Below are 288,358 nucleotides of genomic sequence, written 5' to 3'. Positions count from 1 at the left end.
ACATCTGCTGGCCAGAGCACAGATCTCCTCGTTGCGCTTCCTATGTCTATTTTTAAAAAAAATATTTTTTATGTTTGTTCTTTTTTATATTAGTGTAACTGCTAACTGGTCAAAGATAATTGAGTCAAACGTAAAGTGCTATATTCGTATAAATCCTTTTTTCAATCTTTTCAATGTTCCTCTAGAATGGCAAAAACCAGGGCTTGTTAGCAGTTTTATAAATAGATCCATCATAAGATGCCCCAGAGAAGTACTTTACATTTCATCGACGTCGGGCTATCTTGGCTATTGATGATCGCTTGCATTCTGGACGGGGTAGAGCTGACGAAATCGTAAGCAATGAATCCCTATAGAGATCCTACAAAAACAGCTTAATGACGCTGATATGCTTCAAACGGTTAATGTTGGGAGTTGGGAGTTTGATGTTGGGAATTTATGGGATGGAGTCGTATCTAAGAGTAAAAATCAGAGGTACAGAACAAAGAATTGCTGCTTTCAGAGCACATAATGGAAAAACACTCTTCTCAAGAATACTCAGAGCAGTGGGCAATCTGTTTAACACTGTCCCCCCAAGGCACGCAAACGAGCATCAAAGCATTGACATTAAAGGGACAACCGCTTTTTTCCACCTCTTTCATTTTTTTCCTCCCCATTTTTCAAATGTTGTTTGGATGGAAGGTACTTCAGTAGAACCAACAATGACATTTATGTGCTAAGACGACTTGGCAAAGCATGAGGCTAAGTCTCATAAATACTTCATTCCATATTCTTAGTATAAAAAAAAAGAATTTTTTTTTTTTTTTTTTTAGAAGTGATGGGGAAAAAAATCCTGCTTCTAAAAAGAACATTTTTATATTTTTTTTTCAGCTAAATAATTCCTCACATTTTAGAAAAGTAATTTGCTGCTGAGACGAGAAAAAAACAAAAAAACGGAGTGAAATCATCAGCTCGACCTTTAAAAAACGTAACTTTTTACAAAAAAGCACGAATCGAAAGAATGGCTGTTTAACAACTACGGATGATGGGGGGGGGGGGGTAATAGGAAAGTAGAAGGCTATGCCAGTCTTTTTGGAGAATAGAAAACTCTGTCTTTAATCAATGTTATCACTTTATTTTTAATGGCACGGAAGGGATATGCCGAACCGGAGAGGAAAATAAGCCTCAGAGGAGTCTATTCGCTGTAGAAAGAGCAGGTAGAAGAGTTTGAAGGAGTCTATTATGAAGGGACACCCCCAATAAGCTTCTTCTGTAGAAGTTAAAATATATATAGTTCCATGGCAGGCAAGTAATCCATTATAATAATAAAAAAAACTATTTTCATTGCGGTTGTGTAACCCGCGCTCCCCAAATGTTTTGGGATTCCGCTAAATCAGGGGTGTCCAAGTTTTTTCTGCAGTCGGCCACTTCATCAGAATTGTATGCGTGCGAGGGCCGCACTCATTTTTCACTGAGAGAAAATATGGCCTTTAATAAGATGTGCAGATTAAAATAAAGTAAATGACACAAAACCTTTACTTTTCCTCTCACTGATTTCTGGGATTTCCGGGCCTACAAATTCAGGATTCTGGATAAGTAAAAATAAAATAGTTCTATTTATTTTAGGGATCACTAAAATGAAAATTCTGGACCAAAACCGAAAATTCAGGGTTCACTTAGCCGAAACTGAAAGTGCCCCCCCCCACACACTTTTAATAAAAGTAAGTTACACACCAAAATTGTACAAAAAATTATATATTATGATTGTTAACAGCAATCTCAGGCATACCCAGATTCCAGCATGTACTGGTTGGCTGGGCATTGTATTTTTAGTGTGTAGCCACACTTTTATTAAAAGTAACACACCACAATTGGACTAGGAGTGTGATTGCTAACAGCAAACACACTCTTTTTATACCCAGGCAACCAGTAAATGCTGGAACCTAGGCATGATGGGACTGTGATTGCTGTTAGCTGTTAGCAATCACACTCCTATCATCCCAAATCAGCCAGTATATGCTGGTACAGGGTGGCTGTAAGTGCAGACCCCATACTGCTGGCAGCATCAATACACAAGGGGCACAGCTAGCCAGGTTTCAGCATGTACTGGCTGACTTGGCATGATAGGAGTGTGATTTCTAACAGCAATCACAGTCCCATCATGCCTAGGTTCCAGCACTTACACATCCATGCTATCACACACACACAAATTCATTCATTCACAGATTCATTCCCTTAATCAGACATACTCATTCACACAACCTCCCCCACCCCCTTACCTGCTCTACAGCTCTCGATGCCGCTCACAGACTTCAGCAGGGGGCGCGGCCTCCCTCGTTCTCCGTACAGAGGAGGCAGGACTGGAGCAGAGAATAGCCCCTCCCACAAGTAAGCAGCAGGGCTCTTGTGATCCTGGCTGCCGATCTCACGCGGGCCTCACCTCGAGGTTCCGCGGGCCGCATTTGCGCGGGCCGCATGTTGGACACCCCTGAACTAAATGTATCTTATATCAGGACTTAATATTACTAATAAAAAAAGATGATTGGTGTAGCTATATATCAAGTTAATGCAAAATCTTTTTTTTAAATCTTTTTTTTTTTTTTTTTTAACAAAACAGCACTTGTGTATCTTTACATCACTCTGCATCAGTGACACATAATACTCAACACTATACATTTATACATACAGATATACTGTATATAGCCATCACCTGCATGATGTCAAAACACAAACAACGTGTATAAAAAAGGGAATCAAAATAATAGCTATTCTTACACACGCACCTGCTAATTAATTCATGTTTTGATGGAAAACATTTACATATTTGTAAGAAAGGTTCCAAAGGCAACCTAACTTTAGAAATAACTTTTGGAAAAGAAGCTTGTATTTTTAAAATTACCTACTGCTTTCTCTTGCCCAGATTATCTCCCTCTTGTTACCCTTGACAGATTATCTCCCATTTTTACCCTTAACAGAACAAGTGTTACTTCATAAATACATCATTTTTAAGCTGTATATAAAAATCTTGAGGAATGCAAAGAATTTTTAAAAACATTTAACATCCTAAAAATAACGGGCTTCTTCGCAACGTACCTGGCCTGTTGAGAAAGTCACAGTGGCCAAGACCTGCGATGTCCATCCTCTTCAGGAAAAGAACCATCGAAGTCAAATTCGACTCTTCAACTTTTGGCCTCAGTGAGACTTTCATCTCATTCTGAAAAACCTCTTCTGGGTATAACCGAAATATTTTTCCTGAAAAACGGGAATCAGCCAAAGACAATAAATTCTGTAAAGCCATTTTTATAGGCTATGCCATTATCGGCAAAATCATATTCTCACATTACCACTTTGAATCTGCAGGAAGAAGCGGCAAGGGATATTATAATATATTGTATTCAGTCCCAAACAACATCCATGAACCCTGAGATACAGTATTACCTGCTGTTTAGTTGAAAAAAAAAAGTCTATAAATATTAGGGGTATTAATATTATATATATATATATATATATATATACATATACATACACACACACACATACACGATGATAAATATTGCTGGGTGAGGATTGCCAACTTCACCCCCTTCTGTATTTTGGCCCTTGTAAAAGTTATATTAGGCTTTTTGTATGATGAATACTCACAATTCAGTATAGTTGGACCACCTGAAGCTAGACAATAATTTTTTAAAGTAGCCACAATTGTTTTAAGACTCAGTTTACGTACCCAGCTGGAATCGTTCAGGAAAAAACAAACACACATTTGAAACATTAAAAATTGCTTATGCCCTCAAAGTCTAAAACTGCTTTTAATTATATCCCGCTTCTCTCCCCAAGTTACTGTACCTGTAGGGCATGCACCCAGAATCTGCCTCCTCATCTCTGCTTGGACCTTACTTATTGGTTGCATTACAAGAGACTCTGTCCGGATTCTGGTATTATATCCCTTAAAATAAAAATATCAGAATATTACAAATAAATAATGCAACAACATCATGTGATTACCATTCCATTCTAAGGACTTCCCTTGGTTGTCATCATCATATAGGATGAATGAGAACCCTGTATGAAAGAGCCAAGGAAGCATCAACCATATACATGAAACACATTTGAAACATCTGAAAAAGTAGTCTCACTTCTGCCAAACCAACCTTGATTGGGCTTTTACTACATGGGCTCATTCACTCTGCCTTGATATAACATGAGATTCAAGTTGGTTGAATCCGTACTGAGGTATCTATGAATTCTTCTACATGAGCCTATGATAGTAGCATGGAGAGCTGCCCTGAAGACTGGTGCATGCTCTGTGCAAGTTGAATGATGTGATCTGTGTGTTAGAGTGAGTGTGTGTTAGTCTGTGGGTAATCATGTTAGCGTTTGTATGTCTGTTAGGTACGGGGGGGGCACTTGACCTTACATACCTCCTGGGCCAGAAAGTCCCCTGTCGGTCTCTTAAGGCTTTGCATGCCCTTATCGAGCAGGCTCAGAATTGAACCCTACCACAACCTATCTATGCCATAAGTATGTTAGTGTACTGAACAGGCTAGCAAGTCAAATCATGGAAAAGGGGTCTAAAATAATTATTATTTGTTTTATTCAGCGCCATTAGATTCCACAGCGCTGTACAAAGGGTAGACGGGACATAACAGTTAGTATATAACTTAACAAGATGACATACAGAAACAACAGCTGAGGAGAGCCCTGCTCAATGAGCCAACAACCTAGAGGCTCTGTATTGTGTTTCACATATAAATGCCCCTCGGAACCCAAGAGGCTGTAAGGACTTTTTTTCTTTAACCATCACATCAGTATGTCAAAAAAACTTGGCTTCCTCCAAGATTGTTTGCTAAAGGTTCTTTATTATAGGGAGAGTGTGGAAATGGGTAAGAATTATTATGAAGCAGCGTGAGAAGAGAGAAAGCCATTACTGATTATGTGGCATTGTGTCCGTAAATACTCTCTTTTACTGTAGCCTGAAACTTCCAATTGTTGATTGTGAGAAACTGGCCGTCAGTGGCCTACTACCTCATCAAAAATACGCCTGCTGTGCTAACGGGACGGCTACAGTCTATGAACCATTAGTGCACTGTAGCCGAATGATCCGCTGCTCTCATTAGCTTTACAGTTATTGGGTTTAACACGATGTGCTCCGTTTTATGATCCAGAAGATGTTACAAGCTGATCTCACAAGCAATTGTGCTTGTCAGATGGATAAACAGAAAGGATAAAGACGGAAAGTAACAGGGCGGTACGGCGAAGTGCCTTTCGTTTGAGCTTTTAGACATTTTTATCAACATGTCAAGAATTGGAAGAGTCTGTACCTGCATGCCTGGGTTCTAAATTAAAGCACATGGCCATAAGGAATCATTCATTGACTAGGATAATTTTGTGAGCATCACATCTGGATCAGAATCGTACGACTGAATGACCATGAGACATCATGAAGAAAAATGTTTTAGTTGGACGTTACCAACCAGAATATGAACACATTTGTAGGTGAACGAAGATTAAATATTCCCGATCACCATCTTTAATCAGAGAAGCCCAGGGGGGAATTGTCCCTCTGCCTACCTTTCCACCCCACCACTGGACATTATTAAGCCCTTAAGGGCTTCCACCTAAGGGATGATTTGGCCTTGCATAAATGATCTGTGTTTTCTTCATTAAAAAAAAAAAATCTACCTATAATAAGTCAAGGGATTCGCGGCATATCTGCTGACAACAAAAATAATGATTAACCTACAACTGAGCCATTAACCAAGGTATTTTAAGGCCCCGTTCAATAGAATTAGCATTGGTCATTCACATTCCCTCGTACTCGCGTGATCACATTAACAGCGGAGTACTCTGATGTTTCTCAGATTATATCTCCACTTGAAACAACCTCTTGCTTGCCCCAGTCCTCTACCAGGGTAATAAAAGACAGACATGCTGTAAGTATTGCCGAGTAAAACTATTGGTTTCAATTCAAAACATTGAATATAACAAGATAAAGTATAGATATCATTCAGTTTTAAAATCAAGCCCCTGATGGTGCAGCTTCCTATCTCATTTTTCTTAGAGCAAATCTCTTTTAACACAAAGAAAGGATTACTCGAACTTGAAATGAGACAATATTGAGTTACGGTTGTGGGGCTGATGAAAGTAAGCCATTTTCAAAATGCGTAATTTATCCCTGGATAGAAATAAACAATATTGAACATACTTTTCTTCTTTCAACTCCAACATCGATGACAAAGGAAATGTTATTCATCCAGATCAAAGACTCGCCTAGACTTGTGGTCAACACCACTCTTCTTTTGTGGTCCTTAAAGCTGTGATCCGCTCCTTCGTAGGGTATGTAGTCTGAAAAAGTCTCATAAGGATACAGTGGGACAGGAACCAATTCACCAACCTCTGAATTTATTTGAAATTCTTCCTGTTTGATCATTTCATAGGCCCTTTGGATTTCCTTAAATTCAGGAAAAAGCATTATATTATTTTCCATAATATACCAACCACTTTGCTTTACTGCCCCCCCCCCCCCCTCTGCAATGCAAATTGGCTTTGTGGAGCCCTCTTATCTCTCATACTCAACATCTTCCTACATTAACACGCAGATCACTGCCCTCCCTCAGCCTTAACCATGCCTCTCTTTATTAAGAAACCATATTAATGATCAAAGCAATCTCTGCCGTCCCCCATCAAAAAGCAATAGCTATTGAAGATATTGGTAGGCTAAATGAATGAGAATGTTTTTCTGCTGGCGTTTCCTAATTGTGCACACAAACTGCTCTTCCTCCTATTATTTTAGAACAAGAGTCTAAGTAAATTAAGTAACTCCAAACTTCTGGGCTCTCTGGAAAGTCTCTAAACATCATCCCCAGAACAAAGCTTGTGGTTCTTGGCCATCATGGATGAATCTCACTACCAGTATCTACCAGGATAATGGGTAATGCATTACCTGGAGACCCAGCAATAAGATTAATTGCCTTTGCTGTCTTCGGGTATTGCACACAAACTGGTTTCCAAAAGACAAGTTAACCAGCTTCTGCCTCGTTCATAATCTACTATGTTGACCAAGTCTCTTAACTTTCTCCTATGTTGGAATTAACATGTTAGCTCTTGATGGTCATTCGGAATTTACAGACACTTACTCGTTCTGATGCTAGGAAGGCAACAATGTCTCCTTTCTCTTTAGAATGATGTATCTCAAAAATTAGCCTTAAAGCGGAGAGGAAAATATCTTTTTCGATGACCGATGTATATACTACTTCCACAGAACACGTGTCTCGGGCTTCAATGAGAGGAACGTTTCCATAATATGAAACTAATTTACTAGACAGTTCAGTAGAACAGATTATCACAATTTTCAGGTCAGGCCTTGAGACCAAGATATCTTTCAGGTAACCAAGTAGCACATCCGTAGAAATTGATCTTTCGTAAACGTCATCAATGATTATGACACCGTAGAAAGACAAAAGGGGATTGGACATCATCTCTCGAAGCAACATCTCGTCAGTGCAATACCTACAAAAAAAACCATTTTTTTGAGTGGGATCTATTAAAATTATACAGATTAAGATACACTCGTACATTTAAAATAAAATGTTAGAAGGGTGATCTCTGGACCACCAGCATATGTTGTCAACCTCACTCACTCATGTTATGTTGGTATATCAAAAACATACAAACTGCTAATGTCTATACATTATATTGTATTTAACACAAATATTTTTCATAGACACACTACTATTAGAAGGTTAGTTTAGGTTAAGCTCTGTTAATATCCATCTTTATGTCTCCAAAACAACTCAAGTTGTCTTTCCAGTACACTGGCACGAGTCTACAAAACAGACACTGACCTATCTCTGCTCATCTGAAGGGGTTACTTATGGAGTAATCTTACGAAATTCAAGTAGAAGCCATAGATATTTAAAGAAAAATCTGGGGTATAGTGTTATGTTGAACGTCCAACTGTTTCCATGGTGACTACTCGACATTTACTCTGGTCCAGAAATGCTTTTTTTGTTCAAAAACTCCCCAGATGTATTAGAAGGTAACGGTGGTTGACACCGACTCCAAGGAGAGGGGAGAAGCACAAATGGGAACCACAGCCGACTAAAGCGCTTTCTTCTCCACCATCATTATGCGCGTCCTCTCATGGTCTGGCTCTGCTCATGCTGTGGCATAGCTGGCTTGCTCACCTCCACCATAAGCGTCCCTTAACAGCCAGACGACGTGCTATTTACTTGTATAATGTCTTGAGGGCCCGAGAAACAAGATGTCTAGTTTGGCTTTCGGAAGATGGAGAATCTCATTTAACAGAAGGAATAAATCGGATGTGACCATCGTCACGGCTACCACTTAAATATTTTACCGACAACAGGAGTTCATATATATATCTAGATCTGTTTACCACCTCATATAAAGTAAGATAATAAATACAATGACTGCCGCTTTGGTGTACACAGGTTATACAACTTGGGTTGCGTTCAATCCAGACTACAGCCGTATAGAAAGATTTATCCCAAGTGTAGATAAAATTGATTTTACATCCGTTTGGGCTAATTCAAGCTTTGTATTTAGGTAAACCACATAGAGGTTTTATTTTACTACGATAAAGCCTGTAGTATATTACACCTTTATAAGTATGTATAAAAGTAATTTGCAATGCTCTAGACTTCCAGGACTTTGTACCGTGACAGCCCTATATAATAAATCCTGTTCCCTCGTGGCCTTTCCTTTAACAGAAATGTTAAATAACTCGTTATCTCCGCTTATTTGTCTGTAAAGGTTTCACAATTTTACAACGTATTGTCACAGAACATAAAAGGACAAAACTAACACAACCTTGTCTCCCAATGATCAGGAGACCTTTGTTTTTCCTTTGTGCGATGACATTTATTTTTTAAAATAAAAGCCAAAGTCAAGGCATACTGGAGGAAGAAGAGACAAGGCAATACAATAATGTCAATAAAGGGTAGAATAATGAGGTTATATCTTAGTAATTCAAAACAGCTAAATGTATCTCCGCTTAATGAGATGGAACTCGAACTTTTAACATAATTGGTTTCTTACAAAGTGTTTAACTTTAATCCAAATTTTAATGGTGTAGTTTTATCGCTACGCTGAAAATTACATACATTCATTTTATTATGCATTAGTTCTATGCAGAAGTAAGAGAAATTGAATGAGTGTTAGGAGGCCACAGAGAGTGAGGTGTCAAATACAAATAAAAGTTATTTTTTTTATGGCAGAACGTAAAATATATAATTTTCCTTTGTACTATGATGGTGCTATCTATCATAAACACACATACATAAACACGTGCACACACATATATACACACACGCGCACACACACGCACACGCACACACACATACTACCATTTAAAACTTTGGGGTCACTTTCCATGAAAACAGATATATAAAAAGAGTTTCTAACGCTAAATTAGCCTTTTATGAGTAAACATGGATTAGTGAACACAACCTGCTGTATTTCTGATCCAATTTTTGTTATTTTAATGGACAAAATAAAGAAAAACATAAATTTCCTTTATTTTGGTGAATTTATAGGCACATGTTACTTTTGTGTTTTTAAATGTAAGGTGGCAAAATACATATATTGGAAGATTAAAACATATCGTAAATGTAGAACTATTCTTTTTCCAGGGAAAGGGGTTGAGGACTTTTTTTTCTCTTCGCTCTGCGAACCAGAAAGCCGTTCTTGGCCGCCCCCTGCTCCGGATGCAGGCCTTTTCCCAACGCTTTTGTCAGTCGTTTAGTGCCGTTATGTCTGAGTGATTTGCTGAGGACACGGCAGCTGCCTTTCATCGGCCCGAACGTGAACCGACAGCTGTAGAGGGTCACAGGGATTAATCACTGATGCCCACTAACCTTAATATTGTCTCGTTTGTACAACAGCTCTCAAAAGGCACAACGTAACCGACTTCATGCCCGATATTGACATCCATTTCGTCCGCAACTCTCATGGCCAGCCAAACGGCCGTCTGCTTTTGCGCCTGTGTGCAGACCACGGTCCCATGCCGATAGTCCGCCGACAGGCAGAATTCCGCACACCATTGAGGAATCTGAAATGCATGAACATAAATGGTTAGTAGTGGTTTATTTATCAGCAGGTCTTCCTAATTATTTCCCCCCAAAAAAACAAAATGCAAAAGTTTAAAAACAAATCCTTAAGTAACTATGGCAGCCAGCATTTAAATAGTTCACAAGCTGGGTTTTCCCGAAGCCTTTCAGCGCTGTATTGAGTTCCATCACTAAGAGTTAATTATTGTAGCTGCTACTGGAACAGTTGTTCCATTCTATGTGACTGGTCACCGACAACTGAACGGCGGAATAAAGGAATATTAACTGGCTGGTCACAGCAGATGGCTGGGCCAGGAATATATTACATGGCCAGAGAACAGACAGACATGATCTCAGGAGCAGACCCTGAAACATTCTCTCCCGGAGCCCTGGGAGGTAAAACGAACAAAATAAAGCGACAGAACAGGCACAGGATGAGAAGAAGGCTAATGCAATTCCAAGGCACCTCTACCACTGGAATTATACAACAACCTTAACTGCTGCCAGATAACGGGGTGGAAAAAAGTGGATTTTCTACAAAATAAAAGACATTATTCACTCTTAGTAACTTAGCGCCAAAGTTGAATACTCCTTAGATCCAGACTCTGCCTCCCACTACGAGAGACCGGTTTCTAGAGTTTGCCAAATGACCACTGTAAAGTTTTCATTAAGTATGGGTTTAAGGCTGATTTTACATTAGCCAATTAAAAAAAAAAAAAAAAAAAAAAGATTTTGGGGTAGAGGATATAGCAAAATAAATTGTACCAGAACCAGCTTGGGTTTATGTTGGCTGCTGGAGAAGGCTAACGTGGCCACACAACAAAAATATAGACAACATTGTTAATAATATACTGTATGCTTATCTTATTTCTGGTCTTTCCAGATGTGACGATTAATCTATAAGTGCTAACGCTGGATACTAAAAGGTGGGATTTGAGAATTAAAATTCTTTCCCTGATTCCTTGTTGATTTTTAACGTATGGTGCCAGGCAGTGAACTGGTTAACAGAGACTCCGGATATAAGCATTCAGAGAAACAACTGGATTTTGTATTATATGCAGATTACTCGAAACAGCACAATGTGTGCAAATATAACCGTGTACTGCACAAATACACACCGAAGCCAGCGTCGGTATAAACACACAGGAGCAACGACAAGCGCGGTGGGATTACTGACTTTGCTTTCAAGATTAGCTTTGATAATATTAATATTTGGACAAGCATGCATTTTCACGGTATTGCGTTGATGCTGGCATGGTGACGGTCTGTTCACAGGGTAAAATACTAATTACGTGTAAATCTAAACTGGAATTGGAAGTTGTGTAATTCAGCAAAATCTATTAATCTATAAATCTATTTACTTTGCTTTATTCCTTGATGGATCGAACATCACTTTCGGACTGCTTTGCCACAATTAAACTCAAATACAGAAAGGCCCAACAGTGTGCCAGATCTACGGAACTTCCATGGATACTATAGAAACTTCTAGTATGCGGTTCGACTTTTAATAAGATTCTGATACATTTTACACAAAGAATTGTTGGTGGGCAACGCGTAATAATGAAATCGGTGACCAAAGGTTACATTTTACGATAAAGAGTTGATCCAAACTCTTCCTTAGGTAAATAGGCCCCAGGGATGGCCAAATGAGACCCTTGACCCTTCGTATATCTTCTTTAGAAGCTTTAAAGCCAAAAAGGGGATTTGGGCGAAACATTTTGACAAAGGAAAAATGCTAATAGCAATAATTCCACATGACAAATAACTTATATTGTTAGTTTTTTCCCTATATTAAGATCAATTAAAGTGTTATAGTGTTTTTTATATGGTGGGTAACTCCACTTCCTGCTTAGTACCATCTCCTTCCGGTGGATCCTCAGCTTTGCCGGCTTGCCTGTACACAAGTACATCGTGAAGACCTTTCCATGCCGTGATGGGCAATATTTATATCTGCCATATCTCGTGTTTTTACCCATTCTTCCGTAGAAGGGGGTCCACCTTGTTCCAGGATATATAGCAAGACCTTCTTATACTTGTTTTGGGTTTTACTTGTAACTGATCACAACCAAGTGGTTTCGTCTTAATAATTCTGGAGGTGTAGGTGTGTGTGAGGACTTCAACAGTGTGGAGGTTTATGTTTTTACTATTGCTTAAGGTTCATTACAAATACAAGTTGCACCTATATCTAAGTCCAAACTACTGTTTGTCCTTCAATTTCAACTTCCACAGAATCTGTTTGATTTTCTATACAATAGACAGCTAAGCACCTTAACTATTCTTCTTCATCACACACTGACAATGGTTGCTGAATATCTACTTTGAAATTCTTCTTAACACTTGTTTAACCCTTGCTTGTTGCACACCTTCTAAATACCTTTTCTAAGTATGCCATGTTGCCACGCTTTGTGTCAGCATAAAGTAAGTGTCTCAAAATATTCTAAGTTTCTGGTCCTACTGCTGTTAAAAAAAACAGCAACTTGTTTTCTACCAAGTACTGGTCTAGCCTCTCTGTTCATGAAAGAAAATATTATCTTCACAAAAAAAAATATGACTGTGGAAATCATATTTCTCGATATTATTTTAATAAGGACCACGTCCATGTGCCGGCTCAACCATTCTGGAGCAGTGCCACCAGGGAAGCCTACAGATCATTCTGCTAGCATTAAATCAAACATGTACAAAGAGCTATCTTAATACAATGGCCCACTGGGGTTTCCTTTAAAGTATTTTATGTCTAGTTATGAAATCTAAATACTAATTACCAAAGAACTATTACAGTGGGGGGGGGGGGTTAAGAATGACATGGAGACATTAGGACAAACTGGCACAGAAAGAGAAGAAGGACCTGCTCTCGTGAGGTCCAAATGTCAAGAAACAGAACGTGAGCGATTGCTTGGGCGAGGATGGTTTGATTGCAAAGAAGGTCATGTGGAGAAGTCAGTGGCCTGGAGATCTCAAAGGTTAGAGGCAGATAGTTTCTTGCACAATCCAGGATGTAGGTATACAGGTTAAGGGTTCACTACCCAAAGGCTTGGGGACCTCAAACAGGCCACATTATTGGATACCCCTACTTAAGCACAAGAATCCAATTAAACATTCATGCTCTCTGAATGGGTAGGTTTTTAGTAAGAGTTTAAAGTAAGAATAAATTGGGAGAGTCTGACGTAACGAGATAGGGAATGTAGAGGTTGAATGTCGCAGGAACTCTACGATAAGCCAAAGATACAGCAACATAATCAAACTCAGTACGCTAGCTGTAGATGCTGGGAAGACTGCGTCTTCTACAGATACGAGATGTCATCTCATGCTGTGTGAGCGAGAAGTGAAGCTGAACAGTTCTCAATCTCACACAGAGCGAGAAACCTATTAGAATCAGAGTTTATAGAGTACGTTCTACCTGAAAACAAGTTATAAAACGTGGTTAGCCACGTCTGGGTGGTCTTCTAGTTTGATTATCCAAAAATGTATTTTAATTAAAACAAATGACTGTTTCTATTTATTCTTTATATCAGTGCAGTGGACAGGAGGGAGAATGTTATATATTTCTACCATTATTTATGCTTCTTAATAACCAGTTAATCCAATGTGTCTTGGAATAAATGTTTTATAAAAATATATATATATATACCATATATAATATATATATATATATATATATATATATATATATATATATATATAGTCATTTTGCTATATTCTTCGAGATTGTCACTTTGTATTTTTTAAGGGAATCTTACGGATCAAACATTAAAATACAACGAACATCATAGTCCATTGTAAAAGTCTAGTTATGAAATCTAAGTTATGAAATAAACTATTACATTTAATTTATAGGGTACGAGATGATTCTGTAGTGCCATTAAACATTTTGCTTTTTGATTCTTAGCGTGTGTTGGTTACCGGACAGCCATCTTTGTATGCTCGAGGCCAAGACCTTCAGCACATGAGAACTTTGCATCTGCTAGCAAATCTGCTTCACCCTCTGCAAAAAGGAACCCGTAGACTTTTTGGGGTGAACAGTACAACAAAAAATAAGTTTGTTCTAAAAGGGATTGCAAGTAAATAGATTTTTTCCATTTGGATATACAGCACACACAAATGTCTCAGTTTTTTTTTTAATCTGATCGTTGTTACTGATCTTAGTTTTACGGTACAGCTGATTTAGCTGCCTAACTTTGAATGTCAAAGTATCACATAGAATTTCACATTAGATAAGAACCATTTGACTCATACAGCCAATTTTTCCCTAATGTAAGAACTCAAACCTCAGTCAGTCCTTGGTCCGGTCCCATAATCAGGGTAGCTTTATGAATATCCAATACATGTTTAAATTCCTTCACCGTATATATAATCCACCTCTGTCTTCCTGGTAAGCAAATGGAGTCACAAATAAATAAAACCTGACCCTCTAGACAGAGACTGTACCTATACCCAAGAGGCACATATACAGCACATAGTCAACTATAATCCTATGATCTTACCTTTAAATTATAGTGTTTTTTGTTTTTTACATTCTGTGTGTTAGGAAACATTGATGTAAGGCTTATGCAAACAGACTTCTATGACATGTAACTCTTTCCTCACTGTATATCTCTGGTGTTAAGCTGGTTTGGGCAGGGATTTAACATGCGGTCATATGCATTAAGCAAAGCCGAGCCAAATGTTTTTTCCTTTAAAAGCTCTGTTGCGTGTTCACTAAATAAAAATGTTGATGTGGCAACAAAAAAAATACAAAACAAAAAACAGCATCACACATATATATATATGAAAGTGCTGTGCAATGCGGAAAGTGCGGCAGCCGCGTGCTAGTTTAAACGTTTCTGCATCTGCAAACCAAAAGGACAGGTGAAAAGAATATGTTGGGTTGAGGGATCTGTGGTCTTTTCTATGATGTTATTGTGTGCTCCATAGTGCAAAACTGTCCCACCACACGTTGTAATTCATAATCTATAATATAAGTAATTCTAATTCTAAATTCTAATTCATAATCTATATTCTTCTATCTATAATACATAATATATAAGTAAATTATTTCTAATCTATTAATATTATATAATTTAATATTAATTAATAAATCATATACTGAATCTGATTTAACCTCACTTTAGCTTAGTGGGTTTGAGAGCGTCTGCCTAGAGGTAGACTTCTAGTAAGGAAATATAGCTTTAGGCTAGCATAGTAGTAGGCTAAGCTCTTAGGCCCGTGTAAATTCAAATTAAAAATAAAATACTGCTAGTTACCGTATTTGCTCGATTATAAGACGAGGTTTTTTTCAGAGCAAATGCTCTGAAAAATACCCCTCGTCTTCTAATCGGGGTCGTCTTCTAATCAGACCTCAAATAGAGTCTGATTAGGAGACTAAGATCCAGATCCCCCGCACCGCTGCAGGGGACCTGGATCCTCCTGTCTCACCCCCCCCCCATCATACACACTTACCGGTGCTTCCTGCTGTATTGCCGGGGCAGCGGGTTGACGTCTACGCGATCCGCGTAGACAACGTCCGCTGCAGCCGGAAGGAGGTGTGGCTAGCAGCGGGGGTTGTCTGCGTCCGTCGCGTAGACCTTCCCCGACTGTCAGAGATCTCTGATCTCTGACAGCCGGGGAAAGTATACGCGACGGACGCATACAAACCCCCGCTGCCAACTCCACCTCCTTCCGGCTGCAGCAGAAGGCGACGTCAACCCGCTGCCCCGGCTGGAAGCACCGGTAAGAGAGGGCTGAGAGGGGAGAGAGGGGAGAGAGGAGAGAGGAGAGAGGAGAGGGGAGGGGAGGGGAGGGGGGGGAGAGAGTGTGTGTGTGTTAGTTAAATGGGGGCATAGGGCATTTCTGGAGTGGCGTTAAGGGGGCATTTAATAGAGCACTCTGCCTCCTGAAATGCCTTATACCTCCCTATATGCCACTCTGCCCCATAATATGCCTTTTAACCCCCTAAATGCCAGAGTGGCATATAGGGGTATAAGGCATTTCTGGAGGCAGAGTGCTCTATACAATGCCTTTTAACTCCCTTAATGCCACTCTGCCTCCTGAAATGCCTTATACCTCCCTATATGCCACTCTGCCCCATAATATGCATTTTAACCCCCTAAATGCCAGAATGGGATATAGGGGTATAAGGCATTTCTGGAGGCAGAGTGGCATATAGGGGGTCAAAAGGCATACCATGGGGCACAGTGGCATATAGAGGGTTAAAAGGCATATCATGGGCCACAGTGCCATATTGGTGTGGCAAGCCTGGGGGCAGATGTGCGTAACTGGGGGACAGGCTGGAAAATACAAGAAATAAAAACAAAAAAAATATTTTTCTCAATCATAACTTTTATTAAAAAAAATAGTTTACATGAATTAACATTTACTGGTAAAACTTTTTTCCTTTAGGGTCGTCTTATATTCAGGCTTTTTCTTTTTTCCTAAGTTAATATTCAGATTTTGGGGGGTCGTCTTATAATCAGGGTCGTCTTATAATCGAGCAAATACGGTATTAAATAGTTAATCTTGAGTTAATAATTTAAATAACTTTAGCACTTTGGCAGATTGCACACAGCACAGTGCAGTAGTGCATAGTTTTACTTTTTAAGCAGTAGCACTGAAGAGAACTTCCTCTAATTTTTTGTCTTTAATTCGTTTTTCCTTTTTTTTTATTTTTATTTTTTTTATTTTTTTTATAGTTTTTTAAACACTACACTACACTACACACACAACACAAAATTTGAAATGGATCCTCCTTTTGGGACTAAGGAGGGACAAGCTCCATCTACCACCGCCACCACCAGCACCACCACCAGCACCACCACCAGTTCTAAGATGCAGCCTTTGCGTCAGTCTAGTCGGCCAAGTAGGCCAAGCTCTCGCTTATCATTTGGGGAAGCATTGCTTGAAGGATCATCAAGTAAAGGAAAGGCACCAAAAGCAGGCAGTAGTAGTGCGGCTAGGCCCACAAGCTCTATGGTTTTTTACGGAAAGCCTAAAGCACCAGAAGCACGTTCAAAGTTAAAGGGTAGCACAAGTAGTACCAGCCCAGTGACTAAAAAGAAGTGCCTTTTGCCCCAAGCAGCATCTTCCCCATCCACCAGCAGCATGCAAGGTACCAAGCAGAGCCAAATTAGCAGCAAGACTCAGAGGGGTCCCAAACCAAAGCGATCTCATTCCTTTGTAGGGAAAACCACCACCACCACCACCCCCACCTCTACCGCCTCTACCACCACTAGTGCTGCGCCTACTGTTCCCACTGGTACCGCCACGCCATGTCCTCCTAGTACCTCTAGCAAGCCACCAAGTCCTTACAAAATTTTTGTAAAGACAGTTAGAGAGAGGGCTACACATAGTGGAACTCCACCTAGCGAGGTAGCAGAGGAGCCTGAGACTGAGAGGCCAAGTGCAGAGTCTATTCTTCCTGCTCGCACTACTACTAGTCACGAGTCTCACAACGATATCAGTCTTAGCTCCAGCCTAGCAGGAATTCCATTCGATCTGGCTAATGAAGAGCTAGACTATGAGCCAGAGGAAGTAGAGGAGATGAGTGGTCAGGAATCAGATTCCTCAGGGAGCAGTGTCCAAATGACTAGTGCACAATTTTCCCCTGAGCCTCCACCTTCTCCGCTACGATCATCACCACCACCACCACCACCAGCAGCAGCAGCAAAACCTAGCAAATCTAAAGCAATTAGCAGTCCCACTATGGCCAGTACTGTTACCACCAGTCCCACCACCACTAGTTCTGCCTCTGTTCATCCACCCCGAGCAGTAGGAGCAGCACCCAAGGCACACTCCAAGGCTATGCGCGCCCCAATTTGGGAGCACTTTGAAAATCTTGAAGAAGGGCGCTATGGAAAGTGCAAACATTGTGGGAAGCTAATAAGCAGAGGGAAAGTGTCTGGCCATTTTACCAGTGCTAGCATGAAGCATCACCTCAGCACTCAACACAACGCTGTGCTATTGGGGAAAGATGCAGAGGGAAAACTTAGTGCAGGCAGCATAGCTGGTGGCCGTGGAAAAACCCCAACAGCTTCTTCTTCTGAGCCAATAGCAGCAGCAGCAGCAGCAGCAGCAGCAACTAGTGCTGGCAGCCAGAGACCAAGGCAGGTTGGAGCACTGCATGTCCAGCCCACCCTGGAACAATTTGTGGCATTCCAATCCAAAAGGTCAATGCCCAAACAGCAGGCCAATAAAGTAACGCGACTGATTGGTCAGTTCATTGCTGTTGGAGGGGCATCCTTCTCTATGATCGAAGGGGAGCCTTTCAAACAATTGATGGCGGCTGTGGCTCCACAATATACAGTTCCGTCACGTTCCACTTTCAGCAGGAACATTGTCCCCTCATTGTATCGGTCCTGTGTTGCAGCAGTGAAAGAGGAGCTTTCCAAGGCTGCTGGTCAGTCTGTTCATTTCACTACAGATTTGTGGAGTGCACCTAGCGGCCAGCATGCCTTTCTTTCTTTGACAGCACACTGGTGGCAGCCCGGTGTGTCTAAGGAAGCTGCTGCAGCAGGCTACCGATCTTTCCTTCTCCATGCAGAAGTGATGGATGAAAAGCACACTTCCCAAAACATTCTGCATGCGATGAGGAAAATGTTTAGCCTTTGGGTGGGCGCAGAGGCGGGCACCAATGTTGAAGTTGGTTTTGTGGTAACTGACGGAGGTGCCAATATGGTGAAAGCGCTGCGAGATGGTCATATTGTTGGTGTGCGCTGTGCAGCCCACATCATCCATCTTGTAGTGAAGGCAGCAATGTCAGAAGGAACTAATGTGGCAGCAGTAGTTCTGTCCCGCTGCAGAAAGATCGCTGGGCACTTTCACCATAGTGTTAAGGCTAGCCAACTTTTGAGGGAAGAGCAAGAGAGGTCAGGTCTTCCCGTACACTGCCTACGTCAGGATGTCAGTACACGGTGGAACTCCACGTTAGACATGCTCGAGAGGATTTTGGAGCAGCAGAGAGCAATCCATAATCTTGCCTCAGAGCACAATATTGGGATTACCTCTCCATTGAATAGGGAGGATTGGACAGTGATCGCCCAGCTAGTGGCAGTCCTTAAACCATTCAGGGATGCCACAGAAAATTTAAGCTCAAACACTGCCAGTCTGGCCCAGGTAATCCCAGTGTTCTCCCATCTAGGCAGCAAGATGGATGTGTTCCTTGGAAACCGTGAGGCTGTTCAAGGTGGCACTCTACATCCTGACATAGCAGCCATAGTCAGGAAGCTGAAGGATCTGCTAAAAGTACACCTTCGCAAACGAATGGAAGAGAGTCCCGAAATGATGCTAGCGTGCCTTTGCGATCCAAGAATTAAGGGAAAGCTAGCTTTGAAATTTAATGTTCTCAGTAGCTACCGGGAGCAATTGGTCAACAAGGTGCGTGACTGGCAGCGTAAAATGGGAATGCTGTCCGAGGAGGGAGAGGTGCAGGAGGAGGAAGAGATGATGTGGTCTGCTACTCCTAGCAGCAGCATCAGCAGCAGTGCCACAAGCAGCACAACACAGCTGAGTGGAGCAGCTGCGTTTTGGGAAGAGGCACTTGGGAGTATAGTTGGACCATCTGACAGAGCTAGCAGCAGAAAGGAGAGTAGTGCTGCTGAAATGGTCAAACTTTACCTCTGTGAAGTTCCTTCTGCGCCTAATGTTGATCCTCTTAGCTACTGGGATGAAAAGAAGAGTGTGTGGCCTGCACTCTCATGGGTTGCGCAGCAGCTACTATCATGTCCGCCAACCACTGTTCAAAGTGAGCGCGTGTTTTCTATGACTGGAAACATACTGAGTCCACAGCGCTCACGCATGGCACCTCATCTGATGGAGCAGATTGCCTTCCTTAAATTCAATCTGCCCAAGTTGGGTTACCCAGCTCTTAGCTTGGAAAGTTAATTTTTTTTATCTGTAATGTTTAAGGTAGTTTCTCCCCCTGGTTGCACGTGTTTGCGGTGTGGCAACGTCTGCTACCTCCGCCGGTGTAGCCAATTTACGCTAGGGCCTAGTGTCTGAGTTCTGGAAGTCCGCTCCCAAACGCCATGGACTGACAGACTTTCATGCTTTGCCCTGGGGTGAAACAGGTGAGCGGGTCGTCAATTGCCCACTCATTCACCTTTTTCCTTTTCCAACGGTGCTGCTGGTGGTGGTGCCAGCATCTTTTGCCAGTTCGCTTCCTGGCTGAAATCATGCCTCAAATGTCCCTAATGGAGAGGGTAGTTTCTCCCCCTGGTTGCACTTGCTGCGGTGTGGCAATGCCTGCTACCTCCGCCGGTGTAGCCAATTTACGCTAGGGCCTAGTGTCTGAGTTCTGGAAGTCTGCTCCCAAACGCCAAGGACTGACAGTCTTTGGATGCTTTGCCCTGGGGTGAAACAGGTGAGCGGGTCGTCAATTGCCCACTCATTCGCCTTACCCAATTCTGCTGCTGCTGCTGGTGGTGGTGCCAGCGTCTCTTCTCTGCCAGTTCGCTTCCTGGCTAGTGTCATGCCTTAAATGTCCCTAATGGTAAGGGCAGTTTCTCCCCCCTGGCTGCGTCTGTTTGCGGTGTGGCAACGCCTGCTACCTCCGCCGGAGTGGCCAGCTTACGCTAGGGCCTTGTGTCTGAGCTCTGGAAGTCCGCTGCCAAACGTCTAGGACTGACAGTGTTTGGATGCTTTGCTCTGGGGTGAAACAGGTGAGTGGGTCGCCAATTGCCCACTCATTCGCCTTTCCCATTTCCTTTTCCATTTCCATTTCATTATTTTCCTTCTGATACACAACCAACCAAACATAACACACACAATAACACAAATAACACAGTGACATAACACATAACACACATAACACATACACGTACAATGCAAAAATCACAAGGACCTTTCCTCTTGTTATTTGTCCTGGCCTTCATTTCTACACTCACTAGCATTAACGCTATAACTCACACTTCATACTATAACATTTTTCCATCCACATACCTGCCAACAGACCCAACTTTTTCAGGGACAGTCCTGCTTTTTTCCAGTCCTGTCCCATCTAATTTAGCTAAACTAGGTATGCAAATACACGTTGGTAGTTATAGCTCGGTAGGTAGCACTAGTATAAACATTAAATAAATATAATAAAGTACTAAATAATAAATCTAACTTTAAAATACATTTAAATAAACCCCTAATTTTTTTTTAAAACCCATTAAAATTAAATTATTATTTAGACATAATACATCTTTAACCAAAGCAGTGCACTGCTACTAATCTTAAACATAACCGTACATTAACCCTAAGCTATTTTTTAGTTCTTGTCCAACATTTTTCCATCCGCATACCTGCCAACACACCCAAGATTTTGGTGGACAGTCCTGCTTTTTTCCAGTCCTGTCCAGTAAAAGTTGGGTTGTTGCAAAGTATGCCATTGTAAATAGGTAGCAAATGTTAGGCATGTATTACAACTGGTCCAAAATCTATTTAAAAATGTAAAATAATCCCTATTCTTTTATTAAACATCTATGGATGTGTGATTGTGTATGATAAACGGAGGCCAAGTTCCTTGGAGCATTTGTCTCTAGGTCATTTTGTGTACAGTACACCTCAGTACGTGTGTGCAACTCTATTGGTCGTTTCGGCAGGGGGCTGGCCTGCCATCAACGAATGAAGTGCGTTCTGCAATTCACTAGTTGATGCCAGACCAGCCCCCTGCCGAAACGACCAATAGAGTTGCACACACGTTCCTTCACGGCAGCTGCTGCTGCTCCGATGTGTTGTTAACCCCGTATTAACCCCTGCAAGGCAACCGGGAAGGAAACGAAGATTAAACGAGCACGAAGAATGTCCGCGAATATTCGCCCGAAGAGAAGACAGGAACGGGCGAATATTCGCGGAATACGAAGGTTTTTTCCCCCCCGAAGACGAACACGAAGACGAACACGAAGAGCCCCCTGGTGCCCAAGTCTAACTAAGACCCATTATACACGCAAATCTAATAACCACCTTTAATTAGCTGAAAGTTGGAAAGTTTGCCAACCAGATTCCTAGCAATTTTCTACATTCCTGTTCAATGATGTCATAGCCCCTGCCAGACCATGATGAAATAACCAGATGTCGACCAATCAGGTTGAGGAAAGGAACCTACGAAAGAGCATGTCCCCTCTAGCAATACTAGAACGACACTGATGATTTATAACAGGCATTGGTAGTGCTTTCAATCAGACACAAGCTTGTATGGACACATCCCTGCCTGTACGGACAGACGTTCCCCTCCCCTATATAAGCTAAATACATGGCGCTTGTTTATATTTCTAAAGCAGATCTGTTTACCTGTCACTTTGTATCAGGTATGTATGCCGTTTGACACATTGTAAACTTGCAAAATGATTTATTAAATCCAGTTGGTTGCTAAATAGCCACAAAGACAACGTTACAAATGAATCTAGAAGTCTGAAATATAGTAGAGTATGAGTCTAGCTGAACCACGAACAGTTAACGCTCTACACCCGGCCCCAGCGGAAGTCCCTATTCCGGAGTGTTCCTGAATATCTGATATATAGAACTTTATAATATATATATATCTTACAAAAGGATTATATATATATATATATATATATATATATATAATCCTTACAAAAATGATAATTACACGCACGCTTCGAAAGCTATGGTTGGATATAGATAAAATCTCAGATGTGATAAGCAATCCCACCGACAACCAAAGCTATTTGTCCCGTATTAAACTCTACCAAGTACAAAACAGTCTAATTTTTTTATTCCGATCATAATGCACCAAAAATCCCTAACAGAATCTGTATTCCGAATTAAAGTGTAGCGGGGAGCTGTAACCCGGGGAGGAAATCATACAGGTCCTGAAAACAGGAAGTTAAGATGGCTGCCTCCATCACATACACATAAAGCGAGTTTCTGATACACAATATACTTGCTTGTCTGTAACCATCGCCACATGGGTTCATTTACCGCAATTAAATGTAAAATGATTTATTTGAGAGAGTGACAAATATAGTTTAATACAAAAGATCAAGGAAGTCATAAAAAAAGATATTTTAGAGGAACGGTTTGGACTCTATAAATGTATATTTGTAAAAGCCCAGAAATGTTCATGGATTGGTAAAATCTATAAAGCGAAATACAAGATAAAACATCATATAAAAAGGAGCATACTCACTTGTGAGCTCTTTCCACTTTTACCTCCAGCTGACACGACGATGACTTGATTGTGAAGTAAACTCTCCATGAAGGTATACTTAGTCTTCCAAATGGGAAGGTTTTCTCTTTGTTTGAGAAGTTCGTAATAACGGGACGAATATGGTAAACCATCAAATGGATTTAATTCCAAATCGTCAAGCAAGCCTCCCTCCACGTCGCTTGTATCCGACCCGTCTAGATAACAGCATTTTTCAGAAGAAACAGTCAAAGAACCCCCATCCGTCTCGTGATTTTCTTGTAGTAGGGCCATTACCGGACACCTGATGGGAAGCTTCCCATGAAGTTTCCCAATGGAAATGTCAGCATTCAAAGAGGTCCTCTCCGCATTAGTTTAGTAAAGTTGTTACATTAATCAGAATGATTCTTTTTGCGTCACCCTGTTAGAAATCCAATTCGACAAAAAGTGTTAAGAGTTGCGAAACAAGGTCAGCTCTGTTAAAAGAATGCAAAAAGTAAGTGGAAATTCATTGTTTCGCTTCTTTCTTTGCACTGTGACGGCTGTTTTCTGGAAAGATTAAGCAAAGATTATGCCGCTAGCTCCCTGTTCCACGTGTCTGGATCCTGATTGACTATGAACAGAAAGCAACAGGAGTGAGGTTATTGTGACTGTAGAGATGGTCATGTGGTTGCCTAATCTCACAACAATAGGGTTTACCGGGGACAATAAACGCTGTGAAAAAAGGCTGAACGAGGGCCGAAGTGCACATTATCACTACATCTGCCACGTGAAAAGTCATCAAATTATTAACAGAATTAAATGTCATGCACTACTTTTTATTTGATCCACTCTTTTTCATACTTGTGGGACATTAACATTTCGGGAGAGCAAATTCAAAACCCGCACTTACAGAATAAAACTTTTTTTAATTTTTTTAAATTTTTTTTTTTTGAGGACCCCATCCTGTAATAATAAAATAATAATAATAATAATAAAAATGTATAGTTATTAAATATCCCTCAATTGAAACTAAACTAGCGCTACTACAATTTATATAAAACCCGATCCCACCTGAAAAACCGTCTTAAAATTTTAGGCTCTGTCCACTTAATGGGGTTTTTGGAAACAGTGGTCATTTTAGAATGATTTGTTCGCTTATTGATAATACAGCATTATCATTTGTATTTAAACATACCCGTAATATTCTGTACACAGAATAACATTTTAAGAGCAGACATAAAGTGTGATGTGGTCGCTCAATTAAAAGGAACAAAAGAAATACAGGGAGCTATTTTTATTGTAGGATGCACAACATTTATGGGTTTTAACTAAAAATAGATGGCTGACCTCAGTAAAGATTAAACAATCTGCTGCAGTGTGCTTTTTCAAGGGTTAAAATAAAGAAGAGCTGAAGCCGGACCCTAAGAAGCAAAGTAACAGGGGAAGAAGTCATTCCATTACAATACTGGTCAGTATTCTCTGCGGTCTCATATCACCTTCGACTTGTTATCTAAGTGATTATATAGCACTGAAGGGAAGGTCAGTTTTATGGGATGGGCAGGGTATTTGTCTGGATTTTTTTTTAAAGGAACCCGTACACGTTTGTACTTCTACACACATACAAACGCATAGCAATGTAACGATGGAATATGAGCTCAATTTAGCTGGCGTAAGAAGTGTACTTAAGTATGCAGCCTGCTTTAAGTAGAGGCAGCCAGGGGAGGAGTTCAATAACGACAAGTCTAGTTTTCTATCTCCAGCAACTAAGAACGCGTCCAATATAGACTTAATATGCATTCAACATGAAAATAGGGCCGGAGTGCTCCTTCAATGTCCCTCTTAAGTGTTTATACATTAATCTCCGTCAACTTCTTAGCTCTTTATATTAACCGAAACAAATAACGTACACCGTGGGTCAGGAACACGCACAGGTTTGGGAAGCCTCTCATTTTGCCGAACAGTACGACAGTGAGGGAACAATGGTGAAGACCTTTCCCTGCATTTGTGTTTAAAAGCATATTTCCATTAGATTTGTGTTCCAGCCTTGTTCACAAAGATATGTTAATGAATGGTAACTGTGGTCCAAAATACATATGGGAGGTGAAATACAGATTCCGGGGTATGTACATTTAAACATCCTTGGCAAACATTGTAAGCATTTACAGAGTTAGTTCTTAGTTCCAATGACCATTCATTAGATAATGAGGTCTCTCTAAATTGGCTTCAGTGTGGATGGCAGACGTCTAACGAAGGATCACGACTATTGTAGTTGTCTGCTGTATAACACCGGATTAACACTGTGCCAGCATTCCCATTTTCTACATCGTACGCTTACTGTGCTAATTTATTACCATACATTGGAGCTCTCCAGGTTTTGCCCGGAGACTCCAGGTGAATTGTTGCTTCTCTGGTTCTTGGGGCACAATCTCTGTGTTGTGGGAGCCCACTCCCTGCCCTATACTCCAACGCCCCATAAGGTGTTTGGGGCTATCTCCCTCCGTGTGCGCAGCTGTCCCCACACACATACAGAGCTAGCCCCTCTCCTTCACGTGGGTAACCCCACCTATCGCGTCCCCAGGTATGATTATTACTTGTCCATTTACTGGTTAAAAATGCAAAGATCTCAATCACATCCATACAAAAAGATTTGTAGTTCTTCAAATATAGCTTTAGGGTTTGTATTCAATTTAAGGTATCTTTGTATCAGTGGATATCATTTTTATATATAATAATAATATTTTTAAATTTGCTGCAAATGACATACAGTAGGGAGGTGGCTACCCAAAAATCAAACTACTGACCTACAGAAGATATAAAATATGTTTTATGTTATAACCAGAGGTGTATTTACATACCTAGGGCAGCGGTCCCAGCCGCCCTCTCTTCGTGGGGATCTGCACAGCATTAGAAGGGAAGCCATACCTTTAAGACATGGATCACCAGGATATGACATTGCCTTCTAATGGAGTATAAATGGAACAGATGGAGAGATCAATGATCTCCCCTGTAACCGGCCCAATGAGCAGTTGTATACTTGGCGTTTGATATCCCAAAAGGGCAATCTGCCCCCTAGACCAGGATACGTCACCGGTTATTACCCATGATCACATCTAGATTAGCCCTAAAGGCAGGGCCGGCCCGACAATGGAGCCGAGTGGGGCAACCGCTCCAGGCGGCACTTTTGAAGGGGCGGCACTTTGCCGCCCCAAGCCCTTTTTTTTTTTTTTTGAAAGCGAAAGAGAGAGAAAGGGGCGCCGAGTGCTTTTCGCTTACCAAGCTGTCAGTACCTGCTCGGCGCCCCACTCTCTCTCTCCTCTGCGGCGAGTCTTCCTGTTCGGTCTCCGTGCCGGCTTGTAATGCTGAGTGCCGGAAGATTTCCGGCGCTCAGCATTACAAGCCGGCACCGAGACCGAACAGGGAGACTCGCCGCAGGACTGCTGAAAGGTAAGTACAAGGGGGGCGGCAGGGGGTGGAGAGGAAGGGTAGATAAGGGGGGGGGGGGGGGGGCGGCATTTTAAAGTTCGCCCCAGGCGGCATTTTGCCTTGGGCCGGCCCTGCCTAGAGGCTTCCGCTATGGTTACTGCTCCTCTGGCTTCACCCTTCTCGGGTACCATAAGAAGAGGAGGCATGTGGGGGGCATTCCAAAAACTAGAATAAACAAAAAGCTTCTAGTGTGACCTAAATCTAAAGATTCAGTAAGAGAATTTCCTCTTCAAATCTGGAAACAAATTAAAATCAGAATTTAAAACAATGAGAATCCATACCACAATAACCCGAGACAGAAGATTCATCGTCCCATATCGCCGTCTCCCAAGGACAAAGTCTGCGTTTCACCGTTTTACAGCTGCTGCCAGACTTCAGGCTTCTGCATATTTTAAATTCTCATTAATTTTACAATCAATGCTCGGCTCTTAAAAGCGTCAGCACACTTTCACATTTTCCACAGACTTTTAGAAGTGTAAATGAACGGAGATATATATGTCAGTGATTTTCCATTAAAGTGCCACTTTTTAAAAAAATTAAAGTTCAGGGCTACTGCATGGAAGGTTGAAACGGAGTTAATCCCAGAATAGGTGTAACGAGGCCGGATCGACAACGAGAAAGGAGACAGATCATGAACACTGAACTCTTCAAACGTTCCTGGGATCCCCGCACATGAGTACAAGTTATGACATGTAAATTATCTGAGAGACACGCGGCTCTGTCTGAGCTCATCTAAGGAGTGACAGAAAATCAGGACTGATTGGAGTGTATGAGAACTGAGAACCTACAGTAATGTAGGTCAGCATTGATAAAAACGTAGTTTTATTTCATTTTATACTAGTAAATTCCCTTTATCAGCAGCCATTGTAAGTTGCAATATTTTGGGTGATTTTCTCTGCACAGTCACCACACTGAGCTGATGCTTTATGGCAATGCTAATCAAGTCCATTCCTTCACAGACTTTAATAGGTCAGAATGTCTAGCAGGGTAATTATGATAGGGGGTCTCCAAATTATGCCCCCCCCACCTGATGCAGGACTACATCTCCCATAATGCCTCTTCAGCTAAGAGGCTGACAGAGGAGTATGGGAGATGTAGTTCTACAACCGCTCCAAAGCCACCTGGTCTAGGAGACTGGGCTAAAATAAAAGGCTGAGAACACATACAAAAGGCTAATATGCATCTGCCTGAAAACACTATGAAAATAGAACCTGTTGAAATATTTTGGAAAACACAATTTTAATCTGATAATACAAATGATGGGACTTCCCCATTAATAAGCAAACATCAAGATAACATAAACTAGAGCTGCTTCGCTGATACCACTAGTATTATTATTATTAAGAGTATGGGAATGGTTAAATTCCCCAGCCAATCAGTATATTAGTAACTAATGCCGTCTCCTAGTTTGCAATTTAAAAGTTATTGCATCACAGATCTAGACGCTAAACCAAATGGATTAAGAATATTTGTGCCGCTTAAACATTATTTGCTAATTGGCACAGCTGGGAGTTTCCAGGGTTTTCTTTCTAATCTCAGAACGAAGGGGTAAAATCTCAGCATCACGCTGTCTCAAAGCCGACTCCGTCACGCTCTCCAGTGATCTCATGGCATCTAAGCCTCCTGATCGGTGCTTTGGCCATCAGTACGTCACGGCTGACATCCCTGTGCGATTTTACCGCAAATTGTTATATTCATATATACTTCTTGTTTTGCCCTGTTTACCCAGTGTACCTCTCTGCAGAATATGACGGTGCTATAGAAAACAATAATTATAGTAAATAATATAAAAATGCATGTTCCTGGTCTCTGCGCCATGTATTCAGGTGTTTATTTTCTAGAAATGAAATTCAACAAGTCTGGAAGTGCTGGAAAAATTATCTCCCAGCTCATGTTTTCCTGTCCCTCCCATTCATATATCATATATTCCACGGAGCAGAAAAACCTGCTCGTCCAGCTATCCTAAAGCTAATATTGATAATCCCCTGTTTGCAGGCTGCCTGCTTAGATCTGTGACGTCACCCCTGCCCTACTAGTCCTGGATTAAGCTCTTGCGCGAATTGGGGCCTACAGGCTTCCGTATTCCTGTTTAGACCGTGCTCCCTGCCGTTTCTATGACAACCAAGAGAACACATCGCTTGTGCTAAACGCAAGAACCCAAGCAAAGTGGGAGCTAAAGCTGCAGAGAAAGCGGTGTCAAGGCGTAGGATAACATGGGTGCCCCAGGTAACACAACCGAATGTATCATTATGACCGCTAATAACGAGAATAATCGTAAATGAGACATGTACCTGAGTGCGGAGGCGCCTCCTTCCCGCCTCCCGTGAGAGAGACGTGTCCTGCCTGCTGCGGGGACGGGATCTGGCGGGCGGCTGAGAGGAGTGTCTGCAGCTGATTGCATGTTAGCTTAAGGTTTGCAGCAGTACATACCAGCTGTCTCAGATTTCCACAGACAGGCCTTCGTTTTTAGCAATGTTCACTCCATCATTAGATGGGTCTTTCTTCTTGCTGTTGTTTAACAGTCGTGTTTATGGAATATTGGAGGTAAATTTTTTTACGCCGGTAGAGGAATAGACGTCATTGAGTAGCTTCAAAAGCACGGCTGGATAAATTGTGCTAAAATGTAAAAAATAAAAGTATTTCAATGTTTCCCTGGTGATAATCAACTGTGTGCATATATGTACAGCGCTGACATGTATGTGACGAATGTGCTACCCAACAACAAATCCATAGACTGTACACTTGTAGTCCTCACAAAGTACTTTAATACGCCTTCGGGGGTCCGCACGTCGTCTGATTGCCCTCTCCCTGCCCCCACTTCTCACGTTTTCCACAATTATCCCTGAAGGTGCCACTTATGTCGTATGCAGCATTTTGTTTTGTTCATATTTTTTTGACAGGAACACTTAATTGCCATGTGACAGTAAAGCGGTGATTCATAGGCTGCAGCGATAGAAACCGAATAAACCCTCTTAAAAGTTTCTATGCTGTTTTATGTGATGAAACGTGCAGCGGAAGTAACACAATTGCAGATCTCCTCACCAGATACCCCGCACCCCCTGCGAGTAAAAAAATAAATATGAATTTTTTCTTAAGGGATACGGAAGATGTTCCCACCATTTCTTGCCGTTGATTGACTGTTTTTAGCAGGAAAGTCCTATAAATTGAAATGAACAGGAGGACTAATGAGTACATTAGTGTGTGTAAGTTAGTGCGGGACGTATGTGTGTGAGTGTTAGTGTGAGTATCTGAGTACATTAGTGTGTGTATGTTAGTGCCAGGATGTATGTGTGTGAGTATCTGAGTACATTGGTTTGTGTATGTTAGTGCCGGGACGTGTGTGTTAGTGTGAGTATCTGAGTACATTAGTGTGTGTATGTTAGTACCGGGACGTGTGTGAGTGTTAGTGTGAGTATCTGGGTACATTAGTGTGTGTATGTTAGTGCCGGGACGTGTGTTAGTGTTGGTGTGAGTATCTGAGTACATTAGTGTGTGTATGTTAGTGCCGGGACGTGTGTTAGTGTTAGTGTGAGTATCTGAGTACATTAGTGTGTGTATGTTAGTGCCGGGATGTATGTGTGTGAGTATCTGAGTACATTTGTTTGTGTATGTTAGTGCCGGGACGTGTGTGAGTGTTAGTGTGAGTATCTGAGTACATTAGTGTGTGTATGTTAGTGCCGGGACGTGTGAGTGTTAGTGTGAGTATCTGAGTACATTAGTGTGTGTATGTTAGTGCCGGGACGTGTGAGTGTTAGTGTGAGTATCTGGGTACATTAGTGTGTGTATGTTAGTGCCGGGACGTGTGAGTGTTAGTGTGAGTATCTGAGTACATTAGTGTGTGTATGTTAGTGTCTGGATGTGTGTGTGTTAGTGCCGGTGGTTTGAATGGGAACACTGCGGCTGATCTGCAGGAAGCATACGGAAGTACTTTAGTGAAAGTTGTGTGAGATCTCAGTCCTCCTGCTGACGCGATACTTCGAGCTGCGTGCAGGAACACGGAGAACATACAGAGTGGAGTCCCAAATACAATAACGATAAAAGCGTCACTTTAATAACAAATAAAAGCTCTGCCCTTCTCCCGTATCTCATAATGACGGGATCGGGGGTTTCGTTACATCTTCATCCAGAGCTCTGTCGGAGGGATAGACGGCTCGGGTCCTCCTGGGACGCCTGATGCTTTTTTCAGGGTGCATTACGTTTTGGGTTTAATGAGTGATTGCCGCCTACCTCCCAGTTATACCGTTCCGGTTCCTGAAGATCATTAGCATGTATGATTTTATTAGAAGACCCAGAGGCTTCGTATTATAAGTGATTCCCATAGCAGCAGAGAAGAAGAAAAACATATCTCTCTTTAAAATAACCAAGCAGAATCTCTTTGTCTTTCTATATGATGCGGATTGAAAGTGCTCTCCCCGCTCCTTTAAAGGATAACAGTTATTATTGGCCCTTTCAAAATCATAATGTAATTGATGAGATTTCCATCTATCAGTTTAAGCATACATTATACAGGGCTAACTGGGCCACCAGGGTTTGCCCTTTATAACGCATAGGGGTCTATTTGCTAAAGGCATAGTTGTCAGGAGAGCTGTGGCTTCAACTTACTCAATTAACTATTTGTTAGGAAGGGCAAACGACCGAGCCGCCATTGCATAGAGGATAGCTGAATGGTTGAGGGGAGATTTTGAAGACATGTAGCTGATTTAACTATACATTATACAGTGCCAGACATGCGCTTCCTGCAGCAGAAGCTCACTGGGGATTGGACTTTATAATGTATAGCGACGTTAAGGAGCTGAAGCACAACTCTCCTGCCAACTCTCTATTTAGAGAATAAACCCCATAGTGAATCGGGGGGGGGGGGTGTTGTACATTTCATCTCAGCCCAGCTCACTCATTTACTGAATAAATCCCTGGTTACTTGGGAACTTTTTCAATGAGGTGACTCTGGGAAATAATAACCCTTTAATAGCCCTTTGTGAAGATTATATGTCATGACTCACCATGTGGAAACTTTGACTTATTGTTATTTAAAGATATTCTTAATTGAGTCACCTGCATTCAAGCAGGGATATCAACCATAACATGTTGGTAGCAAAAGCACTAGCTGGGAGTTTTACATATGATTGCAGACTCTGAGAATCTAACCCTGAGACTGAAACTGGGGTTAAAACCCAGAGAGTTCGCAGGTATGCTCAGCTATAGTTTAACCCTTAGTCTACCAACAGGCAACACTTTCATCCTTCACCCAGCGTTAATTCTCACTGGGAAACCTGCCAACGAGAACCAAGTCTTTACAGTGACCAAAAAAATATACATAAGCCAAAAAAAAAACCTGATGGTTGTGGCAGCTTCTCAGAGATCCGCTCCGTTTGGGATTAGTTCTCTCTTATGATTCACTTGTTTGCAAGAAGCTTTCTATTTTGAGCTGCAGTTTTCCCCAGGGGGGGGGGGGTGGTGTGAATAAAGAAGAAGATGTGAAACGTGGTGACACAGCTGCGCTGCGAGTGTTCGGTGCTTAAACCGTACACGCACACGCCTGTAGTGCCGACGTGAGCCGTTCTCCCCGAGACTGACAGTAAAAAGGAAGTAAAGCAGGACGGAGTTATTCGCTTATTCAGATTCAGGGTTATGCGGTAGTTCTTAAAGGTGAATTGTCACTTTCCATATCAGCCCCGATCCTATTTCCTATACCTATATATAATACCGGTGTGTGTGTGTGTATATATATATATGTATATAATTTTTTTTTTTTCCTTTGGACTGTAATATCATCAAGTATTATTAACTAGGGCTGCAACAACTAATCGATAAAATCGATATTTATCGATAATAAAAATCGTTGCCAACAAATTTCATAATTGATTTTATCGAATATAACCAGTGGTGTCGGCAGGGGGGGCCAGACGTGGAGGAGAGAGAGGGGCGCCAAGCCGTCGCTCAGAATAAGTTTTCGCTCTCCTCTGTGAGGTCTCTGTCTTGGTCGCGGAGCCGGCATTTCATGCTGACGCCGGAAAATTACGTCATATTCCGGCACTCAGCAGTGAAGCAGCTAGCACCGCTAGAGGCCTCATACTCCCACCGCAGAGCTTCTACAAGGTAAGTGAACTTCAAAGGGGGGAGAGAGGGTAGATAGGGAGAAGGGAGTACGACAGGGGGAGAGGGGGTAGAAAGTTAGGAGTGGTTATATAGGGCAAAGTCAGTGAGAAGGGGTAGATAGGAAGAAGGGCGTGAGAAGGCGTAGATAGGGAGAAGTCAGTGAGAAGGCGTAGATAGGGAGAAGTCAGTGAGAAGGCGTAGATAGATAGGGAGAAAGGAGGGTAGCAAGAATATTGAAATAAAGAGTCAGAATGAGAGAGAATGAGTAAATGAATTAATGTGTGGATGAATTGTGTGAATGAGCGAGATAATTATTGAATTTGCTAGAATGCATTAATAAATGTGTAAAAAAAATGTGTGAAAGAATAAATGATTGTGTGAATTAGTGAGTGATTGTAATAAATATGTTGTACGCTGGGCTGTTTATGGACAATGTTGACTCATGCTGGGCTGTTTGGGGACAAAGATGGCACATCCTATGTGTGTAATTTGGGTGCTGGTCAGGTTCTATATGGGCAGTGTGAATGCCAGGGCTGGCTTTGGGGGTTTGCAATCTGTGATCTATGCCTATTTAGGGTGTTTTATCTATATATTTTAATGCTGAGTTTTTATGTAAATTCCAATTGATCTATACCTGCAAAGTTGGGTTTTTGTGTTATTCTGTTGGTGTATGTCTGCTATGCTATGTTTCCATACATTATTTATATATAACTACAAATACAGGGTTTGTATGTCTTATTGAGTTGATTAACCCCTTAATTACAATAAAAAAAATTTAACATTTTTCAGTGTTGCTGTTTAGCTGTGATTTTCTTCTTTCTCATTTCGGGCTCCCATACATATTATATATTGTTTTTTTCAGGACAAACAGGGCTTTATGGTAGTAAGAATTTTTTTTCACACGTTGTACTCTAGGTATAAATTTACCACACCTGGTATGTGTCACTGCCAAACAACACCCCGATGTGTGTTCAGCAACATCTCCTGAGTGCAGCGATACCCCACATGCATGTGTTTGTAAGGTTGTTCGGGGACTAAAAGGCCCTTTTGAGAGGTGTGCATTTTTCAAATTGGGATTTTGACTTGTCAAAAAGTCTGCCCAGATATTCTATTTCTGGCGTCTTTGAAGCCAGCCAATACAATTTACCCCATCAAACCACATATTTTTGAAAACTAGACACCCCAAAGTATTTTAACCCTTTCAATGCACTAATTTTACCACCAGCCTTTGTCAAACTTTATGATAGTAATTTTTTTGGTATTTTTTTCACACACGTTGTACTTCAGGTATACATTTACAACACCCCAATATGTGTTCAGTAACATCTCCTGAGCGCAGTGATACCCCACATGCATGGGTTTGTTGGGTTATTTGGGAGGTAAAAGGCCACCTTTTGAGGTGTGTATTTTTTGCCATTTAGACATCTGGTCCTACTACCCCCATGTCCCATATTTGAGACATCTTTGAAGCCGGCCAATTCAATTTACCTCATCAAATCATATTTTTTTTTTAAACTAGACACGCTATGGGCATTTATAATGCCAATATTTTAACTCTTTCCATGTGGGAATTTTTGTCAAGCTATAGCATGAAAATATTTTTGGTTATTTTGTGGTGACATTGGGGAATTTTTAAATGTTACCATATTTTTGTAATCTTTTTTTTTTTTTTTTTTTTTAAACTTATCTCACTGATTAATGAGCTGGGCTCCATTGACCTTGCATGGTTGAATGCAGCACCTGTGTCACATGACCTTCCGGTGCTCAGTCATAGAAGCTCCAGCAAAAGCGCCGTTATAGATAATGCGATAATACGATAATGTGACCTCGTACGTATAGCCAACACACAAACACGCACAGATACTCTTTGAGAGGCAACCATGAAAAGATGTCATTTTATTTATCTGTTATTTAAAGGAGAAGTCTCATGGGGGGGGGGGGAAACATTTCAACAGGTGTTATGTACTGTGCTGGCACTGACAAAAGAACCCGGTCTGATTTCAGTCCTTTATCTGCAGACCTGGATATTGTCAGATGTGATATTTTGGGTGACGCTTCCAGCTCAAACACTGTACTGAGTCGAAATGTTAGAAAAAACCCCCCCCAATAGTTCAGACTTTCCACGTTTAGGGTTCTGGTGCGAGCTCATAGTCGATCGACTCCGATGATTCTGAAACAGAGTGATACGATGATGATGAACTCTCTTCAGGATCCGGCTGAGTGGGATATATATCCTCGTATCTTGGAGGTGGCTCCGAAGGGCAACACTCATCGATGTATTCTATGGTCGGCCCGCACGGCCATGGAACGTTGTATTCATGGTCGCCCATTTGAAAAAGGACGCTGTTGTAGGAAGGAGGGTCCTCGCTCATTGACGGATCATGTCCTGCTGCTAAGCATGGAGACGGGGCTGACGGGAACACGGGGACTTCGTCACCCACGGTTTCAGGAACTGGCTGATTTCTGGAGGCTTCTGGGTCCTCCTCATAGTCACTGTCCGCATGGTATTTGCTCATACAGGCAGCCAAGCAGAAACACAAGCCGATTAGTGCGAGTGTGCTTATCTGCAGTACGCGAGCTTCACAGACTTTAGGGGTTGTGCTTGTGTTGGATACTGGCTTGCAGGCTGGTACCACAAGTCCTGGGATACTAACCAGTACCCCGCAAGCCACTAATAGGATCCCAAGTATTAGGAACTGCACAAGCTGCCGGCTTTTCCCGCAGAGGAAGCGTCTATCTGGATCCGACGGGTCTCCTTCCAATTCCCTCCTTCTCTTGTCTTGTATGGCGGTAAAGTCTGCCATCATTAAACATACCAGGCCTGCCCCAGCAATTACTGGGCCCATGAACTTGTAGATCTTACAGCTGTCGGACTGGCATGACGCGAACCCATAGACAGAAAGTAAGGGTCCGCCGCACAAGAGCGCCCAGCCAAGTACAAACAGCATGAATGTTATTTTGCTGCTTGTGCGAGGGCTAGGAGTGCCGAAGCAAGGGCACCCCATGATGGCTGAAATGTGTACCTTTCAGGTGTCACTGAAAGATGGTCAGCTGCAGAGGCTCACACCTATGTGCCGGGTATTGCGTGCACACGAATGACAGCCTTTTAATCTCTGCCTATTTTGTCTTTTCAAATTCAATTGAAAGCGCAATTTCACTCCCTGTAGTGGACAGGTAAATGTTATGCTCAGTACTGCTACTGCTCATAAACTGGAAGAACCAGAGTCTCTGCATATGCTTTAAAGAACATCACAGCATTGTGATGTCACAGCAGTATATGACATCACAACCAGGGGAGACTGTACCACAGTGCAAAGGCCATAGGGGTGTTCTACCCTGGTTCCAAATATCCTCAGGGCCAATACACAGCTACCTCTTTCACAAATGACAGTTTTATTCCACATGACTCAACCCCCTCTCCTTACACAAAGTGGTTTGTTCCAAAAAGACTTTCTGCAGTGTTAAGAAGGGCTTCTTTTGACATTGCGCATGCTTCACAGAAATACTTGTAGCTTGTTCAAAGATGACAATGTTGAGGATACTTGGACAGGAGAAGAAACCTTGTTTACACTTAATAAGACATTTAACCCCTTAAGGACCAGACAGTTTTTTTATTTTTTTTACCCTTTGTGACCAAGGATGTTTTCACACTTTGGAGGTGCTCGTGTTTAGTAGTGATGTCCGGATCATGAACGAATCGTTCTTCTGATCCGATTCTTTTCAGTGATCCGGATGAATCGGTTCAGCAGACTGAATGATTCATTTGTAACAGTTCAGTCTGGGAATCATGAACTGCAGTTGTAACCTGACCCTAGAGTGAGTCATCTGCACAGCACTCAGACACGGACTCTGGGATCTGGTTACAGCTCATCCATTCACAGCGACACCCAAATATTAGCGACACCCAAATATCAGCGACACCCTTTAAGCTTACGAGGTGATTATTGATTGTGAAAAATAAAAACAAAATGCAGTTTTAGATGTGGTTTGCCGTGACCTTTATTATTTGACTGTTTTTTGGGTTAAACACTATAAATGTCAAATATTTCCTTTAAAAAAGATTGCCAAAATAAGACATTTGTTAAATGTCCATACACAATATGCCCAAGCGATGCATCTCTTCCCTTCCACTGTGCCCGGACGCTTGCTTTGTCCCGTGGTGGAATTAAAGTGTCATTGCAGCAGAATCCCACATGAGCTGAGCACACAAGCCAAGTATCAAGCTGTGACTACCCGTTATAAGTCGTATAAGAACTTTTCAGAATCCTATTGTGGCAAAGAATATCTGTGTGCGAATGAAATGAACTAAAGTGAGCAACTTGTATTCAAGCAGGGATATCAACTATAACTTTCGGGAAGCAAAAGAGCCAATTGAGGGTCTATTATATGATCCCCGCAGTGTAGAATAGGAAGGAGTCCGCTGCACACTGTGTGACCGTGAGATTCTGTCCCTTCACCCTGAGTTTGAGCAGAAGCCATGAGACTCGGGGTCAAACCCTGAGACTTCCCTGCTATCATTCTATAAAAACCCCTCGGCTATTCTGCGTTGCGCTTTATGGGAGAGCCGCCATCTTGCCGCTGCATCTCCTTTCTTAATTGCTATATTGCCCTGAGATATTTGGTAGTATTACAGAGGAACTGAATGCTCGCACACAGTCTGCACCCTTATTACTAAACTCATTTGCAGTACTCGCGATACTTCTTCCTGCGGGGCTGACAGTGGGACTCTAAAGCAATCATCACTGCAAGCCTTACACACCAAAGCGTTGTGCCTTTCATCTACCAATACTTCCCCTATAACGAAAGAACAAAACGCCTCCCCGTAATGACTTTTTGTGTTGTACTAGTATAGAAAACATTGATATTTTTCAGGGTTCGATTTCCCGCAGAGATTCCCAGTAAAATGTGGTATTTGGCACTTTTAATTTAAAAGACACAGCATTATAAACACTATTCCTACTACTGTAACATGTATATACAGCTAGAGTGATAGATAAATGGAACAGCCTCCCAGCAGAAGTGGTAGACACTAATACAGTGAGGGAATCTAAACATGCATGGTATAGGCATGAAGCTACCCTGTATCTAGGACAACACCAAGGACTAATTAAGATCTATGTGTTTAAATCGAGAAATACAAGTTATATTTTGCATCATTTATAGTTTTTTTTCTGGGAAGACTTAAATGTCATGTGACACACGAATGGGCACTGATTGGTTGCTGCCATAGAAAGCTTATTAAACATTTTTTTTCCTGTTTTTCTGTGGTTTAACCTTCAGTGAATAGAATACGATGTCAGATCCGATACAGGGTACTAGAGAATGCATTTAATGTCTAAGTGGAACAGCACCTTTAGGATTTCACTACGTCCTAACATAACTAGTAACACTTCAAATAGCCTAAAATGAACACATTTGCTTTAAGAGCTTAAAGACAGAGCTTTTCTGGGATGTTTTATGCAGCTGCTGATAGTTACCTATGGCAGAATAATGTATTTTATTCACACATTTATTTGTAAACGTTTGCTGCTGTTTTTATGCACATTTTTCTGAAATCTATGGCTTTAGAGCACTGCGATACCCTCATACCCACCAAAACATCGCGAGCTTCTAGAAAAGAGGGGCATCAGCCAAGGAGATACGGACAAGAGGGATTTGAGTCCCAAAAAAGACTGTCCCTCCTGAGCTGGGACACTTGGGAGGTATGCTCTTAGTATAAGCAAGTTAAAAGCCTCCTACATGCAGTCAGAAATTTCCGATTCATTTCTGGCCGTCGTTACTATAATCTACCACCAATTTTTCTTTGAATCTGCAAAATGTCTGAAAATCCTGCGTTGATTTGAAAAAAAAAAGATTCTGATAATAAATGAAAAACTTTTGGAATGTTTGGATGCAACAAAGATTTTAAAATACATTATTTACTAAATAACAAATGCGTATTTCTAATTGCAGCGTATGCCAATAAACTTTGCGATCCTGATGTATAACGATATATTTAAACTCCTGCATACCAGCATTTTCACATTAACACTTCGTTATCCGCGGGATATTTTGACAACAGCATTTAAGGCGGATGAATACGTCTCGTTTTCCTGTCGCTTGCTCGTTGTTGTACGGGAAGGTGCCGTGTTTACCGCGCGCACCCGCCGTGTATGTCAGCTGCCAATCATCGCAACAGATCTGCTTACAAGAGAGTCTTGCGAATTTCCTTTCGAATTAAAATGCTATTTTGGTCCTTCTATCGAGCTTGTTCTTGGTTTTAATCAGATTGTCGCCCGTATAATTATTTCAGCACCTGCTCTTTACGCTTCATGCTTTACGTGATTATTTCCTGTGTTGTAACCGGCATTTAGGATGAAGCTTTCATCTGGTCTCATCACCGACGACATGGTACAGCAGGGCGTCTTATACATTATTTAACTACATTATCCTTGCATACAGGGCGAGCCTCATCAACTTAGATGGTCGAGTAGTACTCTACTGAGGGGGTGGTAGATGAGCGGAACTGCCTCCCAGCAGAAGTGGTAGAGATTAACACAGTAAGGGAATTTAAATATTTATGGACAGGGGCGTAACTAGACACCATGGGGCCCTGGTGCGAAAATTGCCCCTGACCCCCCAATTTTAACAACTGGTCTGTGCCTTCTTTGCCCCCCCCTTCCAACATACAACATATGTAAACACACAAATTACACACACTTAATCATACTTAATAACACACACTCTATCTCTATCCATGCTCACACACACAATTACACATCCATGCACTCTCTCTCACACACACAAAAAAGTACACATCAATACTCGCTAACACACACAAGTACACATTCATGATCACACAGTTACACATCCATACTCTCTCACATACACAAACACACAAAGGTACACATTAATACTCGCAAACACACACTCAATTACACATCCATGCTCTCTCACATACACAAACACACAAAAGTACACATTCTTGCTCACTTCCCATTCCTTTGTGGGTAGCCTCCTACCTCCGCACAACTCTCCCTGTTCTCCCCACATTCCCATGACTTTTATACGGTCTGCAAGGGAGGCCTTCAAAGTTTTCCAGTAGGATAGTCAACGACACCCAACTCGGTCTATCGGTGACCACCCGTTCCTGCGTGAAAATAAACAATACCCCATTGTTGCCGTGGTGACCAGAAGTACCAGTAAGGCCATGTAGAAACATTTTTATTCCACATAACACTTTCTAAATTGGCATCTTCTACTGTAAATCATTTTTTTCCCTCCATCTCCCTAGATAACAAGATTGTTTGAGTTAGCGCAACACGCGCCGGTTTAAGAATAATAATCATTTGTTTACCGCCATAATACTGATTGTTTGTATGTCAGATATATTCGCTCGCGTCGGAATGCCTTGTCCCACAAGCCGTTCTGGCGCGCTCAGCGCTTCTGTAATGCGTGCCGCGGCTTTTAAACAGATGTTAATTCATCGAATCGTTCGCAGTGACTCCCAGCCTCTCGGTCCATCTAGTTTGGAGCGATTAGATGTGCCAGGTGCGGTCTCTACGCACACCAGCATTGGCAGCGCATCTGCTTTCACTCCCTGCAAGCGGAGAACCTGATCCCAAAATACTCCAAAGACCTTCATTCCGAGAAAAGGTCACACTGAACGACATCTGCCTCGGATATTCTTCTTCTTTGCTCGTGTTTTTTCTTCATTCCTTTTCTCAGGCCAACAGTACCCATAAGGTACAGATTATAGCAAAAAAGGCTCTTTTTACATTCTTTTCGTACACGGTAATCACTCAAGAAATTTTTTTTTCCCCCGTAAATAGGTTTTTGATGACTACTCGCTACTGACATTCTGAGAATAAGTTAACCCCTTCGCGACCTTTGCCGGGGGGTTTGAACCGTCAAAAAATTAAATAAGCTTAGAAAGTGATCAAGGATCACTTTCTTCGTTTAAACGGCCTTGCTGCAATGCCTCGATGTCGAGGCATTCAGCAAGGCCGAGATCGGCATCGGGGGCCATGTCTGGCCCCTCCCCGGGGCGTCAACAGCCGCCATACATTGTATGGCGGCGGACGCCCGTTTTAAAAGCGTTTAGGAGGCGATCAACGATCGCCTCCTAAACTTAAAAGGTGTCGCTGGAATGCCTCGATCAGGAGGCATCCAGCGACACCAAACACTTACCTCTGGGTGGGCTGTGACCGCTCCGGAGAGCGGTCACAGCCGCCGCTGCCGGTGATCTTCGCCATCAAGCAAGATGGCGGCGGCCCGGGAAATAAAACAATAAAGACGAAAAAGTTCGCTAGAGGGTCTCCAGACCCTCTAGAGAACTGGCTCCACTTGCTGGTTGAATACAGGTACTGCATTCAACCATGCAAGTCAATAGAGCCCAGCTTTCTAATCACTATGTGATTAGTAAAATATTCAAAAAAAATAAAAATAAATAAAAAATGGAAAAAAATTTAAAAAAAAATGTGCTAACATTTAAAAATAATTATGCAGTGATGTCACTAGATGAACCATCCAGTACCAGCAAAATGTGTAAAAAAAAATATAAAAAAAGTATTAAAAAAATAAAATAAAATTAAAAAATAAAGTTTATTATTTTGAGCAAGTGCTAAAATTTCTCAAAAATCTCAACAAAGAGTTAAAATAAAAGCACTTCAAATACCCAAGGGGTGTCTAATATATAAAAAAAATGGCTGATGGGGTAAATTGGAGTGGCCTAGCTCAAAGATAGGGCATAGGTACAGACTGACCAAAATGGCGAAAAAAGCGCACTTCCCAAATGTGGCATTTTAAATCTGAAACAACCCGCCAAACCCATGCATGTCGGGTATCACTGCACTCAGGAGATGTTCCTGAACACACATTGGCGTGTTGTTTGACAGTGGCATATACCAGGACCTGTATATCTATAACTAAAGTACAATTTGTGTGAAAAAAAATTACTATTACAAAGTTTGACAAAGTGTAGTTCTATAATTGGTGCATGGAAAGGGTTAAAATAACAGCATTTGGAATACCCTGGGGTGTCTAGTTTTCAAAAATATATGGTTTGAATGGGTTAAATTGAGTTAACCGGCTTCAAAGATATTCCAAAGAGGAGAGGGAGGCACAATGACCAAATGACCACCTGAATTACGCATGCCCCAAAAGTAGCCTTTTACCAGCCAAACAATCTGACAAACCCATGCATGTGGGGTATCGCTGTACTCAGGAGATGTTGCTGAACACATATTGGGGTGTTGTTTGACAGTGACATATACCAGCACCTGTATATCTATAACTAAAGTACAATTTGTGTGGAAAAAAAAATAAAAAAAATTACTATTACAAAGTTTGACAAAGTGTAGTTGTATAATTGGTGCATGGAAAGGGTTAAAATAACAGCATTTGGAATACCCTGGGGTGTCTAGTTTTCAAAAATATATGGTTTGAATGGGTTAAATTGAGTTAACCGGCTTCAAAGATGTTCCAAAGAGGAGATGGAGGCAGAATGACCAGATTTGTTAAAAAAGATTTGGAAATCATAAAACGCTGCTTGTACTTATTGCCCTATAACTTACAAAAAACAGCAAAAAAACATAAAAACATTGGGTATTTCTAAACTCAGGACAAGTAGTAGAATCTATTTAGCTAGTTTTTTTACTTGCTTTTTTAGGTGAGTAAAAGATTTTTCAAATAAAAGTCATAAAATGTGTTTTTTTTTCAATTTTTCACCATGTTTTTTTAATTTTTTTTATAGTAAATAAGATGATACGATCAAAATAATGGTATCTGAAGAAAGCCCATCTTGTCCTGAAAAAAACAATATATAACTTATGTGGGTACACTAAATGGGTGAGGAGAAAATTACTGCTGAACACAAGCACCACAAAAGTGTCAAAACAGCCTCGGTCCCACAGGGTACAAAACGAAAAATGAGCCCGGTCCTTAAGGGGTTAATGTAAATATTCACATGCATTTGTCAAAACTGGCATCATTGTTATTGTTCTAAAGTAGATGAGGGGGGCTTGTGGGTGAGGGGGCAGTTTAAGACCCTGTGGGGTTTATTTGCTAAAGTCTGCAGGAGGGCTGCAGTTTCAACTCCATGACTTCGTTACTAATTACAAATGGCCAGCGAGTTTAAAAAGGGATTAACAAAGGAGTACTGGAAGTATATTTCAAAGGCAGAGACATTTTAGAACAAGAGGTCATGATCTAAAGCTAGAGGGCCAGAGGCTTAGATGTAATGTAAGAAAGTTTTATTTGACTGAGAGGGTGGTAGATAAGTGGAATGGCCATTCATTAGAAGTGGTAGAGCATAATACAGGGATGGGCTTGCGTGGAATTGGCAGATGGAGATACGGAATCTAAGACAAGACCAAGGACTGATTAAGTCTTATCTGACGTAAAATTTAAGACTTCTTATTACTTTTTCTTCTCCCTTTGGTGCAGATTTTCTTTTTTCCGCTTCCTGCCAAGTTACTTTGGTCTTCTTCTCCTTCTCTAATGTCAGACCTGGCCCAACTGCAGATCCAGATCATTTTAAACCTGGAAAGTTCCCAGAATAGGCTGCCAGGAGTTCCTCCTGTCCTGGTGATGTGGCTGTGAAAAAAAGGACAAGGCTAGCTGTGGGTAGAGGCACAGCTTACGCCAGTTACACCTAAGGGGGCAGAGGGTAAAGGGGGCTGGGGGTAAGTAGGAATGAGGACGGGATAGTAGGGAGTGGGCAGGGAGTAGGGGCTACAAATCTCTACTACTACTACTCGAGAAATTTAAGCAACTGTCCCGGAGCAGGCAAGTATTTCAGCCATAGTCTAGTGCAGGTTAAAAAAAAATACTTATTGAAGTAGATGAGGTCTTATATGCTACATGACATCATCATGCATCAGGAAGCATGGAAACACCTGTGCATGATAGGTCCGTTTTAATGAAGAACAGGTGTTAACAAAACTCACCTTTATATAAAACGATGTGCATGTAAGCAAGGCTCCAAGATGAATGTCAGATAAAGGTAATTCAATTTGATTTAACTCGCCAGCGGCTGATGCTGAATCTTTTATTCTAAAATCCTCATTGTGTCAAGTGTTTCCCAGACGTAAATTAATTTTATGGGTGAATGCGTGACCAGCTCCTTAAAGGGAATCAATCATTGAAATTTTGTATAATCATATTTATATTTTAACATAGCCGTAAGTGGAGAAGTCTAGATTTGTGTTTCATATTAGTTACAGAAAATTCTAATTCCGACTTTATGCAACAGCGTGTCCCGTGCCAGACACCCTCAAGGAAAATATACTATTGATCATAGTGTAGGGCCGGTATGGGCTGGCATTGGTCATGTTTTGTATGATATTGGTCACAACTGGCAACATGATATCCTTCATCTAACATACTACAGGGGAGATGGTCAGCAACATCTGAAATGTAAATGTGTGATGTGGTCACGGTGGGCTACCATCAGAAATGATGGGGTCCATTACAGACCCTGATCCTGCTTTGTCTCTCCAGTATGTTATTATTTATCCATTGCTTCTCCATCTCAGTGGCTAATTACATTAAATTTACATTACAATACATATGGCCAGTAAATTGGCTTAGAAACAGTAATGTACTTTGGTTTTTGATGACACAACGCTGCTTTTCTCCTTGATTTTGTTTTCAGACACATCTGTTGGGACTCTATGAACAGGCTGCTCATACCAATTCTTTTATCTATATTATTGGTTTAGCATTTAGTTGTATTTCGCCTGAGGTAGTAGAATCTTTCAAACAAAACTCCTAAAATGTCAGTTTTCAGCATTAATTTAGTGCTGACTCACAGTGCCTACATGAAAAGGAATAATTATTAGCAAGTACTCTACCTTGAAGCAAGGCCTCCAGATTTTCCCTTACACGGCTGCTACTTAGCCTGTGAGCATTAATGCCTGGAGGTTTACGCATTAACCCTTTAATGACCTGGACCATCTCATCCAAAAGATCAGAGTTCTTTTGTCATTTTTACTATATGGTTGTTGAACTACATATTTATAAATTCATTTTTTGAGGACTATTAAGGTTTTCCTTTGAAAACACCTTATGTATTAGGATTAAGTATCAAAATTCGTGTAAAATTAAGAAAACAACTGAGGCCCCAAAAGGAGGCCCTGACACCACAGGAAGGGAATGCAAGGACTTCTGCTTCAGGCATTCAAACCTTGCTCGTGTAACAACGTTGACACTGTCTGTGTCAACCCAGAACCAGTCCGACTCAGTAGACAGCCTACTGCTGATGGATAAACTCAAGATATATTATTTACTATAGGACCACTTGGCTTATTGGGTCATCAACAGGGAGTTGTAGGTGACTTGTGAGACATTTAATCGATAAGCACTTGTGCACCTCTCTTTCTCCACAAAAGAAGACATGGGAACAAGTGGACAAAGAAAGAAGACAGAAGAACAAGAAGAACCAAAACAAGAACTTGAGCTGTTTGAAAGAAGACAGGGACACGCAAGTGGTCGGCGGAGAAGGTCAGGGAGACAGTGAGAAAGAGTGGGAAAAACATGAAATTCACCCAGCCTAGATTTTCCTAGTACTATTGAATCCCCAAAACCAACATTTAATAAAGTGGGTTTTTGCCCCATTTGTAATTTTTGCCAAATCCAACCTGGAATAAACCGCACACAGGGCTGAACATAGGTTTTTTTGCTAGGTACGGTTGCCACATGAGACAGAAATGAGCACTTATAGGTTGCCGTGGAAATTGAAAAAAAGCTTCTTAAACATTTCTGTGTTGTTTTTATGTGATTAAACTTTCAGACGAAAGAATAAAATGACATCTGCTCAGATAACAGCACTTTTAATTGTGCAATAACAAATAACTGAAAAAGTAATTTTATACAAAAAAGACCTCCTTAGCATGCAATTATATGGAGTGTTGCATCTAACACCTGTACATTTTAGGCACCGTACAGAGAGAACAACAAAAATAACACATGTATGCTCCCTCATGTGTATACATTTAGTGTGATGCCTATTACAACAATTCCTTTCACACCGAAGTTCTGGTTGCATAGTTTTGGACAAAGGAACAAAGCAAAATCTCTGTGCTACCCACTGCTTAACAGTGCGTGGGACAGTTGGGTAGAACATTACGTTGTGTTTGCAAAAGTACGAGCCTGTATATAAGTATAAAAATGTGGTACCAATAAATTAGTTTGCTTACATATGAGGCCTCTCAATGATGTCTTTTAAAACCTCGTTTTCTGGTTTTGATTTAATGATATATTTTGTTAAGTGATCCCAAACTGTTACTTAACAGCGTGCTGAAATGTTTGAAAATGTTAGAACTTTGCCACTGACCTTGAACGTTTAATAACCCTTTTTTTAAAGCACAGCAATTGAGCAAATACCATTCTTTAAAAAAAATATATATCAGGTTTAAGATTTTGGGCAGGTCTTGATAAATTCTCTGCACAAGCCGGAGCCAGCTACAATATGTGGGAGCCACCACATTATTACTGCAACATCATGTCACCCATCATGTCGTGCGGCAGAACATAGGAAGAAAAGGCTGGTTTATGTGTCCAGCTGGGGAAAGTGCTAGGATGCAGTTCCTAGTTGCCATGATGACCCAGTGCCCGGTGTTGTTGAGCCCTGGCTTAAGGGGCCTTTTTTCTTTGATGATGTAGTAGATTCTTTAAAATGGAAATCTTCAAATATCTCCAAAGTTCTTACCATCCCCCTGCAGCTGGATATATCTGGATTTATTCACTAAAGCAGGAGTTGGTTTCAACCCACCAACATGAGGTCCATTCATACACCATGAAGGTCCAACCCAGGGGAGTTTTTGGTGCAAGAAGAATTTGGTTAAGTGAGATTTCTTGAATCATCTCACCTTTTGAGCTATGTATTATATTATTATTATATTATTATGAGTCATGAAGTGAGCAAGTTCACACCACAACTCTCCTACAAACTCTCCTGTCATGCCTACAATTGTCTACAAGCGTGCCACAGATCAACCAATGAAGAGGACAATGAGTAGAGGCCGTATTTTCGGTGGCATAAATGGTGTGTGACACTGAGAATTAAGGTCAGGGACCTGCAGTGCTGGGTTATGACTATTATCATACGATGGAAAAATGAGATGAAAAACAGTGATATATTTGATATGTTCTGATTTCAGCTGAATCATGGCCAGTACATTTTTTTACCTCATGAATGCAGCCAGAACGGATAACAAACCATATTATATAAACTGGAACACGGAGGGCGTAGTTTAAAGCCATGAAAATAAAAATGCCCCAGAACATGTCGAACCAAAATTTTCTAGGTCAAGTGATAAAAACAGCTAAAAATAAAAAAAGCTGCTGAAAATTGTTATAATTAGACCTCTTGCTTCTGTTTTTCTACTGTAATGGTGTGCCTATTATTTTGCCAGTTTTCTACTATTTCACATGTTCCTTCTATTAACGCAGGCGGGTGTATTACTGCCCTTGCCAAGCGTCATTTCATTGTGTATGAAAATACATTTTCTTTGTCCCCGCACAGTTCAGTAGCTCTTCCAATACGGGTAGTCTGTAGGAGTGATCACATATATCCACAATATAAATATAAATATTTCCCCTTTTTTATGCCAATAACCGCATTATAAGTGCATAATAACGCTTAGAAAACTCTACATACATTGGATCAGTGGAATTTTCTTGACTTGTAGTAATAAGAAACAATGCATCGTCACCTTTATTAATGATTATGTGTCGTCTACGCCGATATAACTTTAACTCTGATACTGCCATTCAGCACCGTAATTGGTACAGTTTCCACACTTCACTCTTTTTGTAATTCATTTCTAGCTTGTGTGCGGGGAGTAAAAAAAAAAAATACAAATATGAATATTTCAATACCCTGGAGGGACTTATTATTACGGAGAAATGTACTATTAGCATACCATATTGTTCTTTAGTTCTCACGAGCTAGCAATATGTATCGTCGGATATTTCGGTTTTGTAGAATTCAGCTAAATGCGTCGCCAAAAAAAGACCATCACAAAATGCTAGCGGTTCCATTTTAATCGGGGTTTTATTAATTTACGGTAGGAAATCGGAGAGAATGCTTCTAATAAGCGGTTATCGTAAAGTTGTCCGTTGTTTTAAAAAGCTGTAGAAACAAAGTATAGCTGTTAAATTTCATTTGTTACATTAAACACTGTGTATACATCAATAGTAAGTAATTAAGAATAGCTAATCGGTAGCTTTCAAAAAGGCATATTCTCAATGGATCTAAATACTGTAACATTTTATTTCTCCTTTATATACAGTTTCATTCTTTTTACCTGCAGTGTTTGGAAATAACGCATTGCGCTCACTATGACTTCCAGACATGAATTTGGTGGCAGATCAGAGTGGTTTGAGCAATCTGATTTACCCTTATATCATTCTATATCTCCTTTATATAGACAGTCAAAACGTTTGACCTACAGTGCTTGGAAATGATGCAATGCGCTCTCTCTCTCTCTCTCCCTCTCCCTCTCCCTCTCTCTCTCTCTCTCTCTCTCTCTCTCTCCCCCCCTTTCTCCTTCTCTCTCCCTCTCTCTCTTGCTCGCCCCCCCTCTCTCACTCGCCCCCCCCCCCTCTCTCCTCCTCTCATGCGACAATGTACTCTAGGCTTATGGTGGCCATATCGTGAGATTGTGAGCCGAGCCGTCTCATCCAACATCAGTGCCTAACTTCAGAAACACTCTAGGGGTGTCGGGCGTCCACGGGTTGAGGTGTGGGCACTGTGTGGGCCAGTCAGGTTCCATGTAACCATGTCTTAGTGAGGAAGACACACAGAGGGATTGGGGTTACAAAGAGAGATTGTCCCTCCTGAAAACGGACATTTGGAAGGTATGGTGCACTGCAGAAAACAGCTGCAAAGTAAGCACATTATTTCAAATGATAGAATTAGTTTTACTAATGAGTGCTTTCTGTTGCTGCACGGACGACATGAATACTTCATTTTCCAATGCCTTTATAATAACTATATGGGACGGCCTGGCCATGTTCTCTTGAACTACAAAATGTCAGCACAATTCCACTACTGACTTGGGTCCCTTAACAATCATATCTCTCGCTGTATTTGGTATTCTTCATACGCGGCCGGGTTGATTCACTGCTCTACTAAAACTTCATGATCTCCTAATGTAATTAGCTGTCAGAGGCTTATAAATGCTAATTTATGCTCTTCAGTTAAACCTATATAAATCAATATACACTTTTTAATTATTTCAGACAAATGCAAGACCTGACATTATGTAAGGATAACCAAACTAATTACTGAACATTAGCAATTCCCATTTCTCTTGTCTTTATCTGGCAATCCAGTCTTCAGACTGTTATTCCTTTCTTTTTTTTCATACAATGCTATACAATATTTTTCAGGTCAAGGTGTTACTCTGAAACCAGATCCACCCGTTGTGGGGAAAGTGACTCATCATAGCATAGAGCTGTACTGGGACATTCACCAAGCTCTCCAGCGCAAAGGTCCGTCCAGCCAATGGCTCAAGTTCTCCATTGAAGAAGAAGATGTGAAAACTCGTGCTTATGGCACTATTTATTCGTAAGTATTCCGTTTCAAAGAATATGGTCAATATGGTCCTGCAATGGTCATCGGAAATGTTGACCTCTGTGTCAAACTACTAATGTTAGTAAAAGAATGAAAGAAAATACAAAACAGGAAAAATTCAGAGAATTTCCAAAGACGTATTTAATGTAATGATATAACTAGAAGATGACAGCATCTACCTGGTTCTACCCGCCCATAGATCCTTGATAAATGTGGGACTGCCATTGTTAAATTCCAACTACATACTGCTCCTTGAGCTTCCCATCAGGTGATTTATGCCAGAGGGATTCTGCAGAATGATTCCCCAAGCTATTTGCCATGCAGGAGATGTGTCCTCGTGAAAACATTTCCTTCTACATGATATACCGTACTTGCTCGATTATAAGACGACCATGATTATAAGACGACCCCCCAAATCTGAATATTAATTTAGCCTGAATATAAGACGACCCTATAGGAAAAAAGTTTTACCAGTAAATGTTAATTCATCTAAACTATTTTTTTTTAATAAACGCTATGATTGAGAAAAATATTTTGGTTTTATTTCCTTCTATTTTCCAACCTGCCCCCCAGTTATGCACATCTGCCCCAGAAATGCCTTATACCCCCTATATGCCACTGTGCCCCATGATATGCCTTTTAACCCTATATGCCACTGTGCCCCATGATATGCCTTTTAACCCTATATGCCACTGTGCCCCATGATATGCCTTTTGACCCCCTATGTGCCACTCTGCCTCCAGAAATGCCTTATGCCCCTAAATGCCACTCTGGCATTTAGAGGGTTAAAAGGCATATTATGGGGAAGAGTGGCATATAGGGAGGTTTAAGGCATTCAGGAGGCAGAGTGGCGTATAGAGGGTTAAAAAGGCATTTCTGGAGGCAGAGTGGCATTAAGGGGGTTAAAAGGCATTTCACAGAGCACTCTGCCTCCAGAAATGCCTTATGCCCCCCATTTAACACTCCCCCCGCCCCCCAAACTTACCGGTACTTCTGACTTCCCTGTCATGTAGCTGGGGCAGCGTGTAGATCCCACGCACTTACGCTGCAGCTGGAAGGAGGCGTGGCTAGCAGCGGGGGTTGTCTGCGTCCATCGCGCAGACCTTCCCTGACTGTCAGAGATCAGAGTTCCCCGCACCGGTGCTCCAGAGAGGATCCAGGTCCCCTGCAGCTGCGGGGGGTCTGGATCTTAGTCGTCTCATAGTCAGACCTATTTGAGGTCTGATTATAAGACGACCCCGATTATAAGACGAGGGGTATTTTTCAGAGCATTTGCGTCTTATAATCGAGCAAATACGGTACTTACCGCCAGTCCACTCCAGAGCTTAATTAGGGAAGACTGCTAATGAGACCCCCCGTTGGGAAACATTCCCTTTGATTTTAATGGGAGCACTTTCCTGTCACTTACTGGCAGCCCCAAGCGGCCAAACAGTGGACCGAAATGTTGGACCACGGACAAGGCATTGCACTGTACCTCTGGAGCTGTAGCTTCTAAAAGTCATTTTATTAAGAAAATCATTTTCAAGAATACTTACAAAGTACTTTAATATACATTCTTCATGGTGAGGCTGTACTGGAACTTCCCTGTAATGTATGGAATTTTTTTCCGGGTTTACATCCATGTTCTAATGGTTCCATCATATATTAGACTTTGTTTTTTCCACTTGCCAAGCCAATACTGGGGCTTCTCCCCCATGATGCTCCAGTGCATGTAGAGTCATAAAAACAACATAACCATTTTATGAAACGATGATCACCGATGAGATTCAACATGGAGGACAGAAGTGTTCATGTGAACCCCCATCACACGGGCTCCGGTGTTGAGAGGGGCATAGGCACCTTAGTGTTTTTTTGTGTAAGCATTATGCATGAATAAGCGGAGGAACATTCATTTAATGAAATACATTAGGAGAAAAAAGTGAATGTTTTTGACTTTTCCTTTAAAAGCTTGTATTCTTGGCTTTGGGAATGTAGGCTGCCTTCTGTGGCCTTTTCTGCAGTAATTGTGCATCTAATTCAAAGTAGATAGCAGTTCCACAGGAATCACATCCATTGGGTCATAACCCTAACATACTGAATAATATATGAAATTAGCTTTTCTTGATGGCAGACCAGCAATCTGGAGGATTTTAGAGAGTAAATTAAGAGACTATGAAAGGGATTATGTATAATAGAACCATGTTTACTAAAATGACTGTTTAATCCAGCTAATTGGTAGTAATGTTTAGTTCCAAGAGCAGCCAATTTATAATTTTCTTTTAGCACTTTTTACGATTAATCAGTCCTTGGTCTCAGGATTCAGGATGGCCATATGCCATGTTTAAAGTTGTTGTATCATGTTTAAAGTCCCTTGCTGTGTTAACATATAAACATCTAAAAACAATAAACCATTAATTAAATATAGGCAGATAGTAGGAGGATAAAATGCCAAAGATGTATGGCTATGTGGGCTACAATTTACGCATTTATAGGGTGTTAAGGGAAAGGTAAGTACATCCTTGTAATCTCAGTATTGCAAGAGGTTATCCACAGGCAGCCTGTAAATGCAGGGCACCAATTGTTCTGGGGTTTGGTTAGTTATTCTTTTGGGCAATTATCAAAAACATAAAATATGCCAATTGACAGTTTCCCATATTGCCCCCCCCAGCTCTCAGCCACATATAACCTCTAAAATGTAAAGGATAACATTGTTAATGCATAAATGTGTCCTAATAAAGAGATGGCTGTGACCACCTTCACCAATTTTCCATTAATGCTCCTTAACAGCAAGTCTCCCCAACAACATTCAATGACTGATGTGTCCTATTGTCTTGTTAGAAGAACCCCACGGAGTCCGGATGATGATGTACTCCTGCCCATGACTGTATTTTCTAAAAGGAACGCGCTGAACAGATACCAACCAACAGGAGGATTTAACCTATTCCTCTACTGACTGATCTGTATGTGTTCATGTGTTAGATGGAAGGACTCACTAACATACATTAAGTGATCTGTTTATCAAGCGACGATGCTAACTGAGATATGCTTGCCGTGAACTGATGTATCTATGAAGTGCGCTATCCTAGGCTTGACACCCCAAATTGCCCCATTTAACCCCCACGTAACCTGCCCACATTCCATCCTGAAGCCCTTCTCCCGTTTACTTTGAGTTGACGAGCTCCTCCTCAGTGATGGGGCTGTGGAGATCGGTGCATTTCCTCCTGTTATTCACCTTGATACAATATTACAGTGAACACTTCCATGTTCCTACACCTGCTAAGACTGTAATAAACAGCCGTGCTTAATCATCATTTTCTTGACAAATCTCATCCTTATGAACTTCAAATGACCCTGGTAGACATCACATCTAATATACTGTATTTCTACAAGAATCCGTGTGATATTGGGTTATTCCGCCAGTGATATACTGCCAAACTAGGTCTGTTGCCAAACTTAGGTTTTTTGTCATATAAAAATTAATATTCTTTTTGCTTCATCACTGCAGTGTCATCTTTTGTAACTGGCTTATTCTCCAGAAAATACACGTTGTGTTGACACAGAGTGAATTCACCCCACTAGGTGGCAGAATTAGATAGTTAATCCCGAGACCGCGTGATTTATATATTCCAGGTTTCAGTGCTTGGTAAAAACGCGCGGGCCATTGTACCAAAACTAATTTTTTATTAAAGATGATGAATCTCCAAACAGGACCAACGATTTATTTTTTTTTCTCCGTCTTTAGCAACACAAAGCCGTTGTCAGCTTTGTAAATATTTCATCATGGTATTTACCTAAAGGCAAGCTGCAAACCATTAACAATTCAGGTGGATTTTAATTAGGAAATAGTGATACACATGTTTTTCCTTCAAGACACTTTTTTGTGAAAATGATTGAACGAGTTATTTCCATGAATACACAAGAAGTAGAAATCATGTCTTTTCTCTTTCTACCAAAAAACTGCGAACGAGTCTCTGTCCATCTCATTATACTGATCTTTCATTGTGTTGTCCTTTTTAGGGGCTATTCCCGGCAGCACGTTGTTGAAGGCCTGGAGCCCAGTACCCAGTACCGCTTTAGGCTGAAGGTTACGGGTTGTAATGGTGAATATGAATACAGCCCTATAGTTGCAGTATCAACCACAAGTAAGTATTATGCGTTAGTCCCGATGTAAAGAAAGGTGTAGTATTATATATAGAGGGTTGCAACTGCCTGAGTACAAGAGGAACATACCAAATTTTAACATACTGTTCTCAATTAGCTTGTGTCATAAAGATTAAGAGGCTATTTGTTAAGGCCGGCATAGAAGCAGTTGGACAAATCTGATACTGTCTGGACCATTTATCAAAGTCTTATGACTGCAAAACTGAGGAAATGGGAGCATGGTGTATTTAATCGTGGAAGGCATTCCTGTTGAACGAACAAGAGTTTACTCGCTGGGTAATCCATTAATGGTAAACTGTCACCTTCCCAGCTTTTAGCATAACACATTTGTCAAACTACCTATGTTTTGGGTTTTTTGGGGGGGTCTGTTTAATTTATGAGTAAAGGACTATTTTACCCCAAGGAAGCACAAAGGTAGCAAAACTGCTTATTAACTTCCTGCTCCTCAGCCGCCCTCCTCTCCTTTCTCAGGGATATATTATTGCTGGCTATTGCTATTATTTAATATAGTGTTTTCAGATGGCTGCATGTTTGTCACGGCTATGTGTTCTGACCACGGCAGGGCTATGGATGATGACAAGGCTGGCACTTTAAGGCTGGTGGCCATGAAACGGGGTAAGCGCAGCTGATGGCTGATAAGAGAGGCCCTGCGTTACGTTGTTATGCTCATGGAGCGTTTGGCTGGGTATATTCAGCCCTGGCCACATACTGTAGCACCTGATGTGACGCTGCAGCAGCAGATCATATGAGTATGTAGCTCTTTTGACCAGCATATGCCCAGTGTGCCAGATGGCCAGTCGATGCCTAGTTCTGACTCCCCCTGACTCCTGGGCTCGGAGTCCACTCGGCGCCCCTCTCTCTCTCTCTTCTCGGCTTTAAAAAAAAAAAAAAAAAAAAAAGGGCTAGGGCCTGGAGCGGTTGCCCCACTCGGCTCCATTGTCGGGCCAGCCCTGAAGGTCAACCAAATTATCACATGACTGACAACAATGGCCGCCTCAAGGTCCGCAGATAATGGAGGTATTATTATTATTAATATTTGAACAACATCAGGTAAAACCAAGTTTTATTCAATGCTAAGCTACATTTTATATAGAAAATGTAAGCAGCCCAGATTGTCAAAATGGTTATTAATATTTATACGGACTTAGAGAAACAAACAATAAGCATTAGGAGGGCCCTGTTCAAATGAGTTTACAATTTAAAAGATTCTTAAACATCTCATTCTATGTTCCTATGTTTCTTTGTGTCTGTGTTTCTATTACTGTAATCATAATTATATGGGCTTGTATAGTATACTGAACAGCAACATTAGAGAAAAATGACAAATGCCAACAAAAATTGCACAAGTTTAATCTATCTTTTTTTCTTTTTGAAACAAACATTTGATCCCGTCTTATATATATATATATATATATATATATATATATATATATATATATATATATGTATGTATATATATATATATAATTAGTTCAGCCAGGGATAAAGCTGCAATAAAAACAGTAATATATGTAATCTGTGGGGTCAGTTCCAGGCTGTGAAACTGAGAAATGCAATTACACTGTCAATGTTTGTGTATTTGTGGCTGGGATTTCCATTATTTGTTTTCAGATTCCAGGTCAAGTAAGCTATATAGACCTTCTGGACAGTAATCCTAAAACAGCCAATACAAATATTCCTATCTTATAAAAGCCGTCATCTCAGCTGTTATCTCAGAGTTCCAATATCGCAATGTGTGATAGTTAAACGCAGGAATAAAACATGAGAAGTGGGTCCTGTTGGTAGCTAAAGGTCCATTTGGTGTTGGAATGATGTTGGTTCCCTGCAGCCTCGCACAGCATTGCACGGTTTTGCTGTTTCAGTAGCAACACTACCTGAAAACTTGACAAACACACTCGGTATATCTATTGTTGGGGAAACCTTGGCCAATGTGATATTAAATATTGTAAAATTTGTGAGCCAGACATACGTTTGTCATGTAGGTTTATTTGTTTTGAGGATCCACAAAGAAATAGTCCCATACAGATGAATTAGATGAGTACAAAAGATAAATTTTGGTGGCCGTCCTTACTTCACTTTTGTGACATTTTGGGATTTGTTGAGTCTTGGGAACCAAGAGGTTGAGTTCTAGTTGATGTTGAATCTTAATTCAAAATCATAGATGTTGTTAATCAACAGCTTTGAGATGTGTTTTTGGCCTCCTAGATGTAGCCATGTGCTCAATAACTTGAGATATTGATCAACTTGATTTTGATAGTAAACCTGACAAGATAGTGGTTCCTGGAGGTGTGGATCTCACACCCGCTGAATCTGGTCATGTCTGGGTCTGTTCTTTAAACTCTGAGTTGATAATTGTGAATGAGAACCAGCAGTAATATAAATTATAGTATGTTTGCTGAAATCCTCTTGGATTTGTCAGTATCTGGCACCATTTGTTGGCAGTTCTCATCAGGCTAGGTTTGTTGTATAATTTTCATGGAGCTACATGGTTCAGCCAATCTGTTTAGGAACAGTTAGCTAGCTGGTTGCCACCGGGTCGCAGTGAAGACAATTGTCCACGTTGGAGTCACTGAAAGCTATGCTAATCTGGGTTAATCTGGGAATTTGTGGAGGTTTAACTACCGATTTCATGATGGCGGCTCTTTTGAAAGCTCTCAGCTGCTAGTTTACACCCCTTATAAAACCTATTTTTAGACTTCACATCACGCTATTTCTGCACTCAAATGCTGTTATTATAAGAAAAGTCATATATCACATTAAATGTTATTCCATTATCACAAGGCAGAACTGTTAAAATTATGCTTATCTTGTAAATAAAAAGACGACCAAGTGATGTAATTTACACTGCCTTCAAAACCACTTTTTTTAATCAATATAATCCAACTGTTTACTTTATTAGTTTTATTTTCAGCATTAAATTAGATTACATGACTTTTCTTGTAAGTGGATCCATTAATTAGATGATAAACAAATTATTGGATTTTTCATAATTTCTTTTTGGGAACAATTGTATTCCTGGTATTTACATCCTAGATTGGTTCTGAATCATTGTGGACAGTTTGATTATTGTAATTAATTTAAGAAGTCGCTAAACTGAATTATGGTTGTAAAGAAATAAATAACAGTCCATAGCAGAGGAGCAGAAATATGCAGAATTTTTTTTATGCCCTTGGCAATAACTACAGAACAAACTACAAAGAAATAATGCAATATTTATTGATCATTCCATGTATAACAACACCTTTTGGGAGGCAGAAAGTTTCCTAGACATTCCTCAGACCCCGAAGAGAAAGATGCTGATGTTCTTTTGAATCAGGAGTCCTACATATATCAAGCTTATGTATGATGTCGTATACCTTACAATTTTTGTGCATAAAATGTATATATGTGTGTTATATACGTGATATCACAGCTTCCTTCATGATGTAGACCCTCTATTGTGGTATCCATGGGAGCTTTGTTGTGATGCAGAAGGGAACCATCATTTTATTCTCCACGGATATTCATCATCATTACTGTTGGGAAGCAGAGAGTCGTGGAAGTCATTGGCACTCCGGGGACACTCCGTGGAATGCTCGCCACAAAGCTTGTTGCTGGTTATCTCTGTTGGTAAGGTACGAGATGAGAATGCGGAGATGTACCATTACACATGATGCTTCCGTGGTCTACCAATACACGCAATCCACACACAACATCTTCAGTATGGCTACACCGACTTAATGGAAGCTGGATGGAAACAGTACAATGCAGGGGGCTCAACGATCTCAATCTCAGTATCATCTTATTCATATGACATGCAAAATATGGGGGGGACACGTCAGCACGTAATACTAAAGATGCTGTTCCACCTACTCTGCTGAATTTAATACTTCTCCAACCAAAAGCAACTTTGGAAATTTAATTCCTACTAGTACTGTTTAATGCCATAACCCACCCCAGAAATATTTCTTTAATTATGCTTCTTTTTGCTGGGAGCACTTGATTGTCATGTGACACAAAAGCAGACACTGATAGGTTGTCCCCATAGAAACTAAAAAAAAAAAAGAAAAGTTTAAACGTTTGTCGGTGTCGCCTTTGGTGGAAATGACAGAACTGAGGTTTATTTGTCTGAAAATGCTGTGAAAAAGTATTTTCCTCTTCCCACATTTTTTTTTGTTTATTTCTCGCATTTAAATACGGCAGATCATCCCACTAATCTTAATATAAGGGAAGACGAGTAACCACAAAATGCAGCCTTTAAATCATCATTTGATTTATTAAAGGTAAAGAGTTAATCAAAACGTATATCACTCATGTGAAAAAGTAATTTCCCCCTAAACCTAACTGGTTGTGCCACCCTTGGCGGCGACAACTGCAATCAGACGGCAATGAGTCTTTTACATCGTTGTGGATTAATCTTAGCGGCTCTTCTTGACAGATTGTTGGGTTTTTGAGTACGAGCTGCCTTTTTAAGGATTGAAGTCAGGACTTTGACTCGGCCTCCAAAACCTGTAATGGAATCCATGTTTTTCCAAAAAAGTTCCACTTTTGACTCATCAGTCCACAGAATATTATCCCAAAAGGAGTCATCAAGGTGTTTTTTGGCAAAACATGATGAGATGAGCTATTGTGTTCTTTTTGGTCAGCAGTCTCCATCTTATTGTGGAACTGCGAACACTGACCTTAATTGAGGCAAGTGAGGCCTGCAGTTCCTTACATGTTAGTCTGGGTTCTTTGGTGACCTCCTGGATGAGTCAAGCTTTGGTAAGCCCGGCGGCTGGGAAGGTCCATCACTGTTCCAAGTTTTCTCCATTTGTGGATAACGGCTCTCATCGCCATACCTTGGAACTTCTGGGCTCCGGCTACCCGGAACCTTCCCTTGCGGGACGTGGCCAGGACTGATGTCAGTGGGCGTTCCCATTTAAAGGGAAAATTGGGCGGGCAGCAGGGCGTGTCAAGACCCCGCTCCTGCGACCCAGAGGATTCAGGTCTTGACCCAGAGAAGCTGTGCTTCACCCGGCAATCTCCGGGTCAAAACTGGAGAGTTCCCAGGTATGCTCACCGCTAATTGGTTGATTTAGTAACTAAGGGGACAATTTCTTTTTTACATAGGGCCAGGTAGGGTTGCATAGCTTTTCTCCTTCTATACATAAAAAAAACCCTGCGTTTTGTGTTTGCTCTGGGTATCTTTGTCTAATAATAAAATACATTTGATGACCTGAAACATTTAAGTGTGACAAATATGCAAAAATAGAAGAAACTGGAAAGAGAGCAAATACTTTTTGCAGTTAATGTGTTACAAATCACATATAGACAAAAAGTAATAGATTGGTTGCTGGAATGTCATTATTCTCTATAAGGGGTTCTCTTTAGTGCATTAGTATAATTGAGCAGATTAAATATTTGTCCATGAATTTTGGCTCGAATGGAACCCAGCCTCGTGTTTTTTTTCGAAATGTGTGACTAGTTCTAAAGTACATAAGTGCTGACTTCAGAGTAATTTGTTAAATGACACGCTTTGTTTCCCTTAAAATTCTTGCGGGATTTGATGTGAAAACTGCATTACAGAACTGTGATAAAACACATTACAGCATTTTAGTGCCGAAAGTATATTCCTATGCAGTTTAATCTTACCGACGCAGCACTTAGGCAGTCGGCTGCAGCGCTTGAAAAGGTATTGTGTCTGAGCTCCTGGGTTCTAGAATTCCATCTTGTGAACGATCTAAATCCCCTTTCATTCCACTTTATCTGTTTTTTTTCCCCTAAGCTACAAATCTATTTAAGTGCGATATATTAGTGTCTTTTTGGAAAGATGATGTTTCAGTGAGTCAAAGAATATGTTTTACAGTACGTTTGTATAGCACAAACAAATCCTACAGAAATAAAAAAAGAACCATTTACAACAAAGTTTTCTATTGGTATCAAATAGAAAAAAAATCTAGATTATGGCTTTTCCTTATTTCACTTATTTTCCTTTCTCTATGTTTCTTTAAAGCGTTTCATTGCGATTTTTGTTATAAACGAGGCACTTATCGTGGAATAAATAAATGTATTAAAAACCAATATTAATTGTAATTGTTTGCACGGCTTACAATTGCTGTTATTTTATAATTCATAGAGAATCAGACCCCATAAATCGTTTTCAGGAGCAGTTTGACTTTAGCATTTGGCTGAAGTGCTTTATAAGCAGGTGTCACGTTTCACCATGCGCTAGCTGGACTTGTTCAAACTTTGTTTTTCCATTTTCATTTGCCGACCACTAGTGGCCGCCCTGGCCATTCAGGACCTCTCAGACCAATTATCAGGCCCAGCTGCAGTGGCTTACCTGATCAAGTCAGCCTTGATAAACCTGCCCAGCCCTGCAGTCTGGGCCTTGACATTGAAGTTGGAGGACTACCTGTTTGGTTCCTGCCGTGTTCCAGTACCTGCCGTGTTCCAGTACCTGCCGTGTTCCAGTACCTGCCGTGTTCCAGTACCTGCCGTGTTCCAGTACCTGCCGTGTTCCAGTACCTGCCGTGTTCCAGTACCTGCCGTGTTCCAGTACCTGCCGTGTTCCAGTACCTGCCGTGTTCCTGAGTTGCGGCCAGCGCCCCACTAAGTGGACTCCCAATAGGAGTGCCCTGCATCGCGACTCCCAGGATGACTGCCCACTAGTGGACTACCCTGGTTGAGTGCCCTGCAAGTGGGCAACCTGCCGTGTGCCCTGCAAGTGGGCAACCTGCCATGTGCCCTGGAAGAGGGCTACAAGCCGTGTGCCCCGCAAGTGGGCTTATCTGCCATGTGCCTTGTTCCAGTACCTGCCTTGTTCCAGTACCTGCCGTGTTCCTGAGTTGCGGCCTGCGCCCCACTAAGTGGACTCCCAATAGGAGTGCCCTGCATCGCGACTCCCAGGATGACTGCCCACTAGCGGACTACCCTGGTTGAGTGCCCTGCAAGTGGGCAACCTGCCGTGTGCCCTGCAAGTGGGCAACCTGCCATGTGCCCTGGAAGAGGGCTACAAGCCGTGTGCCCCGCAAGTGGGCTTATTTGCCATGTGCCTTGTTCCAGTACCTGCCTTGTTCCAGTACCTGCCGTGTTCCTGAGTTGCGGCCTGCGCCCCACTAAGTGGACTCCCAAGAGGAGTGCCCTGCATCGCGACTCCCAGGATGACTGCCCACTAGCGGACTACCCTGGTTGAGTGCCCTGCAAGTGGGCTTATCTGCCGTGTGCCCTGCAAGTGGGCTTATCTGCCGTGTGCCCCGCAAGTGGGCTTATCTGCCGTGTGCCCCGCAAGTGGGCTTATCTGCCGTGTGCCCCGCAAGTGGGCTTATCTGCCGTGTGCCCCGCAAGTGGGCTTATCTGCCGTGTGCCCCGCAAGTGGGCTTATCTGCCGTGTGCCCCGCAAGTGGGCTTATCTGCCGTGTGCCCCGCAAGTGGGCTTATCTGCCGTGTGCCCCGCAAGTGGGCTTCCAGCCGTGTGCCCCGCAAGTGGGCTTCCTGCCAAGTCGAGTGACTCTTTGTATATATTGTTGTACCACCGCATTCAATACAACTCTTAATCCAGATCTGTTGTCTGTGGTTTATTCCTGCGCCTGTCTGTAACAACCCCAGACCATAATGCATCGTGGGGTACAGACAGAGCCCCTCGTATCCCCTGCACCTGGGCTCCTTATCAACCTGTGTCCTCGGTTCGTGACAGCAGGTTTGTTTATGAACACATTGTCCATGTCTTTTATATGCCTAAAACATATTTTATGTATGAGCTTGTGCTGATATTGTTATATGAATGTCTAGAGCAATTGCTTTCCGGGAAAGTATTACAAATGAAATTACCTAAAGCCACGTAAAGTTATTTCTATGTAGTAATAATAACAAATATTAAAATATCAAAGTGAGTATCGTTAATTTGCTGTTACTTGTGCGTATCTAAATATAATTACCTAATCATGTTGGTGGTTCCTGCCAATTGTCGGGGGGCATTCCTAATGACGTCAGTGAACATTCCTGCTGACATCACAGGAAACACCCCCATTTAAAGAGAAAATGGGCATGTCAAGACTTAAATTATTTATCCAACCTTTTATTTTGTAGGAGAGCCAATGAGTGGAGAACATCTTCACCGAGCGGTAACCATGAATGATGAACCCAAGGTCACCAGCATACTTCAAACGGGGTTAGAAAATCAAATGCTAATGTAGACCCTGATTAGTCCTTGGTCTCATCTTAGATTCAGGAGCCATCTGCCTATTTCATGCATGCTTACATTCCCTCACTGTATTAGCCTCCACCACTTCTGCTGGGAGGCTGTTCCATTTATCTTCCACCATCTCTGTAAAGTAAAACTTCCATACATTACATCTAAACCTCTGGCCCTATAGTTTTAGTCAGACGTTTGGTCAGAGGTTTAATCATAATTGTCCTGTAACAGCTTATTAGACGTGCAAATACAAATGTCTTCCCCCAGCCCTCTCACCTTTATACTTTCGTCTTATACATATGAACATATACATATGATCTTTACTTTAACAAATCAGCGTATAAATGTATGTCCGGACATATACACCTCTCTGCCTACCCTCTTTACTTGAATAGGTTAAACTGTTCTCAATTACATAGCGTGGGAGAACGACACGCTGCGTATTAGGTCCCTGTCTGTCCATCATCAGCCTCCAAGTACCCTGTGGAAATGCTGCCTGCTGTTATATTTCATGGTAAATTGCTCCTAATTTATGACTGTATGTCTCTCTTGGATGTCATCATCGGTATATGTTGGCTGGAAGCATACAGTGCAGTACGGAGCAGTCTCCTCCGTCCCCTGTATGTAGGTCCAGATTAAAGCTGCCGTCATGGCCATGTATAGGATGGGTGAAATGCTTAGGGTACAACTTAAAAAATAGTGGAAATGCCCGATTTAAAAAATAATGTTTCTCGGCGGCGGTTACGAGCGCGTTACGTCATGTGGCTGATCCTGACATCAGCTGGCGGAAGCTGCATGTTTGCCGTACTTTCTTTACCATGAAAATACTACTGAGTTGGATTTAATATTCTGATCATAAAAAGTAAATGACAAAACATATTAGAAAGGCTCTGCCGGTTAAAGTTAATCGGAAATGGGTTTGGTGGGTTGACATTTTGAATTCCAGTTGGTCTGCACTTTGTGTCACAGGATGACTGCTGCTTAAAGGGTTAAGTACCAAAAGTGATCAGCAATTTACAAAATAATAACTGTTCTTTACTAAAAAAAAGAAGGTAATCGAGCGCTGTGTGTGTCTTGGCATGATGGGCATTTTACTCCACAGCATCTGGATTGCCAGAGGTTTCCCGGTTTGGGGAGGATTACTTATTATCTGCATGTACTTAATTATTACATGTTTTCTTCATTGCAGGCATGTCAAGGCGGATACCCCAGATAAATTTGGTTTAAGTCCCCTAATGGTAGCTGCACAGAAAGGATACCTAAGGTATTTTTTTCTTTAGTTTTCTGTTTCATTTTGAAATCCAAGGCTGTAATGTCATCCAGCAATGCGGGTCGGGGTTTATTGCAGGAACGTACTCGTATACCAGACTTCAGTACTGATTAAGACCAGGTGAAATCCACTAATAAGTGTATGTAGCGGGGGCGAGGAATGCACTTTAATTGGGGCAGCTGGTTCTTATTACTTCCATTGTGGAGGTTTGGATGGGAAATCCCACAGAACGTTATATATGAGTGACCCCCTGACTATCTGCACGGCCACGGCTCCGGAAGAGCCACACAGAAGGGTGGATTTTGGTGGCCTTGTGCACAGTAAGCCACTCCATCATAGAAGACATTAACTTCTGAATGACATCATGGAATTTCAAGAGGAGAAGAGATAATTGGTAACAGCTGCACGCTTGTGAATATGCTACCCTTAATGTACCTTTATGTACACCAAACAAATTACAACCGACTTTATTATTAGCCAATTATTTATTATTGGTATGTTTCTTACGAAGCGATCCCCCCAGCTTCCATGACCCCACCTGGTGATACATTCTTGGCATGGCAGAACAATATACATTCTAATACTCTGATATGCACTTTGAAGAAGTGTAGCATTGGTATAGTTTAAGTTCTAAATGCATAATAAATGATGACAAATTCCATCTTCCATCTATCGCATTAGGCATGGAAAGATAAATTTAAAGGCTTGCTGAATTGCATTAGATTGCAAGCTGTTGAGACTACTGTTATGGAAAATGCCTGAAGAAGAGCCCTAAGCAGAAGTGCCAAATGTTTTCAATCTAAAGTTATTCAGTAACCTTATATAAGGTATAATCTTTAGACCTTATGAGCACTAAGTAAGCACTGGGCATTTATGGCCCATTTATGTCTATAAGCCATGCCTGATAGCCAGGAGTCCCATATTATGTATCAGCAGCCAATGTAGTTCAAGTAATGGATTTAATTATACATAAACCCTGAAGATCATATATATGCTGACGCTTTAAAATTAAATTATAGTGTGAGAATATTATCACGCACATATGTGTCTCACAGGAGCATCCATCAAAATAAAATGTTACTGATCCACATGCTGGTTCTACTAAGAATCAGCAACCAATACAGCTGTTTACAGCCCACACCATTATTATTAAATCGGCACCAAGGCTAGCTGTAATTCTCTAATGTACTGTTCATTTGTTTATCATTTAGACTTGTCGAGATACTGATAGATCATGGAGCAGATGTAAACCAGCAGGATGGAAGCGGGAAGAACTGGTGAGGAACCTACAACCGCAATTATGTTAAACGTCCAGTATAATACGTAGTATACTGACACCAAGAAGTTTGAGGGATAATTTAGAGACATTTATTAAAGAGACACTTGAGTCGTCATATGGTTTCCGAATGTCCTCCCTAAATAAAGATTTGTCTTCCTTGCAAATGCACGGGGTGATTCATCATAGTCCTCCCTATGTATCGTAGCTCCTTGGATTGCAGAAGATGGGTTGAATGAATGCATATTAAAACCCTTATAAAGTACTTTATACATGCATTCTTGGATGGTAGGGCTGTATTTGGCATTGGAGGCTCCCATTATGGTTCCACAATCATGTTGTAGACACAATGCAGAAAAGTGTGCTCGCAGAATATTGCTAATTCTAAACATACTTACCAACCTTTCTACATATGTGATGGATGTGATCGTACTACTGTAGCAGAACCAGTGGCGAATATTTATAAATTGAATGTGTCACTTTCCGTGTTGCAATCATACCATTGTACATTTTACTGCTATTTGGTATAAGACACTTCGAGGCTCAGTTACTGGCTCTCTCCTGGATGTATACGGCATGTATTCTATCACTTCTGTTATATTACATCCATAAAAATGATATGTATATTATATACATAGCTATCAGATTTCTCTATCCGAAAAATTCTGAATTGTTAAACGTAAACTTCAATACTGTTTACCAGCAAAATAGTATTTTCAGAATACGGGAAGAACTACATCGGATTTTCGCACTTCTACTCAAACTTTCAAACTCAAGTCATATCGGGAAAAAAAACAAATCTTCATCAGCGTAAAACACAGCACTGTATACAGTTATGTAAAAAAAATCTGGTTTTATCTCATTTTGTTCCATTAACCCTTTTTTTATATGCAAACCAGGAGGCCGCCATTGTTGTGAGTCATGTGATATGTTGGCAGACTTTGCTCAGATACCACACTGAGCTGTTGCTTTATGGTAATGCTGATGAAATGCGTTGCTCCGCAGAATTTGTTTTTTAATCAAGGGTGTCCTGCTGGGTGATTAAGACTGAGCAATTCTATTACTTACGACTCGTAGTATGATACAGGTCTTTGTCTAGTAGATTGGGCTAATATAACAGAGCTAGAACACATACACATTACTAACATGCAGTTAACTGAAAACATTATATTATGCAAAAAAAATAAGAATTGTTTAAAAGAAAAAAAAAAAAGTACAAATCAGTACAATCTAATCTCACACTAGAAATAAAGAATGAAGGATATTCCCCTTTACAGTCTTTACCCCCAAAATTCACACATTTGGATTCTAATGATAAAGATATTATGTGTTTCCGTTAAAAAGATGAATCTGTAATGCAATACAGGAGTATTAAGAGAATCATTAGAAACCTAGTGTTTTGTTTTGGGGGTTTAAATTATGGTATTTAATTCCAGGATGAAAACCATACCATGGGAATCTTACCATGTGTTTCCTTTATTTTTCTCGAACAAGGTGGGCTTTAGAAACCATTGTTGGCAGCAGATAAGTTACAGTCGCTAATAAAAGTCCATGGAAGTGTATCTGGTTATCTTCTCGGCTAGTTATGACTGTTCTTGTAGCCTCTTCTCTTCTTTTATTTCCAGAAAATAATGCTGGAAGCCTTACCGTCCTTGGTAGATGGCTGCAAACCTAAACATAGAGATGCACGTCATCTTAAATGAGGTAGACCGCATGTTTGGTGTTGCCTCCTTACAGTAGACAAAACATTCAGCTTAACCATTTTAATACTAAATTCAAGTAGAGATCATCTCCACTACAAAGATGTTCAGCTCTATGGAATCTGTTGTTTATAAGTAAAAGCCATGTAATAATATAACGTATACATACCTGGTACCCGTATAATATACTAATTCCCAGCGCTGCATTGTATGATGAATGGCACTGAAGGTGCCGTCATTGATTTTGGGATAAAAGACACATTGGAACTTTCAAAGTAATTTTGTCTGTACTTTTAGACTAGCAAAGGAAGGTGCTCAGGAGTATTTAGTGGCACAAATACAAAGATGAATGCAGCGTGTTCACTTAGATGGCTTCACATTAATACCTAGTCATGTTTCTTGCTAGTCTATTCCCCATAAGGTGTTTCATAACCAAGTGACAAAGAGCCCCGCTGAAATAACGTCTTCTTTATTACTGCTCTCCGCGTTTGCTGGCTTCTCATCTCCTGGCTGCGTAAAAAGTCGATTCAGGGTTTTTTTTTTTTCTACGTACGAGAAAACTGCTGCACATCTTTGTTTTTGGTGCAGCGAAGCTCTTCATCTTTTTGGCTCGTCTGTATGCCTTCCTGAGCATTCTGATCTTTAAAAACGGCCTTTCCCCGTCCCTACGTCATACAGCTGAAAAATAAAGCCGAGCGTTAAATGGAGTCATAAAACTGTAAGTCAAACATATCGTAAGTGTAAAAGACAAAGAAACAAGGAACTTTTCTGATAAATGGTCTTATCTGGTTTAATTGGAGCCAAGCGTGTATTCAGAAAGGGAACATTGCTCTCCTTTTTAAAGAGACATAGTTGTGAGACGTCATACATACATTTCATATTGATCCTCTAAGCAGGTTTCCCCAAATAAGAATGGAAACCATTAATCAGTCAGACGTAAGGTGGTTTAATGTGCAGCATACATCATTCATTTCCATGTACCGGCCTTAGAGACCTTTCTATCCATCCCTTAATACTTACCAGGATAAACTCGTACTTCTCCGTCCCCATGTAATAAATAATATGTTTGCAATTAGCTTAATGAGGTCCACAAAGACTTGCCCACTGATTTTTAATGATTGACCTCTAGTGCTAAAAGAACTTATGTTTGGTGGAGTGGCCTGGTCTACACGCTCTGGTCTCCTGCACAATACATTTTTCTTACGAAAAACATATATTTTACGTACTCTCCGTTTCCAGACTGTGTCCCTAGTAACAAGATACATCACAGCGATTAGCAGTAACTGAGATGGGGGCGACTGACCGGCAGTTACATAGAACCCCATGAGGTCTTAAAGGTCCTACATTGAGGTCTTGGATCGTGTTCTCTGTCCTATTCACCTGAATGTATGTTGCACCAGCTCGGTGCGTGGATTGGGAATATATTCTCTTTATACATAAGAAAGTTTCTGTAGTGGAAAGCGGTAACAAAGTAAAGCAACTGCAGGAGCTCTTCTTCATCTTGACTTTTCAGATACATCACTTTGGTTGTTTGTTATTTTGGCGCAGCTACAATGAAATACATCATCTGCCTACATATCCACACAGACACCACACAGAAATAGAACTGGGGCTGATTGATTGTTACGGAATTTTTCACTGTCAGAGAAATGTAAGCGTTAATACTAAAAAGAGCTTTAATACAATCATTTCCAGTATACTGAAAGGTTGTAAAACAGAGGGGTGTGATACCTTTGTATAACGGAGGGGTGGGATACCTTTGTATAACGGAGGGGTGGGATACCTTTGTATAACGGAGGGGTGGGATACCTTTGTATAACGGAGGGGTGTGATACCTTTGTATAACGGAGGGGTGTGATACCTTTGTATAACGGAGGGGTGTGATACCTTTGTATAACGGAGGGGTATGATACCTTTGTATAATGGAGGGGTGTGATACCTTTGTATAATGGATGGGGCATGATACCTTTGCTCCAGACATGAATGGCTGACCATCTAAATGTTGACTTTGTGCCCACAGTCTCATGTTGGCGTGTTTCTCTGGGCACCTGGATGTTGTAAAGTACCTACGAAAACAAGGCGGGTCTTGGGAAAGCAGAGATAAAGGAGGGTGCAGGGCCATGCACTGGGCAGCTGACGGAGGTCATTTGAAAGTAATTCAGTGGATGATTACTGACGGCTGTGAGGTATCAATATATTTTCCCTGTGCCTTTATACATACACTTCATACACATGAAAGAGTGTCCGTTGGATATTTACAATCACTTATTCCTCACTACATGCATTTTGTGTTTGGTAACCTTTGTTGGGCCACGAGATTTGACATTGCAAAACAAGTAGTGTCTTACACCTAGATGCGTATGAGTTCCTTATCTTGTATCTGGAAGGAACAAATTTATTTAACATTAATTACAATTAAATAATAAAGGAACAGGCATTGTGATTGGTCAGAGGTCTGTGTTATGGGGTGAGTGTGTAAAGTTATAAAGACTATGAACAGTATCACTCAAACAAGCTCTCGATGAACCTCATACAAGAGATTAACCAAAAGATATTGGCATAAATCCGACTTGCTGGTAAGTGTGGAGCTCCTTCACTCTGAAGCATAACTACCTACCTACCGCAGTGTGGTACATTAAAAATATTTGAGAAGTCTTCCGTAGTTTTAACATAAGAAAAACTTTCGGTTTTGTTTAAGATTCTAGAGCATTCTTTCAAAATTTTCATTAAGCAAAACAACACCTTGAAGCCTTCATGATTATATTACCCACGATGATCTTCTTTAATGTCATTTAATTACCATGCTCTTCAACCCTTTAATTGCAAAAATATATTTATGGAATAACTACATGATATGGTATATTAATCTAAGAGACTTTTTGCATGGTAATAATACAGTTACAGTTCTTTGTACTGTCCCCATGCTTGGCATAGGAAGAATACCCCACGTAAGTAAAACTTGCAATGTTATTGTATTTCTTCTAAAAACACAATATATTCTTTGGTGTAATGTTCTGATTCTGCGGTGTAAAGACTCAAAATAAAAGCATCCCAGCTGAATATTCCAAAGATTTAATTACTGCGATTCTAAGAAGAAAAACCTTTATCACGGTTTTTCAATCTAAAGCTCTCCAACTCTTATTAAACTACAGATCCGATTATCCAGGACCAGCCCAAGGATCATGAAAAATGGAATTTGTAAACTAGTGGAGAAATACTGATTGGCTACCCCATACCAAGGAAATTAGGTTATCTTTCGGTAACCATGCTTAGCTTTTTTCTTTTCGCTTTTGTGAAATTAGGTTGATGTCAAAGATAATTGTTCAGAATGGACTCCGCTGATGAGAGTTTCCGCCATCTCGGGAGACCCCGATGTTGCGCAATGCTTAATAAAAGCTGGGGCAAATGTCAACGCAAAGGATAGCGATGGGAAGACACCTTTGATGGTATGGATTCTACAGCCTTTAGCCTGTCCTACTAATGACAGAACAATCGTATTTCTAGAGTAAAAGTCTGCTCGTTAAACAAACTCGTTAAGCGTCATACAGAGTACTACATTTCCTATCCCTGCTAGTAATCTGACTCCCCGCACTAAATCTTAAATACTTTTTAAGCTCTGTCCCAGATCTACGATACCCCTGGGCACGCAGGTATTTAAACCGAGCTTCACTCATACAAATGCAGTCATATCAGTATCCTCTTTCTTTTCATTGGCAAACAACTGCACCATAATCTATATCATTAGCTCAGGAATGCTTTATAGCTATAGAGCCAAATGTACATGGCAGGGAAAATAAATGTAGTATGTAAGGAGACCTGTACAGCAACGTTTTAACAGAATATGCATATGTGTGTCGTTTGTTCACATAATGCAAAGATCTACAATAATTATTTCTAGGATTTAATATAATAAACAAAATGAAATGGAACGATTAGTGAAAAATGTAGGTTGTCAAGGTATATGTTAAGGTTTATTTTGGTGCAGTTTTAGTGTATTTTGCACATTAGGGTTAAGCCAAAGAATCTATAGCTTTCAGTTTGATCACAAAAATAATACAGTTTTAACAGTAAATGTTTTTAGGGGTCCAATACATTAGAAAGAATAAAATATATGTTTTTTTCTTAATGTGTGGGGTTATTTTGCATTCCCTTGCATTCCCATATGCAGTCATTTATAAAGTACTAATGTTAATACACTGAATGCTAGCAAGATAGGGATCTGGTTTCTACCCTTTCAGTTATAGAAAGGCAGCATCAGTTGAGTAAGGCAGTGAATATATAGGTCTTATCACCATAGTAACCAATGGAATGTTCCAGCTGATTGCACCATTCCTTTGGTTGGCATGGTGACGAGACCACTAACTTTACCCTAGAATCAATTTTGATGGATAAACTTTATACAATCTAGAGTCACAACTGTCCAAAGCTGTTGAGACCACCAGGTGACCACAGTACCTAAGAGTGGTTGTTGGATTCATGCAGTGAATGGCAATTGGTGGTAAATTTACTAAACTCTGTGGAACCTCTAAGTAGATCCAATGGTAGTGTATTCTGTCTTAGTTAGACTGGCATTGGAGTGAAGGGTTCTCCAGCACCGCATTATCGTGAGAGGATTGTCCTGTTGGGCTGTAGATCTCCCCATTACACATATGGGCAGTGAGCCAGTTTGGGAGATCAGAGACATCTGTCTCTTCACAAAGTACCCTCCTTTTATTAACATGATTTGACTCCTTCTCGTTACTAATTCCTTGATATAAATGTAATCTAAGGATTCAGTGCGACGTTCTCCACGTATCTTCATTGATTTACAGATTGCAACATTGAATAGTCATGAACGCTTGGTCCGCTTACTTACAGAAAAAGGAGCAGATTGCAGCATCAAGAATCAGGTATTTCTACAAGTTCCCCACGACAATGTATTATGTGCAGCAAATTCCGAGTGAATGTTAACATAATGTTCTTTCTCTTCAGTATGGAATAAGCATAATGGACATGGCCAAAGCTTTCAATCGACAGGTAAAGGGTTTTTTGAATTTTCTAATTTACTAAATATATATTTTTATGAGTTTTGTTTATACCTCACAGATATTTCTCTGTTTCTCCTTGTTAGAATGTAGTGTCTATTTTAGAGGAAATGAAGAACAAGCATTCGTAGGAGTCTTCCGTGGATCTGTCTCCATGTTTGGACCACAGTGGAAGCCGGGTCCCTGCGCTCTCTTTTCCATACATTATGTCTTCATTGTTTTACTGAGTAGAATCAGTAGATATACTCTTAAACATATCTCAGTCATAGCAGGCTACTGTTACATATTTAAGCCTTCAACCTTTTTTAAGTGCCCATATTTATTGATCCAGAATCTGATGACAAATATACTTCACTTTGCCTTGAAGAGAAAAACTCTTGACATCAAAGTCAAATTGAGATTTTTTTTTCCATGATAATTTTCTAGTTAGAATCGAGTGTTTAGTTGCTTTTTAATAAGACGATTTTATAGTCTCTGTATATGTTTTCTCGTTGCATGCTGCGAGGTTACTTGACTATTGGACGTGTCCCTATATCTTTGTTCATATCCCCATAAGTAAAATGCTGTGTTTGCTGCTAGTATCCAATTACGGTTTTTGATAAGTAAATATCAAATATCCAAACATATTTCCTTATTTACATGTCTATTCAGATACTTGTGGATGGGCTGTAAATGTATTGCCTAATATTACACTGCTATTCAGAATGATCATGTTGCACGAATTCCTATAATGTAGTTTTACACGGAGAATCCCTTGTGAGTGCAAACACTTATATAATAATGTAGGTCTATATGGAGTATCACTCGTGGGTGCAAATGATTATATAATAACATAGGTCTACATGGAGTATCACCTGTGGGTGGAAATTATAATAATGTAGGTCTACATGGAGTATTACAGTAGGTGGAAACAATAATATAATAATGTAGGTCTACATGCAATATCAACTGTAGGTGAAAACCATAATATAATAACATAAGTCTACATGATGTGTCACCAGTAGGTGGAAACGATAATATAATAACATTGGTTATTATTATATTATCGTTTTTCCATATATATATATATATATATATATATATATATATATATATATATATATATATATATATTTAAAATAGATATTTCCAAAAACCACTACAGAGCATGCTGATTCCTGGCAGATTCTGATGTAGGGCATACCCAGCAGTAACCAGGTTCACTCATTGAACTTGTGATGGTGCCAGGAGTTCAGTGCTTTAGCAGAATATCTGTGGAAACCAAATCGAATATAATTATATAATATATACTAAATATATATTACCGTATTTGATCTTATGATCGGGGTCGTCTTATAATTGGTCTGACCGGCTGTCAGACATCAGAGTTCCCCGGGGGGGGGAATTCTCTCTGACAATCGGGGAAGGTATGCGCAATGGACGCAGACAACCCCCGCTGCTAACCGCACCTCCTTCCGGCTGCAGCGGAGGTTGCCTACACGAATCGCGTAGACATCTACCCACTGCCCGGACAACACACCGGGGAGTCAGAAGCACCGGTAAGTTTTGGGGGGGAATGTTAAATGGGGGGCATAAGGCATTTCTGTAGGCAGAGTGCTCTATGAAATGCCTTTTAACCCCCTTAATGCCACCCTGCCTCCAGAAATGCCTTTTAACCCTCTTTACGCCACTCTGCCTCCTGAAATGCCTTATACCTCCCTATATGCCACTCTGCCCCATAATATGCCTTTTAACCCCCTAAATGCCAGAGTGGCATATAGGGGTATAAGGCATTTCTGGAGGCAGGGTGGCACATAGGGGTCAAAAGGCATATCATGGGGCACAGTGGCATATAGAGGGTTAAAAGGCATATCATGGGGCACAGTGGCATTTAGAGGGTTATAAGGCATATCATGGGGCACAGTGGCATATAGGGGGTATAAGGCATTTCTGGGGCAGATGTGCATAACTGGGGGGCAGGTTAGAAAATAAAAGGAAATAAAAACAAAATATTTTTCTCAATCATAGCTTTTATTTAAAAAAAAAAAGAAAAAAAGAATTAACATTTACTGGTAAAACTTTTTTCCTATAGGGTCGTCTTATATTCAGGTTTTTTCTTTTTTTTCCTAAATTAATATTCAGATTTTGGGGGTCATCTTATAATAGAGCAAATACGGTATATAAAAATAGTTTTCCCCTTTAAAAATGGTAATGGATTTTAATAATCAGTACAAGTAGTTTTTTTAAATAATCCGTTTAAGTAATTTTTTTTAAATGTCCACAAACAAAAAAACACAGAAAATGATGTTGAAAACCCATACCCAGTTGTCATTATTATACGATAATTTATATACAAAGACACAGATGCGATTTTGATATATATATGGTTTATTGATTGCATTATTTTGCTAGTAGATTTGTTGGCATGTAACTTCATGAGCTGCTATCTACGGAAACGCTGTGAAATTGTAAAACATATATCTATATCATGTATTTCATGTAAATAAATGGTACATGGTCAAAAAAGCATATTTCATTCATGGTTGATAAAAGCAGATACATTTAGATTTTTTTGTGCTTTAATAGTTGATTGTATTGCGCTAAATGACCAGCCGTTGGGCAGCGGACAGAAATGCAGCATCGGATAAGCCAGACATACCCATTATTCTTAAAAAACAAAACAAACCTGTGTATATTCCAACCTGCCTCCTGCCTTTGTTCTGAACTAGTAATTATATGTGGATACAGTACAGAGGCTATAATTATCTGATGTTAATTTAATCTAATAAGCACCCACCGCAAATAAACGAGTGGATTTCCAGCTGGTGGAATCTGCAGTAAGTGACGTAACTCGGTGTACTAAGGAATCCAACTCCCATCACTCCTAAACAGCCAGAGGCTCCTGGAAGTTGCCCTTTTGATTCGGCAAAAAATGTACTCAAATGCAATCAAACACACATATTTTGTCGCTGCGGGAAATCCCGATACAGTATCTTTATGTACGCGTGATAATAAATAAAACACATTGTAATAAAATCGTTATAGAATGGTGTATCTTTTAACAGTATCAGATTTTTTTTTTTAACCATTCACAGTTTGTTGACCTTTTTAGAAAATAACTGCAGAAAAAATAAAATAGTAACAAAAAAGAGATGATGCTTTTCTCCAGATATTAATATGTTGACGTCTCGTAAAGATACTTAACCGCGTATCGATTTGCAAGATATTTTTTATACGGTTTCACCAGCAGGTAGCTTCAAGTGTTGAAATAAGATAGTATATTACGCTGCTGGAATCCATACTAATTGTATTCTAATACAATGACAGATAACGGTGTAAACAAATCGGGAATGGCCGTTTTTCTTGACACAAAACCGATCTTCTAACAGAATTATGATTCTTGATGCAGGATTATTAACGCCTTGTTTGCCAGGAGCACGCATTCATACCGGAATTCTGTTCGCTACCCTAGCATTGAGCTGAGGTCATTAAGATATTTGAGTAAGTATCTGATGGTAACTTGGATATTCCCCAGAATAGGCTTAGCTGTAATTAAACTCGGCGAGACCCCCTTGGGAGATGAAACCCAGCAATGTTAATTCATGAGCTAAATTCAGGCCAACTTTGTAGTAAGCCCTGATGGGCTTTTGGTAAATTCCTACAAAAGTCTGCTAAAAAAATAAGTCAGAGGGGGATTTACCTTCCCAGGGTCAGAAAGCGGAATATTTTTATTCTACTGATGGTGGTTAGTAAGTGGTATAGCCTCCAGGCAGAGGTGGTAGAGGTTATATAAGAAATTAAACATAAATGGGATGGGCATATAGGTATCCTAAACCAAGACGAAAATAGACTAGGAAGGGTAAGACAACAGCCAAATTACTTACATGGATTTATTCCTACATTTCATATAAAATATATTGTTTCTTACATTTGTATTCAATACTTTTGTTGCTATAACATTTGAAGCAATTATTTGCCCAAGAAAGCATTTTTTATATTGTACGTTAATGTCTTCCTTGTAGTGTAAAATCAGATTGTCTGCTTGTAAAGAGAGCTTAATCGGTCTTTAGCCTTACCTTAAATTGAGGATACCCATATGCCTATCCTATTCATGTTTAAACTCTACATCTACCACCTTTTCTGGGAGACTGTTCCACTTCCCTACCACCCTCTCAGTAAAGCCAAATTTTCTTTCATTATATCTAAGCCCCTGACCCTCTAGATTAGGTTCTGACCTTTTTTCTAGGACATGCCGTGTCTGGCAGATGATTCATCAAACAGCAAATCCCACTCAATGTTCCCATTATTATAAAATAACAGAATGTAATGATTTCCTCTGAAAAGTATTAGTAATAATAAGTAAAGTATTTCCAACCTTTTGATGGATATGTTCCTCTGGAAAGAACTGGTGGTCCCTTCTGAGTATATTAAATTATGTAATTCTGCTATCCGTTTAACATGTTAATAGGAGGTCGCCACCAAACACGTTATTGGCTAAATGCTTCTATTAAGTGATCCGCTATAAATTAAAGGATGGTGTATTGGCTGTATATCTAAAGCACGGGTGACCAATATGACTATTGATTTCTCTATTTGGAAATAGATGAAGGACATCAAATTACCATAAAATGAGCTATGAAAAGGTAAAATGAAGTTTCAAGTGTATTTAACATAATAAAAATATTCCCCTTTTCAAGGAAAACGCCACTTTTGGTTAAATATATCTAACACAATGCACTGCACTGTACTAAATACAAAACATAAATTAATAATTTACAAGTACCTGAGCAAATATGTAGAGCACCACAGCATGGCATAGCACCAAAGGCAAATAAGCTCAGTTTTATCTTCCAAAATACAAGTTTTTTTAAGTATTAAAAAAGTGTTGATTTACGTAAACAAACTCCAACATGAGTTGAGACAGTGCAAAGTTCACATAAGGCATTCGGGTTCTTATATCTGATGAGCAGGTTTGAAGGATCGATGGTGTGGAGGAGGACACTTGGGCGCTGGTCTGAAAATAAAATAAAAAAACAATGTAAATAATCTGTTTTTTTCAAAATTCCTAGAGTTGAACAAACACTGCCCCAAAATTGTATTTTTATTTTTAATGCTTTTTTAACAATATTTTTTTAATATTTTATAATGTTGGAGTGCATTTTGTATCCGCTTGCTGCATGCAAGTTGGAGAAGCACTCTTTAATTACTGGAGTTAGAAAATGAAACTCACTATATAAATACTATAAAGTATTAGAATATAAACTTCCTGAACATGCTCAGTAGCCACCCCATTAAAGTCACAGCCAATCACATGTATGATTTCATAACTGGCATACATGTGATTGGCTGTGACTTTAATGGGGTGGCTACCTAGCATGTCGAATGGATTGGCATGGATTGATCATTGGGGAAAATGGACATATAGTTAGTACGGTCTTGGACACCTTTTCATGGTACAGGTGATCTCACATGGGCATCCATAGTCAAAGCCATGGGTGTTGGCCGGGCCAACTGCTCTCTGCCACCCTGTTACCAATTCAAAATAGAAAGGTCTGCAGCGACAGTAATTACTGAACATCTGTAACTCAAAGGGTGGGCTTCTTAAACCCTACAGTATGGTTCTAGGAGGCGAGGAGAGGTGGATTCTTACATGAACTGGAAATTCTAAAACCTTTAAAACATGTTATATTACCGTATTTGCTCGATTATAAGACGAGGTTTTTTTCAGAGCAAATGCTCTGAAAAATACCCCTCGTCTTCTAATCGGGGTCGTCTTCTAATCAGACCTCAAATAGAGTCTGATTAGGAGACTAAGATCCAGATCCCCCGCACCGCTGCAGGGGACCTGGATCCTCCTGTCTCACCCCCCCCCCCCATCATACACACACTTACCGGTGCTTCCTGCTGTATTGCCGGGGCAGCGGGTTGACGTCTACGCGATCCGCGTAGACAACGTCCGCTGCAGCCGGAAGGAGGTGTGGCTAGCAGCGGGGGTTGTCTGCGTCCGTCGCGCAAACCTTCCCCGGTGCGGGGAACTCTGATCTCTGACAGCCGGGGAAAGTATACGCGACGGACGCAGACAAACCCCCGCTGCCAACTCCACCTCCTTCCGGCTGCAGCAGATGGCGACGTCAACCCGCTGCCCAGGCTGGAAGCACCGGTAAGAGAGGGCTGAGAGGGGAGGGGAGGGGAGAGTGTGTGTGTGTGTGTTAGTTAAATGGGGGTATAGGGTGTGTGTGTGTGTGTGTGTGTGTTAAATGGGGGCATAGGGCATTTCTGGAGTGGCGTTAAGGGGGCATTTAATAGAGCACTCTGCCTCCTGAAATGCCTTATACACCTATATGCCACTCTGCCCCATAATATGCATTTTAACCCCCTAAATGCCAGAGTGGCATATAGGGGTATAAGGCATTTCTGGAGGCAGAGTGCTCTATACAATGCCTTTTAACTCCCTTAATGCCACTCTGCCTCCTGAAATGCCTTATACCTCCCTATATGCCACTCTGCCCCATAATATGCATTTTAACCCCCTAAATGCCAGAATGGGATATAGGGGTATAAGGCATTTCTGGAGGCAGAGTGGCACATAGGGGGTCAAAAGGCATACCATGGGGCACAGTGGCATATAGAGGGTTAAAAGGCATATCATGGGCCACAGTGCCATATTGGAGTGGCAAGCCTGGGGGCAGATGTGCGTAACTGGGGGACAGGCTGGAAAATACAAGAAATAAAAACAAAAAAAATATTTTTCTCAATCATAGCTTTTATTAAAAAAAATAGTTTACATGAATTAACATTTACTGGTAAAACTTTTTTCCTTTAGGGTCGTCTTATATTCAGGCTTTTTCTTTTTTTCCTAAGTTAATATTCAGATTTTGGGGGGTCGTCTTATAATCAGGGTCGTCTTATAATCGAGCAAATACGGTATTATACATGATCTATTACGTTACTGGGGTAAAGAATCACAAATCATGAGGTCGTCTAGAGTGCAAATGTCTTAACCCTGTGTATGTCACACTAGTGAGCAACGTGTTTGGTTAGATATATATATATATAAATGTACATATATATATATATATATATATATATATATATATATATATATATATATATAAAACCATTCATTGGGTTAACTGAAGATTTCAGAGTTACAAACATTTTTAGAAAAATTAACAAAAAGAATAAACATATTCGGTGTTTCAAACTTTATTTTTAGTTGTATGATTCGGCATACCTCACAGGAGTAATCTGAGGCACTGTTTCTTGATGTTCATACACTGTGCTTGAGGCACTGTCAAATCGCGTAGTTTTATTCAAAGGATCTGCTGGCAGTGGTTTCTGTGGAGGTCTTGGTATGTAAGATCCCTGGAAGCGAAATACAAAAACAGCCGTCAGACTATTTTGAATAACCATTTGAAGTATCTGCCTGCCAAACACTTTGTGAACATTTACAATTTGAAGAGGAAACTCATAAAATGTTTGACCTCTGTGATCCCAGCTGTAGCACATTAAGGGCCACGCTGCTCTGAATGCTAACATCAACTAGTTTCAGAACGTTCTAGGCTCATTCATGTCAATCTTCAACATAACCAAATTCTCCAATCGTAATTTCGTCTATATGGCACGCAACAAGCTTAAGAGCTACGTATGGCTTGGCGTGATGAGTAGACTTCGCCCATGGGCCCACGAAAATAGTATGTGGCAGAAAGAACACACAGTGAATGAAAATGTGCCTATTTTAACCGAGGATTTTAGACTACACATGCCCAGGAGCATACATCCAGTCACATTGTCATGTTTGGTCAAGAAAATGAAAAAAAAACAACTCCAACGATCTTCTCCTGCAAGAACGTCTGTTAGATGCCTTCAAGAAATATCTCAGCATCAACACTGCATTGTAGAGCCAAGTCAGCTCTTCAGTAAGAGAAACTCACTGGTAGTCAATAACACATACTTCATCATGTTTTCTCTCATCTACAAATCCCACCTTTGCGAATATACCTGCCAATGATCGTCATCTGATAATCCTCAACAAACTTTGATCAGAAATACAGTTGAGTATAGGGTTTAAAATCACCACATCTGAAAGCAAATTGACAAGATATGCAGCTCTGCAAATTCAATCGATTTAGACACAGAAAGCGAAATGCGTTCTTCAAATCTACTACCTAATACCTAAGCTGGAATCTCAATACACATGGGTGTTTGCCGTTCCATTACTTTAAATGCTAGTACAATAAACCAAGGGTGTGCAGCCCTACCTCTCCAAAACAGTTCTTGCAGTATCTACAAGTGGTGTCACTTTAAAGAAGGTCCTACAAGTCAGTAAAAGAAATAACAACACATGCCTACAGATCATGTCAGCTCATTGAGAGTAATGGGGAGACCCTGGAAATGTTACACAAATAAAACGTGAGTGACTGAACGCGTTTAATGTAGGAGCGAATAATTAAATCATGAGCATTTTAATTATTATGGAAGGATCCACCGTCTGTTAATTCCATCAGTGGGGTTAATCTTGTCTTTCTAGAAAAAAAATCTGGATATTGTAACTCTTGAAAAGTTTGATCACAATAAATGTTCCTGAATAAACAGAAGGATTATGAAAAAAGCACAGCACTTAAGTTTAAGACAGCTGTATCACAGGCAGAAACCTTGGGATTTAAGATATATCCTTTTTTATTCATCTACTAAAGCTACAATAACATTTATGAGTTGCTGGTATCTCTGTTGAAGCTTGCACGATTTAAGCTCTGCTAAACTGGAGATAGCTCATTTTTAATACATCCCCACTGGAGGCTTGGAGAAGAACTCAACATGTGCATATCGCCCTTGCATTTGTGTACATTCCTGGAGAAAAAAAATACATTGTTACTGGGCATTAATGGTGGTTTGGTCTGCCAAGTGCCTCTTAAGGGTAGGCAGTCACTCCATGGGATCCAAAATCTCCATGTACTTTCTTCTTGGAATCAATTAATTGAGCAGTCTAATTGCTGATTCTTGAATGGTGGTGAAAAAAAATCTACGCTATGTCCACCTACATGTCTAAAAACGCGATAGCCTTAGTCAAATCTAGACTAAAACATAGATTACATAGAGATCATTAGGACATGACTTCATCTAAAACACTCAACGAGGTTATCAGAAAATTATCAGTTCTTAAATTATTAATTTTAGACAAAATCTCAAGAAGATCAAACAGCAAGTCTAGAAAGCTTTAGGCAGGTTACTACAAAGGCACGTTCATAGATAGTATTACGAGGAAACACATGGAGTATATACCATTCCAGTATATAAATATTTTTTACTGAGTTTGGATTATTATTATTTGTCTTTGGCTTATTTCTGTGTTGATATCTTGCTGTTGCCTTGTTGCCATTGCTAAAAATGTCTCCATACATAGATACTTGTGTTTAATCATATATGCTCACCTACAGGTGAAAATTGTCATGGTGCTTTTTTTTTTAAAACCTCATTGCATATCAGACCCCTTAACCCTTCCAGGACACTTGGCTACGATTACCATTACAAGATGACTTTAGAAATATACAGTATATACAATATATATATATTACAATATGACTTTAGAAAAACCTACTTCAGCAGCCAACGACCTACTTATTTACCAACCACTATGATCTGCATCACGCAACCCATGCCATGTAAGCATTGTTGTTAAAAACAGTCAAAAAGTGTATCAATCAGCATATTTCCATAGAATGTTTCTTTGCGACATTAGCCACATCACTAAAATGCCTACTAACAGAACCTGACCTTTATACGTTTCTGCCGTATTTCAACTCCCGCACGCATATCACAGGGGTGCACAGCCCACGTAGGATTATCAATAGTTTACTTACACTTCCAGAGCTTCCACGATTCACGCACCAGAGAGATCTTTTGTTTAAGTAAAATATATAGCACTTTAGTTTAATGGGATGTGTAAAGAGCTTGGAACAGTTGTTTAATATGCTTGTGCTCTCAGTCTAGCAGTCAAAAAAACACGAAGCACAACTTCAAGAACAAAGGGAAGAGAAAATTGCTATTGCTGAAGGCAATAGTACCATGGAGTGTATGTAAACGTCTTAACTGGCAATTTCAGTGTTTTAGCTCTTTCACAACTACAACCGAGCGAAAACTAGATCAGTATACCAACACTGTCCCAAAACCGAGGTCAAAGGGGAAGAAAAAATATTATTCTCCTTCAGCATTAAAATAGAATGCTGTGTGCAGCCAATAGGTTTTCGTTAACCTTGCTTTGTTCCGATAAATTTCCTTTATCTGCAGACCCGGTGGCGGCCATTGCTGTCAGTCATGTGATATTCTGGGTGACTTCCCCTGCCAAAGCACAGCACTGGGCTGATGCTTTATGGCAATGCTAACAAATTCATATTTTTTTGTATACTCAGTTGCACAATATATGTGAAAAATTCTTTTTAATCTGATAAAAAATGGCAGGAAAAATGTTACATTTTTGAGTGAAATCAGTGCAAGAACAAGAATAAAAATGATCTTGTGGAAGCAGGTTTTCATACAAAATGATGCATTTTAAGCATGGTTTGCCCAATAATTGTTTGGCACTGAAACAGATAAACCAGCAGATACAAATTCAGCTTCCCACAATGAGAAAGTTAAAATAAGCAAGTAAAATGCAGTTTTTTTTAGTAGTTATGTTTTTCCTGTTTCCCATTGTATGAGTTTGCGCTTAGCTAACTGTTTGGGCTATTGTCGTAAAGACTATAATCTCTAGTTTCCTGGATAAGGATGCATAAATATGCTTTGCTTATCAGTAATTGTTTGGAGAAAGAACATTAGATACATAAAAGGAAGTATTAGGGATGTTACGGATATTCATGAAGTATCCAGGCATGGCAAACAAGGAAATAAAATGTCTATTTCTTCTAAACGCTCAGCCTATCTCTTTGTGTGATGGGAACATTGCCATTTGGCTACTCGAGATGACTTTATATACTGCCTAGGGAAACACATCCAGACTCTAGATACTTAACAGAAAATGAAGTTCTACCGTGGAATGGAGAAAATCAACTCACATGGGATAATGATATTGTAAAAGAAATTATACATAACATTGCGCTTCACATGCTGTTCATAAAATAAAAAATGCCGTCCATTGAGTGAGAATGCTAATGTTGGAAAAAATATGCTGAATGCAAAATAGTTTCTATACAAATGGAAGAGTTACACGGCTAGGGTAAGATTGGCCCGAACGTAATGCAGCTAATTTTCTTTTTTAATTTCTAAATACATAGCAGAGAAAGAGATATAGTAACATCACACCCAACGCCAGATCGGGTACAGCGTGTGGCCAGCAGCTGGACATTGCCGGCTGCAAGATACATGAGCATATTGTCATCGGCTTATTTAAACATATTTCAGCATTCATATTCCATACACAGACACATGTAAATAATGGTTCCAAACTGCCATGCACACACAATACTATTGGGAAAATGTTAAATAAACTCCTTAAGTTACTGAGAAGCCTTCAGCATGGAAACTGTATTAGCCCAAAGTGCACAAGTTTTATTCATGAATACGAACATAAAAACTGCTATTGGTGAACTGGATGCAGCCAATAGGAGGTGGAATATCTACCCTGCTTGTCTCCTATTGGCCAACCTGCTCGAAATGCTGAGAGGCTGCGATTGACTCTTGCTTCTATATTCGTATATATTAGTAGTAAGAAGTAAGCATATTCCGGTGGCCAACTAAGTAGCAATAGCCCTGCTCGAGACTTACTATATATAATGCTTAACATTCTCACTTATTAAAAGTCAAAATAAGTAAAACTATGTAAAAACAGTTCATCGTCTTTGCGTTCTGACATTAGCGCAGATAAAGTAGTACATGCACTACAGAGTTAAAAGGACACATATCTTTATTTATGGTTTTATTGATTATAGAAATTGTCAGTTGATGGCCTTAAATTAAGCTGCTTTAAATTGGCAATTAATGACTATACATTTTCATTAATGACCAAGGCATTGCAGCGAAGCCATTACATGATAATATGGCCTATAAAATAAATAGGGATTGATAAATGATTTTACTAATGACAGTAGATCAATTCTTTCTGTAATTATTAAAGATAATCTATCATAGAAAAAATATAGTAATTCTGTTTTTGTCCTTAATTGTATTAATTTGTACCTTATATTAAGATATCACTGCATTGGGGTTATTGAACTTCTTCATGTAATGGTGAAGTGTTATTGTAGAAGACATTTATCAGCCTTAGATTATTTTTATATTTAAGATTGCCTAGTTTTTGAACATATTAAAAGCTACTAGTCCAACCATTATGTAATTTGACCACATCCATGGCAATTCAAGCCTATTTCCCACTTTGTTGGCGAACAGAACACATTTAGTCAGCTGTTTCTGGAAGAATCTTGATACTGTATTCAGCTACTGAATTTCTAATGATTGTTCTAGATTATGTTGTGCTCTTGAAGTTGTGGACATGAGGCACGATACACTAAACATACCGGCTTGGCAGAGGGTTTCGCGGGAAGTGGACGCGCTGGCACCGATTTCTGGATAGGTAGGTTGTAGAGCCGTGGTTGGGCTTGCTGTGGGATTCTGTGTGAAGGTACATCAAGTATCCTTATAGGATGACTAATGTCAACGGGCTGGAACCGTGGCAATCTCTTCAACCTTTCACTCTCCTGAATAACAGTAATTAATATTCATCGGTTAATTTATTCCAATCAGATCGCAATGAGGTCCCATAGTGTAGCGAGAAGTGTGTCTAATAGTAATGTCATAGCTGCAGAAAAACCTTGTAAACATGCAGTATTTACATTTCTCTCGTGTACGAAAACATAACTAAATTCATTTACTTTCCACATGCATGTTCTTCAATCAGTGTACTAAATGAAAGGTACGCTGATTCCAGCCATCATGTGCACTTTATTATATACGATAGCTGAGTGTCACCTTTCAATAAAGATTGATCATATTCCGTACTACGGATTTGCCCCGCTTTTCCTGCCCTCCAGCTGCTTTGCTTGCTGGAGATGCGTTTTGAAGAACATACCTTCGCTTCCAAGTGTGTACCAATACATACAAGTACATACCAGTACATACACACGCTAAGCTCGCCACCAGCCAGCTCCAGTGTGGGGCTGATTTAAGCAGCCAAAACTGGTGCAAGAAGCCAAGCATGTAGGGGTTGTATGCTCTCTTTGTTACGCGTATTATAGGACTTAATATACAGTCTTCATTGGTGGACCTGTATGGGACACTAGATGGTCCCTTTAAAGCATATGATAGCTGTGTGCAAGTTAAAGGTTAAATCCACTGGCATTTTCTGTCCTATAAATAACACATATGAGGGTAACTGTGTCAAAGAGTTGGAAAGTCTTGAAGAATGACTAGGGTGATGGGCATTCATTATACTGAAGGAGTTAAGTTGTCTATTGTATTGCGCTAATTACCTTTCTTACCCTTGAGGAAGACATTGAGGTAACATTCTACTTTAGATGCGCTTTATTAATAACAGTAGCAGACTTTCAATTATACACAGTTTCTGATCCGTAATGGTGTGTAACTCCTACACGGTCAAACGTATTTTATAAAATAGAGTCGGCGCAGGAAGGTATGAAAGGTCTTACAGTTTGCTCTGTGCCTGGAAAGCTCAGGGGTTGCACCCACCTTTTCTGCCCCCGTGGCTTTGCTCAAAAGATGCTTACTGAGGGTTGTGCTGTGCTCTTGATTAGCTTCATTGGAACACCCAGCTCTTGATGGAGTTACTGACCTGCAATATAAATAATTGAATACAACATGCAACTGGGAGCAGAGCAGAACTTCAATTTCCAATGACACTTTGAAGGGTGTCTTCATTTTTATTCACCATGGTGAACAACGTAAGTAAAAATAATCAAATACCCTTACAGGGCTGAGAATAAATATTGATTTTTTTGGAAGCCAGTAGCCTGTTAAATTAGCTTCTGCAATCTGTGGAAATGTGTCTTTTAGAACACCCTGGAGACTATTCTAATGATTCAAGTGCCTCTGCAATAATGACCTCAAACATGGAGGCTTCAACTCACTTGACTAGGTTTCGACCAAAGGTTGGCTACATTGCTGCAGTGTTTAACTCAAACTACAATCATCCAAACGTTCATTCTGATTTGTGATTGCATAACCAAAAATGTTACCGGCCAAGTGCTCAAGGGGAATTTACAATACAAACAGTAGAAAGAGCTAAGAAAGCATGCTGCCCATAAATCTGATAACATTACCAATGCAGAGCTTCCAAGAAAAGATGCTTGCTGCATTTTATGATTTACAGCTACTGTCAAGAGGATACATGTTCTAGTTAGAAGCCAAGATATTATTGCATGTCCTTTTTATCTGCTTATATCATTCAAAGTTGTCTTGTATTCATCGTTTTGATCCAGGAAGAAATCTGACTGTCTATTGGAGTCATGAAGAATTGTCTTTTTTTCATTCTGAAGCACAACTGGCATTAACTTCATCTGGTTCAACCTAGATATGGATGTCTTGGAAAGGTTGAACTTTTTTCAACCTCACTAACTACGTAACTACATTAACTCATTACATCTGAACTTCTCACGGACCAACAACATATGGGACCTTCCTGAGTGCCCTGAACTAGAGTGAGGCTCTCCAGACGCCGAGATTCCTGTAGACTCCAGTTCATGAGCTGACACCGCATTGAAGGAAATGATGATTCCACTGTAGATTTTATTGGAAACAGCAAGAGCTGCTCTGCTATCCCTGAATTTGGTTGGTTTCAGGCCAAAGAACAACACTATTGCCCAAAACGAGTTAGGTGGGAAAACCACTGAACGGATCTAACCACGGTCTATTAAGCTAGATAAAAATTAAATTCCTACTAACAGGGCAATAAAGGCAGCCTGCTGAAACAAAACTGTCCTTGTGTAAATTATTGAGACTCATGTATTGTCTTTGACAAAAGGTCAGCGTCTAGTACTAGAAGATGAGAGGTACACATTAATGTCATTTATGTAACTATTTGAAACTATTAACTCTTTGAAACTAAAGTTTTAGAAGACACAGAACATTTAGTTCACGTTGCGACTGAAGCTGAAGCTCTGGCTGATATCTTGATGTCACAGCTACTATCACACATCTCGGCTGCAAACTGGCCTTATATCAAGTCAAAAATGGAAAACAGGTCTGGCTAATAGCAAACACAAGAGGCTACATGTACACATATGTTCAGGATAGATAATCACAGACTGGTAATAAAAAGTTAATATTTGCTGTATTCTATAAAACAATCCACTAAAAAATAAACATCTATTCCAAGTAAAGATTACCTTAATTTTTCAACAGTGCTCTTTTTATATGTAAAAAGCCACCCAAAAACAGTCCGTCTTTTGAGGTATATTGTAAAAGCAGCTGCCGTGATGCAGATAATAGTTACAAGTATTCCTGTGATTAAACTTCTGTTATCTGGTAAACACAAGACAGTAAATCATTAGTATGCATTTTGAGCTAAGCAAAAAAGCTTAGTTTGGAGGAAAACTTGACCTCCCTGTGGGCAGCACCGTAATTAGTTAATGAATTCATTGACTGCGTGACAATGAATATACTACATACCTGGCAGTATTTGACAAGGCCAAAGACATTACATACTTTTGAGAATAATTCTTTTGAATGTAAAGCACACATACCAAACAGTCTTGTTTTCATTGCAAGTGGAGAAAGGAGAACGTTGGCTATACAGAGGGTGAAAAATCACGACCTACTTAGAGAAAATGTATGCTATATTAAACTTAATATAATTTATATTATTGTCCTATTTAAACATTTGCTTACCAGAGCCGTGCTTTATTATCAAGGATTCAGCGAATAAAGCTGAATCAAAAGAAATAGCTAAAATGTAAAGGTACTCACCAGTAAATCTCATGGGCCCGCTGTCCACACTCCCTCCATAGCCCGGTCTCTCACAATATGGAGGAGCCCATTCAGCTTCACAATGACAATTTTTCTTATTGTTACAAACCTAGAAAATGAAGACAATCTCAGCGTTTATGTTAATATGTATAAGACAAACTAATAAAACTATTTTACGTGCAAAAATATAAGATGGGCCAAGTAGGCCATGAATACGTTCAGGTAGCAAACTAAAAAAATAACCTTAGATATTCACTCATTTCTATGTAGTATCAGCTAAACAATGAAGGGTTGGCATGGAGGCAAACGAGTATTTGTCCCTTGAGCATTCTGGAAAGGGCATTGAACCATCTGATCGCAGTCTAGTTCAGCAAAAGTATCTATAAAAGGACAACTAGTTTTAGCTAATACTAATATGTTATAATGTACTAATAATGTAATGTAATGAAAACACGTGATTGTTAGAAATTTCACTTTAGTGAAAACCCAAATTGTTTTCATAGATAAGAACTATTAGGCCACAACCGAAGAGGATTAAAAGAAAATGAGTTAAATAAAACCTCCAGAACTCTTCACTTATTAGTAAAAAATGTTTCCCATAGATTTTTGTTATAGTTGTTCATATGCTATTTTTAAAGCATTGAGTTAACTTCTCAGAGGTCAGCACCACAGGTATGATATATGAAACCCTGATAATGACTCTAGAAGTTCTGCCTTTTTCGAGTCAACATAATTTTTGTCAACTTCTGCTGGTGTGAAAGCAATGCAATGAAATGAATACTGTATCGGAGACTAAACTTATCACTGAAATCAACTGTTCTGCTTTTCGTACTATTCTTCTAACTATTTTCGTACTATTATTCTAACTATTTTCAATGTTAGAATTTCTATCTGGTGGTATTCAGATGCCTTGGTTATTGTTCGAGAGATACAGTTATCAGACCAGGATCACTGAATAGATACAATTCTAAATGTGGCTCTTAATACGCCTATTTCTAACTTTCCTTTCTGTGTTTAATTCATACTTGGATTTCTTGATTTGATGTGACGTATCATAACATTATGGCGAATAATTAATAATGCTATATACTGTTTGATTTTCTATGGGTCCTTGGTATGAGCGAGGCATACCATTGAAATGCTAATACAGATTTGCATATGAATACGAACCAAGGCTTGGATTCATATTGTTGAATTGAATGATAATTTAATTTAAAATCAAGTGTTTTATCATAACTGCTCTTTATAATTGCATTTGCTTTCTTGAAAGAATATAAAAAAGGCATTTTAAAAGCTCTACGACACCCAGGCATCGTTTAAGGTGCTGTTTGGGTTATTTTACTGTTTGAAGGGAATAATATGGAATTTGTCACGCGCAGGAACAATAATAAAACACGTTTTAGCTTTCACATTAACCATGCATTCAATGTATATGGACTGACCATATAAAATGGTTAAGAAATCAGAATGATCAGAATGACAGCGTTCTACTGATGTTCTTTAGGTAAAAGGGTTGAATAATCGGGCAGGAGGCAGGGGGTTCTTGCTCTATTGATGTTAGGCATCTGACGTGTGACCAGTGCTTCAGTTATCTGATCATGATAGATCACAGCAAGCTTTGATTTAGATGATATTGATTTTAGTTTGCACACACAATATTCATATCTAATTCCAATTCTGTTTTTTTTTTTACTTGCTCAGAGTTATGATGAGCAACCTTTACAACCGCTCTTCAATGCCATAAAGAAATTCCCCAAGCCTTTTAAATAATTGAAAATAAAAGGGTTTGAGTGCCGGCAGCAAATGGCGCAGGGAGGTTCGTATGCGGGGTCTGCTCGCGGAGGTGGCACACATTTGGGGGACTGGCTTCATCTGATGGTGGGTATAGTAACGTGAGAGGTGGAGATAGCTACATAGAGACCGGGCTAGTCCCAGATAGCCTTGAATTAGTTGGATGTGGCAGTGTTTGGTTTGTGAGTATGGCCAAACGTTGCTTCCCTTTCCAGAGAAAAAGGAAAGCGACCCAGAGAAGAATTTACTTTACTCGGAGACTCTGGGTCAAACCCCGAAAGCTCTCAAGTATGGCTATGAGTGGCAGACGCTCCTTGTTCTTCCCATACTGTGAAACCCATTTTATAGCATTGTCTTATTTCTGGTTTAACCCTGGAGCTCTAACCACGCTTGGACACAATAATTACAAGCTGTACAAACTGCGGGTTTTCTCTTCAGCTATTATATATAGGTCATTCTCACAACACATGTAGCTGAAGGTAGCGGAGTTACTGTATTCTGCTATTGACATTGAAACGGCAAAGCTCTAATTCACAATTTGAAGGTCATACATTACTTTCTTACTTGGCTCAATGGAATTAAGATTAGCTAAAAAAGAAGCAAAATATAACCCTCCATACTTTTAAGTTTTCAATGCGATCCCTTATCAGAATCAACATTAGCAGTGTATGTAAATGATCGCGTTTTAAGTTTATGTTCTCTCATTGTCACATTTAGCTTATTATCATTTGAATACTGTTCTGCAGCTAATAATTTGCTTGTAATAGCTCTGGAATTAAATGAATCCAGCAGCGAGGTCTGTGATTAAACGTAAAATGTGATGCTTTTATTAGTTGGCAGTTTTCACTTTTCAAAAACGTATGAAACCTGCAAATGTGAAGCAAGAACGGTATACAATACTTACTCCATGTCCGTGGCATTTGACGGCGCATTCGTGAACGCCAAATATGCTGATGTTCTGGCACTGGCGGTTGACGCATATCTAGAATTAAACAATAAGACTTTTTTTTGTCATGAAAACTTAGTTGCATGAACGCATTACAATAAAACCCATGAATGTGTGAACAACTTCTTTAGAATTATAAAATGTTCTTTCATAAGAACTGAACCAGGCTGAACATAACCCTAATTTTTCTTCCCAAATTTATACCAATGTGAGGCCTGTAATGGAAACTTCACTGGACTAAACTGCAATTTACATTATTATTTTCTGTAGTATGGGCGAATATGGTAATTTGCAACTTTACCATTTATTCTTGATACAAATTACTCATATTGTCTATAGTTGTATTAATTTTCATTTAATTGAATGGCAAAAGGCAGAAAAAAAAGATTTTGTTGTTTAAGACAACATACCCGTTAACAGGAATTAAAATGGAGAGAAAATATTTTTAAAATGCCTTTTTTAAATGAATTGTTAATATATTTAATTATATACAGTATATATATATATATATATATATATTCATTTTATATTAATTTATTACATTGTGTATGCTTTGCAAAAGTAGGCAACAGTAAGATAAGATAGACTTTATTACATGCACGTTGTAATAATATTCCAGGTAAGAAATTTACTATATTGATGTTAGAAAAAGGGCTTTGACTTGCTTTCCCAGAAGGGCTCCGATATGTTGAAGGTGATGTGAAATGTAATGAAGCTGAATCAGAAGTGTCCAGAAGACATTGGGAGCTATTAACGAATAATAAACCCGGTTCCCATTTAAAACATGTGTTCCGAGCAACTCAACTGATTTAAATGTTATCTGTTCTGAATTGGCTTCCCATTGTTTTGTTGCACAGGGAATTTCGCTTTTTGTGTTTAATAGTAGGAAACACACATTTTTGAACCCAAAAGAGCAGAAAAGGAAAAGCTAACGGGAGGGAAGAGATTAGATTGATAGGGTGAGCTTTGTAAATAATGCTGCATGCTATAAAGAATACAATAAACTGCCGTATCACAAGGTCAGACGACAGCTATGTAGCCTTCACCAGCCCGTCCACTGTCACAGAGCTATACTGAATCTTAAATAGGGGAATTATTTTGGCTTTTCCTCAACAGTAGATGGTTTTTAAATGTAATGTAAACTGATTATTTAACCAATGAACCCTACGTAAAGACTTGCGCTATAAATCTGCTATTAAAAATCCAGAGGATTGAGCTGAGCAATGAGAACCAATGCAGTACTTGGGTTAATTACTTTTTTGGGGTATAGTGTAACTATGGTAGTGTCATAGGGAAATTTGATATTTGTCTTCCATGATAAACATTTAATAATATTAAAGGTAAAACACTTCTGTCTTTATATGCTTCTTCAGAGTGCACAAAAGGGAACCATACTTCCCGGTTGTCTTTTTTTTAGGAGGGACAGTCCCTCTTTGGGACCCAAACTTCCCTCTGCCTCCATTCCTCATCTGATGGCCCCTCTTTTCTAGGAGCTCAGAATATTTGCTGGGTATAAATGTATCCAGAATGCCTTCTTTTTGTTCTTTGAAATATCTTACTCAGTTGCACAAACAGCGGTGGTCACAAAATCTCCCCTGAAAAATGTTGATAGAACCATGTCTCTAATCCATACATTCTAACCAAACTGTGTCCCTTCTTGGCTGTTCCAAATATTGGGTGGTCTGGAACAACAGATTTTTAGTTCTAATATACGTCAGGGGGAAAACATGCAAACATCCGTGTGCATCCTATTCTGGGGGCTGTAATAATTATGATGCTAAAACAGTGATCCTGTGCACATTATGGGATATGTACATTACAAAAGATGGAGGATCATATCTGGGAGCTGTCCTGGAGTCTCTGGAAGAAACAGTGCTTCTCTGGATCTCCGGGTCAGTTTCTCCTTTCTCAGGGCAGGAGGAGCAGTGTTTTGCCACGCCCACTCCCTGCCCACTTTCCCTCCTACTCAAGAATCTTTTGGGACTTGTCCTACCCCATACATGACTAGTCCCACCTAGATGGCCAATTAGCCCTACCCTCTCACAAAGCCACTCCCCTAGAAGAGGGAGAGCTCCAGGTAACCTGCCAAGGTGAACCACTAATATGGGGCAACAGGCATTCTGCTATGCCCAGTGGTCTCTGGACACTTGAAATAGAAACATAAAAAAAGAAAAAGTGAAAAATGACATGAATAAAAATGGATTGACGTTTTACAAAATTCATTAATGTCAGGTTTTATGCATAGTTAAATACATTTTTTGATAGCTCATATAAATATAAACTAAAAGAATTATGTTCTTTGAACTCTATAATTAACAATTGCCTGGAAAACGGGTTTGTACATGCATTTCAGAAAATAACAAGAGGACAATACATTTTAATATAATGAAATCAAACACAAAATTGCATTTCCCCATCACGATACAAAGATAGCTCCGTTCTGCTGAGAAAGATTAGGGTTCAAAGATGTAATTTGCATGAAGTCACATTATGATAGCGATAGCCACACAGGTTTAATCAGAGGGCAAAATATATGCCACGATAAGGTTATTAAATCGCGCCGAGATAATGTCATATTAAAGTTGAATGGAAAGTGACCTACAGGTTTGCAAACAAAATGTAAGCTGGGAAATTCTATTAGATTCTAATAACCAAAGATCAGGAGCACTAAAAGCAGCCGGCGTAATAATTAGCAACAGAGGAGGTAAAAACGATGCTCGAGTCAACAGGAATTCCTCATTAGGGCTGATATTCCCTTGAGCTAGGAAATAGAATAAAGATATGACATGAAGGAAACCTACTTTGGTATGCATACTGCGGGAGTACAGCCTGATTACAGCAATGCCATATTGCATATTCCCACTACATACAGCATTCTGAAGGCACTTCAAATAAAACTGGCATATTTGAAATTACAAATTGAAGAAGCAACCTACTGGAATATTTAAAAACACCCCCCCCCCCCCCAAAATCCTGAATCCCTAATCGTTGCCACAATAAGAACGGGATGCTCACAGCTATCTCCAGACAACGTAATGCAGCATCACTGGTAGTCAGATGGTTAATTTTTATTTTTGCTACCATTGTATTATAATGGCTGCTGCCACAGATAATCTCATGGGATGATCAGATCAAGAAAATATTAACAAGTCTGTAAATCAGAGTGTGAATGATGTCTTTTTTATGCTCAGCAGGGAAACAATTGTGAGACATCCGTTCCCAAACAGGCAGGTAATGGCCATGAGAAATGTCTCTCGGCAGCATGCAGGTTCCACCGTGAGCCCAGCGCACTTGGCTACATGAACAGGGATGAGAAGAATTGTGTCTTTACATTCCAAAGAGGAGAGATGGTGGAAATTGGCCAGAGTAATCTGGAGCAAATCCCCGATGCTCTAGCAGTCATGAATCTGGGTGGAATGGTACAAATAAGAAGAGATTTCTCTGGCCAGCAGACACTGCCAGGAGCTGCTGTTAATAATTCTGTAATCATTGTTCCAGTGATGATGGCTGCAACATGTTATAACTGGCCCTTGAATTGATAAACTATGATATCCACCCATCCATTAAATAATCCCTGGCTACAGAGTGTGTTCCTTCCTTCAACCATTGGCTGAACTCGTAATTTACGTTGATGTAATCATTGGTGTCTTAGACTCAACACTAATGCTCTAAAGGTAACAGGTTATCTAATTTTGTGCCATCGCTCTGTTTTCCATAGGTTTATTTTCTCTAGTTGTTCAGAGATGTAACATAAATATTAAGATCAAATGCATTCTAAGTAGCGCACATGAGTCTCTAGCTGGAAAAGCGAGTGATGAACACTGATGAGGAACAGGGCCCCATTGGCCCAATGTTATCGATTAAGCTGGCAAGAGTGGTGCCACCATGAGGTTCCTTCCTATAGAAAGCAAATGCATGCAGGAGGGGTGGCATAGTAGTTTCTCTGGAAGACATAAGTCCAGCCATGGGACTGGCATCTCAACCTTGTTTTATCCAACTCAAAACTCAAAAAAGAGTCTGTTTTTTTAAAATATAAACCTGTGAAAACTATATATATACATACGGAGCCATCTTTATAACAATGGGCAAGCTCCTCAGCACAAACTGTAAAGTAAAAACCTTTTGCAAGTTCTATTGGAGTTGACCGAGTCTTCCATTTTGGGGCATCAGCTGAGCAAATGATGGCCACCTAAAAAGATTGAACCCCTTACGCTTATGTGTTTGTGCTGTATAAAATATGAAGCGGGTATTTATTTCATATTGTCAGTAGATTGACCATCGGCAGTAAAATTGGAACAAAGTAAGATATTAAACAAATCAATTGTAAAATGAGCTTTGCAAGGCACTCACTTTTCTCTAATTATTCTGCTACTTTGCACCCTGGTTCTAAAATTAGTTTGTAGAGATATCCAGTATCTGTACAATATTTCAATATTTGCTATCTTCTTATTATAAGATGCTAAGGATGTCACATCCAATTTTGCTATAATGAACACCGAACCTGAATGCTGTGGCCCCCAATAAAGCCGGAACTTTTACAATCTTTAGCAAATTTATCTTTTTACTTAAGTGTGAAGCCTGTTCTGCAATGCACCAAATAATGTTTGCCTTACAGATCACAGACACAGCCCAAATGAGAAACGATAATACACAACACCCAGAAGATGGCTGTGCTAGACTTTAAACATACGATAGAAATTAAAACAATCTCTCACAATATGAAGAGAACGTTATATGTATATGAAAGCGCGATACTGGCTCAGCCAAGACCGGACGATGGTTGAATAGCTTGCCCTCTGGCTTGTACGTTATATACGTTTATTGTACATGTTACTGTCGGTAGGAGTACCAAACAGACGTACGGTATATACCGGCCATGCAATGCATGGTAAAACAATATATACAAGAATATAAAGCTTTTCTAGCTTTTCTGGTCTCACCCCAGAAGAAAAAGCCTTATATTTGTGGTTGTGCGAATAACTTCGGTTAAACCTTACTTTTCCGTCTTCGCACTTCGTGCCGACTAGTACGAGCCCGGGGTCCGGCAGGTCATCTCCCAGGTAAACGTGGGTACCACGGCAAAGGATCTTGCCGCCTTCTTGCTGAGGAATATTGGTTTCTATGGAAACAGCGTTCGTACCAATCACAGGGCGGTTTGCTCCTCCTTGACACTGAATTTTTCCACATTTGGCATCTCTACAAAAACAACAAAAAAAACAAACGAGTCTTTAATTAATTCTTTGGAGAAGTAAATAGCGTTATAGTCATAAGTACATCTCTGTACCTGCTTTCACACTTCATAAATGCCCCCGCGGTGTCCTTCCCACAGTTCCCATAGGGATCTCCAGCCGAATTCACTCTTTCAAAGCAAATACTAGGGGCAGGCTTGGCACCTAAAACAACAGCTTCATGTCAGTTCCGTTTATAAAGCTGAATCAGTGAACATTTACTGGATACATGTACAATATAATTGCTTGGTTACCACTCCTACGTTACCGTTTTCCCACCCCAATGTTTTTTTTCCGATCTTCTATTATTACTGTATTAATGGATAAATATATTGAACAATCATTCCTTTTAACCCTTTGCAGAGAAGCCGTTTTGTAACCCTGGAGCTCTACATGATGAACTCCCAGTGCATTATTTTAGTCCTCTTGTTGGCCAAGTAAAAAGAATGTTGAATGTGTCAAACGGCTGATTTTGATCCATTAAACCTACTCAAGAGCTTGTCTTTTTCACTCATTTCCCTAATGGTTTGCTACAAAGCTTCCGGAGATAATAGGAGGCCTTCAAAGTCACAGTAAAAGTGTCTTGAAATATCTTAGATAAAAGTGAAAGAGCCAGAATCATGAACACAGAGACAAATGAGCTCACCCCGGACCTAAGCTACTCCCATCTATTCTAAACTCAATTGGCCATCAGAGGCTTCTAAATGAATCATTAGGGTTTTTTGTTGTAGTTTGGAACGAGGGAGGATGGAACCTAATTATGGGATAAAATGGTGTTATAATCCTTACTGCACAGCTCCTGCTGCTGTCAAACAAATGTTCCTCGCCTGACCATAATACAAATTATAAACTATAACTCCTGCTAGTATTCCATTACTTGTTTGTTAATTTAGGGAGGTCAGTATCTTGCTCTCTCATTACAACAGATCCATCCCTTCCGAAAAATCCCACTTTTTATTGTCCAGTATAGTAAATCAATTCATGAATTGGGCCCTAGATAAGGTTACAGTGTACTGATGGACAGCTCTTTATGCAAGACAATTGTGACCCTTTCTAAGTCCTTACATCTTGCACTGGAAGGTACAGACCCTAGTTTTAAAATATAAATATTAATACAATATGTGTATCCCTTTAAGTGTAAGATTATCTTCTGGATTGCGCCCAATAAATACACTCATCTTTACCAAATATTAAAAAAAGGATTATTCAGAATAATCAAATCTCCAGCATGCCCTTTTTTGAACCATAGTTTTTCCCCCATATTTTGGTAAACTCCATATTAATAGATATTAATTGAACACGTGTTACCAGCATGAGATAACATTCAGCCGGTTATATACATATTTCTGCCCATTTAAAGCTTCTACATAGAAAATTAACCTACATATATTAACAACGTAGAATGATTTAGAATTTGTCTTTAAAAGAATGTTATTATATTTTATTTATTTGTTTCTATCTGCCTTGGAAAAGCAAAGAAGTGTCTTGTTGTATATTTTCCTATGGCTGTTGCAGTGTTTCTTTTTATTTCTTTGGAATGAACTGACATCAAGGACACGGTAAAATATGAAAAAAAAAAGACTTTGTGTACAAAACATTATAAAAGTAAATAATGGACTATCATAAAGCAGAAGATAAAGCAGCTTTGCCTTTAAAGCTTAATTTATTTTGTAGCACTATAAGAAGATACATTCAAAAGCATTTAGGCAGACAAGGAGAGAAAAGACTTTATTAATTACCGGGAAGTTCTCCAAAATGATCTTTATAAACTATCTGCTATGGACACCAGAAAATAACATTATAAACCACAGGCGCTCGTTCTGAAACTACCGAGGCACCAAAGCAAAGTGACTATTATAAGTAAAGCAAAACAGGTTCAATTAATTTCCCGTGCAGCGTTATGTCTCATGTTGTTCTTCCTTTCGGCAAGAAAATCAATGCTTGGAAAGGTAGGTATATTTATTTCAGTCTAGTTATGATGGGGGGTCTAGCCAACACAGTCGCACTTTTCCACATATAGCGGATATTTATAAATCCTCTGGCTAAGAGCCTACGGGCACAAAATACACAAGATTCTGCGTTCCGAATACTTTGTTGCAGAATACTTACATTTTTATTTTATTATGCAGGGGATTATTCACTAACGTGGGGAGTTTTCAGGGGATTTTGTTTGTGATTTGTAGTTTGAGCTCACCCAATTCAATGTGCATTATGGTAGCCCAACATCCATGGCTTTCTCCTATGAGAAAAACATACTTTTCCCTGCATAAGACACAGTTAGTATTAGGGTCATCTCCACCTCCAAATTCCACTTTAGGGAATAAATACTGCAGACACCCCTTCCTTTATTGTGGACATATTGGTGTGTTAACCTGGAGTAATTAGTATATATAGTTTTATTTAGCAGATATATATATATATATATCATTTTAAGGTATGGCTCAGAAGGGATGTGTTAGTAATTCTAGTTTTTGCGCAATGTTTGCTCAAAATGCAAGATGTCCTCCTTATTTAAAAATGCTATAATCACTCATGGGACCTCTTCTCCTACTCAATTCCCAGCTGATGGCCGAGTCTTTGAAATAAGAGCCCTGTCTTCCAGCCACTGCAGAGATCTGGATGTTATCTATTTCTGCCCAGCCTGATGCATAAAATGCCCATTCTCCATCCAAACCATCTCTAAGGTTATTCTTAGCCAAACACAGTCAATAGTTGCATTATTAGAACAAACACGGTATTGCATCTCAGACCCACCAGAACCCCAACATATGATAATTTCATTAGTGGATAGAAAACGAAAGAAGCCGTAGCTCCCGGCTGCTATATGTGTCAGATTCTTCCAGTCGAGTACTTCAAGCCTGTACATACCCCCATTGTTAAAAGGTATAACCACAAGAAGCCATCTCTGTCCTGCCTCATAGATGCCAAATGCCACCTTTGCAGAGATAACAAAAATGGCTGCCCTTTGCAAAACAGGTAAAGCTCGGTCAACATTTGTTGATTATTTCTTACCGATCCAGGAAAAAAGGTGAAAAACATACACTGTTAGCTTCAACTGTGAATATGAACCGAAGAAAAGAACGGGAAAAATACGTTAAAATTACAATGACTACAATAATTACTAAAGTTAAAATGTCGAGGTCAGTATTTGTATTGGGTCAGTCCAGCGGTCCAAATAATGGGTAAACAATATTTTTTGTGTGCAGAAAGACAAACAAAGCAATTACTGCAAGATAAATCTGGTAATAGCATTCTGTATTGATTGCTCGTTGAAAATAATGGGATAACCTTTGGTTTCAGGTCAGAATGTTTCCAGCTGATTACCCCTAATCATGAACTCGGTGGTCTTCGTGAACACGGACTTCAGCACCCAGGGTTAGTTCATAGTTGTTTTTTTTGGCGCATACAATTTCTTACTTTACTGACTGTAGTTGCAAAATTGTGACTAGTATAAAGGGCAAGCAAATTTTACACCAAAAAAATAGTGCTTGTTTTTACTTTTGGAATCGGCGGATTTTATTGGACATTTTTTTCTAGGCTTTAAGCGAATCAATAAATTCAATAGATCTTATTCTGAAGGATCTTCAAAGATTTAAATGGCAGTGATGCACGCTCATTATCATACACTGGAACTTTCTAAATGAGTGGACTCTCAGTCTTCCAAATGTTAACCATTTAAAACTTCAGGAGGTAAAAATATTCTTAATGACATCACATGTATTATGCATAAAAATACCAGCTGAGGCCAGATGTTCCAACGAGAGGACTGGGGGAAAAAAGCGACCATGGACCTTTAAGGCCAGTAAGCGCTAAATGACGTACGTGTGGCCATAAGCAGACCCCCATGCTATGCTATTAGTATAGTGCTCGTCTGGCAGCATGTTGGCCACACACCGAGGGACCCGATCAGCAACGAGAACAACAGGAAAGGTGAGTGTGTCTCAAGTGGCAACCGGTCCAACAGGCATTGACTTGGAAGTATCTGGGAAGTGCTGTTTCTGGGTCAGTTTGTTCTTTTTGTGGGCAGTGGAGGCGCATTAGGCCACACCCACTATGCAATTAAACTGCTAAATGCTATATGGTACTAGCCCCGCCCCTATGTGTGCATAACCCCACCTCTAATAAAGCCACTCCCCCAGAAGATGGAGAGCTCTGGATAGCCTACTCTTGGGACACTTAAACATTAAGTAGATTATGAAGCTCGGACTGAGTGACCCTGGGTAAAAATCCCGAGAACCCGATAACTGCAGAGATCAGCGCCGGCGTCCTCGACAAAAACATCCTATCCCAATAGGGATATATTTTTTTACATTCAGCGTAAAAAGAAAACCTCCTAGTATCATTTGGTACAATTTTCACAGGAAATTATTCCATATTTGCCGTGATTACCATATAATAGAAGTTTAATACAACTATTTTCTATCCATTATTCCTTATTTTACTTTTATGGTCTTTCTGGCCACAAAGGGGGGGGGGGGCGAGATTAGAGTTGTTCTATTAGTGCAATGTCTTTCCAATTGATAGAAAAGTAAAGTTTTGCCATTGGTGTAAGCAGCTTGTCACATCAAAACCACCATTTTTGTTTGATTCCTCCAACATTTTTTTTTTACCTTCACGCCTATGGCTCGTAGCAAGTATAATGAAATACTAGAGCCTGCCTGTTGCTAATTGCTTTGAAAGTTAATTAGCATGTGTTCATGAATAATATTTTATATGCGTCTCACTCCTTCCATCTCCTTTTGCTTCTCCTCACTTTGCGGGCACTGAATTATCCGGGCTTCGGTTAACTACATCTCCGCAGGATTTGACGTTTTACAATACGGATGACCCGAAGTGCTGGAGATGCGCGTTCTCAGCAGATGTGAAGACTTACGGTCTGCGAATAGATATTTGCTAAACCTTGTAACCAAATTGCTGAACATTGATTTGTTTGCGCTTTTTCACATGCAAAGTGACATATCGGAAGCTAAAAGGCATGAGGTGTTTTACATCAATCTTCGCTGAGAACAGCTTGTTCCCGATCCCTCTTGTCTCTATTGAGCTTTTAACCATTTTTCTTCCTTTTATAACTCACGAAGCTCCCATCTTGATTTGCGTTGCTAGTTAGATAAATGAACACAAAAAAAGTATCCTATTAATTGTTTTTCCTTTATTCCGCCACTGGTTTACGGTTTTGTTACCAATGATTCATCCATTTAAAAGAAAAAAAGCTTTCATATCTTTGCAATGGCCACATGGAAAATCAATTCATATAAAATGTGCAGGGAATCTGTTTCAGACGCTCATGGTTTGCTTAATGATTTTGTCTATCGGTTCAGATGCACGGTTATTTATGCTGCCTTGAATACCAAGCAGAAAATGACTGTTAATGATTTCTGCTTTGTTTTACTTTACTGAGTAACCTGTGTTTTATTTCACTGAGACGAGTAGATAAGTGGAACAGCCTCCAAGACGAAGTGGTAGCGATACATGCAGTGAAGGAACATGTTTGGGAAAGGCATAAGGTTATGTGGAATTTAAGACGAGACATGGCCATCATCTTTCCATCTACATCGTTGTAACTTGTTCAAGTTCTGAAATATTCATCTAGATGTTTACTGCCTACTGTACCAGTTTTCTAATAGAAAACATAAAAAGTGTGATGGCAAAAAAACATATCACATCCAGGCAACCTTTGACACAGAGCAAAAAGGATAACAAATGATAGCTGCCCTGGGCCCAGACAAACCTTGGGGGTCCATGACAGCTGTCCATGGCAGCCATCATAGTCCGAGGAAGATGCTAAGACCTCCACGGGACTACGGCAGCTGTTGAGGGGGCCCAAGTCACAGCTGCCCAGGTGGAAGCTTGCCCCCTGGACCCCTTTATGTTTAAAGATGGCCCTGATGACAACATTTCGAGGTGACATTAGTCATATATTAAGTCAGTCCTGTGTCAAATTAAGTGAATTAGTAAACTTTAATTAATGTCCATTCCAGATGTAAACATTTTAACTAATGGGGTCTTAGTAGAGAAGTTTTGATCTGGTGGGTGCAGTGATGTTTGGTTTTGCCTATGAACTCTCTGGCCCTGTCTACACGCCTTCCAGTCTCTCTGTATTTTATATTAGCCCTGTCCTCTGTGTGGATTTACCCCCTCACCGACCCGGGCCCTAACTCACCGGCCCAAGAGGAGCAAGCGGGGAGAGTGTCATGGGGCGAGCTGTGGGAAGTTTCAAGGGGTATCAGTGTGTGAGAGAACTAGTTAAATGGGGGTTACTATGATGGTGAGGAGGGTCCCCACTTATCAATAACGATTGTTTGATTAACCCACTGGGATCCTGTTCAGTTCTGGCCACTAAATGGGGCTAAAACATTAACATTTCAGGTATTTGTTATGGCTGATTTCGCATTACATAATCTCCAGTGTACAATTTGATGAAATAACAAGCTACCACATTCTATAGGTTGAGGGAGGGGGAAAGCCCCAGGTACACCTCGTAGAATGTTGCCTCCATTATTCATCTGGAATAATAAACCAACTAAGGAAGTTGTGTAACTAAATTGTGTAATTTTCTTCTCATAAATGAGCGTTTGCCTCATCATCAGGTCATTCGCAAATGTCTGCTAAGGTCAGATGGGACATCTAGTACGTTAACAAGGTACATATATATATAGATAGATAGATATATCCATTGGCATTCAGCAACTCAACAGGAAGAGTTCTGGAAAGTTTAAATTAAACTACAATTTTCGAGAGAGTGAAGCAAACAGATAAAACATTTTGTCAACAGCATTTCCTGAGGAAGCATTCTCATCAGGAAGCCCGGAGAGTACGCACTTTCAAGCGGCTTTGGTTTCTGACCTGATGTTATTTCATGTCAATCCAACAGGGATAATTAATAGTTGGCGTGTACATAACATTTCTTTCTTGAATGCTCTCACTGTGCTTTGCTTTTTATTGCTTATCTTCTATGTCATTTCCTGTGCGCTCCTGCCTGGTACCCAGCTGCCTCAACCGCTCCGCTAAAATGAACGTACCAACGTTGGAATAAAAGTATTAACCACTTCAGTGCTTGACTAATGATAAGAAAACTCCTTAACAATATCTTTTACAGGAGGTAGGTCACAAATGGGACCATAAAGACGCTGTTTCACCTACTCTGCAGAACTTAACGTCATTGCAAACATCGTTCCTACTACTACTGAATGTCCAAAATATTCTTTAACCAAACAAAATTCTCTCTCTCTCATTCATATTTTTTTTGCTGGGAAAATGTAATTGTCATATGACACAAAAGCAGACGCTGATAGGTTGTTGCCACAGCCTCTGAAAAGCTTCCGTGTTGTTTTCATGGGATTAAAGCTTTAGGGAAAAGAGTAAAAACAGGCTTTAATGTTCTAATGGTTTATGTAAATTTCTCATACGTGACGATTCCTCCAAAAGCGTACACTGGCATTTCTGTACACAATAATGATAATGAGCTGGAAAACCGATAAAACAGCGCTTACAATTTTTCAAGTTGATATCAATACAAACTACAAAATTAAGGATGCGAAACTACTGTAATGATACCACGGAGGAAGGAAAAAATTACATTATGATAAACAGAATGTTCTTAATTAACTTTAAAGAACCAAAAATACTAGGTACTTGATATAATTATTTAAAGTAAATGAGAATAATACCAGCTCAACCACAAACATGTGATGGCTAGAAGCTTGTTCTAAGGCGAGGGTCCCAATGTTTTGCATCCCACTTAGGTAGTCCTGCTCATAAATTCGAGCCACGTTTCCAGAAAGCATTTTGGCTATTGTGGACACGCCATCGAGGTGTATCCTTCTTGGCAGAGTGAGCAAAGAGGTCCAGATCTGGACTATTTTATGAATTTTTGGAAAAGCCCATAGATTCTCAAAAAAAAAAAAAGAGTACAGGTCTAGCTTGTGAGAAGTGGAGTGCCCACTTAGTATTGTTGCTCTCTTTATTGCCGATATCCTGGCTTGTATGTTATTTATCAGCCACTGGTCCTAAAGTGCCGGAACCTGATGTAAATGACTCACCATCCTAAACGGTGGTTTAATAGAAATCAATGGTTAAGGTACACTGATTTACGAAACCCAGCTATTGTACGCGTGATCAACATGGAAAGCCATTATTGGCAGCTTGGCACCTACCTGGACCCCAGAGCGTGACACACTGTTGCTCATGGGTTTGACACATCCCATTATAACAATATCCATCTAATTTATGACATGGCTGCCCATCGTGTAGGTAAACATTGGCTGGGCAGTGGGCACTGGTTCCAGTACAGAACTCCGGTAGATCGCAAAAGTTACTCGAATCCCTGCATGGTGTTCCTCCTGGTTTCAGCTGAGTAATAGAAAAAAAGATACTCCATGAATATATTATGGACACAACTGTGTGCATTGTTAATTCCGTATTGGGATATAGCATGTTTTTGGTAAGGAACGCTTTCTACATTGCAGAATTTGATTCATTAACCTTTTACTAGTTATTAAAGAAGAAAGACACAGTGAGAATACCATCCCAGGAAGAAAAGGTTACAATAAACTCAGTTTTATGTAGAAAAAGGTAGAAACATAATGTTTCATTTTTAACAAAGTCTGAAATAAGACCCCAAATAACCAAGATCACTGCTGCTCGATGTACGTGACCTGTAGTCCAGCTTCCGTCTTTAGTGATACCGCACACAAGATATTGTACCACCGTGGGATAAAATATACCGTAGGGTCCAAAAGTGACACGAGTCTGTGGCTTCTGCTTAACGCTGTTTTGAAGACCTCTCAGCTCACTGTGAATGTTTATCTTTCAGTCAAAAGGCCAACCAAGTATGGCAGAATGTGTAGAGAAGGGTAATAGAGCAGAGACTTAATTTGGCACTTATTTGTCCATCATGAATATGACTCTTTCTGCGTGCACACTGGGAAATATCATTACTGTGACAGAGAGAATGCAATTTATGTGGAAATAGATCTATGTGAGAAACAAAGCTATTAGATAAATATGAGAAGCAGGAAGACAATAACAGAAGAGAACTATCTGCAAAAGGATAGTCACTACACGCATTGATCTTACCTGGAAGATTATTAAATGAAACATTGCTATTTCTTTATGTTTATGGCTATTCCTACTAACTGTGAAATGATAAACATCATTAACAATTCCATGGAATGAATATCACTTGATTTGGAGGTTTCCTTACAATGCGTTTAATATTTGTACTTGGAAGAACTGTGAGTTTAACTGTCTGGTTTGTTTGGAGGTCACCCACGTTTTATGTGTTCCCCTTTTACATTTTGGGATCCAAATCCTTTTTTTCTTAACTGTTCTAGGACGAGGGCTGGGTCTCTCATTTAGGTGAACGGGTTGCTCCAATGTTGAAAATGCAATTCCACGCAGGAGGGGGACACCAGAGACATGCTGAGCCTAGGACGCTAAAAATTCAAGGGACGCCCCGACTAGGAGGTCATAATATTTGGTGAGCAATATTTATAAAACTAACAATAACATCATTGAGTGTTTGAGCTAATGCTCGTCTTAACACCTGCTTAGAAGAATAATAATTGGAGTTTTAGTGCAAAGAATTGAAAGAAAGTGGTGCAATTACCATAGCAACTACTGCTCTGTTTCCACTGATTGCTCATGCTTTTATAGTTTGCTTTGGAACTGCTCTTTATGTTTATCCCCCATTGTGCCTTCTGCAGGTGTTTTATACAATGGGAAGTAAACATTGATGTAAGCTTCAAACACAATCATCCGCCGTCATTGTCCTTGAACCACTAGCACTGGTGTTAACTGATGTTTGTATCACAATGGGGAAAAATGCGAATACCTTAAATAATGTAAATAATTTGATCTGTGACTGATTTGCTATTCCTGTTTAAATATGTCCCACAACTCCCACACTCTTGAAGGTATTCATCTACATATGATTTCTGATGCTTCGATAGGTAGTTTTAGGGATTTAGCACGCTAAATCTTCTTTTGGTCATCACAACTAGACAAAGACGTGAATTTTGTATACCTGTTTTTTTCGTACCAGAGATGAGACAACAAGATAATTACCTTGCAGTTTTCACAGCAAAGTCCGTGGGCACACACGGCTCCTTCCACTAACATACATGTAGTGGCATTACAGCAGCTGTTCGTACATTCCTAGAAAGAGGGGGAAATGACATATATGACGATGTGTGTCAGCAGAAATGGGTATCTCATGTGACCTTACATATAAAAAATCCATTCAAAATTCACAATGCGATAATAAAATACAATAAATGAATAAAAAACAGCCATGCAATATTGAGGAGAAGACAATAACCATAACAAAAGAAGCAAAACAAGATTAAAAGTGGTGTAGGAGCAGCCCGGTATGTAGAGACTTTCTTAGAGAGGTCTGCATTTATAAAGACTTTGAACAAGTGCCGGTGTAGAGATGTATGAGTTGAGTTAGAGTCTGAATTGTCCGGAAGGTGTACGTGAATCAGATGATTGCGGTGAGATAATTCTCTAACCCTGGTGAATAGTAGTCCAACCAGCCATTGAAGACAATAAGCTTCATGAATATGAGATGAGAAACTGGATTATAGAAGTGAGATTGCATGTATGCCATGGACAGAGAGAAGGTCAAGGCTGACTGACTGAATTTAAGAGATCGGTGATGTCAGACACGTCAGAGGACCTGCTCTGATTGAGTTCAGAGCCTACAAGGAAAGGTTAACTTTGCGTTAATGAGAAAACTGTCCAGGAAAATAGGTGTGAACTGGTGTGAACAAAATGTGGGGATGTGGCATTAGTGTTTTAGGGGGGGGGTATGTTATTGAGTTTTTAAATGTTAATAGAATGAAGAGAGTTATACGCTGTACACAAGTAAAGTAATTAGTAGTCCTTGTACGCATACCTGATGATGCTTCTGAATATTTATTTATTTTTTATATTGGGGGCCTACATGACCCTTCCCTTAGTGACACCTGCATCATCCAAAAGCATCACATGCATGACAGCATATCATGATATGCCAAGTGATTTTGTAGTTAATGATCTCCAACTGCGGAAGAGCTTTAGAGAAACAACAGACGCAAAGGTTTCTCTCTGTTCTTAACAAGAGTTCACTAACATTTGCAAGAGACAACATGAAGAACACAACCGGGGTACTGAGTTATTCGCAAGCTCTTGTCACGTTATTGACATTAAGATAAGCCAACTTTGGAAACCCTGTTGGTCAAGAATGAGTGAGCTGTCAGGATGCTCTAAAATTTAGGATAAAACAATTGCTTGATATAATAGAATCCTCACTCTCATTCTTAATTCACATAATGTAAGTGGTTCAGTATGGTCAAGATTAATGGAGCCAGGCAAAATAAATAAAGCTTGTCTGAACATACATCATTTGCTAAATTGGTTTATTAGTTTTTTATTTCAGTCTTGCTGAAAAAAACCCTCTTTTTTTTCTTGGTAGAAAAGGGAAAATTTATCAAACTCAGTTTTTATGTTATGATGAAACTAGGCATTGACTTTTGTTATTTATAAGATTTGGCCTAAACAGTGTATGTTTAAACACAAACAAAAGAAAGTAATGCTGACTTCATTGGCCAACTGATCCAACCTAACCACCCTAATTAATGTCGCCTGTGCAAATACATACAATTTCAATGTACTGGGAGTATTTTTTAGTATTTGATTCAGAAGATGTTTGCTTGTCTTGGATCAGAATCTAAAAGTAGACATTACAACCAAAAATGTGTTAGGCTTCATTATTTTAATGTGGACCTTTCCCTTTCATTGAGTATACTTGGACACTCCGTTAAGGTCTCACAACTATGTGTCCTGGTCGCTTTGGTTTTTGCAACAAAATCTCCAGACGTATTATGTATGGGATCTCTAATTCGTTGACTAGACACCTTATTGCACATGCTATACAAGTATTTAAACGTTTATGTAAAATTATATACGGGATTGTGGCTTTTTATATTAACATTGTTTTAAGAATAAGTGAGGCTGCAGACTAGGTTATTGTTACAATAAAGCAATGTTTACAAGCGGAAAGTATTGTCTTCAATGCCTTCTGAATTTATTGCCCAAAGATGGGTTAAAAATACATATAATATATATATGAGTAATATTTATTTTAGTAAAGCAACATTTTATACGATGGCTATAGCCAGGAGTGTCCTACTGTAATATGCAGGGCATGTTTTCAAGCCCAGAAGGCATCTTGCTCACATTTATTTACTATTTCGATTATGTGAATGGTAGCTGGACCAGGGCAACACAATTGACCAGTTTTGAAAAAAGGGGGAAACTAGAACTTTCTACCCCAGGGTAACTATCACAGGTAAAAACCTTAATATTCATACGAAGTGACCATATCCAGCCACTTCCACACATTGTTTTTGTGAGAGATCTCATGCATTTTTTTTTTACCATTCTAACCAGTTCTAATGTTAGCCATTATGTTTCTATTATAAAAAAATTATCACATGGGGTAGCCCCTTCCTCTATTTTCTATAATGATGATGTTTTATATAATGCGCATAAAGTAGAGGAGACCTGCACTGCATTTGGCCAGAGTTGGACCACGTCCAACGCCCGCACTAGGTATGTTCTCTATGCTCTAGGCAGCTACTGCCGAAAAGGATATAAAACAGAGATAAAACAAAACATATCTGATGAGTGCTATTGAAAATCCTTACTTCTGGCTCTCCACAATCACACTGTTCTCCTTCTTCCACATATCCGTTTCCACACTTCTGTTCTCCAAATGGTTTTGTAACTTCAGGCATGTTATATAGACACATACCCACTCCCTTTTCCAGGCTGCTGTCCAAATCCTTTTTGCTGCAGCTGCTAAATACTGTAGGGAAAGGGTATCTGCAGAAAAAGAAGAAAAGGTCTGCTAAATGAGTCAGGTCGTGCTTGTTAAAAAGACACGACTTCTGGTAACTTAGTATTTCTTTAGCATAGGGTCAAGTCATGTCGGTGTCGTCTGATAATCACTTTTTCAATTCTACAATCATTCTTCCGTGTCACAATAGCATAACAGAAGATGCGACTAATTCTTTTTCTTGGCTTTGAGAGAGGTGAAGACTTTATAGGCTTGCTCCTTGAAGTGACATATGTGACTAATATTTTATTCCAAACACAACCATTCCATATACACATTTTTTGCTAAAATGATGCCAAACTGTGCCTCTCACGTGGTTATATTATGCTTGGATCCCCCCCAGCTGGCACACTAAAACACAAGCCTCCTTGTGTCCCTGAAGACACTATGCCATATATTCATTAGTGCTTCACAGAAAGGCAATAACTCAACACTATGACAAGTCAAAGGCAAATGGTTAATGATCTGGTTTTGTTACTCAAATGCCTCGTGCTTTTAGCTGCAAATAAAAATGGAGCTTTTGCGGAACAGGAAAATATTTAATTTGTTGTTAAGTGTATAAAAAACCTGTTATCGATATTCATTTTCTGTGATTTCTTCTAAGATGCTGTAACGCGTTTACTACTACTAACAATTTCCTTTAGAGTATATTTTTTTTTGACAGATTAAGGTTGCCCCTAGTAAAAGTTACACTATGGGAATCAAATAGGTAAACTGGAAAAAAAAGGAATACTTTTTTTTTACTGAGCAATATGGGCAATTACAAGCAGATGTAACACTTACGGAACGCAGCGTGACTCATAAATATTGCATTCTGTAGTGGATGGAAACAGGAGCCTGAAAATGCGGATTTATTATCATAGGCTGATAGCATTTTTTGGCATCAAATGTGCAACAAAGCTGGAAAGAGACCATTTGTGCGAGCATTAAAACCTTTGATATGTGTGTATAGAGAAACGAATATAACGTTGTGTTACCACGGATGGGCAAATGGTTACAAACAAATGTTTGTAAAGAGCAAATTGGCTAGCGTTACCTTGTATATCTCCATTAACGTTTCAAAGGAAAGGTGGTTGCTATGGACGGGAGATACAAGAATCCCTTAACACATCCTCTGTAGCTGGTGAATTGAAATCATTATGGCTAAACGCTATGACAAAATAGAGTCCCAACTCACATTTTTATCAGATCAACGCCGAGGTCAACTTAAAGTCATCAACATCATCCATAATATGAGAGATAAATCCTTGGACGCCCATGAGCCAAGTGTTGAAACTTTGTATTTAGAAATGGGTTTGACTCATGAGTATTGAAACTCAACAGCTGCACACAATATTGCCTGCCAGTGTAATAGAACCATTTTCAGCAATTTTCTATTTTCGCTATGAGAGAAACGTCAAAACTATACTTTTTTTTTAATATCGTAGAGACCCGGTTCCACACGCACTCACACTATCAATCCAGTCTGTTGCTAAAATGTGAGTTGTTATAAAATGAGAATTTGCAGCAGATTTCTTAATTCTAATTTGCATTTGCACAAATTATCACCTATGGTCGAAGGTAGGACATGGCAAGTTGAAAACAGGCAAGAAGTTTACGGATTCATTACCAACAAGCGGCTTGTAAGTTTGGAGTTTCAAGACTATGAACCACATTTAAGTCATTTGGTCATACACAATCATCTTGGGGCTGTTGATGCATAGGAACATATATATAGACCCTCCAAAAAAACCAGTGGACATTATAAAATCCACTGCCATTGGGCATTGCCTGGATTATTATTGAATACAAAGGGAATGGATCATGGTTTTCACTGTCCACACTCTTCACACCCAAAGTGTGCCCAAAGAGTTCCAGGGAGATGGAACTCACCCCTACCTAGGAGACTAAGGTAGGAGGGTATTCTCTCTCCACCAGAACAGGGATGGACAGGGAAGCAGAGGCAATTGATGGGGTCAGTGCTTCCATCACCACACTAGGCATGGGGATAGCGCAGATACTCTCAAGAGTTTGTAATTACTTTGCATCAGAATTGCAAAGTGTGGTTAGTATGAGTGAGCGTTTTACTAAGTGCTTGTGAGGTATGAATGTGGTGGTGTATGTATTAAGGAGGGGTTAAACATTAAACAATTATGGGGCTAGGATGCCACAAGTAACAATACTATGACATTTGGGGCTGGTGTTGTTTACAGGGCCATTTTTTTCCCCATTCTGCTTGTCCACGTTTGAACATATCTGCTATATGTAGAGGAAAAAGTGTGTTACACATTAATGGGAAAACATATTTGCTGGCATTATCTTCTCCCACATGTTCAGGGTTATTGGTACAATACTCTTCTCAAATACAGGATTTTTGTAGCTCTGGCTAATTTAACATATGGAGGTTGACCATTCTGTGAACACCATGTGGACAACTGAAACCACCAAGCATCTGCTACTGGAGCTACGTGCCCATGTAGAAGAACTATCTTCTCAATGGGATTTATCCTTTTACATCTTTAATGCAAACTAAGTGTTTTTTTTTAATCTCATTTGTTCACATTAGCTGAATGTAGGTTCATGTTTTTTTTCTTTTTGTTCTTTTAAAAGTTCTTGTTTATTGCAGGTTGTATCCCAGATGAATAAGAAAAGATTATCTTGCCTACACCTCGATTCTCTGCATTCTACATGATAAAACGTTGAAAGAAATGAAAGATGTTTATTGTTCTTTTGCAATTTATTTGCTGCACCACCCACACTACAACAAATTTTGCTTCTGCCAGAAGCAATGAATCATTGTGTTCATGAAAAACACTCAAGTGTTCAAGAGGTTCAACAAAGAATATATTTAAAGGTACGGGGGGTCACTTACACAACACATGGTAAGAAATGCCGGTCGTATGAAATGTTTTACATCTGGCTTAATTACCAAATATGAAAATTTGTAAAATTGCCAAGTGTGTCAAGTGGTGGCTACTACAGACAACGAGGGCCAAGTTCACTGCCTACCGATAATACTACTGAATTTCATTATGGCGTAGAACGTTGGCAACAATACAAGTGTTTAAATAAGTTATCTCGATGAACCTGCTTGTGTGGAATACTGTTGATATCTTGTTTGTTAAAGTCATTTTAGGACAGAGTTGGTTAATATATTTATTTATATATTTATGCTACATATTTATATTCTATAGTTTGTGCAACTATTTTCTCCAGTCCACCAATAATAAAATGGCATAATAATATTAACCACTTTAAGAATATGAGAGGTCTGCTAATATGAAATGTGCATTCGAGAATTATCTTACTAAATGCAGTTTTTCATAACTGTTCTGTTTTGCAAGAGAAATATGGTAACATTAAACACGGGCCAAGTGTCGTCATTCTGCAATAAAATATTTTATATGAACTGTGTTCAGGTCTGGATCTGGCTATCCTCCCTGTGTGTTTCTCATAAATAAATCAAAGGTAATTACATGTAGCAATGATGCTCGATTATATTTTGACTTGATATGCTCAGATTCCTTCTGCTTTTATATAACTTTGCAGTGGGGGGCACATGTTGTGGTAGAGGCTGAGCTTTTTTTCTATAATATACAATGAAATGTTGGAGAACTGTAGTACAGTTATTTATTATCTGATATCCAATCCATAATTGGGAAGTGGGAAGCTTATGTATACATACATAGTATAAAAAATAAAAAACAGAAAATGCTATAGAATCATTCACGTTCAACAAACTCCTCCATTACAGATACACATTCCTGAGAGCTCTCTGCGTTTATCCTGGATTCTCCATGTGAAGCCATGGTTCCCTGGGTCTCCGGGTCAGTTTCCTTTTGGGGGGGGGGCAGATTTGATCATGCTCATTCTAGCCCACATCTTTCCTAATTCCAGCACCCTTCCTCTCCCACTAAAGGCTGTCAGGGGCTAGCCTCATCCATGTTTGCAGCTAGTACCACCCCATGCACGGCTAGCCCCACCCCTTCAAGAAGCTACTCCCCAGAGAGCCTCCCCTGAGGAGTTCCCGGGTATGCAGATACCGTTTTATTAAATGGAACAAGATTACTTAGTGAACAATAGCCCACTCACTATAAAAGGAGCGCATGATGATTTACTACATACACCTTACTTAGCTGTTGCTTGCGCGGAATAAGTTTAAAATTAAAATCATTTGAATGCATCTGGCGGGGCCAGATTTACATCCCAGGAGCCCCTGCATGCTTTGTAGTACGGGGTAGAGGCAGTGGATCTGGAGAGGGAATATGTAGTAATGGGTGGAGCATAGACAGAAGTGGGTGTGGCTATTAAAGCCTTTGATGGTCTTGCATTTCAATCAATAAACGAAATAAATAACGATATTGTTAATATGGTGTTAATTGTTATATGGATCACAAAATGCATTTACTAAATCAATAAGAGATTTTCATGCCAAGAAGAACTTAAGCTTTAAGCGCAAACTATGAATAACAATGTTTTAATGTTTTCATTAAGATTCACTGCAGTTACATATTTTATCATGTTGTGACCCGGAGATAAAAATGCAATTAAGCTACATTTTTTTTCAAACTTTTCAAGGTGACCTTCAACTATAGCTCGTCAGCTCAGAACAATAGATAAGCCTATCCCATAAAGTTTTCTTTCAAGACCAAACGGTGATTCTACAAGAAGGAAGGAAGTCATCTTTCTTCTGGATGGACCGCATGATGATAAGTGACTACTGTAGGGCCTTTGCTGGCAATCTGTTAACTTAGAATGGGCCATAACATAAAAGCATACAAAAATGTAACTTTTACCAAATCAATATGATTAATATGATTAGAGAGTCATGCGATTATTTTTACCTTAATCAGCACACGGTTATTTCTATTGTTTTGCCCCTTTTCTGTCTTGGATTCACAATCCGTAACACACTTTCTTTTGGAAAAACAGACTAAAGTTGCCAAAATGACCCAACAAACAGACGTCATGTTAATGTTTGCGATAACGCGTACAATTACTTTATTTAGTGAGGGGACTCCAAGCTGCTTCCTATTTTGTTTTTTGCCTTTTCCTGACCGTGATAGTAATTTCCTTAACCGACTTGTTTTGCCGTCGTGTGCGCATGGATTTCTAAAAATATTTTTTTAGGTAATAAGCAATTTCTTCAGCTGGTTTTCAGGCTTGCCTGCCGAGTTGAAGAACACAACATCACAAACAGGAAGCCATACGGAAGTACGTCACACAATAAGTTAGTCAATATCAGTCCAAGGGTGCTTCTCTATCTAACCAAGACATTAACTGAGCACTCCGATATTGCAATTAACAGTAAGAATGCCAGTTTGTTCCATCCTCAATATTTTAAACAAGTACATGCAACACAAATGTTAAGAAGATTTTTCTGCTGCTATGGCAACAAAGTCTTGGAATATATTACTGCCTTGAGCTCATATCATGTAATGTAGTGTGGGTCAACCATAAAGGTTATATATATCATAGGTGAGATATTTCTTTCACAGACCCACTGACATATCGAATATATAAATTCCATGAGCTATATTTACACATCCTAAGTTTTTCTTTAAAGTAGTTGCGAGTTCCCTATTTGCAGGGGTGAGGCCTGCCACTCATTCTCACCGTGAAATATTGATTAAGTCTAGTTACGTGTTAAAATATAGCAATAATATCTCTTTTTTTTTATTATTATTTAGGGTTTCTATAGGGTACTGTGATTTGTTTTCTTAGTTTATATATTGTTGCAATTTAGATGAATAGAGTTCTTTTAATGCTGTTTACAAGAGTAATTAAAAAAGCAATTTCCAAATTTAATGAATTCATTAATTGCAGACTTTTTTTTAGTACATTTCCAAATGTGATTTATAATATCTCTAGCTTTGATAGACGAGAAAAAGAGGGGAGCTCTGCAGAACATGAGATTTAGGCCATGTAATCGGTACCTCTTTGTGTTCCGTGGTACATACATGTTGCTTCCATGATCCTTGCTGAGCTATAACTAGGAGGGATGATGGGAGTTATACTTTTTACAGCTGTTTAGAGTTGGGGTATATCCCGAGCCCATAGGTTTGTTAGGAGCATTTATTTACATAGTAGTTTTTGTTTATATACATCATGACATATATGCATTACGTGTTTATGGCACAGATTGTATACATAAGGCTAGGTTTCCACTTAGGTTTTTGTCCTGCGTTATTTTCTTGATGAAAAACGCCAAGAAAAACGCCAAGAAAACTGCCACTGCATTCTCCTGCGTTTTTTTCTGGAGTTTTTTCTGGAGTTTTTTCTGGCGTTTTAGCCTTTCTGTGGAAATTGCTTTTTTGACCTTAGGCAGTTTTCCAGCCTTTACAAGTTAGAATCGTCACCCAGCTAAAAGGGATTAGGATAAATGGCAAGTATCTGCCCCCTCATTTTCTTGATAGAGTTTTTCGCCCCGGCGGACCCTTTTGTCTCTTTTCTGTGGTTTGTAAGGCGTGCTTTATTCCGAATGTCTGCTCCTCTAGGAAGATTGGCCCCAAATGATGGTGCAAATTGTTTGCTGTTGCTTTTGGCACGCAGGATCCAGTTGATGCGTCGCGTATGTTTGTTTGTAATGGCATGTTTGTTCCAAATGGTGTAAAATTCAATATGAACTTTGTTTTGTGTGAAACTGTTTGTTTCCCGCCTATTTCTCGTAGGACACACAGATACTGGGTCCATCCTCTGCATTGTAACTGTGGAAAAAAACGCCATAAAAAACGCCAAGGCAAAGCCCACCTGGCTTTTTCATGGCGTTTTTTCTCTCCCATAGACTTCTATTGGAGAAAAACGCCAAGATTTCCTTGCAAAAAACGCCAACAATGCTGCGATTCTGAAAAACTGCCACAGAGCCCAAAAAAGCAGAAAAACGCCAAAGAGGACTGAAAAAACGCCAAACAGAAAAACGCCAAGTGGATATGGCATTGTGCGATTTCCTAACATCTGGCTGCAGCCGTGTGGCTGAATTGGCGTTATTATGGGCGTTTTTAGCAACAAAAAAAAACAAGTGGAAACCTAGCCTAAAACATCTGTTGTTTGTTTAGTAAAATTAAAATTCTCTCAAGAAGTCAATGGCCTACTTTTTTACCTATTTTTTTTTGTGATGTGATGTACTGCACCTTAATAATTACAAAATCAAAATGAAACATTAGATTTTAATAAAAATAACAAGGTGTTATATAATGCTGTTTAAAGGTTAAAGCTGTTCCATTTAGACAACACATTAATCACCCTTTCTAGTGAATTTTAGGAAATCTGTTAATTTATTATTTCCTCTGTAGTTTTATTTACATAAAGAAACAATACGTCGAACTTAAGACGCTTGTTCACCTCCTATGGCAACAACCTATCAGTGCCTGCTTTTATGTCTCATTGACTGTTCCCATACCCCAGCATTTCAGGTGTGCAAACTGGAAGACCTTTGTTGCAGTGACCGAAGGTTGGGTCAAGGGCAGAACTGTCCAGCTACCTTACCCAAAGGGCCACCTTGTACTTTGATAGAGGTCTGTGTGGTAACAGCATGGACCCCCATTGATTTCGCAACCGTGAGCCGCTCAGGGGGTCTATCCAAGTGGCCAATGATCCACACTGCTTGTGAAAAAGGGACAGTGGGAATAATTTGGGCATTCGGCTCTATGGGAATAGTTTTGTTTCAGTAGTTGGTACAGCACCTGTAATAGTAGACAATTTGCTCTTCCAGCCCTGCGCATTTTCATCCCTGTATTTCGGATAAAGAATTGCACAGAACTTAATTGCACATTACATGTGCCTTTTTCCCTATGATAGAGCCAATACTACAAACCAGTGATGAGGAAGGTTTTTATCCCAGTACCAAAAAAATAGATACTAAACAGTACTAATGATGCAGGCCAGATGCATAACTGGTAAGCAAACATAGAATCGCAATGTATATTGTGTTCTGTGTTATATATACTGTATATAACAGCTAACCATATTCATTTAATTACTTGTACTACTAAATGAATGTGTCAATCAGCTGTGCTTCACATCAAGGATTAGCTCAAGTCAAGTGTACCATGCTGGGAATCCATTCCATTGTTACATAGAAGGTTAAATAATCGACAAAGATAGGTTTATAGGTGTAAAATGTCTCTAGAAAAAGGTAATTCTATGGCAAATATTACAGATATTTTATTACAGAGAGAGTTGGGTTGACTTTTGGTTTCATGCTACTAATTATCTAATGAACCAGAAAATGTAGAACATGCACTGGCGTGATTGGTCATTTCAAGTCATTTATCAATAGTAATGATTAACAAAATGACTGCGGAGAGAAAGGAAAACAAATGGAAACATTGATGTTTGTTACCACTGGAAAGGACAACGTGTGATGTTAGCCAATGTTCATCTGTTTTCATGTTCTTTTTATCTTTAGGATTCCATTTTCTTTGCTGAATTTTCATCCAATTATCCCTTAATATTATCTTAGGTCCGATTGATACTTTATTGTGAGCCAAGAGGTTTAACAGCCTCTTCATTTTAGTACAAACATTAGTGTCCTTACATTAGCTGAATAATTAATTAACATTTTGAGAGCAAGTTTATTTTCTTTGAACCGACCAGAGATACTGAAGGCCAACTAAGGTCAGACTAGGCATGAAGCATTAGCGTTTTGTTAAAACATATAAAGTATGTATTTTATTATAGATAAAGCTCTAAATATTTAGTTGTGCTGTACAATGACAGCACATATCTCCTGCCATGTGATATACCCCCTACCAGTCAGCTCGAGTCCCCCTGTGCGGATGCACAGAAAGCATTCCCATTGGCTTGAGTAGAAGTGCTTTTGCGCTACTGATTGGCTGCCTCGAGCAGCCAATCAGTGACATGAAAATGGGACGAAGGAGGATGATTTGTGATACATGTCAAGTTAAAACTTCTCCTGATGAGAATTTTTATGTTTTACAGGTTTGAGAATGCATACTTACAAGCACTTCAATATATTCTTTATTGGTGCATGAAACACTGGGGGTCCCTTTAATTGAATTTGGTTAATTATAGGGTTTTGGAGATAATATAGGATTCCTTTCATTGCTTTCTCTGTAACTAATTCAATATTTTATATTGTATTGTTATTAATATCTTAAATGTGTTTTCTGAACCTCCATGTCTCTTTCTTGTGGACATCTTAAATTTGTATTTGACTACAACTCCTATCATCTCTGTTTGAAGAGGGGGCTTGGAGAAGCAATGTCTGACAACAGCGAGAACTCTTGCTACTCCATTTTTTGAATGCAAATATGAAACCATAACCTACACAATATTTACCTTCTCTATATTTATGTATATATTGCTTTGTTTGTGAAATAATAATGCAGATTTAATTGAATTTAACGGAATTATTAACCAAGAATTCATCTTTGATCTTTCAGTTACACTCTGTTGGGTCCTGTGCAATCTTTATTGCTATTAAACTGGTACGCATGATACTATAGTATTAGTTTTCTAACAGCTACATCATGTGTTGCAAAATATATGCATGCGCTATTTAATTACATGTGTGACTTATAGCTTACCCCTCAAAGATGTTGAAAAAAGCAAAAAATAATAAAAAAAATGAAAAAAAAGATTTTATGTGTGCAATACATCAGATGATTTCATCTAAAGGAGAGACCTGAGTGGTTCTGAAAGCTTAACTAACGTCACATCCTTTTCTATGTTGGCCCAATAAAAGGTATTGACTTTGAAGACTCCGGTATATCAATAAAATCTATCCTTATTGCCAGACCCTGCTTGACAGTTTGATTACAGAACACAATATAGATATTTGGTCAGTTTGTTGGGTTTAACACTATAGGTGCCACAGCTGGTTAGAAATAATATGTAAAGCTGCCAGCCTGGTACTGAAAGGGTGAATAGATTGGAACAGATATCACATAGCAGTGCTGATTCCAACAGAACGCATTGAACAATTCATGTATAATATATTCACCACAAAAAGAAATACAGTGAGTGGTCCTCTTCGAAAGATTTCCGAATTCACTTACTTTTTCCAAGTACCATTGATTAACCCTTTGAGTGCCAGTGGCACTGTTGTACGCAGTAATGCCTTTCCGAACGGGAGATGATCAAGCAGCACTGGGGTTAAAGACATAGAACAAAGCTCGGGCTTGAGGGTCATGCCTACTATGTCATTACCTTCACCCTTTATCATCATTGAATTTCCTGTCACTGGAACATAAAGAACTGTGACAGCTGGGCCAATATTAAAAAATGGAGCCGTATATTTTAAGATGGTGACACTTGATTTGATTTATAGCCTTGGTGACAGTGCCAAGAATGTTGTTTGGTCAAGTGTGCACCAAATTACATATTATTGAGTGATATGACTGTTAACGTAATTTGAAGCCTACTCAATATATCCCACTTAAGGAGTTTCTGAAAACGCTTTGACTGTTAATTATAGTATAATGGCACTTCTCTTGTTATGTGAGAGTTATATATGCTACAGGGAAATTAACTTAAATTCGTTTTTAAAGGGGCAGTAATGGCCAGAACCTGTTTAGTGAAATCAGTAAAGAGAAGGACAAGTTTACGGATAAGTGGTGGCGAGACTGGTACAACCAGTAATTTGCTCTGTCCAGAATTCTCCTCTCCTTACTTCCCATTTAACTGTTACTAAATCCGATAAGCCTCAATCAAAGCTGAGGAATTGTCTCAATAAATTCTTTTTTTGGGGGAAATATTAGGAATTTCTTTTTTTTAAGGCTAAATGTATTTAATTACTCACCTGGACACAACACAATACTACATATTTGACATGTTTGTCCTAACAGGACCCTCTTCTGTATCTGTACCAGTAAATTTCAGAAAAAGTGAAAACTTAAAATATGTTTTTATACAAAGTAAAGTTAGAGGGATGAAAGACTCACAGTAAAGATGATTTGTTTTAATATAATAAAAACAGAATCTGAGGGACATGGGTGGATGCTTGCAAAAACTTTACAGTGAAAGAAAATGAAAAATTAAAGGGATGTACGGTTCCCGACGCTTCGGGGCTCAATCACCTAGATCTCTAGCTCTACCACACAGTGTGTGTATATAAATACAGCTCATGATGGGTATTACACTTATGCATGACGTTTGGCCCCTGACCACAATGTTGAGTTGGTCAATGGTGATGGGAAGCGTGTCCCAACACTCCCACTAACCTGCCCTAATTCAAAAGCATTTCTTATCGGCATATACATATTCCCATCTGTGTTAGAAAATATCGCTTTATATGCGAGGTATAGTCCTAAAACTGGTGAACTAAAACAATGTGGATGAACACAGGGATGAGATATAGTTAAACCCCTATAGACACTTCCTAATCCAGAAAACGCCCATTGAATATAACATTTTATGCTACTGTTACAAATAGTTTATCTTAAACAGAATATCTAGATTATGAAGTTGTCTCTAACACAAAAGTCTGCAATACCTATCACAGAAAGAACTCATCTCATCAGCTAAGAGCCATCGGCCCACATAGCCTGCTGTATGACCCCAAGCCAAACTTGGTCCTTGACCTTACCTCATATTCAGGCTAGTCTTATGCTATGTTACTATATGTTACTATATGTTACTATAATAATGTCTTGTTCTGGAAGGGCATTCCACTTCCACCTCCTTCACAGTGAGGAAATTCTTAAATTACATCTAAGCCTCTGATGCTCTAAATTTAAATGATGTCCTCCTATTCTAGCATTCTGGGGCTTTGGGATACTTCTTTTAAACAAGCAGAAAATCTCACGACCTCCAAATAATATCTGCCTGAAAATGTAGTTCTAACACATATCATACACAACTGCAAATTATACTCAAACCGTTACAGTATCTTCCTATCATAGGCTCTCTTTGCTTATTTCTCCAGCTATCCATGTTGGATCTGTTGCATTATAGTTAGATAACATATAGATCACCATGTTCCATAACCTTTGGTCAGGTGTGCTTACAATCTGTACAACAAACGCATTTATCTAGCGCTAGGCTATGTCAAGAACGCCATACACACATTATGAAATAGATCATACTGCTGGCACACAAGTTATTTTGACATGAACGTTATTCTTCACATACTTGAAAGGAAAGTGCAAGCAAATGGAGACTCTTAGGTATTATCTTTTGTTAAAGATCTTTCTCCTATTTCTCTGAAAACCGTACGTCGTATAACCTGCATTACAGTTCACCGCGATGATTTGTCTTGCTCACATATCATTTTCTGCTCCTGATCTATCTCAACTTATTTGGAATGGCAGATAAGATTTGTAGGGAAATGTGTTATCGCATTTCCATCAAACAGCAAATAGATGGGTATTCTTCAAAATTACAGCCTTTGTGACAGGTGGTGGTATTGCTGTGCTTTTAACTATAATACTATTGATTTCCAAAAAGAGTTTTTTTTTCTGCTTCATTTTTTTTTGCTTTGCAGCGAAGAAAAGTGAACCAAAATGTTATCTTAAATGGGTTCTGTAGATCTTCACAGATTATTTTATGTGGTACATCTAATGACCTTCAAACATCTTTCTATCCAACAGGCTGCAGCTAGAATCCTTAATGCTACTTGCGCTGTTGCATTCCTAATGCCATCTGTACATCGGCAAGTGCAGAAACGCTCCATAACATCAACTGATGTGTTCATGGCATGATTTCTTTGTAAATTGAATTGTTGAAGAATGTGGTTGCTGCTTAGCGGCATATTTACTAAAAGTCGGCAGCCACTTTTACTTGCATTGATTAAAATAAAACAAAGTAATGTTCGATTGTTGTATATATGATGTAATCGCCTGTGTTGCAAGATAAAATGATATTTTTTTTATTAAACATTTGAAAATGGCAGTAAATGTAAATGCAAATGTCAGATGATGAACTAGCTTTGTAAACCATTTTTTGGAATCTCTTATCCTCCAATTTTAGAGGAAGCATTTATGTTGTTTGTAAAGTTTATGAATAAAAAGATCAACAGAAAGGTTGTTGTATTGTTCTTGAATATACTTTTGTATGGTACTCCTGGTTTTACCTGGAGTTTCTGGATGACGCATTGCTTCTCTGGGTCTCCGGGTCGGTTCCTCCATTCTCCTGGCAGGAGAGCGACAGACATGGAAGGTCTTGCCCACTCCTCACCCCGTTTCCAGCTAACGAACCCTAGCCTTAACCCTACACAGCTCCAGATACCCTACCCTAGGTCCACTTTGTACCTCTATTGTACAGCGATAAGTAATATGCTAACATGTTATAAACATGTTGGAAATAGAAATGGACTCAGAAAATGTGTGATAAGCATGCATTGTTTATCCAGTTAGATTTATTGCTGGTGGGAATGCCGATAGATGCCGCATTTCTAACAGCTCACGGTGTCGTTATCAATGAAGATGCATGCAAAGTCTTAAAACATGTAGCGGCAAAGTCGCGTATGTTTATTTTAGTGATTCTTCTTGGGCGTTTATCAACATGTCCTCTTTGATATAAACCTAAGGGGGAAGCCATATACATACAAAATTGCCCCTTGTTGGCCATCTGCATTTGTTTTTAGTGATATACAAAAAGTTTATTTTGTTATTTTAGTAGCATGAAAATATGATCTCATTTTAACTCACGCTGTAGATGGTGTCATGATGCAGCCTCCTCTATCAGATCCTTTGCAGTTGCAACCTCTTTCCAGGGTATCATGATTCATCCCAAAATTGTGGCCAAGTTCATGCGCAAGTGTTACGGCTGCTCCAAGAGGATTGTCAGAATGGTCCTGCAAAACAGCAAAATGATACTCAGTTTGTATAAGAATTATTTGTTTTCATGTCATTGTTATTTAGTAACGTGAGTGAAGCCCCAAATTAACTGACCACACCATTTCAAGATCATCCAGAACTATTTCACCATAGGCCATTTATCGTGAAATCCATGGTTTCTATGGTTAGTGGCTTTTTGTTATACTAGCATCTTCGGAAAATGTTACTTGTTTGCTCCTGAAAATAGATTTTTTTTAATAGGATTGTGACAAAGCACAATGTAAAGAATAAATAGTAAAAATCAAGAGCAGTGTGCTTTGTCTTGATGTGTCCTTAACATTCCATGTTCTGTCAGCTCATACCTTTCAGCAGAACCATCATTGGTAATATCTTACAATCAACACAAAGCAATCTTTTCTTTAAAGTGGAGAAATAGATTTTTGATGGCTTCTCTAGAAAATATCACCTTCATTTCACACACAAACACCACACAGACTTTTGGACCTTTCTGCCCCAATAATGTGAAGGTGGTCAACAATTCTTAATGGACACTATCGTGCATTTCCAGAAGGGTGCGAGAAGATGGTGAAAGGGGCATAAACTTGTTCCCGCTTACGGATTCTCAGTTTAATTTATCGTACGACAGGAATGCGCACATCTGTTTCCCTCATCAGGATAGCAAAACCACTAAGCTCAATTATTGCTTCAATTAGAGATCTTATAAAGGAAATTACATGGAATCATAGCACCATATATTTTAGCAGCCTTTCCCATTTTAATAAGCATACTTGATTGTTTTAGGTCTCTGTGGAATTCCCATGCATTATTGCATTAAGAAAGGGTTTAGCTTAAGCACATGTAATTAAAGTTCTGTAAAATTAAAATGGATTTGATACCTGTACTATAAGTTCTATTTTTAAGGAACTGAACCGCCTCACGATGACAAATCCTACAAGAGCTTGTGTATATGTGTCAACATACTAAGATTTGGATACTTGCAATGTGGTTTTAAAAGTGAATATTTTTGCCTTTTTATATACTTTACTGTGGCATTTTTGTAGTAGCTTGGAAGGACACTAAATTAAATAACTTAATTAATTCTAAGGAGGGCAAAAGCTTTGGAGGCCCTAAACATCCTTAGGAGCCCATATAAAGCTGCCCATTTCCCCATTAATAGTCTTTCAATAACCTGGAAGAGCCTCATGTTTTAGAGTGTGATTAGCGACTAAGAACCTCCAGGGTAAGGTAAAGGTCTCTCCCTCTAGCCTTCATGTCCCTCATTACTTTTGGCTTGGCTTAATTATAAGCAAACCACCATATATGATTAACATGATTAAGAAAATGTAATTGATACATAGACACATGCTGAAGGTTTCAACTTTGTGGGAACAGTTTGGGGAAGACCCATTTCTATTCCAGCATGACTGCGCCCCAGTGCACAAAACAAGGTCCACAAAGACATGGTTGGATGAGTTTGATGTGACCGGCCGCACAGAGCCCTGACCTCAACCCCATCGAATACCTTTGGGATAAACTGGAACGGAGATTGCGAGCCAGGCCTTCTCACCCAACATCCGTGCCTGACCTCACAAATGCTCTACTGGATGAATGGGCAAAAATTCCCACAAAAACACTGCAAAATCATGTGGACAAGCTTCCCAGAAGAGGGGAAGATGTTATAGCTGCAAAGGGGGGACCAACTTCATATTAATGTCTATGTATTTAGAATGTGATGTCATCAAAGTTCCTGTTGGCATAATGGTCAGGTGTCCCAATACTTTTGGCCATATAGTGTATAACAAAAAAACCGTAGTCCCTAAGAACTGATGAATTATAGATGTTTTCTAACCACCCACTTAGCAGTAGAATTTGTATGCAATGTTTCAGATGGTAAACGCTCTAAGCAATATGGTATACAAGCCAAGAAATTTTATAGTGAGTGGATAAGACAGAACGCAAGATCCAGTTCAGTGTTTCAATATTTATGTTCACTGAAACGTTAAGATTAAAATTAATTTACAACAGCATGTACTTATTCAAATAGGAAGTGAAATGGGCACAGTAGCACAAATGGTTCTCAAAAATAGACAACTCTAATTATAGGAATCTGTGGAAGTCAATTTTGCATGAAAGTCTCTAACCACAAGTGCTTGTTAATGAGAGAGAGTTATGGTATCCCTATTTCTGCCTCTTTATTTAATTTTTTTAAGATTACACATCACAACTCTTATTTTAGTAAATGCTCTTTAAAGCAAATCTGTCACCAAGAATAATCTAGACTTTAATGTAGCATGTGCACTGTAATAAGTAGGGGTAACATTATAATATAACAAAATAAATTCTTGTTTTGTGAAACTGAGTTTCTTGGTGGGCACTCCTTTAACCCTTTGTATTTCACCAGTTAGACTCCAGAATGCTGACATTTATATTTTTCTCATTACAAAAGACTCGTAACACATATACTTTTTTTATTATAAATTTCTTTAAAGCTGCTATATGAAAATACCTGGGAACCCTCTGAGTTTGACCCGGAGTCTCCAGGCCAGTTTCTGCTTTCTCAGGGCAGGAGAATGGTCTTTGGCCACACCCACACCCGGCCACATTCCACATACTCTCCACCCACTCTCCACTTCACCAATGAGCTGGTAATCCAGTAAACTGAGATAGGGAAACTAGTATGTATACCTGGGAACATCCAGGCTCCAGCTATCCTGAGCTATCGCTGACGTAGGTGGGTGGTTCAGTGGAGATCTCGGGCTGATGCCCGTGGACCATCCTGTTGACGTTGCATGCGGCAACACACAGACACACATGCTAACATTCCCACAGACACATTTTCACACACTGACATACCAACACTAACACACCTAGACATATACTAACAGACAGGCAGACACACACTAACATACCCAGACAGACACACATACCTACCCAGACACACATACCTACCCAGGCACACATACTTACCCAGGCACACATACTTACCCAGGCACACACAAGTAACTCACTCACCCTGTGAAGCCTCCACCAAGTACCACCAACTACTTACCATAACAACACCACCTGATTTGTCTGCAGTGCACATGCTCATTATAGGAGCCATGCCAATAGTTGTACCTTGGAAATAAACCCCGCTGAAAAAAAGAGACCAAAAGAAATTGATTAATTTAACACAACTTGTATTTCCTGACATTCAGACGCTAACAACGCTATTTGCTACTGGCTGTGCTGCGGAGAAAAGATTTCATTATTCACACTGAAACTCTTGAAATGGAAAGACATCTCATTTTCTCAAACTCCCATTAGTATTTCACTGTCGCTGTATCCATTTGAATATTTTTCATAGCAGTTATGAAACTACTGAAGCACAATCAGTGACAGTGACTAATGCCAAGCATGGAATTTTGGCCGACAATGCATCTTTGTTGCAAAGTTAAAGGGGAACTTTACTTAAAAAGTACCTAAAGTCACCTTGGCCTGAATATATATATATATATATATATATATATATATATATATATATATACTTTCCATGTCCACTAAGGGAAGGAGTTTGGGAGAACCCAGTGGTGGATTTTTCCGAGGAAAATATTAAAAAAATAAATTTTAAGTACCTGTAGTTTCTCGTACAAATTAAGCTTGAGCTGTCATTGTGGCCTTTGCCCTGTTGCAAAGGCCAGCATGGGTAGTACCAGTGTTAAAAATGACAAATGTATCCTCTGCAAGATATCCAATGATTGTTCTTAATGGCATTAGGTGCTGCTCTACATGTTCCACGGTACAGGTTCCAAAAGGTCATAATGTGTTTCTAAATCAAAGTAGGATAACGCAGATGCAGACAACTAGCTCTGAACAGCTACTGCTGCGTATCTATGATGTTGTAATATGGTATTAAAATCTCCCGTCGAAGGTGTGTTTGACATCTGTCTGTTCTCTGAATAATGAGGACTGGTTACTTCAACCAGCAGCATGAGCCATGGACTAAAAAATGACTTTCCTTATATTATGTTTAAAATGTAACTCCTAATTTATCTCATTCTCATAGACAGGTGTTGGACAGGTGTTATATTAGTCTGCAAATAAATGGGCCATTACCAGGGGTACCAAGTCAAATTCCAGATTCAGAATTTTGAGATTTTTCTTAGTAATATACAGGCCACTACCTAGTCTTGTAAATCTGTGCAGTCTTTGTAATTTAGTCTATACAATATCCTGTTTCCAGGCATTCTTTATAAAATTAAAGATTTTTTCCTGCTTATTATCCTATGTTCCTAATACTTTTGTTTCAATCAATTTATTGAGTTTTCCTCCTTTTGTTCCCTAATCACCTTCAACTTTCATTCATTCAGAGCACAGAATTCTGACTTTGTCACTTGTGTTCTTTAACAAGATCTCCATTACCCTCTTAGTCCTTTGGGGGACTTGTCAGTTGAGTCACGGTCCATTTACTGTACGGTCTCTACCCAGAGCTAACCTCATGCTGCTTGTACTGCCCGCAGATTAGAGCCTCCCTTTATTACTAGACATTGATGATATGAATGGATATATTATTCACATAATCAATGCAAATAAAAAAGTTACACTTTGTTCGGAAATTAGTGCAATGAAATATCGATTGGGCAGACAGTATTGATCCATTAGTTCTATGTGTATCTAAGCAAACTGCCACCGCTTTTTTCACCTAGGAAGATTTGGATCTATAACATAATTGACTTGTGGTCTGCTGAGAAAAGGGCTTGCAATCTGCAATGTATAGCCTGAAGCTACTAAGCCAAAGTAGTTGATGACTAGCTAGAACACAAAATGTGTTAATGTTCCTGCCCCGAAAGATATACAATATTCCTGATTAATCTTATTTGTATTTGTCCATTGATCATATATTTCAGAAGAAGTCTTCGGTAGGTTTAACAAGCAGCTAGCAAAAAGAGAGAGTTCTGTAAGAAAAAACCCCAATTTTCTTGGCAATGTTCCTCTCTTTTTAGCGAGGGGACAATAAGAAAGAGTCCTAGCAGGGGGTTATGTAATTAAGACTCCTGCCTGCACAAGTAGGTCAACTAATGGCTAAAAAAGCAATAATATGTTATTCGAAATGAGTATCTTTTTAGTATCAAAGAGATAACTAAAGATGTAATTTGCACAGAATATTCAAATGCCTCCTGCTTACTAGGCAAGGGAATTGGTGTTCAGGGAGTTATTAATACAGGTGTGTGTTTGGGACTGCCAGGTACTGTAGCAGTCAAGGATTCAGGGTGGACCACTAGATGATTTTTAATTAAACGCGGAAGCTAAAAGAACCTGCAAGCTGGAGTCCATACCAACAAAAAAGGAATATCCAGCAGACTTCACTTAGACAACAATTCTATAGACCAAATGGAGCCATTAATCAAAGTGACATAACGACCGAAGAAAAGGAATTTATATCCATGTACTTTCTTGTACCAGTAGTCAGGGTTAGACCTAGAGCCGGGTAAGATGTATATTATAGACCCTTGGTTTATAAAGATAACCAGTTGGTGATTAATGTCATTTGCTGCTGTGACGCTGAGTGACAATAGACTCACTAGCCAGCGAATGAGTCTAAGAACTGTGATGACTTATGAATGAACGTTAAAGCCGATTAACCAATCATGCGTACTACAAATTTACATCCCATTGATTTGTCCACCTCTTCAGTACCAACCAGATTATTGAGAAATATAAATGATCTTGATCGATGATTTTTTCTACCCGAATTACTCTGTTATTAGCTAGAACTACGTTACCAATTACTATGTTTGAACTAAATGAATACTAGCTCTTGTTAAGAAGTTCTCGTACTGCAAAAATGAGGATTCCAGGTTTGACAAAAAAGTTTCTTAACAGATAAAAGAAAGTGGTTTCTCCGACAGTAAAGTGGGGCGGACTAACCAGTTTCACACCAGCCTGGCTGCTCCTGAAACCACACTTTGCTTTATATTAGGTCCTTGGATAGAAAGTAACAGATTCAACTGACAGACAAGGCGTTGAACTTTGTAACCAGGCTCCTTATTCACAGAAAAAAAAACCAGATAAAAGACCGGGAGAGCGAACCTTACTAGCTGTGCATTATCATGGGGCTTCTGAGGTAGTAAATGTAGTTTCCTCCAATCCAAGAATTCGTGAAGACTCGTAAAAGGATCTTGCGTTATTGCACACTTATCTGTGTCACTCCATATCTCCACTCCGACCAAAGCTACCCGAATATCCAATGGCCTGAAAAACTTAGTAGAAAAGAGATCGCACCTATAATTATTCTTCTTTATTGTTTTATATAGCTCCATCATATTCTGTAGCGCTGTACAATGGGTAGACAGGACATAACAAGTAGTATGTAACATAACAATATGCCTTATAGAAACAACAGTTGAGGAGGGCCCTGCTCAAAGGAGTTTACAATCTATAATAATAATCTGCTGGGGTCCATTACATTTCATTTAGAGAAATATAGATATACATACATGCATAATGTAAATTATTTATTTCATGCAGGCAAACAACCCGCACAGCTATTGTTCACAATTCTTAAATGTAGTAAACATCTCCATATTATTCTATTAAAATAAACATTGTTGTATTTAGAAAAGCATCCAAATTAGATTTCACAAATACTATGTTTTATTCTCTCTACTTTCCGGCAATGTTTTTATTCCACTAAAACAGACTTATCAGGTTAAAAAAATATATATTTATAGATAAAACAAATAAACAAAACCTCTAGTTTGTGGACAATGCAAGACAATACATCATTTATGAATATTTGTGACAAAATATTCTATTCCTGAGTAGGATTATACATTATAACCGACACATAAAAAAAGGTTGGTAGTCAATGTTCCATCTAATTTTTAGTTGGCGTGCGCAGAAAATGTATCTTGTGGAAAAAGTTTCACAGAGCAAAAAATTTGTGCGCACAATATCGGCACCGCATAAATTTTCAACGGTTTTTTTTGGGGGGGGGGAAACTGTTGTGCGCACAATTTTTGGACATATGCGCTCCTATGTGCGCGTGCACAAGCGCACAGCTTAGAGGGAACACTGTTGGTAGTGTTGGTGAGAAGGAGTGAGTCTAGTTTTCATGGGTTGGGCAAACCTGGCAGCAGATGTGTATGAAAAAGTAGTCAGGTGACCCTTGATATATCAGTTCCAAGTAGTAGTTCCAACTACCACGTGCCGCATACACCAACAGCAGAGTTAGAACTACCACGTGCCGCATACAGCAACAGCAGAGTCAGAACTACCACGTGCCGCATACACCAACAGCAGAGTCAGAACTACCACGTGCCGCATACACCAACAGCAGAGTCAGAACTACCACGTGCCGCATACACCAACAGCAGAGTCAGAACTACCACGTGCCGCATACACCAACAGCAGAGTCAGAACTACCACGTGCCGCATACACCAACAGCAGAGTCAGAACTACCACGTGCCGCATACACCAACAGCAGAGTCAGAACTACCACGTGCCGCATACACCAACAGCAGAGTCAGAACTACCACGTGCCGCATACACCAACAGCAGTCAGAACTACCACGTGCCGCATACACCAACAGCAGTCAGAATTACCACGTGCCGCATACACCAACAGCAGAGTCAGAACTACCACGTGCCGCATGCACCAACAGCAATCAGAACTACCACGTGCCGCATACAGCAACAGCTGTCAGAACTACCACGTGCCGCATACACCAACAGCAGAGTCAGAACTACCACGTGCCGCATACACCAACAGCAGAGTCAGAACTACCACGTGCCGCATACACCAACAGCAGAGTCAGAACTACCTCGTGCCGCATACACCAACAGCAGAGTCAGAACTACCTCGTGCCAGTCAAGTGCCGGTTAACTAAAATGTAAAATACGTTTTGCTGTATTAACAAAAAGGTTTGTAATATTATTTAAGTTAAATCTGACTACAATCTAATAATGGCTCATCAATGTAGTTTCCACTTACTACTTACCTTATCGACATAATTTGCCATTTCTATGAGTCTATGTTTAACTCTATCCACATCTTTGCCTTGTCTTTGAAACTGTAAATGAAATGAAAATGTTATTGTTTGTGCACATTTTACCATACATTTAATTCTGTTTCTACCATTTCAATATCAGATTTTATTGGCATACAGATCTCGGTATACATTTTTTACATATCCAAAGCTAAACATATGAGAATTATCATGGGAAGTGGATACACAAATTGTGCAGCATCACAACCATATTATAAGTGAACACTTATTTTCTAAAAGAGAAATTATTAAAATGAGAATTTATGTATAAAAAATCCCAAAAATACAATAAGAAGCTTACATATTTGTGACTTCATCAGTATCCACATGGAAATGGAGACAAAATTAAATAATGGTATATTCATGAAGATGAACTCCGGGGCCAAAGTGCAACATGTGGAGCAGCCCGCAGGAACATTCCACTTGCTGCTATGGTGATATGACCTAAGTATGGATCTACCAACATGGAAACCATCAGAGTATTTCTGTTGATGCTCCAGAGTTCTTTGACCTAGAATTGCCCTTTTTCAATACAACTCAGCGTTTCCACATTGCAATAATTAGACAAACTCTGCATACGCTCACCCTGCTTCTCGGTGTTAAAAGTACAGGCATATGATTACAGATAAATGGTTTATATGTATCATGCAGCTATTACGGCTGAGTATAATGACGTGTCTTCCTGGAGATGGACAAGCAAGACAATACTCATTGATCGGTACGTTTTATATTTAGTAGTCAATATTGGAGGTAAATTGGTGATGTCCAATTGGCTTAATTGATTTAACAAACATCATGTGAAATGCCTTCGGTCCTTAATTACTCTCTGGATGATATATGTAGGTAAATCGGCCATGAGACAGAAGTTACCAAGAGATGCCACCAAGTTCTTGTAAGTAAATACAACACGTCAACCTTTAGTATTTCTTGGACCTAACTGTAATTTAATTTGTAGGCAGCAAATATTATACTAGTTATATCTCATGGCGTTCATCCAGTACTTTAGATGATTAGAGTTTACAGACCTCAGTGGGAAGTGTAAGCTCTACAGACCAAATGCCTCGTTAGTCCTTGAGGAGCGGCATGAGGTCTCATGAAGGGAGAAGTCCCAGCAGTGATGGTCATAACTACAAAGCATTGTGAATCTAGCAAACTTCTGAACTGTTAAGCAAGAACAAAGGATATTATTATATTCTACCATAAAAAATGTTGTTTTCTGGCAGAGTCATGCAAGGTTAACAACCTGCTTTTTTTAAGGGATGACACTGCGAGGATAGCCGTTGAAGGGCGTCAGTATGTTTCCCTGGAGCACAACTACTTATTAATGGGGAACGGTTGCTCACACACACCTTTTAACATTACTAAATTAATGTAATAGTAAAACGTATGTATTTTGTTTGTTAATCATTTTGGAAATATTTAGTTTAAGTATGTGTCTCATAGAAGCAGAGATCTATGTTCCTGGGTGGCATAATCTGATCAATTTTCTCTCCCTTGTCCATGATCCTTGTCCTGATCCAATAAATCACAATCACCTGAATTTACATTATAATTTACATAAGGTGGTATTTTAATACATATATTTAATACATATATAAGGCTAGAGTCGGCAAAAACAAAAATAAAGAATGTCTTATTTGATTGGGAAAAAATACCGAAGACATGCAATGCAAGTGTTTTTATTTTATTTATGAGTCATTTCACAGGTGAGGAACTTTCACAGAACTTTAAGTCTAGTTACAGCATGCTTCCATCTTAATTAAGCCACAGAACCAACATGCACTTCCTCAAAGAGCATTCTTGCCCACGGCTTGACAGTCGAAGGAGCTTAATTCAGTAGATGAAAGCACACTGTGAAGTCACAGATAATGTTCTTATTAGAACTATTGTCTTCTCTGTAGAAGAAAATAAAATGTGAAGTATTCGCATTATGTTGGTTCACTTAGCGATACACAAAAGCTGTCTTCTCTAGTTGGGTTATGAGCCTACATTTTCCAGATTCATGTAATTTTATTAAACACTAATAGCCCTCCCCGGTTTAATTATAAAGAAACATATCCAGTTGTAAGTATAAGTAAGCATCACACACTCACTGAGTGGTCCACTACTTCAAAATAGCATCTAAACCCTTCCATGGGTTTTGCTACGCACTGGACACTCCAGCCATTATATGCACATTAATGTATATGATAGCTGAGTATCACCACTAAATTAACAGGGGTTCATCATAATCTACCCCAATGGGTATAATTAACCCCTTCCACGTGCATGCACATCGATTTCAATGGGAACACTTTGCAGTAATTGGCTGCTACAAGCCATATAGAAACATAGAAAATGACGGAAGATAAGAACTCTTCGGCCCATCTATTCTGCCCAACCTCTGAATCCTTTCCGTAGCCCCCGGGCTTATCCTATATCTAGCTCAGCCTTATGCCTATCCCATGCTTGCTTAAACATCTTCACTGTATTAACAGTAAAGTAATATTGACTGATTTAACCATTAAACCTTTGCCCCTCTAGCTTAAGACTATGTCCTCTTGTTGTGGTAGTATTTCTTATTTTAAATAAACTCTCTTCCTTTATCGTGTTTATTCCCTTCATGTATTTAAATGTTTCTATCATATCCCCCCTGTCACGTCTTTCTTCCAGGCTATATATGTTAAGTTCCTTTAACCTTTCCTGGTATGTTTTATCCTGCAAAATGTAGACAGCAGACCCTGTAAGTCTTTTTCTTTTCTGTGTTTTTATAGTAAAGAAGCATTTACATTTTCTGATATTCTTTCTAACTAGGTGGGGCTGTATGGGGCATTATACTATCTCCTTGAGAAATGTATTGATCACCCTTCTGACACAAACACTTAGGATAGTCCAATTCAAACTAAGTCCGATACCAGCCATGAAATATCAATAATATTCAATAATTAGAGAAAGGGCTCGACGTCTTCATTGCCATTGGGGTTTATTCGATAAACAGCCCTGGATTTCACTTTCTCACTACACTAGTCATTATGGAGGACAACCACAAGCACGTTACTCCAAGAATGGCTGAGCTGTTGCGTCTGCACCCTGACAATTTGCCCACTTTGGTAATATTGTTTCATATATTGGGAGGTGTCACATTTACTTTATATATTGTTCTGTATGAGGGTCTCACATTGTCTCATTTCTTACCTCACGATTATCAGCTACAATAACAAGTTCCACGTACTTGGTTATTTTCAAAGCGTCCCTTTTGTGCTGCCAAAACAGATTAAAGACATTTTTTATATGAGTGTTATAAGTCACAGCTGTTCATTTTCAGCCCTGAGACCGGATTTCCAAGTCATCATTCTCAGTTCACAATTTAGACTTTCAAATGTATTTTCTCAATTTAGCAGAACATTTTTAGGTAATAAGAAAAGAAAACGAATAGGAATCAGTATGCTTGCACAGGATGGCTGCCTTTTTTGTGTTTTATTTTTTTTTCTGGTTTCTGACATACTTTGCAGTTTTTTGGAAAAAATTTTAACTGCTTTGATTCTAGATTTCTGACTCTTCCCATCATAAATATATTTATGTATACTATTACAGTACTGAAGAAAAATACAGCAATTGCTGTGGGTTTTGAACAGAATCAGTTTAATACAGGCTGACGATATATTTTGTACATTTTTGCTGCTTAATTTATGGAAAATTAAATTAGTTTATTAAAAACTAACTAAAGCAAAGGAAGCCAGTGAGGCAGGTACCGTGGATTCTACTAGGAAAAATGCCAACAGATCATCACGTATGAAGCGCAAGATGTGATGAATTGGAAAATGTATCACAGGTGTTTCTGTAATGGAGCCAATGATATGAGGAAAAAAGGCAAAACTAGTGCAGAAGGTCTGGCATCATCTTTAAACCCCCCTATTAAACCTGCCAAACATTTTTCAGGTTATCAGGAGGAAAGAGTTCTTGGAGTGTCTATGGCACCGTTACTGCAGGGTGGCCATTTTTTAGATGGCAGTTTTTCGCACCTGGATACAAAGTGCTGTTGTTTCGTCAAAATTCAGACCCAGAAGAAGAAGCTGGGCCAGGTGGCCTTGCTTTTCACGGAGGAGGTCTGCAAACCAGAACTGAGTTGGCTAAAACACTTCCTCCTCTACCAGCCTAGGGTCATCCAAATCCTTCTGGGTGAGCAAGGCCCTTGTTTTGGCACCGTTAGTGTCATACCACTCTCTGGTTGCCCCACCTTAAATAAGAAGAATTATGACAGACAGATACATAGATACATAGACAGATAGACAGATAGATAGATAGATAGATGGTCAGTGGATAGATAAAAGCTGGAATATCCTCTTTTAATCTAAGATGATCTGAGAGCCCAAAAAACATACTTTTTGTATTATAGTTTGACAGCCTCTCTTTAACACGATCTAGAGGAATCACAGCACAGCGACTAATAATACACCCCTCATCTGAAACCTGTTATTATTATATAACTGCTGAAAAAAACTGCAGTGAGATAATAATGTATGTGTATCATGTAGCTCAGGGAGTCCCAGTACTGCTCCCTGCCAGCCTGCTCTAAGACCTATTGACATTTAATGGTCTCTTCGCCTTGTTGTCCTAGAATTCAGATGGATTCCAGCCAGCATTAAAAAGTTCACATCAGGCTAAACACAGAATGTAGACCGACGAGCTGCAGTCTGATAGATCTGTTTCAGACTTGTTGACACCTCCATGCTGGGGATACTAAATTATATACTTTGATACGCAGAAGATTGTGTGACAAAGAAGCTTGTTGTAAAGCTTTTGTTTGGTGATCTACACCCACATTGTGTCAGGGTATAAAAGCCCAAATTCTAGTCCCATCAGCTTCACTATATGGCCCAAATTATGTGGACACCCCTCCTAATTATTTAGTTCTAGAGTTTCAGTCGCACTTATTGCTAACTGGTGTATAAAATCAAGCACACAAGTTGCCATCTCCTAAGACAAACAGGGTCGTAATGAAGGGCTCAGTGAATTTAAATGTGGCACTGCCATAAGTCAGTTTGAGAAACTTCTGCCCTGCTAGATCTGCCTGTTCTGCTGTAAGGGCTATTTTTGTGAAGTGGAACTGTCTAGGAGTAACATCAGCTCAGCCATGAAGTAGAAGACTGCGCACACTCACAGAACGGAGCCGCAGAGGGCGGAAGTGCAAGGCACATACAAATCATTGTTCTCTGTAAAATCATTTCACATTCTGAGGGACTACCTCTGGAAGCAACATCAGCACAAGCTATCTGAGTCAGGAGCTTCATGAAAAGGGGTTCCCTGACTGAGCAGCTGCACACAAGCCAAAGATCACTACGCACAATGCCAAGCATGGGCTGGAGTGGATTCCGAGGCAGTGGAAATGTTTTCTCTATATCTTCAAATATGATGGATGAATATGGGTTTGGCAGATGTCAGGAGACCTACCAGAATGCATAGTATCCATTATAAAGTTTGGTGTAGGAAGGGTAATGGTCTGGGGCTGGGTTTCAAGGTTTGGGCCCCATAGTTCCAGTAAAGGGTAATTTTAATGCTACAAAGACATTTTAGGGAATTCTATGCTTCCTACCTTTTGGGAACAGTTTGGGGAAGGCCCTTTTCTATTCCACCATGACGGTGCCCCAGTACACAAAGCAAGGTCCATAAAGACATGCTTGGATGATTTTGATGCAGAGCCCTGACCTCAACTCCATGAAGCACCTTCGGGATGAACTGGAACAGAGATTCCAGTGCCAGGTGCTCTCGTCCAACATCAGTGCCTGACCTCACAAATGTTCTACTGGATGAATGGGCAAAAACTCCCACAGAAACTCACCAAAATCTTGTGGAAAGCCTTCCCAGAAGAGTGGAAGCCATTATAGCTACACAGGGTGACTAACTACATTAATGCCTTTGGTTTAGGAATGGGGTGTCCAAAAAAGCTCATATAGGTGTGATGGTCAGGTGTCCACATACTCTTGATCATATAGTGTATATTATAGACAAACAAAATCATGCTGACATTAATACTGATATTTTAAGACTATGCAGTGGAGTGCTGCATGAAAAGGTATGTAATCACTTTGTAGATTATGTTTCATTTACACACTGCCACCAGATTACAAGCACTATTAAACAAATCTAGAATTCATTCAATATCTAAAATGTGGACAGGGGAAGGTGAACACAAGTGCCACTAGAACACAGAAGTGATGGGACCAAAGAAACAGGGTCTCTCATATAATACAGTTCCCAGGAATATAATACCCTCATACAGCGAATAGAGATCTTTTGCTACACTTTAGACATTGAACATCATGTAATAGATGTACTTTAATATCAATGTTAAAGCTCTTATAATATTTAGAATAATACAAAGGGACAATTAATGCAGTACCAGCCACAGTTAATTAAGAAGTGTGTTTTAATATAAACATTTTTTTCTGAGATAAGAGTATTCATGGTTGGGAAAAGGTATATGTTTCATGGCTTACCCTTCTTAAATCTTGTGCATACTGTAAGGTGTCATTCAAAGATGTGCCTGAGAGGTTAAAATGTTGGCTACAGGATCCAGAAGCCAGTTTTAGATGTTCTGCTTTGTAAAAGAGGTGGCTGGTTGTAGAATTAGCCTGTGGCTCCAAAACATATGCTTGATTTTCAAGTGTAATTAATCCCCTGAAAATGAACAATGTGGTTACTGGTGTATTAATTTCAATATTTGTATGTTCAGGGTTTACAAACTGAAATATTTTTCATAAAATAATAGAGACCAAAAGCATACATACATCATCCAGTCCTAAGACTAAAGAATAAAAATTAAAACATCCAACTGTTGGAGGTTTGGAGAATTTGTTATTTGTTAAAAAAATACTCTAAGAAGTATCAGAAATGCCTGGATATGCCCTGAGCCTCTACCCTTTTGCTTAGATTGACTAGAAGGCCATGGCCAGTTGTCCACGGAAAGGCAACAAAGAAAGAAGATTTTTTGGAGCAGTGGATGAAGGAAGAACAGGAATATACAACATGAGCGACATGGAGACAGGGACATGGAAGCAGTTGACTGAGAAGATATGAAGATACTCTGAGAGAGCATGAGAGTGCGTGAATGAGAATGTGAGGGAACATGAGTGAGAATGTAAAATGGTGTAAGAGAGCATGGGAGTGAATGAGGTTGAGTGACAATGAATTTTGTTTTCCCAATGTAAAAATCCCTCCAATTTTTTTCTGAACTGAATGAGTAGGAAACAAAATTAATTGTCCTAAAATGAATGGAACAAAAACTAAATGAACAATTTGTGTAAATCGTTTTTGGTCCATTTGCACAAGTCATATACTTAAACTGTAAGGGAACAAAACCTGCAGCTCAGTAGATCTGAGGGGTGGCTGGCAGTGCTACCTGGGCACAGAACATAAATATCCATACCTGGTAGCTAGCTGGTAAGCCACTGGGGTAGTCGTTTGGCTTATGTGGGAGAATGGTGTTTGCCTATGCCTTCAAAATTAGCCGAAGATTTGTTTTAGAGACTGTAACCTACTGCTGCTTTAGTAAGTGAAGAAGTAGAATATTTAATTTTACCTAATTAATGTAATTTACAAACATAGTTTCTGCTGTTGATATACTGTACACATCATTGGCTGTAGAATGCTGTGATCTGCTAGTGAGTAAAAGGCCCCTCAGGGGAGGAAATAGGGAAATAGGTTTTCCGGTCCCAAAGAGGGATAGCAGTGACACATCCTTAAATTACTAGCCCTCCTGCTTCTGACCAGTCTTGTACATAGAAAGGAAGGGAGAGACTTCTGGGCCACCATATCCAGTAATCAGGATAATATTGTGGAAAGGATCACAACCAGCACATATCTAGATCATAGCCTCCTACCATAGAGACTAGAAAAGGGGTTTTAATTAAATTTCCTGTACTTGAAACACATGCTTTCCACCACACATGGGAAGCACCATGTGTCAGTATGTCAGCTCAAGCAAACAATATGTCAGTCATTGGCTATGATCATTTCCTGTACTGTTATAAACAGGAAACATATACTTAAAAAGTCACACATAAGCATAGCAATTAAATACAAAAATATGTTAAAGAATGCTTGCATTGCAACCTTTAAGTCGGTTCATACTAGGTCAGTGAAATAATATATGTATTCTTTAAATCACTTTGCAGCACTGCAACTATGTGTCCCATACTTACTTTGTAACTACTTTAATATGCACACTCCATAAGCAGAAGCTGCAGAACCATTAGTCCTAATTCTGTGCCACGTTTGGCTGTTGAAATCAATGCAGGTAGCTTTCTGTATTTGCATGCCCTTTGGCAAGCAGGAGATGTGTTTGGCCGAACATCTCCTACAAGCCTAAGAGCTGGGGACCAGTGGAAGAGGCAAATCAGGTGGAATTCTTCAGAATCCCTTAATGCTCTTACATGGGAGAGAAAACTATAAAAGGGACACTCGGCTACCATATGCATTAGAGGGCAAGTGAGGGCATGAGTGTCTCTTTGAAGACACAATACAGAAAATGTACCTGAAAGCAGACGCAAAGTCTTAAATGTGATGCTTTTTCTGTGTAAAACCAATTTATATCGGGCTTTCAATGTGTACCAAGGGCCTAGCTTGGTTAGTCATTAGTGCCCTCAACAGAGATTCAACAGAGAGATAGACAAACCTCTCAAAAAAATGTTGGATAAGACAATAAGTTGAGGATTTGGGTGGACAAAGGTACAGTTTCGTTGAGATGCGGGCATTAAGAGGTTGTCTGGAGGAAGAAGAAACAACCTAGATGAATGATTTCCTCTACCGGTATTCTTAAAATCCATACTAGCCTAAGCAGTTACCTAAAGCGAAAAATCCTACTTATATACTACTGATATACTGTCATGGTAATCCCTCGGTGCTCCCATGAATATTGTTTTACTTTTTCTATACTTTTAAGCAAAGGTTATTTCTGAACCAGTTCAATGTGTAATTTCTTCAGAAAGAAATATACATTTCCAATGGGTGGACGTCAAAAAGTCAGAATCTATGTATGGGTAATACATTCATCCATCTCTATTTGCGTTTTCTTGGGGTTTTTTTTAGCTGAGTAAACTGAAATAATATTAGATTAATGCAGATAATAATACTCAAGGTCTGCATTGTGCCAGATGTGCACACTGGGGAAAAAAATTGGAAAAAAAATCTGTTAAAAGCCATTTTCAATAGGTAAAGCAATAATGCCAATTTTTGATAATTACAGTGATTAAAACATTACTGTGAAAAATGCTGTGTTAATTAGAACATATTGAGAAGGTCATTGTTTGTTGAAGAATTGTATAATTAGGCCCCCAAAAAAATAAAGCACAAAATAAACACATTAACTAACCTTGAAGCATAAATTAGTTAATGTATTTGCTTGGCTTGTGTTTTCATCTTAACCCTTTGAGAGGTTTTGACTAAACCTGGTGAATAAGCTATGTGTATGTCTCTGAATTCATTATGCATTAGGGTGGACATTAGTAGTGACGTTCTCCTTGAAGAAGGTCTGGGATTGCTAAATCAGTGGGACAAAATTCAGGAGATCCTGGGTTCCAAAATTCTCAGGCAGTCATGATGTTGAGGACAACAACTCATTTCATGTTAACTCCCTAAAAAGATGGCTTTTAACTATTATACAGTAAGAATTTACTGGATTAAATATCCACTTCCGACCATACATTGTATCCTAAATATCACAGCAGAACCTCACCAATGTATTCCCACCCCAACAAATATACCATATTATTCCCAATAAAATAGAGAACCCTAAAGCATCTTAAAAACAAATATTGTGACACAGAATTAAAGTTTCATCATACCCCTCCAATCCTTTTAGCCCTTTTATTTGTAATTTGCTTGTTTTTCTGCTTAATCAGTCCTTGGTCTTGTCTTAGATTCAGGACAGATTTATGCCTATCCCATACATGTTTACATTTCCTTAAATATTAACCATTTGCTTAACATTTACTTAACTACCATCATCTCTGCAACGTAAACTTAGCTACTACTCCATAACGTTCTCATCTTTTTCCCGTTACCATTTTATTTACTCCTCATTGACGTTACGATGTCTCTAAATTCATTTGAGTAAAGGGAGTGATCTTGCTTTCTGTGTTGTGTGTCAGGGAGTGATGTGAACAAACCACTTACCTGAGGCCCATGCATGCGCTAAGACTAACATCCGAATCGTGGTATCCTTGCACTTTACCATGGTAATAGCAGCGTTCCTAATTAAACACAGAATAAGAAATCACATTAGCCCTTTTATGATTGGTGGCTTTTATACACACAACTTATGTATAAAATAAGTCTAGCTTCATGTGATATAGTCCTCTCTCCATTCCGAAAAAGATAATACACAACCAAGCTATAAGAATGCTTTGACGGTGTGCACATTGATGACAGAATACATTTTGTTTGAATTACAATTATTAGAATAACCCTCATTTTGTCAACCTCTGTTTTTATTAACCACCTACCTCAAAAAAGGACCTATCAAACGTCACCTAGAACATGTGTTGTCTACTTTGGTCACTTAACAGCTTGTTGCCATTGGCTGTTCGGACATAGAAGATCTCACTCATTACAGCCAACTGGTGTGAAAAACGTTATTCTGTTAAGATACTAAAAAAATATTTTTAACCTAAACCTAAAACCTAAGATTTTGCTAAACTAATTTGGGTTAGAAATCAGATAGCAAAAGAAGAGCCAAATCAGCAACTGTCTAGATGGGGAGAAACAACAACATGTGTGTTTGCCAACGATGTCTTTAGGATGCTGTCGGACGCTTCCTACAAATGTCCATCTGTGCTTTTGTTTGTGTTCTACTCACTGAAGGCTGCATCAAGGCTACACCTAATGGTTCCTGTTTGACAAGGATGAAATCCTGTCTCTACACATTTAATTCCGTCCCATTTCATCATTTCTATAGCTGGATTATTACCATTTCCTTTTCCCTGCTAGTTTCGGGATATAAATTAAATCCGAGAGATTTAAATTCCTTCTCGGGAAGAAAAGATGATAAATGGTATCTTACTTCAATGAATGACTTCAGCTTGTTATCAGCTGATTGCTTATGAAGTTTGATATTAAATAACTCCGTCTCCCTTCCTGGTTAAGCACATAATGCCTTTTAATTTTACACAAGCCTACCACCCAGCACCCCATTAGACTCTACATCTGCAATTACTTTATGCAAAGACCCAGAGTACAAAATGTATGGAAGTAAAACAAACAGATAGAAATTCTACACCACTGATTCATATACATAACACATGATGGGGATTTTAAAGGAAAATAAAAAGATTACAATGTTCACAGATAAGACTTGTGGCTGGAAATTATGCTCAGATGATCTTCATAGTGTATTATGGTTACCGATACTGTAAATCTGTTTGGGTTATTGGCAGGATCCATAATCTAATATTTTACAGGGTAAATCGTGCAATCGTATTTTTAATCAAAAGCAAATTTTTTTTATTTTATGAACAAAACCTTAAAAATACAGTTATACAGAAAAAGGAATGTCAAATATCGGCTTGCAGTAGTGAACCTTCTATAAAATGTCAGATGAACAGCAATAGAAAGCAGATGATTGTCTGGGAATCCAACATTGGTGACAGAAGTACACATGGCGCATGTAAAGTGCGGGTTAGGGAAACCAAGCTATTTTTATATGTAACAAATGAGATCATATTGACAGTATATTTTCTGATGGGCTCCATACTTGTGACAGTCTTTAAGGAGGGGCAAAGAATTAATATAGTCGGATAGTAAGTTGGATGGGCTGCCCACTGAAAGGGTTGGAAAGTTGACTAGCCACTCTTCCCATATTGAGTGGGGCCTTCATGTGGCATATTCATTGTGACTTGTAATCAAAGACTTCACAACACTAGATGATACATGTGCCTAAAGTGTTAAAACATATAAAATACATTAATATTATACCACCAAATATTTTTATTTTAAGGGCTCACGTTATATCTATCATAGAGCTCTTTATATTGTCCCTCCAGTAAAACTTTTTGATTGAATTCTATCATCCTGTATCTTAACCACCTTGGGAACCCCAAAAAGCATGTTTTGACAGCTATGATTCACACCAACGTAGCAAGTCAAGATCCGTTGAAGACTAGTCTGTAAATCCGTGATCTAGAAGCTTTTTTAAAGCAACAATATAAATGTTATATTTTGCAACGTGTGTTTGCACAGGTCTCCGGAGATGATCACACATACCGAACGTAGGCAGCATAACATATTTTTTGCAATCACCTAAAGTAGGTTTAATTTAAATAAAGAGCGACAGATCAGATTTTTAGAGCACTTCACTCTATTGCTGACTAATAAAAACCTGTCTCAGACTCTCTGTTGAGCTGTCATTAAATTTGGTAACTTCATCTAGAACAATTGTACCATACAGAATGAATTTCATTTTTGAAGAAAAAAACATAATAAGCTTCTTACTGAAATTTACTTGTAAGGGGGGAAAGGATGAGCTCTCTAACAGGTACATTGGAGAAAATGCTGCATTGGTCTGGTCTAAGTCCGCCTTATTGAGTTTGCAATTTTTTTTAGGATTCATCAGGTTTTGCTTAACCTTGAAACTGCCGTCCTAGTCAGAATACATTGCTGAATGCCGGCCCTTGCATGTTAACACGGGTTACATGTCATTTTTATAGCATCTATTTGGAAAGCTTAATGAAATACCGTATTTGCTCGATTATAAGACGACCCCCCAAATCTGAATATTAATTTATGAAAAAAAGAAAAAGCCTGAATATAAGGAAAAAAGTTTTACCAGTAAATGTTAATTCATGTAAACTATGTGAACTATTGTTTGTTAATAAAAGCTATGATTGAGAAAAATAATTTGTTTTTATTTCCTTTTTTTTCAACCTGCCCCCCTAGTTATGCACATCTGCCCCCTGGCTTGCCACTCTGCCCCAGAAATGCCTTATACCCCCTATATGCCACTGTGCCCCATGATATGCCTTTTAACCCTCTAAATGCCACTGTGCCCCATGATATGCCTTTTGACCCCCTATGTGCCACTCTGCCTCCAGAATTGCCTTATACCCCTATATGCCACTCTGGCATTTAGGGGGTTAAAAGGCATATTATGGGGCAAAGTGGCACATAGGGAGGTATAAGGCATTTCAGGAGGCAGAGTGGTATTAAGGGGGTTAAAAGGCATTTCACAGAGCACTCTACCTCCAGAAATGCCTTATGCGGGGCAGAAGCGCCGGTAAGTTGGGGGAGGGGGGGAGACAGGAGGATCCAGGTTAGAACATTTGCTCTATAAAAAACCTCGTCTTATAATCGAGCAAATACGGTACTTAATAATTATGTGTCTAGTATTGAAGGGGTTATACCCATTCATTCCAAAAGCTTTCCTTGAGATTATCGCTGACTAAACTAAAGGTTTAATGCATAGGCCTATAACTAAACTATAGTTGTCTGATCATACTACCCACACTCTTGGGCGCAAAATGGGGATCTATAACTGGGACGCTGAATAACTCAAGACATTCAAACCAAAGAAAGTCCTTCCACATGTTCCTTCTTCTGTCCGAGCTAAAATATACACGCATGATTGAACCGTGTCTAGTAAAATGCAGCTGTCAGGCACGTGCGCCACAAAGCTCTTTATTTATATTATCATTTCTGGAAAATGACTAAAAAGACATTGGCCACCCTTGAGTAAAGATGAGTGAATTACTTCTAAATTACTAAAACATCCCATTCCCTTAAGACCTATTATTATTTACAATACACGGTGGGGATCATTACAAAAAAAATGAGTGATTCTAGGATGTCCGTATCTTTTAGTATTCTTGTTTTCTCACATTCTGTTTTCTTCTCCTATATGCTTGTAACAGTTTCTAAAGCTCTTCATGCATAATAAATAAGATACAGATTTGGCTGCAGAATGGCTCTGTTTATTATACGCGCTGCATTACTAAACAGTTTTAAGCCATTCTGGTAAAACAATAAAAGGAAGATTTCTTTAGAACTAATCTGTATGGGGAGACCATCACAACTTTAGTCTCAAGTCATGCAAAATGCCCTGTGTTGACCTAGATTTTCTTTGTTCGTGGTAGATGTACCCCATTGTCAGTAGCTGTATCAAGTGATTATTTTATCACAGATGCACAGAGAGAGAGAATCCTTTCTGCACCTTTCATTCTCCACGCATTATGCCGGCCTCTTGGAGGACGCAAAAGGGAAAAGCCATGGTGCGACCCACGAGGACAGCCTCTCCCTCATTGCTCCAATCAGGGGAAAGGGTGTGCGCGGAGGCTTCACCCTTTTGCGGATATCAAGGAAGAAGCAGGCCGAGAAGGAAGAAAGAATACATAAGAAAAAAGAAGCGAAGGAGAAGAGGCAAGACAAGAAGGAGAGCTACGGAAAAGAAGACGGGGACACAGAAGCGGTTGGCGGGGAAAGTAGGGAGACATTGACAGAGAGCATGAGAGAGTGTGAGAGACTGTGACAGAGAGTGTGAGAGTGTCATGACCCAGGTAAGCAGGTCGGGTAGGAGCCCAGTAGCAGGGGATACAAAGGGTTCCGTTTGTACCCCACGATGCATGACGGTAAGTGGGGTGGTACGGACAGGCGCAATAAAACACAGTACAAACAGAAGACGTGGAAAGGTACTGTATTAATATAGGTGATATGACCAGCAAGTAAAGGGAGAAAATCTCTAGGCAGGATGCCCACTGGCAGGGCTGACAGATACGGAGGCCCACTGGCAGGGCTGACGGGTACGGAGGCCCACTGGCAGGGCTGACGGGTACGGAGGCCCACTGGCAGGGCTGACTGGTACGGAGGCCCACTGGCAGGGCTGACGGGTACGGAGGCCCACTGGCAGGGCTGACGGCAGGTACAGGCAGGTAGCTCACAATATAAGCAGGTAGCGCACGGTACAGGCAGGTAGCTCATGGTACAGGCAGGTAGCTCACGGTACAGGCAGGTAGCTCACGGTACAGGCAGGTAGCTCACGGTACAGGCAGGATGCTCACGGTACAGGTAGGATGCTCACGGTACAGGCAGGATGCTCAGGTACAAAGCAGAGCAGTCATAACACTACAATGCAAAGGCCCTGACTGCAGGGCTGGGCAGGCTTATAAAGGCTGAGCTAATTAGATAGCAAGGTGCACCTGGACATGATAATCAGCCAGAGAGGTCCTGAGTGGCAAGGGCGGCCACTAGTGGTTGACAACGGGAATGAGCCACACAAAGTAAGAACAAGTCCAGCCAGCGAAGGGTGAAAACGTGACAGAGAGAGAGTGAGAGAAAGAGTGAGGTTGAGTGACTACGAATTTTGTTTCTGAATTAAAAAAGCCCTCAGAATTTCGTTTGAACCGAAAGGGCAGGGAACGTAATTCGTTGTCTGAAAACAAATGAGCCAAAAACAAAAAAATTGTCCAAATTATTTTTGGTCTGTGTGCAATAATAGGTTATCATAATTAACATATTTCGCTATGCCAAAAGCTGTCATGGGCAGAGTTCCCGTTTAAAGAGCACTAAGCTTCCTCTCGACCACTGACATTTTGCCTTAACATATTTTCCACTCATCTATGTTTTAGTATATTGGAAACCTTTTTATTTGTAAATATGATTTTTTTTACTGCCATATAAATAAGGAGAAAACAAAATAAGGACTCTTATTTTACAGTAAACAAAAACCCATGTTCAGTACTGGCGTTTGTTGGTAAGAAACTGGTTTATGATAATAAGTGTGAGAAGTAACGCACTGTAGACTAGGAAAGTTAACTAACGCATGACAAAGATTGATTTCAGATTCTCCAGGCTTGCAGCTACTTAGGTATGAACGTCGCGCAAGAGTGTGGAGCCGTAGCATCTGTAATATTCTCTAATTCGAAACTGAAAATTTGATTTGGTTGAGCCTACAGTTAGACGTTGATTTAACGCACTTACCACAAACAGATTGCCCTGCAATTCCAGTTTATTGGATTATTACCAATATTATATGCATCAGCTAAATAACAGATACAATGGAGTTATTAAACCTGGAGACGGATTATGCTTGGGCTATCCTAAAGGTGCTTTCCCTCTAAAAGGTTCTTTAGTTTATTACTAAATACAGCATTGGGAACATCCATCATTCCAAGTACTGTTAAATGCCCAAATCCTCCCGATAAATAATTCTTTAATTACTATATAAAATGTTGATTTTTTTTCGATTTGGAAACTGAAAAATAATTTAAAACATTTCTGTGTATTTTTTAGGTGATTATGCCTTCAAACTAAAAAAATTACAGATCTGTTAAGGTTTATTTGTTTATCATGAGCTAAATTCATGTTTTGTCAAAGGAGAACAACATTAATATGAAATAAGAGTCATGCCAACTGGTTTTATGGAGAGGACCTGGAGGTACAAGTCACCTTGGGGTTAACTGGTTCGAATATGAAATTAAAACATTCCATTTAAACAGGAGGAATAAACTTGTTTGAGGTGTTATTTACTATATTTAAAAAAAATAAAAATGCAATTGGGAAAGCAAATGTTGCCTACGTGTGCCATTACAAGAGAAAGACCTCCATCTGTGTATCAGACTAATCCCACCGTAACCACTGTCTATGCCTAAAAATAAGAGACACATTTTCTCTGCACAAGGAAATCATTAACCCCCGGCCGTCCTATGGGCGTCATTGGTGAGATACAGTCGGATTCGCTCTAGGCACATTGACTAAGGATGTGAACTATCATGGAATGGGGAGAAATGTTATAACAAGAAGTTAAAAATAGAAGGTCAGAGGTTAAGATGTAATGTAAGGAAGTTTTGCTTTACCAAGTCAGAAGTAGATGAAGGGAACAGCCTCCCATCAGAAGTGTTTGAGGCTTAAACAGTGAGGGAATTTAAACATCAAGGTCTTAGTCTTCACGTCAGGAAAATAGGCAGACTAGGTGGGCCAAAAATCTAATGTCAGATTCTGTGTCTCTATGTTTAATTCGCAGGGACACCTAAACTATACACTATATATATATATATATATAATAGAGCAGTTAGAAGCATGCCCCTGTGGCTCTGGGAAACCAACTGATGTTAAAGAAAATAATGCATAGATCCTCCTTTAATTCCTGCAAAAACCCTGACACTCATCACAATCAGATGTTACACGAGAGATTATGTATCCGTATTCGAGATTGTTTGAATAGTGGAAAAATAAAAACATATGACAAAGGTTACTGGGAATTCTGACTGTTAGGATCTTGGTGTTTTGTCTGTTTGGAGATTTGATATTTTGATTAAAAAAAATGCTTATAGCTGCAAGAGGCATACGTTCACTACAGAACAAATATTGAGAGTCATAACATATGCTGTTAACATTGTCTGACCTTAAAAGTTCTACTTGTTTTTTTAAGAACATATATTATTTGAAGCAGCCATTCCGTGGTTTGGTCTCTTCCAGCTGTTCTTTGCCTCTAGGCTCCGGCTAGACAGTTCAGTCCCAGGACATTAGTAACACAAAATATACTATTAATCCGTAGGGTATGGCTGATGATGTAATTTACTCTTCAAAATGCATGATTCTGGTAGACAAGAATTTTCTGTTGAATTAATTTGCATCCCAAACATCAACACGAATCAAAGTTTCTCCAAACATTGTGTATTTAGCTGTGAGGCCTAAATGTCATCTAAAAAACAACTGCTTTAAAAAAATAATTGCAGAAAACCTGTTATTTAGTTCGTTAGACTAGTGATGGGAAATCAGTGACCCTCAAGACAACTACTGTACTAGAGAATCCCCCCCCCCCGAAACCTGTGTTACGCTACCCAACCTCCAGCAATGTAGACTGTTTTGGATCAAATGGCTATGTCATGAATCACGACATACCGCTGCGCATTTGTAAAGTCAATAGCAACTTATGTTTAAGATTTTCCTGCTATCATTTTGACTTATTGAAAATTCCGCTCAATGCTTTATAGAATGCGAGCTTCTCATATTTTTTCACCTAACTCTATAATGGGTCACATTTGGTCTCCCCAAGGTAAAAACAAATGACTTCCATATGAACCGGCCGATAGTACTCCTATTTGAAATCTCAAGCAATTTTATCACAAAGGATACAGAAGACTGTCACAACGCATAGATCTGAGTGAAAAAAAAATCTTCCAACTCTAAAAATGGACCGAAAGTAGTAGTCTGGCAATGTCATGACCAGGCCATTTCATGCAAATTTTCTTTAATTTGCCATGACCTCTCAGTAAAGATGACATTTGATTCCTGCTATCGACACTAACAGTTGGTCAATTAGAGTTTCCTCTTTTCATGATGTAAACCTTGCCATTGCGCTATTTTACATTTTGAAAAAGCCTTACCGAGTTATTATGTGCGGCGGTAACAACAGTACCATCTTCCTTGTAGTGTTTTGCAGTAAAGCTCCTGGCAAAAAGCCCCCTGGAAAACAAGTAATCATTCATATTATTAAAATATAAAGAACAGAAAACATTGTGTCAACCTATTTCCAGCAGAATAAATCAAAGTGTTCTTTCAAAATATTAAAATAGAAGATTGTAAATCGCCATCTGTGTTTCCAACAATATTTTAGTTTGAGATACAAATGAGACAAGAACAAAAAAAAAAAAAAAACCTATTAAAATTGGAACGATATTTTAGCTGGAAATTGTTTTGATTAATTGTGGGATAAGTTTTCATTCAACTAGAGGCATCCAGATGGTGTTTTTAAAGAAAGAAGTAGAAATACACAAAATTATTTATACTTAATGAGGAAAAAAAATGGGAGCTATTCTTTATTAATAGTGTTAATTGATAAGGAAATCCCACTGACAAAAACGTATTAATCACTTGCTAAGATTTTTTTGTTAAATAACTTATTTACATTTTTAAAGCCTGCTCCTTCATTTTTTTTCTTCTACACTTTGAGAAGGGCTCAGATAGCCATGAGACTGGAGCGTCACCTTAATTCTATAGGTATTTAAGGACATATCTAAATACTTGCACTCAACTGAGTGAGTAGAATGATCTATACATGTCTCCAAATAGGGAAATTAAGGCTGTTGTCCCCTAGATCTGCCACTCTTAAGACTAGTCATGGTAGACCAGAACACCTTACTACTAATATGACTAACATATAAATATGCTTCTACTGTCTGCATCCTCTACTAAATCTAGTCATTTATGTTGTTTAATGTATGAGGTTCTCCAAACCAAGACAAGTGATGGAGAATTTAAAGAGTGGGGCTTAATAAGGATTGGAGCACCCATTTTGGCTTTTTTTTACACCAATCTGAAGGTGAAACCGATCATCACAGTCAACCAATGTAAGCAAACAATGCTTACAATGAACTAATACAAATCATTTTGGCTTGAAATGTTAAAGATCTGTGTGCCTAGAGGTGGTGTGTCACCTCTAGGCGGAAATCCTTCCTTGGATATTGTGACATAATTCAGAATAGCTCCAAAGGTTGTTCTTTTTATATGAACCATACTGGAACCATTTGGTTCCACCATTAATCAGCCAGGCCAATAGAATCTTTATGATAGATGTTTAACAAGTTTATTATTGAAGTATCCTGGTCAGCTCATTCAGTGCATACAGGCAATCGTATGTGTATATAAAGAAATGAGTGTGCAGACTTCTCGTTGCTTAGGGGTTCTAGGTAAGTCATTATTATGAACAATAGCCCGTCACAGGTTATTGTTTAAACCGGAGAATTGATTGAATGCAGGGAATACGCCAGCCACCCATCTAAGACACAGCTTCAACCACAATGCATTCATATACAGACCTTAATGCTCATGAAATGTTACCTGCTAGGAGGGCACGAGGCAGCAGGTGCTGATTTAAGAGCGTGCCTGGTTCTCATCTACAATCTAATTCATTCAACCACTATATTCTGATGCGGGATCTAATTTATTGGTAATGGCACAAACTAGGTCATTGACCTTGCAGACTTACTTCTTCCTGATTAAATTATATTCCGTGCAAGGTCGTTCTGAGAATGGTAAAATGACTCTCATCTGAGATAATAACAAAAATCTCTTGACTCTGGGAGTTTATTTCACAGCTGCTTTGTTTTACAGAGTTCTGCTGAGCAGAAAATGTCCAAATGTCCGAATGCAGGGATACCCAATGTATACAGTGAAAAACTACTGGTGCCAATTTGAATATATACCGTATATATATATATAAGTACACTTATATTAAAATATTATATAAACATTTAAGTTTAATACTTATATTAATAAAAACAGAGCTACTGCAAAAAAAGGATTGGGATAATGGCATTTAAAAGAATAATATATTATGCTTTATCCACTGATAAAGGATTTTGGAGGGTTAGTTGAATTAAAACATATAGTGACTACTTTGTACATCGCCTCTTCCCTAGACATGACGTGTTGTGGTCTGTTTGGTGGGATGGTAGCAGAATAGCATACAAAACTCAATAGCAGGTGGTGAGCCACCTTTTAAAAATGATTAGTCGCCTTAGATATAAACAGGTGCTTTAATCTATACTACTACTTTTGCGTTATATTTAGTACTGATGTAATACATTTTATATAAACTAAATTGACAGTTATTTGAAATGTATTGCCTCTCAATAAGCCTTTTTGCAATGTAAATCATGGAGTATCTTTATGACGTAAGCACAGGAAGATAACAAAAAAAGGTAGGACTTCATTTTGGGGGAAGCTAAATGTTTCGCTCAACTGTCTGGCTGCTTGACGCAGCCGATCAGTGACAGGAAAGTGACCCACTGAAATCACAGTAGACTTTCACCATAATGCTTGTCAATCCGGCGCTGGAGCTGACTGGAGGTCATAGCTGGAGAAGTATTCAGCGGAACCACCCACAAGCCAAGTTGCTAGGAGGTAGGGAAATGGGGCAAATTCACATGGGGAGATTGTCAGAGCCAACCCTTACATGGGTCCTGGTGGGTCCATGGGCGCTTTGACAGAGGCGGCCCCAAGGCAGGTTCTCTCTGGTGCCTTTAAGGAGAAGGTATGTATAAGCAGGGTCACATCACATTGCATGACCTTGTGGAGGTAGCGTGGCAGCTCCCCCTGCAAGCTATGGTAAGGATAGGCTGAGGGTTCACAATGGTAAGCATGCTAGTTTGGTGACAGTGTTTGGGTCTGGTTATGTTAGTGTGGTGTCTGGATGTGAGCTTGTCAGTGTGTTTCTGGGCATATTAGTTTGCATGTTTGTTAGTGTGTGTGTTTGTCTGGTTATGTTTGCGTATGTCTGCTTAGGTGCGTGTCTATGTTAGTATGTGTCTGAATATGTTAGTGTGTGAGTATGTGTGTGTGACTGTGTGTGTCTGGGACTACACAAAAATTAAACTGAATATGATGGCTTGAGCATCCCTTTTACAATGAGTCATCCCAAAGCCCAGCCTTCTCAGTTTGTTTTATAATAAGCATTAAACTCAATGTATCTCATGGAGAAATACAATTTAGAATGTTGTGCATGTAGTACAGGCATTCTGCAATTGATAGCAGCTTTTGTGTAATTTACAAGTAGGCTGAATGCATGTTTTTTAAAATATAAACGTATTACAATAATCTACCTAGCAATTTAATAACATGGATTATAATAATTTAGAAGATTGGGAAAGCACAATCATCCAGGAATTGATCTTTCTTCTTGGCATCTTTCCAAGCGTGAGAAAAAGATTTATGCCATTTCAGATATTGCCAGCTACTTAAACTAATTGGATCAATGCGATTAAGAGACTGAATAGATCCAAATAAAGCTGATTTATCGTGGGTTTTCCCCCTCAGATTTCCTGAAGATTTCATTGCGACTTCTAGTGTGCAAATGAAGTGTTAACACTCGGTTATCAATACTCATGAGCAGTTTTAGTGTTTCTTTGAAATACAAGACATTGGAATGGTAAAAGCATTGTAGCCTCCAAGCACCCAAATGAAAACAAGAACTCATTACCTATGGTTATAAGTTATAACTGGGAGGTTGAATGTCATTAATACAGTAGTTAAATATATGTATGAGGTACAATAGGTATGATATATTAGGAAAGGAGGCCCCTGTGTCAAACTGCTTAGAGCCAAAGGACTAGGTGCTTAACAGTAAGAGCTTCTGTTCACATCCTGGAGAATGGGAAAGGGTTGTGAGGTTTTATTTTTGTATACTGGCCTAAGTTTGTAGAAAATGACAGACACATTATACTGTATTAATGGATTCATAAATTATTTTAAAGCCAATTTGCTAAAAGCGAACAACAATCTCTATAGGGTCTACTTCCGTGCTTTTGTGGGGAATTTCGGGTCCTCTACCAATGAATGAAACATTGTTAAACCAACAAAAAATGTATTTGATATCTACTAATTTTGTTAATAAAACATTTGATGTGCAATTTATGTTTCTGGTCATCCAGCTGGTTTGTTTTCCATTGACCTTTGAAAAATGAGCTACCTCAAAGGACTATCGAATTATTACCATATTCTTTTACATCAGTGTGAACACATGGATAATATCCATGCCATTTCATGGATACGTCTTGTAAGTCATTACACAATGAAGACATTTTACTGGACTGATATTTATATGGCTTTCTAATTTGGTTCATCTGGATCTATGTAACTAGGAAACAGTTGAATAGGTACAGCTCAAAGGGTAAATGTTTGTTTTCATTGCTACCGATCCAACTGTTTGTGAAGCAGGAGAAGATCAGATGGGTATAAATATATCCCCGCTTTGTATCGGATCCCTACTATTAATCCGTAGAGACATCACTACTCATCATTTGTGGGAATGGGTGAGAAGAGCAGAACCAGTGGTCCCTAAAATGTCCAGGACATGGGGGCAGGTTACTGAATTTGGCCTTTTTAGGGTAAGGTCTATGTCAGCGGAATTTGATGGCGCTATATAAAACAATAAATAATAATAATAATGTATGTTTGTATTTCCAAAAAAACCCCCAAAACACGAACACACAGAAAAAAGGACAGTTTAACACAAGGGGTTAATGCAAAAGAAAAATGATAATTATAGAAAAGGAATATTTAGGATTTCTTGCAAAAATAGTCTAAGACTTCTCATCCAAAATAATTATTTAATGAGAGTTTGAAGTAGGAAATGTCCACATGATGTTATTTCTTCTTTCATTTCACATCGGTCAACATACATCTCTCTTCACATTCACTGTAGATGTCATTAAATTTCATAAAAATAATATTTCCCAATTAACACAGGCTAATAAACCGTTTCATCTCCAACCATTACTAATCAATTGTTGATTTCCTTTGGTGCTTATTATATTGTTTTTGACTTCTTACTTTGTTTTCTGTATTGTGTTTTGTAATAAAAAATAATTATAGTGCTATTATAAACATATAAAAATCTGATTTTCATCAGACAGAAGTGTTCTATATGGGATCCATACTAAAAATGTTTTTACTTTAACCCAAAACTGAAAAAAAAGACCCTGCACCAAAATATAACACATAATTCCCTTACATAATACAGTTATCACACGGCAGACTAAAAATGAACACGTGCTATATGTTTATTTTTAAAGCATCGACTCTTAGGATTTCGATCTGCACAAGCTGGAGCCTGGTGCTCTTCACGGAAATGCTAATTATTGTTGTACAGAGTCTAATTAAAAAGATTGGAGTCTATTCTCAAAAAGCCGATAAACAAACTGTCAAATGAGCTGTCATGAATGTGAAGTGGTATCCAAGAGAAACAGAAATTGAGAATTGGGAATTAGGTACAGCTTATCAATAGTTGTTACCAAGACTTTATAACCTCGTGTATCAGAGCTATCCTGTAATCAGTAGGCAGATATTGGACCATACCATAACCTAGAGATATCACAATTACCAGACGGATACAACTTCTACAATTCCATCTTACCTTAACCACACAAAAACTTTCAAGCTCGCATTTCTACAGCTTTATTGTATATATAGAAAACACATCTTTTTAGTTTCTTTATTTGTGCAAAAAAAAAGTTTTCTGAATGGATGCTTTCAGGCATTTCATTTTCCTTCTTGCTATTGAACAAGAATTTTCCATTAAAAAAGAATAATCTGATGGGACAATCTTTTAAGTATTAGATCTGAATTATCATGGTTTAAATAAAGAAATATTTTACAGTCTGCATGCACAAAAAAAAATTATCACTGATAAATGTCATCTAACTTGTTACCTGCTGATACCACTATAAGCCATTGTTGATCAAAAATCATTGAGAAGGTCATTCTGACCTTTATAATGTAAGCAGGCATTTCTGAGGAAGGCTAAATGGAATATTTTAACACGAAAATAACTTTGGGAGACTATACCTCGTAGCAAAGTTATGTTCTGCAGAGCAAGCCTTACAATTGTATTTTTCTAACAGCAAAACGTAATAAGGACCGCGGCACTCTATCATTTCAGCTGTTTTTAAGGAGTAATCATATGTTTTATGTTGCTATGTAAGCCAACAAAAAGAAGTTAGAAAATGTTTTTTTCTAGAAAGTTTTTTGCAATGGTGAAATACAGCATTTCCCTTAAGGGTTACTAAGAAGATGCCTCAGTATTAGACAGGTGAGTGTGACTAAATGGTAGATATCATAGTAGTACATTTAGTCCATGATATTAAATAATAAATATGCTTGGCACAATTACACATTATCAAGTGGGATAAAGAGAAGGAAGAGAGCTTCAGCACAGGAAATTGATTGGATCATTTTGGTGATCTGGTGGGGTCCTTACCATCCCCTGTATTGTACCCACCAGCCCCTGCCATCAGTGCCCTCTTAACGTATGGGCACACTGGGACGTTTTAGGGGCCCCATGTTAAATCACATTGCCCAGGGCCTACAGTGCCGTTAAGACTGCCCATGATATGATATAGCCATGTAGGACCTGCCATGTCTTCACTGATACACTGGACCACCAGGAAGCGCTGCCCCTGCTGATAAAATGTTGGCAAATTAAGACCGCCTGCCAGGACCTGCCACAACTTTACAAACTTACAATCTCTTACCCCCTACCCACGTTATTTTTCAGAAAGTATATAAAATAAAAAACACTAGCAGGTAAATATTCCGTAGCAGCCCTCTTCAAAAGAAAATACATCACATTCCTCAAGGAAAACCCTTTTCCAATAACCTTGCAGTGTATATAATTACAGTAACCTCTCAAACACTATAGCAATGCAAGTGCTGGCAGAGGAATTCAGCTTGTTTCATATCATATTAACTTATATAGAGAAAAATAACTAAAAGCCGTGAGATAATGAGCTCTACATTTTCATACATTTAATGCCATCATGATATTTATGCAGCAATATTGTTCAAAGAAATACATTATTTGTCTTTTATTTTCCTGCTGTTTAATTATCTTAAGCGGTTAGGATAGCTCTAGAACATTTCCTCATTGTGTGGAATCTCTAAAGATCCATCTTATATCAATTACATTATAGCGTGTTTTGTGGGTAACAGCATTCATTATTAAAACAACAATGTCACAGAAACTTAATAAATGTAATTAGCAAACTATGCCCAAGCAGTAGAGGTATAAAGTAGTGCTTAGATGGGCACAACACTATTTGAGATAATTCTACAGGGTTTCATAATTCATTATATTCTGCTTATCTTAAAATATACAAAAACAACTTTACTGACTTTAGTATATATTTATCCCCAGCAGTCTTAAGTCAGTAATGTTACCAGGTGTTAATTGCACAAAACATGCTTTCTTTAGGCTGGGGCAGATAAAGATCTGATGGGGTCCTAGCACAACAATGGTACAAGGGCCCCCTAAAATTATACATGGATGGAAATGTAGTATATATAAATATATGTGTGTGTGTGTGTGTGTGTAGAAAATGTTACATATGTAATGATCACAGAAGCAGAGATATTGTTTATTTCCTTCTGCTTCTACACTTATATGTGTAGACACACAAAAGCATAATATAAATGCATGCATACTAGACACTAGACTTGGGCATTTGGATTTATACCAACTGCAAATTTACCCATTTCGTCAATTTGTATAAAATCCACTCTCTCAGACTCTCATTCCCATTGTCTCACACTCACCTCCACATTCACTCTCTCTCTCACACTCTCTGAATGTTTCCCTACCTTCTCTACCGACCACTTTCACTTCCACTTCCCTTTTTCTTCTTTCTTCTCTCTTCAGACCTGACCTCCCACCGAACTTCCACCAAAATGGTGGAGCTTTCTGTGACATCCTCTCCCTCGATTGGAGGATCAAGAGAGAGGACATAATCGGAGTCTCTACCGTTTTGCACTATTATATCCTTGTGTGAACTTCTATCAAAATGGCGGAGCTTCTGGTGACATCCTCTCTCCCAATTGTGTAAAAGTGAGTGTCAGACAACAAATTGTGTTTCTGAATTTAAAATGCCCCCCCCGATTATGTCTGAAACAAATGGGCAGGAAATGGAATTCATTGTCAGAAAAGAATGGGCCGCAAATGAACCAAAAACTTAGTCTGAATCTTTTTGACCCATTTGCACATGTCTAATGGATACCCACAGTTATATGCAGCCACTTAAGAGGCACAATCGCATGCTCTCACATAGAGACATCCAAACATACATGCATGGACACTGACTTTTCTACACATGGATCCTAGCTCTGCCTGAATAAATTATCTTTGCTTCTGTGGCTACAGGCTGCTGGCTGGAACATTCTAAACCTATAACTCTGGACTTTGTCTTTTCATTACAAGCCCGGAAGCTTCCAGCTTCTTGCAGTCAACCTACCCTGACACGTGGTTATCGGCATATCGCATTAGTATGTCAGCTGCAATGCTCTAGTTCTCACCCAGTTTAGATAATCACAATATTATCCAAGAAATTAAATACAATCAAAAATTGTTTTGATTTTGGCTTTATCAGCTTCTTCTCTAATACATCCCATTGTTCAAATGGTACAGTATTTTCAAACCTGTGTGCCAGAACGCTATCCAAAGGGTTGCCCACACATCTATCATGAAGTGTTAATTGTTTCCCAAAGTATACATTTCTCTAGAGATTTAGGGTGAGAGTTGGAAACCGCAAAGTTTTAGGTATCTGGCTCTAACCTTGAGAAAGTTACCATATCACTTCATGTCTTCCTTTGTAAAAGTATCTTTTGGGCTTTGAATCATTGTTCCACTTTCTATAGCGCAGCATCTCAATCATAACTAAGCAGACCCATATCAGGACAAAGTATGAATATAATTATAATCACAATTAAGTGCAATTGAATGCATTGCACATGTAGCTGCCGGCCGTCTTGAATGCCTGCCTGTCGTTGCTATGGTTATTGCTACCTCTACTGTCTCTTTGAAGGTCAAGTTTGCTTTTGATAGCAATCTCTTTTGGATTGCTTGGCCAAAATCATAGTGTTCTGCCAACTTCTTGAAAGTGTTAACAAATTGAACTACTGACATTCTCTCATCCCGCTTCTGCTGATGAAAACAAAATTGTTCCCTTATGATTAATGGCCTTGGTGAACAAGCCTGCAACATGGCACTCACTATTGTATCTTAAGTAGTGATGGGCAGATTCATTGCGACTTGGATAGAATTTACCATAAGTAGGCAATTGTAACTATAATATATTACATAAAAAACCAGCACTTTCCACGTCTAAAATATTTATGTTTAGGTTATCATTCATACGTATTTCTTTATTTGCTACGAAAGACTTTAAAAATAACTATTTTAAATTTAAGATACAGCAAATTTTTTAACTATGCACATTCAAAGCCTTTCTGACCCAGTTATTCTGGCTTTGTGGGGCTAGTACAACTCTCATCATCCTTGGCTATTATAAGCTAGGGCAATTTGAAGCTCTCAAGCAATAGCTGGGATACGACGCTCATTAGCTCCGTGCTCCTTTCTCCTCCCAACATTTCAGGTCCCCACCTTTGCGGCCATTCCGGAGCCAGGGCAAGGTGGGACTGCTACCTTAGCTAGGGACTGGCCATATCTTCGGCTTCATAGAGCTTTGTATTTGTGTTGCTTTGGGTTGTGCTATTATGTCAGGCTTATTTACGTACTGTTCCTGTGTTTCAGTTTCCTCGTACATTTTGTAATCCTTCACAAATATAGCCACGTACTATTTATTTCTGAAACAGCAGATGTTCAATACTGCAGGGGTTTTCATTGAAACAAAATGATATTCTCTGCAGCTATTTTATACGTATTTTGTTCCTGGATCAATACAGACTGGAAATAATATGTATTGTGCTCTAAAAGTCTTGGTAATTTATCAGACAATATAGTAAACACTGCAGGTGTCAGCCACAGAAAATCTAAATGGCACACTTTTGTTTTGTGACTCCTATAAAGTTTTTTGTTTCTTAATATTTTTAAAAGTTAGTTTTAAAGTTACAGTGTCCCTTTTTTCTGTGCGTTCCATTTGGCTGCTGCGTAGGTTCTATCTGTTTTATTACATTTTCAGAGTCTTGTTAGGTTTACTCAACCCATTTAGTAATATTGTTTAGTTCTGAAATAGATCTATGTGTAGGGACACTAAATAGATTTACTTCTATCTAAGGAACAATAAAATGAATTCAGCCTGGCAAGATGAGGACCATGTTCTGTTCTCACCAAATCCAGGAAAAGACTCAAGATAAAACAGTTTATTCAACAAAACTGTTGTTCTTCAGAAGTCAATAATAAAACAGAAAATAAAGTTTTCCCCCATCTGTTATAGCACACGTTTTAAGGTTCTCCTGTGCTGAAAAAAATAATATAAACTGAAATTTAAAAATGTTTTATTCTTTTGAGGTTGACCTGTGACAAAAGTTCTCCAAATAAAGTTCTGGTCTGATGCAATATACTACATATTACACTTGTGTCATCTTTAATTGTTTTAAATTAAAGGGACACTCCAACCATCCTCATCATGTTAATGCATGTGATAGCTGAGTGGTCCCTTAACATTTTCATGTGGTCCAAACGCATGGTGGCATTCTGCAGAATCCCCCATAAGCATACTCCTGTATTTTGACCCCTGCCATTTGATAAACTTACCCCCAGTCAGCTCCTGTACTGGCTAGGGGAGTATGGGAGGGTGGCCCTAACATGCGCATGCACAAAAAATTGTCCTCCCAGTGATTTCCACCAGGCCACAGAGTTTGTACTTTCCTCTTTATTACTCAAAAGGGGTATTTAGTCCTCAGGGGTCTAGAGAACAATCCCTTTTGCGAGCCATGACTGCATGTCATGATGCATCTGGCTCACTGGTGGGAGTCAATGCTTTGTATTATTTTCCTAATAAAATCCATACATCTGTGCTTAATAAAACAATAAATAAACTAGCCTGATATTATAATATAATATTTTCAGTGTGGCTCCTAAAATTTTACATACTCATCCCTGATAATGTGAAATATATTTTTAGTAGGTTTATTCTCTCTTAGAATGTTTGTGTTTTGTTCATTTTTGTTACTTATTTGTGCATGACCATGATGTACTTAAAGCTTAAAATGATAACATGTCTAGAAAATCCTTATTGTACATAAGCTCATTGTACAGACTTGAAATTACTTTGGAAACTCAACACAAGACCCTTCTTTTATGCAATGAATGAGTCTTTGTAGAATGTGGATATACTATAGAACAGAATTCTGTGCAAGCACTTGCTAAAGTAATCTAAAACATCTCTAAGGCTACATTTAATGGTGCTTGTTCTGATCTGTCTTGTGTGGTGTATGAGCCAAAATGCATACCATGGTAATTTATAACATAATGCAAGAGGAAAAAATGCAGAAATAGGACAAACTCAGCTGGTTTGAATTACAAAGATTCTAAAAAAAATATTTAAGGTGTCTAGGATTTTTGAAATTTAAGTTTGCTAACGTAGTTTTTTTCTTAGCCTGATGATCCAAAAACAACTGCAGGCCTGATTTGGGTTCAAAGTAGAGTCCTTCAGCCCCCAGAAAGGAAAAATCAGTACATTTCATTGGAAAAAAAAAAAGAATCAAAACCGTTTTGCTTATAGACTTAGAAAATCAAAAAGAACAATTAGAATATTTTCGGAAAATAATTTGATTTCCTGTAACATCAGCTAGATAGCATAAAACATTACCTCCCAAGAACAAAACTATTCATTATGCTGGGTCAACTGGGGTGAGATTTGTAGAATGACATCCAACAGAAATCTTCATGACATTCCTTAAATATCATCTAACAAATTTTAATATGCAATACACAGAGCCCACTCTGCCCGGGTTAATCACCAAGCTTACTTCTGTTGAGATGATGATGATGTTTCATCAGATTGCAGCTCATCATAAACTGATCTAATAACTAAGCCCCCCAGTCCCCCTCAATTCCCACAGTAATGTCAGTCCCTTAGTGTCCAGGTAGTTTTGCTACCTGAGATTCCATTGATTACGTCAAAGTATTTACATTCTTATCCCATATTATACCATATTGCCGGTAGCGAAGCACTAAAGCTTTATGAATTGTCGTGGAGTTGAACTCAATGCCTTGCTTTGAGCTACAAAAGGGCAAGACTGAACCAAGCTGATTAAGACAGCTGTTGCTCTTCCACCTTTTGGATCTCTGGGTCTAGAACGAAGCTTTCAATACTTTATTTCTTTCTCTAATAGGCTCCTCATGTCAGCCTGGGGTCTGGCTCATGCTATCTTGTATTTTAGCTGGCTCATTCACATTTTTTTTTTGTCCATGTGCAATCTTCACACTTTTTTTAAAAAAAAGTTGACATTATTTTTTAATCATTAATTTGGAAGATTCGTTTTGGTGGCTATTTAGACATCAAACTACTCATATGTGCTGCCTCCCTAATTGTTTTTTTTAACCATCTCTCTAATGATTTCATTGAGAAAAACTGATCTGTTTTTAAGGGAGGCATAAGATAAACATATTGAGATGCAATTTGCATTGATGGTGTTGTGACGGCAAATATGTCTGACACATCTGTTGCAAAAATTGACAATTTACAAAAAGTAAATACAGAGAAGGTGGCAGCAGTTGTTGGGCTGAGTGTGAGATGAATCTGTTCAATGTTTGACAGCTGTTGTCAAGCACATTATTAGTGGAGTTGTGTAGATGTCTGGTACTCTAGTGCTTTGCAAACATTGGTAACATGTTCTGTGTATGCAGCTCACCACTGCGGATTTACTCTGCTGGGTTTTTTTTTCCCATTGTCTTCACAGATGGATATTTCAATCAAATCCATGTCTGACCTACTGCTAGCTTACTACTTGCTACATATGTTTCTTGTTCATCAAACCAACAGCTTGTACAGAATTACCTGATTCTCAATGATGTCCCAAACATGTGCGCCGTCTTATGTATAACAAGGAAAGCCTGGAAGGAATATCCTTCAAATGACCTTGATGACTGCCCCTTTCTTTGGTTACATTTTTAAATCTTCTCTCAAAAATCTAATAAATACACAGCAGCAAGGACAAATACTTTTTTAATGGACACCATTTGTCATGTGTTCTCCATCAACCTAGAATGCTGTGGAGTCAGAAGACCTCTGATAACCAGTGGTCTTCTATTTTTCAGCAGGGATTTCAATGGCTTGGGTTAACCCTATGAGTGCCAGTTGCGTAAACAACTTATTGCAGTGCAATACACTAATCATATAGTGGCACATAATAGGCATTCAAGCATACATGTCATTAAAAAGGAAACATTAGTCTTTATTAAAGTTCACTTAGTGTTTTCCTTAGTGGGCGCATTGAAAATGCAGGTGTCTGAAGTTTATTCTTGTATATAAGGAGTCCTTACTTGCTTCAAACATTTTATCACATTGGATTTCTTTCAAGGGCACGTTGTTTGTTGAAAGAGACTTGTCATCGCTTACGTGGATGACAGGGCCCATTTCAGGTAATGCACACAAGTTTATTGATTCACTCTGTGACAGCATTCACTACAAATTGAATTTAGTAACCCTGCAGAGAGAATTATGGGAGCATTCAGCCCACCCAGCAGCCATATTTGTCGTTTTTGATAATCCCGGGTGGCATCCAGTTAAAAGGTAGAACCTTCTAAGACTATAACGTTCCACCTGCATTTGCTTACTAACTGGTGGTCACGATAAAGATATTTCTTGCTTTGGTGCATTTTAACATAAAGTATAATGCAAAGATAATTATATACAAATAGCAGTGGCATAGGTCACACCAGGACAGACACAAAATATATGGCCAAGATTCAAAAACGTTGCCAATCCAGGTGAGGACAACATCTGCCATCATGCTAAGCCAGGAGACTTGCTAGACCAATGTTTGTATTGCTATCTACAATGTTATATTCGGGATAGAATAGCTTTGCAGCCAGCGATCCAATGCTAACGTATTTATATCAGCGGCTCTCACCTGCTACTTGCCATCTTTGTCATGGTGCTGCATGCCTATAACAGTTCAGTGTTGTTATATTTCGGTCTTAAAGTAGAGTACTGAGAGTAAACAGTGATTTGAAAAAAAAAATATGAACCTTTTCCAAAAACTGCAGATCCAAATGTATCTTTAAAAAGGATTTGTGTATTACATTAGTTTATTGTGACTGAGATTTTATCATGTAAAATATCCCCGAAGATAGGAATTACTTTCCTCCATTCTTATTATAATCAAGAACACATTTTGTTGAAATTTTGGGTTTGATCCCGAGTAAGTTGCTGCAATACAAAAGAGATGCCTGTAGAATGGAAATACCGCTTGTCACGGTCAGGACTACTTGCCAAGCCGTGACTGTGTGGAGGGCGTGGGCATGAAGGGGTTAATAGCACCAGGCCTCTGGATTTACTAACTTGACCCCTTAACAAGGCATAAGCTATACCAAATTAACCCCCAAATCCTGCCTGTATCCCCCCAGGTAGTCTGCCACCACTCACGATTTTGATACCGGATTCGTGAGAAATCCGAATTAGAACCTTTATCTCTATATATATATCAACCCACCCCGGGCAACTAACATATATATATATCCTGTAAAACTTAATAACAATATGGTAACGTGTTATCCTCTCTTAGGGTTTGTGGATATCGATACTAGAGCCCAAAGACAGACTTGGATTATGAATATTTTAATAACAAAAAGACAAAGATTACACAGTGCCAGAATTACAAAAACAAGACATACAAAATAAAAGTAAAACAGCAAACAGTTCTTAAAAACAATGGGACTTAAACACAGGACCCTCACTCACGAGTTTCTCCAATAAGTAGGCCTGTGGGAACTCCTTAAGTCCAGATGGTTTCTTACGATGTTGTTCCGATCAGAGTATATCATGGAGTTCTGCTTTGAGGTCGCTGCTTTGTCCCTAAATCAGACTTTTGCAAACAAACGCCCCTCTGACCACATGACTGATTATATGACACCATCCCCAAGAATCGGGTCCCATCTTTGATGTGCCAATTAGTTACGGTGGGGTAAAGGTGATGGAAACCCCCCACTTAAGATAGGAATGGAATTCCTATAACTCAGGTCCTTATCTGTTAGGCCATGAATCACCACAGGGGTCCTTTGGGAAGATGACACCTCTAGCCAGAACAGATACAGAGGGCATTCACAAAGAAACACATTAAATTAACCTCAGATTAACTAATTGAATGCTTAAACAAAGAAACTAACCACCTCTGCTGGGTTACCCTTCCATGCATCCACTACGTTATATGAGTTAATCATGACACCGCTCTCCTGGCCTTCATGCTTTTTTTTTTTAGTCTCATTAGATTGTATCTGTACCTATTATTTTTAATGAATTAAAGGTATACCTCACTGTGGTTAAGTCTGGAAAAGATCCTAAATTAGCTGCAATCATCATTTCTTTTTCTTAGAAAGACCCAAAATGTTACTGTATAATTATGGTTGTGTACAAACAGGAGTTTTAGGATAGTTTTATAGTTTTAGAATTCTTGTTAATTTTTTTTCTCCCTATTACGTATGCAAGAAGAATTGGTTTTGCTGTTATGGTATCTAGCTTTGCACCTTGCGAGACTTCTATAACACCTATAAAAAACTTTGATGATGTCATGGAGTCTACTCTTGGATCTCTTGAGACCAATACTATAAACTAGCAGTTTTGGTTTCACTGACATTCTCGTGGATACCGGGGGATAGAATAAATACTGGAATCATTCTTTCATGCTCACACACCTCGAGGAACCCACAAGTAAGTCGAAACGTCTTGTGTGAGTTGGAGAATTGCACAGGACATTTTGGATGATTGGACTTTTGGATAATTGGATTTATTCTTCATTTTGTTATTTATTAGGAACTGCTTCTGAGAAGGGGGGGTGCCATCTTCCTAATATGTAAGAGTGGAACCGTGGACGCTGTCAATACTGTTGTCTCAGATGTTTTTTGTGTTCCTTGTGTTTTATCACACAACCTGGTAGAGCCCTTTCCATTAACTCCTTAGGCCCTTATATAATTTTATGGAGGAAGCACATACACTACACCAAGTACAAGCTCTAAGAAAAGTGAGTGAGGTTAATCCTTTATTGGTAGCTTATTATACCTTACACTATGAAGAACGCTTAAGGATGATTCTTTTAAGTATGGCTTTATACATTTGTATGTGTTAACATTGTGATATGTGTATTGATTAGTGATGATTGATCACGGACACAGCACATCTTCCTTTTCTGTATTCTTTAACCCCTGATACATATTGACATAAAAATACAATGTAAAACTGTGCAAAATAGATAATTCATATTACAGTAAACAAGTCTATGATGGGCTGCTGCTTCTTTGGGTCACAACATTCTCTTCAATTGCCCACTATTTTAATATACAGTATAGTTTTCAGATTCACATTTTGTTCTATATATGTCTGCTTATAATCACATTCCTTGATCTATGGTTCTAACCTTGTTACTTGTAAGTAAACATTTTATTATCATCGTGTTTCACTGCTAATTAGAAGTGTCCTGTGAAATCACCAATTAGCCCAGCAGATGTAAAATATAACACTTGGGTTTGAGGAGCCTTAGTTTGTGTGAAGTGCATGGGTTTTATTTTATGAAAGGTTAAAAAAGAAAACAGTTATGTGCAGATTCATAGTGATTTTGAGGGAACTGTACAGTTAAATTGACCAAGCACATTGATCGGAAAATGATTCATATCTCAATGGGCCTGACAAACCCAATGACCTTCAACTCAACAGACTTACACAACCAATATGAACTGATAGACTCACATGAGTAACTTGAACACTGAATTTCATGAACAATACGACGGACAGACCTGACAGTGGTTGACTTCAACTCACTAGCTATGAAGTACAACTCAGCGGCTGTCAAGTTAAGCTGGATGACAATTTCACCCAACAGGAGTCTCACAATGTACAACTCAACAGCACTCGACAGCAGAATAAACGTTCGTGATGGTTTATAGATGAATAGCTGTTTGAGTTTTCAGGGATCGGAAATCTTTGCTGGTTTCATATAAATGGGAATTATCAGACAATAAAAACTGAATCATATGATCTTAAAGTAAAAAAATATATACAATTTTTTTTTTTAATTCTCTTAAGAAATGAAAGCTAGAAAAAAGGTCATGAGACCCTATATACACAGAGATTAGTAGTGTTACATTAAATAATAACTTGCTAAACATATAAATTATTTTTTGTTTGAATTAGGTGTTGGTTGTGTTCACTTTTTATAACTGCACTATATTGAAAGTAACTGCTTTCCATCTGCAGGCCATATATTGCAATTCAGAAAGCAATTGAGCTGCTGCAATTAATGCTGTCTTATTTGTTTAATACAAACAAATAAACGCTTCATCAAAGGCACCACTACTTTACACTGTTTATGGTAAATATAAAGCTTTCTTAAATCTGCCTTTGTTTAACTGCTATCAATGACAACTTTATATAAATACATCGATTCTATCTTAAAGATTACAAAACGTATTTTATTTAAAACAAAATTTTTGGTTGTTCTTGTTACTAGTGGTGCATTTAGGTTGGGGATACAATAGGCTTGAGCCAAAGTCGGATCCCAGCCATCCCTTTACTTACCTTCACACCACCATCCTTTCTGCTATGTCTTATGACATCATATCCAAAACTTTAATTGCTTGCATCAGATTAAAAATAAGATTTAAAAAATATTGTGCTATTTTCTTTTTTAAATGATTCGACTTTATATAATGTTTTCAGGCAGCTTCTTGTTCGCCATTTGTTCTAACTGTTATCATAGACTAATTTACTAGACAAACACCCCGATTTCTTATCATACTGCCTTGTGGTAAACAAAAGTTTAAATCCCAGCCGGACACTTTGACTAACCAAAATGTATGGAGAAACGGACTTTATAACTTTTGCCATAAATAACCAGTTCAAGTAGAGTCATGCAAAATATCACAACTGACATCAATAGCAGCCTCCAGGTAGCAGGTCACTAAACTTTAACATTATTGTTACATGAAGGCAACGTCATCTTAGTCTATAATGAATTACACAGCAATGAAATAAAATTTGAGAAATACAGATGGAGAGAAAAACTAAAGGAAGTAAAATTACAACTGATAATATACATAGCCTATACACTCTAAGGAATTGAAAACGATAGCATCGACCGATTCAGAGGAAGTACATTAAAAGGTGGACTCTTTTTAGACAGTGACAAATACCATTTATTTTGTTTGTACACTTACAGTGCAACCAGCTTGTCTTCTGTCATTGTCAGAAGTAATTGGGTGCCTCTCTAGGTTCAGTATTTAGATGGGGAAAAATGGAAAAAGCTATCTTTCTACTTGACAGGATGTCTCCCAAAGGAGAGTCCTTGCCAGTCAGGGTGGCCTGCTTTCCAAATCATTCAGTCTTTTTAGGAAACCTCTTTTGAAGTTGTGCCATTTCCCTTTCCAGTGCTCTGTGGCGCACTTAATCAGAGCTACAACGTTCACTTTTGTCATCCACACTGGGGAGTCTTTTGGCTTAGATGAGGAGAGAGGAAAAAATTGATTGTCTAAGGAGTAACACAGGGGTCACAAGCAAACTCTTCAAGACATGATCTGATTAGCTGTTTTTGGTTTTTAAATAAATATATATGGTACTGTGCAAATTTTTTAGACATGTGTAAAAATGCTTTAAAGCAAGAATGATTTTAAAAAAATAGTTTATTTTTATAATTTAACAAAATGCAAAGTGTGTGAACATAAGAAAACATCTAAATCAAATAAATACTTGGTGACCTCCCTTTGCTTTCAAAACAATATGACTCTTCAAACCAGAACACATGCTGCCATTTTCTGCACCCCAGTTAATGCGTTTTTGGCCTTCATGGATGCTGCCCTTGTCATTGCCATTGATTGAAATTACCTGTACAAAATCCTTGCATTTTAGCATACTATATAGCTATCCGTAATAATACATTTATATTCAATTATACATTTAAATGCCTTAAAATCTTCCTGACATGCAGTCTGCCAGTCCTAATCTCTGTGACTCGATGAAGCGTGCTTCCATTTAATATGTATTAACTGAAGTCATGGACCTTATGCATTGTGCAGTTTGTTACTGTCACATAACAACCGTCTAAATAAATATTTAAGCTAAATCTGAGGGAGAGAAGGTTTGTCTTTATCATCTCTAAAAATCCGATATGCAAAGTTATGATTTCAGCGAGGAATGTATAGAGTCTATTTTAAATGGCAATGCAATTCTGACTTTTGCAGTGTGTAATACAAGACTAGCTTGGTGAGGTTTTAATGAAAATAGTCATATTTCCCTTTCACTATAACTTAGTGTCATGGAATGTTTAACTTGCATAAATAAAATAATGTCTATTTGTAAGGGAGGTAACAGCTCTCCATACCATAACATACCATGTTATTAGACCTGTAGTGTTCATGTTTTTCTCCTAGAACTCCCATCAACCTCCTGTAGCTCTTGACTCAGAGCAAAATATAACAATCTTTATGTATGTATGTTAGCGTGAATGTTTTAGTGAACGTGTGTTAGCATAAGTGTGTATGTGTAAGTGTGTCTGTTAGCATGAGTGTGTTAGTGTAAGTGTATTAGCATAAGTATGTGTTAGAATAAGTGTACATGTGTTTAATGTGTGTTAGCATGCATGCTTTTTGTTAACACAAAAGCAGAACTGTTGGGCAGCAATGCGAGGAAATTTAAACTGTGATGCAAAAAAAAAAAACTGGACACTTGACATGTAGGCTATTCTCTATTCTGCCCATTTTCTTCTTCCTGTAAAAACCTCAAAATGTATTTGGTCCTTGGATTTCATCATATTCATTGACCTGAACAGAAGTACAGTACTAGTCATTTCGTTTCTCATAACTTAGTTAAATGCTAAAACCACATAAAACATATATATATATATATTTGAAGTCATGCTTGTCTACAGAAGTACTAAAAGATTTAAGTGGTTTTCTTTTCAGCAGATGCCTTTCCAGAATTTTCTACCTGGTCATTTTCTTGGTTATACCTAGAAAATCAGACTTTGGTGTTTATTTTTAACCTGGTTTATTTACCGCAGGAAACTAATATCAGGCACTGACTTTGTGCTGTCCTTTACAAAGATAAGTCTAAGGCACTAAGGGTAAGAAGCTGTATAGAACCAGGCGTCTCTCTTATCTGTTTGCAGCAAAATGAACTTCCAGCCACACGCCACCTATTGCCATTTAGACTGAATTCTATCCACATTCGGCTGTTGAAGCTAATGTTTTCTTATTTGCTAAATGTCTTCCTCAAGGGTATTGTTGGGTAAACATTTGATGGAATACCAAAGGCCCGAGGGATCTGTCTGCAGTTACTGTAGCATGCACTTTTGACAGAAAAACACTGAACACTTCATTAGTCTCCGGACAAAAGTCGTGGACGGTTATATATTAAAGTGAAACTAACCAGCTCCCATCAGAAGCCCAAAATATTTGTCAGTACAAATTAATATACATGCATGTAAGTTTTTATTCAGGCAGACATTTTTAATGTTAACAAAACCTAATCATAAATAAATGAATATGTAACAATAAATCATATTTAACATTTTAAATGTATATATATATATATATATATATATATATATATATATATATATATAACAACAATTCTTGCTACAGATTGGTTGCTTGAAGCAGCCAATCAGTGACAGGAGAGAATCAATGGGAGCACTTGCTGTATATTTGCATTCCCACTCAAGGCAACGCTGGACCTGGCTGGTATAAGTATATCACACATAAAAATATGTGCATCCCGAATATACTGCACAAAAAATAGCCGGAGAGGTTGTGCAAATTCCCCCACGTATCTGTGACAGGGGTATAAGAGTTACATTTAAAAGTCCCTCTCAGCTACCATATGCATTAAAGTGCATTTGATGGCCAGGGTCTCCCGTCGGCATCGGCACACTGTTTCAGCTCACAGCTCATTCGGAGACGAATAAACCTTAAGTTGCTGTAAGTTTTGAACCGGGGTCAAGAATGTTATGTTTTAGTTATGCTTTCATCGACGGTGCATGCACATTGCCAGTGATAAATATGTGATTTGGATGTGCTTGTCCTACTCGTGTAAGTTTGCTATTGCAAATCCGCCCTGCATTCACTCTGCCTTAAGTGAATTAGTCCAAATGCTTATTCACCGACACGGGAACATTTCATCTCACTGACATCACTATGCATTAAACGGCCAATGTTGTTGAGTTTCTCGTGCAAGTAGGGAGGACTTGGCCGTGCTTAATGCCTAGGTCACCAGCGAGATGACACTACAGGGTGTGTATATGGATTGATGGTGTAGTAAATTTACCCAGCAGTCCATAACGTTCTGTTTTGTGTAGATGTAGGGATACCTAATGGGGGATACTTTGTTCTCAAATCCAGGCTCTTCGTGAGCCACTGAACTATTAGAGCAATATGTGGTGCTCATCTCATCTAGCCAGACCATTGAAAGATTGACTACACATTAGTCATTGAATAAATGTATCAAATGGGTGACATTTTGCATTGAAATGTGAGAGACTGAACTTTGTCAATCAGATTCTGCTCAGCTCAAGTATGCGTGCTTCACACTGAAAATACTTAACTTATTGGTAGTAATAAGCTTTATTTATCATCGAGCAGAGTTGGAAATGACTACAGTGTCTTAATTCAAGCAGAAGTCTCTACTCAGAGAGCCCGAAGGCAAACATCTCAATCTGTTTTTCTGCTGCGGATATATAACTAATTGTGCATTAATACTTCTTAGAATTAATCAAAGGCAATCAGATCCTGTAGACAAAAGATTGGCACTTGTGAAAACACTTGTTTCTTTGCAATCACATATATTGCAGTAGTTTCATGTACACCATTGACTTAATTAAACCTGATTGGCACTGCGGCATTGCTGATTTTTAATTAAGCACAAACGGTGATTGCCAGAAATGCAATAGGGGTAATGTCAGAATCAAATGTAAATTGTTTAACAGATGCACTAAAGGTGCTGTTCCAATAAAAAAAAAAAACCTGCGCTCTCCCAAGAGAAAAAAATTAAGTCATTTTATTCTCTCCTCTAAAACCTTCATTGCATACAAAGTACAAAGGTAATTTTAAGTTTTTAGTTTAGTACTTTTAAGTTTTTATGGCAACTACAACAGTGTTTTCTTTCGTCATGTGATATACATATACCATAAAATATTTAATGAGATAGAATTTAGCATGATTAAAAAAAATTGTTTGGGGAAGGATTTGGTCATTTGGCAATCGGCAGTAAGTGGAATGGTGCAAGAGATCCTACTTTAGCTTCCTCAACAACGAAGATATATTTTGAACTTCTTACAAAGTAAGTTAAACCTGAAAATATGAGAGACCTTGGCTATCAAATTCATTAAAGGAACATTAGATGATATCACTATTTTGACAAGGATTATACAATGTAGTATAATCTTTTGCATGGTGTAGCATTAATAGAGTCAGAATTTTGCAAACACTGATAAAAATGTTTTCTATTGTTACATAGAATCAATAACATCGGGCTTCTATATTTCAAAAGGAACACAAGAGAAGCCAGTATTCCTCTAGAACAAAAACCCATAATTTGGCAGTTATTATTTTATAGAATGCCTTGGAATCAATGGAGTACATTGATTTGGTCACTTTACAAATATGTTTCAAAACTATGCATGTTTTGCTAGATTTCGCTATCATCTAAAGCCACCAAGAATACAAAAAAACCCAGAATTAAATATAGTTCCAGCTGCCAGGACTTAATCCATAGCACAAGTCGGTTAACAGTTTATAATAATACTGGATTTTTGGGGTTTTGGTTTCATCTGTAGCCTTGGTTACAATTTATGTTTTATTACTTTTATATGACATTGAGTAAAAACTGTTATTTTGTTAATGCTGAAAGGACATGCTTTGAAAAATTTGCTGTGTCTGTGCTTAAGTCAGTGGGTGCTGAACTTTAGCCAACTCAATACTTTCCTCTTCCATTCACCCAAAACACAGCGTGCTGTGCAATATATTGTCAATTTTCCCTGGAATGCATGTGCGTGACAAAAAAAAACTTTCTTGGGTTTAAAAGCCTTTATTTTATCTTTTGTAATGATTTCCTGTCAAACCCAGGAAGTTCACATCACGATCTGAACAAGGGATGGTTTGCTCAGGGGTCTACATCATGTACCATCACCTGGTCCATGGTGGCTTCTGGAACTTTACCACCAGGCTTGAGGGGCTGGTACACTCTATGCTCTATGTATGGAGGAGACAGGAGATGTATATTTCTTTTCTACAGCAGCTATCAGATAATAACATAAGTTAAAAAATTGTAAAGGGAAATAGGCAATAGGTTCTGTGTAAGGCCACCATTTCACTTCATTACAAACAAACAAAGCCTTTGCTCCGCTTGCCTAGCTTTCTAGATTTAGAAGGGGTGCTGGTATATACAGAGTGTGAAGTGTACGTCTCCTCTGACACAGACATTTCTCATCAATATATTTCTTGGCCCAATATGTTTCTTGAGTTATGATGTCATATCCCATCACTTCCTGTGTGAGAGCACACAAATACATCCTGCATAGACAAACAGCTGGTCTACCTAGGACAGAAGACCCAGTCAATATGAAAATGTGCTACATACATAATCAACATCTTATTTTAGAGGGCAAATATACTGCAGCAATTTCACACCGCTATAGTAAGTGAATTCACCCCAAGGGATTATACATTATTGCAACATTGTCTTATTTATCACTTACAAAAACAATTAGAAAATCCTCTGAAAGCTTTTGTTTTATATCAGTGTCTGCTGTAGAATTCACAAGAACATTTTGTTCTATGAGCATCAGCAACCATTGTTATATTTTCATACCCACTCTACCCACCTAATTTATCACAGAGTTTTATTGCAATAAATGAGACTCCGGATCTCCACTTCACAAATCAAATTTTGTTTATTGCTACTCAATACATTTCCCTTGGAAAGTGTTAAATCTTGAAATGCAATGCTTTACCACTGCTGCAAGGAGATTAATTTGACCTGCAATGTTGGTCAATAACCTCTCTGCCGAAATGAAGAGATTCATATGGAGCATCTGGAAAGTGTATCGTATAACAGAAGAGAGGAGCTTCACCATATTTTATCATCTACAACTCCTGTAAACTGAAAGACAAGGGTCATTTACTTGTGACTGGGAACCATTTTCATCATGTAGAAAGGCTCACTTGAATTTATGTTTCAAAACAGCAGAGGCAATTTTGAGCAAAGTTACAATAAGATTTTTTTTTCTTCCTAATATTACAAAATCAGCAAAGTCACTGTACTCAGAGGAATTCTTCCTAGTACGTATTGGCTCAGATAACAGCTCCCACTTGAAAAAAAAATCTATGTAATTATTCCAAATGTTGAAATAGGACAGAAATGTTTTATCTCTGCTTATTGGAGTCATACCATAAAAGTGATCACTGCATTTACAAGGCATTTTTGAAACTCCTTTGCATTCTTTCAATAAGTTTTATACTTGTATTACAAATCAGAACAGATTTTTAAATAAGTGTTATTGCATTGCTGCGTATAAGCATAAAGAGTATATGTTATTGTTTATTGCTGTATTCTTCATTGCAATTGTTAATGACATAAATTTTTGGAAAGTGTCTGCAATGTTAAATTTTGCGAGTCAAATTAAAACTTGTATGTCCTCACCTGAAACTCAGAAAAAATACGAACAAAACATAACAAATCCCACTCCATACATTTAAAAAATATTATTATTATTACCTTTCATTTATTATGCGTCAACAAATTACGCAGTTCTGTACAATTTAAGTAGGGTTGTTAACAAATTTACAACACATTGGGTGTTGCCTGCCTGTGAGCTGCCAACTAGCCTACAGGTCTTCTGTATACACAGAGACTTTCACCTGAGATTCCTCGCTGATAAAACACGTATGGCTGAATGGTGTTCAAATGTTAATTGGAACATTATATTACTGGGTCGCTCTGTGAACTTGCCTCCTTGGCTGAATGGTGCAAGCCCTTCTGGAAGCTCACTCAAAAAAATATTACTGATTGGTATAAAATACAAAAATACTGTAAATTAATAGATAGTTTGTGCATTTAACACACATTGTCAGTCCCTGCAATGTTAATGCGGACCGTAACCTCTTCAGATGTAGTTGTTAGCAAAGAGGGCATAGTTTAATTAGTGTGATTTAACAATGGTCGTCGTATGTAAATACTAAGTGAATGATAAAGCTCAGCCCAGTATGTTTCTGAGGGATAATTACACTTATAAGATACTTAATGTGACAACCTCGGGGATAACAGGATGGAATCCCACTATTAATTCAGATTGCTTCAAGGAGTGGGGAAAAGTTTTTATTACCATTCTAAATTTTAGTAAATGACCAGAATAAGTTGCCGACTTGATACATTGTTCCATAGACACTTGCAATTTATCTCCATTTATATGTAAATTACGCTGATTATTTTCTGCTTAGCTTGCTGCTTATTACTTACGATGTATAACCACTGACATTGAGAAAACTAAACACTAAATATGTGCCCTTTTGGGCCTATTATGCTTGCAGTTTGATCCTCAAAGGCAAAGTAAACAGCATCATTGCCGACTCCCACTGTGATGCAAGTAATGGACCCAGCAACGCAGATCAATCTTTCCTGTGTCACAAGTCTTGTTTTCCAATTTTAAGCCATTTCAAAGATTGATCAACACTTCTAAGCTTTTAAACTCCAGCACAAAATAAGAATTATGCTGCGAGATATATTAATAAGCTTGCAGCACTGGCTCAATAGAAAATAGCACTTTGGTAAACTGAAGTCCTAATATTCAGTATATATTAATAGGCAGCCAGAAAATATATACAGTTCTGTACAGATATATACATATAAAATTACAATTATTTGCATATTAAAACTGGAGACTTTTGACAAAACTAAATTGTTAATTTATTTAAAAAAAGAATATAAGTTAACGTTTCGGATAATGCTTGAATCTTAACCAGCATATCAGAGCATGTTTCAGTCTGCTGCCCTCTGATACAAAATGGTTTATCAGCGATCTATTTTTCTATCCCCCCCTATTCATTAGGATGAAAATAGAAACTTAAATGACAATGTGGTATTCCATCACAAAGTTGAAACCATATACTTTTGACAAGGAGATGGAAAGTACATTATTATTGCCCCTCTCCTGGGTTTTAGGTTTATCAGATTTACATTGTTCCCCTTGAATTCTTAAGGTAGGGAGTAGGTATATATATTTTTATTTTTGTGGTCATGGTTGAGCTCCATTTTCCAAAAAAAGGGTTAAGCAAGGAGGGTGTGGATGGACTCTATCACCATCTTACTCTATAGGAAAAAATGTTTGTCAGGGAGAAATATGGAGTAAATGATGAGCCCCCTCGCATATGGAGTTGGGTAAGAGTGGGGGCACTGAATGCTTGATTTGAGTTAAAGCAACTCGAGTTCACTGCCAGTTCCTACACTGTGCGACCACCAGCTGGATACACATGGTTGCACACAAATAATTTAGCTGCCACTTAATTTTATTTACTAAGAGGTCCAATAGTTAGTTGAGTTAAGGGTTAACTCAACTTACCAGACTTGTCTGAGGTTGTGTAGCCTCACAAGCATACTGTTTGCGAGTGCATGTAACTTTTAGTACTGTGAGTTTCAGGCGAGGACATGCATGTTGAATTAAAAAATACTTTTTAAGCACACTTTCTGCAATATATCTAATGAAACAATAATAATATTAAAATATTTTTTTGTATTAATAATTTTGTATTAATAAGGGGCATGAGGGTCTTGCGCAGTTCCCTGACATGAAATTAGTAAGTTGCAGCTCGTTTTCAATTCACATTTGCATTTAACTTCTAACTTTTCTCATATTCTTTTGTACAAGGTTGCAATATAACTAATAAGGGGAAACATTTCCGAAAACACTGAAATGAGTCCGATACGTTTAATGCTCTCCTTTTGAAATTTTTGTAGTCACGTTCTAAGGTCTCAGACTTAAGAGGTTTAGATGCCTTGTTAGGTTGCACTAGGTCTTTAATAATACGAATTGTAATTCCGACTGTCCGCTGCCCCGGCTGTATATTTGTAACTCTCATTAAAATGCAACTGCACATCTCCTAATGCGTTAGTCAGGAGAGAGGAGGATGAACAGCACGAAGCACTGAAACACAATGTTGCTGTTCACAGGCTGTCAGAACCAAGCTGGCTTCTTCATCATTCACCCAACCCCTTCTTAATAGCAACCTAAATATTACTTTAAACCATTGATATTGAATTATCAGACAGTAGCACAAGTATTTCCTTTAACACAGCACAGTAAGGCTTCACAATTTTTTTGTACCCTGCTTCACATGGGTTCATGTTTTAGCAATATAACCAAAGACTTTAATCTTCCAGACATTTTTTTTTCTGTAAGAATAAGAAAAAAAAAACATAGTAATTGCTGTTCATGTATCTTGCATTTTCATAGAAGTAGAATGAAGAAAAAAGGGAATACGGGATATGTATTTGATGTAAAGTGCCTGAAGAAATGTAATATATCTGGGCTTACTTGAAAGACTTTAAATTAAGCGGGGGAGTCCTTGGCTTGTTTAGCATTATAAAAAGGGAATACTGAACAAAGTTAATAAACAGAAAAAGAAAAAAAATATGTAAGCAAAATATCTGCAAGGTTAAATTGGATTTGTGTTATATTCCATCGACAAGAGAATGTATATCATTTTTAGCCTGCTTTTTCCTATATTAAAATATTAGGATTAGAGTCACATACATTGAGATAACAGTATTAGTCCAACCATGTGGGTGTAAAATAATGGACTATTGCAATGTGTAATAAAACCTAACATATTGGTTTTATAGTCAGTTACATAAAAAAGTACAGTCAAAAGTAACAAATTAAAATAGTACTAATCCTCTGAATAAAACATCTAAATTAGACTGGCATAAAACCTTTTTTTGGTCAAATACGGACACGTGTTTTAGGGGGTGATTAGACGAGAGACTAATATACTAAGACTTTTTATCTGACTTTGTGACCTCTTAATCGCTACTGTATTCATCTACATGGGTAAGGCATTTAGAAGAAGAAGAATGTGTTTTAGTTATACCATTACATAAGTTATGGTGGGTAAAGGCAGGGCCGGCCCTACAATGGGGCCGACTGGGGCAATTGCCCCAGAAGGGGCGTTTTTTTTTTTGTTTTTTTTGAAGCGGAGGAGAGAGAGAGGGGCACCGAGTGATTTTCGCTTACCCGCTCGGCGCCCCTCTCTCTCTCCTCTGCGGCGAGTTTACCTGTTCGGGCTCGGTGCCGGCTTGTAATGCAGAGCGCCGGAAGTGACGCGAATTTCCGGCGCTCAGCATTACAAGCCGGCACCGTGGCAGCACAGGGAGACTCGCCGCAGGACTGTTTAAGGGTAAGTACCGGGGGGTAGATAATGCCTCCCCCCCCCCCGGCGTCGGCGGGTGGCGGCATTTTAAACTTCGCCCCAGGCGGCGTTAAGTCTTCGGCCGGCCCTGGGTAAAGGTGATTGAAAACCCTTCCACTAAAATTTAAGAGGTAGTAGAAATATTATTAAACACCCATCTACAGACACCAGACAACCCAGAAGGCTTGTTGTTCCCTCAGAAATCTCATGGCTGCCACAACCACAAGGGATTCTGGGTAGGCGCATGCAAATAAGGTTAACAATTATCACCTTTTGCCTCTATATCCACTTTATACATGGATCCCTTGAAAGTAATAAAGTGGATATAGAGGCAAAAGTTGAAAATTTTTCTTATTTGCATGTGCCTACCCAGAATCCCTTGTGGTTGTGGCAGCACCATGAGATTTCTGAGGGAAAAGCCTTCTGGCTTGTCTGGTGTCTGTAGATGAATGTTTTATAATGCTTTTAGTTATACAAAATAAATTTGTAGAGCCGTTTCTATATACATTACTGTGGTTGTGTTTGGGCTGTAGAACACTCGTAACACATTCATAACCAGCAAACATTCTGAGCTTTTAGAAAAGAGGGACATTTGGGTTTCAAAGAGGGACTGTCCTTACTAATGTGGGAGACTTGGGAGGTGTGCATTTTTTTCAGGGAGTAAAACTGTAAATCAGTGACAGTAGATTCCTGTAGCCTCTAAGCGATCTGAGATATCCTTGCCTCTTTTTATTTACTGCTTATTCTCTCTCTCTCTCTCGATAGGAAGGGTCTAGCTTCTCCTGTTAAAATGGTGCTCAGTTTGTTTACAGCTGTTAGTGTAACAACCCAAGGAATGCCTATGAGCCGATATTGTAATGTCACCAAAATGCAGGTACTAGAACCTTTGATTTAAGAAAATGTGCATGAGGACATGAAGTGAATATTCCTTAAACTGTGGACATATTATATATAGTATTACACTAAAGCACTTGTGCTTTTCCGTTTATGCAATTTTGGAGCACACTGGCAAATATCCGGAGGGATATCCTGGCCAACAACCAGGCCAACAGCATTACAGATTCACCCTATCTGGCGCTTCTTGAGCATGGAAACATAGCACAGCTTTTAGCATATTTTGAGCTATTTGTTTGGTTATAAGTGTAGTTGTTTTGGCAGTATGGAGGCTACTTGTACCAATCACAAACAACCAGCAACTTAACAATAAGTGAGAGATAGCAACGAGGAGGAACCATCATGCAGACGGTGAAAAAGGCAATTTAAGACCTCTCCTAATGGTATACACATTGGCAGAAATAAAGAATGTGTCTATTTGAATCTGTAAACGCAGTTAATCAGTGTTTAGAATGCAGAAATTGGTAAAAGTTAATGATTTGCTTTATAAGATAAAAAAAAGTGAATTGAAAGTTAATTCATGGCTCGGTCTCCAAAGCACTAAGCTGAGAGGAGAAATTAAACCTGGATTTAACCTATTCATCTTGTGCTCGGTCGCACACCTGTGTTTGTTGGAGTGACTATTTTGCATCTGTTCTCACACTAATCCAAATCCTCTAGTGGCAGAAATCAAGCTAATATACTCATATCGTATGTACTTCATTAGCATGATGGTTATCTCGTTGAGTTTGTTACTTCGGAAGTGCCTCCATGACACTTAAGTTCGTTTGAAAGGACATTGAAAGAAATAAAAAGAAGTTTCTCATATAGCGTCTAACTAGTTTAGACAAGGATTTCCACTTAATCTCTTAGTTTATAAACTGGGTGATTATATATTTTTTTAATTTGTAAAGAAAATTTAAAAGGTCAGACCAACCACAGATCCCATTTGACTTTTGCAAAACATATTTAATCCCATGGGCTATAAAATGCAAATAACTCCAAAACCCATAAACCTCATGATTTAGACAAGAAACTATTTAGCAAGACATTATTTAGCAATCCACATAGCTTTGTCATATCAATTAAGAAAAGGATAACATACACAGTTTTAATGAACTATTTCAGCTGAAGCAATGAAAACATAATAAATATTGTGTTCCAAATAAGCAGATGAAGCTCATACTTGCTGTAAATAAATATTAACAATGTTGTTTTTACTCGCAGTTCTACGTTCCATGATATCCAAAACCTATAGATGAAAGCTGTGCTCCATGACCTTGCTTGCCATTGGTAAGAGTTAATTGGTCTAGATGACAGACCCCGCTGAGTATATTTTCATGAAAAATATTTCTACAGTAAGGTATGGGTTGGCCTGGGGACTATTGCCCCCTGGGGCAGGTCCAAATTATTTAAGCAAGGCTGGCCTAATGTGACCCTTAACAATCAGTTCTGCGAGGAGGGTACTCAGTGGGTTGCAATATTACATGATCCTGCAATTATAATGGATGATAATAAGTAGGAGCCAGACTTCATTAAAGTTCATGTGTGGGAGAGTATGTGTGCAAGCTTAAGAAGCAGATTAGATGGGGGCTCATATAGAATAGTAGGGGGCTGGGGGGGGCTTGACTGTAAATGCTCCCCGGGTCAAAGGATAACGACCTTCTCCTTCCTGCAATGACAACAAGAATGAAACTTGCAAAAATTATATACATTAAATGCACATAATGAAAATACATTAGTTTGTCAGCAGAAGCTACAAAAAATGATTTTTTATGGTTAATACACAAAATGGGAATGTTTTCACTAGCAACTATAATCGCAGGGTATCAGGATATATACATCCAGATTTTCATAATCGGTTATGGCTGGCCCTCCATTCCAATGATCTACATAGATACTAGAATCCCTACTTGTAAGGTCAGGTTAATAAGCAAACACATGCTTGAGTGCTCTTGAGGTTTGACTTTGGTGTTTGGTTTTGATCATTCACTTTTGCATTGAATCAGTTTTTCCTTCAAAGGGAACCTGTTTTTTGAGAGCCTTATTACAAGCACCTATTATGGGCCATTTATTATTTTTCTTTTTTCAGAATGAATTTTGATTTTCTTTTATGATAATTCAATAACCCGTTTTAATGTAATATGTTTTAACTGTTCAGGAGTCACACTCTTCAAATGCTTCTTTACACTGCATAACTTCAACTATGATATACGATGCCATGGAGTATTGAATTTATGTCCCATTTTACTACTTGGTTACAATGTCATATAGGATAACACTGATTGTTCTTCAGACACCCTGAGTGATCTCTAACTCTCTAACATTTTCAGTGAGTACGGCCCTTTGCTGCCTGTGTAGGTTTGAAATTAGTCATACCCAGAGGTGACTTTAGGTTTTGTGCTGCCCTAGACCTGGCTAAACTCATGCTGCTTCAATCTTAATTTGCCCCACCTTTCCTGCCCAGGCCACACCTATTCTGGTTTATGATCCACCCTTTCATCTATAAGCACCAGCCTTTCCCTTTTGGTCCCACGCCTCCTCTTTAGGTGCCACCCTTTCCTCTTTTGAGCTCCACCTGTTCCTCTCTGTATATTAAGTCTGGAGATCTAGTACCTTCTTGTATATTTGTTGTTTTGTGCACCATTTCAGATGTTTTACATATTATTTTAAGAGATAATCTTTAAATAAAGAGTATAAAGAGTATAAACTCAACCATATTCACCAAGATCAGTCATCCATTTCAGCTATAGGAGGATCACAGACACTGAGTCTGGCTGAATTAGCACATGATCAGTCCATTATATGAGCAGCAACACAACACCAAGGCTTCGATCCGCTGTTACTGTACATTCACACACCATTTGTGCCACACATACAAGACAGTGTACAATATCAACACATCCAGTCTTTCATACTAAATGCCTTACCAACCATAATGGGAACTATAGTCCACAGTAGCTGTAGTGTCAGCCCATTTGTATTTTGGGCTGAACCTGCTCATCAACAGGTTTTGGTCTGGTTCTCTCTCATGCCTGCCTAATTTAATGAGTTCTTAGCTATGACCCCACTCCACCCTTTTTGGAGACTTTATCTTTATGTTAAATTGGAAAAGATTTTGTTATTGTTATACCTGCTCTGTAGTTTGCTTCAATGCACAATATGCCTACTAAAAATATAAATGGGGACTGATTTGATCAGACACTACAAATTCACACATTCATTTAGGCTAGAGTTATCGGATTCCTCCTTAAACAAGTCATGACAGGGGTTCAATAAATTGGGATTGAGGAATAAGAAAGACAGGGACAATATCGGGAAAACAGGACAAATGCACTGCGAAGCAGGAATAAGTCTATGACAGGACAAGGAGAACAGGATACAGGACTCCACTCATACAAGGCAGAAATTATTTTGGAAACAGACTGGAGGAAAACAAGGAATGTGGCGGGTGAGCTTAATTATGCTTTGGCCAATTCATATAACCAAAACCTCTCATTTATATTATGTTTATATATTTGTTGCCAACTTTATTAGGGTGAGAAGCGCAGACAGTATTTTGTTTTTTGTATACATTGTACAGCCAATACACTGTTTTTGCAGCATGCTTACACCTGTTTGGTAGGCCTCGTATTATACATTTGTATTATTTGAGCCTGAGACTAGCTTAGCGCACCGACATTTTTTCTTTTCCCGGAAAACCAGGAATGGAAAGGTAAAAAGGACATGAACAGCCAGGCACTCCCATGGCGTATGATGTAACAGTCACTTGGTGCCAAGAGCTTTGTTTCTTCAATGAGGCAAATTGTTTATTTGAAGAGTGACTAGAACATACATAGCATTGCACTCCCAGGGTGCACAGGGTTTTTAATCATTATTCAGAAAGAGTCCTCTCAAAACTGTTGGAGCTTGGCTATTTTACACATTACTCCAGATCCAGTCACAGGTTTGAGAGGTCATCCCTAGAGGTATCTCACAACAGCTTCTCAACCTAAACCTTACGCAAAAAAGGACTCCATAGACAACAATATTTTTTGGACGCACATAGGAAACCCCACATACATCTCAATTAGTTTGATCATAACAGTGATTCAGATGCAATGGACTTTAAAAAATGAGGTACTCACTGTGCACAACAATAACTATTAACCTGTTATAGTTGTAGAAATGGTCTTTTAATTAACATCAAATCAAATTAAGCACTTGACAAAAACTTGTGCAAAGTTCTAAGAATTATTTTAGATACATTAGAAATTAAAACAAACACAATCTAAAAAAATTGAAAAGTTTACCACTTATGGATCATATGTATTAAATGCAATTACTTGATAATGTAAAGCAGCATGAGAACCAATGGAACTCTCCTGCTGCTTTCTTAACATTAAATATTTCCCTTTTGTAAAAAAATCACCTCTTCTTTCACCCGATTGTCTTATGAACCTAATTTTTTTCATCAGCATATTTATCTTAAGAATACAAAGTATGTATAATTGCATATATATCGCAGAGAGCTAAGACTTTGCATTTTACTGACTATCGGGGTGTCCAGATTTCATGATCCTTTACAGCCGACTTCCATAAGAGCCCCGACACTTGTGTAATACATACATGAGCATTCTGAGGCTTTGACCCGCAGTATTTGTATCTGACCAGTATTTGGGTTTGGCCATTCACCTTTGAACCACATAATTCACATTTTACACTGGATCATGATATTGAAGCCCCACAATCAGCACTTTTATTCTGAAGGCTATAATTGAGATCCCTGCTTTGACAAAAGTAATTTAGTTACCAGTTACCAGTGCAGTAAAAGGTTAGAATTTTCATAAACGGTTATTGAATAATGGTGAGTCACATAAATCATACTTCATTTCTATTCAGTTACTATTTCATGTTGTGGTAGAAGGCATTCTGAGCTGGATAAAGCCTTTGACTCACAGGAAGAGGTAAAAGCTGGAACAAAGTTTTTCTGCTCAGGAAGCCTCTAATTATATAAAATAAAATTGTTTTTAAATACATATGCTTATTTCAGGTTATTTCTAGCAACCAGAAAATAGCAGGTTTATAGACCTTATTTTAGCTCTAAATACACCCTACAGTAAAAAAAATATAGCTATATATATAAAGTAGGATGTATGTACAAATAAGGGGGCCTATAAATCAGTGGCTTAACGAGAAAGAGCTATATTTATATATATTTCCTCATTGCTGATCATAGTGTGTTAGAATGAACAGGCTGGTGTGAATGAATCATAAGGTAAGGAGTTACATTCTCTAACATAGTCTGAGATTTGTTTTTGTTTTTTATTTAATTTATTAAAATATTTTAATGACACAGAAAAAAACCCTGTAATTTGGTGTATTGATCTGTACGATACACATTCAGAATAGAAATATATATTTTTATGGCAAATATTTTTTTCCATGTACACTTTTTCGCATCTTGGATGCTTGGATGAAGTATTTAATGTGCATTGATTGTAACATGACAAGATTGTGCTAAAGTATAATGTTTTCTGAACTTCTTCCCACATATAGTTAAAGAAAGAAGTAAAACACGTGCACGATTTTAAATATTTAATTATATAAAAGACATAATATGCTTTCTTTAAACTTTCAATAAATGCGACTTCGCTATTAAGGAAAGTAATATCTTTTCTTTGAAGATTTGTAATTGGTAAAAAAAAAAAAAAACTGTTTCTAGGGTATAGCCTGAATTGCAGTAAAACAGATATCTTACAGCTTGCGCTCTCCCTAGAGAATTGTGTGTAATGTTCATTTCTGGAAAATGATGATGTCATGCATAGTAACTTCCATCCTACATTACTGACATTGCACAGATACATTAGAACCATAATGCAAAAGTCAGCATCGTTAAACAAATTGTTCATAGGAGGGGACAAATCATTTGAGAAAGCACACAGTATTTGGATTGGTAAAGAAAAGCATATTTCTCTTAATGCTAAAACCTAGAAAGAGACAGCTCTAGAATTTTGGAGGCTTTAACAAAAAAAAAGATTTATAATTACTAAAAAGAGTGATTATATGGAACACTTATGGAATATTTCTCATTAGAAATCAGTTTCACAGAAAAAAATATAACGGTGGCAAAACTGCCACAATTGTGCAGGCCCCTCATCTTCTAAAAGCCCCCTTTGACACATGTGGGCCCTAAGCATCTGCTTTTATGACAGCAGCACCCCTGCACCTATGTTACAATGAAAAAAGTTGTTAAAAAGTGTGCTTTATAAGAAGACATAGACATATATCACAGCATACTTGGACCTAGAGGGCTACTCAATCACATCATGGCAGGTATCATAATTCTCCAGAGCTTTATGGGCTCTGTGACACATTTATGGGTATGGATATACAGTAAATATATTAGCAGACAGGGTATCCATTTCACAGTTTTACTGTCCGGTAAGCTCCTGTAGTCAGAAGGTGATGGGCTGAAGCCTGTGTATCTGTTTTTAGCTCCATAACTTAGATTGAAATTTTTTTGCTACCACTAATCATGTGAATCATGAGGTCAATGGTGCTTTGTCAGGTAAACCAGTTTATGTACCATACAAATATACTCTTAACCTGGTAGATTTGACTTGCAGATACCCCTTCGTTACTGAGCAAAACAAATTCTTCTATTTCTGTCGGATATTTTAAGAGGAAATGTTGCCAACATAGCTTTCACCATACCTAAACATATTTATTAACAATAATGATAGTTTGAACTTTTTGACAAGCAACCTATGAAATTGTTCGATGGATGTTTAGTTTAAAAGTTTACTTTGATAGAGCTTTAGAAATGTGTCCAAATGCGACACAAATGGCATTGTTTAGTCAATTACTTATCCTGGAGTCGGATCCCTACTCCTCACCCCACCCTTACAAAAGCTTTCTGGACTAGTTTGCTTGAAAAATGTATTTTTCCCACAAAAATTCTAAACCAAATGTTCACTTGACTAGAAGTAAACCATTGTCTAAAAAGCTTCCACTTTCTCAGTAAATGTATGCAATAAATGTTGTTAGCATCTCAAGTTTTATCTCACTTGCACCATTACAGAGAAAAAAACCCTCCATATTTATATGTCAGTCTTATGCTGTCCACAAGGGCAATCAAGAACCAAAATGTGAGGGGAATTTCCTCTGTAGAAGAGATCCAATGTCTCCAGATTTACAGTACATTTCAACATTCAGGCACCTCATTGGTAGGGTGCGGTTGGTATCCCTCTAGGTACAAGTGAGCAAGGAGGTCTACATCTGGACTAACCTTTAAACGTGGGATGAACAGATTCCTGAAGGGAGAACATTCATACAAAGAGATAAGAAGAACAAATGAACGGAGAATAGGCAGTAAAGTAACACCCTTTAAGATGCCATGAACTAGAGGACTGCATTGGGAGGGCGGCCAAAAAACTTGCTTGCAATCCCACAAGGCTGTCTTCGCGCTGCTCCCTTGCAGCGTCTCTTCTCTTGCTCCGCCCAGGAACAAAGCGGACTCACGTGATGTGACGTCACTTCCCATGACCCCGGGAGATGCTGTGAGGGAGCAACTCGAGGGCAGCCTTGCGGGACTGTACGGGAAATCTGAAGTTCAGGTAAGGAGGTGGGTGTGATTGGCCACAAATGTGGCGGGAGTGGATGGGAGTGGAACGTCCACATTGCGGGAGAGGGCGGGATTGGGCAAAAAGTCAGCCGGAGCGGGCGGGAGCGGGACTAAAAAAGCAGTCCCACGCAGGGTTCTACCATGAACAGCAAAACTGCAGGATTTCACGGCAACACAATTGTTTGATCTCATATTCTTAGGGCCGGACTGGCCATCAGGCTCACTGGACAATAGTCTGGTGGGGTGATTCTAGGCAGGGCTCGTAACTTCAGTTAACATGCATCCACATGCTGTAGAAGTTTACCATTTGGCTGTACTCCTATGATTTATTACCCGCTAGCCTTACAGTGTCAGGGCAAATTTTACCAGTCCAGTCTGGTACTGTTTGCTCTTTCTGTAAAAGACTAATAAATCTTCTTGGACATAAGAGTTTTGGGCTCAGAAAAACAAATCTTATTAGGTGGTAGATATGTATGCGATATGACAGAAACAGCTGTCCATGAGTGGTGATCTGCCTATTGCACCTCTTCCCGAGTTTTGTCTAAAGGCTGTCCTGTACAGCAGGTGATTACTTTCAAGGGATCCATGTATAAAGTGAAAATAGAGGCAAAAGTGATAATTGTTGACCTTATTTGCATGCGCCTACCCAGAATCCCTTGTGGTTGTGGCAGCACCATGAGATTTCTGAGGGAAAAACAAGTCTTCTGGCTTGTCTGGTGTCTGTAGATGAGTGTTTAATAATGCTCCTACATACCCCTATATATATATATATATATATATATATATATATATATATATATATATATATATATATATATATATATATATAAAATCCATATACCCACCTCTACTACATAGACCTTTAACATCAGCAGTAGTACCATGAGAAGTTTATGTAGGATAGAATCAAGAGCATTAGGTTCAATTACAAAAATAATTCAAAAAATTAGATCCTAAATCAATTACTAAATCACTATCTTCAAACATTGTTTTAAAAAGGAAAATGAGTCTGAAATGACACCACTCCGTATAAATAATATTAATCTCCATTAGATATGCCTGTATCCTAAAGAGGAAACATTAGACTAATGTTACTACATAGAATGCTGGCAGCATTTATACTTTAAATAAATGTGGTTTTGGTGAGAAGAACTAAAGGTTTAATTAGTGGCCATCACAGTCTGGCCATGTACCTTTTTGTCTATAGCCAGTGGTGTATTGGCTTTGAAGAGAGATGGCGATAGACTAATTCACATGTAAAGTGCAATTATCACATAACTAATAGAGGCAGTTCAAAGGTCAAGCTATAAAGAGAGTTAGTATCTTCTGTCCAACCTTTAAATATGAACTGTGACTACTATTTATGTCTTCATAACTAGGTCAGTAAGATTTGTTGCCTCAAAGTCACAAAAGACACTTTTGATGACTGGTAATCTAATTTCTACAGGGACTTGGCACTCTTATTTACTTTGAGACTCATTAGGGACTCACATTATTCACTCAATGTCCTTAACACCTGCTCCACCAGGCAGCTACTGTATCATCTGTAATAGATTAGAAAATAATGCATCAGTTGTTCTAAGGTCAGAGAAGACATGCCAACTTCTGGAAATCAAAGTAACAATCTGTAATTGTATCTGAAAGTGGCATTGGTTTACGTTTGTCCTTGGACAGAGCTTAAGATGTCCTAACAATGTTAATGATGTTCTCAGACCTGGAGTAATCAGATTAATTAAACTACAATTAAGGTACTTATTTATGTTTGTTATACATATTGTCACCCCAACTTGTGTAGTGCATACATGGACTTGCTACCCGGTAGAGCTGGTATGGCCAATTTCAGTATAAGAGGGGTTAATTTGATTGTATAGGCATGTGGTGCCAATAGGTCTTTTAACATGAATTTGTCTTTTGAAGCTGGGACTCCAACCAAGGCCCTCAGTAAGGTGTGAAATGTTACAAAGAAGATGCGCTACATCTAGCTCCTATGTAAAATGACCATAAATCCACCATATGCCTGTATCCTCTCATAGATTCTTTTGATATGCTAAGTGACCACTAGCAGTCAGGAAAACAATTTCTTCCAGGGTAATATGCAACACATACATCAGTAATAACCCATAGATTCATAATCATACCTCCTTTTGTGCAAATCTAGAACGGGGAAAGCGCACCCTACAAAATGAATACAAATATGGCGGCATAACTTAAGCTGTTTGTGGAGTCTGTGGTATTCAGTCATAAGTAGCAAGTGTGACATATCTATGGACTTCATAACTTACAAGAAATTCATAAATCCAAGAATTATCGTTACGGCAAACACAGGAGGGAGAATGAAATAAAAAATGATCTATTTTGACTGATATGGTTCCGCAACACAAGGGGGAGGGCGCTTATGGTTCCTATAAGTTCACCTTCCCTCCGCTTATACCACCTCTGGGCCAGCTTGGAAACTCAAGATGAACTGAAAAAAGTATACATTTAATGATAGGAAATTGGTCAGTGTGCTCACTAGGGGCCAAGATCTAATTTTAAGTAAGTTGCCATCTTTCCTTCCCAGAGCCCTACGGACAGAAAAACTGTTACTTTACCATTCAAGTGAGTAGTTAGGTTTTCTGTAATCTCTTCTTTTTATTTTTATCTGTTTGGTGTAAGTAATCTGTTTATCATCTTTTTTTGTATGCACTGTGACTATTTTTTGTTTGCTTACTACAATAAAAACTTTTTGATACCTTTAAATAGACAAACGTGATTTCAATAAGTTACATTCTTTGGATATAAGGAAACTTTGTTGTTTTCAATATTATGTAACTTTACATATTGTTCTATTAACATTGGTCCATTACGGTGTTAAATGCTTATTGGATAGCATCAGACATTTTTTGTATCACTGTCAGTGGTGTATTCTGAAGTACGCTGAGGGCTGCAGGTCCATAAATGATGGTATCAAAGATCTTGTTACATTTCTGACTAAGAACACAATCTAGGCCAGTTACCTTGAATGTAACTAAAATGTACCTGTTTGTCATTCTCTTGTGAACTTTAGGATTTTTTTTTAGTTTTCTCTTTAACATAATATCTTGTTTCTAATCACGAATACACGGCGAAGGTCATCTGAATTTTATTTACTTCTTTTTCCTATATGTTTTTGCAAATTACATGTCTAGCTGTAAGCGTGCACTGTCAATTAAGTTGAGGATCAGCAATCTAAAAGTGTTGAAATATACTGTATTTGGTGTCAAATCTGTGGAAATCAAAATCTCACCATGTAAAAAGTAAAAACTTTAAAGCAAAATATTGTTTACGACAAATAAAATAAGTTATAGGAAACTTTCTAGGGGCAGTAAGGAGAAAAACAATCCTCACCAAAAGACACAATCTGGAACACCTAAAAGTGCATGTGTGAGCATGGATGTGTAATGTGTGTGTTAGTGAGTATGAGTAAGTGTGTGTAATTTGTTTACATATGTTGTATGTGGGAAGGGGGGCAGGGGGCAAAGAAGGTACAGACCAGCTGTTGAGGTTGTGGGGCCCCAGGGCAATTTTCGCACCATGGCTCTGTGGTTTATAGTTACGCCCCAGCCTTCTTAATTCTATTCTATTCTTAATTGGCAAGTACCCCCTCAAAAATAGTTGCTGCAGTCCACAAAAGCTGGAATACCAGATGGTTAATGTCATAAATTCTCAATCATTGGTAACACATATCCCTATGGCAGTCAACTGACAGAGCAACCTAACTCAACTAATTTCCTCACAAGCCTGGATATATTGCTAAGTACATCCAAAGGGACCCTAGTGTGTAGTTGTATAGACCTTACGAAGCTAAGGCGGGGGGTATAATCCTATCCCTATTAGCCTTGGGTACAGCATTAAAGAGATCTATGAACAAAGTGAGGTTTCCTTCCTGCAGCAAATATCCCTACATTTTGCAAATGCCAATGCCTACAGAAAGTTGAAAGATCCACTTTCTGCATCCAATAAATCTATCCAATTCCTGAAATTGTCTTCTTCTCTACGTAAACATTACCTCATGCGATGTATACATGATGATGCTTATCACATAACCGATGGAAACTGTTTCTCTGGGGTTCTTTTTGTAGACGTTCCCCTTTATACCATTTTTTTATAATAAAGACAACTGTTTTTACTCATCACTATTATTAAATGATACTTATATATGTATAGTCTATTTTAGAGTAAGTCATAATATGGTATATTTTAGAACATTTCATGAACTAGTGAAGGGTTGGGGATAAGTACTTCAGTTTTATGGATCCTCAAGTATATTAGTCCACATAGAATGACTGGAAAGTCATAACCTTACTACTTCTAGATCCTAAAAAATAATTTTGCTTCCTTATATTGTTATAAGCAAAAGAGCATGGCAACAGAAACTCAGCAGGCGTTAAACTAATATATGCGCGACTACAATTAACCACAAAGGAGGAGCTCACGTTTTTGTCCTAGTATTCTGTCTGTAACAGGTAATGGTGCAGAAAGCTAGTTGAAACTTTTAGGAACTCTGACAAGTTAAGTGCTCATTATCCAGAGTTGACATAATTAATAGAATTTCCCTGCCCTCCTTATAAAAATAACTTGATTTTTTCAACACAATTCCCTAAGAGAGCATCACAAGTGTTCGGCAGATTCTGATGCATATTCATGTTTATGTTATGACTTACACAATGATAAATTACTCTCCGAGGTCCATTCTCAAAGCAAGCACAAGCTCTACATAAGCACAAACGTTGTCATGTCATCCAGTTTTATTATAATCTCATGCACCCCTAAAATTGGCTACAACCAATAAAACCAGTAAGGGAATGAACAATGTAATTCTGGCCAAGAGCCTTTGTTTGGCAGAGATAGTTCACAGCTGACAGTCATAACTTTTTGAACCGGAAGGGTTCAAGGTATTTTCTTTAAATCTAAAAGGCACTATGTCAGCTTAGTCTGGGTTGCCAATCAGGTTTGTGTAGGTCTGTGTATACAATGTTTCAGATATCCAAATGTGCTGATTTTGGGGACAATTCTAGGGGAATGATAAGTGTTACATGAATGCTCCAGCTGTCAAATGCAAAGTTCTTTCCTAGCATAACAATGTATGTTGTAAGAATCCCTGATTTTGCATTTAGTAGAAAACCAGATTAAAAACAGTGATTATAAAAGCATACTGAATTAAGTATACTGAACTACCGGTAATTAGAGTTCTCCATTTTTTTATAGCATGATACTATTCTTTGGTTTTGAATTCGTACATGCCTGATGCCAGTTCTTAAGGCAGGATATGGTGTCAAACAACCTTTATCAACCATTAAAAACAAGTTATTTAAGCCAATGCAACATAAAACAGAACAAAGACATAATATGGATAAGTAGGGCTGAGAATACCCACTTCATGGTGGAGCATCGGAGGTAATTTACCACATCTTGGTTTTGCTTCTAAATAATCCCTTTACTGCTACCACTGTCATAAATCCCCATGTATTATTTCCAACAAATTGGGAAAAACATACAGAAATAGCATGGAAGTGACACTGGAGGTGTAAAGAAGCAAGAGAAGGCACAGCCAAGCACTTAATTAAACTATCAAAAATTAGTCAGTGTTTTGGTCCCAAATGCAAAAATTAGGGCATGATCTGTGTGAGATTTAAGTCCAAATGCATACCATACCTAGATATATTTAAGCCGTCCCAAGTTTCCTTCAACTTAGCTGTAAGCACAGTCCAAAGTGTACAAATGACGTATAACATAATATGACATTTGCTGCATAGATAAAGCTATACCCACTGAATTTATTAGTCATTGTGATTAATTTATTAAACAACGTTTTTCATCTGAGGATTTTCCCTTTGCCAAGTCATCTTTTCTAACGAGGTATAATACACCTTCATTCAATTTACTGCTTTCACTGGCTCATCGGTCTCTCATTCTCAAGGGAAATGCTAAGCATTTTTTGCATGTACAGTCCAGAATAAGAATGTCCATTACTTATTCTTTCTTCTGTCATAAAATTCAGTTATTCAAGGCTGTTCAATACATAGCTGGGGCGATTAAAGGAAAGGAAACATTAGCATTCCGGAGACAGCTTCTACCAAACTAATGATATTACCATAGCTACAACATAATTCTATTGATTAATCTAACATTTTTGAACCTCATTCTTTATATTTAACCTCTCACCCTAACCATATTTGAGACCGTTGTATCCCAGCTTTCAACTGATTTTCTTCTAAAAATATAAAGTTCCAAAGATGATGAAATGTTGCACTCGAATAACAAGTGGCGTTTAAAGTAATATCTATAGTGTGTCTTCACATTTATCAGGATCTGTCATGAATGTGTTGTAATAACATGCAAATGGCAGTAAGAAAATACAAGATTTTGTGTCTTGCAGGATTCTGAGGAGACGCATTAGGAAAATATGATTCATGGGTACTATTGAGAGTGAATTTGAACCTGGCATTGATCCAAAGATTAAAATAAAGGCGAAACTTCCTGTTGGACCTTAATGAACTGAATGCAACTTGAAAAGAAAACTTCTCTATCGAATAGTAAACATATTCACTGGACATGAAATTTGATGAGGCTATAATATTTTTGATGGGATATGTTAAGTGCATAAATTAGAAATGTATCTGTTTTAAATGAGAAGGAACCATAGAAGTCAGTCATACATTACATATTTTGTGTACAAGAGTCAATTTTACTTCATGTTAAGGACCAACATACAATACTAAATGGTTAAAGGAAATTGACATGAGGAGAACATTTTATAGACCTGATCATCTATGGTCACCAAGCCAACGGTCACAAATAGTCATTCACAGAAACAGGAGACTTGTGCTTTTGATTGTTTCATTATTCTCAGGTAAAGGAGGTTGGAATAAAAGCCAGTTTAAGACTTTATTAAAACCGATTATGCTCAGATATACACAGGAAGCATTGTTTTGATCTACATATCTAGGAGGTTCCGGGGTTAGGCCATCTGGAGCTTTCCCTCTTCTGTGTGCCCATGAGGGGTCTGGACTAGCCACAAGTGTAGGTGGGGCTATCAATGTGAGAGGCTGAGCTAGCCTCATGTAGATGCAGGGATAGCCCCAAATAGAGTTATAATTTGTGAGTAGAAGTCAATCAAGCTAGTGATTATTGCTAGTGATTTCATATATCTGGACAAATTCTACTGGTAGCAAGCATTTGGCATGTTACTCATGATCATCTCCCCAGGTATAACCATGGATCTGTGTACTGACCATGACAAAAACAAATAGGGTTCCATATTGCATATTCCAATAATCCTTGTTGGAAACATACATTCTAAGATCAGAGCTTTCTATCCGTGTTTAATGTCTACATAGATTAAAAAGCAAAAAGTTTGTATATAAAGAGTACTATAAAGAGGATCAATCCTGCAAACACATTTAAATAAATGAACTATGTTACGGACACACATAACGCAGTTTTGAAAAGGAACTGGAATGTGAAATTGTGTTTAGAAATACCTGTAAAACCTGCAAGGCATGAATGTCTTAAATATGTGATGCATACATTTGCAACAGTATGTCCGATGTGTACACAGGCAAATATGCCAAAGAAAAAAAAATCACTAAGTGCTCTAACATAATTGCTGTAAACTATTTCTATCAGTAACACATGGGGTAATACATCAGATCACATTACAGCCCGAAAGATAGTACATAGCAATCACTCTAGGGCAGTGATTTGTGTTTTGGAACATTTCTCTACAAGTGGGATTTAAGGTTGAGGTCACAGATGTTTATGTTCAACATGGAACTGAAGGTCTATATTTTAGAGTAATCTGATGCACAAATTATGGGATTGGTTTGGGTATTGTTTTCTTTAAAGAATGCTATGATGGCACATATAACAGCCCTTTGCTGACGTGAGTATTCCCTGAACAAGCGATGTTAGCATGAACTTTGTTTAAACTGTAGTATTTAGAATATAGTTTTTCCGTATTGGTCCTCAAGCACCCCCAACAGTGCATGGCTTCAGGATCTCAACTGAGCACCAGGTCACCAACCAGTGTCTGTTTATAGACTAGTGTCAATTAACTCCTTAATACCCCTATGGATGTACTAGTGAATCGACATAAAATGGTCAAGATAAACCTTAGGACATTAGCACATGTAATATTTTTGTTTGTGCAGCAGCAGGTAGATCTTTTAAACATGAAGATCCTTAATAAAGAACTATAACTATGGAGTATACTAACCGGTCAACAAATAACTTTCTCTATGGAGGAAGTTTCAGGCATCTAGGTTAAGTTGTGTTAACTTTCTTCTTTTCTACTTTTGTGATCTAAGACAAAGATCCTGAGGCTGGAGACTATCCTGAGGGACAGAGGAAGGGTTCATAGGGTATCTATAGCACTAACGAAGCAACCCGTTAGAACCACTTTTAACATTATTGTCTTCTTTGTGTAGCTCTACAAGCCATTGTTGCCCACCAAATAAAATTAGACTCTGTGTTTTAATATTCTTTCTCTGCCCATTATGAAGCCTAGAGGTAGATATGGGCCTACAATAAGCTGAAAATATATAGTTAAACATTATTTATAAAACATACTAGACATATACCTTGAGGGCTTTTTACTTTATTTGTGGAGGATCTGCAGGAACTAAATGTAATATTAACCAATGCCACTATATGTCCTGCACACTGGTGGTTATCAAACCTGAGAACTCCTGGCTTGCTGGAGCTAACCCTCTCCTGCTAATCATATTTGGCAAGAAGGGTGTGTGTGGCCAAGAATAAGGGCAGTAAGACTGCAAAAATGGTCAAGGAGTAGACAGAACCTAGATGGAGAGTGGGTTTCACCCATTCGCCACCCATTCCCCATTTACAAGGTGTAATAATTATTTCAGTTTGGTTCAAGAGTGTGACGGGCATGACGGGCATCAATGATGCCTGGAATGTAATTCTAGGCCTGGGAGTAAACATGTCCAAAATAATTAAACTGAAATGCTGATAGAAAGCTTAGTGTGTTATGAGTCTAGTGGGCAATAAACAATATCATTAAGGAAAATTCATAATCTCTTCGAAGCTTGTTGGTGAACAAAGCATAATCTCTGGTAATGTGTATTGCAATTCATTAGGGGATTTATGAAAGCTATGAAACCATTTATCTTTCCATTTTCTAAATGCTTTAGAGATGGCAGGATAGTAATAACTAATCATGAAATTGTGACACCTATTTCTGGGTTGAGTAAATAGAAAATGGATTACCGTATTTGCTCGATTATAAGACGACCCTGATTATAAGACGACCCCCCAAAATCTGAATATTAACTTAGGAAAAAAGAAAAAGCCTGAATATAAGACGACCCTAAAGGAAAAAAGTTTAACCAGTAAATGTTAATTCATGTAAACTATTTTTTTTAATAAAAGCTATGATTGAGAAAAATATTTTTTTTGTTTTTATTTCTTGCATTTTCCAGCCTGTCCCCCAGTTACGCACATCTGCCCCCAGGCTTGCCACACCAATATGGCACTGTGGCCCATGATATGCCTTTTAACCCTCTATATGCCACTGTGCCCCATGGTATGCCTTTTGACCCCCTATATGCCACTCTGCCTCCAGAAATGCCTTATACCCCTATATCCCATTCTGGCATTTAGGGGGTTAAAATGCATATTATGGGGCAGAGTGGCATATAGGGAGGTATAAGGCATTTCAGGAGGCAGAGTGGCATTAAGGGAGTTAAAAGGCATTGTATAGAGCACTCTGCCTCCAGAAATGCCTTATACCCCTATATGCCACTCTGGCATTTAGGGGGTTAAAAGGCATATTATGGGGCAGAGTGGCATATAGGGAGGTATAAGGCATTTCAGGAGGCAGAGTGCTCTATTAAATGCCCCCTTAACGCCACTCCAGAAATGCCCTATGCCCCCATTTAACTAACACACACACACACACTCTCTCCCCCCCCTCCCCTCCCCTCTCCTCTCTCCTCTCTCCTCTCTCCCCTCTCCCCTCTCAGCCCTCTCTTACCGGTGCTTCCAGCCGGGGCAGCGGGTTGACGTCGCCTTCTGCTGCAGCCGGAAGGAGGTGGAGTTGGCAGCGGGGGTTTGTATGCGTCCGTCGCGTATACTTTCCCCGGCTGTCAGAGATCAGAGATCTCTGACAGTCGGGGAAGGTCTACGCGACGGACGCAGACAACCCCCGCTGCTAGCCACACCTCCTTCCGGCTGCAGCGGACGTTGTCTACGCGGATCGCGTAGACGTCAACCCGCTGCCCCGGCAATACAGCAGGAAGCACCGGTAAGTGTGTATGATGGGGGGGGGGGTGAGACAGGAGGATCCAGGTCCCCTGCAGCGGTGCGGGGGATCTGGATCTTAGTCTCCTAATCAGACTCTATTTGAGGTCTGATTAGAAGACGACCCCGATTAGAAGACGAGGGGTATTTTTCAGAGCATTTTTTTTTCTGAAAAAAACCTCGTCTTATAATCGAGCAAATACGGTAATTATAATTGTTCGTATATGGGCTATGGACAACAAAAACTTGTGAAATTAAGTCCCACTATTAAACATATTGTGAAACTGGATTTTACGGTGCCACCAAGATGCAAATGAACATATTACTTAAATGTATTAATTTTTAAGATTTGTTACAATCATCATTCTAGATTAAACATACAGTGTAAACGATACAGTATACAAGACTATATATTTCCGAGATTAATGTCTCTTTTTATACACTACATGAAATAATGCCCCAGAACACTCAATTAAGAAACAATAATAATGGATTTAGCTTAAAGTACATACTCATTTCTCTTGAGGTTAATCAACAGTTGTCCATCTTTAGCTTTTAATAGAAGTTTTAGCACCGACGGATAATCCTAGAAAAATAAATACAAATCACAAGGTCATTATAAACATTTAATTCAATTTTTAACATGTTATCAAGAAAACAATAAAAACTTCACATTTGACAGTATATGAGCATTTTGTCCAATACTTTGACAGTACTTCTTTAAATCATTTAGGCATTTGACTGTTTGGTAAAATAAACAATTCCGGTGTGAAAAGTGTGACTTCTAAAGGAAATGCATCTTATAAAAAGATTTGATTTGATAATAAAAACATTTTTAAATCAGTTGGGCATGGTTTAAGATATTTCTATAACAAAATATTAAAGAAACCTGAAGTCAACTAAATGATTGCCTTGGCAACAAAGTCAGTGTCAAAATGATACAGCTGGATATGAATGACATCATAACGCAGCAATACATGCCAATATACATACCTGTGGTTCTGCAAGCTGGCTATAAAAACATACCCCTCCCCACCACGGCTGATCATAGAACCAATTAACAACTCAGAACACACTTTTCATTGAACAGACCATGTCTCAACTACCGAGGGATCTCCTTGGTTCCATCCCATGTTAGACCTAGGATGAAACGTCTGAATACCTAACAAGGTTCATGTTTGGTTGACAGACCATTTTCGATTCAGTATTAGCAAGGAATTTTGTAAATTGGGAGACACCCGTTTAAACCATTACATTAAAAAGGCTAACTTCACAATAATAAGCTTGTCCAGAACAGTTTGCACTTGTCTACCCTTTCCAGAAACCAGAAATGTATATTATCAGCTGACTTCATAAGAGAGAAGATCATGGTTTTTAGTTAATTATTTGGTTTATTATCTAACAAATGAAGAAATAAACATGTTTTTTTGCCACATCGTAAAGCATTTCTTTAGTAGATATTGTTAAATGGATCATGTCTTCATGCCTTCACTGTTCCTGGAATGTTGCTAGGAACTCATACCGCCTCTGGCTTCTCCCCAGATAGTAGCTGTCTACAGCAGCACACAAAACATATATATCATTTTTATCACATACAAAATAGACAGGAAGTTGGTAAAGTGGCCAATTCTCATTTAAAAGCTTTTTACGCTTCTCCAAAAACAAGGAAGAAGTAAAGCACGTTAATGGTTGGTTACTTCCCCTTGCATTTGCAATTCATAGAATAAATTGCTCCAAAGTTGTAGCAAATGAAAAGAATCATGCTTCCGATTTTCATTTACAGACAAGATAAGGTTATGAAGTTTTCTTGAGTATATATCTGATCTGTAGAGGATTCAATTAAAGTATATTACATGTAGGGCCGGAAACATGATGGATGGTCTGTTATGTAACATGCAGTGGCAGAAAAATAAGGTATAAGTCAGGGATTTTTTTTGGGGGGGCTTCAATTCCTATTGATTAGTGTACCACAGTGCAGGTTTAAGTTACTCAAGAGGTTATATGACCCATGAATCTTAAAGATCCACCTGGATCAATAACACCAACAAAGGTTCTCCCGGGCATGCACCCGTCTTCAAACATTCAGGATAGCCATGGGTGAGCTAATGGAGACAGTGAGGCTTGGGTCCTGCTTGATAGCAAGGAGGAATAAGAAGACCCCAGAAACATGTTCCCTTGATGTATCAGAAACAATGGTAATATTGGGTACTGTAGCAAGTGACATTACTGAAGTTTACAGACTTTAGCAGCCATAGAGGGTAGATGTCCCTCTTGCTTCGTTCCTAATGCATCAATGCCTTTGAAACATCCGTGGGCTTGTTCCAAACAGGAAACAATGTGTTGAATAACCATTTTTTTATGTCAGATACAAAATCTCACAGAGATAAGAGAGGGTTAGTAAATTAATATGTAAACAGGCACATTTTCTGAATACAGAATGTTCTGAAATAATTATAGGATGACAAATCCCTCTCCCTCATGGCAAGTTGGACATCTGAACAGATCCATTGTGAATGGAGCTTATATCACAGTGAAAGCCTCCACTGCCGGTAGGCACACTTTCTAATCAAGGAGTTTGTTCTGTCCTCATGTAAGGAATATTTCTTCAGTTCACTGTCTGGAAATATTCATGCTTTTTTCTCTTCAACTGCTTCTCGAACTGACAGGCAGCCAAAGCAAAGGACTGTATTTCTAAATCTTTTTTTTTTTCCTTGAAAAGGTCTGTTCAGGGGGGAGAAACCCAAAGCAGCCGTTGCCAATTTTAAAATGACAACTGAATTTAATAACAAGAACATTACATAATCTGATGGAAATTAAGTTAATTAAAATAATCACACATTATTGAATAAGAAATAATTCAACTAAAGAACATTTGATTTTATTTAAGAGATATTATGTTCTGGGATTATATTTTTATGCAAAAATGCTGAAACCCTGTTTATTACCATATATACCTACTATATTTTCTGCCGTTAGTATTGCGTCTGTCTGCTTTGACTGTTAATGTATGTGTAAATATCAAGTGTTTTAGTACATACATATGAGAAAAAGATCACAGGAGGGTGATAAAGGGAGTAGTAGCTCTCTTATAGCAGTAATTAGGGCTAAGTGGTTAAAGGGTGCAAAATGTTTAAATTTAATTATTTTTAAGTCTCTTAAAAAAATTGAAATAGAGCACAGTGACTGAATATTTAAGGTCTTTTCCCCCTAATAAAATTGCTATCTTTCAAATGCTTTATTTTGTGTATAAAGAGGAATCGGTTGTAAAAATAAAGCCACCTCCAATGAGGTTTGGTGGGAAAGCAAGATGGCTGATCCTGATCCAGTGGCGCATTGACTTTGAGCGATGCTCTGCTCTAGCCAAGTGCAGCGTCCCAAGCCGCCCCATCCTATGGCTATTAACCATCTTATTATCTTTCCTTATTAATGTCTAACTTTCCCTTCTTGCATCTTTCCCGAAACACCCCAAGCCCTCTACAAACCACCATCTGAAACCAAGCACGGTTGGCGCTTTATAAATAAAAGTTATAATACTCATTATAATAGCAATAGAGGCCCCACAGGGTGTACCTGCCACCCTAGGCCTAGTCGGCAAAGGCCAGAATACGCCACTGTCCTTATATGTTTTTAAATAATTTTAATAACATATTTTAGAATAATATTTAAAAAAAAAAACATGAAAAAGAATGGTGGAAGTTCATTTTGGTGCTAATATTGAATTATTCCATTAATACTTATCTATGGAAATAGACAACTTTACAGATATTACTGAAAATTACTATGGTAATGATTAATTTGTTAGTATAATTTTTTTGCTAATGTTAATTAGTTAATTTCAGTAAATTTTTTAGTAAAGTTCAATGTTAATTGTAATTATCACTGATTTTGGCATATTGTAGTTTAATAAATAATCAAGATCTTTTATATGATTATATGAACCACGATTGACAAATAAGACTGACAGGGAATATTAGCCGACGCTTAGTTCTTTGAGCGCTAAACATAAAATTGCCAAATACCTAAAACTAAACACCTATGAATTTTACAAAAAGGACACCAATGAATTATACAAAAAGGGCACTTATGAATTTTACATTCCGTGTAGTGAACTAACATCAAATTGATTTCCTCAAACGTTACATTTATGAAAAGAAAATGGAATCTTCGGTTGAAGCAGATACATTTTATTGGGCCAACAGAGAAAAAAGATGTAAAGTTAACTTAGCTTTCTGGACTTTGGGTGTCTATTCTTCAGATTCTCACTCTATTTATTCTCTTTCTATGTTTAAGATTGACTGTGCCTTAGTTTGCCATTGCAACGGAAGAGACCTCTGAGGTCCCAAAAGCTTACATAATGTTACATCTTTTTCTATGTTGGTCCAATAAAATGTATCAACTAAGGACTATTAAGGAATATGGTAACAGCCAGAGTGGGATTGCACCTTTTGTAGATCATTCCAAAGACATGAAGGGTGTTTTCCAATCTCACTGTTTTAATCACATTACCAACTTCTCACTCAATTTCTATAATCCAAGGTTCTGTTATCCCCTCCGTTGACCAACTTTATGCTCTGCAAATATCATAAAGAAAGGCATTGCCCTGATGGGATCTACATTCATAATTTATTTACTTCAATACGGATTTATTTTGAAATCACAGATGGGTTTTTGAATGGGTGTCCTCTTTGCACTGAACTAAATGGATTCAGGTGTGAAGAGTAAGCTTCTAATCTACGTTCTTTCATACCACAGTCTATATTTATTGATCTTTAAAGATGATAAATGCGTATTATTGTTATTTATCATTAACAAATGATTGCAATAAAAAAAATTGATAAAACAGCCATTAAACGTAATTATATGGTGTTAATACATTAATAATTGAAAACTTTAAGCGTTAAAGAAAAAAATGATGCAACGTTGTTAATTAGTTGTACATTTATATATTTTTAAAACCTTTGTTTATAAAAATGATACACTTTTCTACAACACTATCAAGCTAAGCATTTGACAGTGTTGTAGCCCTCTGTCAAATGCATTGAAGCCCTCTTACTTTCCTAATAGTGCTGCACAAACAACAATTCTAAATTACACTCGTCGCTGAAAACAATGGCTGTCCATTTAAACGTGTCTATCCTGAAAGCAAAATAATTTAAGGCATGGATCAGTGAAGCAAACTAAGCGTGCTTCACTCTGCCTGTTAGAGTAAAATCATGGTTGTGATGTAGATATCAATTAGACTTTTCTTTTTTGCTGCATTCGTTTTCAGACAACGAATTTCGTTTCCTGGCCGTTTGGCTCAGATGAAATTTGGGGGCCTTTTTTTATTCGGGAATGACATTCGGGGGGTGTTCCCAAAAGGAGGAGGTCACTAACACATTCTAGACTCACCTTTCATTATAGAGCAGGTAGACCCTGGCAGGTGATAGGAACATGCAGCCCCGTGAAGCAGGACTAAATTTCCACAATATTTTATATTATGCTTATTATAATGACAGGGTTTGTCACCAATATTGATTTATCAAAAAAAAAAAAAAGTTCTTCTTTCTTTTCTTTCCGATCGTCAAAAATATCAAGACACTTGTTTTATTTATTTGTCTGATAATAAGTAAACATATATTTATTTAACTCTGGATATTTATATGTACATAATGTGTTTTGTCCCCTCCCTTTTCCCTTTCTGTTCCCCTTTATCTTAAGGAAACTCAATAAAATAAATATTTTAAATAAAATTAATAAATAGATAATATAATAATAAAAAAATAAATTGTCCACAAATTACAGGTTTGGCTCGTAGCATAAATGGCCAACTGTGTTAATCAACTAAACTCTACCCAGGAACAGGGGAAAAATATATCTGCTGCAGTCCCTGTAATACAATACAGCAGTCAATACAGCTTTTCCAATCCACCCTACCCCAGTACACTTTCTGCACTAAGATAAACCATTAATTAACGTGCAGTATGGTGGGTGAGTGATGATTTTGTAATAATGGTTTTATTAAAATGGTGCCTTGTATGGTATGTATTTTACACCATTATTTTTTCATAATATTTTTCCTGTGAGCAGGGTACTTTATGCGTCAGGGTTTGTTATTGACTGTAATTTATGTTGGCAATTGTCACTTCTCTACAGAACAGGATGGTGGAATATGCTTTATAAATAAATGATAAGTAATAATAAATGGTGTGAATGGAATTATTTGCAGAATGCTACAACACATTGAATTGTTAGATAATTGAACTACCTAGCTTTCTAACACTTAAGAAGAACTGTCACCTACGCAGATTTCAGCATTATTACGATATCTATAGTATACAGTATATATCTATAGGCAAGATATTTTTTTAGTATTTGAAACCAAGTTCAGTGGTTGGAGCAGTGATGTATTTATGGTAGTCACTAGACTTGTGCATTCGTATTCAGGCGAACATGAAAACGAACACGAAGGGTGCATTTTCGCAACTGCACTTCAGTGGTTGACGGCAGAGGAGCTCCCTGCCGGCTACCAATAGAGTCGCTTGTACAGATCTTTAACTCTTGGAGCGTGAAAACCAATGGTCTCCCCAAGAGTTCCGTGTCAGGAGTTAAAGGAATCTATTGGTCGTCTGCAGGGGCCTCCTCTTTATAAAGTCAGTACGAGCGACTCTATTGGCCGCCAGCAGGGGGCCCGTCTGCCATCAACCAATGAAGTGCAGGTGCTGTCCCCCCCGACCTGCTATCCTATGGTGGGTCACTTAGAAATATCCTTGTTTTCCATGAAAACAGCTGTCCCCCCAAACCTTTGAACGTTAGTGTAAATATAATAGTATTAAATAGCATGCTTTACTGTAAAATGTAGGTTATGGAGAAGAAGTGCCGGAGCCTCTTCTTTTAGTTATTATAGGATACATCACTTGACAAAACAATGAATTTTCTTCTGTGTGATGAGTAAATTACAGCATACACAATTTGTTATGTCAATTACCGGAAATATCTGGACATGTTAATAATTAGTTGGACTTATTACAATAAAAACAAAAATGCCCTTCCTTAATAATAATTAATGGAGATTAAATATAGCAGGCCAATATTTAAATGACAAATTAATTACTCAGTATATCTCAGTACACTGATGTATCAGTCCTGTGGTTAAAAAAAGACTATTAGAAATATCTTAGGTCATTTATCAAAGTCTCCTGGGTAAAAAGGAGCAGAAAAACGGTGGAGTCGTTTTATCAATCAAGAAAGGCTTAATTGGCGTCATGAGTTAGGGTGGAGGATTTTTTCCCCCCGATAAATCAGGTGGAGCTGATTTCACCTAGTTTTACTGTTCAAAACTAATGTTTTAAAACAGATATATGTCTGCTCGGGACAATTAGGGTCACTGTTTAACCATCTAAGTTCCAGAGGGGGGTGCTTAATATTTTTCTTTAAAAAAAGAAGGGCATAAAAGGTCCGTACTGCATTCACAGGGGTAGATTCCCAGTGTGCTGCCACCCAATGGGTCTCTTGAGGATCATGTGTTCGGGACACTTTATACATAACTCCCAGTGACCCACCGTTTGAAATGTGCAGCATTAAAACTATAGACTTCCAAAATCCACTTTCTGGGGGAATATTTCTGGAATTATATGGAATATGTTTCTGCTTTATATAAAGGACACTGACAGGCATTGACAAGCATATAATTGGGTGGAAGCCGCCACATCATGTTGCATGCAATTTTGCATATTTCATGGATATTAATGATACAAACAACAATGAAAACCAAGCAGTGGAAGCATTAAATGCTTCCATGAGGAATAGAAAAAGGGCTACTTCTCACCCATTTTCGAAGATGGCCAAATACTTATTTCCAATGTAGCAATAATGCTAAAGTGCTTTACTGGGTCCTTATACATGACCAGAAGGACACATGTGAGGAACTGTGTCTTGGAGGTCACTCCAGTGATGTCATGGTGATGCTAATTTTTAGCAGTATCTATTTTCCCTTTTGTCTTTTACACAGAATTCAACAGACTTTCAAGAAGAAGTCCCATTGACGATTCTACTTCTAATCAGTTAGTGCCAATATCCAATACCCAATATCGGCTGGTTATTGATCTCTGGGTGACTGCCAAGATTAACATATTTAAGCCTGTACTGTCTTTTATGTACCAGCCTTCATATGTTGCAGTATTGGAATGCCCGTAATATCTCGGTGAACATTTGCACGCCGTGTGTATAAAGAAGTGTTATAATTATTTAGGGCTTGTCGGCATGCTTGATGATGAATGTGTTTTTGAGCAAGTCCATGTGTGCCTCTTTCTTATTGTTGGCCCATCATGTAGGTTCTGTCTTTTAAGATGTCAGACTAGCCATTGAAAAATGAGAAAAGTAAGTCAGGGAGCAAATATGTCAGTTAATAAGATAGAACGGAAAATCAATATACTGTACGAGCATTCTTCTGGGAAACAGTGGAAAATAAATGTACATTGGTTCATCCACTAACTTCATCTTTACAACTTGTCATAAGGGTATAATAATGAATGGTTGAAAAGTTGCATGCTTTAATTTGACAAGATTCTTAGAGTCGTTATTAGAAGATTTTTTCAGTTTGCTAAAAAGGTGAAATCATACCCACTATTGGGCTATGTTAACATTCCTTTATGAAGGGCAAGGCCTTGATTAGAGGGCTAATTATATTAGTTCACCATGGAGACATAAAATATATCTCAGCCAGCATTCCAAGGATTATAGGGTTTTGTTTAAAGAGAAATTTGGGTGCAAAGTCGTAGGAAGCAGGAAAATTCCACATTGACATGGTGATAGCATTAGTTGTATTTGACAAAAGTCAAAATCATATATATGTCATTCCACAAAAAAAAGTATGCATCAAAAATCTATTTTTAGGGTATAGTCGTGTAAATAACAAATATTCATATATCTATTCACAAGCAGCAGGGCTCTGGAATCACAAAAGCAGTATTACCATTAAGAATTTTTACTTTAATGATGAAAAAACGGCACATATTATTTTGTAATAGTTCTGATTTTTTTTTCAACAGTAACCATATGGTATTGTGATTGTGTATTTAATTTTGCATTGCTTTGCAGTTTTATTTTGTCTTCTCTAACTCTGACATTATAAACTATATTTATTTCCAATTTGCTGCCAAGATGTCCCAATCTCCCCTGACTGCCCAGTGAGCTACGGAATTGATTGAGGTCTGAGCTTTTGCAACACACACCTCACATCACATGGTCTCCTTGCAACGCACGGAAGCTGTGTGCTGGTCTATGATGTCACAGCTTGGTGTTCTGCTTCGATGTCACAGCTTGGTGTTCTGCTTCAATGTCAGTAACGTGTATGGTCCTACAACCAGTATTGTTACTAACCATACCCCGCCTGCCTCTAAACACACTCACATTTAGGGCACTTGATATGTTGGGGGGTACGCATTTAATGTAGTGATAATAATGTAAAATAGTGAATAGGCCCATATTCAGGGTTCTTTGTTTAGACTTAAGAGCTCCAATAAGTGAAGTCCGAATATATATATACTTCATAGATTAATGATGGGATGTCATTGCAGACCTGAGTCAAGTTGGGTGAAAATATAAAAAAAAAATGGGTGTATAACTCTTTCCATTCCCGCAAATCTTTCATGTTACACCATTTTAGGAATCATGTTTTGAGTGGAAACCGGTAGTTTTAAACGACTTTGTTACTAGTCATTGCTTCAGTGGGAGTAACCACAGATTCAGATGTTTTGACTGTAACTCCCACAGATGCATTTCTCAATATTTCACCCAAATTTAGATATGAGACAGGATATCATAATTCATTGGGTGTTTCAGTGCTGTCATTAAAATGGATGTATTACTCACATTCTTTCAATATTTACTTAAGTGTTTTTTTTAAGTATTTTTTTCTGCTGTACGTGACAGGTGACATCTTGTGGCAACATCACATTTTAAACTTGTCTTGCCTTAAGATATTTTTTACAGAGAAAAGTGTTCTTTGTTCTGTTATCACGCGAAATAAAGGAAAACTAGCATGAAATGCCCTGGCTAGGTGACTATGTCTTTGGTGGTATGATGTCAAAGCTGGAAAACCTCAATATATTATAAATGGTACATTATAAAATAGTAATATGATAAGGAATAGTTGGTTTTCAGTGCTTAAATCTGTTATTGTTGTATTTCTTATTTCCCCTTTATGTATTTAATAGGAGTTCACAATCTAATGATCTGCTCCAAGAGTTTGTTTTACAGATGAAGCCATTGACAATGCTTACCAAGGGTAAATGCTTCTTTCATTTGATGAGAACACGTAACTAAAAGGTACAATCTCCACAGCAGGGAAGGTCTGGCACCTTCTGATCTTGGGAGCAGACAAAACAAAGTGGTCCCATCTGCCCCTTGTCCCCCAGTAACTCACATATGTACTGGCACACATGTACACAAACTTACACACTTATGCTCACACACGTTAACGCATACACACTCATGTAAACACACACATACTTACAGTAACACACACTTACACATACTTATTCCCACACTAGCACACACTTACACACTCATGCTAACACACACTCCCTCTCACAAACGCTTACACATATACATTCATGTTGAAACCCACACACACATACATGCCAACGCTCACTCCCTCTTATACACTTATGTGGTTATGATAACACACACATATGCACATACACTCTCACTCTAACATACATACATACTTGCTCACTCCTTACCTTAGCCTCATACATCTCATTCTTTCACCTCCTTACCTTGCCTGCAGCTTTCCTGCTGGCTGCTCACACGCATTACATGACCCCACTGCATTCCTGCCTCCTTGAGTAGCCCGGTCTAGGTTGGACCAGCCATATGTGAAGAATTTTGAATCACCCTTGGCTTTAGTTTACATTATTATTAATCTAGCAGTAAAAAAGTGATATATACAACAGTTAGAGATAGACCCGCCCAACACAGTCTGCCGAGGAACATCTAGTATCTTCTGTTACACCAGTGTTGAGAAGGTAACAATTTTGAAATTTCATGCAGAAATCTTGAAACTATTTCACCTCCATTATGAAGAAACAAACCTTTATACTGCTGGCTTGCGATTGTCCCTTTGTATAATGCCTTTAAGTGTAATCATGTGAACCTTTAACCTTCATTGTTCAGCCAAGTGACTTCAGCCTCTATGCAGCTGATTGCTTCCTTGTGCTGTATACAAAATCCTAGCCAATTTTTTTTTATGTTATCAGCAGATTTGAGCAGTGTGCCAACTATTTCTGCTTCAAAGATCCTTTTTGTAATTCTAATAAAGCTTAATAGCTCTTAGTCTTCAATAAATCATAGGCAAGAGCGCATTTTTTCATACATTACAGGACATTGTTATGTCAGGGAAACAGCAAGGTCCTCGTGTCCCCTATTGGGGATTTGTTATTAGACAATCAACCTTGGGGTCATCATTGTTCTGATAAGTAGAGCTGTTCCAATAGTTGACTATTTTATATGTCTGTTTGAAGATTCTAAGCATCTAGTCTGTTCAAATAAGTCCTCTGGGTCAATCCTTGCCACGTTAATTTCACGCAATTTGATAGTTTTAAAGCATTTCTTAGTAAACACAATGAAAGGGGGATATATATATCCCTGTCAATCAGCTTGTGGCATCAAACAGGAGCTTATATTTGGCAGCCGGTAGAATTCATCACATGAAGAACAGAACATGTCATGTTTAATTATGTATATTTCCAGAATATGGAATTGGAAGATGCTACAGGGGGCCAAATGCAGTTTACTCTTCAATAATGAGGTGAAAAAATCTGTATGTCTAAACAGTCTCAAGTATGGTGGGAGTGGTGCATATGACTGGTTTCCTTAAAAACTGAAAAAAAGGAAGAATTACACAACTATCTCCTATACTTGGCCTGGTGTTGCCGTCACTTCTAGCTGTTGGAGTAAGCCAGTCTCTGATTTATTCCCACTTCTTTCCCTTGGTGGTCTCTTTCTGTACTCCACTAACAATACATGCAGAATTAATGTAAAAAGAGTGAACTTAACAACATACAGGATCTCCCTAGGCACATAAACACCATCTCTAAATATAAAAAAAGCTATTATACAAGTAATGGAAAATATTAGTTTAAATGAATAAAATGGGATGGAAACATGCAACCATGCAATAAACAGTTTTGGACTTGACTAACATGCCCAGCATCCTCTTAACAATTACGCTATTATAGAAACGATGAGCTCTGGGTAAGTCCTGTTTATATTTTATGTAAAATCCAAGCCAATGTAGCAGGGCAAACATGTCTTTTCCACAGGAGTTCTGTGGGGGGTTGTACATGGTGTCACCTTCTTTTGGTGACATTGTCATGCATCTAATATTTATTCTCCATTCTTCCTTTTTAACTCCTTCTATGCCAAATTATTTTGTATGGGCTACGTTTCTATCCAGAGGTACTGACAATGGGAAGGATTCCTAATACTGAGAAGTGGGCGGCCAGATATGATGCAACTGTATCGAAAAGACTTTCGAGTGACCTGTGTAATATAAAAAAAGGGCAACATTCCTGAAATTGGATGTTTCATAGGAAAGAGAAGCAAATAGAATACAGATGGAGCAATAGGATGTGGAATCGGTCCAAATCCACTCCTCAAATGTATATGCAAGCTCATCAAAAAGGGACAAAGGCTTGAAAATGATTCACCTTCGAACATAGTTTACCAGGAAAGAAAAAAAATATCGATGTTGTTGTGCAATTTCTTTTCTTTTACTCTTTGCTTAGACAATGTAGCAAGGAGGATAATCAGCGTGATGCAGATTACATTTGATGAACCCTAGGAGATACAAGCCCAGTGTGCACAAAAACAAACTCCTTAAAACATACAGCGTTTTAATCATTGTTGTTATTCACGTGTTGGCTGTAAGTAAACAAAACATCGGCAACTGGCCAAGAGAACTTTAAAATGATGTAGATCATTACACTCTGTTGTCTGTTGTAGTTTTACATTTTTAAATGGTAACAGTTACCAAACACGATAGCGTTAATAGCTAAAATTACAACCCATATTGAATACATTTATTAAAGTGAAGACAGCAAATTAAATATATTGTACATAACAGTACAATATTCACAGGTGGCCAAACTTAGCCAAAATAACCTCAAAACAATCTTGATTTAATATTAACCAATTTGAAAACCCTAAGGACTCAACAAAGGAAGTGAGGCTGTGATGATTATCAGGATATAAGGGCTTGGCCAAGTATTAGGGTGATAAAATGCTAGCATTATGGTATTAGGATCAGATTAGTATTATCAGCTGGACTATGTTTATATTCATGGGAGCAGAAAAAGAGATGGTAGGTTGGGGCATTAAATTAGATTGGTAATTTTTCCAACTCATGCATTTTAGTCATTTTTATCCAGTTGCACATAGCAACATTTCTATTAACAATTTCTATTCTCAACAGCAGCCAAGAAACCATTTCTGCTGATTAATTTTGTAGTGTCATAGGATTGGTGCCAACGTTTGAATTGCCTTGATGCCACTCTGCTTTAGTCTTCTGTTCATGGTCATCTTGGTTGAGTTGCTTGGCCTTGTTTTCACATTGGAGGTATGGCCTTTTGGCCACAAGTCTACTATAAAGACCACTTCTGACCAGACTTCTTCAGTAGATCCTGTACCAGGGTCCTGCTGTTTTTTGCCAATGCTGAGCTGATGGCACTGCTGGACATCTTCCAATTGCAAAGGGAAGTGAGGACGATCTTCTGCACTACTGGAAGATTCCTTGGCTGAGAACATGTTGCCCTTTACTGTGTTCTTCAAAAGCCTGGACAGAATATCTGGAAACTGCTGTCTGATTTTAAATTTCTGCCTCGGAGAGACCTTGATGATGCAGTATAACTAGATTGTCTCTTGTTGCTTCACCCATTTTTATTCCTCCAACACAGCTGTTCCTGTTTCAATTAATGATTGTATTCCCACTTATATATTTAATTTAAGATCATTAGCACCAGTTTGGAATAATTGTTTAATCATACAAAATCCCTGACTTTGTGCAAGTGTATCTAGAAGAATTGATGGCGTTTTGAAGGCGAAGGGTAGTCACACCAATTTTTTTCCTTTGTTCACTCATTTGCATTTTAATAACATAAAAATAGCATAAAAATAAACATCAACATGTCTATTTTTGAAAGCATTCTTATTTTTCAGGAGTTTTACTTTTCACAGCTGCCTTAAATGTTTGCACAGTATTATATATATATATTTTCAGTGTAATGGGTTATATAAAGATATAATTGTATTTTTCCTTCTTTTATGAAATTCTTAGAAGTTTTAATTGCATAAGGGGCTGCTCTTTATAATATAATAATAGGTACTGGATTCTGCCTAATGAGCTCCCTGTCACATCTTGTCCTCCTTTATCTATTCTCTCCCACACTCCCTGTCCATTCATGTTTCTCTGACATTCACTACAGTTACAATTGCCACATATTTAAAAAACTTCTCCCCCTATTTCTGCACTTCGCACTGTCCATCCTTCTCTGATTTAAAAAGTCTTTAGAAATTACATGTTTCTAAGATGTATTAACTCAGATGTCAAAACCCTCCTGAAGTGAAGGACAAGTTAGTTATTTGTTTTTAACTGTGTCTAGTAATTAGATTGGTCACATGGTCCCGCTCATATATTATTTTCTAGGTTTATAGGTAGGCTTTTCTAACACAGGGTCATATAAAGTTAGAACATAACCTGATTAAAGACATACTGTATATAAAATACTCGGGGACTCTCGGGGTTTGACCCAGAGTGGGTCTCCTGGAGTGGGTCTCCCAGAGTCAGTTTCCTCTCCAGGTAAGGGGATGGTGGAGGTAAAGTTAGAATGGGGGAATTTCTTGAGAGATATCTTTCTAATTTTGAATGCATTATACTGGGTCGACTCATCATAATGACGTCAAGCCAATGAGTTAAAATATACAACTATCCTATAACAAATACACAACTCAACTTCAAGGTAACTTCAAGGGGTAGCAGGACATTGTGGCTTCTAAAACGAGCTTCTGCTGTCTCCCTGTTTCACACAAGTAGATATACATACCTCTTGGGCACACATACGCTCATACAAGATTCAGGGTCAGCAGAAGTCCAATGACTTTTACAACACAATTTACAATATTCACTGACTCTGTCTATATGTTACATCCCCATATGTAAAAGGCAATTGACACGTATTTATTTTTAGTAGAGAACATATGTTCCAAATAATGGGACCTAGCAAGGCTGATGGATATTTTGACAACTGCCAACTGTGGATATTTTGACAATTGCTGTTACTCTGTTAACTCTGCTTAAGAAAACATTGTGTTGAGAGGTCTCCTTTATTTTGATTTTGAGTATTTGCTGCAGTTTCAAGATGCTAGCTTTGTTATAAGTTTCTAATGCCAGACAAAGTGGGAGAAAGCAAACACAATACTAACCTTTGAAAAGATGGGACCTATAGGCTCCCACTGATCCCCACTTAAAAGGTAGGGTACTATTGTCTCGGAATGTCTGAAGTGTTCTTCTTCTATCCATTGTCTAGACCATTTCCAATTACTCTCCACTTTTTGTCCTAGCCAAAAAAAGAATTAAACATATTTTAGTAAAAAAACAACTTGCAAGTACAGACATTACCGTTTTCATGTCTTTGCAGACGTGTCTGAAGATGAATATGTTCTAGGAATTATATTAATAAATCAAAGCAATTATGCGGTTCTGGCTAGCGCATCGACTTGAAACTGGAAGCAAAGCAATTGCATGACAATACAATCAAAGGTATCTATTAACCACGTAAAAAACTGCGTGAAGTTTTGTCACAAAACTAGAAAATAAAATGTTTGGAGGTCAAATTGCACCATTTTTAAGATTTATATTATCTATTTCAGATAAGGCTTGCATTGATTTTAAAGCATTGTTTTCCAATATTCAATATTCTAATATATGTGTAGGGTTTTAAATGAAGCATTTGTAAAGTTTGTTATTTTGCTTATGGATCTCAGGAAATGTGCTGTGTGGTCTAAGATGTCTGGAATCACAGGACATGGGGACTGTGGAGTGTCTGAAAAAGCATAACCACAATTAAAGGCAGATTGGGTGCTGCAGTGTGTGGATACGTCTGGACATCACTGACTTCCCCAGGCAGCTGCTGGCCTTAAAGTGCCAGGGCCTCCTTGTCATTGAATAGTCTACGTCAATGTGCCATACACTTTGGCCACTAGTAGGCTTCATTAGTGAAGTGAGTGTTTCCCCCACACTCCAAGAGCGGTTACATTAATTCCCTGACCGAGAATCTAGAAGAGACTCCACAAGTCTGATGGGTCCTGGGACTACTTTAACAGGAAAGGGGAATTTTGGAATCACAATTGTCTCATTTAATTGAATAATTCTATACATCTAGATCTATATATATATGTGTATTTACAGTATGTAAACGTTATTCCATAAATTGTAGCTCTTGAAATACTTCCTTACTGATCAACAGTTATATCCATTTCAGAATACAATGATAATTGCTATAGGAGCAGATTGCTATGAATTGTCATTAATGGTACCTGAATTAACAAAAAAACACATTTATACCAATAGTGATCCTATATAACAGGACTTAACACAATGGAAATGTATGAACCAATTAAACACGCTGTAGATTATACAAGGTTTCCCCTGGTTTCTTATATCACAATCAATTTCAATAACAATACAGCGGAAAATGTAATATTTTGTGTGTAAAATGAAATAGGGGCATTATGATAAAAATGTCCTTATGTTCCGCATCCTTAAGTACGTCATCATTTTATAATTGCACTATTCAATTACCATTCATTTAAACATCACATCATAGAATACCATTCCAAATACTGTAACCTTCACATCTTTTAACCTGCTACAGTCATTTATTGAGATCGTGTGTAGCTTTTGTTTTTGCCTTACAATTCTAGAAATAGTTGGTTCAAAAATATTTTATTTAGCGGATGCCCTTTCTCAGCAAAAGGAGGCAGAAATAACAATTCATTGTCCTGAAGGTACTTCCCTTCTCTCTCCCCTTGCCAACGCTGCCTGAGCCAATCTACTTCAACAGTAAAGGGCAATATTTAATATACATCGACAGTATAGTCTAGTGCAGGGGTAGGCAACCTTCGGCTCTCCTGATGTTGTGGACTACATCTCCCATAATGCTCTTACAGTCATAATGCTGGCAAAGCATCAAGGGAAATGTAGTTAACAACATCTGGAGTGCCGAAGGTTTCCTCACCCTGATCTAGTGTCTCATACAGCCCCACCAATGAAAGAACCTTAGCGTTAGAAGAAACTGTAGCTCCAGAGCTGCAGCATACCACTCCCTTGTGTTTTGCTATTTGAGCCAGATTTGGCTGTTCAAAGCATTATAGGATGGCTGTAGTGTACCTTTAACAAAAGATGATGCACTACTGAACAACAAAAAGTTCTCATTACATCCACAATACAATTGCATTACATATGTTTATTTACTATGCTAAACTGGAAAATATATATGAGAAAAGTGTCAGGCCCACTTTAATGCAATAAAAAAACCCCAACTCATTTTATAGTTTTGGTGATAGCTTGCTTTTAAGATTAGATTTGCAAACATGAAGTTGACCATTGACATATACATAAAATGCAAGAACAGAAAATTAATCTCATCTAGAAACATAAAACCCTTCAATCTTCCACATTCTACAGGCATTTTATAGCTCTGCTGATTAATGGTTTCCCCAAATTCCCCTACGAAATATTTCCCCCCGGATTTCACTTCATTTTCTACTCTCGTTTCTTAAGCAAAGAAAAGAGATATGATTTTTATTTTATCTATGACAACTTTGGTGATTGAAAGAATTTATGCTACTGTAATACTCCAGCGTCTTCTCTGTTCTAACATCCACCGTATTCTAGCAGATGATTGTACATTTCAAGTTTGATGAGTCGCGCATATACTGTAAATTACAACTGTTAACATCATACTCTTGTTCATTTTCATTTTACAACCTTACAGAAAGAAAAAGCCCAAATACTTGACTTATACCGATAAAATAATAAGTTCTAGTCCACGCGTTCTAAAGGAATCTCTGTTAGGTCTCAAACTGTCTCAAAGAACAAATCACATAGAGTGCATCTTCCACACCATCCATTTAATTGCAATGTCGATGGTCCCTGTCGTGAATTGCTAACAAGAGCAGAGGACAATGTGGGCATGTCACATAAATACTTTGGGAGGTTTTATCCTGGAAACACATCTCAGTTTTACCATGTATCCAGAAATCATTTATCATATCACACCAGTGAGCCTAAAATCTAAAATATATGTAATTGAAGTAACGATTAATCATTTGTAACAATACAGTATATTGAAGGGGATGTTCAGGCTATTAACACACATTGAAGGAAAAATATGTCTGCGCTACCTTTGTTCTTTGATTTAATTGGCTATCGTCTAGCTCTTGGATATGTATTCCAAATCTTGACTTTTCCATTGAAATGCTTTGTTTCTATCCCAAACCCCCAGTAAATGGCTTTCATTATTAATTAAAAAAGGGCAGAGGGGGTTCTAAAAAAGGTATCAGATCACCCAATGTTGGAGGGTTATTCGATTTTGATTAGGCGTAGGTACCCCACTTGACCACCAAAGTCCTATACATGGTAAGCTCTGATGCACGATCAGGAGCAATCAGGAATTTCTAGCTAGTTGCAGGAAAAAAAAGTGTTTTCCTTCAACTTCAGCTTTTGTTAGGTTGTCCCTAAAATGGCTGTCCACTTGGCATGGCCCTGCTGAAAATAAGAACTGGTTGAAATATGGGAAGGAAGAACTACACATGTGAACCAGACTGCAAATGTTCAGCAACTGGTATTATTTTGAATTAGCAGTTAGATTCAGCATTCCTAGGCAGAGACGCCTTGAATAATTTTATGGCTTCAAGTTCTTAGGAAGATGGAATTAGGGCATCATAGTCTCTGCTAGTCTGAGACAAAAAGATCGTTGGCACATGACTTAATATCTCAACACTCTCTTCACTCAGACCTGCAGAGACCACAACTGTGAGGGTGAGCGGCAAGCGCTATCACTACAGCGCCATCCTAAGTGTTTGCCTCTGCCCAAGGCATTCTCTTACATGAATGAAGTGATTTATTTTCACAGCCAACCCAAAGAATGGTGTAAAACTAATGTATATGGAACAGTCAACTAATTTGCATATATAACTTTCTCAAATAAAATACTCATCAGCATTTCAACGACAAAAAAACCCCCATAATCAAAAACACGGGAATAACTAGTAATCCTACCCCATCAGAGCATAGTGCTGGTAACTCCAGGTAAGAACAAAGACATTTCGTACCTGGTGAGTCATACCAATGCCGCATTTATTTTGGAAAAGACGTGATAGATGGTGGATAGATACATCTATCCATATGTTTGACTATATGGTCTATTTGTCGAGTAAATTGTCAGCAGCTGGGAACGTATTTGATGTACATCTCTCCCATTTTGGATAGCATTAGAGGCTTTGTATCTAGCCAATTGTCTACTTGCTATGAATCAAAAATAACTGTAAAAATGATATAAATAATTAGAAATAATTTATGTAAAATATTCACATTTCAATAACAGTTCTGAAAAATGTAAAGTTCACCGCACTCAAAGACAAACCGAACTACACAATTCACGCAAGACCCTTTGAGTGTGCCCTGACATTTACTTTCCATTAGTTTACATAATAAATGAATGCATAGCATTGTAATTAAGGGTCCATCTATTAATAGGAAAGAAAACATCTGGTACTTTGAGTACATTTTAATATGGATTATGTAGTATTAACATAGTGCCCTGGAACATCTGTGCACAGCATCTCCTCAAGTTCTTTCCACGGATACTGACTTTACTTTTTTGTCAAAAAACACAAAGACGGGAGGGCAGGCCAGGGTAATTTATAATGAAGAAAGAATACCGTAACCTTCAAAACTCTCTCCCATGGGAACCAACTTAGGAAAACTATACTATGTGATGTAAATGTCAAAGCACTGGAGGGGCTGGAGTAGTTTAGGCATAGGGCGTGATGTTCTATTAGCCAGGCTATACCCTTATTTTAGTCAGTCTATGCATTAAGGGGCATGTAGATGATTGATTTTTTTTTATAAAAGCACTTTTTTTAAATAATAATTATCAGCCATTAAAATGTTTTGTTTTTTCCATAGAACTCAAACTGATTTCTCATGAGAGTGTTCTTCATATTTCTACTTAATGACACATAGAGATGGACCTGTCTATATGTCTTATTATCAAAACTTTTAGTTGACTATAGCATTTCTACCTAATCAAATTTTGCATTTTGTGCCACATACAGTAATATGACTAGGCCCCTGTGCAAATGCCCCATAGGACGAGTGACCCCTTAACCGTCGTACCCACTATAATTTTTTATGGAATTATATATAGTGTCTCCTGCTGGATACATGTGTCTAGTCTGATGTAACAGCCGCATTCCTGTGATCTATGGATTGCTGGCCATGAGTGGTTCTCAAAGATACCTAACCTAATTTTGCAGTGGCTTAAAGGTCTTGGATTGTGTATTGTTAATCTAGCAAAATGATTTCTGTGATAGTTTGACAATTGAAATATCAAACCTGAAAACAGAATCCAAAGGAAGTATCTGCCATGAAGATAGAGTGATCGCCTTCAATTGATTTCTAATAGATGCTTGAGACAATAAAGTAGCTTAACAAAGTGGTAGCTGGGTACCCTAGATGGCTTAAAAATTCGTAACTAAGTTTCTGCGTTTATTATTTCTTTATATCATTTCACCTCTGTTGGCTTTTCCTATGACCAACTTACCCCTAAGAGTCATAAAGACTTTATCCTCTGCAATAAAAAAGGATGAGTCTTTATTACATGATAATTGGTGTATTATCAAGAAAAAAAGAAACAGGAAGAATCATAGCATGTATCCTTTCAACAATAAACCTGTCTCACACTCTTCCCCTCTCAAAAAGGCATCTTTTTTATGGCTAATCGTGGTTCACGAGGCCAATGTGTGAAGCTGGAAGAAATAGATGTCATTTCACTCTAATTTTCTTTTAAATATCACATGAAGTATTAAGTTCCTGGTTTGTACATATTAACAATTGTTATAGATGCCAACCCCCACTAACTATTCGGTTTGGTCTCTTAAGAACCTGGTTCACCTTTTCCTAATCTATGACGGCCACCAGACACATTTCCCGATCTCTCACTGTCCAGAAGAAAATTCATGTTTTTGGGAATAGTCTATCCACCCTGATGGGTTACCCTTTTGAGCCCATGTCAGCCACATGATCTCAGTAAATAGACATATGTTATTAAAATTGTCTGGTGGGAAACATTTCTGGTTCATTGGTAATCTGACTGTCAGGGTCATGTGACCCTTCCCTCCCTCGCTATATTATCTTTAATCAGTGAAGCATTCATTTGCATGAATAAAATGTCCTTTTATGGATACATTTCACCCATTACTCATTCATCTAAAATGTAATAATCTATGTCTATTTCTTTTGTTTCATGATTCCCTTTCTGTGCCCAGCATTCTGTTACATAATTTCTCTGGAAAGCGAAAACCTTTTTGATGCTACAAAACAAAACAGCTTGACATTATGATTTTGTGCTATTCCAGACTAAATGTTACCATTCAAATGCTGCATGCAAGGCTGGATTAGGACCAAACATTGGGTATGAAGATTGCCACCAATTTGACACCTGAACTCCAAAACCTATGTTTTGAACACAATATGTAAATATAATTTCAAAACCATTTGGATATTTTTTTTGTATATTGTGATTTCTAAATATAAAATAATTCAGCTTGATTTGGTGAAAAGAATTTAATAAAATTGCATCTAATACGTAGACTTTTAAAAGTCACCGGCTACGCTAATATTCCAAATTCTGAAGCACCCTTGCTGTTTCATATATATTTATGTAAGTGCTAACTGTAGATAATGTTCATAAAATGTATAAGGAAAAAAACCTGTACATTTAGGGTTTTTGTTGGAACTTTTTGAAATATATTTTTTATTAAATATTACCACCTTTCCCAAGTCCCTTGCCTCCTTTACCACAGCCAGACATGCTTTCATCTACCATGCTACAAACTGTGCATATAGAGCTGTATGTGAGAGAATATCCTCATTTTCATATAGAAAAATCTGATCTTCCAAGAGATTTAATTTTCAAGGCTTGCTCCTCAGCAATTTTAGCTTTTTACATTATTGGTGTGTCTGTAAAAATGTTATTCCTTCACATTGCTTGCACAGCAGTAAGCAAAGAACAAACAATGAAGAGTAAAACTATGTGGTAATCAGAATGATATATGTAGTTACACCACATCTGGTACTTCTGTCATCAAAGAAGTTAAGTTAAATGTTTCTTCAGTGATTCGCTATCTATCAGACAAAGGAACACTCAACAAATTTCATCCCATGCAGAGATGCATCAATCAGTGTTCTCGCCACACAAGATCAGAACCTTATCTTTCCCACTGTTGTAATTTCCCTGCTCGCACATGGTCCTTTTTTATTTAAGTGCTGAAACTATTTTCCTATTTTGAATCTTCTGTGTAACAATTCTGTTAGAGAAAAGGAAAAAATATATAAACGGCGGAGCATAAGAAATGTTAACCATATTTTTGTTGACTATTTAAGTCTAGGTTTCTTTATTAAACATTAAATATATAAACCTTGCAATATAAACGAGTCAACATGGGCCAAAAACAATTTGGACAAATTTCATTTTGAAGGCTTTTTGATTCTGAAACTAAATCTGTTGCTCTCATGCACTCTCTCACACTCTCTTACTTTCCTTCACATTGTCTCTCTACCTTGTCCGACAAATGCTTCCACGTCTCTGTTTCTCTGTTCTTCTCCTCCTCTTCTTGTCCTTCTCCTTTTCTTGTTCTACTCATTTTTCTTTTCCCAGCTATCTTTCTCTGAGGATCCTCTTGAAGTATTTCCATAACAGGATGGAGAATTGGAGGAATGGGGCAGAGTTCATAAGCCAGGGTGTGTGCGGAGACTCCAGCGTGTTGTGGAACCACTCCAAAGAGGCCCGGATAATGCAGGGTAGAGCCGGGAGTGGTGGAGAACCAGGAGAAGAAAGAGAAGAACAAGAAACCAAGAAGAGGAGCTGAACAAGAAACGGAGAAGATGTGGAGACACTTAACCCCTTAAGGACAATGGGCGGTGCCTAAACTAAACAATGCATTTTGAGCATGTACGGGCTTTGTCATTAAGGGGGCAGTTGCTGTTTTTTCTAACGTATAACAGATGAGCATTTAAAATGCAATATTTTTTTACAGGCTATGTCAGGGACACTTTAAATTACTTTATAAGTATTTTAATAGTTTGGGGGCTTTTTTACCTGTAAGAAGGGATTTAAAACATAAACCCCTAGGACCAGCTGTAGCACACCACCCCCTTGCTGTTTGAAGCAGCAAACCAATGGTAGGAAAGCACTACAACTGAAATTAATAACATGTGTCCTGCAAGCCAAGGAGCTGGGAAAACGCATACAAATGATTCTGATGAATCCCTCTATGTGTTTGCAAGGGGAGAGCAAATTTAATTTAAAGGGAACATCAGCTATCATATGCTCTAAATTGCAACTTTTCTACCTACAGCAAAATCACACAATCATAGGGAAAAAACTAAATCATCAATGTATGTTTTCTACAAAATGTCATAGAAAAGATTTAATGTCAGGAATAGACATAAATCAATTGAGAGCAATTTATTTGACATTCCTTGTATACTCTCTTTTTTATTTGCCAACAGGTACCTCCTGTTCAGCTCTCTTATAACGAATGCTTTAACTGGGTCAGATAAACGGTTCAACGTGCACCTAGAATCAATCTGTCAGAACATCTCATTAATATGCAACAATGTAACGGAAAACTAACCTTGGGATTTCATGTAAAGTATTTTTGAGCCAAATAATTTTTATATATTGGTTGCAAAGACAAGTGCATTCGTAAAACCAGTTTCACAATAAACCTTGGTGAATTTAAATAGTCTTAGAAAAGATCTGTCCGACTCCTATTCGGATCTGTCTAGCCAAGGGCTTGATTCTATGATCCATCAAAGACTTAATTGGTGTTAATAGTGATGAAAATAGCATTGTCTGTATTGTAATTCCACTATGTCTCAAAGGAGGGTTTGCAGTTCTAAAATCTAGACTGCGAACATTATCAGCTGGTCTTGCAGTATAGGCACACGAAGTAGGTGCATATGTGGCTGGGCTGGTTAGAGGGTACAAAAGAAGATTATCTCCTATGTTATTCCAAAGGAGAAGACATATTAGAACAAGAGGTCATAATCTAAAATTAGAGAGTGAGTGCTCTAGATGTAATAAAAGGAAGTTTTACTTTACCAAGAACGTGGCAAATAAATGTGATAGCCTCCCAGCAGAAATAGTAGGGGCAAATACAGTGAAGGAAAGGCACAAAGCTATCCTGAATCTAAGACAAGACTACAGAATGATCAGGGTTTGAGTCTTTACATCACAAAAATTAGTATTCTAGATAAACCAAATAACCACCATCTGCAGAAATTTGTATGTTTCTAAATGTACCAAGATATGACATCACACCCTGACACTGTCAGTGACAGATATAACAATCAAAGTGTGAACAGAGATATCAGGGGATGAGTGGTGCTTTCAAGTTAAAAGTCCTCTACCGGTTGGGCTATTAATGTAATGCAGTCTATCCAATACTTTCAACTATCTAAAATAACCAGCCACCAAGTTCAAACAATTCCTATATTTCATAGATACACAGACAAGATACAAAGAGGTGCTACCACTTTTATTTCTTATTTTCACTTGTGAATATATTTTTTAAAACTATTAATTAAAAAGGTTCTATCAATGCCTCCAGCTTTGCACATACCAAGTAAAAAAGGCAGGTTTGTATAACCCAGCTGGAACCATACTACTTATAGTACTTTTTTCAATAGGTCAGGCTACAATATTTCTAATTATACTCTACACTTTTTATTAAGTCAACTGTTTAAAAATGGAAATTTAATGGGTCAACTTAAGAACAGTTCTATATATAAATAAACCTTCAAGACTGAAATGATCCATACATTGTCAGACCACCTGGCCTTGTAATTCAGTGGACTAAGTCACTTTCAGCAGACAGCTGGCTCAAGAAGTAGTTAGCCACGTCTGTTACACATTCATCAAAAGGAACTGCATGTTAAATGTAACATGCAAAGAATCCAGTTATGGTTTCAATGCTTCCCTTCCTAGCGATCCCTATCATAGGATAGTCATCAGTGTTTTGAGAACATATATGATTTTCCTTTGTGTATTTGGACCAGAGATCTAATGCGTGAATTGATGTTGTTACACTTTAATTACTTTAATCCAATATAAAATGGATGTCCCCATAATTCAGTTCATGTTCTTGTTAAATGTAAGTGAGCTGGTGGAAACGATGGAATGGGTACTCCAGCCATGGTATATAATTTAATGCATATGCTAGCTGAGTGGTCACTTTAAATTTAGGTGGTTCCCACTTGAAAAAGATTCACATTTATTGGTCTATTAATGAGTGGAACCTTTACCTCTTGGGTAATACGCCCTCATTCTTTCTAGATTGAGAGCATGCTTGAGCAGGGCCCGCCTTAACTTTTATTTCTATAAGTGAAAATTGTTATGTACTGTTTTTAAGTGCTATTTACCAATTGTGCATCGCTGGAGAAAATTATGTGCTATATAATTTAATAAATAATAAAAATGTTCCTCTTTTCTTACCCCCTTATCACCTTCTAGCAGCCGATCAGTGGTGCAAACCATTGGGCCACAAGGGAGTAGTTCTGCTGCCACAAAGTTTTTCTAAAAAAAACCAACTTTTTTAAAGAATGCATGTTAAAGTACTCAAAAAGTACTTTACTATGCATTCTTCTTTTGCGAGGCTGCCTGGGTTCCTGAAATGTCCCTTTAAAATGCAGCCAATAAAACACAACTCTTAAAATTAAAACTAGTGTGGTTTCCTTCTGCATATTCTACTTGCAATGAAAATTACTCACGTTAAACAAAGAGTTAATGTCCCATGGGAAGCCCTCAAACACCTACAAGAATGAATTCACCATAACACTACTATATATTTTATAGCATGTAAGAATATATATATGGTAAAATTCTATCACTCTGTAAATCTGACACATAACATTTAGCTTTACAGACGTACTTGTGATATGTTAAATATGAGACGACATTTAATATTTCTACATTTACTGCATCTATCTACTAGGAAAGATTAAAATCTTAATACTGAGTTATTTGTGACTATCACAACCCTCAAAATTAAATCAGAATCATTCAAGTGTATTCAAAGAATTTCTTTTCCCCAAGTGGAGAAACCGCAACCATCAAGAAATGGATATGAAGCTTCCTAGACACGTACGGGATCGTAGTGATTGAGGTTTTTGCAAAACATACATGCAAATTTGATCTCCTACGAGTCTAACAATTAAATACATACAATAAACCTTACCTTCTTGTAGGATGCGCCCCACGGGATATAAATAATACATGTATCCATTCGTATAGCGGAATATGTATGTCCTTGTATGAAGATTAATTGGGACTACAGCGTATACATAAGAAAAAGCAATTCTATGTCGTAAAGACATTTTGTGGATTAATTTACAACACACATGTCTCAGAATATCAATTTTCTGCGTGTATTGTTGGCAGTCAGTTTTAACTTTTTCTCTGGAAAATTGCGACGACTGGATCTGTATCGCTGATGCTTTGGTTAAAATTTATCCCGAGTTAAGGACCAATATTCCTTCCTTGGGTCATGTGAGTCATTTCCTTATAGAATGTATAATGAAAACAATATGCATTTCTTTACATTTATGAAAAGTTAGCTCTCTGGGGTTTAAGATCCGCTTCCTACACCCCAAAGGTAAGGATGTATTTTTTAATAAGAATGATATAAAAATAAGTGCTACAGAGTTTAAAAATAAAATTCACACATCATCTTTGCCCCTGAGAAACACATGATGATCTGAAAGGTCGCACCGCGCAGTGAAAATATATTTGTTGTACTCAGTCATGCATGAGTTTTATAAAAGCGGTGAACCTTGCACTATAGTTTCTCAGTCTATCAATCTTGTAAGTTTATGATTATTATTTCAATCTATCTCAACGAGGTAAACACTCATTTCAAGCTTCTCCGTGATAAACAGTCTACTTTATTGTATGGGGCAGATTTAGAGTTGACTTTGACTTAGAAGCCATAGTGTTAGGCAGGGTATTAGGTACTAAATAGAGCGTTTGTTTGCTTTGATTATATATCCCCTGATAGACAAGCATGAAAGCCACAATTTTAGCAATTTGGATCTGAAGCGAATGGAAAAGGCACTTGTGTCATCCTGGCCTAAGGTACGGTTCTTCTACCCTCACTTCCCAGTTTAGCTTGTCTTAACCCATCTTTTGTCTCAAGTTCCCATCCCCATTCCTCTATCAAATAAGGGGTGCTGAGATAAATAATGAGTTCATCCTCTGACAACCCCCCCCCTATAATGTATAGTGAATCCAGTTGGATTTTCACCTCAAAGGGACACTCCAGCCGTCAAATGCACTTTAATACATGTGATAGCTGAGTGGTCCCTTTTTTGTGATGTCTCCCTTGCAAAAGCAATGGGGGATTCTATAGACTCCCCCAATATGCATTTTCCCACGTGATATAGCATGAGTCTGTTGATATCCTCAGTGCGAATATGTAGAAAGCATTCACAGTGATTTAAATAGGAGCACATTCATACCATTGATTGGCTACTTCAAACGGCCAATCAGGGTGAGAATCGCTGGGCCATGGAGGATGCATTCTGTTGCAGTTTCTCCTTAAGGTAAGTGTTTTTTAATACTACATAATGGAAATATTTGGAATTCCCTGTAGGACATTAACCCTAAGTGTGTTTAGAGTTTACATATATGTGCCATTAGAGAGATTTCATGCACATTTACATCGTCCATGACATTATGGGTCACTGCCACACATGGAGCATACAATACAATGGGCCCAGACGCCATCAGGGGTTTTTTGTGTGGGATTTTACACTAGTGTACACAAAAGTACACATTTGCAAGGGTAGCGCTATGTTCTCTCTGGAGGCCCCCAAGGCATCTGTCCCTTTTGGCCAGCCCTGTTTAATATAATACATAATGTTTCCTCACTCTTTGTTGCATCGATTTAACTGTAACAGACTCATTTCGCTTTCAGTAAGGCATCATACTTTTCCAATAAAATCTCGACTGAAAAAAAATACACCATTTATTTGAAGAATGTGCTCTGTTGGCTGACATTTGACACAGAAAAATAGTTCCAATATACCTCTCCTCATTGACAAAGATTCATTTATAAAACAGAGTTATAAAAGGAATGGGGTAAGCAGTGTGTCAGATACAGTTTCTATGATTACTTCTTAAAGTCCAAATATTTACTTTCTCCATCCGCATGTAATTAAGCCCGATTTACCAACCGCTACATGTGTTGCTTTTAAATATACTGTAGTTTGGTAAGTGGAATACATAAGCCTGGAGCGATTGACCAAATCTGTCCTGATTTAAAAAAAAAAAAAAAACTACATTTGTCAAAACACTGCATTCTGAACACGACAAAGGGTTAAGATACTCAGTGATTAATCAAACCCGGTTAATATATTGATCCAAAAGATACTTCTATTTCCTTTAAAGCTGAGAAGGAATGTGTTGCCCTGATGAGTCAAAATTAAGTCATCTTCAATATCACCAAATAAGGTTCTTGGATGGCAAACGTTATGGCGTTTTTTGTTAAATGTATTAACTATGTTTTCTTGGATTGCAAGACATGCAGTCAGGATCCCAAACTCATTACATAATCAGATTTAACAATGCATCTTTTCTAATTCTCCGATGTCTACGTCGTTTACTGTGCTTCATTCTTGGAGACCACAGAGCCCGGGCAAAACTCCATGCCATCTGAAACAATTTTGCTGCTTTCTTCTGACTAATATAAATTTCAGTTTAAACCAACAAATGGTTGACACGATTGTTTGTTATCTTTCTGACAAAGAGTGAATTTTAGGTGAGTTAGTAAGAAACATTTCATCTCCTGGGCTGGACTATGATATGGTGCATGATCAGTAACAGCATGTCCTCATATAGTAAGGGACAGGGGGGTCCTGCAAAATGCATAGTTAATAAGGTGAAATAAAGTGATCTTACTTTAACGCCGGAGCCGTACATATATAAGGGGCCCACGTTTATTTTATGCCTCTAGGAATAGTAGAGATTGTTGAGATGGAGGGGATCGAGCTTGAAGGACTTGTGGTGGCCCACAAGCAGATATTTTCTCAAGCTTCCAACGGTGAAATTATCCCTGCATCACTCACCAACAACTCTATGTTTAGTGAATAAATGGCACTGAGTATTCACTAAACTGCCTGTTATTTGGCTGGAATTGTGACAAACTGCTATAAACCAACTATCATTCCCACTAATATAAATTGGTTTTTTTCCCACCCATAGTGATAAAGTAATATTTTACTTTGCTGTTGTTCACCATATTTGTTATACATATATAACCCAACCATATAGCTATATAATATTTAATAATGTCACAATGAATGTACTCATACACATCCCTTTCTTTATTATAGAAGTGTTTAAAATTTAAACCGGTGGAACAAAACACATTCTTGCTGATGACATTTGAGTGTATTCTTGAATGTCCTTGCATTTCCTACTTTCACATCTGCCTAAAAACATGTAGCTTCCAATAAGTGCTCTCTTGAAAATGAAGATGATGGCATCTAAGGTCAGTGACTCACCAGCTGAATAAACTTGTTCATAAAACATGTTTTAAAAAGGAAAATACTGCTGGAGAGACACATTAAAAGGGATTTTCAGGAGGCACCCCTCAGAACGTCTTAATCTCAATCCTTCAGGAACACAACAGTTGTGAGATAAGAAGAGACTACGAGGCTCACTACAATAATAGAGTCTTTCATTGGAACATGCCATATGACTCTGTGTGTCATGTAAGCACATGTTTGACACAAATAAACTTTAACACCTTCTTTGCCAATCTTGGAATGAAATGTGATTAATTTTAAAATAATTAATGGGAGCAATTTATAGCTCTAATATTTTTGTTTGTCAATCACTGTAATTGTTTTTGGGATATTTAGTTTAGGCCCAGACTGGCCATTGGGCACACTGAGCAAATGCTGTTGGAAATGCCTGGACAGATGCTACATGAGTGTAAAAATGTAGCATCCGGCCGCACGTATCCAGCCAGCAGTCTCACCTACGTCATCAGGCGGTTGCTGGCTTTAAAGTGCCAGGGCCACCTTGTGATCGCCAGTCCGGCCTTGCTCATGAATGTCGAGCCGGCATTATCCAGTCTCTTGTCCTGACCAATCATAACATTGTCCTGATGTTCTCTCCCCTCTCCTCGCCTCAGCCTTACAACCTAACCAATCAACAACAGAAAGAGAGATATAATAATTGGGAGGAATAATTGTGCAAATCTTGAGAAGATACTTTTTGCACAGGGTGCTTTTTTAAAACATATCTCTTTTTTAATATGTAAGTACAGTTACATTGGTTGTATACAACATATGAACTGTAGGAATTAAAGTTTAATACTGTTCCATGTTGAGCTGACATGTGCTTAGACAGTAGGGATGCCATGTATAAAAAGGGATTATATATTATAATTATATATTTATAATTATTATATCATTGTAATGAGGAATAATGAATTTATAGGTGTTGTCATTTTTTACAATATTGATATTCCATGATGGAAACTCACAATAGCCCCACAATGACTTCAACGGGACCTCCCACAACGTCAACAGGACCTCCCGCGACGTCAACGAGACCACCCACTGATGTCAGCGTGACTTCCTGCCTGCATGCCGCTAGGTTGGGCTCCAGCTAGTTCTGAGTTCCAAGTTCATAGTTATGGTGACTGGGCATCAATATGGTAGGACTGGTTGTGCCTTTTTATAATGTAGACTTTTGAATAAGAGCATAGGCGATGTCTATATTTATCAGTAGAGCATGAAAAAGTCTATGTTTTTCTAAAGTTATAAACATGTTTCTCATAAAAGACTCAGACACAAAAATCCAACCACAAGCATTCTCCAGTCCTTATTTCTTCATCATTGATAAAACAAGATACACACATCTAATTAACCAAGTAACATGAACACATAAAGATAGCGCAAATCTATTCCTAAATTGGATCTAGCAAGCGTCAGCCCAAAATATGATGGAGTCTTTAGCTGAAATTAATAAATTTTATTGGCCCAACATATATGTATAGTTACAAAAGCTTTTGAGATGGAATGATCCAATGGAAGTTCCGAAAGCCTATGTAACTTTACATATTTTTTTTTCTATGTTGGCCCAATAAAAGGTCTCATTGTCACCAAAAATGATCCTGAAACTGCAGAACCATTTTCAGATATGTCAACACAACATGTTCTGATGATAATTGCCCAATGTGTAATAGGTGACTGTTTCTTCTTAAGCTACTGCTTTCTGCCATTGCATCAATATTCTTTATTTCACAGTTTGTCTTAGCTGTTATAAGGAACTTTTTTTTTTGCTCACAACACCATATTTTATTTTGGCTTTGCCGTAAATCCCTCCTCTGCCAGCTGTACTGATTTTCACAAAGAGAAGGTGTTCACGGTTTTCATTTTAACAGCTGCTGCGGTACCAAAGTCGGAACATTCGTACGAGCAAACTAAGTAATGCACCTGTTCCAAGGACATCGGGGGCGTATTATGGACTTAAATGCCACAAAATGAAAATTGATTGCCTTTGGTTAATTGAAATGTTTGCAGTTAAAAAACAATATTAAATGTAAGCCATGGAATAAAATTGTTTTAGCTAAATGTCGACGATCTAATTGTATTCATATGACTATTAGGCGTTAGTGGTAGAGCGCATTGTTTCTGCAGCATTGAAGTATACGGCCGCATACTTTAAGGTCACCAGCAATAATAATAGTCTTTATTGGGTTACTTCATGGTAGATTTCTATATGTTTGGATAAATAGTAAGACATTATCATATGAGACTTAGATATAATGTAAGGAAATGTACCTTTACTGGGAGGTAAAGGAAGTTTTGAGTCTTTACAGCAGGAAAAAAGGGAAGACTAGATGGAACGAATGGTTCTTATGCTGTCAAATGTACCTGTAGAAGGTTTTAGAACATAGACGTTAAATAAAACAAAACACTTACATTACATTTATTTATATAGTGCCTGCAGATTCCGTAGCGCTTTACAATCAGAGTCGGTAGCATAAATTTAAATTCACAAACAATAACAAACTGGTACAAAAGGAGAAGAGGGCCCTGTTCTTGCGAGCTTACAATCTATGCAAACATTCTACCATGTAACTCACTATTTAATTTAAAACATTACTGTTCGCTCTAGGTCTTTAAGACATGGCCGGCAATTTGCAAAGGGAAGCCCTTTTTTTCTTAAAAGAGGTCTGAATGCTTCTTTCTCTGTAGCACAAAATCTATGGAATTTACTGTCTCAACATTCCTTTTGCCAGCTCCATATCCAGTGTTTTATATTTCAATCCAGAAGGTTTAACAGGCCATGAAATATTCACTTGTTATTTTATTAGATCATGGTTTCAGTATGGGAAGAGGGTATACGTTTTAGGTTAGAGAGGCCATTTCAGACACAAACCAGAAAGGTTGGGAGTAGGCTGAAGGATTTTATGAGATTTTATGTAAGGAAAATGTCATCAAATGGGATATAGATGAAGTTTATTGCTTAAAGATGTTTTCTTATGACTTATCAGTCTTTGAGCAGATTGACACAGGGAGTGCGAAATACGGTATACAAAATATCAGTAGGAGATATGCACACAAAATACACAAAATGTGTTATTATTTCTATGCTACACAATAAATTGCATTTCTCAACAAAATATATTTCCTTGGTGGTTAAATCATGTGGAAATACACCAATGGAAAAGTTATTCTTTCACCGATAAAGAAATTCCATATCGTATTTATATGATTTGGAAAATAATTATAGTCTGAAAAATCAAAAGTATTGGCAATGCCTTTTAGGCCAACAGATGACCAAAAGATGGTGAAAAGAAGAAAAATAAAGCTAGACAAAGAAGAAAACTCTTTAGCCATGTTCACTTGCACTTTTTTTTGGGGGGGGGGGGCATTTTTTTTTATGTGACCTCCAACCTTCCTTTTTAAGGTTTTTCTTAATCTTTATTTCAGCTAGAGGCCCACAAAAGGTTAATCCACAATATTGAATGCAGCATTATACAATATATAATATATGTGCAGCATATCTATATATATATATATATATATATACACACACATCTTTATAGATAGATAGATAGATAGATAGATAGATAGATAGATAGATAGATAGATAGATAAGCCCAATGTAAAGGGAAATCTTATCATGTTGTACATATATTTTTTTTTCATAGACTATTCATGTAAGCGGAAGAAAACTCTTTCTGAATAAAAGGGGGTAGCCATATGCCTTATATGCTTAGGTGGGACTTTAGGGAATTCTGTTAGAACCGGGCAGAAAAAGAAGAGGAAATGAGCATTTGCAAACACAACAAACACACCATATGGAGCTGATGAAAATTGTATAATCAATGAGAAATGAGAGGGCAAGTAATTTGTAGAATTAAGATCCATTATCAGGTATTTGTATTACATTACCTTGTATTTCTATCTCACCCGTGCTACATATTAACTATGCGTAATTAACTATTTGTCAGGTGAATTGATGTTATTGGTTGCAGTGCCTAGAAAAATATATCCTTCCAGTATAAATATCACCCAACCTTTATGCATATACAACATGTATGAATCGTTTAATGTCCTGCTGGATAACAGATGTATACAATCTTTACTTGGTCATGTTTGTTTTAGAGCACAATATTTAAAGCGTTAGTAAACAGCTTTTTTTAAAGATGAATGAAGAAAATTAAGACTTACTTTCCCTTCTTCATAACGTTTTATGCTGGGTTTCCCTGAAAAATGTTGCCTCCTTAACGGACAGGCTGAATAAGCCCAATAAGCCAGGAGAACTATCTGTTACACACGTGTTCATAATTGGCATACCTGGGAACCTCTCAGGGATTGCCAGGTGGAGCTCATCCATTTTCGAGGGTGCGTCTTTTTTTTCAGAGGATACGGCTTGCTTTACATGGGGCAAGGCTGGTCAAACATTGGAGGGAGCTAACTAGAGGTATAGGTATGATAGTCCATAAGGTGATTATCAGTCATTTTTATAGAACCCACATACATTAAGACAGCACATGTAATATGGTACTCAAAAAGAGTTGTAGAAGCTCACAGAATGAAATCAGGTCCACTGTTTATATATCCCGTTTAATGTTGGGCACCACTTTACATATGCTATACAGGGACTTACGCAATGAATATGTGGGAAGAATGGTGAAAGTAGTCATTTTAATATCAACCTTCCATTCATGCAACCTGTTTCATGCAAGACATTTGCCTCAAAAGGGACTTGACTTGGCTCCAGCTTGGTTTGGTCCAACCTCTCACACCCTAGTGTGTCTGGACAAACGGGGACTATGCATACAGAAAGTGCTTGCAAAAAAAGACTTTATAAGCATCTCTAGTTTAGGAAAGGATATGGTCACCATTCCCACAGTAATCCCTTGGCAGCTGGGCTTACGACTGAATCCAGCAGGCAGACATCAAGGACAGGTTCGGAGCCAAAGCGCTTTTCTTTTGGTAATACAAATTGTCGGTTTGTGAGCACAGCCCTCTTTACCTAATGAATCAGTTTGTCTTTGAATTTTAGTTAAATTCTACCTTTTGAATGTATGGAGTGTAAGTAGCATTGTGTACATTGCTGGTGCTATATAAATAGAAGATCATAATCATACAGAGGGCACCATGTGAATAGACATTAACCAAAAATGTAAATAACCATACTGAAGATGACTTCCTTTTTTTTTTAGGTAAAAACCTGTTTGAATCTAATAAATCTCAGCATATGTGTTGTGATGAGGTATTTATGAGCGGTGGGAAATGTTGTAAAATGCTCTTGCAGGAGATACTATCCTAGAACAGATTGATAAACTTAAATCGAACTTGTAACAATTTACAGTGTCGACAAAAAGTGATACAATATTTCTATATCCTTTTATAAAGCAGCAAATCGTATAAATCCTGCAGCATACGGCAGGTATAAATATAGTCCTTATCTAGTAGACCAATGCGTAGCCAACAAGTGCTGCCAAGTCTTATGGTTCTGGAACTACCAGGATGCTTTGTATGCTCTTTTGTTGTAGAATGTTGACTATGCACTATGGTAGTTGGTGTTCCATAGCAGCTAGAGAGCCATCTGCTGGCTACCCTGACATACACTAATGATAGAGCCTTTCACTAAATTACAATAATGCCTATTACTAGAGTAGTTTTAATCTGTATACCTCAAATTAGATCATTGAAACAGATCAAAGAACCCATGAAATATACCTTCATGCCTACTATACTTCATCAGCATCAACAATCATCAATTGAGGTCCACGTGACCATCTCACCCCATGAGTTATTGAAACAAATTGTAGCCTGTCAAAAGTTCCTCTTCTAAAACAATCACTTCCCTACTATATTTACTGCTGGAATTTCATTGATCTAAAAAAGAATCCCAATCTAATCCCAAATTGCTGAATGAGATTAGACAAACAATACTTATATACAAATACTCAATTTTAGAGGCATGCTACTCAACAAGTAAAATAAACTCATAAATATTTAAACACCACAATGGAAATGTGTGCTTAGAATAAAGCTAGCATGGTGCTTTGGTGCTTATGCATAAACCCTAATATGACAGAGTATAGGACACCAGTATAGCATTTTACAAGACCAGTAAAATGACTCACGGCCCCAAATTGATTTAGCAGATAATATTTCAACTCACTCAATCCTGACCTGTCATGCACCCATTCATTAGAAGAGATTTTATTAAACAAGCACAGAAAGGATCCAGTTGTTGTGTAAATACGGTCTAGAGTTATTCTTAATACACAGTCATAGTCACAGACACTGACAGCTATATATATAGCTATATATACAACAATAATGCACACAAAACAGACTGAATCTTAATACTCAAGCCAGGTACCCAGGGTGGTACCATATCACCCCTACCCCTTGCTCGTGTGCCCTGTAAGGCTAAACAGTTTAACAATGACTTGCTAACGTTTTTTGTTAATACAGCATCATTACAATAAGAAACAATAAGAAACAGTGAAATGTCTTAAAAATCACACTTGTATGACACTGGCCAGGCTTGCTGATCACTGCTTCACAGCACAGAACTAATTGGTTTAATGGTATGTAATAAACCAATCCAGAAAACTTTTAATGTGTCTCTTCAATAATATTCTAATACAGTACTGTAATATTTATGTCTTTATTCAGTAATTAATTTCACTACAACATCCATACAACACATAATGGTCATCTCATTATTTAAATGCATTTTACTAAGTATTTTAAGCAAATATAGTTAACGCAGCCCTTACGTTGAAATATAATGAAGTCATTAAATGCCATGTGATGACGTTATTGTCAGGGAGATACGGGCAAGTGTGAGTTAGTTGTCAAAGTTCCCCTCAGCTGCTGCAGAGCATCTTGTGAAGGGGATCATTCTGCCAAATGAAGATGTAGTGAGACTCGCTTGCTGTGCACATCTCTACCTCCCAAAGTGTCTGCTGGAGGTAAACCTTACAAGCCTAACTGGAGAGTGGCTTGCCCACTGTATATACAATAGGAGAGTGAGTGAGCCACCACTGATCTCCTGGAAAGTAAGACTACTTAAGACAACTGGACAGGCATCCTATTCATTAGCACTGTATCTCTCATTGCATTTACTCCGCACATAAGGGGGCTGCTATAATGTACCCCTGTTTACATGTTTACATGGCAGCAATATGGCTGCACCCCTGAAGCAGGCAGGTTTGAGTGTCAGCAGCAGCCCCAGGATCACACACTTACCCCCAGATGTACGAAACTGTGTGAGAGCAAGAACAATGGGGACATTCTAACAATCCGAAAATGTAACTTCCACGAGTTGATCTTTTGTCTGAAAGTTAACAAAGTTGCCTAAAGGCAGCAAAAAATGTAACTCTGTTAAGAAAAGCAACGTCTTACCTTGTGCCCTGGAAGAAATAAACACACCGCTTGCGCACAACAGCAGGATAAATATCTGGAATGTTACAGAAAATGGTTGTTCTGGTCTCAGGTTTTCTGACATTTTATCCAGACTGAAACAGAGCTTTCATCAGCTGTGCGAGGAGCGCAGCACCATAATATACAGTTACAGGGGACGAGGGATGCAGGATGTGAGAAATTTCCTGCATGCAGTTTGAATTAACCCCTCCTGCTTGGGATGATCATGTAGTCCCTTTCTCTCCCCCCTCTCCAAACTTTTTTTTTTTTTTTTTTTCCTTTTTGGCAAAGGCGATGCAAGTTGACCGTTTGCAATAAATGAGCAAACTGTCTGCGCTGGCTAGAGAAAGGCATTAAAGACCTTTTAGTAAAGGAAAGACAGGCCTGTGAAATTTATCCATGCCAACATTTACAGTTTTTCATTACAATGGAACAAATTATTGTCCTCCAGCCTCCAGTACTCTGCAGGATCCTAAAATCCCACAGCAGCCATGTCTGTACATATGTTTTACCCAGACTCGTTACATTTATTTATGTAGCGCCAGCAGATTCCGTAGCGCTGTCACAATAGGGGACAGTGCACATTTTTTAAATGACGATGACGTTAATACATAGCGGTACAGAAGGAGAAGAATTGTGAGCTGACAACCTATTGGGCGGACAATATTCTACACCACGGACCAAGGTGGCCGGTCTCGGAGGCTGAGTGTGCTCAGAGTTGTAGTCCGGAGCAGCCGGAGCCCTCAGAGGGTTCCTAGCTCTGCTCTGGAATATATCTAGATTTCTGGGTCGACAAATCTGACAATAACTGGCCTAATGTGGTGTGTAATTAAATAATCAGAAAATATGTTTTCTCGCATTTATTCCGGTTTAATGTTTTGATTACGGATTAAAGAGAAAAACACGACTTTGCAGAAAACACCTGCTTTTTAATATAAATTAAGTATTACAGGCTTACAATTATATCTCTGAATGCTATACCCCATTATTTCGTAATGCCAAAACGCATATTTTTACCACTTAAACTGCAACGGTGCACTATAAATACCTCTTATGCTACCACGGAGTGTGCAGAAAGTAATACACCCTTTTATTACATGTCTTGAATAACAGATGTCAGAGTGATTATACTGTTTAACCCCTTGCTTAAATACCAGCCGTGTGTGTAAGCCTCAGAGTTACAATTACATTTAAATATTAGGCAACTTCTTTTGAATCTGCAGAGGGCATTTGTCCACTAAACTCTTTACCACACTTTATGCCGTTGACTTTGACCCAAATAAGCCGTTGCTGCATCAACCATCATTTTTTTTTTTTTATTTAAAGTTTAATGATTTTTTTTAACAGAAATCTCAAAAGCACAAAAATGGACATTAAAAACATAAGAAATAAAATGCCAAAAGGCAATCAAATAATACAGTAGTCACCATTGTTAACTGAGACAATCCAAGTTTGTTCACAAAGCATTAGATATCAAGAGACAGTGGCACTTCATGAGACGGGGCAAGTGACACAAGTTCCCTGGCTACTGGCCACAGTATAGAACCCTGAAACAATGGGATTACATGGCCTGCACCTTCTTGGTTTCCAATTATTGCAGAGAATAAGAAGAAAAAAAAGGAAGGAAGAGATCAATCAATAATTTGATAAAATTTTATTTATTATTACTCAGGTTAAGTGTCATTAATCTCATGGGTTCTCCATTATTGATAAGTTACAATTGAGGCAGGGTTGGGTTTTTTTCAAATTTAAATTGATTCTCGTACCTTGTGTTTTTTATTTTTTAAATAGTGTTGTTCCTTAATCTTTTTGGAGATATTAAAGTTATTATTTAAGGATTAGGTGACCACGACCATATTGTTCTTTATGTCACTTGTAACTTAATGTCAAGGTCCTATAAAACTCCTGGAATATTTCTCTCTGTTCATCAAAAGTTGTGATATATATTATGTAATAAAGAAATAATATAAATATAACTAAGACTATGGTGGTGGGTGATTTTTATATATTTACGTTAGGTTAGGTTGGCAATCCAGTTCATTTAAGGAGAGTCTACTCTGTGTAGCTGATGAAGCCCATCAAAATGTTCCCTGCAACGCAGCTAGAGATTCCCGGGTATTCGACAGCATGCACCAGACTTTACCGAGCCTAACCCCGCTCAATAGTGAGTGGAAGCTCTAAATCAAATGACCCCGTACCTTTTACTGAAGAGAATAGGCCTGGATATATTGATGACATAAAATATTAGTTGGATCATCAGCCATCCCTAGAATAAATCATGTAACACCGACAGTCCTGAGAAATACACAAGACATCTGGAATCAAGCGTCTGATATTATCAAGTACAGTTATGTATCTGTTGGACTTTACGTTGCAGAAACCAGGAGGAAAATCTGTAGCCAAATTTGCAAGATGTTGTCAAACAGACGGTTTAAGTAAGCGCTCCTTAGGATTCATATAGTATTAACCACATTATTCTCTAAAATTACGTGTCGACCAAATGCTGCCCAATGACCATTATTATGAAAGCCTAACTGCATCACACTGGGGTAACAACATTTTGATGGATGGTGCTTTACTTTATGCACAGTACTTCCAGGAGTGTGGTTTCCGAAAGTGAATTTACATTATCTTGGTGCTTATGGATGAAAGCATGTTTCCAAAATGACCGGTTTTAGTTTTACATCATCAGGAATGTCTGTGCCTGTTCATTCATTCAAACTTACCGCTTATGTGTGGCATCCAGCTCAATCACAAGCCCACCAAGATGGGCCAAAGTGCTGCAAATGTTAATAAATTACCATATCATATTAACAAATAAAAGCAACTTCCAAAAACAGGGTTGGGGATAGCCTGCTGATTAAAAGAAATCGTATTCATGCTGAAACTACAAAAATAAATAAAATAACTTAAAATGTATACCTAAATATATAAATATTGTTCCTACTTATAGAAATATTCCACTATGCATGTAAAAGAAACACTGTAATTCCTAGTAACACTAAGGCTCATCTTGAAGGTATCTCAAAATATGTTAGTAGATATGGAGTGGGGGACCAAGGGCCGTTGCTTGTATGTCCTTGTCAGATAATGAGTGTATATAACTGGCATGCAAAGCCGTTGGAGTACAATTAACCTACTTCAAGGAGAACATTTTTGGTAGAATTTTACAGGTCAGAATCCTCACTGACCATTAAAAGGTCATTTTGACAAGCTAAAAAATTTAACTGTTCAAATAAAACTGTAAATGTAAAGCTGGGTTAGAGAAGGTGTTTTGATTATCTTTTTTTTGTTCATCATGCGTAATCTGACAATGTGCTCAAATATGGCGTATTATGTTTGAGGTATAAAACCTTGAAAAATAATGACCATGGAGCTTATTAAATTAATTGCCAGAATTATACCTGATTAACTATATTATACAACAGAGATTCATTGCCAGCATGGTGAGGCCAACATTGTACTTTTAAAGCAATATATTTTTAATATATTCTAGGCCTGGAGATAAATCAATTTCTAGCCTAATGATATCATCTCAAATGTGTGTTACTAATAAATTTCTGCCCCTTGGTGTTTAACTTAATTATCAACAATATTATTTTTTCATTAGGTGGGGCCATTTATTTATGAAATATTTATATGTGGCTTTAGAAATATTAGCTGGACTTTCCTAAATGCATATTGATGTATGAATGAAGTTCCCCTCCCCCAATCAACATTGTAACCATTCGGTAAAATGTGAGGTCGCCATCTAGTGGTGGCATCTGTCAAGTGCATAACATTTTGCCCTCTGTGTTGTAAATTAAACTGAGCTGGATACTGGGCATATCAGATTCAACGTTATTACCTTGATCACTGTTATTACTTTTCCTTCATGCAAAGTTATTTAGTATACGATTTACAGTTTGGGATAGCGTGAAATCACAGCAATTTACCTGAGACGTGAAAAGGATGATAAAGAAGCTCCAGGGGCTTGAACCTAATCTGCTTTGTACAATGGTGATGGCTATTACTATTTCTGTAGAAAGTGAGTCTGTTAAGAAGAATTGTATGAATATTAGCAATCATAAGGAATCAGTTTTTTTTCAAGCTGAAAAAAAAATAATTCTATAAGTTCCATAGTTATATCTTTAAAGAAATCTAAACTATGAGCATGTACATAGATAGATAGATAGATAGATAGATATATGATAGATAGATAGATAGATATATGATAAATAGATAGATAGATAGCAAGATAGATAGATAGATAGATAGATAGATGGATAGATTGATTACCCCATGCTCTAATGAAGTGAATTCTTAATTCTGACCCAGTTTACAAGCTGATATTTTCCTGATCCCTTCATACCTTGATAATGTTGGTTAAGATACAGGAGCGATGGATGTTCAGACGCTGCTTTTCTCCCAACATGGGATGCAGAGAGTAATTTCACTATTTTGGAAGAGCTATGAGTGACTTGGAAAAATGTAAACCAAGGAACTTGTTGGAGGCTCCCTTGCATGGTGTGAGCCACATGTTTCCAGTCCATTAAAGCACTGGATCTGCAGTGTGAACAGCAGCTAAGACAACTGATCCATGCCATCTAATAATGGCCTACCAAACATTTACCCTGTATTCCAGATGGCCATGTCTAAAACAATCCTGCGCACTCAAGAAGTGCAAAGCTCAGAATCCAGTTAAAGAATTTAAGCATTTATACAAATGAGAACATTTTGATTCCTTATATACTGTTACATGGGCTCCCTTATTTTCATATACCTGCTACTTTAGCATAGCCCAGGGATGAAATCTCATGAGCCAGACTCTCACCACCGACACGCAGCTGTTACAATCATCCATGCAGAGCAGAGACATCTCCAACTCATATATACACCAACCAATACCTACAATGTTTGATATAATGACACTTATTTTGACATGTAAGGTGCTAGAACACGTCAAAAACCTTTAAAATAGCTTTTATTTTGAATACATTCTAACTCTGAAAGCACTAAAATGACAACATATGTAATAAAATACATTGTATCGTGGTAATTATCTTTATCTGTTTACTTTGAAAAGAAAATTAAAACTATATTCGTTTTTGAATTTTTGTTTATGTGTGTGCAGACAAATGGATTGTATGTCAATATTTTCCAATTAGACAAGAGCAAAATGTGTGTTTTACTAAATAAATCTCTGTAATCAGAGGGTTATACGGAATATTGCAAACATAGCATGCAATTCCAGCTTACAGCTGTTGGTTAAACATGAATGCATGAAGAATGCTCCTGATTTGAACATTATGCCTTGAATTGTACTGGAGAAACATCCCTGTCAAGTGCTTGTCAGGTTTTACTGTTAAATCAGTCTAAATCGGTTTCCTGTTCCAGATACTCATTCCATGCCTACTATATGTTCGAATGCTGGACTGCCTTTTAGGTATAACATGAGGATTTTCTATAATATATTGAGATGAGTTTTGTCTCCACAGAACTTCCATGAATTCACTGAGCTTGTGGCCAGATACAAGCTTGCAAATTTCAGTCAAGAAGAGATGATGCCATATTGTCTACTCCAACAAGGTCTACACTGAATCCTCTGTCATTGACCAAGAGACAATCACCAAAGGGGACTGCACTGAAAATCAATAGAACACACAATTAAAGTCACTTGTGGCAGTGCTGTCTAGACTGTTGGCATAGCTAGATCACATGCTAGATCTCTGAGGTCACGGAGAAGTAGAAATATACAGAAATAAACTGAAAAAGCTGGTGTTAGAACCAGTAGAGTTAGCAAGGCAGTAGAACATTGGCTTTTCTATGTGTGCATTGATAGAAATCCTAAAGTGACTCCGACAACGTATGAGCCAACAGCCCCCATTTAACCCCTTAAGGACAATGGGCGGTCCCTAAACCCATAGAAAACAATGCATTTTGAGCACGTACATGTACATGTTCCATGTTTCCAGTGTTAAGAAGATTGTGATGAATTGTTTTGATGGTGATCGCTTTCCTGTTTTGTTAATGCTGATTGTATTTGCTCACCTGACTTAAAGGAGCAGGAATCTTCTCCTGCATATTTTTCCAATCTAAATGGCATCTGTAGAGCATTGTGATATCCTTCAGTTGTAATATGAAAAGTTTAGGCCTCATTTAATCATTCATATGCTGGGATATAGTAGTCATTTTATGGAAACATTTAATGAAGTTTCAAGGTATGTCCTCGTGAAGTCGTTAAATCAATAAACTCCTAGTCATCTTTTAGGGTCGTTGAAACGTATCTGATTATGCGACATGTCAGAGACACAATCTGCCCTGGTCTTTTACATGATTCTCCGTTCAAACGCAGTCCAGACAATCTGGCAGGTACCAAACAGTCAATTCAGCCGACATTTTACAATCATTTTTGTTACAGACAACACCATACATGGACCGTGTACTCATTTCCTGGCTCTGCCGCAATAAGCTGTTTGAGTCTTTTGAATCATCAAGCTGGAATAATATGGCCAAGAGTTCCTATTTATTAATTCCATCTTTTGATTTAACCACTTTAGCATTCAATGTGTTATCCATTCAACACAATACCAGTAGGAAGCCTTTTCTGGGCAGAAATACGGAAGAAATGTTTACCTTTCACTATATCTGGTGAAATAATCACCGCCGAAGAAATGCGTTTTGGAGAACCAGCTACGTTTTCTTTCGTGAATCTAATCTTTGGAGGACAACACAGTAAAAGAAGCAAAGTTTAATAATAAAAAGGAGGATGTTATTTTAATGTCACCTTCAATGATGTTTATCTTGATTATTTTAACGTCTTGTGTTAAGATTATCATTTTAAAGACTCTGAGCACCAATCAATGAAATTCTGCATTCCTTTAAAAAAATAACACAACCATTTTGTTTAAGCACTTTTGGTAACGTTATAAATGCACAGTGAAATAGGGCATCCATATTTTATTTGTTATTTATCATGCCGCAGTACGTTGCCGAGATTACCTTGCAGTCGGGGTGTCCATATTTTATTTGTTATATATATCATCTAGCAATATGTTTGTTAGATTACTTCTCAGTAATACTTTTCTTTCCAACAGTTTAACAGAAGAAGGACTCGGAGGAACAAACCGGTATCCTATGGGTCACAACTAAAATATTACAATTAAACCAAAAATAAGACGCTTTACTGTAAAGTCACAAACTGCCTATGGAGATGGTAAAGGTGATCAATGCGGATTATTTTGCTTACGAATATTATCTTTTTTTTGCCTTCATCAGGATCAATACAAAAAGTGACATCTTGGAATTGTTGAACTCAATCTGTTTATGTCTTAACCTAATTTAACTATGTAACCAGATAGGACATAATATGATGTATTATACACTGCAATTAATACATTTTATTTTAAAATGCCACTCGACTTGTAAGGGCCTATTTAAGGTAGTCAATTAAATATTTTAATATATTATGCGGCACATTTCTAGTAATTTTCATGCCAAACGTAATTGCCAGGCCACAGTTTGATATCTGTTATATCCGACTTTTCATCGAGAAGGCTATGGCGTCTGATATATTTTTCATCAGTTTTAAAATTATGTCGTTTGTGGGGATATATGAATTTACTTTGCACGCATTAATTTGTACGGGTGGAAAATATCCATTTGCTGGATTTCTATAACCTAGATGATAAACAATGCATCAAATGCTATTATATGCTCTGAAAGTATGGACTTATGTGCACTAAATGTGATGAGTTATTCCAAGAAGCATAAAATAAAACCCAATATGAAGTGTGTTTTCCTCACAACCAGGTTTCAGGGCAAATCAAACATAAGCTTCAACCAATTTGAATTTGACTGAACATTTTAGATCAGTTTCGAAAGATGCAGTCAAGTCTCTTGTGCTTCAAGAAAGAGATAAGGACAGATATTCACAAGAAGCTTTGGACAACTTCAAGTATTAAAAAACATGGAACCTGACACTAAACTTCTTTGAGAGTTTGTTATGGTTCTCCCCCTGTCACGAACCGGGGACACAGGTAGATAAGGAGCCCAGGTGCAGGGGATACGAGGGGCTCTGTCTGTACCCCACGATGCATGAGGGCTTGGGGTTGGTACAGACAGGCGCAGGAAATAAATCAAAGACTGAAGATGCGGATTAAGAGTTGTATTGCATATGATGGTACAACAATATAGCAACAAGGAAAGTCTCTTGGCTGAAAGCCCGCTGTATGGGGCACACACGGCAGGGAGCCCTCGGGATGGGGCACACACGGCAGGGAGCCCTCGGGATGGGGCACACACGGCAGGGAGCCCTCGGCATGGGGCACACACGGCAGGGAGCCCTCGGCATGGGGCACACGGCACGGCTAGAAGCCCTCTGCCCTCTTCCAGGGCACACGGCACGGCTAGAAGCCCTCTTGCAGGGCACACGGCACGGCTAGAAGCCCTCTTGCAGGGCACACGGCACGTCTAGTTGCCCACTTGCAGGGCACTCGACTTGGGAGTCCACTTAGTGGGGCGCTGGCCGCAACTCAGGAACACGGCAGGTTGCCCACTTGCAGGGCACACGGCAGGTTGCCCACTTGCAGGGCACACGGCAGGTTGCCCACTTGCAGGGCACACGGCAGGTTGCCCACTTGCAGGGCACTCAACTTGGGAGTCCACTTAGTGGGGCGCTGGCCGCAACTCAGGAACATGGCAGGAGACAAAGCAGGAGCCAAAGCAGGAACCAAAGCAGGAACCAAAGCAGGAACCAAAGCAGGAACCAAAGCAGGAACCAAAGCAGGAACCAAAGCAGGAACCAAAGCAGGAACCAAAGCAGGAACCAAAGCAGGAACCAAAGCAGGAAGTCCTCAAACGTCAATGTCAAGGCCCAGACTGCAGGGCTGGGCAGGTTTATAAAGGCTGTCTTGATCATGAAATCAACTGCAGCTGGACCTGATAATCAGTCTGAGTGGTTCTGAGTGGCAAGGGCGGCCACTAGTGGCTGAAATGTAAAATGAGTAATACAAAGTTTAACCAAGTCCATACAGCGAAGGGTGAACGTTACACCCCCCAACAGACTGAGGGCCGTGAGGGGGCTGGGGAGGACATATACACTACTGACATGTGAGCCTTATGTGAACCCCTATGTAAACCCTTAACACATTTCCCACGCCATTTATGTTGAACGTCCAAACAGGGCCCAAAAATCATTCTTTAATGTTTATCCTATTGATATTACAATGAGGATGGCTCTAATCTGGTAGATTGCTTCTTACCATAAGAGCAGTAAATAACCCTACGGGTTTATACTGTATGTTATATCAGCCTACCTGAGAACTGTATGGCTTCCAGCTAACCGGAGCCTCCCTTTGCTAAACTCGTGCTGACATTGTGGGTGGTGCCACGGACAGCGCTGAACACACCCCTGCTTAAGGGGCAAATGGGCAGGGTGTGGGGCAGACTATTGGTGTCCTACTTAACAGTGAAACATTCAAAAGTCCCTAATGCCAAAAGTGAACTGACCATCTGGCACATCAGGAAATGCACTGTGGGTCTCTGGCCATTGGCCACTCATACTCATTTGGTGACATGCAACGTGAACATAAAAACGTAACGTGTGGCCCTGCATATCCAGCTGAATTTACACCATCAGGTGGCCCTGGCGCTTTAAGGCTCGTCATTGCCAGCCCGGCCCTGAGTATTCTATGTCTCTATGTATTCTATTATATATGATAAAGTACACAATCTCACCAGGACTTAGGTAATAAGTACTTTGCAGTTTGATTTAAACCAATATTGCTGAAAGTGTTTTATGAGATTGGTAATTTACAGTTAATAAACATTTTTTGAGTCTGACGTGGCTGTATAAATATACGAATGTATGCTGCGTTACAGTTACATAACATCACAGGAAGAAGAGGTTTAATAATAACAATTAATGATTCCGGCAAATATCCCCTGGGGATTTATTTGAAGCCTTTGTCAAGACCATGTGATCTTGCATGTTTATAATTATACGTAGAAAACTGACATTTTAAAACATTGTAGTAAGAAGTTTGTCTTTTGTTAAGCGTGATTTTATTTTTTATTGTAAGCATGCCAGCTTCATTATTATCTCGAAATATGTCTGTTGCATGTAATAAAGAAACAAAGCGTAATAACTAGTAATTTTACCCCTTGCTGTAAAAAAAAGAAACAATCTTGCTAGATAAATTACAGTGGGATTGAAATAAGCACCCTCAACAGATTGAAACTGTCGGGTTTGCAGTTAAAACGGGACTCTTCTGTTATGCATGAAGTGGATTCAATTAAGTAATCTTTCTTTTAAAGAGCATATAATGCTAAACAACCTTGTGCGTATTTTGACACCCAACTTCTGTTTCTAACCGGCCATCTTATTTGGCATCTATTTACATAGAGTAACACAGAAACATAGACATCCGACAGCAGATAAGAACCATTTTGGCCCATCTAGGCTGCTGTATTTTCCTGCTGTAAAGACTGAAACCTTAGTCAATCCTTGGTCAAGTTTTAGATTTAGGAGAGCCTATCCCCTGCGTGTTTCATTTTCCTTACTCTATTTACTTCTGCCAGCTCCACTTGGAGGCCGTTCCACTTCCTCAACGCAAAATATAGTGGAAAATAGGTTTACGATTCAGGATATCTAAGATGAGATCAAGGACTGACTATGGTCTCGGTCTTCACATCAAAAAGAAGGGCTACATGATTAGAATTACACTGGATTACAGTGTAATTCTATGTTCCTATGTACTTATTACATTGCTGACCACTTAGCTGGACCCCCCCCCTCCAAAAAAAAACAACCTGTTGCCAGCTCCCCCCTTGCCAAGCACAGGCCTATAAGCTCCACGCCAATCCAGGGGTTAAGGTTGAATGGGCCTACCGTGACCCATATTGTTATACCTCTGTCTCCAGGTTATCTCCAAGCTTTCTCAGATGTGAGCCTGCCTGCAGTTCCTGGCACGTATTGCTATGTGTAACTTTCCCACACATATATTATGGAAATAGACCATGGACCATTTGTTTCCTTGGGGACAAATCCCACTTTTCGCACAGTCTGTTGGATAAACCCATATAACGTTGCTGTGGACATTTTCCTGTTTCAAGATTTCTCAGGCAAGATGCCTGTTCAGGCTCCTGGGAAGTTTCTTACTCCAGATATTTGTTACTACATCTTATTTCCTACCAGCGTAACGGATTTGAAAACAGAAGAAATTAATTAGGTTACAGTTGTTCTTGTTCTGGTTTTAACTTTTGCAATACAGATATTTTCGCTACCAAGATCGGGAGTAGTAAGGGAGGACAGCTGTGCTTTTTAGATTGTATAGATAGTGAATTACCCTGCAACGTAGCAAGACGATCATTTGCTTTTTCTCTGTCTGGGCTGTTTAGAATCACTGGCATTCTGACTATCAGTAATCATCTGCTATCACTCAGCCTTAATCAGCCATTTACTCAGCTGCCATGTTCAGCTTCTGGCAACCGCAATCAGCATCCGGATCCATACAAGCCTCACCAGGCATCCCTGAGCCCTGGCGCATTCTCTTCTATATTCACAGCTTGTTACCGCCTTTGGTTCCTTTTAAACTGGATTATTACTGACAGTTACACTTCCATCACTAAATTCACACGTTACCCCCATACACAGGAAATTTAAGGGTAGGCAACAGTAACTCCATGGGTTCCATGTAACTACAGATCCTATGATGCTTCACTGTTAACATGCTGTCACAAGATTTTTGCTATTTCGAATATATATATAGTATATATAATTTTTCAGAAGAACTCTAATGGGTTAATGTAATGTTCTTGTAACTATGCTCCCTATCCCTCCACTTCTAGTTGATTTAAACAGGAGCTAAAATTAAGAGTTTTTAAATGGTACACACTTTTCCGAAAGGTAAATTATTTTAAACTGGTAGATAAAATTACCTTAAATTGATTCTATTTTACTAAGTAATATTTTCAGTAGCTACAAGGCATTGGTTTCCAAAAGGAATTGGTGTCCTTGGTGTCTTCAAACCTTAGACACCCATTAATGGAGCCCTTCTCTAGATGTGTTTTTTTCTGATCCATTTGCGGGAGTATTAACCATTAGTTTAACAATAAATATGTAAACCTGTCCGTGAAAATTCCTCGATTTCATTTATATTTTTCTCTATCAAGGACTAACTCCATGCTGAGAAATACTTTTGATCATGGTCTCACTATTAAAGGGTCCTCTGTTAGTACATTGTTTATATACCAATTATTTAATGTTTGGTTCTCTCTCTCTCTCTCTCTCTCTGTCTCTCTCTCTGCTGAGAAAAATAACATAAATTGCATTGAACTTTCTTCTTGCTTCTGTTCTTTGCAACTACCTCACGCTGACTGTGTGACTTTTTGAAACAAAAAGACCTTGGATATGTAATGTAGCACTCATTCTTGGTTTAGAAACAGTATTTCCACAAAAGAGCAGAGTTTTTGTACAATATTTATACAAACCTCTCCCTGTTTTCCTCCTGGGTGTTTTGATCTTTTTTAGTCTTCCACTTCTGACTATCATGTTGTAAAATCCATCCATAAATTTCTAAACCTATCTCTATAAATCTCCCCTTTTCCCAAAGTCCCTAAACTGTCTCTGGAAGCAAAAGCGTCCTTCTTTAACCTTTCAGTTTGTTCTATGATGCCAGTTTTTTTTCCCTCAAAGCGATGTGTATTACTCTAGAGAGTACAGTCTTAAGTTGATATCTTCAGTTTGTTAAAAGTATGCCTTTTACATATAGGTGTCCTATAAGAAGTGTGCTGGCTCTTTTTAGTTCATTCACAAAAAGAAATAAAAAAAGAAATTCTATTAAAATAGAAATCTATATGTTCTCTCACTGCTCAAAATTCTAAACATTCTTCTTAAAATCAGTTTTCATGTGGAATTTAAAGGAAAATATACCCCTTACAGTATTTTACTTTAATATACAATTACTAATTTACTTACTTATTTCAAAACCACAATCAGGAGGTTTAAAGAAGTGTCAGAAACGCTCTGTTCAAAAAAGTTTATGATGTCTTTCGGTGGCAAGGCAGGAAATCATTTAAGCTTTCCTATTATTATATTTGAAGAAGGCACATCTAAGGTCTAGAAAGCATCGCTACATCTGACCACTGGTCCACTAAATGGTATTGGAGGTATCTTTGGACACTTTTTTAAGGACTAATATGGCAATAAACACTTTTATGTGTGTACATGTGATAAAAAGATCCATTATTTGAATACCACAATAAGCATAAGCATGACATTGTCAGGGAAGTAGCGGAAGACGAGTGATGTCATGAAATCTAGGATGACTCTGGCCAGTAAATATGCGATCAATATTTATCCATGGACCACTGCCACCTCTACTTTGTACCACTGACAAGACCTTTTCATTGTATCTTTTGCAATAAGAGCACCATTATTATTTGTAAGAATGGAGAGGTTAGGAAGGAAGTACATGGTTGGAATGAAAATAGTATATTGGGACAACCTGCATGGCGTTCCTTCATATTCAAGGTTAATGGAAAAAATACTAGCACAGTGTACCTTAAAATTCCATTGTCTTCATAACTTTTCAAGGCCATATTCTTGCAACATTTAAAGCGGTGAGTCAGTGAACAGAACAAACCATCTTATGAAATATCTTGCAGATTACGTTATTATCTAATATTAGTAAATTTGTTTTTTAGTAAATGCGTCTCCTTGTGAATGTTTACCCTACCAGCGATGACATCCTTGATATCCTTTGGTTTTTCTACTCCTTTCTAATTAACTTATGTGAAGGTGCATGAAATACTATAGCAGCTTTAGGGAAGGGAAAAGACACACAGAAGATGAATAAGTATGTACGAGTATGTAAGTCACGAGGTGGAGATCTACATAGGTCAAAATTAAAAAAGTATGATGACACTTAGTAAAATAAATAGATATGATTATTATAGAAATTACACAAAAAATAAACACACAGACTTGGACCTTCTTTAAGAAAAAACGTTCCCAGGTCTTTATCATCTTTAGCCAAGGTTGCACTTCATAGGAACAAGCCTTACAAGACACAAAATTCATCTCAGGTTTATATAAAGACAAAGTTAAGTATATTCTGCTTCTGTGGGTACATTTTTTTAGACAAAAAACTTCAAGGTCCATTTGATCTTTCAAGTGCACTTTGTAGAACAGAAGGAAAAATCATCTCTACATTGTGGCAATGGCAAGGGTATAGATGAAATGTTATCTAAAATCTACTTCCCTTTTCATGTGGAACATAAGTATTTTGCCATGAATTTGATTTATTTCAAAGTATGTATTAGAATGCTAATTATAAATGGACTAGGAATAACAAATCACTCGGAACAGTTAGATAGAGATTAAAATCTATAGTTTCAGTTTATGGAGATAGTACATTTTATCTTATTGATTACCGTGCTCTAAGATAACTCATGGGGTATGAATTGCACAGGTCAAGACAAAACACACACAACGTTAGGAATTTTCAGTAATATTTTAACTTCTAAATGATGAATGGTAGTGAATCAACCTTTAAGACTAAGGCACCCAAGACCAATGTTGGTGCTCAACGATACACGTTTCTTCACATGAGCACTGGTAACTGAAAAAAGCAGACAACGATTAATCCACCTGTGCTCCTCCAAAGAAAATAGCACATGGTAAATGACCTTGAGATCACCTTGGGAATATAGCGCCAGACAGCTGGTTGCAAAATGAAATGCTTCTCTTGGTGAGTGGCAGTCAGATGGGCTTTAGATCTCATAGCACTGGATTAAATTGCACTTAAACAATAGTCTAAAAATTTTGTCATGGCAGTCAGTGGTGAATTACCGATGGCAGGCTGTAGGTTCCCTGTTGCAGCATTCTCAGCTATGATCACCACTAATACACGTGCATCAAACAAAAGTGTTCTGCACCTCCAGGGCGTATGTCAAGCTACTGAGTTGCTTGTGTACTTTCAGGAGCTACAACTTGGCACTTCTAATTGACCATGGCTCTCCACGTACCACCAGCTTCTAGTTTTCAGATCCTGAGTTATTGTGCATGTCCTGTTTATGTGTAGACACAAGAATTCTACCTGTAATTTGTCTCATTTCAGCCAATAAAATAAGAAGGAAATGGGTCACATTATGTTCCAGGTTCTGGAATTCCATTGCTCACCTAAATACGTTTTTTCATGGACTTTTCCTGTCTGGAGTCAGATGTTACAGACTTGTAGTGATCAAACACAGGAGAACTGTAATATTGATACTTCATGTTAACCTACTAATATTTGTACCTTTGCATTTTTCCTATAAAAACCTAGATTGGAAAAAACAAAGAATATTTTGACAGCACACTGAATATGAATGTAAATAAAAGTAAATTGCTAAATTTCCATCTTAAAATTCCAGTCTTGCAAAGAATACACACAATAGAGGTGTTGATTGGTTTTATTCTTTTTATTCCACTGCTTTAACACATCTGCTTACTTTACATCAAATGAAATTGATAACGTGTGGTCATGGAAAAAAAGAGTATGTTCTGTAATTCTTTTGAGTTAACAAAAGAAATTGTATATATGCTGCCTTTTTGCTTAATATCGTCAGATTGATCACAAGTTCATGAGTAATTTCCAGTTGCAAATAAAAGACAACATGGAGTCTATAATTCATTTTCTGTTCGATTTATACTGAATAAGAGAAGTAAGAAGAAACTGTCATGCTTAACCCCTTCAGTACCCTATAGACGTTCCTGTACATCCATAAAGTATATCTCAAGAATCACCTATGAATGTACCAGTACGTCCATGTTTCTCACATTTCTCCCATGCTGAAACACAAATCAGCCAAAAAAAAAAAAAATGTTAGTGATTGTTTTTTTTACATAAAAAAAAAATCACTAAAATAATACAATAAATAATAATAAATAATAATAATAAAATACAAAAAAATAAAAAATAAAAAAAATATTAATACAAAAATTATAAAAACATAATAATAATAAAAAAAGAAAAAACCTTACATGCCTTTACCCTAACACAACATTTAAAAGGTATAACCCTCCAAGGGTACTATATGTAAGGGATGTTGATAGCAAAATTATTAGGCAATATAATGAGGCAACATTTACATAAATAAATACATAAATAAACCATTTCTGTGGGACATTTCCTTACACTGGTTTTTATATAAGCCTAAATTTTTATGTGGTGCATTACTTTTTGGACCAGCATCCACACTCGTAAAAGTGTTAACATCATAGATTTGCATGTTGACATCATTGGCCTGGAAGTGTCACGGTACGACCAATGTTCATGGTGCTAACCTTCTTCAGTAATGTTTTGTCTTTTCAAAACAGCAATCTATGAAGAAGGGCAATAACTACTCCTATAATTAGGATTTATTGGGCTTGTCAGCGTGATTAACAATGGGAGAGTTTAAGTTTTAACTTAACGATGCATTATGGCGGGCCGCCTTAGCTATTGTTGCAGGAAAAACTGATCAGCGTTAGCCATTGATGTAGAATTTTTAGCTTACCTTGAAAATCCTGGTTTAGTGAATTCATTACTTGGAGCCTGTTTGATATAATCGGTTGTTTTCATTGAAGTTTGCGAATAACAACATGCATTCCATACACAGCAAAGAGAACATGACAGCAGTTTTTTTCAATACGACAGGATAATATTATCAGTCATGCAAACACATAAATGAGCAATATTTTTCATTTCTATCCATTAGAAATAAAAAAAATCCAGACCGTAAATCTGCTTTAAAACATTTTACATTAAATGCCTCATCACTTTGGCATTTACAATTCATTTTTCTCCAGCTGCTTGATATTCAGAGAGAGATGGTGATACATTCCAAAATACCTCTGATTTGTGAGCCACTCACAGATCTTGATGTGAAATGAATGGATAGAAGCTCAGGGAGGAAAAAGCTTTTTATTCTAGTTCATCCAGCGACGTTTTCTCCTTTGAAAACCAAATGTCCTCTTTCTTTGGCTGCTCATATTTTTAAAAGCAAGAACACTTTTAAGAACAAACCAAAGACTCATAAAAAAAGAAAATCACTATAAAATGTGACACTCTGTTAGTACAGTTTACATAGGGACTGGGCTTGTTACTTAAACGCACTAATGGGGCACTTAATAAGAAGCTGGACACAGCTTACATAAAAGGTACTTAAAAAGCAATCAGCAATAAAACTAAGAGATAAATTGTAAGGACTGGAACAACAATCTCCACTGGTTTGTTCCATTCTGGGATTTGGAGTTATATTGAGTGAATGGCACAGATGTAAACAGTTAGTGGTTAAATCAACTCAATTTTCAAAAAGTCTTAAGTCACATAAACATGATTGTGGCAATAGGCTAATGACATCTGGCCTAGGGGGCTCCAGGACCTGGGGTGGGGCAGGTTGATGGTCATTCACGCTACCTGTGCCTAAGCTAAATTGACGGTTTACCACTTTGTTGTACTTGCCCCCCAAAGGCATAGCAAGTTGATAAAAAGCTAGAATGCACAGTGAACAGGGAACTACGTATCAGTCCATTCATCACCAGAATTCACAAGACAGCAATGAACGGATCATTAAACAATACACTGATAACGGTTGCAATTGAGACTACATTTGCTAGCTTCTGTTCTAAGGACTGCGCTATGACATCTCACAGTAACTCATCTTAAGAGAAGCAAAACATTCTCTACTAAACCTAGACATTTGTAGATACTATATGACTAAATGTATGTGGACACTCCTCCTAATTATTGAGTTTCAGCCACATCCATTGCTCACAGGTTTTTTAAATCAAGCACAGAGGCAGCCATCTTCATAGAAAAAAATGTTGCCAATAGAATGGGTCATAGTGAAGAGCTCTGTTACCTTAAACATGGCACTCTCATAGGATGCCTCATTTGGCACAGGTCATTTTGTGAAGGTCCTGCCCTGCTAGATCTTTCCCGGTCCACTGTTAAGCGCTATTATTGTGAAGTGGAAGCATCTTGGAGTAACAACAGCTCAGCCAAAAAGCAGTAGACCATTCACACTCACAGACGGGGGCTGCTGAGTTCTAAAGTGCATAAAGTGTAATAACCTGTCCTTTGTAGAACCACTCAGTACAGAGTCTCAAACTGCATATGGAAGTAACATCAGCACAACCACTGTGTGTTAGGAGCTTTATGAAATGGGTTCCACAACAGAGCAACTGCACTCAAGCCGAAGAAAAGCATGTGCAATGCCAAGCATTTCTTGGAATGATGTGTAAAACATACCAATATTGGACACCACCAGTGGAAACGTGTTTTCTGGAGTGATGAATCGCTCTCCACTATCCGGAAGTCTGATAGACTAAAGTTTGATGTAGGAAGGATAATGGTCTGGGGCTGTTGGAGCCCTGACCTTAACCCAAATCAAGCAAGCTCACAATGTGAGTTGTCTACATACTCTTGGTCATACAGTGTATTTGCCCAATAAACTGGCAAGAGCTTCCTTTGTTATTTCCTTTTCCTATTCAAGACAAACATAGCAATTATACAGCAAAAATATCACACCAGTTACAGATAGCAAGCATATTATTATAGCTACCATTGTATGGCCTTGAGCTGATTTGTGTAAATAATTTCTTGCTACTGAAATATGCTAACACAATAAATTGAAGATCTAAGAATAAAATGCACAATATGTTGCAGCCAATGTGGGTTTGTCCATGGTTTTACAAAGAATCTTCAATCAATGCTTCAAATAATGCTTACTGCAGCTGAAACCCATCAAGACCTCAAATGAGTTCCTTGCCGAAATGCATTTCCTGTTATTAAATAAACAGACAAAATTGTTAAAGCCCACATAGCCAGATGCCTTTTGGCTTCAGAAAGCATATTTATCTCCCTTGTTTGTTACAGAACTCAACATTGTGATAATGTTTTTTTCTGGAAAAAATGGCTGATCTTCTTAGCCTAGAAGGACTGTATGTATATATATTCAAGGTCTAGCATATGGAGCAGCGGAGGCACAGACCTCCAAATCAGTGTTATGGAAAGAAAGCATTATTCTGCATACACATTCCACATCAATGATCCTTTCAACAGCCTCTGCATGATCAGTGGGATTGTTTGAAGGTCTGTACTCAAATAATCTTAAAGCATAGATAAAATATCAAGGAGATCTGGGATCTCCCCAACTGTCCCTGCAGGTGACTGGTCACCCTTAAAGGACAACGATTAATGGTACCATAAGTGCCAACATGGTGGGTTTCCTGGGCACTTATACAGCAGCTGAAGGAAGGGGCAAGAACAAATATAAAGCAACATACATTTCAAATGCATCTGATACACTCCACTCTGTCTTCTTTTGTGGGTTTAGGACAGAAACAGATCCAAGTAGAATGAGCTACAATCAAGAGCCAGCACAGTAACACATATGCAACATGTTTAGTTTATTTTTAATAGACTGAGCACACATAACTGTACAAGTCAATGCAGAGTCACACAAAAGATAACCTGTTGGCCTTCTAAGGTACCCGTCTGTTTGTATGTCTCCTATTCCCCTTTACAGTCACATATAAGAAACACATTGTATGTTAGCGTTATCATCTACTTCATTGACTTGGTTCATAATTTTACCTCCTATGAGCTTTTCTAAAGGGAAATTACTCCTATTTGGACCCCACCATGCAAAGGTAAGTGTGACATATGCATTACTTTCAAGACATAAGACATAAGCAAGTGCATAAATAAAGAGTTTGGCTCTGTTCTAGTCATTAGTTTAAAAGTCTTCAAACTTGGATATTTAAGTGCAAATGTTGCCCCTAATGAAGTAAGCATTGATGCACTATGGAATCATATTAAAAAGTCCTCATAAAATCCCTACAAATATACACATTAAAAATTCCAGTGCACTTTAGGATCAAAAAAATATCAGTCCAAAGGATATTTTAAGATTCTTAACTTCCGGTGCTCGAGAGTTCCAAAATCAAGCGGCTATGCCACTATAACCAATACATTGAATGATGACTTTTTAGTTGCTATATCTATATGGCTATTGTTCTTTGTAAGTAAACCTGCCAACTTATGTGGCAGGTAAATGTCATCAAAATTCCACTTGTATGGGACCAGTGTAAATACACCTTCACAATCAAAATACTCTGATTATAACCAATAAGTTCTGCGCTAGACAAAGAATGAGAATAACAAAAAGTAAATGTGCTATGTGCTTGATTTTGTCAGTAATCAGACTCTTTGGAAAAACGTTTAGGGAAATTATCAAGCATGACGACAAGCATACACAAATATTAGATGGATTTATCACTGGACATAGAAATGTTCATTGAGAGCTAAACAATCCACAATCCCAGTAAATAGTTTTATAAAGTAATAATTATCCAATTATAAAAATTATATGAAAACATTCCAATTCTAAGCTATAATTCTTTGAAATCACCTACCTTTTTTATATTAGGATTCAAGCTTTCGAACTCATTAGTCCCATAAGGAAAACAAACTAAGAAAACAGTATTTATGGGTCTGGAGCAATTTTAGTAGACAACAGTGGTTCCATTACATTAGCCAATTGCTGCATACTGTTAGCCAAGTGGCTTAAATATGAACCTTTCTTTGTATATCCCAGAGTAGTTTACGTCAGTTCTTAATGCCTACAAATTACAACATTCTTCTGGACGAGAATTATTGAATCGCGCTTTAGATGCTGTGTCCTTAGTTAGATCCCAACTAAAGAAAAGTCATCCTTACAGTATGCAATCTGATATCAGGCAGTATTTCTTTGCAAAACCTGGTCCAGGAGTTTCTGAGGACAAGAACATATATGATTATTATGATTATTATTTATAAGTTGTTACATTATTTATCAGGCATGTGCAATTGGTATTATATTATTATAATACACTAATATTACTCCTAATACCGATTGTGGGGATGACGTTCTTTTTGAAAAAGAACCTACAGTTATGATAATGTGGATTTTTCATAGATCTGGATTATCACGACTTGCGGGCTAGTGAATATTGTCACAACATGCCATCCATTTACTGCTTTAACACAGGTTTATCAGTCCAATAGTCACAGAACAAGATTATTCCATTCTAAATCAACAAATAGATTCACAAATATAACGACACAAACACTGATCTCCAAAGTGTTTACCTTTTTGAATAGTTCAGCTCTTATTCTGTTATTCAATGTTATCATCCTTTTTTCCTCCTCCTCTTTTTTCTTTTTTACTTCGGGCAAACTATTATAAATCCTGAAAACATTTAAACGGTAATATAAGTATTCAATGTTTTATAAGACTGGGCATCTAACTGCAGGGGATCTGGATCTTAGTCTGGTAGTCAGGCCTCTATTTCAGCATTTGTTCTGAAAAAAAACTTGTCTTATAATCGAGCAAATACAGTATATATTGCAAGCATTTCATTAAAAAATACAACTCAGTAACTATATTAAAGATTAAAGCTATAGATTACATATATTGAAGATCCCTTGACTATGCAAAGGGAAACTACAAAGATGCTGTGCTCTGGAATTTAAACAGGAGACAATATTCTAGTTTTATAAGCTGAAGAGAGAAAAGCTGGATTTTTGTGTTTCCTTCTATGGGCTGGTATTGTAAAACTGTATAAAGCAGAAATTTCTTCTGCACAAATTTTAAAGTAGGGATATCAAACTTGAGGTCTCAAGGGTCCCAAAGAGAGCAGGAATTATGTATACCCCTGTTTGAACCTAGTCAGTGTAGTTAACCTTAAATGTGTATTTGACAGTTTGATAACATTTTCATAATGTCAGGAGATCGTTTGTACCTTTTAGATCTTTTCTGCATCTCTTGCTCAGAAATAGTCCTTTCCTTTGGTTTAAATAAGTTATCTGGAAGGAAGAAAAAAACAAGTTTGAATAATGTGGTACATAGTTTGTTAGTAATGGTGTTCATCACCACATTCGTATCACTGTTCAAATCTTTTATATAATTGCAGTCTATTAATAAGAATATTATTGGGACTAAAGTAGAAGAGAAGGGTCTAAAGAAAACTATGCACTAAATCAAGAAATATATCTTAATCTTATCAAAATAATATTGAAAATATTGTAATGGCTTCATAATCAATGCTACTACATTTCATTTGATATACACATTCAATTTGATATTTTGTGGTACAAGTCAAAAAAACTACAGGATTTGTATGATTATAGTGACACATATCGCTGCTATCAAACGTAGCTATATTAGGGGTTACAATGACTTTTCATATACTGTATAATTTATGTTTCATTCTAATCAATCTCATTTATTCCTATTATTCCTTTGTATTTCAGTTAGAGAAATTCCTTTGACAATTTCTTATGATATACCCTTAGCACCTAAGCAGCAGATTGGGTGCTGGAGTGTGCGTCCAGCACCTGGATATTACCGGCTGGACATAAACAAGCGCAAACGTCTTTTCTTTCAGTGCCATCCTCTCCCCTAATCCTCCAATTGTGGCAGAGGGGGCCACCAAAAACATCACGATTTTGGTAAAAGTTCACTGTAGGGTGTCGCCATTTTGGCAGAATTCACGGCAGGTTATGGGCAATCCTCCAATCAGGTGAAAGGATGTCACCAAAAGAATCACCATTTTACCCTAATATGTAATTCTGCCAAAAATGTGGCGCTTTCGATGACGTCCTCCCCCATGATTTGCGTCAGGTTACGGGCAGAGTGCATATAAAAACGAATGGGCCAAAATCAAACTGAAAAATGTGTCCTAATCATTTTTGGTCCATTTCCAGATCTCTAATATACATACTTGGGAGGCCATAGGTTCTAGGAATCATATCTCTGCCCTACCCTAATTCTATTTACTAGGGCTAGTCTCACTCCCATGGAAGACTACTTCTTTCTTTATGACTCATCCCCCCAAGGGACCAGTCCATAGATCCTTATTTCCCAGTACACCACTCAGAAACCATTCACACAGTGGAGGCCTTATCTCTGCTCTCCTGTTAGTGGCATCACAGTCGCTTATGCATGAGCCCACCTTTGGAAGATAACACACCACCCTGTAGATATTAACAACTAGGTAGTTGTGTTTCAGAACTACCTTTCATGAGCAAAGAACATGATGGCTTGAAATATTACTCTAATCACAGCATATTTGTTCAACTTCACATTTACTTGAAGAAAATCTTTGTTTTCTACTGTTTTTTGATTGAAGATGTGCTTGTTTTAACAGCTCCCTAAATCTATTTTTAACTGTCTATTTGTTAATGGAAGTCTTGCTAAACCTCCTGGCTCTATTCTGCTTATAGACTCCAATGCTGATTATTAATAAATAAATGAGAACATTGTGTGTACTACTCATCGCGCCATATAACAAAAATACCACTATTGCAAATATTTAAGAAATAATTGCACAATCCAAAATAATAAAAAAAATAATGACCTACAAATAATGATTATTTATTCATTTTAAATCTAAAGAATAAAAATGCTGAATGTTTTACAATGAAGCATTTTTTGTCACTTAACATGACAGAAAAATACTTTAACATTCAATCAAATGCAACAACACACTTAATCAAGCGTCCTCCAAAATAAATCTTAGACAAACTAATTAAAGTAAATAATATTAACCCCTTAAGGACAATGGACGGTCCCTAAACCCATTGAAAACAATGCATTTTGAGCCCGTACATGTACGGACATTGTCATTAAGGGGTTAAGTACAAATAGAGATGTCAACAATGCATTTTGTTTATAATGAATAGAAAATATTCTTTCGCAAACAAATCTCTATATAATTGGTGATGAAATTATTTAAAATTTGTTGCAACAAAAGCTCTAACTTCCAAACTCAAAAAACCTTATGTAGTTTAACCTTTTGTGGGTAAATGAACTAAGGATAAAACCTCTCAATCAACACGTTTGCTGTTGGGTATTGATGAAACGGGTGACTGGTCACATTCTTAATTATTTCCAGTTTGAATGAGACCTCGTTTCGTACCTGGAGTTAAACAAATGACAAGCCGGACGGATAACATAGGAGTAAAGACAGGTGGTAGAAAACACTTAATCAGGCGTGCCGGTGCCAGAAGGCAAAAGAATGAGTGCATGATTGGCTTTTAATATGTTTGTTATGAGCTCACCATAATCTATAACACTGATTAGTACAATCTATTTTCTCTGCTAAACAAGTGTGTAGATCACATTAAATTGTTTTGATGTGCCTATTTATTTATTCTATAAACCATATTCAGGGATTAAGCGTTGTCATTCCAGATACTGTAGGAATTACCGAAATGCAAATGAAGGTTTTTAGTCATAAGGTTTTTCAAATATTTAAGTCCCACATCTATACTTTTTGTATCTTTGAAAATGTTTAGGGAACACAAACAGAGCAAGTCCGACCAATTTCCATTGTCTTTAACCTCAAAATGTAATAGATTTTTATCAGAACTGCATTTGACTTGTGCTTATTGTTAAGTTCAGTACAATGCCCAACTTAGGGACACTCTTTGAGCAGACACACACACACTCATTCCGATCACACTGACCATTTTTTCCTGCTGGGGAAAATCAAATTGTATTTGGTCCATGATCTTGTCTCCTCCTCATGATAGCCAAGGGCTCCACGAGAGATAAAACTGTCCCTGGCCCTAGTAGAGTTTGTAGCCATGTTTATCTTGCCCTCCACTACACTTTAAAGCAATGGACTACTGAGCGAGCAGCAGCAGCAATAGTCCATTGGCCATGACTTATGCCCATCCCATGCCTGTTTCAATTCCATTCAGTATACACATCTAGCACTTCTGCAGGAAAGCTGTTCCACATATCTACCACCTTCTCAATAAATTAAAACTTACTTAAAAAGCATCTAAGGCACTGAAGTACTAGCTTTAGACATGACCTATATATTTCCCTATTGTTCTTTGTTGAGTATCTTCTTAATAGTACACAAGTAGAATTTTGCCAAGCTATAGTATTTAAAATGGAAGTTTTCCCTAAGGATCCCATTTAAAGCTACATATTCTAAATATGTTCAATTAATGTCTTCTTTCTTACCATAAATATTATGAAAATAGTAAAATTATTTATCTTGTTATTCCCCAGGTCTATACAAACACATCCATCTTTTCTGATCATTATTTAGTGATAATGTAAGATTCTATAAGTGAGTTTATTTCTCATTATATTTTAACCAGGGTCGCATGATAAAGTTAAAGCAAAGTTGTAATTCTTTTGGCTGTTGATAATGTTTCTATTTTTAATAATTTTTTTTAAATAGCAAATCCATTTTTTTAAAGCTGATCTGGTTAAACAATAGCAATTTTGGCAATGGAAATGCTGAACAAACACAAACATTAAAATGTCAGGGAATAATCAAGAGTTACAAATGTTACTGCCAAGCAGTTTAACACAAGTAACGGTCTCAGGCTGAGACAACGCTGTCATACAATAGCGTGAGTCAGAGGAGAACTGATTTCACAGCTCGGTACAGCTGCTTAGTACTGTGTGTGTTTTTGTTTTAGTTATAAACTAGGACAACAAATATTTATGGCATTGTAACATGGGAAACTGATTTATTTTAATAAAGCAGAACGGGTTATTTAATATTCAGGCAGCAAGGCAATGGTCACGTTAATAAACTCACTATTAACATGTTCTTAATGTTAAGAATTTAATTTCTAAAACCAACTATATCGCCTTGTGTATAACTATAAGGATAACCTAGAACATGCACATGATTCCAGAAGTCAACACCAAAGACACCTGGTGCCTAATATATTGCCCGCTAACATAAAAACTTCTAGGTAAAAAAAAATGGTTCCCAGTCAAAATGTAGGTACTGCCATTCTTGTTTCAGGTCATTCAGTCGCTTTGCTGTCTCCTAGGGGCCAGTCAAACCCCAGCAATGGCTTTGTGATATATGCTAACCAAAGAAGTGGGCACATTCTTGGTGTCTTCAAATGAAAAACATAAATCTATCTTCAGAGAGGCTGACTAAGGCACACACTTCAGCACAATTAACACACTGAGTGGTATACATTTGTTATTTTCAATAATATCCATGGGGCAATAACTCTTCAAATCCCAGAGGTAGTTTTGCTTTTAGTTCTTTAAGAGATCCACTAAATATTATCTATTATATATCTTAGAAAAAGCAATTCAGAGGATCTATAAAAAGGTAATCTTGGGGTGACAAATGCACTTTAAATACATATGTGTTTCTAATTCAGACATTCTGTATATGAGACATGTAAAGGACAATATATGCATATTGGGACTAACTGGGGAAAGAATCTCAGTCTGATCACTGGACTACTCCCAGTTTCTCCACACTACAAATTATCCCAGCAGTAGACGGCATGGCCAAGAGAAGAATGCTGGAACCCAGCCCCCGCAACTCACATTACATTACACTCAATGTCTGAACAGAATCTTATAGAGTGTTCTTCCTTTCCACAAGGCTCAACAAAACTTACTGGGCACTGATTCTCATACTGGAATTCATACTGATGTTCACTTTAAGATCTGGCTTACATAAATAATTAAAAAAAAACATATTTGTCTGTAGGAGATTCTGACTCCAAATCATGTATTTTCCATATGATGTGTTTGATGGACACTTTATGTGTTATAAGTTTTTAACTATATAAAGCTTATAAGTGAAATCTGAAATGAATGTGATGTTCACGGCTTTTCCACTAGGTCGCGAAATGGGGTAATATGATGTTTCTTTTTGTCAAAGTGCTAGGACTTACAACACCTTTTTGCAATTTACAGTAATTTATTTCATAAAGAACACCAGTTAGTTATGCAGAAAACAGATTTAACACAAGAAAGGAATTAAAGTTTCACTGTCATTGTTAAGGGACGACAAAAAAAATGTAAAACACTACGCAGCTTATTCTTGTAGCAGTCAGTTCAGCTCGGTAAGGTTTGACTATTGGTAAGTTACCAAACTTGAGTTACAGAACTTGGCTAATTCAACTCAAACAGCAAATGGTCTATTTACAAACAGCTTGCGCGTTATCAAGTTGGAAATTTCAAGTCTCCCATATTGTTGAAGTTGCCTTCAAAGTTGAACTTTGACAGCTGTTGAGATGATTACTTACTATGTTTGTCAGTTATCTACATGCAAGTCTATCAGTAAGCAACTGACTTGTGCTACCCTATAGGCTTTCATGATGTTCTTGGTCAACTACTCCTCCTAAAAAGTTGAACAGATTTTTCAAGTTAAAGCCCTTTTGTAAACTGAGCTGCCAACTTATTTCAACTTAGATGAGCTGCTTTGCATTTCTACAGCAGCTCCCTATAAGTTGCTAGTCACGTTGACTTGAGTTAAGTCAAATTAAAGTGTGGTGGGGCTGGCACTCAAGTTTACTCTAGTGACTAAATAAATTATTCATTTTCATAAGACTTGGTCAAGGTAGCCTGAGAAACCTTGGAACTGCATATAACCGGTTAAGTACCACTACGGTGTGAATGGCATAAAAAAGCAATATACTGCATTCCCATCTGGAACAATAAAGTACAATAACTATTTAATTCAACAAGCATTTCTAAAAAAAAAAAAAACAAAAAAAAAACTAATTGTATGTAATGTTAACCAAATAACAAGGTTAAGATCAGTTATTATAGCTTTTCATTACAACTTTCCAGAATCCAGTAGGCTTTCTTAAGGCCCTTGTCTGATAGACGCTATAAATTGTGTTGTGGCCTTGCTGATGTGTAAACAGAAATCAGGTGCTTTTGTGGAAGGTTATGAGTCAGTATTTTATTGTATAACTGACAGAGAGGAGAGAAGGAGGCTGGATAATCACACTGGCCCTGAGATCGTAACATATTCAGTAAAAATTACACTTTCAACGTATATACAATATGGACAATCACTGCAGCTTGCTAGATATAACAAGAACAAGGAAATATCTCAGATGCTGCAGAATCTCTTGGGAAGCATAGTTACTTTAACCGTTTTCCCACTGTGTATTTCTTTATCAAGGGACATCTCTTAAAGCACAACAATGTTCTACAGCTGTGAGTCTCCGGAGATTGCGCAATAGCCTCTTGCTTTAATATAACAACTATAGCTGGGATGTGAAGCGATTCAAATACTTAAAATTACACCAGCCCAGGGAATGGCTGTGACTCACTATTCACTATTAACTACTGACAAGTTATTCCTTCATGTCAGATCCTTACGAATGAATTGGTTGGACCATTATTTAGATATATATATATATATATATATATATATATATATATATATATATATAATCTACTAGGTATTAACTACCTAATATTGTAAGCAAATTTCTCACGTGCCCCCATGAATTACAGTAAAAAAAAAGGCTTATAATGTGCATTCTGCTGTTGTGAATTTTCTGTTCACTTATTGGTCTGTTAGAATGAGTTCATATGGGCATAATGACATCTGGGTGTGTAGTAATTTATACATATAGCAGGCATCACACTCACCTTGTTAGCTTGTTTGGGTTATATATGTCTTGCCTGTGTCGTTTTAGTTGTGTCTTTGGGTATTATTTGCTGTTTTTTCTTTTCTGTGGTGGGTAAACTGTGATATTTGGGGAAAGTGTCAAATGGTAAAAAAAAGAGGATAACTATTGTAAAATTGTACATTTTGGGGCTTTTGGGCAATTTGGGTTCCTTTCCATTTTACTTTGCTATTTCTCACCTTGTATTTTAGTTGTAAAGCATCTGTGTATGTGTGTGAAAAAGCAAGAATCCACTAATCTGCTGTGAATGAGAATGTTGGGCTATTTTGTTCCATAATTGAGCTGAGAACATGTTTTTATTTACTTAACATAACAAGATCTATTATGTTTCCTTTCTTCTTTGAGTTGAAATATATTTAAATTTTAATATTTGCAGCCCAGTAGGCAGATAAGGCACAGAATCACTCCAGCTGCTGCGTAGATTATTTCATCCTCGGAAGGACATCTCATAAATGACTATTTTTGTTCTCTCGTTCACAAAAGGTTAGTATGCCATATGAGTTGTTTCCAGTTATGTTTTCATTAGGTAGCGAGATGAGTTCTTACTGAACATTACATATGAAATGGTTTATACTATTGTGACACCCATGCCCAAACTGGCCATCTCCCAAACGAGGTGCATAGCTCACTTAATGTGACTGCCACTCAAACTGCAATCCTTCAGTGCAACCGCACACAGCCGCATGCTGCAGGAGTTTGAGTATAGTGTGCAACCGAACGTGTCCAGCCTGTGGCCACATGTATGACATTTAGCAGCCCTTGGCCTTTGCGCATTCAAATTTGAAATTATTCCAGTTGGAATGTAGGGAAAAATGCCATTTGATTAAAGAGACAGAATGGAAATACCATACAACCTTACTATAACAGAACAGACTTCAATTCGTAAACTCCCTTTTCTTAACAGTTTAATCCATAAGGAGCAATGCTTAACCCTACCTGCAGTCAAGTATAGTGATAATTTCTGCAAGTCCAAATGTAAGTCGGCAATGCAGAACTTCTATGAGCTTACATGTTCTACCAACTCGCTTGCACAAGAACTACTGCAGAAGCCGACACAAATACAAGATTTTCATGGTACTCCTATGGAAGAATGTTTTTGTTAAATTTTGCACAGCTCTGCCTAAGAATAAAAGTAAACCTATGCCTAGGGTGGCAGGTCCAAGGGGTCAGCACAACCTATTCTTCACTCTATAGGATCCCACACAATAATCTGTGCTCTGTTTATGCCAAATACTTTCAAACATCATGTCCACACTGTGTGATTAGGCATACATTTCAAATGTCCCACATATGGAGATCCAAGAGAATAACGTGCATACAGAACAGACTAAACCTTCCCCTCTCCCTGCAGATGTAGTCTAAAGGCATAGTATGCAGTACCAACAAAAGGGACATTTGCCACGACAGCCAATCGCAAAAACATAAGCCAGTCCAAAAATTTAAGTTGGAATGGCCAACAAGTAACGGGGAGAGATATGGAGAAAAGGGGGAGATTAAATAAACAGAAAGGAGAGAGATAATGTGACATGGAGAGAAAGGAGTGACACGGAGAGAAAGGAGAGAGATAATGAGAAAAGGGAAAGTTAGGGAGTAAATTGAGAAATAAGGACAAAGGGGAGAGATAAAGTGAAATAAAAAGAGAGATAAAGCGGGCAAGATGAGATATAGAGAAAGAGGAGAAATAAAGAGAAGGAGGGGTGTGATAAAGAATAAAGAGGAGGAGAGATAAAAGGAAGGAGGGGAAGTAAACAGACAGAGAAAAAAGGGTTAGGATGAAGAGGGTGAAGAGCAGTGGCGTCGGCAGGGGGGGGCCAGAGGGGGCCATGGCCCCCCCTAAATCATGCTGTGCCCCCCGGTGCTCCCCCCCCAATTGAAACGCCGTCTTTTTTTTTTTTTTTTTAATAGATCCGGAGGAGAGAGAGAGAGGCGCCGAGCGGTCGCTGAGGAATAAGTTCTCAGCGACCGTTCGGCGCCTCTCACTCTTTTCCGCGACCGCGAGGCCTCTGCCTTGGTCGCAGTGCCGGCATTTCAAGCCGAGCGCCGGTATATGATGTCATATCCGGCGCTCAGCAATGAAGCCGCGCACACTGCGGCAGAACCAGGAAGACAGAGACCTCGCGATCCCGCCGCTGGACTTCTACAAGCCCAAGGTAAGTGAACTTCAAAGGGGGGGGAGGGTAGAAAGTTAGGAGGGGGTTAGAGAGTGAAAAGAGGTAGATAGGAAGTGAGAAGAGGTAGATAGGGATACATTGGGAGGGAGAGAGGGGGTAGATAGGATAGATTGGGAGGGAGAGGGGGTAGTTAGGATAGATTGGGAGGGAGAGGGGGTAGTTAGGATAGATTGGGAGGGAGAGGGGGTAGTTAGGATAGATTGGGAGGGAGAGGGGGTAGTTAGGATAGTTTGGGAGGGAGAGGGAGATATTAACATATATTGGCAGCAGGGGCTAATATTAATATTAATTGGCAGCAGGGTCTAGTATTTATATTCATATTGGCAGCAGGGTCTAGTATTTATATATATATCGGCAGCAGGGGCTAATATTAATACATATTGGCTGCAGGGGCTAAGTTTATATATATATTGGCTGCAGGGACTAATAATATATATTGGCAGTAGGGGCTAATATTAATATATACTGGTAGCAGGGTCAAATATTAATATATATCGGCAGCAGGGTATAATTTTTATGTATATCGGCAGCAGGGTATAATATAAGTATATATCCGCAGCAGGGGCTAATATCAATATATATCCGCAGCAGGGGTTAATATTAATATATATCAGAAGCAGGGTGTAATATTTCTATATATTGTCATCAGCAGGGGCTAATATTAAAGAATGAGAAATAACTGCCTAACGTGTGTGTGTATATGTGTGTATATATATATATATATATATATATATATATATATATATATATATATATAGTGTATATGTACCGTTTTATAATTGGCCCCCATACTTTGGTTCCTGGCCCCCCATGTGCCCCCCCTAAATATGAAAGCTGGAGACGCCACTGGTGAAGAGACAGCCCTGCCAGAAGGTACCCAGCTCTCCCCAGAGCCACTTGTTGAGAGAGGCAAATACTGGATTTTGGCAGCTATGACTTTAATTAACCCTGAGCATCCCTATTTGTCAACAAATATCTTTAATAGTGAAGTGTAGAACTACCGTGATAAGCTTTTTTCAATAAAATATAATTTCACCCTCTCTGAATTTTACATTGCAAGTATGTTTTTTTTTCCTCCTACATATGCTAATATAATTACACTATTGTAGAGACAGATACAGGCTTATTCCATCATTCCCAAATGTTACACAACAGTTTCAAATGATTACTCCAAGTAAGGTGAATGATGAATGTTGTATTATACTACATTAAGCTTTTGCCAAAACGAGAAGAAAATTATATGAAATTAGCTTGGGACATTTTTAATTTGTATATACTGTATTATCTTTTAACTCAAAGAAAAATATGCAGTCGTAAGACAAAGGGTGAAGGAAAACTCATTATGTTGGCAAAATATCAAATTACCTTACACAGTACCTTGCACCTACGATGCACTCTATTCTCCATCAGCCCATTAGGTCTGCCTAATGCCTTTATCCTTTGCTTAAATTTCCTAAAACAAATCCTATTTAGAATGGACGATATGCTGATTCAGCATGTGGAGAACACATCTGCATTTCTGTTGTACCGTCAGCAAAATATTGTAGCGAAAATGCTTGTCTTATGCTTGCTTAATGAGGCCTTAAATGTTTTTATTTTTTTTGCATAAACCACGCTGTCAAATTTTCAGTGTAATAAAAAATTAAACCAAAAATCATATACATGTAAAGAGGAGAATCACTGTTAGCATGAAAAAAATACTTCCGTGTAGTGACATATAGTAGTAATTATGAAAGCGTAAATCTTCTTTCCAAAATCTTAAAAACCGAAACATAGCTATTGATTTGTGATGGATTTTGCTACTTTTACTAAAAAAACAGATCTTGGTGTATATGAACATTAATCGATGGCGTGTTAGGAATCCACGCTTAGGTGAATGTTTGATCTCTGATGTATTCAGGTTCTGCTGAGGTCTAACAAACTCATTGGATGTATTCCAACATTTCAAATCGTCAAAGAGAGACATTTTACGGTGCTTTGTGACCTATATTTATACTTACACAATTTAATTTAGAAACATATTTTCTGTTGCTTATATATACATTGCTGCCACTTTTAATATTGTGATATTCGCATACCTGGCAAACCTTCTGAGCTTCTAGAAAAGAGGGTCGTGTGTGGAGGAAAGAGTGGCAAAGGGATGTGGGGTCCAAAGAGACTTCTTCCTAAAGAGGTACATTTAGAAGCTATGCCTTTGTTTCTAGGGGAGTTTTGAGATGTCCTCAGTTGTGTGTGGACCAAATGGGGTAACTCTGCAACTGCAACCAAGTTAGTGTTGAGTTTGTCCTAAATTTACAGTAGTTTTGCCAATAATTAAGCCCAAAAATAATTGGAAAGTGCTAAACTTTCTAGCTGTTTAAGTGACATTTATACATATTTGTGACAAGGACAAAGTACAAAGTTAACACTGATGTATGTGAACATAAAAACATATTGATACTGGTAACCATTTGAAAATTAACTTTATTACACCCTACTAGAATAGACTCACCACTCAGCGGATGAGGCACCGTGAAGATTTTCCTTCTGATGGAAGTAGATTTTGGTAGAAACTTTTGTGGTTTGCCATTTGGTGATTCTTGGCCCTGTTTGAATTTCCTGCGATGTACCATAAATTCCAGCTTGCGTAGCCGTTCTTTGGAATTAGTGATAAAGTCTGGCCTACGATGTTCTAGAGCTTCCTGACAAAGAGAAATTTTATTTTAAATATTTTAAGTATATTTGAAAGTTTAAGAATGTTTAATAAATGGGTTAGTTTTCATTTTAGTGCAGATACATTCTCCAATACTGACTCAAATTAATTGAGCCATTTTCAATGACAGCATTCAGATGGTTTCAAGGAATGCATCATTAGCTGTATGAATGGACTTTACTTTAACACCTAAAAGCACAGATATCCTTAAAACTGGAACACATGAGGTCCCTGTTAAAACAGAAGTGACTTCTGCCCTTGTTCATGTACATTGACCTACAAGTGTGAAAAAAGAAGTCATAATTCTGAAATACAGAATACTCTATTCATAGAAGGATTAATGTTTTTAGAAATAAGTAAAAAAAATATATTTACCCTCAGACTCATCATTGCTGGTAAAATGTCCTTGTTTTCATTAATTTGTCCCGGTTGATAAAACACTATGTTATTTTTAGTCTCTGATGTTATTGACATGTTCTCTGCAGAATAAATGTCAATCACTTGTTTAGAACCTAAGTAAGGAAAGAAAATGGCATTTTAGCACAATGTAATTATTTTATTGTCATAGAATAGTTGAAATTCAAATAGTACACCTGTCCTTATTCCTAAAAACACATTTTAATATTGTTTAGTTATTTCTAAACAATAAGGTTGATTTCTGGGCTTACCGTGGAGGCTAAAGAACTCTTACTGGCCACCAGGGAATTTGAGCAGTTTCTCCTGCTCTCAGTAAACGAATCTAGCTGATTTCAAATTCTTTGTTAGAGAATATGGAATTATATAGGGCAATACTGGGAAATCCGTTGGGGGCCTGAGCAGCTGCTTCATTTCCTTATATGCATTTCTGACGCTACCCGGGGGTGTCCCTCTTCTGGGGGAGTGGCTTAATGTGGAGGTGGGGCCAGCCATGTGTGTGTGGGGATAGCCATGCATGGAGAAAAGTGGCCCGGAAATCCAGGGGAGCAGCAATTCACCTTTAGACTCCAGGTCAAACCCAGAAAGGTCACAGGTACGCTTAGATGGTAGCACCACCTCTGCCTAATAAAAGGAGAATTTGTGACTGTCTTAGATATGATTATATACAGTGTGCAATTACAAAGGTTTAGTTTAAAAAAAGGAATATTTTGGGTGACAGATCCACCTTAATCTTAAAAATGTTAAAAATACGCTCATTGAACTGAATTCAAACCTTTGTGAACATCTAAAGTATTTCTTTTTAAAAAAAAAGGTACATATCTATCAGTTAAGTCAATTTACTTTAACCACCGACCGAAACCAAAATATTTGGAATTGGACAGAAGTAGTATATTAACACTGAAGAAATGTATGTACTTTTCAACAAGGCCCCAATCAGTCTTATTAACAGCATTTGACATCCTCACGCTGAGCAGCACAACAAGAGGTTCAAGGCACTGGAAAAAATAGATGGCTCTACAGTTTTGTTTGTTTGCCAGCTCATTTTCCCCTGCAATGTAGGAGTCATAATGTTCAGAAATATCATTGAGTCAACAGATGGTAGGTAATGTGATGGTCTGTTTGTCATTCCGCTCACAAATCCAGTTCAGATGCCATCATATATAACAGCTAAGCTATAAATTAGTGTCCAGCTATGATCCAGAACGGCCAATCCAAGATGCCATTTAAAAAATATATAGTTTGCTGGTCTAGAAAGAATCTTTGCTGAGGTCTTATATTAAAAGGATGTAGCACATAAAGTGTTCTATAAGGGCAACCGATTTATCCCTCCATATTTAATTTTCATACCGTGTTTTCTCAATTATAAGACTACCCTCAAACTTTGGATCTTAACCCCTTAAAACATTCATGAAAAGAGTGGCCCAAAAAGCAATCATGACAGCATGGATTGTCATGAAGAACGTAGCGGTGTGCATGGGAGTACTACCTGACAATTCCCTGTGCAGGGGACTGCCTTGCATCTGAAGCAGTCCTATGGAGTCGCCATTCCATTCCAAGTAAAATAAAAATAAAAAAAAGGTATAAAAGAAAAAAATGTTATTCAGCGGTAGGCTGGATCGCCATGAATGGTGGTTCCTACTGCAGGAGATTGCTTTCGCCCGAGGCAGTTCTTCGGAATCGCCATTTTCCCTCCCATCACCATTAACCATTCATGGCAAAGATTAAAACTGAGGTAACATTTTACTTAATTAGACAACTATAATCAGAGGGAGTTTTGGCATTCAACAGTACTAGTAATCATTTTTAATGTTGGAACAATACATTCACTAATAGAAAACATCTTTTTCCCATCCTACCATTTGGAGGAATATTTTCCTTCTGTAGCTTCTGTTTTTCCTTGTTGAGTTTTGAAATTTGTCTTCCAAAAATGAAATTAAACCGTGTAATGTTTGATCTTTCTGCTCCAAGGGTACTAAAGTAGTTTGGAGGATCATTTTTATGTGAATAAATATTGGAAATAGGGATTTGTTCTTCTTTTCTGACTCCTACACTGGAAGCTGAAAATCATAGAAATATATTATTACCGTTATTATTATTGTTCACAAAAACAATGTATCTTTTAAAACATAGCAGGCTTTTAATTATTTCTTAATGTTAAGCTGTAGAAGTTTGGTTTTAGGTGGTTTACTTGGAAATATTGGGATGGGCATTTTTTTTGGCTCTTTGATAAAATCATCTGACATTTATAAATATATTCCACTGGCTGAGCCATAGGCATCAGATAAATCAGAAATCACTGCCTGGTATTCTTAATTTATGTCTTTACTGTTATTTCATGAAATGTCTTGTTGTAATGCTCAAAGAGAATGCATTTTAAGTTTTGATTTTTTTTGATCCATGTTTAAAAAATACCAGTATGAAGAATCTCAGTTATATGGAAAGCAATCTTGTCCAAAACAGTTTAAATAATTTAACACAACTTAAAGGCTGTTATTTTAGTCTGTTTTAATTAAAAAAAATATCTACTTTAACATATAAAATTATATATGCATTCTGAGGGGATATTAACAGGAATCTGTAAAGGTTTATTATTTAACTATTAATGTTTAATTAGTTACCTTAAAGTTTAGATGTCTAAGAAATATTCATATTATTATTATTATTATTATTATTATTTTACCCTACCAAATTTAGAAGATTTACACAAAAATGTGTATTATTTTTCATGATGTAGTCCTATACCCCTTGGCATTGAATGGGTTGAAATACAAATATTTAATATCATAAATATGTTTCGTTATGTCCTGCATTGAAGCCAGCACAGCTGCTCAACATGCAATGCCAAATCCAGAGCATTTCATTCTAAGCAGGTGTAAGCAGAATCTTTTGAGGCTTTTTAAAATTATTGTTGTAACATTTAGAAGTTAACATTTAGAAGTTAACCATAGTGATCTACTACTGAGCTGACCTGAGTAGAGGTTGGGTTAGAAGTTAACCATAGTGATCTACTAGGTACTGAGCTGACCTGAGTAGAGGTTGGGTTAGAAGTTAACCATAGTGATCTACTAGGTACTGAGCTGACCTGAGTAGAGGTTGGGTTAGAAGTTAACCATAGTGATCTACTAGGTACTGAGCTGACCTGAGTAGAGGTTGGGTTAGAAGTTAACCATAGTGATCTACTAGGTACTGAGCTGACCTAAGTAGAGGTTGGGTTATCATGTAAGCAGATGTAACAGCTGCTTATGGCCCAAATTGACATATGGGACCCATTTCAGAATATGTAGCTGTGAGATCTATAATAAGCAAATCTATGACTTTTCCTAAAGGTAGGCTCCCAAATCCGTCTGCCTCTACAGGGCCGGTCATTTAATCATCATCCATGGAGTGTTAACTCATTTACTCAAAGATTGCCGCTTTATTTCAGGGTTGTCCTACTGAAGCCCATTTCCTTACTCCATTGTTCTTAATTGGTCATCCAATTGTGTCAGTCTCTCCATGGGTCCCTGTACCCGCCACAATTATATTTAAACTTCTGACACTTACTTACAGAAAACTGTAAACCCCCAATATCTTTCCTAGTCACCTACTTCTTTTTGTTCATGACTTACATACCAGTGATTTACCTCATTCTGTAAGAGTCTTCCATGCATTATCTAACTTTAAAAGCTCACTAAACCCACTTGTTCATTGGAGCATACAATCTCCAATACCCACAACCTGCGTTCTGAAAGAAACAACCTGTTCTCTCCACCTTTGAGAGAAATAAACCCCACCAACTTTTTCTGTACCATCTTTGTCTCATCAAATGGGTTTTACTGTTATTGTGAAGTTATTGTTCATTCCCCTATTGAAATTGTGCTACGGAATCTGCTGGCCCTCCATAACTATAATGTAACCAAAGATAAATTGGACAACATTTAAAAACATAATTGATTCTTTCCATTTCTAAAAGATGAATTCCTAAGACAAACTTTTTGTGGGATGGAATAAAGAAAAAATATGTGGAAGTTATTTCTCAAAATGTATTTAAATAATTATTGGTGTTAAGTTAAATTATTGTCAGCAACATGTCAAAATAATGTCCTTTATGTATAAGATAATTCTGGACAATAAAACTTACAATTAATGCATTCCTTACCTTTAGTATTTAGACAATTTAATATGTCTTTACACAGTCCATGACTGTGTCCATCTGGTTGATCTACTGGGGCTTCATAGTTCTTTTCACATTTTAAATGATGAAATGTATCAGGTAGATCTTTTAATGATGTAGATTTGATAATATGTGGCTGGTAATTGGCCTGCCTTTGCTGGCTTTCCATTTTAAGTGATGCTTTATCAACCCTGATACCATCAAGTCTTTGCGTCTTAAGAATGTTCTTTCTGTTGGTGTTAACTACTTTTGATGAATGGTATTTTGTTTTAAAGGACAATGTTGAACAATAAGTTGCTTGATCTGCTACATGAACATTACCAATAGGTAAGGAAAATGATCTGTCAACATAGTAAATAACACCTGGACATGCCTGGTTCACTTGAGCATGGACATAAGAGATAAAAAACGGGGCTTTCTTATTTCCACCTTCTGTGTTTAATTTGGCATTAGAAATCAAAACTGTTCTCCACCCTCTCTTACAATTAAATATTCTGTGGCTTGTGCAACTCTGTATAGACCATTCTTGGCCATCTAAGTATCTACAATGTTGATCTTGTTCAACAGAGGAAATAGGAATCTTCATTAATAAATCAATATTTTTGAAGATAGACGGAGCTGGGTCACTGGCAATTTCCTTCAGAGCATGTTTTAATGATGCAATATTTCTTCTGGCTGTAATTGTAATAGAAGAAAATCCTTTGTTCATATGCATGACTTGCTTTTCTTCTGTAGGGTATAAGATTTTCCTGTGTATAATCTTCATGTCTAAGGGCTTTTGGATCTCCAGTGTGCTTGGAAGCAGTGTGAATTCTCTGCTAATTCCAAGTGAAGTGCGATTAGCCAAAGATTGCTGTATATGCCACAATTTAGGCTCTGTGCCAGAGTGCAAACGAAAAAGGAGATCATTGTCTTCCAATTCATTCTTATCAATTATCTGTGAACTGAGTATGGATGAAATCAATTCAGCATTGTATGAACCAAGAATTTTCTGCAAAAAAAAAAAGTTAATACATCTGATTATAAAAAAAATGTGGTATTATACAAAATTCATGATTTGGAATGTGCCATTCGTAATGAAATGGTATTAGCTCAACCTTAATAATAATTGAGCTTGTTATTTTGTTTCTTGTGTACAAACCTCCTGTCTTGAAGTGGCAATGTTTGCTGTTAAATAGTCTGCATCATTTATTGAGACATGCAGCAACCATTGTTTGTAACCATTGTTCTAAAATAGTATAAGTCCATAATGGTATGTATGTTTGTATGTATGTGAGCATAGATCTATATGTATAAGTGTATGTAAGCATCAAGTGTATGTGAGCATAAATGTCTATGTATATGTGAGCATGCATGCATAAGTGTGTATGTGAGCATAGATGTGTATGTGTTTGTGTGTGAGCATTTATGTGTAAGTGGTGTGAGATGTTTGTGTGTGTGTGTAATTAATGTATATATAAGTGGTGTGAGAGTGTGTTAGTAAGTATGAGTAAGCAAAATTTGTGCAAGTATGTTTACATATGTGTATGTTAGAGGGGGCAAGGGGCAAAGACGGCACAGACAAGCTGTTTGGGGGCAAAGGTGGTACTCATAAACTGTTTGGGGGCAATGGTGGCACTGTGGGACATGTTACTTGGTGAATAAGAAAATGGTGTACATAATTTAACAAGCAGATGGAGGATGAAAATACATAATAGTGAAAGGAGATGGAAGGTATGGATGTATAGAAGACTGTTCTATATTCCTCCATGCCTGCCATATCTTACCCCCTTCATGCGTCACCAGTAAAGTAAGCAACAGATCATTTATCTTTAGAAAAAAACACTTGTGTGAATCTGGACATAATTTCTTTTTAAATAATTATTATAAACTACAAATGGACACAGAGGGATTTTTTAGGCAGCATGTAAATTTGCTCAATAATTTGGTAATCTATATTTTAAGTAATTCCATTTTATCTCCAGTTTATTTCGTACAGCACCCTGGGGTACAGGGTAATGGGCACTATAGACATTAATAAATAAAACACTAACTGACGTTAAATGTTTGGCAAAGACGAAATAAAAAAGTCTATGCCATCGTGATTAATGTTTGTATTCGACTGCGCTTACTATACAAACCCATAATCAAATTATGCTAATTTACTGATTTCAGTTTTGTTTACAGTCCAAACAATGATGGTATTAATTTTGGCCAGGCTTTTCAAAATATATATAAAAACAATTACATTTTAAAAGCTTTACATATTTACAAACGTGTTAATGTGCAACTAGTGAAAGATGGGTTGGTAGCATGTGATGTATGTACACATAGGAAGTGTCCTTACATATGCAGTATAGGTTCATTGTGAGTTTGTTTGATGGTGTCTGACTTTACCACGGCCATTTCCAGTGCCTGATTTATAACCTCTGGTGCCCCTAAGCGCACACATAAAAAGCTACCCTATGGCTCCTGTTGCCACATTTGTAATGCATGGTGACCACGTTGTGTGCCCACATCCTAGCTACAGTAGCCTGCTGGTGGAGATGCACTGGCAGATTGTCCATTAGTCCACTAGTACCTAGTGTGTACCTAATATGTCCCTGGCTATTTTGTGTGCACAACAAAAAAAGGAGGATGCATTGGAGAGTTTTCGACTTTTTTAAATTGTTATTTGTAAATACAACTTTTTTAGGGGTGTTCAATAATAATATAGCCTTTGGAAGCTATTGCCTTGCTTTGCTTTGGCCAGCACAAGAGTGGTACTGTTGAGTACATGGAGCAGCTTTCCAACATAGGTGGTAGAGGTTAACATAGTGAGAGTATGTAAACCTGACTGGGGCAGATCTAAACGTATTCTGATCATAAAAACAAGACCAAAGCACAAGTAGAGTTTGAGGTCTTATATCACATATACAATAACAGATAAATTGGTCCAAACAACCTTTACATTTACATATCTATGTTCTTTCCTATGTATATGACACACAACACATCTTTCATCTCATTTATTTTATTCTGTACCTATTGTTGCTGTTTTGATTTTCTTTCGGCAGCTTGCAGAACACAGTATGTGATTATATACAAGTAAAAATATGCATACATAAATTAGATATTTTACCGTGTTAGAATGGTCTTCTTCACGTTCAAGTGGATTAACTGAAGAACTATGCTGGTTTTCTTTAGAATCTGTTAAAATAAAATAGCACACCATCTGAAATTAATAAATTATACCCTGTGATGAAACCATGGATGCAAGATAATAAAAAATGTTTATTCTCCTATCGTTTTGCACAGAAAATCATCATCTGGCACTAGAGTCAGGAATGCTCGCTTGAAACAAATGGCTTAGCATGTTGGGAGCATGGGTTCAGATTCTACATTTACATACTTTAGTTGAAACAAGTATGGGATAGATTTTACAGATACTGAATATCCCATCTAAATAAGGAACGTTCCCAAAGACCTCAATATACAATTTTGTTCTTTTTCTTCTGTATTTAACTGATACTTTCAGGGAACTTTCGGGGAACACTTAAACTGTTGCACTGTGAGAGTAGCCATCTTGCTGCTAGATTACATTTACTGCTCTGCTCTAAATTCATGACAGTAACTTTTTAACCCCTTCGTGACAAAGGCTGATTTTACTTTTTGTACCCTTCGTGACAATGGCCGTTTTAACATTTCTGCACTACTCGTGTTTAGCTGTAATTTTCTTCTTTCCCGTTTACTGAACCCACACACATTAGATATTGTTTTTTTCAGGACAAGAAGGGCTTTCTTTAGATGACATTGTTTTGATTGTATCATATTATTTACTATTAAAAAAAGTATAAAATATGGTGAAAAATTTAGAAAAAAATGACTGTTTCTAACTTTTAGTTGAAAAATCTTTTACTCATCTATAAAAGGTAATGAAAAAACCTGCTAAATAGATTCTACTATTTGTCCTGAGTTTAGAAATACCCAATGTTTTTATGTTTTTTTGCTTTTTTCTACACATTATGGGGCAATATGTACAGGTAGCGTTTTGCTATTTCAAAGCCATTTTTTCCAAATCTGGTAATTCTTCCCCCCATGTGCTATTTTGGGTATCTTTGAAGCCGGCCAATGCAATTTACCCCATCAAGTCATATATCTTTGAAAACTAGACAGCCCAGGGTATTCCAAATGCTAGTATTTTAACCCTTTCCAAGCACTAATTCTACCATCAGCCTTTAGCAAACTTTATGGTAGTAATTTTTTTTGCATTTGTTTTTTCACACACATTTTACTTCAGGTATGAATAAACAGGTTCTCGTATATGTCACTATCACAAAACACTCCAATATGTGTTCAGCAACATCTCCTGAGTACAGCGATACCTCACATGAATGATTTTGCCTGGCTGTTTGGGGGCAAAAGGGCCACATTTGGGGCATGCGCATTTTTCAATGTTGAACTTTGGCATTTCGGGATCCACTGCCCATGCCCTATTTGGTACATCTTTGAGCCGGACCATTTCAGTGTGCCCAACAAAACCATATATTTTTGAAAACTAGATAAATGCTGGTATTTTAACTCTTTGCATGCACACATTTTACCACCAGAATTTTTTCAAAGTCTGCAGTAGTATTCTTTTGTGTTTATTTTTCCCCCACACACCTATGTAATGTATGAATTTACAGCTCCTGGTATATGCCGCTGTCACACGACACCCCAATATGTGTTCAGCAACATCTCCTCAGTACAGTGATACCCCACATGCATGGGTTTGTCATTTTTTGGGGGAATTAAAAGGCCACATTTGGTACGTGTACATTTTTCTAATTGGAAATTAGATGTGTGGCCATCCTTCCCCCCGTGTTAATTGGGACATTGTTGAACCCGGCCAATTCAATTTACCCCATCAAATCATACATTTTGTAAAAGTAGACACCCCATGGGCATTTAATATGCCAGTATTTTAACTCTTTCCATGCGAGAATTGTTTTAAGCTAATATGCTTTTTTTTTTTTTTATATATATATATTTTATTTTTTTTTGCCTTTTTTTAAAAAAAATTGTAACATTTTTTTTCAACTTGAAGGTTCCCCTGATAGTGACATCAGTGGGAAATTATTTTTACATTTAACTGTTTTTTTACTATTTTTTTCTAATTATTATTAATTTTATTTAATTTTTTAATTTATTTTTACTAATCACACTGTGATTAGAAAGCTGGGCTCCATTGACTTGCATGGTTGAATGCAGTACCTGTATTCAACCTACAAGTGGAGCCAGAGTTCTCTAGAGGTCTCTGGCGACCATCTAGCAAACTTTTTCATCTTTATTGTTTTTTTTCCCGGGCCGCCGCCATCTTGCTGATGGTGAAGATCAGCGGTCACAGTCCATCCCGGTAAGTGTTTGGTGTCGCTGGATGCCTCCTGATCGAAGCATTCCATCGACACCATGATGTATGGCGGATGTTGACGCCCCGGGGAGGGGCCAGAGATGGCCCCTTAGTGCCGATTGTGGCGTTGCTGAATGCCTCGAGGTAGAGGCATTACAGCAACGCCGTTTGGGTGCAGAAAGCGAAAGTAGATCTCTTTCTGCACCCGTTTAAAGGCGTGCCGGTCCTGGCACGTCAATTGTCGTAAACGACATGTTTTTCCGTGACGTTCCCGGACCGGCAATTGTCATCAAGGGGTTAAAGGAACCACAAGGATGTAAATAATCCCCAACAACATAAGTGGCTGTGCAGCCCACAACACTGATCAGGAGAGGGATGACACTCTATAGCCCAGGGGCAAGTCAAGCCAAGTAATGCTGAATGTGCACTTTTTCGTCGAGTGTCAAAATATAAATTCTTCCTAGACTTTGGACACCCTCTAGCTTTACCAACATTATGTCCAATTTCTATTAACACACATACAAAGGATTTAGTGTCCCCAAATGTTCAAATAAGAACATTCGAGGAGACAATCGTAGAACAGGAAGTGTGCTACAACTTCCTGTTTACGCTGAAAATGACTCCAGAGCAAATGTCACTAAGGCATCATGGGAAATGCCTTCCATTCTTTTGGTAGAAGCATTTGGCATATCAGATATCATTTCTCTCAAAACTGAGAGACTTGTTTCCATATAACTCTAGGCTATTGTACCTAAATCATTGTAATCTCACTTTAAATATAAGCAAATATTTTATGTCAAATGTTTTGTTTTCACGTCACTTCATATGCCTCCTGGACCATTTCTATCCAATCTAAAAACTATACCAAATACCGACATGTATATTATTTTTATATCACTGTAACTTATGTCTTACAAATCCCTCATACACACCAATGGTCTGTGAAATATACAACATAATATACACATATTACTGTGATGCTTTAGATTATATTTTTATGCACAATCTATCATACTTGAGAATAAATATTGCTCCATATAGTTTGGTAATTTTTTCCCAGGGTATTCCGGTACATGCTAAACAGAAATGAAATAATCTCACCTGCTATAGAAGCTAAACTTTAATTTTGTTTCGGCCAGCACACAAACATAATATCAGGGGCTGACAGAAGACGGCATTAACAAGCCGAGCCTAATTATATAGCAAACGGAAAACACTGCTATATAGTACTTTAAAGGATAGGATATATGTTAGGACCACATTTGCAGGGAGCAGTTCTATTTTACAAAGTGGATTTATCACCATAGCGAAAAATTGGATGATCCAATCAGCGCTAGTCAGATTTTGCACCTGAATCACATTTTATAACCTTCCTTTGCATCAGAATTGCTCTTTTTAAGCCATACAAATTAAAGCTTCAAACAGGTACCAATCTATACCAATTTAAGGTATTCAAGGTGCCACATATTATTATAGGTGACTCAATGAAACATTATGGGTAACTTTAGCAATTTTTTTTGATGATAATGCATGTATATACTGTATTTATATCAGAAATATAATGTGTATATATATATAATATAATGTGTGTACTGTATATATAACGATGTTGTTGATTCCACTATGGTTAATGATGGTGAACTACTGAATGATGAATGGATTCATGCATACAGAGAAGTGATGGAGGCTGGCAAAATATTCATTAATCATAACTGGATAGCCCAAAAGTTGCATTGGAGTGAAAGATCGTCTACTGATTATTGGAAGAAAGTCTATGATAATGTTTGTTTTCACCAGATTTGGAGATGGCAAACCTGACAAATTGTCTTAAAAGAACAAAGATATCAACACATTCACTGCAGAAAAGCCTCAACAAAGCAATCCTTCAGAAGAGAGGCACACATGTTTCCAAAGTGATGTTAGAAACCAGCAAAGACAAGCCTACCTAACAACATTTCCCATTTTTTCAAAGCCAACGAAGGCTGCAATTAACTTCGAAGATCTGCTGTGGTTTTGTGATTATTTGAGTCAATTGGATTAAGATAACTTCTTGCATCTGGTGCCCAGCATAAAGTTCATCATTTTGGCTGCTCGCACCCAACCTTTCAAAATGAATGTGTGTGGGCACTGTCAATCAGTGATGCATTGATAAGCGATTCCAAGAAGTGTAAAGAAAAAAATAACAGCTCTGGCATAGTTGTATATTTAAACGCGAAAAGGCTGATGTGAATCACTAAGAAACAAGGGCCAATTATCCTTATATATATATAACTTTTTCCAAACAACACACCCTAACAATACACTCAACCCAAATGAAGTGTGTTTTCTGCCCAACAAGGTGCTCTGCTTCAGGGAAAATCAAACACAAAATTTGTTGTACCCTGGAGTAAATTCACCAGGAATGACATAGCAGCAGATATCCATGAGAAACTTTGCTCGGACACCTCCAAGACGTATTAAATAGAATCTGACAGTAACTTGTTTGAGAATGTGTTAAGGGGAGCAGCTTATTTCCATGCCTACTCCCCACTGTCCCTGCTCCTTGCCTAGTTCCCACCCACTAAGGGCTTTCTGGGGCAATCCCCACCCATGCATATGGTAAGCTCTGCCCATTCATGCAGCTAGCCCTACCCTTCCAGAGCTCTAGGTAGCTTATCCTGGGAAGCTCCCAGCTATCTATATGTATATATGAAATAGGATCAAAATGGGGATAAGATTATGCAGCTGGAAATTAAATTAAAGTTCTTTACTTGTTCTTAAAAATGATTTCACCTACCACTTGCAAAGCCTGTGATCAAATGAAATACAGTTAATATATAAATCTAAAATAGAATGTAAGTGGATTTTGATATTATCTATTTTTCAACAACAGATAAACAGTAATTGCTTTTTTATCGTAAAGCATTACATTTAGAAGCATTGTGCCCAGAGAGCTTTGGATCTGATCTGCTGATATTATGACAATGCATGATGAATGCTGAATAGAGTTTCAAAATAATTTTAAACTAAGCCCCATGCCTAAATAATGCTACTAGGGCAGTGTATAGAAAGAGTCTGGTTTAAAGTTTGAAATGAGGTTAAATCACCAGGAAAACTCTGTTATGAAACAAATAGTTTTGCTTAAACTGAACATAATCTAAGTATACACAAAAGGCACCAAACAATAGGGAACATTTTTAAGCAATGTTTCAATCTTCTGATGGTCCTCAGGGTCACCTGAACATTTAATTGCATTAAAATAACATACAAACTTTTAAGGAATGTTTTTCTGATTTTATTGTAAAAAAAACAGTAAGTTCCTGCTATGTGTCTCATGACAATTATGAGGCAAATCATTAGGTGATTAAAGAATGATTTCTGGGAAGGTTTTTTCCAACAATACTATGAATTCTGTTTGTATAATGCTGTATTTAGTGGAAAGGCAGCTTTATTCTCTCCTCTTCTAACATGCCAAAAACTTGGACATTTACATATGATTAGGGTTAAATAGGGGATTCTGCTACACAGATGCATTATTTATCTTTAAAATTAAGAAAACAGCATTATGCATTTCAATGTACCTGGGCTCTTTCAGCTTGTTTTTTTTTCTGGTCAATTTCTTCACATAATATGCAGCATGTATCAACTTTAGTCAAGCAGATCATGTCCTCCCGAGCTATTTGATTCCAAGATTACAGCGTGGAATAATTTCTCTTTTTTTCCTAGTGCTTATTCATCCAAATTTATGTTAAATACAATCTGTGCCCTTCAATGAAGAAAAGAGGCCTTTTTTAAGGAATGGAAGTACGAGACAGGCTATCTATACCTTCAGACAATGCTCCACCAGGACCATTTTTAATTCTCTCAAGGCCAACTGTTGTGGGGCTCCATCCATATATTTTATGTGGGTGGCCAATTCATGGTCATGTGACCATAGCCATACCTAGAAACACTCATGGGTTTAGCCCAGAGTCTCCTAGTGAAACCGTACTTCCCTGGGTCTCCAGGTAAGTTTCTTCTTACGCTATGCTGGGGAGTGGTCTATTGCCATGTCCTCTTCTATCCACATTCTACTTACTCTAAGGCACTTTTCAGCTGATCCTCAGTCTGTTTACTCCTATTAAAGGCTGTTTTGGGCTAGCTCCTTCCCTATGTGCAATTAGCACCATCCACATGTGCCATTAGCCTTGCATATATGTGTGTGGCTAGCTCCATTGGGGATGGACGTAGCACAGTCCTCATGTGTTCCATTAATTAAATAAGGCATTCACTTCTTTCAGTTCTGTTCTATTGAACAAGTTAACCCAATCTAGTCCCTGAACAATAGCTAGGAAGAATTATTTAGGATTACTCTACATCACAAAGAAAATAAGCAAAGTTACACTTACATCAGCAAAGACAAATGTAGACGTGTATATCTAAAGAACAGCAGAGGTACAATACATTAGGATCGAGACAAATTCATGCACATTCTTGCAAAACAAAGTAAAACATTCATTAACTTTGAAAACACCTACCAATGTGTACTGACGAAGACCCATGTTCTGCGGTTGAACCGTTGGTCGGCATATGCTTTCTTTACCAAGAGTATGTATTTTCTCACACTTAATGGGATTACATATAATATATACATATGTATAAATAGTCATTTTTTATTATAGGTTAACATGAAAGTGATGCCACTATAAAATAAATAAATTATATATTCCCTTTATTGTATTATGCATGTCTAACAAAGCATAGATCCGCAATTTTGTTAAATGACCTTTTCCTCAATTTTTTTTATTACTTTTACAACAATATATTTTGTTATGAAATATACTGACATTGCCTTTGATATTGTTACTTTAAAGTTTAAATAATATGAGCACGTTCCAGCTGTTCTTGATCCTATAAAATCCATCCATTGAAGCAATATTATTTTGTGCAGTGGAATACTTTGTTACATTTCCAAGAAATGAAAAATCTGTTGCCAAGCAACCAACCAAAAAATCATGATTCTATTCTATCCCACATGAAAACCTTGAGCCTTTGAAATAGTATAATACATAACTCAAAAATAAAATTAAATATACTGTGTATAACACGAATTTTCTCAAATCCTCTTAAATCTAAATTGATAATTTTGTTCAACAAATTCTTACCAAGGGAAATTGCTACTATCTGCTGTACCCCCCCCCAAAATCTTCCAAAAGACACATAAATATCCATGCAAGAAAATGTATTTTTGTCAATGTATTAAGACCTATTTGTAATGCTTGTTCCATACATATCTTTACTGCTATTTGAGTAAGGATGAACCCATGGCATTAATGGATTAATTCTCCATCAAGACTAGAAAGAAAGAATTTGATTGTGGATGAGAACCATTTGGCTCATCTAATCTACCCATTTTTTCCAGATGTAAAGACCTAAACCTTTATCAGCCCTTGGTCTTGCCTTGGAGTCTGGAGAGTCACATTCCTATAGCTTGCAGGTTAGTTACTTTACTAGCCTCTACCACTTCTAATTTATCTACTACTCTCTCTGTAAAGTAAAACGTTCTTACATTACATCCAAACCTCTGACGCTGTAGTTTTAGGAAATTAATGTTAATAACCCAACAGTCTATCTCCTCTCTGCACTCTTCACTATCTGCCAGAGCCTTGCTATGAATTCTTGGTCACTCTGGCCAAAGAATACAGTGAATTACCAATCATAATACCACAATATGCCATCCAGCGTGACTGACAGTTGCATGCTGACAAGGCCTTATATTTGTATACAGAGATCAGGCCCGGACTGGACATCTCGCACACTGGGCAAATGCCCAGTCCCCCTGTACTTATCTGATTTACCAACAAGCTACAATAAGTGAGCATTAAAATGTAGCATGCAGCCACGTATATCTGGCTCTGATAGAGATGGTTAATGCAATGAGAATAAACACCTCACATCACAGCGCAACTACAAAACATTTTAACATTGAAGTGAGTCAGCCTCACAATATGTAAATTAGTGGGAATTGAGGTAGTTGAAGTTAGTGTAGGGAGGTAATTAGTTTTGTAGGTTTTGTCCCATGTGTCACTGAACCAAGAATATCTTAACCAATTATTTTGGTTGAAAAACATTGAGCAAAGTATGAGTAATGGGTTATTCTATATGAGATACACTTGGCAAATTTACCTCAATTTTGATTAAAATGCGTATTTATAGATATAATGAATATACAGTATAATGAAAAATGTTGGCTTATTGGTGCAAAATAAAATATGAACTAAAAGGATAATTTATTGCATACTGATTCACCTCAATTTTCACTTATTTGTATTGTAACACCTTTAGTAAATAACTCTTGCATTGAATACCGTTAAAATATATAACTAATTAAACCTACTTTCTAGGACCAATACAGCAGTCTTTGCTTGGTACATATAAATCTTCTTGGAGGCAGGCTGTAATAGATGTATCTAACAGAAGCTGCATTTCAAGATCAGCAAATTAAATTTTTCCCCTTGTGGAGCCAACAATAATCACAACCATCAAACTAAACTATCTTGCAGTGTCTGTGGGCTTGGTATGCTAATGGAGATATACTGTGTGATAATTGTGATGCTATCATGAAAACACAGAAACTTCAAGGCGATAAGAATTTTAACATTTTTATGTAATCAATATATTTTAAGTTTTTACACTTTTATTCCCACAATAGCTTTGTTTGGCTTCTTCCATCAATATATTCTAGAACTTACAAATATCTTCTTGGTTGTTTACTCTAGAACCCATCAAGCCTCCAACATGCCCCCTTTGTTTCTACCGCTATACCTTGAACCCAATTTTCACCCATTGTCATGATAAGACGGCAAAACTATTCAAGGGCATTACTGGATGAATTTTAAATTATCACAAGTAAGCTATATGACTAAGAGCTTAAGATATATCATCCTTAATATACTCATAAAGTTCTAAGAATTCCCATTGATTAACAAACCCACTAAATTCCCAAGAGCATAAAAAGGTCATTTTTAACAATTTCGCCCACTGAGCTCACATAAGCTGCAGCGTCCTCTTTAACTCCCATTGAGCCTAAAGTTTCCCTTCTGCCTCATATTATATTATTTTTAGAGTACATAGAGCTTACAACGATTCAAACAAGACAAAGGAAGTGATTATTCCAACTCCCAGCCCACATTAAACTTTATAATTACCTTAACAGATTCTATCATAAGATCATACTAAAAATATGATCCAGATTTTTTTATTTTCTTGAATAATTGTCAACATTTTAACTGCCGGACTGGAATATATTAATGCGTACTGGGCACTTGCACTCTTTTTTTTGCAACGCTTTAAAAATATGAAACATTTTAAATATATTTAAAAGCACAGCTGTTTCTCTGAAATATTATGTCTAAAAGTGCTAGTTATGAGCATCAAGGCGAAGCATTGGAGAAGATGCATAGCCCCAGCATCATACCTCTTCATTTGATCACTGAATGATGCTTACCCATTCATAAAATCCATACTGATTTTGGCTATAGGTCAGAGAGTAATGTTTTGCATTATCAGTGAGTGGTATAGTGCAGCCATGTGTGTGTCCTGCTGTTTTATCAGCTGCAGTAGTTAGTTTTCATGATTGCCTTCTTTCATTTCTTTTCCAGGGAATCAGGCAGGTGCGCTAAACAGCAAGTTATGTTTTAAGACACGATTGAAACGATTTGCTAAATCTGTCACGATAATTGGGAAGACTTACAGTATAAACTCTTTTTTCTATGATTAAACAAAATGTTTTGTTTCCTAAATACTGTCGCTCGCTCTCTATATGCTGATTGGACTATTCGCCAGCAACATTCAATTGCTTACTTGATAAGACCTTTAAAACACTTTTAAAACTTTGGACCAGAGTAGTTTGTTGATATGTAAGTTTAAAGTGATTATTATTATTATTATCCTTTATTTATTAAGCACCAACATATTACTCAGCACTGTAACCATTGTACAGCGCTACGGAATTTGATGGTGCTATATAAAACAATGAATAATAATAATATCATAGGAATTATGTGGCTAACTGAAACAAAAGAAGGGGTGAAAATAGGGAATAGTAGCTGTCTTGTAAATTTACTTTACTTTCTTGTAGCAAATTTACTATACAGATGCCACTAGCCATAAATACTACAAGATCTCCACTGCTTATTTAAAAAAATAAAATTCCTTGTTGAAAGTATGAGTAGAATATTTGAAAATGGACAGGTTAATATTATGTATGCAAATACCCTACACAACAAATACTCTACAGCTGGATTACAAGATCACATATTACAGTGTATTATCCACCACAGAGATTAAGCAGCAATTATTAATATGACTTATTTTATTATACCATAACATGAAGTCTGCGTGAGGTCAAAAAAGGAGCTTTGTCTGTAATGGCGTATTAAAGTGTTGCAAATGTATTGGTGAGTATAGATACTGTTTAACAATTCCATATGTATGTATGTCTCATAACATTACAAAAATGTCACAATAAGTGACAGCCAAAAGGTTTTGTAAGCAAGGATATACTGTCATCTCTAGGGTGATGCGGCCCATTAAGGTCTCAGAGAAGCTGGAGCTAAGAGCTAAGTTTTAGAACTGTAGGTATCAATGCAAATGCGTGGGCTATTTGGGATTTGGAACGGTACTACTTGATGGAATGAGTTCTCGATCAGAACATGAAAATGAAAAAAACATACAATTTAAATATACATAGCCCTCGTGTTTTTTTGTTGTGCTCTACTGTGACCCCATTATTACTCTCTGTGGTTTAGATCCACTGTAAAGTGAGCTAGAAAATGCTGATGTTTTTCTATATTACAAATAGCATTTTTCAAGAGCTATCACAGTGGCTGCATGCAGCCATTACGCACATTGCATTGATGAATGAAATGAAAGTATCCTATCATTTTAGGTACAACCAACAAAAAACTATTATGGTCGCTTTGTATATTAACATGTAGTTATAATTTTTAAAGCCTAGATTTCTGGAACTAAGGTTGTTTCACTGGTTGAAATATGTGGAAAATAAGTATCTTTGAGAACATAGGTGTATTTGTGGTGCATACCACAATTAAAATAGGAACAATATGGGTACACGATTCAGTGCTCATGGGCATCCAACCCTTTTACAATATGTACAGGGCAAACATAGAGAATGTTTCGTAGATCTAGTAAAGATTGGTGATGGTAGTTCCTTTCAAATTAATTTAGGGTGAAAAATTCAGCTTTTTTACTTTAACTGCTAATGGATCATTTTAAATGTCTGCTGGCTAAAACAACAATACAAATATAATACAGTCCAGTAAAAGCAAAAAAGAGTTGTAAATCCTGAAAGTATTGATTTCAAAAACTACTGCCATCCAAGAGAACATCTAGAATGACTCAGTATACACTCCTACGTGTTTCTTAACCTTGCTTGGTTCTTGGGATTATTTTTTTTGCATGAGTTCTCCTGCGCTGGAGACAAGCAAAGACATCAAAAGTAGAAGGAGATGCTGAGAAGACGGCAGAATGTTATGACTGAATGATTTTAAAGGGGTGGAAAACTACAGAGGGTGAAGGCCAGAGTTTCCATATGCGTTTGAGGCTATATACTAATTTTAAACTTTACCTTGAATTCACCTACAATGTTTGATAGACTAGAACATAAAGAAAAAAGTTTTTTTTAAAAAATACAGAATAACAGCAGAAAACCACAAGGCTGTTAATAATGCATATTCACTCTATATTATTTTTTGCAAAAGGCTGTGCTATGAAACAATATGTAGTGTTGAAGCTGAAAGCACTAAATTATCTATTTATTCCTTATAGTTATTTTTTAAAAATAAGTGCATGGTAGGTAATAATTTGACTTTAATTAATATTGAAAATACTCAAAAAGCTTCAGTTTTTTCAAGTAATTGACATTCATTAATAGATTCTTTTAAAAGAATCTATCAGCAAAGATGGGAGTGTTTCAGGCCAACCCACCACTTTTCCATAAGTAAGGTCAATGGGGTAAAGAACCAAGGAAGTTCATAAGGCTAGAGAAGAATGTGTGTTGACCTTTTCAGAGAGGTTGGTTACTGTCCTTTTGGTCAACATCTTCATTGCATAAGAAGACTTATGGATGGATTTTGCTCTCTGGAGCAAGTGTACAAATCTAACCCTCTCTTCTGACCTTTTGGCCAGGGAAGGTAGGAACAAAATGTCCCCTGAACACTTAAATTGATGGTGGCAAATCATATGAATATCCTTTCCTGGAGGGTAGGCAGCGGTTGTCTACTGTGGCTTGTTTTTGTTCCAGTTTTGAAACAATTACTACATAAAGGCCTGGCAATCAGCTACCTCACTTGGTATAACAATTTATACTTCCAGTTTTATGTATATTGTATATTGTATCTTAAACGATGGTGCTATCTGCACCTGCAGGGATGGAATAACCACTGGGCCTCTAAGGCTATTGCTTAAGGTCACAGGCTTTAGCTTACGAAGACTCTTGTGCTAGACTACATAAACCCTCCGATATGATGGTCACTCACTCACTCACATATATATTCTGTATTGTATAATGCAGAGTGGTTCTAATTTGTTGCCTCGTCTAGAGTCCTAAAGAGCAGTGTTGTGACAAGGGGCATGAACTCAACTAAATCCTTCATTTTTCATTGGCGAATAGGCTGGATGCGATTAAATAAACTAATAATTATCTAGCCACATATATAAAACAAAAAGGAATGTATATTTTTAAATTATTTTCAAAAATTGTCAACAAAGCTTCAAATATTTTATTTAAGACTTGGTCTGCTCTATCTGCAAGAAAAGACTTTAACAATAAAAGCATTGTAAAATATGTCCAAAAGAAAAAAGCAATACCCCGCAATTGTGTTCGACATTCAATCACATAAAATATTTTAAGAGTTATTTGTTTATATTGATTATACTCACAAAGTAGGTGAAAATTCTTCTGGGAATATGAAAACAATGCTTCGTTTGTTGACTTCATGTTCTCTGTTTCAGTTTAACATTCTATGTAAAATCAATATTTTCAAAGGGAGCTAAAATATAATATGCTAAAATCCAATTACTATGGATATTTGCAATACATCTGTATCACATTTTGCAATAATGCCTGTGCCAGGTGATTTTTTTTCTTTATGGAACATATATTGCGTACGATTATTAAACAAAACATATGTAGCATGCTTTTTAAGCACATAATATAATTTCAGTCAATGGATAATTAATTTAACATAACTTCCCCCTTTTTTTTTTTTAGAGTCATTGCCCACCAAGTATCCTCAGACTAGTTGCACCAATCCATGCCATAGTCAGTGAGTGAGTTTCTAAAGATAATGTTGACTCAGATGTCCCTGAAAACTTTAGACCTATCACCAACATCGCATTTCTGGCTAAAGTAATTGAAAATCACAACCCAGCTCCATAAGCACATGGAAGACTATAGATTGCTTGATACCCTCCAATTAGGAGTCATTGTACTGGTTAAAGTCTAGGATGACATCCAACATCTCCTGGACAATAGTAAGAATGTAGACTTTTTTATATGCTGCATTTGCCACCCTTTACCATACAATGATACTCAGATACCTAAAAGCTTACTTCCCAGCTCGGCAATCTGGTGAGTGATATCATTCCTGACTGACCACACACATGCTGTGAACATGGGCAGTTTTGAAGCTCCAGTCAAGTAACTTGTGGAGTCATCCAAGTGTCATCCTTATCACCCATTTTGTTTAACATATGCTTTAAACCTTGCGCAGACCCTATCTGATCAAGACGGCTACATTTCCACTTGTATGCAGTTGATACATAGAAATATGTTGGATCATGAGGATAGCACAGAAAGGATGTCAACATCATCACCTTTTACTTCAGTCCATTCAAGATGGCTAACCTATTACAACTCAACACAGTGCAGTTGAACAGATGATGCTAAAATCAAGCATTAGAAGTACAACACTTGCTCTGAAATCAGTAGACATGATGCACAGAATAGCATATCTTCTAGACAAAAAGGATCTGAAAACAGTAACATATCACTAGTCCTATAACCTATGAACTACAACATAACATGTAGGCATGCCAGATTATCTGTTCTCCTCACTACAGGTAATAATCAACATACCTGGGAGCTCTCCAGGTCTGGCGCTGCTTCTCCGGTTCAACACTCGAACTCTCCAGGTCCTGACAAGCCCCACTCCCTGCCCATTTCCCCTTTGAATAGGGGTGTTTGCTGTGATGTCGGCGAGAACACCTCCAGTGTCAGCGGATCGCTTCCCACATGGGTAGGCTCAGGGTAGCAGGAGCCCACAAGTTCCCAAGTATGGTAATCAAGAATACTGCAGACATAATTATATCTTGGAAACACAAACTTAGATCACATATCTGTTGAACTGAGAAAACTACATTGGCTACCAGTGAAACAACAAGCAGCTTTGAAATTCCTCTTGATCGTATATGAGGCACTATATAAAAGTGGAAAATTATATTTCACCCCATGCCCTTCCCCTAGACACCTCTGTTCCTCCTTAAGTGCCGTTGCAACAAGCAACTAAAGGAAAAATGGGTAGTAGGTGACATAGAGGACACAGAACAACTCCAGTAGCTAAAGAACGCTAGAACTAATTTAAAATGCAATGGAATCTATGCAAAATGGCCTCTAATATGCATTTGACATGAAAATAGGACAGTTGCCCAATTAAAAGATATTGAGGTTCCATGTTCAAATTGCCTGTGGAGCTTGTTTACTGACAGACAGAAGTGACAACAGAGATGTACATAGTTTTCAGTTGCAATGTATGGCTAACATAACTAATTAAAGCAGGAGAGAAACTTCAATGTGAACGTGGAAGGAAGACTTAATATG

General features: G+C 38.1%; 5 protein-coding genes across 5 annotated transcripts in view; 1 reads left to right on the top strand and 4 right to left on the bottom strand.

Moving 5' to 3' along the window:
• Positions 1-23,436, bottom strand: part of DHX32 (DEAH-box helicase 32 (putative)) — a gene marked incomplete at its 3' end in the record, with an annotated part of 28,002 nt that extends 4,566 nt beyond the window's left edge. The window contains exons 1-6 of the mRNA XM_089486845.1: positions 23,146-23,436; positions 9,852-10,045; positions 7,110-7,482; positions 6,179-6,424; positions 3,820-3,919; positions 3,070-3,228 (exon numbers count right to left, since the gene is read on the bottom strand). Coding sequence (XP_089342971.1) covers positions 3,070-3,228; positions 3,820-3,919; positions 6,179-6,424; positions 7,110-7,482; positions 9,852-10,045; positions 23,146-23,436 — 1,363 coding nt within the window. The remainder of the gene's footprint in view (positions 1-3,069; positions 3,229-3,819; positions 3,920-6,178; positions 6,425-7,109; positions 7,483-9,851; positions 10,046-23,145) is intronic.
• Positions 23,437-34,829: 11,393 nt separating this feature from the next.
• LOC149299051 (transmembrane protein 171-like) lies at positions 34,830-35,708 on the bottom strand. Its single transcript, XM_089486844.1, has one exon. The coding sequence runs from the start codon at positions 35,706-35,708 to the stop codon at positions 34,830-34,832; it is 879 nt and encodes a 292-aa protein (XP_089342970.1).
• A 9,371-nt stretch (positions 35,709-45,079) lies between these two features.
• LOC149299050 (fibronectin type 3 and ankyrin repeat domains 1 protein-like) lies at positions 45,080-70,960 on the top strand. The gene is made up of 12 exons (XM_089486843.1): positions 45,080-45,186; positions 45,682-45,836; positions 49,081-49,258; positions 53,261-53,385; positions 61,454-61,535; positions 62,749-62,823; positions 64,041-64,106; positions 67,826-67,991; positions 69,108-69,251; positions 70,617-70,694; positions 70,777-70,821; positions 70,916-70,960. The coding sequence occupies exons 1-12, from the start codon at positions 45,080-45,082 to the stop codon at positions 70,958-70,960; spliced, it is 1,266 nt and encodes a 421-aa protein (XP_089342969.1).
• Positions 70,961-75,761: 4,801 nt separating this feature from the next.
• Positions 75,762-229,179, bottom strand: LOC149299049 (disintegrin and metalloproteinase domain-containing protein 12-like). Its single transcript, XM_089486842.1, has 24 exons — positions 229,140-229,179; positions 210,395-210,528; positions 195,445-195,518; positions 147,662-147,740; positions 139,464-139,540; positions 135,788-135,968; positions 132,486-132,551; positions 129,264-129,335; positions 127,353-127,522; positions 124,333-124,417; positions 121,155-121,300; positions 107,375-107,552; positions 104,751-104,840; positions 102,839-103,034; positions 94,742-94,850; positions 94,455-94,653; positions 89,416-89,493; positions 86,721-86,829; positions 86,141-86,276; positions 84,486-84,588; positions 83,309-83,497; positions 82,449-82,451; positions 78,043-78,173; positions 75,762-75,822 (listed from the first exon to the last, which is right to left on the bottom strand). Exons 1-24 carry the CDS (start codon positions 229,177-229,179, stop codon positions 75,762-75,764), a joined length of 2,706 nt encoding a protein of 901 aa, XP_089342968.1.
• Positions 229,180-252,977: 23,798 nt separating this feature from the next.
• Positions 252,978-280,047, bottom strand: LOC149299048 ((E2-independent) E3 ubiquitin-conjugating enzyme FATS-like). The gene is made up of 9 exons (XM_089486840.1): positions 279,996-280,047; positions 273,250-273,317; positions 270,135-271,140; positions 267,853-268,053; positions 265,955-266,091; positions 265,379-265,568; positions 254,026-254,089; positions 253,373-253,472; positions 252,978-253,016 (listed from the first exon to the last, which is right to left on the bottom strand). The coding sequence occupies exons 1-9, from the start codon at positions 280,045-280,047 to the stop codon at positions 252,978-252,980; spliced, it is 1,857 nt and encodes a 618-aa protein (XP_089342966.1).
• Between the last annotated feature and the right edge of the window lie 8,311 nt (positions 280,048-288,358).

The sequence above is a fragment of the Sceloporus occidentalis genome, unplaced genomic scaffold (genome assembly GCF_023333645.1).
Source record: "Sceloporus occidentalis isolate IW3139 unplaced genomic scaffold, rSceOcc1.0.p SCAF_30, whole genome shotgun sequence".
Classification (NCBI taxonomy): Eukaryota; Metazoa; Chordata; class Lepidosauria; order Squamata; family Phrynosomatidae; genus Sceloporus; species Sceloporus occidentalis.
The sequence above is the reverse complement of the archived record's forward strand: the minus strand, read 5'-3'. Positions and strand labels throughout refer to the sequence as shown.

Coding starts and splice junctions, on each gene's coding strand:
- LOC149299051 (XM_089486844.1), bottom strand. CDS start 35,708: ATGGGGTGCCCTTGCTTCGGCACTCCTAGCCCTCGCACAAGCAGCAAA.
- LOC149299050 (XM_089486843.1), top strand. CDS start 45,080: ATGGGAACAAGTGGACAAAGAAAGAAGACAGAAGAACAAGAAGAACCA. Junction 49,259..53,260: donor GCTTATGGCACTATTTATTC/GTAAGTATTCCG, acceptor TGTCCTTTTTAG/GGGCTATTCCCGGCAGCACG. Junction 53,386..61,453: donor AGTTGCAGTATCAACCACAA/GTAAGTATTATG, acceptor TTTATTTTGTAG/GAGAGCCAATGAGTGGAGAA.
- LOC149299049 (XM_089486842.1), bottom strand. CDS start 229,179: ATGGATGAGCTCCACCTGGCAATCCCTGAGAGGTTCCCAG. Junction 195,519..210,394: donor TAGGTCCCATCTTTTCAAAG/GTTAGTATTGTG, acceptor TTATTTTTCTAG/GATTATCCGTCGGTGCTAAA. Junction 83,498..84,485: donor AAGCCACGGGGGCAGAAAAG/GTGGGTGCAACC, acceptor ACTGTTATTCAG/GAGAGTGAAAGGTTGAAGAG.
- LOC149299048 (XM_089486840.1), bottom strand. CDS start 280,047: ATGCCGACCAACGGTTCAACCGCAGAACATGGGTCTTCGTCAGTACAC. Junction 265,569..265,954: donor CAGCAATGATGAGTCTGAGG/GTAAATATATTT, acceptor TCTCTTTGTCAG/GAAGCTCTAGAACATCGTAG. Junction 254,090..265,378: donor GGTGCCTCATCCGCTGAGTG/GTGAGTCTATTC, acceptor TCTTCCTTCCAG/ATAACTTATTTAAACCAAAG.